The sequence below is a fragment of the Vanessa cardui genome, chromosome 13 (assembly GCF_905220365.1).
Source record: "Vanessa cardui chromosome 13, ilVanCard2.1, whole genome shotgun sequence".
Lineage (NCBI taxonomy): Eukaryota > Metazoa > Arthropoda > Insecta > Lepidoptera > Nymphalidae > Vanessa > Vanessa cardui.
In genome coordinates this window covers 12091059-12330452 of record NC_061135.1, presented here as the reverse complement: position 1 = coordinate 12330452, position 239394 = coordinate 12091059, and the positions used below count along the sequence as shown (strand labels likewise).

The 239394-nt window shown below is 32.1% G+C and overlaps 12 protein-coding genes across 15 annotated transcripts; 6 read left to right on the top strand and 6 right to left on the bottom strand.

The window, feature by feature from the left end:
* Nucleotides 1–6457: 6457 nt before the first annotated feature.
* On the bottom strand, nt 6458–8027 carry LOC124534740. 3 transcript variants are annotated; one of them, XM_047110740.1, is made up of 3 exons: nt 7820–8027; nt 7511–7738; nt 6458–7110 (listed from the first exon to the last, which is right to left on the bottom strand). In XM_047110740.1, exons 2-3 carry the CDS (start codon nt 7720–7722, stop codon nt 6630–6632), a joined length of 693 nt encoding a protein of 230 aa, XP_046966696.1. In that variant the 5' UTR covers nt 7723–7738; nt 7820–8027; the 3' UTR covers nt 6458–6629. The 3 variants fall into 3 exon arrangements, with proteins under 3 accessions (XP_046966696.1, XP_046966694.1, XP_046966695.1); XM_047110738.1 differs by having other exon boundaries at nt 7840–8027; XM_047110739.1 differs by having other exon boundaries at nt 7845–8026.
* Nucleotides 8028–40303: 32276 nt separating this feature from the next.
* On the top strand, nt 40304–65393 carry LOC124534855 (SKI family transcriptional corepressor 2). Its single transcript, XM_047110882.1, has 9 exons — nt 40304–40396; nt 40879–41104; nt 44737–44878; nt 46129–46383; nt 46757–46920; nt 47303–47429; nt 47692–47848; nt 60867–61014; nt 64752–65393. Exons 1-9 carry the CDS (start codon nt 40304–40306, stop codon nt 64820–64822), a joined length of 1383 nt encoding a protein of 460 aa, XP_046966838.1. The 3' UTR covers nt 64823–65393.
* A 1520-nt stretch (nt 65394–66913) lies between these two features.
* On the top strand, nt 66914–70590 carry LOC124534776 (60S ribosomal protein L17). Its single transcript, XM_047110786.1, has 4 exons — nt 66914–67007; nt 67204–67291; nt 67381–67653; nt 70349–70590. The coding sequence occupies exons 2-4, from the start codon at nt 67211–67213 to the stop codon at nt 70556–70558; spliced, it is 564 nt and encodes a 187-aa protein (XP_046966742.1). The 5' UTR covers nt 66914–67007; nt 67204–67210; the 3' UTR covers nt 70559–70590.
* Nucleotides 70591–74528: 3938 nt separating this feature from the next.
* LOC124534815 (acetylcholine receptor subunit beta-like 2) lies at nt 74529–135953 on the top strand. 2 transcript variants are annotated; one of them, XM_047110834.1, is made up of 12 exons: nt 74529–74654; nt 85077–85181; nt 89806–89999; nt 90478–90606; nt 91830–91991; nt 92979–93135; nt 93671–93798; nt 94718–94893; nt 96567–96719; nt 100084–100199; nt 101281–101393; nt 134763–135952. In XM_047110834.1, exons 1-12 carry the CDS (start codon nt 74558–74560, stop codon nt 134979–134981), a joined length of 1749 nt encoding a protein of 582 aa, XP_046966790.1. In that variant the 5' UTR covers nt 74529–74557; the 3' UTR covers nt 134982–135952. The 2 variants fall into 2 exon arrangements, with proteins under 2 accessions (XP_046966790.1, XP_046966791.1); XM_047110835.1 differs by lacking the exons at nt 74529–74654; nt 85077–85181 and adding an exon at nt 89351–89459 and having other exon boundaries at nt 134763–135953.
* Nucleotides 135954–138328: 2375 nt separating this feature from the next.
* On the bottom strand, nt 138329–144593 carry LOC124534958. Its single transcript, XM_047110994.1, has 5 exons — nt 144552–144593; nt 142805–142936; nt 142240–142313; nt 139111–139218; nt 138329–138491 (listed from the first exon to the last, which is right to left on the bottom strand). The coding sequence occupies exons 1-5, from the start codon at nt 144591–144593 to the stop codon at nt 138329–138331; spliced, it is 519 nt and encodes a 172-aa protein (XP_046966950.1).
* A 3902-nt stretch (nt 144594–148495) lies between these two features.
* On the bottom strand, nt 148496–152392 carry LOC124534957. The gene is made up of 5 exons (XM_047110993.1): nt 152324–152392; nt 151071–151202; nt 150437–150510; nt 149696–149803; nt 148496–148643 (listed from the first exon to the last, which is right to left on the bottom strand). The coding sequence occupies exons 1-5, from the start codon at nt 152390–152392 to the stop codon at nt 148496–148498; spliced, it is 531 nt and encodes a 176-aa protein (XP_046966949.1).
* Nucleotides 152393–153937: 1545 nt separating this feature from the next.
* Nucleotides 153938–175986, bottom strand: LOC124534956. The gene is made up of 7 exons (XM_047110992.1): nt 175919–175986; nt 171529–171622; nt 167937–168062; nt 166260–166354; nt 164318–164419; nt 163143–163272; nt 153938–153991 (listed from the first exon to the last, which is right to left on the bottom strand). The coding sequence occupies exons 1-7, from the start codon at nt 175984–175986 to the stop codon at nt 153938–153940; spliced, it is 669 nt and encodes a 222-aa protein (XP_046966948.1).
* Nucleotides 175987–177071: 1085 nt separating this feature from the next.
* On the top strand, nt 177072–180912 carry LOC124534849. Its single transcript, XM_047110875.1, has 4 exons — nt 177072–177207; nt 178330–178817; nt 179232–179342; nt 180732–180912. The coding sequence occupies exons 1-4, from the start codon at nt 177100–177102 to the stop codon at nt 180910–180912; spliced, it is 888 nt and encodes a 295-aa protein (XP_046966831.1). The 5' UTR covers nt 177072–177099.
* A 3360-nt stretch (nt 180913–184272) lies between these two features.
* LOC124534824 lies at nt 184273–196972 on the bottom strand. Its single transcript, XM_047110843.1, has 4 exons — nt 196801–196972; nt 191860–192089; nt 186173–186289; nt 184273–184634 (listed from the first exon to the last, which is right to left on the bottom strand). The coding sequence occupies exons 1-4, from the start codon at nt 196948–196950 to the stop codon at nt 184487–184489; spliced, it is 645 nt and encodes a 214-aa protein (XP_046966799.1). The 5' UTR covers nt 196951–196972; the 3' UTR covers nt 184273–184486.
* A 3320-nt stretch (nt 196973–200292) lies between these two features.
* Nucleotides 200293–209370, top strand: LOC124534828. The gene is made up of 5 exons (XM_047110851.1): nt 200293–200400; nt 201110–201245; nt 203829–204049; nt 207518–207625; nt 209178–209370. Exons 1-5 carry the CDS (start codon nt 200387–200389, stop codon nt 209353–209355), a joined length of 657 nt encoding a protein of 218 aa, XP_046966807.1. The 5' UTR covers nt 200293–200386; the 3' UTR covers nt 209356–209370.
* Nucleotides 209371–213493: 4123 nt separating this feature from the next.
* LOC124534955 lies at nt 213494–216738 on the bottom strand. Its single transcript, XM_047110991.1, has 4 exons — nt 216595–216738; nt 215842–216002; nt 214417–214521; nt 213494–213611 (listed from the first exon to the last, which is right to left on the bottom strand). Exons 1-4 carry the CDS (start codon nt 216736–216738, stop codon nt 213494–213496), a joined length of 528 nt encoding a protein of 175 aa, XP_046966947.1.
* A 10460-nt stretch (nt 216739–227198) lies between these two features.
* LOC124534895 lies at nt 227199–233767 on the top strand. Its single transcript, XM_047110936.1, has 5 exons — nt 227199–227335; nt 229041–229245; nt 230000–230197; nt 231250–231360; nt 233583–233767. Exons 1-5 carry the CDS (start codon nt 227218–227220, stop codon nt 233719–233721), a joined length of 771 nt encoding a protein of 256 aa, XP_046966892.1. The 5' UTR covers nt 227199–227217; the 3' UTR covers nt 233722–233767.
* Nucleotides 233768–239394: the final 5627 nt, after the last annotated feature.

The following is a 239394-nucleotide window of genomic DNA, read 5'->3' as shown; positions in this document are numbered from 1 at the left end:
GTATAGAAAACGTAAAATAGAAAATAAATACAACGATTCTAAAACAAGTTATGTGTCGTTTAGAGTTCTTTAAAGGAACAAGTTATATGTTTCAATTGCCGGGTCATTTGTCACGCAATTGCAGAGATAAAAATCATCTAAGCCTAGCTCTTATTTATTGCAATAAAATAGTAATTGCCACCTTAGTTGTTGTTATGGAAACGTTAAGATTACTGAATGTAGTTATTATCATCGTACGAGCCATTTTGAGAAAATGGTTACCGGCGTCAAATTGATGAACGTAACTCTTAGAATAAAAGCATAAATTAAGTATTGTTCATCTATTAAGCATAGCACCATTAACGTAATTATTATTAGCAAAAAATATAAGTATTTCTTTATATACTGGAGGCTATTGGTTATTAATTCGTAAAACAATAGATAGGTATGATAAATTTGATATGTATTTATATATTTCCAAATGTTACTTTCCTAAAACTAAAATTGAATATCTTGGTAAGATTATATAAAACTAGAAGTCCAAATTTCATGAAATTCGGTTTAGCGGTTTAGTCGTAAAAGACAGACAGACAGAGTTACTTTCAAATTTATTATATTAATATATAGATGCCACTATAAAGCTAAATATAAGAAAAAATCAGGCTCGTAACTATCCAGGACCTAAAAATATAAAAGAGGAATGTCAATTTAATGATTAAATATAATATAAATTTAGTACAAGACCTTTAAACAGACAGTAGATATTACTGTTATGAACTGGAGACTCTTGCTGTGGTGAAGATGATAATATTTTTTCGATATTTTCTCCATGATCGATCATTTCAAGTAGTCACAGACTGTTACTCTGACTTCGAGTCATAAACGTTACCTAAAACCCGTAGTTCTTTACGCAAAATTTTCAATGTGATATTAAATACCACAAGGGCTTCAAACTTGCACATGCTAACTTTTTTTCAGTTGTAACACAATTAAAAATTCCAATAGATGTCAAATAAATAAATGTTTCAAAATTATTAACTCAAGTTCATTAATTTGGTCTGTTCATATCGTTGGTCCATAATTGGCAACTTATTGAATAAAAACGCGATTCAAGTCTAGCTAATTTTGTAAAACAAATAAAAGGTGATTTGATTTTTAAAAATATAACAGATATTTACGTTTTACTTTATATAACAATGATAAAATAGTTATGCCCTCCACACAGTTCATGTAGATTTTAATTTTACGGCAGATTCAACGATTAATGAAAGTTATAAAAGATAATATGTTCTTTTTATAAATTAATATAACGTACTGATACACAAGAATTTCAACTGGTTGTTAACTGAAACAGCATCAAAAACTATAAGGCGAAGACCATTTGAATTATTATATTAATTTGTAATAGATGTTCCCGAAGTTCTATCAAAATTTTACAATTTGACGATGATATACTGACAGAAAACTTAGAGAAGGTTAAATCATTTGCTTAGAAAAGGATGGACGAGCGGTTCCTTAATGATAAAACGTACTTTGATCAAGGCGACGCTAGAATTCGCCCATTTAAAGTCGGTGATTTTATCATAAAAATAATAAAAAGCTTCACTTAATTGTTAAATGACGATTCAAAAGTGCTTGTAAAAGCCCGCTTGAATAAAATTTATTTTGATTTGATTTGATTTGATAACGCGACGCCATGAACGACACTAAGCCAGGTTCTAAATTTGAAGGTTCGATGGAAATATTAAAAATATTGATAAATGATCTATACAGACTTAAGCATGTTAACCTTCGTGGGTGCTGAAAACGACGACCTGCTCCTACAGCTCAGTCAGACCTTTTTAATGATTCTGACGACTCGAACGAATTTGCCGTATGGGCAAAGGAATCTGGTGAGACCGATTTACGTGACGATGCTTCTACTTCTGCTGCGGTCAACGTTGGTGTGATTGCATTCTGTTGATATGATTTATTTCATGATGTAATTAACAAATATATATTTTTGTTGATATGTTTTATTTTATCGAGTAATTAACATTATTTTTGTGTTGATATGATTTATTTAATGATATAATTAATGTGTGTGTTTATATTTATTTTCCCTAACCTATCCTATCCAACATCCCTTCCTTAAACGCTGGCTGGCTGGCTGGCCACCATGCGTATCCTTATCCTGGTCTTGTTGGCTAGATCCCGTATGGGTGATGCCTTATGTGTTGGCTAGATCCCGGAATGGGTGATGCCTTATGTGTTGGCTAGATCCCGGAATGGGTGATACCTTATGTGTTGGCTAGATCCCGGAATGGGTGATGCCTTATGTGTTGGCTAGATCCCGTATGGGTGATGCCTTATGTGTTGGCTAGATCCCGGAATGGGTGATGCCTTATGTGTTGGCTAGATCCCGGAATGGGTGATGCCTTATGTGTTGGCTAGATCCCGGAATGGGTGATGCCTTATGTGTTGGCTAGATCCCGGAATGGGTGATGCCTTATGTGTTGGCTAGATCCCGGAATGGGTGATGCCTTATGTGTTGGCTAGATCGTGTATGGGTGATGCCTTATGTGTTGGCTAGATCCCGGAATGGGTGGTGCCTTATGTGTTGGCTAGATCCCGGAATGGGTCATGCCTTATGTGTTGGCTAGATCGTGTATGGGTGATGCCTTATGTGTTGGCTAGATCCCGGAATGGGTGATGCCTTATGTGTTGGCTAGATCCCGGAATGGGTGATGCCTTATGTGTTGGCTAGATCCCGGAATGGGTGATGCCTTATGTGTTGGCTAGATCGTGTATGGGTGATGCCTTATGTGTTGGCTAGATCCCGGAATGGGTGGTGCCTTATGTGTTGGCTAGATCCCGGAATGGGTCATGCCTTATGTGTTGGCTAGATCCCGGAATGGGTGATGCCTTGTGTGGGTTGGCTAGATCCCGGCATGGGTGATGCCTTGTGTGGGTTGGCTAGATCCCGGCATGGGTGATGCCTTGTGTGATTTTATATTATAACATGTAACAGCGCAGGGGACGCGCTGGAGTCAGTATGGCCGTATGGGCGCATGTCGCCATCTATCGGTAATGATTGTTAAATAACGATATTTATATTTTAAGTTATCGTTTATATTATTATATTTTAATTAGATAAATGTCGAAGTAGCGTAAATATGTATTTTAATAGCTATTTGTAAACATGATGATGTTATTTATCAGACTCTAATAATTAATAGAGATTTGATTGTTTTATTATTTGGAAGATGTGAGCTCATGTCACCATTTATCGGCAATGGTTTTAAAATATTAATGATATTAATTAATAATTATATATTGTTAATTATCATTTTAATGTTTCTATTTTATTATGTAAATTTGTAAAACACTACAATATAATAAGTAAAACTAAAATGTGGATTCGTCATACAGCGCCACCTATAATGTGTCATAACGGACTATGTAATAGAAATGTTGGTTTATATTACTTATTTTAAGTAATTCACTTGTATTTGATTAAGAGCTGTATTTAAGAATAAGAATCTTATAAATATTCATTTTTAATATTAAACTGTATTTCAAGAATGAATTTGCAATACTGGCATAAATAATTATGAAAGTTATAGTTGTGAATATCTGTTTGAATTATTCTAGAAGAACGCTTTAGAAAAGAAGATTGTTTTAGCAACGACACATCGCATTGACAATTTTTCGAAGAATTTACTTAATTTTATAAAATTGTTAATATCATGTAATAAATAATATTCAAATGGCTGCGTTTAATTGCAATGGAAGCTGACAACCCAAGTAATCTCCGACATACACGACTAATACAATCCGATCCAATGGCATCAAAATCAATTGCTAAGATGTTCTTCTTAACACCACACTCAGTAAATTGATTAAAGACAAAAGCAGGAAAGTCGAGAGTAGATTTAGCTGAAAGTTCTTTTAAAGTGTTACACTTAATAGTAGTATCGAAAGTTTCAGAATGAGAGAAATGTTAAACTTATTTAAATTGAAATTGGAATAATTAACACTTTGAGAAGCTTTTCCAACTCCTAAAGACTTGAGAAATTTCCAGACTTTAGCTGGTTCTTTCTGTTTGGAAACAGATTTATGAATGTGGCATCGTTGATTGTCTCTACACATCATGTTGCATCGATTTCTCACCTTTAACTATTTTAAACGGTAGTATTCAGTAGGATTAGATTTATATTTTAATTTGGCCCGATTTTTTTACTTGTATTTGCCTTATTTGCAACTTCAGCCCAGTCAAGCTTAAAAACATCTTCCCGTAGAGCATTCAAGTCCATTTCACCAAAATTACGCTGCAGAAGAATTCTCGATTTAGCTTTGGGTGGCTGTAATTTATAGGAAAGATAGAGTAAATCGTGATAGGAAAAAGCAAGGGCAGAGCTGGTCAGTGCTTTGCCCTTGCTTTTTCCTATCACACCTATTTTATAACATGGTCAATAGAAGAGACAATAATTAGGTCAAGTAAAGAAGGAGTGCAGTTAGGAAATGTGTGAGTAGCATCCAATGGTAATATTTGCAAATCAGCTCCATTTACGAGAGACTTCAAACGTTAGGCACGATGATCGTCTTTTATGAGACAAGTATTAAAATCACCCATAATCAGAGTATGATTATACAAAAGCTTTTATTGATCTAAATGTTTTTCAAATACGGGAAAGTAGTCAACGGTAAGGCAGGGGCTATAAAAAACTCCCAATATGAGCTTACCATGGCCAAAAGTAACTTCAACAAAAAGGTATTCAGGACCTACAGTTCTTTGGGTTTCGGACAGATTAATAATAGAAAAGGAATGTGATTGCGAAGGTATATTGCAACACCACCACCTTGTCGGCCTACACGGTCGTTACGAATAAGATTAAAGCCAGGGAGTGAGTAGGAGATCGACGGTAAGCAAGGCTTTAGCCATGTCTCAGATACAAGGATAGTATGTAAGTTTTTACAGTCAAAGAAAGACAACATAGGATAATGTGCAGGAATACTCTGTGCGTTAATATGAATTACATTAAAGTGTTTAAAGCTATCAGCGAAATTAGAGTTTAGATTTTCACTAAGTAAGGGAATACTACAAAAACTATCATTACTACTAAATGCATCAGAAATGGTACTGCAGGGAGAAAGACATATTGTCGCAGACAATACTTTCCTTCTTCGTTAATGTAAGACATACTGTATAATTTATAGTGTTAAATAAGAAACAAAATTAATTAACAAAAATAAATAAATAATAGAAATAATTTCAAAATATAGTAATGATAAAAATAAGTAAATATTATAATATAATACAAATAATTCAATAAATAAATAAAAACAAGACAATATAAAAATTTACACCTGCCGGTTGCTTTGGAATTAACAAAAAAAAAAAAATTAAAGAATAATATCATAAACATATGTACAAAACACACATATACAGGCAACACCATTGTTATAAACAGTAAAATGAAACATTGTTATTTACACTCAAATAAAATAAAAAGGAAGAACTTGCTCAAAAACTAAGAAGTCAGTGCAAAAATTAACAATTCTTACGATTTAGTTAATGTCAAATTGTGTCATGTCATAATAAATATTTTTAACTATGACTCGCAATGTAAACAAATTTCAAGAAATAAGTGGGTAAAACTAAAACAAGTGGGAAAAATATTTAAGAGAAGTTGAAACAGAACTATTTTTTCAATACGCGCTTTGATTTAGGTATAAACACTTTATCACAATTCTTTTGCACTGGAACATTTTGAGGTGGAGACTTGCTGGTTGGAATCAAATCAAGATCCGTTAAACATTAACACAAACAACATCTGGAGGTATAATGTGTCCGTCGCGACTCCAGCATGTAGTAATACCAAAGCGTTTTCTTGCCTCAAGGAATACCGCATGCCAAAATTTAGTCAAGAATTCAGACTCTGTTATACCTTTGAGTTTAGTCTTAGCAAACCAAACCTTATCTCTCGTTGTAGCATCGGAGAATTTTACCACAATAGGTCTGGATTTGGAAGGCTTACCTAAGCAATAACAACTTTTTATACAAGCGGAGGAAAAATTTGACAAATTTAAGTACTGTGTAACGAGGCATGTAACGCGAGCTGTAGTGTCTTCTGATCGTTGTCCGAGTAACACCTATTTCTCGGTGATCTGATGATTTATAAACATTTTAATCTTATGATGAATAAAAGGTATACTGAATCAACAGTATTTGAGAGGAAAATCGCATACAATACGCATGGATCGTGTAAAATGCAATTCTTCAAAAAAATTCCACTATAACAAGTACGGAAATAACTCTATACCTAAAACAAAAAGTTTTAAACTAAGAAATTTAACGAGGAACGAAATAACGAATGTTAACATTAAACTGAATGTTAAAATTAGAGATAATTGGTACTAACGACCTTATTTATTTATTTAATTTATAAGTGATTAAATGGCGGTTTCTTTCACACAAATGTAATAAAATATCATAAAATTCGTATATAATTTAATTTTAACATAATAATATCAATACATAAAACGACATAAGTGATGTAAACTCTGTGCAAAATGTAGTGACATTAAAATGGAAGATCATTATATTTCCATTCCATGGAATTATTATAAAATTAAGATTTTCCAGAAAAATACATTTAAACATTTATTCAATGCATGGTCATTATCTGTTTTAGTGTTGGTGGTGCTGATTGAAGAAGCTGATTTAAATCCTCAACTGTGGCACCCGGAAAATAAAGCCAAAGCTTTTGCACTTTGCCAAGATTATCCATAAATTCTTTAACCATTTGTACTCCCTGAGGATTCTTTATTTTTGCCATTTTAATAACTGGCTCTATGGTTATTTTCTTTAGTTGGAGTTTTCTCAAAGCACACAAAAGCGGCAAACAACCAAACTGCTCATAGAAATGCTCTGACCCAGACACAGATGATAAGAATAGGCAACATTGAAGTTTATTTTTATTGTTCCATGTAAGCCCTAAAGCGATAGCTTCACTTGATGCAAGGGTCCGGAATTTCGAACGGTTATCAAATGCATAGGCTGCCACCAACCCACTGAGTCTGTTCATTGTAAATTCATAATTTTTAATGATCACTTTAGGCCCAGTTTTTTTGATCAATAATGGTTTTCTGAAAATATTTTATATTCAATAAATGATTTGATGTGTATAAACATTATTCTGGCTAAATACCAGTAACCATTGATAAAATTAAATGTTCACATTTTTTTTTACAAGTATTTTGACACAAACTATTTTAATTATATAAAATATAATATATCTTGTATACAAGAATTTCTTATTAATAATTCTTTTGAAACACTAATATTTATAAATAAATGTAATTTTTAAACTACAACAGTAAATTTAGTAATTATAATGATAGTAACAAGAATTTGTAATAATAAAATTGCCTATTATATATTCTATACATATTTTTGTTTTAAATATACAAAAAGTTTTAATTAATTAATTTGTAATTATAATAAATTAGATGTAGTCGCGTTCATAATGTGAATGTTATTACTTACGTTTCATCAAGATTCATTCCATTGATTTTAAGAAATTCGCCTGCTACGATATTCTTTAACGATGCCCGCAATTCGAAGCCTTTAACCAATACAGCATCAATATTTTCGCGTTCACGTAAGAAATCTACATCTTTATAAACTGCGTAAAACACTTGACCGGAGAAAACTGGGTAAAGTTGAACCGTTTTTGATGAAAATTTGAAATTACTCATTTTTTAATTCGTTTTTCTGTAAAAATAAACAAATTATCATTGATAAGAGTGCAAAAGATATGTTATTATAATTTTAATTTATCTTATTTCATCACACCGAGCAGTTTTTGATCGAACCTTACTTTTCGCTGTTGTTACACTTAGTTTTTATTTGTTAAACACTATTTTTTGCCTATACATAAAGAATGTCTGATGAGTTGTGATTTTATTGCTATTCTTTGTATTTACTAATGACTATGAGTACATTAAAGACAAAGAGCATGGAAGTTGGTAGTAAAATAAAAGACGGGACTTCCCAGTTCGCAGTAACTTTGCATTTCAAATTGGGTTGCCAGACGTTTTAAATTGGCTGTCATGGTTAAATAAAAAGTCGTATTCCCTATGGCTATATTCAATAAATATCCTATATTTATCAATATACCCTTCATGTTATTTATATTACTTATTTTTTGTCAATTATGATAAAGTCGTATAGTTCACGTGACATTTTTTATTTTGATAGTTAAAATAAAGTGTTTGCGATAACGAAATGATAGGGAACATGCAAATATTATATTTAAAACGTTGCTATTAAAATGTTAAAAAAATATAAAAAAAAGAGCTACTGTTACTTTTATATTTGATATAATTTTGTTTTTTTTTTAACAATAATTACGAATTACAGTAACGTGAAACGGAACGTATTTCAAAATCACTAATTAGCTATCAATGACGTCACTCCTGTTATGACTACTTATTTGAGGTTATAGTTGTAAAAAATAGTGAACATTGAAACGAAAATTAATTGCATTTTTCGAATTGAAGTAGAAGTTATGTTTGTCAAAACAGACTCAAGATTTCTCTCGTCAGCTTGAAACCACTTTTATCTCAGTTTTGTGCCAGAAGGTCCAGTCAAAAACCATTTATTTTAAAACTTTGTTGAAGCAGATGAACACATTGGGACAAAACATACGTCAACAAAGTTTTGATTTCAAGTTTTATGACTAAGCGCATTCGTATTTTATTATATTAAAATTATATTTTTTAGTCGGTATATTACGTGATCTAAACCACGGATGGGGTTAACAAGGCAAATATTATCATTTCAATACCATTTAACACTTTGATAAATAATTATTTTGGAGTTTAGATACTAGTTTGAAATAATATTTGTACATTGTACGAGTACACCGACGATAAAGATTGTAATTCGTTATTTTTCCAAAAAATACCAAGTAATTATAGCTCAAATGAGTGCCACTCGTATGTTTATCAATGTGACGTCACCGAAATGACTGACAGCGTTTTTGGGATTAAAAAAGGTTTAACATTTAATTTAATGTTATGGCAAGAAATCGTTTTGTTTTGTTGAAATATTTTTAATCAACATTTTGAAGTTCTTTTACACTTAGTAGATACCAATTCTTTGGTAACCCAACCAATTTGTTTGAATCAGAAATTAAGCGATACATTAGAAAATAAAAATAGTATTAGTGGAGGAACAATGTCTGTTGATAGCGTTTTCTCTTTCACCAATACAATAATGCAGCCAAGTTAAGTAATATTAATAAATGTAATAAGTTTTTTATATTAAGACATATAAGAGCGGGTATTTTACCGGCGGGTGGTTGCCGCTTCTCAGTTTCTGTCATTTTTAAGCCTGTGTGCGTGTAAATGTGTATGCGCGTATAAGCACAACTACTATTGTAATGGAAGTACGAAAAAAGATAAACAAACCATAGACCATATTTTATATGCGATGCGATTTGCTAATAACTCGGCTATATTGTGCACTACTTAGAGTTTTATGATTAACATATTTGCATATATAATTTTGACTAACTATTTCCACATTAATTTTTCTTCCCAAAATTCCAATAACACTTTCGTTGACGTTCAAAACGCCATTTTCGCAAATCCACAGAGTATATCATCAATTAATCAAGCTCTCGACCAATGATATTGCGTCAATTTACTGTCAATTTTATTTGTCATTTTTCCTCTTACAATTGGAATAGAATATATAAGGTACGCAAAGGATTTTAAGGAAACAATGGAATAGAGAATGGGAGAAATACGAGATAGATATAGAGAAATAGGAAGGTTTGTCTACACATTTTGTACAAATGTCGACACGTTCATGTGGTTTATAATCAATGTAAAACTACGCCACTGTGAAAAACAAGGATTGAATGAAACAAAAAAGATGACGCAACTTCTTTTATCGCGCTGTGATAGAATTTGTTTCTTTTTTATTCCAAAAAAATATATAAAAACACGACCTAACAAGCACGTAAAGTTTTAAAAAGTGTCTTATTAATATATTTTTATTATTTTTTTGTTTATTAAGTATTTTGTATATTCTTACCACCACAAAGATAAAGTTGATACAGAATAAATACTTAATGGCAGTTTTGAAAGATGACGTATTCATCCTTTTTGCTCATATCCCCACTCTCGCTTCGCTGTTTACCTTTATTTATTTATCCGCATACTATTTTGGATTATTAGCTTCTTCCAGAATAAAGGCGTCTGAAAATTTTGGTACATTTGAACATACATTTTATTTGATCAATGTGCGAGTTATGGGGACATCAATGAATTGAATTGGAGAAAAATATCGACCTATTCAAATATAAAATTATTGAAAAAAAAAAATTATTCTCTTTAAAAAATCGTCAAAAAGTCGATCCTTATGTCTTTTCTTCAGTCACACGATACCCTCAATCCAATCAACAAAACTAGAACTACTAGTATAGACACACGCTGGCCAGGTTGGGTCGAGCGCATCCAATGCTGAATGACGTCACGCCGATCACAAAGAGCACTGACCCTACCATAGAGTCAGAAAGAGGTATTGTCATTTGAATTGGTCCCAATTCACTCCGCAATATAATGTATCAGCGGGCTCTACGTTGGAAATTTTTGTACATAACTGAGTATTATTTCTTTCGTCCATCACTTAACAAAATGTACAGTCATTTATTTCTTAATATTGAATGATGTAATGCAATAATTTGTAAATTGTTGATAATTGTATTTAATAGGAGATATGTAATCAAATTAATTGCTTTAATTTGAAATTGTTTATAATGATATTAAATCTTTCTTTATATTATAATTTAACATAAACTAAAATAATAAATAATGCAATACTAATTATTATAAGTATATATTTAAAAAAATTTAAATGTTTGACTGATATACTAAGCATTGCCTCAGTCTGTAGGCCTTTCATGATAACATTATGCACAGGAAATCCCTTCAAACCGTCGTTGAATGGCTGATTGTATGGAATAATAAATAATAAATATTGTACAACATCACATACATTACTCTGACCCCAATGTAAGTAGCTAAAGCACTTGTGTTATGGAAAATCAGAAGTAACGACGGTTCCACAAACACCCAGACTCAAGGCAACATAGAAAACCAATGAAAATTTTCTCGGCCGGGAATCGAAACCTCGGAGTGGCGTACCCGTGAAAACCGGTGTACACACAAATCGACCATTTGTCTGGCATTTGTTGATAACGAATGTTAGAGATATTGAAATCCGTGTTTATCACAGTCGCCGTCACATAATATGACATAGTTATTTATAGGAGGTACAGTGGTTCGCCCCCAGTCGTTACCGCAACGAGATCCCAGAATCGTAAATAAAATACATTCATTTATCAAAATTACCGTTCTAGCGGAATAACTGGGGCCGGTGGAACAAAGTGATACAAATAATACCTCTTGTTAGCTGCCCATCTCGTGACTTCATACATTTTTATGAGCGCTTCTATTTTATCTACCCATGCCGACTGCCCCGCTGTTTGAAACAATTCATTTCTTATCACGTAGTTTGTTTTGTGCTCTCAGAATTCTTAGTCTAGATTGATTTTTATTAATATATTGATGTACAGTCAGAGTAAGAAAACCTTCGTCAGTTTTCAAATTAATTCCTTTATCAAGTCTCAATCTCTTAACACCTTTTGAATCTAAACATCAAATCATTGCGACGCAATATGTTATTTTCGATCGGTAAAGCAGATTCGCTCATACTGAGCACACGAAAATAGATCTTAAGGTAACGAACCTTTTCTTACCCCGACTGTACATATAAATTTGTATTTAATTAATCTATGTGTAAAATAAAATTGTAGAGTCTGTTTGTAATATTAAAGTAATCGCTTTTTACTAAATGCATATGGATTAATAACATTTTTCATTTATCCCTTGAACGGCTGAACCGATTTTGTTGGAACTCTCACTTGTAAAAAGTTGATGTAATAAGGATTAACTTAGGCTACAACGATAACTTTAAAATCAAACGCCCATGAAATCGAGGGCAAAGCTAGTAGGTATACATATTTAATTAATTTTAATTTATTTCCTATCTTAGAAAAGAGTATCTACTCAATTTCTTGGAGGTTCTTCTCGGTAGAACTTACATTTTGAACGGTTGTAGATTTAGTTTTTGTATATATATTTATGTTAAATTACAATTCAAAATTGCTTATAAAAGGTTCAAGTAGGTACACTATAATAAAGTATGAATAAAAATATCTCTTCATTAATATCTTCGTAAACCATGTTGTATGTGTAACTTTAGTTCTGTACTTTCGGGATGGCCAAAATAATATTATCGTTTTACAATGATGCTCCAATCTCTCTATCTTTTGTTACAATCCCACGTCCAATTGTTTTCTAATGACAGCTTAAACATATTTAAAATAAGAAATAGTGTTACATGCCAGTATTAAATGCTATTCCATATAAAATAATATTAATTACAGTTGTACAAATCATTGATAAATTAATTACAATAATAATTGTATACGATAACGTAATATTGTATTCAATAGCCTTTGCTATATTCATAGTATGCAATAATAATGTGATATATATTATGATATGAGTAGAATCAAATGTCGTAACACCGTATTGAAGGCTAAGATTACTCTTGTAACATATGTTTCTGGTCGTAATAAACTATCTGAACTAATATTATAAATGTGAAAGTAACTCTGTTCGTCTGTACGTCTGTCGCTATTTAAATCACGAGATGAAATATATATAGTATAATTCATCTCGTGCTTGGTTTCGAAGGAAAACATCGTGAGGAAACCTGCATGTATCTACTGTGAATCCATCAATCATTAGAGCAGCGTGGTGGAATATATTCCTAACTTAGCGCAATGGTAAGTTTATAGGCTACTGGCTACATGTACTATGTGTTTATGTAACTCGTATTGTGTAAGTACTCTATATATTTCTAACAAGGAGCCAGAGATTAATAAAAAAAATAAGGTAAACACAAATCAAGAGTTTGTCCTAGGAGGTATTTATGTAGGTAATGTAATAATTTACTTTATATTTATTTAATTAGATTAACAAATTAAACCATAAATTGTACAAACGTAACTTTTGCAATGAATTTAATCTACCGTGCTCAATCCATGTTAACCCTAAATTGGTATACACAGACGTAACTCGAAAACTGCGCTCGTGGGTCGAATAGGCCCCATTGAAAAAACTCGGCACGCGCCATAGAAAAACGTCGTTAAACAAAGAGACCATTGTGCAGAGAACGTTCCCGGGCGGGCAGTTATTGTACAAATATGGCTGATTCGTGGAATTCAGAGGGAGACGCTTAAAATTTGCGGAAAAAATGACGCGCTTCAGCGGACCCGATCGTTTCGTAATAGGGTTGACGAGATTCTGCGATAAGAAATTGATGTTATGACTTACTGTTTTCAACAATATGAGGTAATTGACTCAATGTGCGAGGATATGAATGTTTTTTTTTTGTTATAGCTACTCGTTAAAATATATTTGATATGAGAACTTAAGCTGATATTTTTCAACGTTTCTATAGAATAAATACCCCGCTGTCACTCTTGGATGTATTTTACTATTAAGCAGACATATGAAACTAGTTGTTGCCTATGTCCTTCTCTTGAGTTTAAATTTACTTCATACCAAATTTCATCAAATTCGGTTCATTGATTTGGTCGTGAAAGAACGACAGACAGACAGACTTTCTTTCACATTTATAATATTACATATTATATACATTGACAAGATATTGACGTTAAAACAAAGCAATATGTATTCGGACAAACACAATTTATCTTATAATTATAAACAGAACAGAATGAATAATTTCATCATTATTGAACGTAGGAGATAATTTGATTTATTTCGTAAACAATAATTTGCAAATTCCTCCAACCCTGAAACCGGCTTCTGTTATTAATAACGGCATATTACAATTCAATTTGAGGGCCCGACGGGCGTCCATAATCCCCGAACGTAATCCTGTACGAGATAAACTCAACAATTACGGGTACGTTCAACGTAGACATGAATTTTGCGAAACATACAATACATGTTAAATTGTGGTCGAAACGCATTGTCAGCTCGTTGTGTAATGATGATTATATTCGACGAGTAAAGCTCTTTTGATCTGATATAGAATTTGGGTCTCGTTATTTTAAAAATCATCCTATATAACATGCATCATAAGATCTATAAAACCATGATCAGACCTGCTGTTCTATATGGATCAGAGTGTTGGGCTACAAAAGGGATGACTGAAAGACCATTGCATGTTGCGGAGATGATAATGATGAGAGGAATGTGTGGTGTTACGCGATAGAGCAAGGAATGAGTACAGAAAAGGAATTTTGAAAGTGACGATAGCCGAGAAGTTATGTGGCAAGCGGCTATCCTGTATAGGCATGATATGCGGAGGAATGAGGAAAACGTTTGTGAGGAAGCCGACCCCAAATAAAATTAAGATAAGAGCAGGAGGATGATGAACAAATATAGCATAATGTGGTATCATATTAAAATATAATGGTGGGTAGTACGCAAAATGTAACAGATTTTTAAGTTCGAAAACCTATGACAGTTTTGATTTAATATAATTGTAAACGACGTCGGCCGGTAAATTGTTCCGCTCTGTAAAATTAATTTAAAGGAAAATTTATACCATATGAATAGTTTTGTTGGTATTACGACACAGCGACATACAAACATACAACTGGCCATGCGAAAAATACGGATTCCCATACTACTTACTTTTATATTATTTATTTTTTAACTATCGCTTTTATTTTTGACTGCTTCGTTGGTCTTACTTTTAATAAAACTCCAAAACATCGTGAAGAAACCTGCATGTGTCTAATTTCATCGAAATTCTGCCACATGTGCATTCCACCAACCCGCATTGGAAAAGCGTGGTGGAATATGTTCCAAACCTTCTCCTTAGTGGAAGAGGACGCCTTAGCCCACCAGTGGGAAATTTACAGGCTGTTACTTCTATATGTTTTATACCTATAGTTATACACATTTGATCACTCACCCTTTAGCAGAAGAATAGTAAGTATTAATGTTTGATGGCATACTAAAACCTTCATTACTTAAAAAAATCTTGATTTATATACTATAAGCATATCTTAAATTATTTTTATATTTATATAGAGTGTCGTACTACAGTAAAATAACTAATATAAAGCGTGTCAACTTTTTATTCCTTTGTGCCAAAAAGACACAGATTATTACGCCAATGTCACGTGCGACGGATCAACTTTATTATCTTATTGGCTGTGACAGCTACGATTAACGCTCGCCAAACGTCATACTAAGGAGGATGCATAAGGATTTTTAATGCATATGTAATAAGTTTTTAATCGCCATTAGCACCCGACGAAAAAGAACTCAGAAGTAACGTAACATTTGTCTTTATTAAAGTCATATACGCCATTTTGATTTACTTGATGTTATTCTATTATTGAAGTTTACAGTATTTGTGATATTCTTTTGTGTGTTACCTCTAGCTTTGACAATATATCTATACATATAATAAAATTGGAGTGTCTGTTTGTAATATTAAAATAGCCCTATTTTACTCAATGCATATACATACACGGTACATATACCAAAATAACATTTTTAAACTTTCCCGGTCTGTCTATTTGTTCCGGCTAATCTCTGGAACGGCTGTACCAATTTTGACGGGACTTTCACTGGCATATAATTGATATAATAAGGAGTAACTTAGGCTACAATAAGATTTTTTTTTTGTTAAATTCAAATGCGTACAAGGTCGCTGGCACGGCTTGTCTAAACATATTAATAATAATCAAATCAAATAATGTACGAGGTTAGTTTGCAAATTAAATAATTTTAATCCATGAACGCATGGTCTTATGCAACGAGTAAAGGATTTAAATCGTACTATATAACGCGATCTATTTGTTTGCACCGCAGTCCAATATTGAATTGTTTCGGTACTGTAATCGGTTTAACACGAGTAATGCTATTTGCCGGTCCACTAGACCCCCAAATCTGATTCTTGCGAGTAATTACAGGCATGATTTGTATTTGTCTTTCTAAATACATGCATATTATAAATATATATTTCATATAGGACATTTAATAGAACTGTATTTTTAAATGTTTTAGTAACTAGGTACTGAGTTTCTTGTCTTTCTCTGTGGAATCTACTTTCCGAACCGGTGTTAACAGAATTTATTATAATTGTTAAATGACGATTCAAGAGTGATTTTAAAAGCCTACTTGAATAAAGTATATTTCAATTTGATTTTATTTGAAATAAATAATATTATGGTAGGTATGGAAGTATGTTTTGTTCATATCTTGAGGACGTTCAAGAAAAGAGTACTCATTTCTTAAATGTCGGTAACGCAGCTGAAAACACTCTGGTGTTGCAAATATACACAGGTGGTATTATCATCATATGAGCCTACTGTTCGATTGTCAGATCACTATATAAAATAAAGTCACTTACCGCTGTCTGTCTGTCCCTGTGTAGTGATGTAGTTTTTTTTTTAGTAGATACAGTGAATATAGAAGCTGTAATAATTTCATAGGATTCTAATGTCATGACTTAAATATACATTTGCGCTTACATATGACATATATATCAAAATAACTTACTACGGTATTTATTACTACGGTAATTATTCACTTTAAAAAGTTTTACAAAAAAGTAATTGATTGCAATAAAACTACTCACATAACATTAATTTATGTCGCTATATTAATTTACCAAACGATACATATATTAATTATCCGCTTATTGTATATTCATTATCTTTTTACCGCCCATCTCCGAATACCGTTTTCTTATCTCTCCATTCAAAATCCACCGTCTTTTGTTTTTCTCGTGCCAGGCAGTACCAGCTCGCCGCACCACGCCACGAGAGGAAGTGACGGGAGTCCCACTAAACGGTGTCGATTACCGAATCAATAATCATACTAATAAATGTTATTATAATTAAAAAAACGTATTTAAAAATTAAAATCGTACTAAATATTATTATTTCAATTAAAATTATATAAATATATTTAACAATCATGAAGCGATTGTATAGTATATGACTATGTCTTATGGAAAGTCCATAACAATCGTTTTTAATCCTTTACTTTTTACGAGGAATAATGCCTTATTTGCGAAACGATTTTAAGCAATACAACATTAATCCTTATCCAAAGTACCTTAAATACATTGTGCATTTAATATAGATCAATATGGACTTTTACAGAGTGGAATTTAAATGATATTTTCGAAGTTATTATACATTTAAAAAGCAGTTTGTATTGTCTAATGCATTGTGTATTGTATAAATACATTCTGTAGTATATTTAGTAACAGATTTGCATCCGTGCGAAGCCGGGGCGGATCCCTAGTATTCCATAAACGTTATTTGTACGTAATTCTAGATGTCTGGGTTTCGGATAGGCCTAGACTTGGATTATGATCATCCCTGTGCTTTGTGTACGCCCGTTTGCGCGGATACCGTTCAAATCAAATCAAATTAAAATTAACTTTATTCAAGTAGGCTTTTACAAGCACTTTTAAATCATCATTTTACAATTAAATGAAGCTACCACCGCTACGGAAAGTAGATTCCACCGAGAAGAACCGGCAAGAAAATCAGTAGTTACTCTTTTTTTAACATTTAAAAAATACAACGTCATGTTAGTTATATACATATAATTATTTAAAATAATATATCCAGCTTAGAAGTCAACAGGTATTAACTCCACGCTTTTTTGCACGCTTGTTCACCACATCAATACTCTTATTTCTGTCTGTGTTATCTATGGTTGAATCGTTGAAAAGTTGAATATCAGTCACTACCAAAAAGCTTAATTTTTGATATTTTACCCAAATAGATTACATTAAGTAAAATAAATTATTTTAATTGGTTAAAAGTTGCTTGCAATTCCGTATTGATAGGTATAACTCATTTATCTGATACCTCTACTTAGTACATCATTTCTAACGACCGATTTGTCCGGCCGTTTGTATATATATACAGTACGTATGTATATAACGTAAAAGCAACCTATTTGGCACTGTAGCAACGAGGTGGAAGAGGTCTAAGCTTTAGTCCAGTTGTAAGAATTTAAAGGCAGTTGTTTTTTTGTCTTCAGACTAAATAGACGGACAAATTGATAAGTGATTAGAAAACATTTCAAACATCTGAGAGTCGCTTTTCCACTGGTTATAAAGGTATGTGTAAAAAATAATTCTAACAGAATGTAATTGATTCCGTTTTATTAAATAGAATATTTTAATAGAATTATTATTAAAACTCCCGTGGAAGGGTAGCAAGAATGCTTGAGCCTTTTCCCCGTTGAATCTCAATTCCGATCCTTTGAGTTAAAAACGAACCAGCCCTCCTGTCACCAGTGAAGGCAATAAGGCGTGTTATATCTGTGATGAAGATTTGATGTGAAATGTTAACCATTTCTTTCCTGTATATTAATATTATAAATGTGAAAGTAACTTTGTCTGTCTGTTTATCTGTCGTTCTTTCACTAACAAACCAAAGAACCGAAGTTGATGAAATTTTGTATGAATCAAACTTGAATTCTAAGGAAGGATATAGGCTATTTTGCCTACCATATGACTAGTACGCAAGCAAAGCCACAGGCGACAACTATTAATTAATATGCAACCAAATTTGGGAACTAAAATTTTATGACGACCTCCGTGGTCGAGTGGTGTATGCAACGGTTTTTATGGGTATGCCACTCCGAGGTCCAGGGTTCGATTCCCGGCTGAGTCGATGTAGATTATCATTAGTTTTCGAAGTTGTCTTGGGTCTGGGTAACACAAGTGCTTTAGGTACTCACATTGGGATCAGACTAATGTATGTGATGTTGTCTCATATTTATTTATTTTTTATTATTATGGTTACGCTTATGTTTCTATTTGTATTTCGACCCGGGCGAGCATAAAGCCCTATCAGTAAATTAAATATTATAAATACATATATTAATTCAATTTTCTTTAAAAAAATAAAGCGTATTATAGTAGGTACATATTGTAAGACAACACGGCAATTGCAAATTGTGTTCTATTTCCAAGAAGTTTAAAAAAGAATGATGGTACGTTAATTAATTCCAACATTTTCAGCGGGCGCTGTCCGGGGGTAGGGGGAGGGGGTGCCTCTCGTTTTAACTTTCCGCTCCGATAGCGTCGGCGCTACCATTGTCTACAATAACTAGAAAATAAAATAATATAAAAAAATTATGTAATATAGGTTACATATAAGATTTAATGTGTAAATTAGAAAAGACATTTTGATACCGTTTTCTTCTTTGTCTTTGAACTGTTTTTTTTTTAATTCGGTAGATGATTTCGAGCTTTAGTTTTAATGAAAACAGCCAAGTGTTCCATTGTTTGCGTTTACATACAAACTTACTATATTAAAGCTGATACGTTTAACGTATTATATATACCTAAAGTACTAGAAATATAAAAAAATAATTATTTTTTACAATACGTTACTAAATTAATGATAATTTTGATATACTTATATCCAATGATGTTAAGTAAGTGAAGACTAGAAAACGTCCTAATTGGGACGTTTTCCTTTAGTCGTTTTCATCATAATTATGCCAGTAATACGTTATAATTTTATTATATATTTCATTAAAATAACGTTATAATACATCATAATTATGTAGTACCTAATACGTTTTGCGTAATTAAAACATCTAGTTACCCCTTCACTTATTGTTTTTATCAAGCTATCCTTTTCACTTGTAACGAAATGTAAAATAAACGGTCCCCGGCGCGGCACACTTTTTTCTGTTGTTTAGTATGGGTATAACATATCTGTTTATTAGAATATCATTGCTTATATCACAGATATGTTAGGACTAAAGGAATATGGTGTGTTGTACACGGGGCGCAGTGACGATAATTTGAGAGATTTTTAAAAGCGTGATATTAAAGTATTTTACACACTTATACTTACATTCTTGACGGCGAAGAGCATCAATAAAAATACAATAATAAATACATAATAATAAAACAATTAATTATTGTAAATATATATTTAGATTTGATTGTATTGTAACTAATATAAACAAGTATATATATATAATGTTCTTTAAATTTCGATGTTTATTTGTTTCAAACCGGATTTAGAGGAGGGCAACGGAGGCAACTGTCCAGGGCCTTCACAAGAAAGGAGCTCCCATAATAAAGGGTCAGACGAATTGAGAATTGATATGTAATATTTGTTTAGACAACTGGATATAGACAAACTATAATAAAATTACTAGATAATTGTGGTTGTAAAAGATACTAATACGAAGAGTAAATAAATTATTGACAAAATATATTGATCAAAATAATTTGTAATATTAGAGGCCTTCACTCCTCAGTTGAACACGGTCTCCAGAGCTCCGCATGCGGTCCTGTGTTATAAGCCAATGAACAATTAAAACGGTACATCTAAGGTTTGGATAACACGTATATATATAAAGTTTTGTTTGTATAAAATAAATAGAGTGGATAAGAATTTCGTTCAACCTTTAGCAATAAAAAATATCTCTACTGATACGAAAAAGCCGCTTCAGAAATGTACTTTCAATGAGCTGAAGGAATTTTTAGAGTTGGCTGAATAAGAGCCAAAGTTTTAATAGCTGTCTGTCCTGTGATAGTTAAAACTCTCTTTAATTTCTTGCTAGAGGTACTAGGTGTCGCCAGGTGAATTCGAGTTACATTAGTAGGGGTGGAGTATTCAATTAAGCTGAGCCTCGTTGTTACAGAGCCTTCCCACTTTTAGTTATGTCTGACTACGTTAGCCCATCAGAGACTCGCTTGGATAAGTATATTGTTTTAAATGAAGCAATTTGTTTGTTTAATTCGTTAACGGAATAATCAAAGTCTATGGCTGAGCTATATCTTATTACATGTCATTGTTGTATGTTTTTCCGTTTAGGAGATACGATATGATGTAATATTTGTATGTTTAAAAACATGTGGAAAACTTACATTAATCGTCGAAGATCGCATTTTGATTGTTGTTTCAAATCGTCTTTGATCCTGCAAAAGTCGCTTTGTGTTTTTTTTCATATTTTTCGATTGTTACACCGTTTTAATACCTACGCACGAACGGTAAAAACAGTTTTGTCATTACTTGTATAGTTTAAAAGTTTACAAATTTAGTTACGCGATATTCAAAACATATAAAATTCCGCAGACATTTTTAACTTTACCGTCTCGTAAATTCAAATCGTTTATAAAAAATACATTGTTAAAAAAGGCGTATTATTCGATACAAGATTTTGTAGATGATAAGAAGGCGTGGAATTAATACCTGTTGACTTCCAGGCAGGATATATTAATTTAAATAATTGTATTAACTAACATGACTGTATTATTTTTTAAATGTTGAAAAAGAGGAACTACTGAGTTTATTGCCGGTTCTTCTCGGTAGAATCTACTTTCCGAACGGGTGATAGCTTCACTTAATTGTTAAATGAGGATTCAAAAGTGCTTGTAAAAGCCCACTGGAATAAAGTTTATTTTTATTTTGATTTTTTTGACATACATCGAAATTTTCATATATTGAAATAACGATTAAAACGGCAGAGCAATTGAAAAGTATGAAAAAAACACGTAGCGACTTTTGCAGGAACAACGACGAAATATTGAGTTACCACGAGCTGAATTTTTATTTATAACCATGCTCATCCGTGAAGGAAAATATCTCAAGAAAGGCTTTGTGTTTCTAATAGTATTCTTCCATTCACCAATTAGACTAGACGAGACCAGAACCGCACATTGGAACAAGTTCCAAAACAATTCACAGAAGGGAAGGTATTTGGGATTTGTTTATTGAATTTTCATCCGAAACAGCTAATAATATAGTAATTATAAAGTCTCTTTCTTTTTTATAGGATTTTATACTATGTTGTTCAAACAAATTTACGATTTTTGCTTTAATTTGTGTGAGATTTTTTATAACAATCGTCAATGAAATTTAATTGTAATTGAAATTTATTGGTTTATGTACTTATTTATGTTATTTAAAATATTCATTCACAGTATATATAGCGAAACCAAATTCATTGTCTCACGATACATATCGTTTCTATTGTATTTCACTTTGCGTGAGCCATTGTCACTAAAGGAACAGAGGATGAAACATCTTAGTTCCCAAGGTAGATGGCGCTGTATGTGATAGGTGTATATATATATATAAAGAGATGTCTAATATTTTAGATACATTAAAAATACATTCATAACCTATAAGAGTTATTCATATGCATCACCTATCCTGCCAATTACAATAAGCAAATCGAAACGCCTCTAGCGATACGATTATCGAATGATAATAAATTCTTAGTAAAATGTCAAAAGGCTCGGGTTATTAAGGTTAATATATTTACTAAGTCATAAATATGATGGCTTTCTTAATTACGAGGGCTGTGACATGTTTACTGGAACCCGAAACGAAACCGGGGTTAGGCCAGTTCATTAACTAATCTGTTGTTTCACCGTATTAGCTTAATATTATTATACATTGCATCGTAACTAGATATTATAAATTATATTTTAGTGTCGTCTATTTTTCGATCTTTGTCTGGTCGATTAATTATTTCTATGAAAAAAAAAAAACCGTTTGAATCGAACCTAATCAAACCAACCTATACTTATATTAAATAGTTTTACTGTCTTAGCTATAACGTTAGTTTATCTGATCTATAAAATAATTCTTTATTCAAAATAAAACACGCAGAAAAATCCTTATTTAATTGGTACCTACCTTATTTGTTAAGGCAGATTAATGTTCATACCTTGATCATTGTAGCGAAAGAAAAAAATAGATTATGTTCCGAAAGATCTTAACATCATATAATACGTGTAATGTAATTTAGACCATATTTCACCGTATTAAAGTTGAGAATGAAATGATCAGGAATAAATAGGGTCTATCAATGATTACTGAGTAGACTTATTGCGGTAAATATAATGTACACGTGCTTATTGTATCATTAAAAGCTTGTGTAGCGGTTGTCTAATGATAATCTGTTATTTTGAAAAAAAAAGTACGCGTGAGAATTTCTTTTTTTTTGAATTAATTTCAAATATTTTTTAATTGCATGCAAATAATTAATTAAAATAAACTAATAAATAGTCTTCTATTAATAATGAAATTATTATTTTTATTATGATAAATATAATACCTTCTGTTTCCAAAAATATAACAGTTACACACATATTACATTTATTGTAGGTATTCCAAATTTAAATTTGTTGTGACATTTGAAGAATGTTTATTTCGAGCGACTTTACCATGTAAGTAGTTTTAATGTAGGAGACGTGCGTGTACATTATAAATATGTATTTAAATATAGTTTTTATACGCAGTAAAAGAAATATTATTTCAAAAATAGAATAAATATATTTAATCAGTAATTATGTAATTTTGTTGTAACAGATTTAAAGTGCAATTTTCTAATCTAAATGTAACTTTTTAAGTATCAATCTAACGTTCGTAGTAAACACACAGACGCACATATTTGTCATCAAGCCATATCACCGATATAGTGACGTTTTGTTTCAGCAAGTTCTTGCAAATTGAAAAAAAAACATTATATATTTTTATTATGGCAACCCAGTTAACTTCACTTAATGAATAGAACCTTAAGATACATCTTTCTAACGAGATATAAGGAGCAAACTATTCATAGAAATTCAATTAAATTTTTAAAGATCATTTCAGCATCGTTTTATGGAATATTTTTCATAATTTAAGATTCTATCTCAAATATTTATTTATGTTTTGTATCATTTAATTTGCAATTATTTTTTACAAAAGATATGTATTCGAATCGTATTAAATAATTTTATCAGAGGATTTATTTATTTCGAAGAAATCGTGAGGATACCTACATGTGGTGGATGAATACCTGCCACACTTGCCACAATCGCGTTGAAGCAGCGTATTATAAACTCGAACAACTCTTATTTAAAGCGATGAGGTCTTAGAGGGTTTGATACCTTTTTTAAACTTTTTTGTTATGGTAGCACTATACCGAATTTGATGAAGTTTTCTATGAAGCTAGCTTTAATCAAAAGGACGGTTATAGGCTTTTATGCCTTACACCTGACCTCCAACTTTTTAAACATGATCGCAGATAGCATTTATTTTTTAAACACCGTTTTCAAATGTGAATATTATTGTCAAATATAATAAACTTATCATATTTGAACTGAACGAAATGCCTGTTTTATTATAACTCAGTGTTTTATGTATAGGTTGGCGGACAAGCATATGGGCCACCTGAAGGGAAGTGGTCACCATCACTCATAGACAATGACGCTGTAAGAAATATTAACTATTCCTTACATCGTCAATGTGCCACCAACCTTGGGAACTAAGATGTTATGTCCCTTGTGCCTGTAGTTACACTGGCTCACTCACCCTTCAAACCGGAACACAACAATACTGAGTGCTGTTATTTTACAGTAGAATAACTGATGAGTGGGTGGTACCTACCCAGACGTGCTTGCACAAAGTAAAATTCTTATTTATTATATTAAAAAATATTAAAAAAAAGAATATTTACATGAAGTCAACTTTTATTAACAACTTTGTGATATTATGATTATTTAAATAAATTTTTCTTTATAGAGTTTCTTCCATAGATTATATATTTTAAACACCAATGTATTAATTTGACGTGAAGACGCTTTTGTGTGTGAACGGATCTATACAAATTTCATTGTAAATCGTTAATTTTTTTTTTTTTGGAAATTACAAATAAATAAAAAAAAATAACAAGAATCAATCCCAACATTTTATGATGACAGAATAGAGAGGCGTATAATCATTTAACGATACACGGTTGAGGGTGAGTTGTGAAGATAACGACAGTTGATAAAGTGGGATTGCAGCGTGACAACACTGTGCTATGTCGGCATGGTCGAGAGGACGAGTGATGGGACTTTTATCGACATTCGAAATTGATTTTTATTAATTATTTAATGTAAAACATATTTATCATAATTGCTTACTACTGTCTGTCCCGATATATGCTTAGACCTTTAAAATTACGCAACGGATTTTGATGCGGTTTTATTTAATAGATAAAGTGATTCGTAAGGAAGGTATTTGACATTTGTATATATTACTTGGACAATATGGCAAAGAAACACTGATAATTATTTAAACTTGTATTACAAAGTTTTGCCTGTGAGAGATTGCTACAAGGGATAAGAACGACTCTGTGGACCATATTGATCGTTTTTTCGTTACTCTTCTATTATTATTTATAAATCTTGTACAATAGAGTATTTAAACAAATAATAATTTTAAACACATCGAATCGTGTTAAACGTAGATAATAATGATTTAAATATAATTCGTTTATAGAATATAATTATGAATGTAAATATAATATCGACATGTGTCCCATCACTAATTTCACAACAGGGGATCCCAACCCTTCAACGCGGCTTAATTTCATAATTGAGGGTTAAATCAGTACAGACGGGTGGTTCATATATTATCACACGTAACTTGCCGTCTGTTCTGAACGCCTGGTGTTATCGCGATGACATTTGTAAGGAAAATTGCTATTTTTATAGCTACGATCGTAGATTATATGAAAACATCAACATTAAAACTTTATTGTTCGTGTTTTTGCAATATTTTATTTTTAATTATCATTTGAGATAAATATATTATGTTAAAGTCGATGGCTCAGTGGTTAGAATGTGTGCAGCTAAACCGATGATTGCAGGTTCAAACCCTGGCAAGCGCCACTGAAATTTCGTGTGCTTAAATTTTTTTTTGTATAGGTTGGCGGACGAGCATATGGGCCACCTGATGGTAAGTGGTCACCATCACCCATAGACAATGACGCTGTAAGAAATATTAACTATTCCTTACGTCGTCAATGTGTCACCAACCTTGTGCTAAGATGCTATGTCCCTTGTGCCTGTAGTTACACTGGCTCACTCACCCTTCAAACCGGAACACAACAATACTGAGTACTGTTATTTGGCGGTAGAATAATTGATGAGTGGGTGGTTTTATGGTACCTACCCAGACGGGCTGGCACAAGGCCCTGCCACCAGTAAATTTGTGTCATAATTTATTTCGTGCTCGGTGGTGAAGGAAAACATCGTTAGGAAACCTGCATGTGTCTAATTTCGACGAAATTCTGGCACATGTATAATGTATAAGACTCCACCATCCCTGGTGGTGTGTTAAACCTTCTCTTCAAAGGAAGACGAGACCTTAGATCAGCGTCGGGAAATTTACTGTTAATGTAATGTAATGTAAATGTATGTTAAAGTGTGTATGTTTTTTAAAGAGACGCACTCTTGTACTGTAATTTTAAAAGTTTGAGGTATGTTGAATGAAAAGTGACCACTAGTTCGTAATGTAGATCACAATAAAAAAACCGAGTAGAGTCTTAGTAGTTATTGTTCTATTAATTATGAAAATAATTAAGATGTTATATAAAGTGTCCATAAATATACCAAAAATAAAAATAATTGTAACTACATTATATAATCGTAAATCGACTTTAAAGTAGTGTAATATTTTTCCTTACATTTTACTTAGGAGGAATCTAAAATATATTTTGATCATTGTTATTCATCGGTATATGTTTAAGTTAGATTAAAAGTGGGTAAACATATTAATTATTAATAAATACAAAACGTCAATTGATTATTAAGTTGTAGAAGAGTACGCAATAATTTATTTTATTTTTAGAGCATTTGTTTTAAAATAGTGTTTAAAATTATCCAAAAGTTTGTCATACTTAATTAGATACCAGGTTATCTAAGGCGCGCCCTTCCCTATTAGATTATAAGCGGCGTGCATTAGTGTGAGTATGTAACTCTGCTTACAAGATGTCTTAGTGTGTGTAAGACTAAAGGTAATGACAGCAAAAAAATTATAATTATATTTTTTTTTAATTATTAATTTAACGAAACGCGCCTTCGTTAGCAAATATATGTGTATCTACTTGTATACCTATCTGATTTTGACAGAGAACAATGAAAGCCCGCAATGTATTCGCTTTGCTAATTAGTTCTATCTTACATATAACATATATATGATAATGACAATGAATAGGACACGTGGATCATGACAAAAGATCTCGAGGTCAAATTGGCTCATCTCAAGGTGTCGGCGAATATAAAAAAATTAGTCATATGTCGGATGTAAATCTACCCGTGTATCAACCAAAAGCCATTGGAGTGTGGTGGAAAAAGCTCCAATCTTAAGAAGAGATGAACAAAAGCCGAACTGTGTGATATTTACTAGCTGTCATTTTTTTTACTTATATCATTTACCTACTAGGGAAATAGGTATAGGTTATCTTACCAATATTTGACCATGTTCAGTTATGATAGATCTGGCGAACAATAGCAGTATCAATATTATATGACTAACATATAACTACAAATATACTGTGGTACACGGTAAAGTTTATAAAAAAACGAATAAATAAAAAAAAATGTCAACCAACCAATTATATCCCGTCAATTTATTTTCAAATTTTGTTTATCTGGCTTTTTTCCTGTAATGGTTGTAGTGTGTGCTTCTACCTCAGAGTTCAAGCTTCATACAAAATTGCATCAATTTCTGTTCAGGGATTTTATTTTCATGGATTTTGCAGTGAAAGAGAAAGAGAACAGACGCAAAGACAGAGTAACTTTCGCATTTATATACTTAGTAGGTATAGTATTAATGCGACTAGACTTGTTATAAAATAATTATAACTACCAAAACTCTTTAAGTTTCTTGTTCAAAACCACAATTAATTTGTTTTTATTGTCAAACGTATTATACACTTGTATAATTATAAATTTTTGACATCAAAAAAACGTGTCACGTAAAGACAGAATGAAAAACGCATCGGAAAATTCTATAAAAAAATATTGCTTATAGTATTAATGTTGTTTTAATCAAACATAAGAAAGATCCAAAACATTAAGTATCGATGACAGAGAATATATCGAAATCGATATAACTCATAATCGATAAATTACAAAGCAAATCATAACCGCAGCGAACGTATTAATTGAACGAATACAATAAATGAATGGGAATGTTATTTCAATCACAGTATTAATTCAGCCCGCCTTAAACAAGTGCTCGGTTTGTCCAATCGATAAGTTTGGGCGGCGAGGGCGGGCGATCGTTACCGGTAAATAACGGCATACGAGTCACGTCACTGGCCGGCTCGCTCTGCCAGAGGTGGGGCGTTGTTGTAGGGCGGTGCTCGGATTGGTTGGCACGATTCGACCAAGTTCCGACTCGGCAGTGCCGGTTTGTCAGCCATATCGGAGTGTTGATACTGACTTGTCATTTTATATTATGTTTTGATGTTTTGATTTGTCTTGTTGTTCCGTGTTTTCAGGTGAGTTGAATTTGTGCTTTTTTAGTGATTTAATTTTTAATTATATAATCATGTTTTTTTTTTAAATGGTGAGTTTTAGATTTGTATGGTACGATTTAGTAATTAAATTAACTTTTAAAAATTGCGATGAATTCATAAAATATTAATAATTATATTTACATAGTAGTATTAATAGTAAATTGCTGTAATAAGTATTTTTTTATATAATGATTCACAGAAAATATTCCCTAAGTTTCTAAAAGGAAATCATAATTAATAAATCTTAAAATTTTAATTGAACAAAAAAGTGTCACATTAATTGTACGAATCTTATAAAACTCATAAGTGAAATAGGTTATAGATATGCTTAATTAATTAATTTATGGAAATAATGATGACAGGTTACATTATAAATGCTTTTGTTTGAGTTTTGCGAATGTTTCTTTTTACCTAAATACATTATCATAGTAATTTTAATAAAACTTCAAAATCGGTAGGTTTATAGTGTGTTAATAAGTTTTCTATCAACTAAGTACGAATAATTGTTTTTTTCTCCAACTGGTAGGTATATAAAATTTGATTTAACATTCAGATAAACGCAGACGATATTAATGTTAAAGTATTTTAATCGCCAGTAGTTTGACGTTTGACAGCTTTTGACATGTTAACAATTTTTGAAAAACGCCTCATTCCTTTCAATCATACCTTACTGGTATTTAAAAAATCGATCGTTCAAAGAATAAATTATTACTCACTTAGGTTAAATATTATTTATTTAAACGTTTGTCGTTTTAAAACTTAAGCTAATACGTACGCTTTTTCCAGTATAAGTAAACAGTAGGTATTAGGTTTTTCTGTGGGTCCTCCTGGGGGCGCCGGATCCATAGAGAATTGTTTTTCTTGTATCAATAATGTAGGATTGTTTGTTTTTAAAGACGATCATTTAAGGAAATAATAAAAAGCTAGTGGTTCGCTCGCGAAATTTTGCGCTTATTCAAAAGATTTGAGTTTTCTTTTAAATTACGTTTATTTTTTATACATCCGTGGAACCGATCTCTAACTGACCAGTCACTTTTTTCTGGTCTTTAAATTATAACTTTGTTAAATCACAACAATTCAGGAATGCAATCAAGAATCCTCTTTATTTCTTTATGTATATCTTACACCATAACCGATTTACTTATTTGCAGCTATCGTCCCATAATCTCTGGTACAAAAATCGGTTTGCGCTATTAATATACATATAAGATTACTATTAGTTGCCCGCAGCGTCGCTCGCGATTTTTGTGTTAGGCAAAATAGTCGCCTATGTCCCTCCTTGGAGTACGAGTTTGCTTCCTACCAAATTTAATCAAAATCGGTCAATGGGTTTGGTCGTGAAAGAGCGACAGACAGACAAAGTTCTTTCCCATATATAATATTAGTATATATTTGTAAAAGTATTAAGCAAAATATTGAATAATCAAAAATAGTTTATTAAATTATTTTGCGCTACTTAGTAACTATAAGTGGGTGGTACCCAGACTGTCTTGTACAAAGTGCTGTTACCAGATAATATTATTTGAGTAACATTGATTGCCTCGTAGATATAGTGCCTAGAATTAAAACATCTGAAGATCCTGGGATCAAACCAAGGTTCATTAAAATCTATTGGGTTTTTCCGTGAAGAAATTCGCAATGGTTGTTCAAAATTTTGGAAATTAGCTGTAACACTCTCGTTACTCGGAAACACGTAGAGCCGACGGTCTTATATCTGTTCTCAAGTTGTTTGCAATCATCGGATAATTGATAAAATAAACAGTGCACCTGACTGCGTAAAAACTAGACCAATATAATGAGACCTGCGTTGTGATTCTTTAAATACCTTCAACCAGAAGGATATTCTTGCTTGTTCGATCATTTAATTATACTGAACAGTCTTGCGAGTAGTTGTTAGTCAGTATTATACGAAATTTATAACTGTGGTAGTAAGTGTCGTTTCGGAATTTTGATTCTACCAAAATGTTCCCTAAAACAAGGTATATTATAATTCTTTTCCGACTATCAGTTACACGGAGTATTTAATACAATTTAATAAATGAGTATCCCGCTTTTAAATCGAGGAATGTTTAGTGCACCCACTGAATATTAACTGGATATTTCTTTATCGAGTGTTAGAGTTATAAGTATAACGTATACATTAATTTATTACAATGATAGCGTCTGATAAATCTGAATACATCAGACAATTAAGAGGTGATTTCTTCTGATGTTGAACTAATTAGACAAAGAGATTATAAAATGAATTGAAGAAAAGTTTGAGTGCACAATATTTTTAAACAAATAGCCGAGTCCTGTTGTCCAATCAGTAAACACTACAAACGTCAGTTTACTTATAAACTGAAGCGTTATCGTTTTTTACTTTTTCACTAAACAAATTGCAAAAATAACATTTTTTTACGTTATCAAGGAACGAATTTTCATAGGTGCTTTAACGGCTGATCTTTATTTATAATCGCTAGCCTAAATGCCACTTTCCTAAATACCAAACATTGAAAAAAAAAAACGCTATTTCGTCCTCGTGGGTGATGTTTTTTTAAAACATTTACGGTTATTTTTTATGGGTACATGTATAAATTTATATTAAATTATATTCATATAGAAGTCTATATTTTAAAATGGCGTACTTCCATAGAAACTTTTATCCTGAGTTTTGCCGTCTTAAAGATAGAATGAAAAAATAATCTTTTGCATCGGATTTTGACGGACAAATCGATTATCCATATTAATTTTCATCCCATCGATCAGATATCAATAAAAGTGGTATTCACCATCAGCTTGTACCAAATTTCCGTGGTTTAGCAAACGGATCCAGACAACCGGATTCCCCCACGCCTTTATAATAACATAATATTATAAATATAATGTAAATTCAACCGATTTAAAATGTTAGAATAATGCTACGCGAATCATTCCATGTTTGTTTTTCAATCACAAACCCCGAGAGGCCGTGTTTAAGCAACGCTATGTATATTTAACGAGGTACAGAAATTAAATCTCACTGTCTCTCATCCCATGGAATTCGTTGTCTTTGTTACTCTTAATCTTTATAACGTTCTATATATTATATATGTATATTTGTTAATTCGTAACCTACAAAGCTACGAGTAAATAGAAGAAGAAGAAAAATCATTTGTTGACATACACACATATAAAGAAAAAAATAATATACAAAAATGGATATAAAAACAACATAAACAATGAAAGATAATAATAAAGAAAAAAAATATATAATGAATATAGAACTTGTGTGCAGTCAAAAGGAGACAGCTCAGGCTATGAGGGATTTTTATCCCTCTGCTGATTTTCAGCTGTCTCCCTTGTCACCACGCAATGACAGTATCAACATAAACATTTGAGGGGTACGGGCGAGTTTTGTTTTTTATTTTGTTATTTATATGTTTCATTGGTCTAGTAGCTTAATTTATGGCTGCAGATAAAGAACCGGAGTCTAGGTCGCTTAAAAAATATCGGGTATTTTCGTTGATTTAGCAAACTGATGTTCAATGGTCATTGGTCAGTAACCAATCGCTCACAAATTGGACCTGTTAGAAATATTAACCATCTCTTACTTCGGCTATGCGCCACCAACGTCCCTGTAGGTACAATGGTTAACCCTTCAAACGGGAATATAACCATACCAAGTATGGTATTGGTGACAGATGTGATGAGCGGTTGGTACCTACCCAGACATCATGTCATCATCAAAACCCTGTCACCAAATATAAATAATATATGCTCAGTAGCAACCTGGAGTTTGGAAAGAAATAATGTGTACATTCCCGTGCCTGGGAAAGCACGTTAAGTCGTTGTTCCGTTACCTAAACTCTTTTGCATCCGACATATTTGGATAGGACATATTTCCCTATTTTCCAGATTTTCCCATTGGATTATGGGAGAAAAAAGAGGGCACCTGTGTTGGCCTAGACAATTGTTCAATATAATGTGTCCTTGGTTAGTTCTTGGAATTCGATAGGAAAACATCATCACTATCAAAAAATATATCTAGTAAGATTTTGTATGAAAATCAAAAAACTAGAGTTTGCTGATTCTTCTCACCTAGGCACCTAGGTATTTGCTTATTCTCGCTAAAGAAAAAATCGACCCTAGATATACCTAGTAATTTTTGTAGTAAATTTAACTTAATTTGAAGATTGCGTCAAGCGCGTATGTGTGCCTATTACGTTGTCATTTCTTATTTATCACTTTGATAAACGAAAGACAATAAATTCGCATCAAATAGAAAATTCGATCCCAAGAAAACATTTCACTCGCGCCGTGTGAGTATTTTTTTATTATATTATTCCGTAATAACCAATTCCAAGTTTCGGGGGCTACTAATAAAAGCTGCGCGAAATAATTCGACGACAAATTAAGTTGCCAGATGTCATTCCGGAGAGGCGTTCATCGAATGACTTTTGTAAGTAAATTGTGAGCGAATTTGCATCTTTATGATTTTTATGACATTTCCTCACACTGCTTAGTTAAACATTCTCGTTATAGAATGAAAATACGACGATTTCATCAGTTTATTTAAATTATATGGGTCAATTTACGATGGTTGATGATTTTTAGTACAGGGGTCTTGGAGTGATTTTGTTGGTAATGAAGTCTCTGTGTTTTTTGCTCAGTTTTACGTTGGTTTAGTGGATACTTACATGGGTTGGTGAATATGTTACATTTGTGTTTGTGGAAATCTGTATTTGCCAGGTGAAATTATAACATCTGGATTTTGTTTCATATCAAATGAGTAATGAAGGGGATTTAGCTCCAGCTTTCAGCTACCTGTTTATTCCGATGCTCTAAACTTCTAAAGGAAAATTAAGATTTGGACAGGAGAATAATTCGGCTCATATACCTTGCTGCTCCTAGAAAAAGATTAGTACACCATAACTTTAAACTATCCCAAATTTGAAGAGCTATGGATCTCTTACTAAGTCCAGGCAACACAATCACTTAAGAGTAAAAAAGGATGATATAGCCTAACAGAGTTATATATATTCAAAATATTTTATATAAAAATAAATGATATTAGGATTTAATTTGAAAATCTTTGACACATAAAATAAAGAAATTAAAAAAATAAACTTTTCTATTTAAATAAAATTGATTTGAATGTTAGTACGAGTACAGAACGAATTAATTCATGAAACCAACAATAGATACGGGATTAGTTAAAAATTCAATTGTGCGAAAAATTCACTGAGAGACACCGTCTGTCAGCCGTGAGGGGTGACACGCGCTTATAGGGATACATATATCAACGGATAATTCAAGTTACATATTAAAAAACATACTTAAATCAATTCGTAGATTATAAGATTCCGTTTTTAATTGGTGTGAGACTTCACGCCTGGGAGAGTGTCAATTTCTTTCATTTATTTTAAGTTCAAACAGCAATACTTTTTTCTGTTGTTTTCTGGTTCAAAGTATAAGTGTAAATACAGGCACAAGTGACAAAAGATTTTAGTTACCAAGTTAGGTGGCACATTACTATTTGTCGTGCGACGATAACTACTCACCATCAAGTGGCCCATTTGCCTGTCCGACTAACTATATTATAAAAAGAGGGAGGCAGGCTGTCATCATAGATACATTAAGACTTAAGTTTGAAAATCTGTGAATTTAGACTTGATAAAATTTAACGACGTAATTTCACAATTAACCAAGTTAACAAAACCTTTACATTCATCTTAACAAACTAAGACGAAAATGTTTCGTCGTGAAGCGTAGACGATTAAATATTAACCGACGAATTAACTCCGCCTTCGCCCGTCGACACCAATTAAGCGAACAAAGTAACAAAGTAAATAACCGTTTCGAATTAATTTTGTAGCTCAATGCTTTCGGTTCGCAGTTTGCTTAAGGATTCTCGTATTCTACGACGTCTATAGAACGTATGACTTATTTATTAACCTCGAGCAATGACTGCTGTATTCGTATTTAAATATGGGGGTAATATGTATGGCAGTTATATTTTACTACCTATAATAGCTTTGAAACAATAAACGATTTTATATAGACAAAGGGACATAAGAATAATGACACAGTATATTCCAATCGAAGGAAGAAAAACATCATCAAACCTAATAATAATTTACGTATGTCATACGATTTTCTAAAAGTTCAGCTTTTTTGTGAATTTCCAAAGTGATAACATACTTCGATGTTTAAAATGCCTTTTATTCGAAAACTCAAAAAAATATATAATCAATACTGTAGATCTCGAGCAATAATGTCGCGTAAATCGACGTCATATATTGTTTATTTTGATATTTTGTGTTCTACAAGAACACAAAATATTTTGTGTTCTTGTACAAATTGTTGGAATAGACTATAGTTAGGTAAACTTACAAATCATATTATCTTAAAGTTCAGAATGTATTAAATTAGAGTTCAAAAATGAAATGACACAATTGACAATGTCATAAAAGGATATTACAAAAATATAAGTTAAAATCTTGGTGGTAGGGCTTTGTCCAAGCCCAACTGGGTAAGTACCGCCCACTCATCAGATATTCTACCGCAAAACGGTTTCGGTTTGAAGGGTGAGTGAGCCAGTGTAACTACAGGAACAAGGGACATAGCATCTTAGTTCCCAAGGTTGGTGTCGCATTGACGATATAAGGAATAGTCAATATTTCTTACATCGTCATTATCTATGGGTGATGGTGACCATCAGGTGGCCCATATGCTTGTCCGCCAAAATATTCCATAAATAAAAGAATCCCCTGAAATGTATAATTTGAATCACATATTGTTGCAGTCTCTTGGTTGTTTTATTTAAATATAATAAAATAAAAAAATAAAAAATATTTTCAAACCTAAATTTATTTTAATCGGAAAATATATACTAATTGTAGATCGACAAAGCGATTTAATTAGTCATGTTTATTATTAATTTTGAAACGAAAATATAATAGTAAAAAAGTAACTGCCTTATGTCCCACTGCTGGGCTAAGGCCTCTTGTATTAACCGTATGTAAATCCAGTTGTACTTACCCGGCTTCATCAAAAATGTTATAGATTCATGCTTTCTTATCACTTAATCATAAAGCTCAATTAAAATCTGCAGTAATGTAATTTGTCAAATATTTTTTACACCAATGCTTTAAATGAAAAAAAAAGTGTTTTTAATAAAATTTATTCTTATATATTACTATAAGTCTTATCCATATTTATTAATAATCTGTTATCATTTGAAGCGTGTAAAATATCTTCAAAGATATAATAAAAAAAATTCAAAAAGCTGAACCCTAAACTATGTAACATACAGCGAAGCGTAACAATTGAAGTAGAAGAGCCAACTGGTATCTTAGAGATTAAATAGTATTTCGGTATGTTAGAGTTCTCAAAGGAGCACTTCTATTGAATGTTCGTATCGGATTTTGGTAGGGCGACCATCATGTGGACAATAGCCAGTACTGGGTCATATTTTAAATAGAATTTTTGTATTTTTTTTGGCCTATTTTACATCTGTTTAAAGTTCACTGCTTTATTGTTTTGATATTGTTATATCATTTTTATCGTTGAGTCTATGTCTAATAGTAAATAGTTGGACTGTTAATGTTCCACTGTTAGTCTAATGCCTACCTTTCTCTTTGAAGAGAAGTTTTGGAGCTTCTTTTACCTCACTGTCTTTCCTATACTAAAAAAGATTTGGCTTCTGACGTAAATGAATTAGTTGCGATTAAAACATTTGTCATTATCCCGTCCTTTGGACAGTAGTATCTGGATTTAATAAAGAATTTCAAAGTCAAGTGTGATTAAAATTATATGACCATTCGTCAACTGAAGATTGTTTTATTAAGTAAAATATACAAATAAAATCTAAACGTTTTTTTAAATTGTAGCAAAATTAAAATATGTTTTTCCTTGTAATATCGAAAACCGCTGTTACCCTACACTTGACAGACGGACTGGAGTGTCCCCTTAGTTACGGATTATCCGCAGAAATGCGCAGTGTGTTGTCAATGCGGTCGTATTTGTTTGTTATTTGCGGACACCGTTCAAATAGATGTTCACACAAATACCGTTTGAATCAATAAAACGACAAACCTGTGACTATTAGCTTTAAATTATATCATTTATTGCGTACTAAATATCATTAATATTAAATACTTATTTAAAATTATTTATATTTACCTTCGGCTTTTGATGTTTAAAGTTTACATTTTAGTTATTTGCATTCTTATGCAACCTTAGGCATAATAATATGCTACAATAGTCTTAACGTCAATTAAAAAAAAAAAACAAATTGTGTAAGATTTAAACTTTTATATTATTTAATATTAACAATAAAACGCGCGTAACTATACATGTTTCTTGTATTAATAGTACAACAAACATGAAATTAAAATCATAATAATCCGAGACGCGTATAATATCTGAGCACCCTCCAAAACGATTAGTTCCGATACAAGTGTTGCACATGTTCCTTGGCCCTTGGCTTGAGTCCCGCACATCCCAAAGCAACATATGGCTTACGGAGATTTAGGATTATAACTATCTATTTATTGTCAGTTGTACCGTGAAATATAGTTTATTGTTTGAAAACGTGGCAACACTGTGTTTATTTTTTAATAGTTATCTGTGCAACATAAGGAATGTTCGAATTTGGTTTAAATAATTTGATTGAATATAAATAATAATATAACCATTTAAATACAAATACAAGCCGTTCATTTATCTTAATCTAAATTATAAATTCGAAAGTGATTTTGTTCTATTGTTGGGCTTTTATATCTTAACTATTTCAGCTACCATAACACAAATTTTGCCTATAGACAGAGGTGTGAAATAGGTAATAGAATATCTAACACCGGTATCACAAGTAGTAGGGAACTACTTAATTAAAAATGATTATAAAACAATTACGCAATTTCGTAATGCAATGCTGATTTTATTTTAGTAAATTGTATAATTCATAAATTAGAATTAGCATTAAGATTGTCTGCTGCTAATAAATAAATAAATAAAATGATCAGTTAGCTGGCTTACCTTGAGATTGGTTGCTGTGACTAAAATACATACATATATTTTATTGAATTCAATCGGCTTCAGAAAATGATTGAAGTCACACACATTTTGGCTTATATCACATATCCTACTATGTTCAAATCATTATAGTCATATATATTTTTAAATAGGTCATATTTTTACTTCAAATACAATACTTTGATAAAGAAAGTCTCCTCTGGAAATATATCGAAAATATAAACGATAGTAAATAAAAATTTTAACAAAAAGATAAACCGACTTCAAACAAAACACAATTTTAAAACAAATTAATATGTACTAAAAAGTAATAAAATTAATTGCGTAAGTAAAATGAAATGAAAAATATTAGACTACTTAAAAGTCGATTTACGATTATATAAAGTAGTTATAGTTATTTCTATCCACCAGTCCACATATCGACCACATATCCGACCAGTAAAAAGTTATGACGGTAACAAAGATAAAAAAAATACAGACGAATTGATAACCTCCTCCTTTTTGAAGTCGGTTGAAAAAAAAGGCCATCCATAAAAGACATTACCTACAAGCAACCGAAACAGTACATCGTATCTAATTCGAATTCACGAAATCACCACAGAGAAGCGATACACCACGAAAAGTAACATATGCAATCATTACTACAATGTAATGCCATTTAACGTAATCAATTTCGACCTCTCCGCTGGTTGGGGTGGCGCAAATTAACTAGTCACACCCCTAATGATCGCCGGCTCGGTTCCTTAGGGTTGTTAATTTGGAAATTCAGATGATGAAAATTTACATACTTATTATTATGATTATTTGAAAACTGATTTTCATTTTTTTATTTAAAATTATTTATAGTTCAGTATTAATACTGTTTGATAATATATAGGAAAATGAAGAAACATATTCAATGCAATTTATTACTAAAAATAATTTACCCAATATTGTTTTCAGAAATAATGTAACTTCTGTCAGTGAAAAAAAAAAAGAAATTCATTTCAATCATTAGTTCTCCTACACAAACAAATTATACTATTTCAATTTTCGCATAAATTATTTAGTAATCGTATAGTTAAATATATTTAATAAATATGTCACCTCTGGTAATACGTCACCACATGTATGAAAAAAAATGATCCTTGGTGCGGGCAACCCAGGAAACTAAGTTACTATGTAGTTACACTGGCTCACTTAGCATTCAAACTAAATGTAACTCAATACTACAAAGTATTACTGCTTGGCGTTACCTGCCCAAATGGCTTACCAGTAACACCAAGTGAACGAAATGATGATACTAGGAATTAAATATTTGACTTTAAAGTGGGCAACCCTCTGTATTTAGAATGATGAACATCCCTCTGTTGATTTTAAACATTGGGGGCGACCGAAAAATATCAAGTGGCGATTTATTAGATCCTGACATGTTTTGTTAACTTTTAAATGATGTCTTTTTGAATAATGGGGGGGGGGCGGATTACGATGGATTTCATTTTCATTGTCTATTATTTTCATTAATATTTAATTTTTCTAATATTCTCTTTTATACCATATTTGAAGAACGTCGTATGTCATTAGTTCCAGAATTTGATCCTTATTCAACACTCGATTAAGTCGTTTAAGAATTTTTCACCAATCCCCATAGTTTCGGATTCAGTATCCACGCTTATTTAAACCTGAACTTCAAACAATCAAATTATATAAAACATATATATTTTATTACAATGATAATTAGTACGATTAAAATCTATCCCAAATACGATTAATCAGTTAATACTTAAGTAATATCTTTTAATCGTAACATTTGTTAAGACATTTGCGTCGAACGATATGGGGTACAACGTAAATTGTTTACAAAAGGCAGTTCAACCCTCGTAGGGGCGTTGCTCCATACATTATCGCCCTTGCTCCAAATATCACCAATTGATATTCGATACACTAAATTCACACGCATTATTTGTATATTTCGTTTCTTTTGTAACGATTCGACAGTTCACTTTGGTTTATTGACCGGCAAAATATTCCGATTCGTACGATTTATTTTATGCGATATAATTATGGTGTACGGTGAATATAGCTATTTGTTTTAATTATGCCATTATGGTACAGCTATGGTTCTATTTTTTGGGGTTTATTATTGATTACAATTGGATGGTTTTTAGTAAGCGTTATATATTTATTGAAAAATTGCAAATGATCTTTTTCCATATGTGTAGTCTATTCCAAGTGAAGTAGGAATAAATATTAACAAACCTGATTTACGTATTTCACGATTCGCTGCTAAGTTTATGAGTATTATATATTTTTTGTCGGTGTCAGCCAAGAAAACCCCATAGTATATCTATCAAACAAACAATACGATATACTTTAAAATATGTGTTTTTTTACAAATTACCTTTTATAGGATAATATGGGGCTCAATCAAGGGACTCGTATAGCTTCTTTCTTTTGATTGTTGAGGCGCGTGCCCGCGGCTGACACCGGCACCAAATATAGAAATAATTATAATTACATTATATAATCGTAAATCGACTTTTAAGTAGTCTAATATTTTACATTTAATTTTACTTAGGAGGACTCTAAAAAATATGTGGAATACGCAACTATTTTTATTATTTTTAGTGGTTACTCGAATGAATATGAAAAGTGACATTCACTTTTACACAAAACAAAGAATACCTGAATCATGTTAATTGATAAATACACTTGATAGTGTGCATTATATTTTAACATTTTTTCTTGTAACGTAAGTTTATCTTCTGTGTCCACTAAAAATATTAAATATACACTCACAGTTGCGTTTTCTATCGTATTTTATTTTATTGTAATGGTGTTTATAATGTATTTGAATTACGACAACTCTAAATGATATATATAATTTAGAATGGAGGCAACGAACTTGGCGATGTCACCCCGCGAAACGCTCAAGCCCCGCTCAGAGCACAAAGCGCTAGAAATGAATAGTAAACCTAACCAAGTAAGTACATTTTTACAAAGTAACTTTGCATCTTAAAACAGACCCAAATGAACATGAAACAAAAGAAAACTGTTATGATTCAAAAATCGAATATTATAAAAAATCGTTAATATTTTTTCAAACCGTTTTGTTATTGAAGCACTTTTAACTTTTGTAATAGAAATGTCCGATTTCTGTGATTACACATTACGAATCGTATCGTGAAACTTTCATCTAATTTATTTATTGTCCCTTTAATTTAGTGATATTCATAATCTACTTAAATAAATTGTATTTGGGTATACATCGCAATTATAGATTTGTTTTTAGTCTACATTTTGAATGATTTTGCCTACGCTCATGACATGACTCAACTGAACTAACTCAGAATACTCTGTAAAAAGATATCAACTGCAAATAAAATTCTAATATAATTTATTTATTATTAAGTTTGATAAACCAGCACATAATCACGCTATTGTTAATATATTTTTTCTTAACAGGTGGGAACGGTGTTACTATACGGCGTGCCAATAGTGTCACTAGTCATCGAGGGTAATGAGAGATTGTGCCTTGCCCAGATATCGAACACCTTGCTTAAACAGTTCTCCTACAACGAGATACACAATCGGCGAGTGGCGCTGGGCATCACATGCGTTCAGTGCACACCCGTACAGCTGGAGATATTGAGACGAGCTGGAGCGATGCCTGTTTCTTCAAGACGATGTGGTATATTCCTAATTACTAACTATTACTAAAGAGTATTAAAAGAACTGTAAATGTTCCACTGCTGGTCTAAAGCTTGCATTTGAAAAGAAGGTGCAGCTTAACCCATCAATGGTCATTGCACATGCTGCTTTGCTCCACTGTGAGTTGGTGTCTACACATGTGATATAGACAAATCCATGTTTCATCACTTAACATTACACGACACCTACGTCATCATTTAAATTTTCTAAAAACAAATGAAAGATAATTAAATCTCAGTGACGAACTTTGAGCCCCAATCTAGATTTAAGACTAGAGAAGAATATGTATATAGCCATATGAAATAATAAAAAACATTGTCATAGTTTTCCACCTATGTAAGTTTCGATGCTATGTACTCCTGTTTGATACATGTTATATTGTTTGACATTTACGGGTACTGCTCCACTTTTAATGGACGCAACGGTATTTTATATTCTTATAGACCTTTCTCAATGAAATTTCCAGATGACGTAATGGTTTTTTGAAATATTTTCGATAGTTTCTCTCAACTCGTTTTGTTTTTAATATCAAGCAGATAGGCGGACTGGTAATATCCCACCTCACGCGCAATCGCCACTGTTCATTAAATATTAATCATTTATATTACCAAACTATTATATATTACATCTTAGTTTCCAAGATAGGTGGCACACCTATCATGGAAACTAAGATGTTATGTCCCTTGTGCCTGTAATTACACCGGCACACATTTCAAACCGGTATACAATAATAGGTACTAAGTATTATTGCTTTACCGTAGAATACATCATTAATTGGTGGTACTTATCCTGACAGGGTTGCACAGCTCTACCAAATAAAACTCGGGTAATTTTTTCCAAACACTCACCAGCTAATATAGATGTGGATTCATTAATTAGAATCAGTGGCGGCGCAAGATCGAATCTTTATGTGGGCAAGATACAGTTTGCGAGGCCATTGTGTTTTTTTTCAGTACTCTGATCCCAACGTTATGTTGTACTTTTTCAAATTTCGCGAGGCCATGGCTGTTTGTTACCAGTAGCGCAAGATCGAATCTTAATGTGGGCAAGAGTTTGTGAGGACTGAGGCCCTTGGTTTTTTCATATTAGAATTATACAAACTCTTTCAATATATTTTAACATGAAGGTAGGTAAGTAAGTAAACGACCTGTCTAACAGCTAGAGTAAACATTTTTAACGTTTCAAACGATTTATTTTTGACTGGCTCAGGCTAATATATTAAATATTCGAGATTGAAAATGTTCTCTTGTTATAGAATCGTCTTTTATTGGATTAAAGTAATTTATATGATATTAAGGCACATATATTCTTTTAGAGGAATCGAATATTCTCTCTTGAAAATTACGTCAATTTCGATTCATTTTTGAACTCACGTTTAATGTATTTATTTAAGTATTTATGCAATTAGGTATTCCGTTCTAACCAACTAAATATTCGAAACTAATTTGTAATTAAAGTTGATACACGTAGGTTTATCAACTTCTAGTGAAAGCCCTAATAATTAAACCAATTAAAACATACTTTGTTCGAGTAGTCTAGAGGATACAGTAGCAATTTATTCAAGTAAGCATAGCGGGAAACCTTTCTTAGTTCGCCTGTAAATCACAATTGAATAATAATACTTACTACTATTTCCAATAATATAAAAGTTATGAGCGTGTCAGCTGCAAAGTCAAAGTGTAATAATTTTAATATAAACTAGCTAAACTTAAAAAACATACTTATTCTGTTTTGTGTAGAAAAATTATTATTATTTAACGACCACTATAGTCGATTAGTTATACACCGGTTTTCATGGGTACGCCACTCCAAAGTCCCGGGTTCGATTCCGGACCGAGTCGATGTAGAAAATTCATTAGTTTTCTATGTTGTTTTGGGTCTGAGTGTTTGTGGTATCGTTACTTCTGATTATCCATAACATCACTTTAGCTACTTACATTGGGATCAGATTAAGGTACGTGATGTTGTCTCATATTTAGAAAGTAACATTTAATTTACTGTAATATAATTATATTGACCCGTTTTAAAGAAAATATAGGTAAGTACTCGAACAACAAGAAAACACTTCAATCCTCTCGCGCCGTTCTAATCTTGAGCACTTCTGCTAAAGCAATTCTCTGTGGATTATGTTCACTTAAAGCGTCCCAGTACATAAGTATCGGAGCTTAGGTAACTTTCAATGATACGCACCAGTACTGTACTACAGACACCCTCACATGTAAACCCTGTATTGTGATAAATTCACAATCTTTATTTCATTCTTAATACAGAATACCATACCAGTGCCGGATTTACAAATCTGCCGCTAGTAGGCTAGTAGGCTTTTTGCAACATTTATGATTTGTGTTCCATCGTCCTCATTACATCGGTTTTTTCCCATTATTTATTTATTTTTTTTTTTTTTTATTTATTTATTTATTTATTTATTTCACACACAAGTTTATGTTTACATTATTAAATGCCAGCCCTGAATTCCAAACTAGCTTTCGCTGTGTTTTGGAAGTCAGTTCCTTCCCAGATTTTAGGTTACAAATTGTTTCTTATTATAAAAGTAAAAGTAAATGGAAAATTAAAAAAAATAATAATAATAATAATAACAATCAAATCACAAAAGAAACTATTTATAATCATACTGTTTATAAACTAGGCGAAATTTCTGGAAGTTATTAGATTATTTTTCCAACCCGCTATGTAGTGACGAGTATACGGATTACATAATGTGTATAATTATATATCTAATTTATTTTACAGAAATTAAAAAAAAAACATATAATTATAATTTTTTTTTAAACTTCTGTAAGATAATAGCAAATTTGGGCTAAATTTACCTCCCCTTTAAATCTGCCGCCCTAGCTTCCAGCCCACTTAGCCTTTTGGTAAATCCGCCACTGCAGAATACTCTTAATATCTAGGTAATCTTTATCTAGGTAGAAATATATTTTATTAATTTACTATTTTATCTGTATTGCAATATACTCTTAATATATTTATTCAAGATTAAGTTTGATTGTATATTAAATCCACTCTTAGTGGCGGCGTAAGGCCAACGGCAGCGCGGTGCAAAGGGCATGCAAAGAAATTTGAAAAAGTACGACTTAACATTGGGATCAGAGTACCGTAAAAAAAACAAGGGCCTCGCTTTGCGCCACCACTGTCCACTTATATCCGTTGGCATTGTAATTTTGAAAAAAAAATATATTGCCAGTAGGTATAGAAAGTTTCTGGTCTGAATATAGAAAATCGATATTCTTCCCATGGTTAACTATATGTGGAATGTTCACTTGTCAGAAGACCATCTTCGTTATTAGTTCTGATATTAAAACAAAAAGTGTCGCCTATTGTAAGGTGGTTCATTGAAGAAGCTGTCCTGGCCAAAAATGGTTCTTACCATTAAAATACTTGATGGTTCTTATTCATATTTATCATTTCAATAAAAAATTGAAGCTTAATAAAATGCAAAACTAAGTCCTCTGGGTCTGGTAGTAAAAATAAATCATATCAAGATATGACGGACGCTGGCAGATGAGGATTCCCATTATGTACATATACATAAAATGAATTAATTATTATATTAACATATAGAGTGCTCATATTATTGTTTCGATTAAACAGGTATGATAACCCGTCGGGAAGCGGAACGCCTGTGCAAATCGTTTCTAGGCGACAACGCGCCGCCTCGGTTACCCGACGATTTCGCGTTTGCCGTCCACCACGAGTGTGCCTGGGGATGTAGAGGTGCTTTTCTACCGGCCAGGTAATATGTCGTTCTTATGTATGTAATATATCTTTATCGACCTCCTCTGTTTAATTGTTAGTTTGTATAGCTTCATCAAAATATTCAGTTTTTCTGACAATGAAATTTGGACTAAGCTACTCCTTATTAATGATTGATATATCCCAACATTGTCCTGTCGGCTCTCGACCGACATGACCAAAATTAGTTAAGAGAACATTTTAACAAACTTATTTTTATATATCCTTTAAATAATTAGTATTAAGTATCGTTTTTATTTATGAACACGTTTGATTTGATTTTGTATCAAAACTGCAAAGTTCAAAGACTGATTTTTAATGGTCGTTTTATAAGTTTTAATTAAATTTGAAGCCTCGAGTTAGGATTCTGTTATACCGGACAGAACCAGCAAGATACTGAGTAATTACTCTTGTAAGCGGCTTATACTGTATAATTAATTATTTTTAGTATTATACACCATCTATAAAATTTTGTTGAGATGTTTTTTAATGTCTAATATAAAATATTATTTTTATATTAACGCAGACTTCAAATAAAATGTACTAGCTGGCAGAACGGCCAACGCCCTTAGACATTGACGCTTTAAGAAATATCTTGAAAGTACTACTAGCCTTTATAACTAAGATAGTACGTGCCTAATTACACTTGTATTATATCTTATGCATCGATGAAAATTCTGGATCAAAATACTATTGGGAAAAAGGAATAATATAAAAATAGTATCAATACAAATTCCTTGTGAAGTTCCTTCTGTTGGGGCCAATTAAGGCTGAGAAATCCGTTCCTGCGCTGTATGAAGCATTGTCATCGGATTGAATCAACATTTAATTATGTATGTTGGGAGAATGAGTATTTAGCTCATATTAATAAAACTTTAGCTATAAAGCTCATGTCAAAAAATCTTTGGTTAATAAGGAATACAATACAAGATTAAAGATAAAAACGCGTAGATTTTTGGTGATTTTTAGGCAGTACTTACTTTACTGACGTACTCTGAAATTGAAATGGTGAATTATAGTAACTACTCGGTTTCTTATCGGTTCTTCTCGGTGCAATCTACTTTCCGAATTGGTGGTAGCTTTAAATTTTATTCAACTCTGTATTCATAATTCGAAGTATTTTATGAGTCTACCTGAATCAAGAATAAGTACATATTATGACTTGTATGACTTGATATTGTAAGTTAAATAAAAAGTAGCAAAAATCAAACTACACACTTCCGTTTTCATTTAAATTAATCTTTTGTTTAGGTATAATTCGTCGCGAGCGAAATGCATCAAGTGCGCCTATTGCGGCCTATTCTTTTCTCCGAACAAATTCATCTTTCATTCACATCGCGTTGGGCCTGGTGACAAATACGTCCAGCCTGATGCAGCCAACTTCAACTCCTGGAGACGACACATGAAGCTCAGTGGCAGTCCACCAGTAGAGGTTGTTCACGCGTGGGAGGATGTGAAGGCCATGTTTAATGGTGGAACAAGGAAGAGAATGCTGTCTGCTGCTAGGTAAGGAACATGTTATGTCCTTTTGTTAAAAATATTCTAAGATACGACTATTAACTGTGTTAGTCATAATATAAATAAACTCGCCTTTATAAATCCGGTCAATATTTAAGATTACACGATTGGAATGCCTCTGGGCAACAACCTTTACAGTTGCAGTTCTCTACTGCAGAACATCTGGTTTATATATATCATATATAAACTATATATCACATTTAATGATGTCTTGCTTTTTTAGCTGATGTACAAAATTCAGCTTCTTAGTTCTCTTAATTAATATACTTATATATTCTTATCACATTTTTGATTTGGACATGTTAGGAGTAGTTGTGTAATACAATCACTTTATTAAGTTCGGCTTAAAATTGTGCTTCAGAAGAGTACCAATTCGCAGGCCCGAAGTGGAACCGGAGGCGAAGCGTGCTGCTGCCAGTCCTCCAGCACACACACCAGTTCCAAGGCTTGCGGACTATGTATGGGGAGCTAGACTTCCATTGCCATACGCCTTACCCTGGCTAAAGCCAACTTTGTGGTCACCTGGTAAGTAGCTATTTTAAAACTGTCAAAGTCATTAACTGAGTACAGTTCTATAGGTATAACTATTAAAGATAAAAAGAAGATTTTTTTAATGTCTTGAAAGTACAAGTAATGATGTTGTAATGTAAACCTTGAAAAAACAGTTGAATAGATTAAAAAAATCTAAACTGAGCAAAGGAATATCTTGATACAATTTGAAGCTTATATTTTCCCAAGATTTTTGCATCACCGACCAACCTAGATGAACTTCGAACACAAGTAAAACAAAAGACAATTAGGTCCAGATTTCAATACGTGATCATTGGTTCAGATGGGCACTGCCACTGGGCAATCTTACTTACCTATCTTTATATAATACGTTTTTTAACCGTTGATGTCGTCGTAGGTGCGTTAACTGCTTTAAGCAGCGTCGGTGCCATTGAAGAGCCTCGAGCATTCCGTCCGGTGCGCTCACATCGCTTAGAGTCCCCTCAAACATCACCAGTAGTCTCGCCGTCGAGATCGCCAAACAGGTAAAACCAATTACTAATATTAAGGTTATATAACGAATCACATAATTTTCGGTTCTTAATTTTTTCCAAATTTAAAAGTAATAAAATGAAAAACAATTATATAAACACTTTTTGTGCAATAAGAACCATTTTGTATTTTATTACCCCGTAATATAACTTTGTCTTTTCCCATATCCCAAATCAGGGAAGACTCAACATGATATATATATGGTTTGGGATAAACAGTATACAGTTATTAATATGACATATATTTTCTACAAAGATCACCAGCAACGTCGCCAAGACAGTCACGTTCACCAATTCGTTCCCCGCTCCGCTCACCGCTCCGCTCATCGCCCGCTCGCTCCTCTAAAAGCGACAGAGATAGCGATGAGAGCGTTGACATCGAAACCACAGAGGAAGATCAGACAAAGGACTTGGTGAGTCAAGCGTGTATATATGATTTTCACTTTTATAAATAGTATTATTTTAAATAAGTTATTAATAAAAGTACCTACACTATTTCAATTTCATTTAAAAATACTTATAACGTATCTTATAGCAAGCGGTTCTCAACTCTGGTTCCAAGTGCTTTTATAAACCGCGTAAACGTTTCTCAAAGATGCAATTTAATACCTAAGTATTGGAGCAATCGTATTATCTGGCGACATTCGAACCAAACGGAGCTCGAATTGGATCCAATTTAAAAAGTTGGAATAAAATTTTTCCAATCACAACCCCGGCGTAATCTGCGATTAGACTTCTTTTTGAGTTACTTAGTAGCGTTTTACAAATTTTATTACTCGATATATTATAATATAATACGAATCTTTTGGAGAATTTATTATTATACTTAAATGTTTAGTATAGATTAAGTACAATTTAAAACAAGCACTACGATTTACTAGTAGGTATATAACTAATATAACGCAGAATATAATTAAATTAATAGATAAATAAAAAAGCAAAATATTATTGGCATAACAGTGTGAGTTCCAAATATTCAAATTCATTAAAAAAAAAATTGAAAGGTGCTCCGATTAATTCAAATTCGCTTCCCAACATTCGCCATTAAAGTTTCAAACTGACACATCCCTCGAGACGCCGCCATTTTGTAGAAATAGCGAACACGAGCATTGCACGTCGTAAACTCTGTAATTACTGGCGTGCCGAATTCAAATGGACTTCATTTCGGTTTTAAATAAGAGAAAATGTTTAATTTAGCGCTGATCGGATTCCCTTGCACCAATTAATTGGGGATTTACTTTTTGTTCGATGAAAAACGGAACTTTTTACAATTCTATCGTCCTTTATTGAACGTTAAATAAGCTTCGTTATATACAGTTTTCTTTTGATTTGTAAATATATTTATATTTAGAATTTGCAAATGAGGCGAATTCATTGTAAAATTATCATTATTCCTTTACGTTTATATTAAGCGTATACAAAGATATATGTATGTAGAGATTCTTAATGTTTGACAATTTGTAAATATGCGAAATGTTGCAAGGTAATAAAACAAATCCTTTCACTCTATGCAGTATAACATTGTTCCATTGTGTAATTTTTAACGTTTGTAAGAAAAGAAGAAAAAGTAACCCGCCATACGGTTCACGATGTAACCTAAATACGAATTCAGAGAGACAATTGCTTTCACGAGTTGTATACACGAATAAAGAGGTCATGAAATTTGAAAGTCTATTTGCTAGTTTTACAATATCCATCTTTTATAATACAAAGTATCAACGTCTATTGTTTTGCATTTATAAATAAAATTGGCATATAAATGTCGTTGCCGATTTTAGTGTATTAAGATTACATAACGTAGGTTATTTAATATTTAAAAATATTAATAACACAAAAAGTTTATATATGTTTTCAAATCGAAATAACTTTCAATAACTTAATAATTATTGAAGTTGGCAAAACATCCCCATGTACTTAAACGCGTTCTCAAAATTAAACCAAAATACTTTTTTTACGAGCAAGCGAGATAAATCGCTACACCGATGATCATGATTAATAACAAATCCGTATTTGTCTGTTTGTGGGGCGTGTAATTAACTACCCTCGTCCCGGGAGCCAACCGTATGTCATTCATATGCTTATTCAATTAACTATCGCCTCAGGACATTGCTACATAATACATCTGTATATTGTTATATATTCTCCTTGATTTAACTAATAGCATTTACTTTTATGATATTCTTTTTTTAAATAGGTTTTTGTGGTAGATATTTGCATACTAATTAAAGTTTATTGCATTATTATTTGTTTTTTTTTTTAGACGAAAGTTTGGCTGAAATAATTGTCCGTACCTACGCAGTTGTGTTCAATTTCCCTTTATTTATGAAATAAAGGGACAATCCATAAATATCCTAATACGACAAAATGCGCTTGAGGAAAAGGTTTGGTAACATGGTGAAACATCATTCGATGAATGCAGGATTTCTTCTAAACATACAATGGAATATAAACACATAAAAATTTTGTTTTGCTCGTAAGAAGATCGTGAACGATCTTCGGTAAAACTTTGCCTGTCAGCATATCTTGGCTTTACCTTCTTATATGGTCTGTTCTTCTAGAGGGTTTCAGCTTATTTATTGAGCTAAATATTTTAGAAGATTTGTCTAATATTCGTGTTATTTGAGTTACCTTGTCAAATAGTGTGTGAATAGAATTATTATAGTATGAATCAAATTTAATCGTGCCTACATTTTTACCTACACTGGGCATATTTTGAGTAAAGAATATTAAAAAATAATTTAAGGTTTTGCGTTTGTCATAGAAATAATGGGTATAAAATAGAAAGAAGTTATGTAACTACTTTTGCATTGTATATTAAGTCGTTTGTGCAGGAATAAAATGTTTCTGCAATATGTTCCCAAAACTCAAACTACATACCCCTGTTTTTATATTTAAAAAAAGTATAATAAGACGTTTTTATGCAATTAGAGTCCATGGATGATAACAGACTTTGTGAATGAAGCGATCTCCTGATTATTTCTTTCTTAAAGCGAAATTATATCCGAGTTCTTGGACTATTATTTCTGATCTAGTAATTTTTCTTTTCGGTAGTTTATATTTAAATAATAAAGTAAATATATTTTATTACAGTAGGGACATTTAAATTGGAAAACTAAACAGCATCTAAACAAAATAACAAATTTGTCTTGAACATAAGATAAAAAGCCACACTTTAATCGTTTAAACGGCTAATACGTGACTAAGGCGTAGGGCACACAGCACTGATTTATACCGACATCAAGTGGGACAATTGAATCGTCTAACAAAGTATCTATTAAGAACGTGACCGGCGTGTGAAAACCACCCTTGTTTCGGTGTTGTCTTTAATGTTCGTTCTGAGGATTAAGGTCGATTCGTCTTTGTGATTGGAAATGTTTGTATTCGAGTGAGATCTTGAAAATATATCTGTATTGTTTGGTTTGCTCGAAAGTTTTTACAGTTTAAGATAAATTTAGGCGAAATAAATCGATTATTATTGTTGATACATAAACTTGAACTCTTCCACTTTTTTCCAATTGTAAGTTTATTTAGAAAGAGTTTTTATTTATTTTATATTATTTTATCTTCATATTCAAAAACTTATACGTATACTAACAATTTATGTCAGAAAGAAATACTCTATATTTCTTGTAATGTTTAATTGTAAGGTTGATTTACCATTTAGATTAAATAGATATTATATTTAAATATTAGTTACCAAATTTTCCCGCGCTTTTGCTTTGTGTGTCACTCGAGATGACAGATGCACAACTACACGGATAATATATATTTAAACAAAATTTAAATCTAATATTAATTAATTATTTGTTCAAGATCTGTGTACTACATATCTATTTATTTTTGTAAATTTAGTGTATGATATTTATTTTTAAATATTATTATTAAATCCAGATATTTATGAACACTACCAATGCGTGCTATAAATAATTATTAAAAAAAAAGCATTAACGTCTTTACATTAAATATTCATAATACATTCCCTTACTTATCATTCATATCTATTAGAACAACGTTGTTTTGTTTACAAAACGACTCAACGTTTTAATTTAATTGAAATCGACAGTTTGTCGCCGTGATCGAGTGTGCTTGTGAACGCGCCTTTATTTGTATAGAACGCCTTTATAATCGTATATGGAAATCAATTCTTTATGCAATAAATTGGTTACTCGATTTTCACCACCGACTATTGGACATTCACTATTTTGACAAGTGTGTTACTTACATCTGTTGCAATATACAGTCAGAGTAATAAAATCTTCTTCAGTTTTCAAATTCATTTCTTTATCAATTCTTAAGCTCTTAGTAACTTTTGAATCTAAACATCAAATCATTGCGACGCATGTCATTCTTAATCGGTAAAGCAGATTATCGCTCATACTGAGTACACGAAAATAGATCTTAAGATGACGAAACTTTTCTTACCCCGACTGTACTTATGGTTGAAGAATTCTGTGCAGCCCGTCTGGGTAGATACCAACTCTCACTCTTTGAATGGAGACTGAACCTGTATAACTACAGGAACAAGGAACGTAACATCCTAATTCCCAAGGTTGGTGGCGCATTTATTGAGTCTCCAAAAGATATACACTAAACATAACCTTACTTTAATTAATGTAAGATTTACAAGTTGTGTGATTTTAACTAAAATAGATCACAGATTCCACTAAGTAAAAATATCGAAATACAGTTACGATAAAAAGTTAATAAAGCATAACAGTAAAAAATCCAATAAAAATTGTAAACTTACATTGATGTATATGATCTGAGCTTTAAGCTTTTAAACAAAAAACAGATAAGTTATTAATATATATATATATATTTATAAACCTGGCAACACTGCTCGCAGCGCTTCGTTAAGCCGATCGAAATCTAGACCGGGTTTAATCTGATTTAGGATTATTTATTTCAAAACAGCCCGTATTGTTTGATGTTAAGTGATTAAAATATTTTAATGTTGATTGGGAGAGCAGACGTTAATCATTTGTTTATTTCAATACTCGTAGCGGTGGAAAATATTTCTGAAATTATTATAATAACATGTAAATATAATATTTATGAAAATTTTGGCTATTAAAATGTAAAAAAAATGAAAAGAAGAGCCACTGTTACGTTTATATTTGATATAATTTTGTTTTTTTAACAGTTATTACGAATTAAAGTAACGTGAAAAGGAACGTATTTCAAAACACTGATTAGCGTTCAGTGACGTCACTCCTGTTATGACTACTTATTTGAGGTTATGGTTTTAAAAAAGTGAACTTTTAAACGCAATTAGCGTTGTTCGAATTAAAATGGAAGATGGGTTTGTTAAGGCAGACTCTAGATTCCTCTTTTCAGCTTGAAACCACTTTTCTCTCAGTATTATGTCAGCAGGTCAGCGGTCAGCAGTCAAAAACCATTTATTTGAAAACTTTTTTGAAGTAGATGAACACATTGGCACGAAACATACGTGAAAAAAGTTTTTATTCGGATTTCGATTCGTCCGTTTTCAATTTTTACAAAAAAGTATTTCAAAGATCGAGAAAAAATGCATGAAAACCAGTGACGAAAAGTACGATCAGTGGGCCAGTGACAGACAGAAGTGACGTCATACCAAGTATAGATCCGTTTTCGCGCAAACATTTCAATTGACATTTTAAAACCGCATTTTTTGCAGTAAATTACAATGTTTTAGATTTTTAACATACTTGTGATCAATCCTATAGTGAGTTCTATAAAATAAATACAAAAATAAAAATATCGCATCTTCCCTATATATGTTATGTTATGATTTTTAAAATAAAAGGCTAATGTAGCGTGCGTAAGATTATAGTAGTAGCTAAATCAAATGTTCTAATAATATAACTTTTTAATTACTCCACACATGACTAGAAAATTTCATTCGATTTTGAATCAGTACTCGCTTTCATTGCTTTAATGTGATGTAACATCACTCAAAGTAAACGCTCTTCTGTATTATTCATAATAATGATATCAAGTTTACGCAGGGATTTTTTTTATTGTATAAGTTAGCGGACGAGTATATGGGCCACCGGCTGTAAGAAATATTAACAAATCCTTACATCGTCAATGCGCCACCAACGTTGGGAACTAAGATGTTATGTCCCTTGTGCCTGTAATTACACTGGCTCACTCACCCTTCAAACCGGAACACAACAATACTGAGCACTGTTGTTAAGCCCTACCACCAAGTAACGTAAGTAACGTAAAAGTAAGATGTGATAGTGGTATTAAAATTCACGCAAATCCACATCAATGTATGGTACAGTAAGTTTTCAAATTGACATGTCATTCTCACTCGCGAAATTGAGTTCTTGCGAAAAGTACTGCATTCAATACATAGTGATAAATACATATTTTACTTTATGATCTTCACGACACCATTATTGTCATATTCAACACCTTGAGAGACCCTATTCATACAGAAAGATATTTTTCTTGTCAAATTATAAAACAAAAGACGTTACAAAACCAAAAGGGAATGCAAATTATTGATGATGTATGTAGTTACTATATACTTATTGATATATTAATAATTCATAATTAAACTGACATTACTTTGGAAGTATTAACGAAAATATGCCTCGTTATACACTATCGAGAATTTCTTTTCCAATTATGTTCTAGTAAATATCATTGTTCCTTTCCTTGTTTCACTACAATTTTGTTTTTATTTTGAGTTTTCCTTATATCATAACACTCCATAGTAGAATTATTACACTTACCTATTGATTACCAGTGTATCTGTGACTGAGAAATTAAAAAAAAAATTAATTAAATTATATAAATAAATAACTCGTAATACATAATATATTGTAACTAATTAATAAATGTTATGTTTACACGAAACAAGTGGTTATTAACGATTAAATAATTATGAGCTGGCAACCCTTCCTTTGAAGGGATTACCCCAAGGGTCCCCGAGGCGCGTTAATTACTATCAGCTACGTCAATCATTCAGCTCCGACGCCTTTATTTAATAAAGTTTATGTACAAATACGTAAATAAATACTTAATCGTTAATCGATATTGATGACAAGGTTACTGAGTTAATTTTATTTATTGGTTGAAGTTTGTGTTAAAATGTGAGTTATATCATATTATAAATAGATCTATAGACAGTATGGACGTATGGACGAAGTCGCTTTATTTTCCTGTCAGTATCTCCGCCGGCTTCTTAAGTAGTCGACAGATTTTGATGCGGTTTTCACGTAAAGGAAGAGATATTGAAAGAACATTAAAAAAAACGGATGTTGAAAAATCAGTTTTTGTACTCTTACTAATTAATGCTGACTACAATTATGAAAGTACACCAAAATAATGAACTAAAATTTAAGGTCTTAAGCTTTAGACCTACAAATTCTCCGCGAGAGCAGATATCTTAAAAAGTGCTCATTATAACTATTTTCGTCTCCAATAAAGTAATCTCATCAATATTCTGATTATAACATGTTTTATTTAAATTAGGATTTTAATACAGCTTAAAAAAGTCTTTTACGCTTTATCATTTTTCAATTTCAACAATTCGTATATAACCGAATTAAAATGATAAGCAACAAAATGTCGTTTATTGCGAAACAGAAGATTCTGTAAGTGACTTCGTTTCTCACTCGTGAAATGTCACTTTATCCAGGTGTTCTTCGGTCATCCCCTCCCTTAACTCTCATGATCATTATATCATGTATTTTACACATTTAACATTTAAAACGATGCAATGATTAAATAAAGTTAAGATTTATTGAAATAATTTCAAAAAAGGAACGAGTACTATAAAGTGCGAACTCGCGCCGAAAATTATTAAAAAAAAAAAAAAAAAAAACGGGCCGTGGATCCCTAACGATACGTCGTAACATTTTACAATCAAATTATTGAACGAATGCTACTAGCGATGCTATCTATCAAATAAAACTAAGGGCGACCCTCCCCCTTGATGTGACGTTTTGTTTTTGTTCTTCAATTGTTTGTATTAATAACGTTTAAGTGCATTATAGTTTTTTGTTTAAATAATTTAGTCAACCTTCTAATTCTGCTGCTAAATAATACAAGGGTCCAAATGTAATTAAAGGAACAATACCTTTAACATCTTAAATCACGTATTTGTAAACGCAGTGACAGTAACTATTTCTTCCATCAACAATGTGCCACCAATCTTGGGAACTAAGATAGTATGTCCCTTGTGCATGTAATTACACTGGCTCAATCACCCTCCAAACCGGAACACAGCAATACTGAGTACTGTTATTTGGCAGTAGAATAACTGGTGATTGGGTGGTACCTACCCAGACGGGCTTGCACAAAGCCCTACCACCAAGTTTTTGTTTCTGGCAGTTGAAAAGTCAAACGCAGAAATCTTCTATGTACTTATAATTGGTCCATTTTCTCGTCTAATATGTTTAAGTACATGGGGCTGCATAATATAACATATAGAAAATACCTCTTAAATATCCTCAGCATTTAACCCTCAGTTCCGAATAAGTTTCGTCAGCATTAAACATAACTATAATCTTGTAACAGAAGAAAAAGATCGACAATTTTCAATTAATGTTACTTTATTTTTTTTTTTTAGCAATGCTTGGAATTGATGGTTAATCTATCTGGACATACATTAGTCTGTATTGTCAAGGTTTGCCAGATTTTAAAATCTATTGGTTTAAAAATCGAACGTGACAGGCAAACACAGCTGTACATTACTTCCAATTTTGAAAGACCTTGTCTTAATTCAAATTGACAAATGATTTAATCTGATTGGTCAATTATCAGTTGCATTTGAGGACGCTATAACCGACCAATCAACGTCCAGACAGATTAGTTATTACCAACATTTCATTACATTCAAAATTTAATATAAGAACTTATTACTATGAACATTTTGCTTTGGATTTATCTCTTGAATTAGAATAATACTAGATACTCATTTCCGATACACGTAGTTCAGAATGAACAACGAATATGAAATAAGGTTATTTCATTTAAATATGTTATGTAAATTATATAAGCATATTTGTAACTCTAGTGCGTTCTATTAGTAAAACAGTAGGTCCTAACATTATCTACGTACATTTCAGGAATTCAATGAAAAAATCTATTCCTATCTATTTAAGTTATCGCTGAGCTACTTTCGGAGGTTTACAATCTATGTATATCTTTATGCTGTGTAAGATGGAGGCGTTGGGCGTGCAGAAACTTGTATTAGTACTGGATAGGTCGGACCAGTACAGGAGTAAAGATCGCTCAGCGCGATACAGCAGTCGATTTGGTACTGTCTTATCTCATTTGACAGATAAATATTGTCATCTCTATCTCAACCTCAAGGTTAGAAAAAGATAGCAAGTTTTTAGAACTTATCCGTTATATTTCAGAATAGTTAGTGATAATATCTCATACTTTTAAACGTATCTTCAAATAGTTTCAGACAAGAACACGAAATTAATCTTTTTTAGGTCAATAGTGTAGGCAGTTTTTTTGCATTACAGACGCATGGTGGGATATGCTCTAAACTTACTCCTCAAAGGGTGAGGAGGTCATAGCCAGGGAAATCACAGGATGTTGTTATTGTTGTTGTTGTAATATAATGTATTTCGAAACGCGTCACATCTTCTTGTATATGTAGTATAAGAAGATGTCGCTCGTAGTTTTTTAGTTAAGCATTACAAAATCGCCGCAAAAGAACTGAAAACGATTTACGTTTCGTAGCATTGCTTACAAATGCCGAGGTAACATTTAATTTTTTTATTTACCTAGTTAGTTTTGATGACATTTAGGCCTCTTTTTATTGGTGGGGCCGACTGCGGAACATTAATTTTGTTACTTGGCACAATAGACTTTTTGTCGCGTGGGTGATTTATTACAGATAATACTATCTATATTGATTGATAAAATAATCATTTAAATATAATAATAGTATATGTAACTTACTAACGTATATCCAACATAAAAATAGTTTAGTATGTAATATAGACTTTTATTTTATTAGATTTAGTTTGTGTAAAGAACATATTCTTTACTAGCTTTTTATTTGTACCAAGAGACCACAGCTTATTTCGACGATGTCAGGTGCAAATCCCACTAGCCACAAAATTAGTTTTTTTTTGTGGCTTTTATCTGTGCCTAAGAGGATCACAGATTATCTCGCCAATGTCACGTACGATGGAGAAGACACGATCAAGTAATTTAATCTTGTCAGTTGTCAATGACTTTGTGTTTGACACTGTCAAATTGACAGTACGCTGGAAGGCCATGTAAAGGTATGGTCTGTGCTGGATAGCAGTAATAAATACGTATTCAAAGTATTAAGAGATGAAATTAAAGATTAACAGTGATCACATTACACTTATATTACATAATATACTTACATTTATACTTACATTACATAATATTATAAAAAGATATGTTCTTAATTTGAATAAAATAAACATCGTGAAGAAAAACTAATTGTGACAGTTTGTTTTAAAGCTAACGTATAAATAATAAAATATGGTTTATAGTAATCGCGTGCACCTCACAATAATTATGAAAGTTTAATCGATGCAGGATTTATTTATTTAACAGGACGCCATTGTGCGCAACAGCTTAAATAATTACATAGAGAGATACGTTAATATTTAATAAATGCAGAGTTAATAATATGTAGAAAGGAATATATAATATTTAATTTTCGTTTAACATAATAATTGGATGTATATTTTATTTTATAATAGTCAAAGCTTTATCATTAAAAAAAAAAAAACATTTTAAGTTTTAAGTAGTCTGTGTCTTAAGTTAGGTGTCAGGTTACTTGCTTACGAGTTGTCATCACTGTCCATAGACATTGGTGCTGTGAGAAATATTAACAATTTCTATCATTAAAGTTATTCATTTCGGGATATTTACCATGTTTTTTATTTTTGTTCGGTGGAGCTCGATAATTCGAAATTATCTACGAATGTCTTGTTCACGAGACTGAAGTTTGGCTGAATTTCTATCATCGCCACCGAAAAAGAGACATCTGTTTTGCCCGTAGTTGTATTTCGTTGAGACCTTAATAGTACGACATAATATGAGTTCCTATTAATATAAAATAATATTTTTATTTCAAAAAATTATAGGAAAACCAGTATTTAATATGTAACCCAACTTCGTGAGATAAATGGGTGTAGATTTAAGATTTTCAAATCATAGGCTTTGTTAGTCGGTATGAGTATGAGTATATTATTAATGCAATTATACCACTATGATGTTGGAACTTGCTTGTATTCTATTTTTTTTATGGTTTAGCTTGGTGGACGAGCATATGGACTACCTGATGGTAAGTGGTCACCATCATCCATAGACAATGATGCTGAAACACAACAATAGTGAGTACTGTTATTTGGCGGTAGAATAACTGATGAATGGGATCCAATACACTTTTATATATATTGATGTTAATTAAGGTCGAATATGTGTAAATTGTCTTTAGTAAAATATTTCTGATGAGGTTTCACTTACCGAGGTATATTTTTATTGTGACATTTCTATAACGTATTTAAGTCTATACGCAAACTCGATTGCTTTTAAAATTAAACAACAATAATTACTGCGAGCTTTGTCAGTTACGACACTATCAGTGAAACTTTTGAACGAACGCGTGATTCCAAAACTTTTGCGTGATGTTTTTGTTGACTGTCCAGTGTAGTTAGAAATAACAGATGTTTACACAATTCCATAGAATAGAAATATGTAATGTATAATTTTATAAAAAAAAAAAAATTTTTTTTTTACATACTAAAATAAGCTAAAAAAAAAAAAAAATAACCACTGGATGGAAACAAACGTAGTTTGGAGGTCAAATTATATTCGTTATTCGGTCATGAGAAATAAAACACAAATATAATTAAAAATACACACACATATTAATATTTATTATTCATGTAATGGTTTATAGAGATGGACATACCGAGAGATTACAACAGTTTTTATTTTGTCATGAATTATCATATTACCAAATTAATTAAAAAGGAGGATATATATGCCGTTTGCGTTTTACCGCAATTATCTCTTACTCGCTCTTACTCTTTCTTCGCTCTTCTCTTATTTGCGTTTCAATTAAATCAGAAGTTTGAGAAGCACAGAGAGCGATTGCGTTACAGTTATTAGTTAAGTGATAGACGATATACGGTTATTAATATAATCGTCCGTTCGTGTCGCATCTGATAATGGATACGAACACATCGTGACTGTAATTGAAGTACACACGGCGCTTTAACACGACACACGTTACACTCGAGTCTGGCTTTGCTTTGGTGGATACGAATATAATTAGACCAATTTACTGCTTAAGTATTTACGGTATGACAAATATGAAAGCAATTTTTCAGTTTAAAGAACTTTATTCTCATTACAACGTCATTTTTAACTCTAATTTAGTTATTATTTATCTACTTGGTAGGGCTTTGTGCAAACCCGACTAGGTGCTACCCACTCATCAAAAATCAAAATCAAAATAAACTTTTCATATAAATAAATTATTACTATAAATATTTTTTTCAGTTTAAAGAACTTTATTCTCATTACGACAACGTCATTTTTAACTCTAATTTAGTTACTATTTATTTATCTACTTGTAGGGCTTTGTGCAAACTCGACTAAGTCTCGTTTTTAAGTCTATACGTAAACTCGATTACTCTACCAAAATAATATATCCTCAAATTGACCTGAAATTCAAATGCCAACATTATTTTAACATATTTTTTTGCGGGTTTCAAATGATGGCAAAGATATAATCGTGCGGAAACCTGCTTATTTTGGATAAATTCTGCCACCCGTATTGAAGCAACGTAATGGAATAAGCTCCAAATTCACCTCTCAAGAGATTAGGACACTTTATCTTTTTATTTTCATGTTATAGGTTGGCAGAAGGTTTCTTAGTCGTAGATCATGTACAGGGAATACATTTTCACCTGTCCCCACTGTGGATTAGGTAGATTAGACTATATGAAAATCAATGATTTATAAATTCACCTCTTAGAGATTTTATTTTGTATTCAGAATTTTAAACAATTAATTCGACATAAATAAGGTTTGTGGAGTCAGTCAAGATTTGAAAAAAATATAATATTTTAATGATTATTAACCTTTTAAGGAAACTTGACTTGTAACTTAACTTAACCATTATAGTAATATCTAAATCTATATTAATATTATAAATGTGAAAGTAACTCTGTCTGTCGCTCTTTCACAACTGAACCGCTGAACCGTGTTTGATGAAATTTGTTATAACCACTTCTTTTGCCTAACAAATGACAACCAGCACCACGAGGGAAGCCGCGGGCGACTTCTAGTATAAAATAAAAAGCAACCAAGTGCAAACAAATCTTACTAATCGAGGTTCAGGGTAGCTATTAGTTTTATCAAACAATGAGAACAATAAGCATTGAAATATTAAAGTATTTCATTGATAATCATTGTTTACAGAGGTGTTCCTGGCCGTGTCGTTCAGCACCTACCCCACGGCCCGAAGACTGCTGGAGTGGTTTAGTGCCGAAGATAGAGAGGGAAGAGGATCGGGAACCCTGGCGGTTGCCCGACCTGCGCCCCTCATTGCATTACATGCATGATCGTGGTAACATCTTGTTCTCAATCTAAAGCTTCCAAAAAGTCATTAGTCATTAGTCATGAGTTGTACCTAACTAATGTAGCACCTGACTAAAATATTGTTTTTTTAATGAGTATGCCGTGTACACATGTTTAGGAATATAATTAAGCTAAAAATAATTTTAGACTGTAACTCAAATGTAACCCGAATTATATTCTGTTTGTGTGCCTAAATAAATAAATAAATAAATAAAAAAAAAGTAGGGAAATCACGAAAGAGCGAATTCTCTCATTTAAAATAGTCGTTTAAAAGTTCAAAGTATAGTAAAGTATAGCACATATTGTGGAAGGACTTTGTCTAAGTACATTTGGATAGTTACCGCCCAGTTATAGGATATTTACCCCCCAAACAGCAATACTTTGAAGGAATTTCTGGTTGCAATGTAGTCTCAATACAGGCACAAGGGACTTAACATCCAAAACTCATAGTCCAATGAAGAAACGTTTCATATATCTGACAGCGCTATTTCTATAAATGGTAATCACATATCATATTTAAAGGTTCCTATGACGAAAGAATAGTTGCGTTGAAAACGTCCCTTCATTTCGTGAATGTAATGAAACATGGGTCCGCGATTAAATTAAGTTAAATAATATCAATTATTTTCTTGGTGGTTTTCTATGAAAATATAATACAAAAAAAGTATTTTAATCATGATAAGCAATTAAATTCTATTTTAATTGCTTATCATGATTAAAATACTACAGCCTAGATATTTAATCTATAAGATCCAATACAGCAAACTAGTAATTAATAAATAAGATTAAATATATAAAATAAAATATAAGACAACATCACATACATTACTCTGATCCCAATGTAAGTAGCTAAAGCACTTGTGTTATGGAAATCAGAAGTAAAGACGGTACCACAAACACCCAGACCCAAGACAACATAGAAAACTAATGGTAATCTACATTGACTCGGCCAGGAATCGAACCCGGGACCTCAGAGTGGCGTACCCATGAAAACCGGTGTACACACCACTCGACCACGGAGGTCGTCAAAATCCTATATTTATTTTTATACCAACATAATAAAATATCAAGATTCAAGAATCACAGTTTTCAGCATAAATAATACCTACTACTAAATAGATATATAATATAATACAGCTAAATGAGGAGGCGCTTTTTTCTAACGCTAAACTGAAAAAATAGTATCACCCAATAAACGTCAAACTTATACCAGGAGATTATGAAGCGCGTGGAGGTATTGGTTATCACAATAAGTAGCTATGTAGCCAGCAATTTGGTTTGCTTTAAATCTACACTACTGGTGTGATAAGCGTTGATTTTTTTTACGTAGGTATATTATAATGTCGTTCCGATGTCAGTCGCGTCCATTGTTAAGAGCAATCAACTACGCAAAACATTTTATTTGCACAAGTTTGCGCGGAAACACAGGTTCACTATATTCTACGGATTTGTCGATTTGGATTAAGAGCACTCTCTGACATTGAAACGACCAGAAATTTCATGTGCAGTACCAACGGCTATACGCGCTTTTCCAGGCACAGGACTGTACACGCTGTTACTGAGAATTTTCTGATAAGAAAATTTGCTAACTTTTTATTGAGCCGGAGTTGGAACTCAAAACCTCAGGATCTTCAGCCTTTATTTAAAGCCACTAACGACACAGTATACCATATAGTCTGTATAAAAGAAATATCATTAACTGACTCATCATGGGGTCACCAAAAGTATAGGTCTGTTGTAAATTTTGTTTAGTTATTTTTTTCTGATACGAATTTTTGAAATTTTAACTTCAGAAATAATACCTTTACATTAAATTGGACGAAGTGGGGATGGCCAAATTGTAGTATGTATAATCTATGAAAGCTGATAATTATGTCATTATCGTATATTTAATTAATAGTGACACTTTGTAATCTTTTAGCGTAAATAAAAAAGTAAGGAGAAAATGTTATAACGATATTTTTAAATGCATATTTCCTTGTGCCCGTGGCTTCGTCACGTTCGCTCGTCGCTTGTCTAAATGATCCTTCCACGTCGCAATTAAATTCGGCTTAAGCGCCTAGTTGGCGGTCGATACTTTATTGAAAACGTTAAGCGTAAGTTACTAAGTAATACACTGTCGGTAAGGCTTTGTGCGAACTCGTGCGAGTATATACCACCTATTTATACAACCAAACAGTAATACTTTGTAATGTGTTACTAGTAGGTACAGCAAAAAGCAGGGCCGTCTTTAGGGGAGGGCAACCGTACCCCGGTCCGGGTACTGCCCTGCGGCCTCCACATTATTGAGGGCCACATTTTCAGCAAGTTAACAAAAACCGAGATATAGTCAAATTATAATAATGTTAAATAATGTCAAATTATAGTAAAGTTAACGACACAAGTAAATAAATCATAGCTTAGTGATTGAAATGAAAATGTAATGAATTCATGATAATATAATTATTAGGTTGTTCACGCTTCTGTTTGTCTAGGGCCCGCACTGCTTTGTGGCCCGGGGGCCTCCAGACCTTTAAATCCGACTCTGGCAAAAAGAGACATCTAAATAGGCTGTTTGACAATACGAAAAATAAAATGTCAATTAATGTAATCAGTGTAAATTATGACTTTAAAAATGGTTATTTGTTAACGAAAGTTGAAAATAATACTTAATTTATACATAAATCCATAAATAAACATGCATTTTTCAAACGATTGTCACGTGACACTAAATGCTCCTGATCGTCCGGGCTTTTGATGAAAAGTCCCTTGATTGTTAACCTTGCGTTTCAACTACATGTACAGATTAAAATACAGGCAAGTGATGACACCTACCCCATTGAAGCGCCATATTGTCCTAGTAGTGTTTTCGCGCGCTATTTAAATATGTAATTTTTAAGATGATATGACATTATTTATTTAATATGATATTATATTTTTATTAATTTTTAAATAAATAATTAATTAATTAAATGCACTAGAAACAAAAAATCAGCTTTAACTGGGTTCCTTAACCTCTACTAAATAATATAAAATGGATTTTAAAAACCAGTCAAATAGCCTATTCCCATGATTGTCAACACACATACATTTTTAATATAGATATACAGTTAATAATTTTTGTATTAAAAATGTCTTTTGTATACATAAAATTATTATATTATAATTAACATCTAAGATTATCTAATAACAACTAATAATTCATAAGTTATCTGTGCACCATAACACTAACCTATATTAATAGAAATATTTATTAAAAAGTTAGTATACATAAAATAAACCTTTAACTACTACATACCGTATATGCGGATTTTTTAAATAAAAAACATTACAGTAGACTTTTAAATATTTATCTAGCATATTTTTTTCTTTGAAAAAAAAAAAAACTATCTTAAAATATGAAAACTACACGGCAAATTACCTACAACACTAGGTGTGTGTGGTCATAGAACGCCTACGAATAATTAATATCTCCATTTTGTTTGTGGTCATAGAACGCCTACGAATAATTAATATCTCCATTTTGTTTAACTTTTCCCGAATTAAAATGATCGGTGATAATTAATCAGTAGGATCCTACAGAATATCTTACGACTGACGGTATACGTCATACAACAAAAATATATTTTATGAATGATTTTATTGAACTGCTAAAATACTAGAAAATATGTATTTCATAAATAAATATTTGTAGCATGTAGTCTAAATAAACTGTTATTCACTTACATGTTTTATCAATTGTTTTAGAAAGAGATAGCTGCGCGGCTTGCGTCGCCCCATTACCTCTACTACCGCCCCCTGCACCAGCGCCGCACTAACTACATACTATAATCTATTAGAATGGAACACAACACACAAAGCGATAAGCAAAAGTATCCATAGATGGCACTGTGTTGCAAAATCCTTGACATTTTGTAATGTTACCATGTTTATACCGCTTTAAAATTTCTTATAGAATAATAATAATTACCGTTCTAGTCACAATGTAAAGTCATGTAGAATTATTATTTGTAGATATAAATATAATTTTAAGTAGGATAAAATGTCAAAGCAATTATAATGAATTTAATTCATAATTATGTTATTAATTTAGAATATTGTAGCTTCAAAAAAGAGTAATACAACTTTTAATTGAATTTATGTAGTACAACTAATATTTAAATTGTAAAGATCTGGCTAAACAAAAAAAATATGTCATATTAATTCTGGTGAGCAATTGTTTTTAGTAATATTGTATCTTAAATTAAAGTAAACTATTGTAAATAATTATAGACATGTAATAAATACGTTTGAAATCGTACCCAAGTGCAAATCCTTATGATTGTATTTATATCGATAAGATAGATTTTAGTGTAATTTATTTCAGTAATATCTTACGGAAAAGTGTATAGCAAGTATTGATAATGGCGAATGTCGAAAATTATTATTAGGATTTAAAAATATAATTTCAGTCTTCAATACATATCATAACTTCCTAGTCTATTGTATAATTTATATATAGTATTTATTATAGACGTAACCTATTAGCTGCACATTTATTACACAATAAATAAAATTATATGAGAGTTTTTGTTTAATTTAAGCCCATTCAACCCTTACAGTTGAAGAAAATAAGCCTCAGGATGCAAATAAATTCACCTTGTTCTAATATTTGTGAAAAAAGTAAACGTATAACTATAATGATGATGGCTATTATTTTAGTTATTTAAAAGACTCGCAAATCATGAGTAATGCTTGTAAACAGAAAATTTCCTACCATATGATGTATATTTTAAATATGTATGTGTAGATTAAGACATTGCATCGTAAGGTATTTGCGCGTATAGATATATAATTCAGAAAAAGAAAGTGAAACCTTTTTGAATTCCTTAAAAATAATTTAAAATCGAAAATATCCTTTTTGGTTTTATTTATATTATTTTGAAACATTTAAGTATACAATTAATTCAAAATATAGCAATATTATTTATATTAAATAGTCCTTATTCCCATATCAAATGTTACTTTATTGTGAAAATAAAATGCTCTGTCAATCTTGCCCTATATATTATTGAATATTCATTTTAATTTGTACCAACAATTTCTTCCACAGATATTTTAGTATAGTACGACACAACTTAGATGTCGCATCGGCAAAATTCGTAATACCGATCACATCCGAATTGAGTACGCTATCCCAAATTATCAAAATTTAATATGATCTTTGCACAAACGTTATAACTTGTAATATCATATGACCTAATATATTCGTCGATTTGACGCGTCGATTAAAGGGCACTTGCTTTTTCTGACGTGTGAATCTATAGCGACGAATAGCGTCGAATGGCGTGATAGGGAGTTATTTCTATTGGTTGTGTGAATCGGCAGTAATCGGTTTTATTTTCATTTCATTGCATTTTCCGATGCTACATCTAATTTGTGTCGTACTATACGTGTCTTTGGTGTAACTTATCTTTATTTTTTTCAGGCAGCATCATTATTTGAGCTCGAGTATTATTATTTTTTTGATTGATAATTGGTATTATTTTTCAATTTGAACATTTGTCTGCAAATAATTCAACGATTCCAAACAAACAATTCAATATGTAAACTCTTATTGATTTTGAAAATAATTTAGGTAAATTTAAAAACATCATAAGCTCGTCAAATTACAATTACCATGATGATGAATGCTCACGTTTACTTAATTTAATAAAGTCCGACTATCCTTTAGATTAACATTTCGGCATTGGCGAATGTAGCATAACTTGGTTAATAAAAAGTCAATAGACGCTATTAGTATAACTATATTGTATGGTTTTTTGAAACACGATTGTTTTATTATATTTTTATTACTATTTTATTTTTTATTTTTGTGCAGATGATGAAGCGGAAAAATATAATTGGCGTTGAAAAATTAGGCTTTTTTAAACATGCAACATTGATAAACTGTCAACTGTCAAAGTCCATTAAACGTCAGTTTTAGTTATCTGTTCCTTTTCCTGTTAAAAATTCTCTTGAGAGGTTGGTTTGTTATGTATGAAATCTAAATTCATCTGAATAAGTATTATAAATTAACTTAAATATGTTCGTGAATTGCAATTAATTAGTGCGCTTTTAATGTTACCGAGTTTATTTTAGCGTTTTTGTGCAAATCTTGTATTCTATAAATAATAACCTAAATTGTGTGATAGTGACATAAAGCCGCTCTGTGTTTCAGTAACAAAATGGGTCGTTATTCTCGGGAGCCTGATAATCCAGCCAAGTCATGCAAGGCTCGTGGCTCAAACCTACGTGTTCACTTCAAGGTATGTTCTTAAAAACAACTTCTTACTTTAACATCCACATGGAGTGTTTACGCGTTACCAAATATCAACACAGTTACTTCAAATTTCAGAACACATACGAGACTGCTATGGCGATTAAGAAACTGTCTTTGCGCCGTGCCGTACGCTACCTTAAAAATGTAGTCGACAAGAAAGAATGCATACCATTCCGTCGTTTCAATGGTGGTGTTGGCAGATGTGCACAGGCCAAGCAATTCGGAACAACACAAGGTCGTTGGCCCAAAAAGTCCGCAGAATTCCTGCTGCAACTCTTGAGGAACGCTGAATCTAACGCGGATTACAAAGGCTTGGATGTTGACAGGCTCGTTATTGATCACATTCAGGTTAGTGACTTATTTTAACATTTAATATAATTTTACCTGTGGTATGTATCTTTATTTCGATATAAAGAAGATTGGGAGGTCAGTAGAGCTCAGTAGAGCAACATTCACTGGCTGTTTTTTCTTTCAAAAAAAAGAAAGTTTGTTTTAGAAAAGTTTGTCAAACCTCTTTACGTTCTAGGTACTTAATTTTAATGTAGGATGTTTAATATTTATCGAATTTCTCAAATATTATGCATAGCCGTTAGCCAACCAAATTGTAATGGATTTTTTTAATAACTGCTATTTTTGCATTTTTCATATTGAATCTTTATTTACATCATTCTATTCTGTATAAACTGCACTTTGTGCTGCGCTACATGCTATTAGAGTACTGTTCAATCAGTATGAATTTAACATTGGCAAAACAAGTTATTGTAGGGAAGTTATGTTCAATAATATATTAAGATTTACTGGTTTTTAAGATTTTTTATTAACCTTGGAACAAGATTATCTTTGTAATAAGTATATAATTTTCTTGTCCATTTATGAGGTATAGCTTCTCAAGATTACTTCTGATGTTAATGTTTTAACTATTTGTATTTTTAATTATAATTATGGATATATATAACAATGCATGTATTATGAAAGTTAGTTTAGCTGCTTGTATCGTCAGCTTTTTGTTAGTTGGATATGGTTTTACGTACATATGCATTATTGATCTATAAAAAGATCTGTTTAGTGTAGATATGTCAGATTAATTTGGTCCAATGTGGCAATCTCAATGAAGACTCAAAGAGAGAAGCCATGAGTTTAGATCACATATTTTAAATACAATTATATATTTTATTCCTTTCCTCACATTTTAGAATCGCTATACAAATATACCAATACAATATAATTTTAATAATTTCAAGGTTGTTACATTTAGTATTAAAATTGTACCAAGTTTTTTTCACGTTTTTTATATGGATATAAATTAAATAATTAAATATGGTTGCTTAATGGTGAGCGGTCAAAATTGCCATACATTTCCTCACAATATCATCGTAAGAAATGTTAACTATTCCTTTTAAGGTCAATGCACCAACAACCATGAGAACTAAAATGCTGTCTCTTTTGCCAATTCTTATTATTAGTTCGCATATCCTTCAAACTGGAACACAAAAATACTAAATATATCTGTTTAGTGGTTGAGTATATCAAGCTTAAGTGGTTCCGAGCTTGGGCGAGGAACACTGCTGCTATGTATATCTCATATGGGGATTTATTGAATATTATACCCTAAAGCCTTGACAAATGCAGCATGTAATTAGTAATATGTAATTATAGTTCAGTACAGAAAAGACTCATTTAAATGCTTCTTAATCATGATAAATGTCAGATGCACGCAGAGAGATACTTATATTGACTAGGTTATGATCGTAACTTGACAAAAAGATCCTATGGTTAATTGTGATCCTAATAAACATGCTAGACATAAACAATGAAAAAAAATGTATAAGAATAAAAGTCAAATCTAACATGGGTACACCAAATTCACAGATTTGTCCAAAGAACAGGTTAACAATAATAAATAGCCAAATGAATTATAGGTTATGCCTTTTTTGCTTGACAGAGTATACATTAATTATACAAACTGTTTTCTAAAGGCAAATATTAACAGTAATAAACTTTATAAAGAGTAACTTGATATCAAGTTGTTCTAGTTTTTTGTTACTTACACATAATTTAAAATAAAACTAACCTCAATCAATAGGTCCTTATATATATAAAGTTAGTAGTTAGTATATTTTTCTGACATTAATAAGTGAAAATGATTGGAAGCTGTTTTAAAAATACCATGATTGATACCTCATATTGTATATAATTTCTGGGAGAAAGTTTATACATAAATCTACATAGTTGTAACTTAACTTGAAATCAACTTAGAAAAAACGATTGCCTCATATTGAAAGAAACTTTTATGAAATTGGTTTTTATCATATGACAAATGTACTAGTGTATAGAATACTAGTACACCAGCCCCACCCTGACAGCTCAAGGTGGGATAGGGCAAGTAAGAACCTGATGTCTTTTTCTATATACCTGACAATACATATTTCAACATTCATGATTTCTTTATTAGTTAAGACATATAAACAACCAAATATAGTTCCTCATTTATGATTTTAGTTAGTATGTTATAAAATATAATTTGAAGAATTTATTAGTAAGGATGCAGATAAGAATTGTTTGATAGTTTATTTTAAAAAAATTAATGTATTTGCTGTTAGTTGTTTTTGGTCTTTATCTTACTTTACATTTATATTATGGTTTCTGTAACTATCAACAAAATAACAGGATCTAAACTAGAATAAGTAATACTTGAAATGGTATAATTTTTACATATATTAGGTGGATTGACCATTACATTTTAACACAGGCTGAGTTCCATGTGCATTTATAATATTAGTAAAATCTAATAATTTAGATTTGAGGTAATTTGACTGAAATCATTCAATCAACATACTTTATTCTTACGTGTACTCTTTGAAAGCAATATGTAGGTATTTTTTTAAAAAGTAATATTTATTTCATTGCTTTGTTTCTTGGTATGTAGCTGCACACTACACCTACAAATTGTCACTGTCATACCTAACACAGACACAATTGAAGTTTCAGCGGTGCTCTTGTAATGTAATAGTATTATTTTCTAAATAAGAATTTTCTTTTCCAGGTGAACCGCGCCCCCTGCCTCCGCAGACGTACATACCGTGCCCACGGTCGTATCAACCCTTACATGTCATCTCCCTGCCACATCGAGGTCTGTCTCAGTGAAAGGGAAGACACTGTAGCCCGAGCGGCACCAGCTGACGATGCACCAGCTAAGAAGAAACTTTCCAAAAAGAAGCTTGCGCGCCAGAAGGAGAAGATGATGAGGGAATAGACATTTAAGGGTTAATAAATGACTTACTACAATATCCTCTTTTAATTTATCTCATAGATCCTTTACAATAACAGGTTTTTCATCTCGCCCTGAAGTCTTTATCATTGCATAGTATAAAACAAAGTCATTTACCGCTGCCTGCCCCTATGTATGCTTAGATCTTTATAATCATGCAACGGATTTTGATGCGGTTTTTTTAATAGATCGTAATTCGAGAGGAAGGTTTTTGGTATATATTATATGGACAATATAGCAAAAAAACACTAATCATTTTAGAAGTTTCTAATGTGATGAAAATAAACATTCTGTAGTGTATTCAGTAGCAGCATTGCACACGTGCGAAGCCGGGACGGGTCAATAGTAAAAAAAAAACTAGATATTATATTAATTATTCTATAGCCTAGTGTCTGGAACACAACTTACTAAAAGGTACAGATAAACATGGCAGCCAGAAAGTGCATTAATTATTATTAGTAGGTTATCTGCAAGTTCATACTCTTGCATAAATACACGCTGCTGCAGATTTGTTCTTGTAATTTTTTATTCTTCAGCAGAAGGATATATTTATCATGACGAAAGTGTTGAGTTTTTTCACGTTACCTCCTCGGTGCGGAAATGAAGGATGAATGGATATTTATTGCACAAATCGTTCCTCTTTATAGCCTGTGATTTTCGTTTAGGGTACTTGTAATCTATATAAGAATTTATAATCGCGTGAATCTCATCGAAAATAATATGCAGAAACCTATTAGGTTTTCTTAAATATTACGATGTTTTTTTGAATATTACTTGACTAATTTTTATATAATTTATATTCTATATAATTTAGCGTACATTTTGTTTTTCAGCAGTGATCCTATTTCGTCCCTTGACAGAAATAGTAAATAAATATTTGACTACTGGGTCCGACCACATAATAGCTGGGGTATGCCTGATTTTCTGTTTAGTGGACTTGACGTCTGGAATGTATATCCTTGGTAAAATTTTGTTCCAGGCTTAATGCTAATATCTGGATGATGACTTAAAAAAATGAACAAATGTTGTCGTTATCCCTGGTCAAAAGCCCTGTTATATAGTCTTACAAGAACTACCCTCTTCTCAAACAGGACCGAGCGGAATCACATAAATACGGCAGAAATCTTAGTAACGGTTTAATGCTTGGTCGACTGTCGGGCGATTAGGTTCGAGTCTGTTTGTATCAGTCGTGGTTTTTACTGTTCTTAAATACGTACATACTAATTAACCGTCTATATATTGAAATATTCTTGTAACCGATTAAAGTTATGTAGTGATGGTAATTGTGTTAAAATATAAATAAATAAAGATCTGTAAAGTATAGGTTAGTAATTCATGTTATTTTTTTTATTTAATTTATCTTAGGATTTGTTAGAATAGTTATATAGGAAAATAAGTAGACAAATAAAAAAATATGCATAATGAGCCCCTGATATACCCTAGAGATAGTTTTTTAATTTCACCAGATAGTTCGCGAAATAATCACTCGTTTCATGTTCGTGTACCACATGGCACATCTCATTGAAAGTATGATACAGATAACACAAATTTTAATTCAATATTCAATTTAATATTTTTTAATTAATATGCTTATTGTATCTTGTTTTTTAATCATAAACAGCATGAGAAATTTCCATATTTCTAAATATGAAGATCCTGCATACATAATATTCTATCCACAGTTCCACTTTTTTAGACAAATAACTAACTGCTAAAACGCTCTAACTTGTAAGGTAAAAAAGTTTAAAAACTGATTAAAATATTTGTAAATATAAATTTTACTAACTTTCATATACTTCGTACGAACCTGTTTAGGAGAAGCATTGATAAATGATTTCTTAGGCTGACTACGTTCTATAAGTTATACCTGTGCAAAATTTCATTTTTAGACCCTTGGCTTAGACTGGTTAATGGTCACTAATTAAAAAAAATAAGTAGATTGTTATATCACTTATGACAGGAGGGCTGGTTCGTTTTTTTGCCCAGAGGATCGGAATTGCGATTCAACGGGGAAATGCTGCTAGCATCCTTGCCACCATTCCACTCGGTCAAGATTTATACAGTAACTAGTTTTAGTTCATATTTGCATATATATATTTAAGCTTTTAATGTTGTTAATTCTTATGTTAATAAATTGAATTAACTTTGTGTAGATTAATTTAACATATTCGTAAATTAAATTATTAAAAACGTAATGTAGGTAACGAATATTGTCTATATCTTATTGTTTTGATAGTCACGAACGATCATCGCGTAATCTCATAACTAGACGGATGGGACAAAATAAAAATTGTATAAAAACAAAACAATTATTGTAAAATTTTTATTGCTTATGGTACATATATTTTTTTTTGCTGTTCATGGCACGTTTATACCATTTCATCGAGATGAGAATTTCAAAATACTTTTTACAGTAACTCGAATCTACATTTTAACAGCAATGTTCGATAATTTTGATGTACCTACATTTAGCTACAGTAAATATATTTATGAACATATAATATATATTTTTGCAATTTGTTTTGACATATTGCGTTAATGTTTTAGCGAATATAGTTCTTTACGAATGTCTTTCAATGCTTTTTCTAGATAATAGTTTGACTCCGCTACTATTTCAGCGTTCAAGCTTGCTTCTTTTCGCTTTCGTTTGGACAAAGTTATTTGATAACGTAGTATTTGATTTTCTGTTGCGAGTATTTTTGCTCTTTCACTTAAATGATACATATTTACTTATACCTTTTCAACTCTAATTTTTGAAGTTTAAAGTTTTCTATTGTAATCTTTAAGGGCACAAGCTTTTACTTTGGCTTCGTGAAGTAGTTTCTCTAATTTTATGTTCTTTTCTTTTAGTTCTATCGCTCTGGACATTTCTTGGTGTTGTTTGGTCGTAGCGTCCAGCAGCACTCTTTGAAGATGCTGGTTTTCTTTTAAAACGTCCTTTAATTTGGATCCTAAATTGAGACTTGATATAGTATTAGTTCTTAATTTTTGTCGTTTCATAATATACTAGTAAAATTTATAATTCCGAAATTAATAATTTTGAATTTACCTAAATCTAGTTAGCGAAATACATGACTGTACATGACATTTAATTTAATTTTTTTACATATGAAACCTTTTTCAAATGTACTTATTAAAACAGTTGTAATATCAAGACGGTCGTTAACGCCCACCAAATTATAATTGGATGTTTTTTTTATCTCGTAATGAATTTTCGATATAGGAAAAATATAAAATACCTGTGCCTCAAGACATTGTTTTATTACAATTAAAATTTGGTGTTTATGACGTTAAAAAACACTACCTTACAAAATAAACTATTATTAATTATTGTAAAACCTCTATTGCATGTCACTGAAGCTTCTTAAAAAATCGCGTGTTATTATGTCTCTCAGTAATCTCTTCTTATTTGTATGATAAAACGGACACATTTCTTAAAAGCCTACTGAGTGTACATGTGTAGTAAAATGTACATTTTATGCCATTTATCTTTCTTCCTTATTTCTATGTTTTTGTGGATGGGTATACAATAATTTGAACTGAATAATCCATTTACACATTGATCTTAAAATTTGAATTAAAAGCGTAACCTCTACTGATTTACCATCAAACAACAATTATTATTAAGTATTGTTATGTTTCCGGTTTGAAGGGTGAGGTGAGGAGTGCAACAAACGATCCAAGGGTTCTAACAATAATAAAGGCTGTAGGTGCATTAGAGATATAATGAATGCTTATGATATATTTATTTTAATTCTTTTGATTTTTTTAACATTAAATATAAGAGTATTTGTGGTGGTGTTTAAACTTATAAAATGTGAGTTTCAAGGTGACAGCAAACGGGTAGCTCACCCTAGGTGTTATATAAATAATTTTATTCAATTAATATGATGCGGGAAAATTTGCACTAAGCCATTTACTAGTTTATCGAAGAGTACTAAGTAATTGAGTAGTATTGTACGAAACGCCAACACAGTCGCACGTATGTCGCACGCGCGCGCCACTGTCCTGATCTGCGCGTGCGCGCTCGTTGCAAACATTGTTGCAATTCCTGCGCCGCCGAGGAGATCAGACAATAGAGGTATTATTACATTTTAATACATATATACACAAAATAAACTCCGGTTATTTTAAATATTTATTTTAGATAATACCTACTAATAATAATTTTACTGGCAAGTTTTTTATTTTTTTTAGTAAATAGTATTTTTTTTAGTTATGTCAAACTTTACTGTGTTTATTAAATAAAATTAATCATATTAGCATTAAATTAATTATTCATATAATGTTCTATTAAAAAAATTATATAGCTTAAGAAGTCTCAAGTCTCCTCCCAATATACCTTCCTTACAAACTTATTCAGAAAATTAATAGATGAATTTAAATGATACGAAATTAAAGCTTGATATGACTTTTCTAGATATTAAAGATCCGTTTATTGGGCGTTAATAGTGGGTGATAGTATCGCTTGCTATATATTAAAAAAAATATAATTAATTTACAAAGTAATATATTTTTTTCTTTAAACATATAATAAAAAAATTTAAGATATTTTAAAAATATTTAAAACGTATTTTTTTTCTTTTTTAATATAGGATACCGAAGAAACGATAAATAATATAAACTTATTTTAAATTCGATTAAATATTTCATTCGTTAAAATCAAAGCGATATATTCGTATCGATAATTAACGCAAATAGAAAAAACAAATCGAATATTCTTTTTCAAAAATTTAAATTTTAATAGAGATACTTTTAGTACCATTTATAGGAGTACGGTATGAGGTACATAGGTGCACAGAACTGGTTCAAGTCCCTCCGCATTACGTATATAGATCATTGACACCAAAACAGTAACGGGGCGCGGCATCTTTGATGAAGATGACCCACATCCCCGCTCTGACACACTCTCACCCTATTTTAAGCATACTTCAACGAAATTACCTATGACTTGGCATAAGAGGTTTTTTGATGTCAGAGTTAGTTAATTTAAGTGCTAAGCAGTAATAAAGTTGGCCAAGTTATAGCTTAGATGTGGTAGCTTCACTTAATTGTTAAATGACGATTCAAAAGTGCTTGTAAAAGCCTACTTGAATAAAGTTTATTTAGATGTTATATTAGTAGATGGATTATGGTTACAATTTTATTTTAAAATATAGACCTTAACCAAAACTTAAATAAAAATAAAAATCAACAAATACGACGGCTTATTTATTTGTAGAAAACAAAAATATCAATGTCGTAGGCATTACATCAAAGATTTATAAAAGACGAAATTTTAGATTTATTAAGAGCGGAAACGTTCCAGTTATAGTAAATTTTAGATTTTTTGTCAAAATTATCATAAAAGCATCTTTAAATTTATTTTTCGTATAAACTAAAAACTATCAATTTTAAAACACTAATGTCTGTGAAAGAAATATTCTACAAGATCACATATACTAAATATTCAATCAATATAAGTTACAAAACTATCGCGCTCTATAAGATGTAATGGACCAAGTAATGAATAAATAACTAATATATTTATTCATTTAATACAACCTGTTAACATTCCACCGTACACATTCCACCCTTTTGAGTAGGTTTGGAGCTAACTCCACTCAGCTGCTCCAGTGCAGTTATGATTTCTTCACGATGTTTTCCTTCACAGAAGCACTGAGCACGGGACGAATTATAACCAGAATTAATTACAAATTAAGCAAATAAATTAAGTAGTGCCCCGAGTTTAAACTCAGAATTATCGGATGAGATTCACGCCTTGTAATCATTAATATCTGGGACACTGTGGCATACAGTCAGTTACATAGTTTTAGTTCGGTTTTCCAAGAAACGTCACTTAAATCGAATTGTACGATATTGTTTTTCACAGTTAAAATCTCTAACAGAGCTTTACACGTCCCGACTTGATAATATAAAAAAACGACCTGGTATATATTATAGTGTATGTACAAATGCGTACTCTTAACTCCTTCTTTCTCATACGATGGGACTCATGTAAGATTTATCTCTATGTCTGTACGAAAAACATAATACAACAATACTTTGTGTTTCTTTGTGTATATATGTTTAAGAATACTTGGAACAACAGAAATTAATTGAAGAGTTACAAAGATTCCTATTTATACTTCCTTTTAAGTTTATCATTTGTGTTAGGAGTGGGTATGACAATATCCCAGGGGGTCAGGATTGTTCTGCGGTTTTTTACATCGATACTTTAAAAAGTCGCTTTCTTAAAATAAGAACAAAGGACCAGCAAAATAAAGGGGCGTTTTATCTTCTCATATGACTGAGGGTCACGTGATAGATCTATTCTGAAAGGTCAAACTAAAAACTCAACGGTGAATACCATCGTGAAGTATGGAAACGATACCTACGCGATTTACTACAATTATGAATAGTATTTGTATATAATCTGAGAGTCTCATATTAAATAAAATTAATTTTCTCGAGACAAAAAGAATTGTTAGAAATTAATAGAGAATTCACGAGCCTATTATGAAAATAAAAAGTAATAATTCGAGCTTAATTAAAAACTAAAATATAGATCCTAAGTCGCTTTTCAACATTTCATGAACTAGTTTCGAAAGGAGTTCTTAAACAATATAACTGCAGTACGATCTTTTCATAAGAGATTACTTGTCAAAATTTCAACTGGCTATCACGGTTTATGAGAAAGACCAACGGTAATGCTTAGGGTGCGAAATCCTGAGAACGAAGAGGTTTTATTTTAGCCACTTGAAATAATAAAACTTGATGTCCATAAGACAATATCGCGAACACTTCATCATAATACTGGTTATTATATCTGGTTCGGTAAATTGTTCACGCCTTGACACTCACTGTTACCTTGTTACTTTTTACTCACTTTATTAATAAGCTTTTATATTCTAAGTGACCTCTTTGTCTCGCTCCTGCCCACATGATGGAAGAGGATGGAAGAGGATGGAAGTTTCATTCGTTCAAGGATTTTGTTATTGCACTGTTCTTTCAACTAGGGAGTTGAAAGATGACATGAGTCATACAAATTGTTTTATATGTAAACAATTTTATCTAAAATAAGATATTTTTTCGGTAATAATCTCAGTTCTGCTACCATAAGGGAATTCGAAGCGTGAAGTACTTACTCATAGAACGATTCGATTGCCAAAAATTATATAAAAGAGCTGTGATTAGTCTGCGTAATAATTTTTATAAAATCCATTCGAACAATAAGATATAAACAGATTATCTATATATTAATACGTGAAGCAACCTTTGTATAGCTTTTTACTACTGAATTTGTAGTCTACTTTCCGAACCGGTGGTAGCTTCACTTATTAATAAAGTTGTTATATGCGATTCAAAAGATTAAAGTATATGTTGATTTTGATTTTACGAAAAAGACGTAAAGTTACAGAAATTTTGTCAGTATTATAGTTGCCGATACGTTTAACGTAATATTTAATATGCTTTTTTTAGTACATTTGAATTGTTTTACTGCATTAGTGATAAAGTGTCGTCCAGTCCAACGCATTTAATATTTTATTAGCATGTAATTACGGTCGAATTTCTATCAACGGGCGTCCACTACTTAACTCAATTATGCCAAGACTTTACTGATGGAATGTAAGTCGATTTATAATTTAATAGGTTTATTTATAAAGATATATATATTTTAAGTATTAGTCACATATATGGGATACAGATAGCTTTGTGACTTGCTGATGGGAATCATAATATCTTACGGTAGGGCTTTATGCCAGCCCGCTTGGAGAGGTACCACCCTCTAATTATATACTCTACCGAGATACAGAAACATAGTATTATTGTATTTAGGTTTGTAGGGTGCCAAGGGGATATACAATATTGAGGAATGATTTTAATACTTTTGAAGGTACTCTCCCTAGTCTCTAGCTGGATAGACAAATAAACCGAATAACTACTGATGTGCATGAAAAAAAAAAGTAAAACTCTTTGAAATTTAACTAGAATATAATATGAAATTTTTAATATAAATAAATATATATGAGACGAAATCACATACATTACTCTGATCCCAATGTAAGTAGCTAAAGCACTTGTCTTATGGAAAATCAGAAGTAACGACGGTACCACAAACACCCTGACCCTAGACAACATAGAAAACTAATGATAATCTACATCCACTCATCCGGGAATCGAACCCAGGACCTCGGAGTGGCGTACCCATGAAAACCGGTGAAAACACCGCTCGACCACGGAGGTCGTTTCTTTATTATTATTAACATGCTTAAAATTTTAACGAATATTATTTCACGGTATTCGTTCGAATATCGAATAAACTCAAAACTCAAACTCAAATATCTTTATTCAATATAGAAGCATTACACTTTCTTATTGATGGTCAATTGAAACACTACCACCGGTTCGGAAAGAAATACTTAGAAATACTTTATTATAATACCGTAACGTACCTTCAGTTTTGAAAATTCGTTCGAATTACAAATATATAAAAAAAATCATATTTATTTTGATTAATATTTATTCAAACTTCCTTGGTGTTGAACTTTTTTCTATTAAATGCTGTTTTAATGCACATTATATGTGATTTAAAAAAGTTCAACGTCAAATTTCGTTTTCAATGGTTGTATGACAGCAATAATGGACATCGTGGCAGTAAATTCGAGTGTACAACTTGACCGTCCCCAAGAGCGCTTGATCATAGGTCAGTGAACATTCATTTATAACACGAATTGGATTACGACATGCGCTTATTACGATGTATAGAATGTTTAATTTTGTGATTGGAAATAATTTATTTTTGTCTACTTCTGAATTTGTACTGTAAAAAGTATCTACAATTAACTTTACATAAGTATATCATGAACAATACATTGCCTATTCCGACAATAAGAGGACAACAACAACAACGACAGCCTGTAAATTCCCACTGCTGAGCTAAAGGCCTCCTCTCCCTTCGAGGAGATGGTTTGTAACATATTCCACCGCGCTGTTCCAATGCGGGTTGGTGGAATACACATGTGGCAGAATTTCTATGAAATTTGTCACATGCAGGTTTCCTCACGATGTTTTCCTTCACCGCTGAGCACGAGATGAATTATAAAGACAAATTAAGCACATGAATCAACGGTGCTTGCCTGGGTTTGAACCCGCAATCATCGGCTAAGATGCACGCAATCTAGCCACTGGGACATCTCGACAAAAGCCTACAACATTTCAACTCGAAATGACGAGATGTCAATGATCCATAGCTTGAATAATCTGGAATATTCATTATGGATTTGTGAAATAATTGTGTTTTGAACCATGACGCATTTAGAAGTTACATCAAAGTGGATATAAGTAGTTATATATTGTTGTATTATAAATAGGTGAAGGATTTTTATATTCAATTATTTTCTATAACATAATCGTAAGTTTATAGTTTTGAAGATGCGGATGTAACATATGAAGAGGATATACATTTTTATATGGTTCAAAATAATACATTTGTAGACACATATTCTATTGACTCATATATTTTTGAAATCAATCCGTTATGGCATTGTTTACATAATTACGAGACTAATAAAATACCTTATTAAGAAATAGCCTAAATATCAATTGATTTGTAATTAAAATAGTACCTCTACTTTACACGGCGATTGCGCCATCTATAGGAATAGGTTTTGATCCTTGCGTCTGATAAGAAATTAGATGAATTATGATGTTTAAAGGTATAATTATGATGATGCTCGGGTAGGTAAGATTACTACGCTATGAGAAAACACATTCTATAATCAGTGACATAGCCACATATAGAGTCAAACCTTTATGCTATATATACATTTATTCTTAATATACGCAACCATAGAAAAAAGTTTTACCTTTTACCTTCCTAAAATCTGTCTAACAGGCATTGATAATTAATCAGTATAATAATATTAATCCATATAAGATCAACATCAAAATCAAGATAAACTTTATTAGGTAGGATTTTACAAGCATTTTTGAATTGTCATTTAACAATTGTATAAAGTGAAGCTACCATGATGATAAACTGGTAATATTTATCATATTACGGAAAAAATATTTTTTTTTCAAGAAAATGACAATATACTCAAAAACAGACCGTAGTTTATATATATGTATATACAGGGGGTATATACATATATATATAAACTGTTACACTTTCGTTTGTTTTATGTCATAATTAAGCTAAATTGGGATTTGAACCCACAATCATCGGTATTTATTCTAACCACTAAGCCTGTGTTCTACAGAATATAAATAGGTATAAATTTAATAAGCAGGTTAGTGTAATAGGTCGGATTCCTCGTGTTGCGTCCAGTGCCCACCTACAAGTGATAAATTGTAACACTTCCTCACAGTTACGAGTACGTTTGTGATTATGTACACAGTGTGTCAGTGTGGCGAGCGGCTTATATATCGTTCGGACGCTTAGTTGGTTTCGTGGGAATGAATACTAGACAATTTTTTTAATCTGTATTTTGGAGACAGATTATTTAACTACATTACAATATGTCATCGAGCTGACGTAAATAAGAAATGATTGCGTTAAAGCTATGAATAAACTATTTCACTTTTCTGTTATATTCTGTTTTCTAATGACAGCTCTATCATATTTAAAATAAGAAATAGTGTTACATGCCAGTATTAAATGCTATGCCATATAAATAATAATTATTACAGTTTTACAAATTATTGACCAATGAATTACAACAATAATTGTATATAATAAAGTAAATTCTATAGCCCCTGCTATATTAATAATATGCAATAATAATGTGATATAAATTATCAAAGAATCAAATGTCATAACACCGTATTGAAGGCTAAGATTACTCTTGTAATATACATAAAGTTATAATCTTGTTTACCTACTGATTGTAATACGCACTAAACCGGCAATCATTTCATTATAATTGTCCTCTGGTAACTAATCAAAGACAATATTAAGTCAAATAAAAAAAAAATTAGAAAAAAAATAGTTTAAGTCTGCTGATTGGAACCATTGATAAAGTTAATCAGTGTAATTATATTGAACTATATTATATGTACTGGTAATATGACCAATTTAAGAAAATACAAGTTTTTCAAAAAAGGACACGAAGATTTAAAAAAAATTGAATTACAAACAATATACTGTATTGTCTCGTATACACGTTGGTCGGTCAATGGAACAAAGAAGCGGTTCAAATCGCGTGTTGTAATAAGCTCAAACCTCCTCCAGAAGAGAATAGGCTTTAGCGCAATACAACCTGCGGTCTGTTTACGCTTTGAATACGATTTTAGGATTCTAAGGTTTGATTTTCACCATATTAAATGTATCCGATGAACTTAAAAATTAGTACGTACTAATTACCTACTGGTGAGGAAACACGAATTAAAATACATTTGTTTGAGCATTATCTCAAGAGTCGAGATGGCCCAGTGGTTAGAACGCGTGCATCTTAACCGATGATTGCGGGTTCAAGCCCAGGCATGCACCGCTGATTCATGTGCTTAACTTGTCTTTATGATTCATCTCGTGCTCAGCGGTGAAGGAAAACATCGCGAGGAAACCTGCATGTGACAAATTACATAGAAATTCTGCCACATGTGTATTCCACCAACCCGCATTGGAACAGCGTGGTGGAATATGTTCCAAACCTTCTCCTCAAAGGGAGAGGAGGCCTTTAGCCCAGCAGTGGGAATTTAGAGGCTGTTGTTGTTGTTGTTGTTGTTGTTGTAAAGGTATCCGATGAATTTAAAAATTAGTACGTACTAATTACCTACTGGTGAGAAAAGACGAATTAAAATACATTGGTTAGAACAATATCTCAACCATGATCGCGATTATAACAAAAAAAAAATCCAATAAAATGAACAGTCAGACAGACGGTGTTCTTTGTGGACCTTGAGGAGAAAAACAATCATTCGATTACACCTATAAATCTATGACGTATTTAAAGCGACTCTTAAGTGAAAAATGGTGGTTTCACACCTACACGTACCCACCCGGAAGTCTTTTAGAAACGACATTTGATATAGTATCCGTATTTATGACGACGTTACTGATTTATCGTTGGGGTCTATTGTAAAGCTGATACGATGACGAGTCCCTACGTCTGTTCGAACAATAACAAAGATCTTAAATGATCCTGACGATGGTTCACGAGTCTTACGATGTTTCTTTCTGAACTTAAGGCGTGAATCATAATCAAAATATTCTTTATCGATCCGGCTCAAGAAAACACCTTTGAATTGGTGTTATTGTTTTTAATTAACGTCGAACTCAAATCGAATCAACGGTTCGGAAAGAAAATTCGATCGAGAGGACAGGCAAAATTTTCTTATCCACAATTTTAATATTTTTTTTTTTTAATAAATATGAGACAACATCGCATACATTACTCTGATCCCAATGTAAGTAGCTCAAGTACTTGTGTTATGGAAAGTCAGAAGTAATGACGGTACCACAATCACCCCGACCTGAGACAAATTGAAAACTAATAAACATTAACATAATTAAACATCAACATAGGAAACTAACTAAACGATGGTAGTATTTAATTGTTGACGATTCAAAAATGCTCTATTGTGAAGTTTACTTGAATAAAATTGATTTGATTTTGATTTTAATGATAGTCTACATCGACTTGGCTGGGAATCGAACCCGGGAGTTCGGAGTGGCGTACTATTGCAAACCGGTGTACACACCACTCGACCACGGAGGTCGACTTATATATATATAAAATATCTGAAAAGTAGGATTAAATTTAAATTTCTTATATCCCGCCTTGAAATTAACAAATACAAAGTTTCAATACAAAGTTGCCTACTTATGTCCTAAGTACTATCTATATATTTTTCTAAGCAATCTATCACAATTTTTGAAAATTATTTTGGAATTATAAATAACTCAATAATAAGGGGAACCTTCAAATTTTTATTTTGATATACATTTTAAAATTTTTTTTAAAACAACTTTTAAGTCAACACCTGCAAAGCAATCACTTTTAAGTTTCAGGGGTCATATTTATTTGGAATTACTAATCTAGAAAGATGGATCTTGCTCAAATTATTCTATCCTAATAAGAGTATGCCTATTGAGCGATAAAAATGTTGCACAACCTTATTTTTTTATCATTCATTCTTATTTGTCATTATGAGATAAAAAGAAAAAAAACGATTTTTTTTGTATTTTATCACGAAATTTTGTTTTTATCGCACCATACATTCATTACCTCAGTAATGGGTCATTCCTGTTTGGAGGTAAAGAGTAGTTTGAGTTAAAATAGTTTTGTTTAAGTTTTAGAATGCATAAAGATTTTATACATTATTTTAAATATATGTATAGTACTGGGCTGAATATCTGAAGTTTACTGTTTATTTGTTTGAATATACCGATAATGTAAGCCTGTTAATCTTGGCGAGTGAGTTGTCAACATTTATCACTTACGTTGTATGAGAGAATAGAATGACAGCGTCGACAAGCAGTGATATAATAAAATTGACATTGGCAACTCTTCCTAGGTACCAGGAAGTCTACGAGTTCGATCACCATTCCCTTCCTCGAGCGTTTGTTGATCCCACTTGTGTCTTGAGTAATATTTTATTACCTACCATTTTCGTATAAATACATATTTAGGTAATAACCAATGTGTGATATTCATAATATTAACACAAGAAACAATTTTAAACTTGTTACTCCTGTCACTCACACACGTGACTTTAAATAGTTAGTAATTTGTAATGTGTATGTGGGGGGTTACCATTTAATGCGTTCACTATCGATGACTCCTGAAAAAAAATCAGAATATTCTTATTTTAATTAGGCAACACTCTTGAATTTATATGTTACAAAAATGGATATTTTTAATATAACCTTGTATTGAGTGATATATTGTACTTCGAAGTTTGACCTGAACTTTTGTTGCTAATTTTGGAAAATAATATAAACCAATGTTTCTTTGCAGCCGTTTGCAACACGTGCTTAAATATAACCTTAAAAAATTTAATTGACAAAGGGGTGCAAACTAGGCAAAGATTTTCCTTTTGTTTGAGTAGAAGTTTTAAAATTATATTAATTTGAGATGATTAATTTAATTAATGCCTTGCTGGTAAATTTGTGCAGGCCCTGGGTATGTTCCATTCGATCGTCATATAGCCGAAGAGAAGATGGTACATATTATTGTGTTCTTATTTGCAGGGTGAGAGGGGAGGTGAACTTATGGGCACAAGGGATGGAACCTCTTAATTTCCAAAGATAATGGCTTATTAGAAATATTGAAATTATTGGATCGATTAATATTTCTTAAAATACCTATGGTTTAGTAAACTAATTATTAGTTGTGACCTCTAACTATGGCCTACAGGTGGCCCATTAGCCAGTGTACATGACATAAAATATTTTATTTATATTAACGTGTTTTATAAATCTGGCTATTCGACTATACAGGATAATTTCCTTGATTAAATATTTAAATCGGTAACTAATGTGTACCTCGAATGATTTTTTATTTTTTTATGATTACAGATACTGAAAAGATGCCGCAGGAACGAACAATTGTGATAAGAAGAGTGCCAAACGCCTATCTATACCCTTTCAGTCTGTGGCCATTACCGAAGTACCCCATTACAGGTAATATTTTTTAAGAAAAACGTTGCAGAGATTAGCCGTAACAAACAAACAGAAAATAAAAAATATATTTTGGTATATGTGCTGTGTATACATACATACACATATATTTAGTAAAAATACATTTTAATATAACAAACAGACACTCCAATTTTATGATAGGGGAAAGGAAGGCATAACGGTACACTTAAGGAAAATAAAGTATAAAAAACTATTACTTTTATTGAACTTCTTCTTATTAAAATTAATCAATGTTGTCTACTCCACGTTACGTCATCATCATCATCATCAGACTTTGATAGCATCACAGAATACGAAGATATTGGATGATTTCTAATACCTTCAATTAGTTCGTTTTACCTTCATATGGCAAGTAAAACAGACCACACGTAAAGGCAAAACGGACTTGAATCAGTTTTCATAATTTTCACATAGAAATACTGTCTCTGCATCCTCACCCTTCGCTCCTGCGCATACGCAGCATGCCCATAAACGAAAACTTGGACATTGCACCCAATCTCCGCTAGATTCTGAGTACAGACCAGAGCAGTACAGAGTTCAGCGTCACTATAGTTAGACGATCTGCCTTTTTTCTTTTTTGTATTTTTCCTTCTTTCCTCTTTTCCCTAAATTCATTTATGATTTAATAACTTAACATTCACGCAAATGTATGCATTGAAGGTAAAACGGTACCCTGGTCCATTTTGCTTGGGTCCGTTTTGCGTTATTGCTATGAAGAATTACAAAAGACTATTTTGAAGTTATTTTTTGAGATATAGTCGTCAAACTTAGTTAGTTGCTTAATCATACACCAGTTTTCATACAGTTATTATAATATATACTCTATCACAATCCGAAACAAAGTGTACGCTTATTGAAAATTGCAAATTTTACATCAAAACGTAAAAAAAATTACTAACCTTGATAAATCTGTGCACGCGCGGTTGGTGGATTTGTGTACACTGACCGAGAGCGGATACATGGAAACCAATATTATGACGCAACCAATTCCTATATGGTGTTACTAATTTCGAAATTATTAAAGAGGACCATTGTGCCCACAGTGACCGTTTTGCCTTCCTTTCCCCTAAGTGTAGTTATTAATTTTGTTCAAGAACAAAAGTTTATCACTCTGACAAGTGAATACCAATTTAATTTCCTTTTTGAAGTAATATATTACCTGAGTGAAGTAACCTGTGTACCTAAAGTGAAGTACCTGAGTGAGTTTTACATCAAAACGTAAAATAAAATTACTTACCTTGATAAATCTGTGCACGCGCGGTTGGTGGATTTGTGTACACTGACCGAGAGCGGATACATGGAAACCAATATTATTACACAAACAATTCCTAGATTATGTTACTAATTTCGAAATTATTAAAGGACCATTGTGCCCACGGTGTCCGTTTTGCCTTCCTTTCCCCTAAGTGTAGTTATTAATTTTGTTCAAGAACAAAAGTTTATCACTCTGACAAGTGAATACCAATTTAATTTCCTTTTTGAAGTAATATATTACGTGAGTGAAGTATAAATCAAAACAAGACGATTTTTAACAAACCAGTTAAGCTGATTTTGCGAGGGATTTCTTTAATTATTTTATTTGCAATAGGCAGGGTAGGGAAATGGCTCCCCATGTGGCCCTCACTACGTAGTGACTGATTGACTATACTGTATCAACACTAGCACCGTAGTTTTTAACCATTAATACATCCTTAATGCAACCCACCTTGAGAATTAATATCTTCCTTGTATCTAGTGTAACCACTGGCTTGTTTTTAGTTCAAACTGGCAACAACAATAAAAACCAACACAACAATATTAAGTATGGCTGCTTTCCTGCGAATATATGACAAGTGGTTGATGTCTACCTGGATGAACTTTACTTAAAATAAGCAGGGTCGTATTTAGGGGAGGGCCGGGGCAACTGCCCTGGGGCCTCCATATTAGTGGGGGCCACAGTTTTCAGCAAGTTAACAAATACCGAGATATAGTCAAATTATAATAATGTTATTATTTAATATTTTAAAAGTTACCGATACAAGTAAATAAATCATTGCTTACTGATTGAAATAAAAAAGTAATTAATTCATGATAATATAATTATTAGGTTGTTCACGCTTCTGTTTGTCTAGGGCCCCCACTGCTTTGTGGCCCGGGGGCCTCCAGACCTTGAAATCCGACTCTGAAAATAAGTGTTATTTAAATTGTTTCATTTGTAAATTTTACAGAGGACAGAACGATTGAATATATCTACAATGGAAAGACATTGAAAAAGCTTAAGAAAGTTGAGAAGAACAAAAGATGAACGATCAAGAGACGGATGTAGTATATTTAAATTTAAGATTATTTTTAATAAAAAAGGCGCGGTGACTATAGACAACAGTCGAATTGACTTTTTGATGTCACATGTCAACAGATGTCAACATTTGAAATGCAAGTGGGGTTAAGATATTATATAAAAAAGAAAATAATTGTAATTTTTTACGCAATAACTTTGTATAAGTACTTTTTAATAGCGAAGTAACAACCGACATCCCACGGTTGGACATCTTTCCATCCCATAAACAAGAATCAGGGGCATCATGCTGCTCTTTGAAGTCTGAAAGCAATTTTTATTTTTTGAATCTATTATTATGATCAAAAAGATTGTATTTAACAGATTTGTCCAAATAAAATTTTCGATCATAGAGAAAATCATTCGATCCACAAGTTACCTCGTAGTATGGGAAAATACTTTTAATCGGTGTTTTATTTGTTTTTTTTTTTTTTTTTTTATAAATTCGATTTACTTCGATCGAAGCTTAGTTATATATTGTATCTTATAATTAACAAATAACTTACGACAAAAAAAAATTCTAAGTTATGTATCTAAAAAAGGCATAATCGGGAGCTAGTAGTCGCTCTATACCCAGAAAACAAAAATGAAACATAATTTGCTACCAAAATAGTTTTTATAAAAGTTGAATCTATACTGTGACTTTTATTAAATTTTATTTGTAACAAAACTTCACACAAAAAGTTAACTTATCTATATTATAATTATTATATAATGTTTTGTAAACAATATATATTGTACATGTAATAAAGATTAAAATATTTTTAATTTGTATTTTTTTTTCTGTTATCAAAAGTAAAAAATATTTTTTTTTATGTTTGGCCAAACTATATCTAGTGACTCTAAATGTCTACTTGGTTTAGTATCTAGATATAAGGCCATCTGTGGCCTTGAGTTTCCCAGTCTCATGGCTCAGATCGTAGTAAATGTTATTGGGCTTATATATTTAAAAATTCTCATTAAGAGCTCGAAGGTTGGTAGTTGGAAGTGTAACTCCCATGTCTCGGAAAGTACGTTAAGGCGTTTTCCCAGCACCTGAGCTCTTTTCGGCCACATTGAATTTGCCGTTCTATCGATTTATGAGAGTGTGTTTTGTGCATTTCATTTCTGTAGCCCTCGTATGCAATAAAACATAAATATGGGTTTAAGTTGTTAATACATCGAAGCGTAACAAACCAACCAACTTACATACAAACTCATTTTTAAAATTAATAAAAGATTTATTTTACAGTTCGGAGATTTTGGTATAACTTATACCTTCAGCAGCCTAAGTTATTATTACATCAGTCATGCGCTAGTGAATGTCCCGTCTAAATTGGGCAATCATAAATAATATTATTTTGTGTGTGTGTATGTAATGAATAAACTCAAAAACTATACAAATTCAAAAATTCTGTCACCATTGGAAAGCTACAACACCCGGAGTAATATTAAACATAGGGTGTATTTATTGCTAGAAAAGATTATGAATCCATACTAAACCTTAAATAACGTAGCCCAAGGTGAAAAGTGCCCTAAAACGTCCGTCACATACGCTACGGACACTATTGACGATATAAAAAATGTATGTTCTACATTATTAAAGAATACCACTATCTACAATTATTAAAATAATAATATAAAAAAATCTTATGTCCACACGTGCGAATCCGCGATGGGGCACTAGTATTTAATTAAATGAGAGTAACTCGTATACAACCTATGCCATCTAGTGAGTGATATTGAAAACTTATTCCTCGTAGCTTCCAATTTACTTTTCAATCGTTCGCAGCGCTAGTGTCACTTCTACGGGCGTAGAGCCGTAGACTATTGATTACGCATGCGCAATGCATCGCTTTTATATCTAAGGGCACACTGGTTCGTAAACATTTAAAGATACTAGTCAAAAAGCAAAATGAAATTAGGGTACGTGTGGTTATTTCTGAACTATGCTACGAATTGCTTAGGTAAGTTCTATTTTATATTTATGATAAAAAATAATAAAATAGATAAGTATAAATCTGCGTCCTCATAAGTGAAAATTGGCAAAGTCAGTGTATTAATATGCTTGAGTGAGTGATACGATGATAAGTAGTATTAAATTACTGATGAATTGCAAATCATTGCTAAACCAAAATAGGTCAATTATTTCATTAAAAATGCACCATATGACGCACCTAAAAATTAAAAAAAAAACGATCCCATTTTGAAAATTTTATAAATGCATTTAAACAATTCCCGTATACATTTTTATAATTGTAATAAATAATTTTAGAAAAAATAAAATGCAATCTGACTTTAAAAAAATTCCAGGCGTAAAGTTACTAGAAGCAAATCCAGATGTTAAGAGACTGTACGATGATCTGCTCAGCAACTACAATCGTCTTATACGACCTGTTACTAATGTCAGTGACATATTGACGGTGCGACTCGGATTGAAACTATCGCAGTTGATGGAAGTTAACTTGAAAAACCAGGTCATGACTACCAACCTCTGGGTGGAACAGGTGAGATTTACGTTATTGTTATGTTGGTAGATGCTACGGCCGTACTAGGCTACGAAAGGATGATTTGTGTTTTTTTTAATTTCCACACTATATTCATAATTATATATTTATTTATTGCTTCAATAAAGTTAGTTTAAGATGATAAATGGATTTAGATATCGTTAATTAATTTAAAAGGGAGTTTAACTACAAAGAAAACGTTAGATAGTGTAACTATAAAGTCAATATTGTATCTTACAATTATATAGGTATATCGTAAATCGACGTACCGCATCAGTTAGGCTTACAAGTCAATTTACAAATAATGTAAAGTATATATTGTAAAATATATATCCTCTTTAAATAAATAAAGTAATCAGATGTTACGATTATTCGTTAATTATGGTTAAGACGAGTATTAATATAATGTACTTTAAATGAGTCCATTATGATTTTTAAATTAAATGAAATTCATTTGAACATTTGCTATTAATTTCAGAAATGGTATGACTATAAGCTGCAATGGAATCCAGACGATTATGGCGGAGTTGAGATGTTGTATGTCCCTTCAGAACATATATGGCTGCCAGACATCGTCCTCTATAATAACTGGGACGGAAATTATGAAGTAAGTTATATGTTTTATGCAATTTCCAGATTCACAAACCTTATTTTATTACAGAATATTGTGCCCGCAATTTCGAGTGCGTTTGAACTTAACAAAGCTTCTGTTTTAGCCTAAGTTACTCCTTATTACATCAGCTAAACCACTGAAAGCCCCGTCAAAATCGGTCTTGTCCTTCCAGAGGTTAGCCGGAACAAACAGACAGTTATTCTGTCTGTCTGTCTTCAATCGTTGATTGTTTGTCCAGTTAAAATTGTTTTTCTTAAAATTGTTAAAACGGTTTTTTAATGTTACAAACAGACACTTCGATTTTCTTACAAGCTCCTAAAATAATACCACAGAGTTCGCAGAACATGAAAATCGATGTATAAACTATTCGAATATTTCTAACAGTAGTCTATTTATTTATTTCAGTTATAGGCTTTGATTCAATATGTATGTGTGGGTACACGTAAGAATAGATATAACCAAACAGTAAAGCTTAAGCAAGCCAATCATTTACGGGTATTTTACTTGTTGGAATTTGTGCAAGGGACTCTTGGGTCAGCCACGCATCAGATATTCTACCAACAAACAGCAATACTTAGTATTGAACCGCTCTAGTTCGAATACTGATTAAGTTGGTGTAATTACAGACATATGTGACATAACATCTTAGCTACCAAGATTTGTGGTACATTGGCGATGCAAGGAATGGTTAACATATCTTAAATCTCCAATGTCTATAGGCAATGATGAGCTCTATGAGGTGTGACATTTGGCCATCTACACTGTATATTAAAAAAAGTTTTGTTTTAGATAGTGCAAATATTAGCTCCTATTTTGTCAAGTCAATGTTTATTTATAATAATAATCTAAAAACCGTAATCATACTACTAAAATCCACTACAATAACAAATATCTATTAAAATAATAAATTATTATCTACCACTCTATGACATCTACGCTGTATATATTTATAAAAAAAATAAGCTTAATTTCATAAGTTTATGATGCAAATATTTGCTCATATTTTATCAAGTCAATAATTATTATTAATAATGATTTACCCCTACTACAATCTTACTATAATAATAAATATCTTTAAAAATGTTAAATTACTATCAACCAATCAATGTCGCAATCAGCTAGTAGAGTCAGCATAAAAAATGTTTTAATTATTGAAACAACTGAAAACTATACGTCACTCAATTGAACTAAATTAGTAAACAAAGAATGTGTTATAGGTGACACTAATGACGAAAGCAACTCTGAAGTACACGGGCGAAGTCAACTGGAAGCCGCCGGCGATTTATAAATCATCTTGCGAAATTAACGTTGAGTATTTCCCGTTTGATGAACAAACGTGTTTCATGAAGTTCGGTTCTTGGACATACAATGGCGCCCAGGTAATATTTTTGTTTCTGCACTTAAATAGCGAGATTTCTTTTAATAGCATATTTCACATGTGAAAGGGAACAGCGGTGAATCTTTTTGTGTACTGTGACGTCATGGCATGTAAATAATCACCTCAGTACATAGTCAGTTGATTTACAACAGAGTCAATACAGATAGCCTTATTATGTATTTTATATCATCCTTAGGACACTCATGACCATATTAATATTTGTTGATAATCACTACAGATCTGTATCTACACATCTATCTATGAAATTATACTCATATTATGTTTATTTCACTACAATTACAATATAATGTAGGAAATGTGTTATTAAGTATTAGCACAAACACTATTAACATTAAATATCATAAACAGGTACATACAAAAAATAGATAATTAATGAGATGAAAAAAATTATAAGAATCCGAAAAATTTGTATACACTTTTTTGCGAACTGTACTTTGAAGTGCTAATTGACAGATTATTGATGTATTTGTTCTCATTTGGGTTACAATTGTATTGCGGATTGTGTGAATTAATTTCAGCAAAACGTTTAAAAATTTTAAATTATAACTTAAGAAAAGTCTTATAACACAAGTAGTCCTTGGCAGAACAGTTGGAGTTGTAAATCTTCTCCGTAAGAGAAGGTATCACTAAGTTAAATATTGTTTAACGCTATTTGTATTTAAAATATTCTTAAATTATTTTATATAACTTCCTGGTGGAAAGAGAACAGTAAATGATAAGTAGAAACATAGCAATAATACATTATATGTGACACAATGATGTATTTTATACGTTTATTTCAAAGATAAACTGGTAGATTTAAATATTTAACGTTAATTTTATATGTCAAAGTGCCCAATGCACATGCGTCGAAATAGATATGAACACATTTGTCTCTGTAGGTCTAGCTTTGAAGGTGATTCTATCTTGGATCCATTTTTGTTTCTTGGTCATGCAGATTGTTCTTAATCAAAATGGTTTTTGTCAGGTTGATTTAAAACATATGGATCAGCTACCGGGAAGCAGTCTCGTGCATGTCGGGATAGATCTAAGTGAATTTTATCTCTCTGTCGAGTGGGATATACTTGAAGTGCCAGCTACTAGAAATGAAGAATATTATCCATGCTGTCCTGAACCATTTTCAGGTAATTTAGATATTACATAGATTCTTATTACGTTTCGTTTGATCTTTTTCCCATTTCTTTCACTCAATCAACTTTTTCTTCTCCCCCTCTTTACTTTCTTTAAAACTATTTCATACCTAATACTTAATTTATCTTACTGCATATTTAATAAGTTTGAATAGTTCTAAAATTTAAATATGAACAATTTCTGTAATATATGCTAAATGACTTGGAATGTTTAAAAATAAAATAAAATATTCAGAAATTCTGATGGATAGATATTGATCTACAACTTTAAATTTTTAATCATTAATTGGAAATAATGCTAAACTTACCTATAAAATTTATATCTATAAAAACCCTTTATACATTCAATTTATTTTTTTTAAACATCTCAAGTATATGGATTTTCAATGCAAAGTTTGAACAATGAATTTTTCACTTAGAAATGATTGACGATGATTGAAATAGCCTGTATTAGCTTACTTAAATTAAGTATTGGTGCATTATTTTTTTTTCGATATGTGTTCAAATGTGTATTTCGTTCTTGTTTCAGATATAACATTTAAATTAACAATGCGAAGAAAAACACTTTTCTATACAGTCAACTTGATAATTCCATGTGTTGGTTTGACATTTTTAACTGTCCTCGTGTTTTACTTACCTTCGGATTCGGGAGAAAAGGTAAACCAATTGGAATACCGTCCGTGTTCTGATTATTTGCATCTCTGGTTTAGACGAGAATCATCGATTACTTGTAAAGATTATCATCTCATAGTCTTGTGATTCGATTAAATTTTCAAAATTACTTATCATAATGTAAATTGGGATCGGTCTGTACAGTGTGTGTATGTTAGTTAATTGCTAAATACATAAGCAAAAGTCGTTGGATGCAGTACTTGTTCTATTATGTCAAAATTAATTTCTCCTGTTCAGATTTCTCTGACGTATCCAACAATTTTTGTAACGTCATTTGTATTTAGAATTTCCGTTTGATTATTTATGTATTTATTTGCACTTAAGCATTCAATGTGTTTGCGTTTGAAGTTTCAAAATTAATCATTCAATAATCGCTTCCATCCTTCCATCCGTTCATCCATCTTCCATCTCTGCCTGCTCCACAACCGGCTACGGTCTTTTTTGATTCATTAGCTAGATGTGTAAGTGTGCTAGTATCATTACTATGTTTCTGCTTATCATTTACTGTTGTCTTTCCACCAGGTAGTTATGTAAAATCATTTAAAAATATTTTAAATAAAATAGCGTTAAACAACATTTACTGTAATTAGGTACTTTTAAATTAGTCATACTGTAAATTTTAATAATTAACTGATACTTTTTAAATTTAAAATTATAATTATAAAAAAAAAACTTGATTTATATTTTGACATCTAATCTAAATTACCTTGATTCCTATCTTTATTTTAGACCCCAAAACCAAACTTTTGTACTAATTGGATATGCATGTGTCCCTATTGTTAAATTTTTTTTGGGCTTTTTATTGAAATTATGTTGATTTTGATTTGAAACCTTACTAGTGGAAAGACAATATAAGTTAAGCTAACTGTGTACAATATCATTCAAAAAGGACTTTTCTCCTTAGATATCGCTCTGCATCTCCATCCTGGTGTCCCTCACTGTGTTCTTCCTTGGTCTGGCCGAGATCATCCCGCCAACATCCTTGGCGATCCCTTTGCTTGGGAAATATCTACTATTCACAATGATTCTCGTCTCGCTGAGCGTTTGGGTCACTGTATGCATTGTAAACGTCCATTTCAGGTAAACTATATATATTTCTTTCTCTCTCGTAGATTTCGTTAAGCATCTCAATTCTGGTTTCGCTGACAGTGTTTTTCCTGTTAATGGCTGAAATTATACCGCCAACGTCTCTAGCGATACCGCTGTTAGGGAAGTATTTGCTGTTCACAATGATTTTGGTGTCGCTAAGTGTTTGGATGACGGTATGCGTTTTGAACGTACATTTTAGGTGAGTGTGTGATGTTTGAACGCTGCCCTCTTCTTACTATCCCTCGCTATGTTTTCAGTTGTTTCTATTTCTATCTTCCTTGTGTCCGTCTTCTTGTTTCTATACTTTGTTGTAGAACTAGAACTTTTTATATGTATGTTATGCAATATATTAATTAATACTATAAGCTGCACAAAATATCTTCTAAATATATTTAAAAATTCAAACAATTGTTTTTATTTCTCAAGCGGTTGAATATAATTGATTTTAATGACATTAAGATATCGAAATTACATTTTTAATTGTTTAAACTGAATATATTATTAAAGTACACTTACTTTTGGGATAATAGCATTCAGGAAAGGGCAGTTTGTCATGAAATTGCTTGCTGCGAAATTGCAAAATAAAATAGATGGTCTAAAATTCTGGTATAAAGGCGCGCCTCATAAATCTATGGTTCTATTGTAACGTTTCGATAACGGAACAATGGGGCGTTGAAATATGCGATGTTGGACTGCAACCAGTACGCCTTTATTGAATGCGTGTGCTTATGTCGTGATGAGCATTTAATGGTCTATTGAACTCACGGGTATGTGTAAGTTTAATTAGAGGGCAATCATTTTGAAGTTTTTAGTTTTTATAATTGGTAAATTTTCTTTGACTGTTTCTTATAGTGCTCTCATTATGACGATATTTCTCTAAGCGCGTGTCAGATTGAATTTATTAAAGTCAGTGTATAGCTTATTCGTTGTCAAGCTTCATAGTAATAATAACGTTAGGGCATCATTTATAAAACTGATATAAAATAAACAAATTTTGAATTAATGTTTTTTATAATTAAGGATATAAAAAACTTTAGTCTCATTTATTTATAAAGATCTTCGTTATACTAATTCTGTCTAAATTAAAATTAACTTTATTGTAATGGATACACAAAAATTAGTAATAATTAGTACTCTTCTTAAATTGGCTTTCAGCTCTTTGTCTGGTTTATGAATATATATTAAAGTCAGCGGGCCTAGACAAAGTTACTTATCGGTTGGGGAAAAAGGTCAAAGAACAACTACTTTGTTTGACGATTCTACTATAGTAGTTGTTTATAAGCCTTAGAAGCACAACGGCGTATAAGTTCAGTAATTATTTGATAATCCCTGGTTCGACTAAATCCACATATGCTATTATCGTCTCCACTTAAACAAGGGTACGTTTATTAGAGAATATCTTGAAAGAAGGATATTTGTAGACTTCTTATTGTTACTTTTTCGTTTAACATGATGTTAATTTAAAACATACTATTCTTCTAAATTAAAAACGACTTATATACATTTGCTTTGCTACTAATATTAAATAATTTATGCTATTTATAAACGGTATCACGGTTTTTGTCTAAGCCCGCCTTTTAATTCAAAATATAATGAGTTCAGACGAAGATATATATTTACATTTGTTTATAATTTTTTTTTCTTGTAATAATAAATTTATATAGGTCACCATCAACGCACACAATGTCACCCTGGATGAAGAAGCTGTTCCTACAGCTGATGCCGAAGCTCCTCATGATGAGGAGGACGAAATACTCATTACCTGACTACGATGACACCTTTGTATCTAATGGATACACGAATGAATTGGAAATGAGGTTAGTTTACATGCTAAATTGAATTATGAAAGAATGAAGGTGTGAATGAATGAAATAATTCATTTTTATTTTTGTTTTTAATATAATTAGCTATTAAAGTGGTTTAGGGGATAATTAGTGATATGATACAGAATAATGGCATATGTTGCATAATAGGTACTTTTAGAAAATGAGATTCAATAACATCGTTATAAAACACATTTTCCAAAGTAGCGTACTGACGCTTTAGCCCTTCTTCTTTTTCAACTTTTATTAACTTTTTCTTTGAATAATTAATCAAATATGTATGTATAAATATAATTGTTTACATGATAATTGTTAATAATAAATTCTTAAAAAAAGTTTTTGTACAAATCATGACCGCGAGGAATCGTAGAAAGAATGGATCATGGATTAAATAAAAGTTTTGGTATAACAGTATTTTTTATATAAAAATAAGCGCTTTCGAATATAAAAGCGTACGTTTTTCCAAAAGCTCGACTATAACGAATAATACAGTTTATTCAATCCTCATCGTCAAAGCTTAAAATGTTTACGTATTTTTTTTAAAAGTAATCGGGGCTTGCAATATTTTGTTACGTAAAACATCACATACCACGAGGCATGTGATGTTATTTATGAGTTTTTGTATTTCTTTATTTGTTTACAAATTTATTAACAAAGCAACATGTATGATTAAATCTGTATTGATAGAAGTCAAACAATAACAACAACAGCTTCTAAACTTCCCACTGCTGGGCTAAGGCCTTCTCTCCCTTTGCCGAGGAGGTTTGGAACATATTCCACCACGCTGTTACAATGGGGGTTGGTGAAATTTGACACATACAGGTTTCCTCACGATGTTCTCCTTCTCTGCCTAGGACGAGATGAATTATAAACACAAATTGAACACAATGTATAAATTACTTAATACGAATATTAGGTATAACAGAGGTACTTGTCTGGGTTGAACGCACAATCATCGGTTAAGATGCACGCGATCTAACCGCTGGGCCATCTCGCCTCATTATTATCATAGATGGAAGTAACGATTAATTTTAAATTCTGTTCTTCATTGACCTGTGTATACATATATTTTGACAAAGCATCTGCAAATCCACTTTCTATCTGGTGAGCTTCATGCTCATTACACCTATCTATACTAATCTATATTAATATTATAACTGCGAAAGTAACTCTGTCTGTCTGTTTGTCTATCGCTTTTTCACTACAACACCACTGAACCGAATTTGATGAAATTCAGTATGAAGCCAATTGGAACTCTAAAGATGGACATAGGCTTTTTTTTGCTCTTAAAACGCAAGCGCAGCCTCGGGCGGCTACTAGTAATATACAGGAATATTGGTAATTCGACGTATTCCCGCTAGAAGGTGATAGGGGTGACTATTTGGAAGACCCTGTATATATAAAATTATTAATTTCATAACTACACTTCCAGTAAACATATTAAACATACACAATATTATATGATATAAAGGTTGATGCACTCACTGATTTGTTAATCGAGGAATTGCATACACAACATTAGTACCGAGAAATATCCTAATTAACAAAATCACATTCAAAATTATGTAATTTTAAACAAAGGTAAGACTCACTATACTTACTATACTTGATAGTCATTCAAACAGTTTAAAATATAGGATAAACAAATAAGAATAATGGAATATGTTCATTTTGTGATTAAAATAATCACGATATGGTTTCATACCAGAAATGTCAGCTGCATTCTGTATTAAAATTATGTCCTAGCTAGCTTCAAATGTCATGCAAATATTACATAAAAATACCAGTTATCAAAACTAAGTAAGGGATGTGATCTAGACATACGCCTTGCGTATTTTTCATCATTATCTTTCCTAAGCGATTTCCGAATCGTCATGTAAATTTGAAATTACTAATAAATAAGTCGTAAAACATAAACGATAATTTTTATTCGCTGCAAACAGATATCGATCTGACAGAACCTTCAGAACCTCATCCATTTGTGCAATAACATTTTATCTCCTTGTTTTCTCGATTTTGGATACTTAAAAAGTTTATCGATTTAGATGAAATCTACGTAATAGGAGTGACATTTTTGAATGATAAAGGACGTTGTGATTTTTTTACGATTCAAACTTTTATTGTAAAGACCATTATGAGAGGATCGGAGCGCGACTATTTATTCCTTTTTATAAGGTTCTTATTTTATCGTAAACGTTTATGGGACGTAAAATGTAAAATATTTTACGATTTAACCAACGATGTTTACGCCGCAGGCAATGGTTCGCGTATTAGCGATAATTTTAGTCAATATTCAAGCGTTATTTGAGACTAAAGATTTGGACGTACCGAGAGGTATTTTCCCATATTATTTGCCCGTAACTTTGCATAAATTAGAATTCAAGAACTGTTTGAACTGAATTAGATTAATCATAAGTAATTGTTCGTCTCGAAATGCAACTTCCTTAAAGACGAAATTTTCAAAAGTTCTTTGAATAAAACTGATCATTACGTGGAATATATGTAAAAACCCCACTTATCGTTTAATATACAAAAAGAATATTTTTTTCCGGCTGATAAGCTAATTTGAATTAGTAGTAACAGGGCAGTCACTTATTATTTAATAGTCACTTATTATTTAATAATAAGCAGAGTAGACCGGTTACGTATAATTGTTAAGCCTTGCTGGTGTAATAAATTACTAAAGTGAAAAATAATCATCAAATTTATTTAAAAAACAAAACATTATATACGACAACATCAGCAAACGCTTTCATTTTTTAAATCCGTAAAAAAATAGTTAATTATAGAATATATATAAATATTATATGTAATCTCGGTGTGTATCCAACTTATGTTAAGATTTGTATTTTGAGTTTTCGCGCATTTATCAAGCGGAGCACGTGTCGCTCCCTGACTCAGTTCCCCCTTAATACAGAAGTAATGAGTCTTATATCTGTCAATAGAAACTCAATTGACTACAAAGTTTATTGTAAACAAAAACGTCAGGAAATATTACAAAGTAACGTGAAACGATCTCTTATTGGCAATTTCTTTCTAATTAAAAAAATGTAAAACAATTTCTAGAGCTTTTTTTCGCCGGTTGTTTACAGGCCTGGTGAATTTATTTTCTTAATGGTAGGTTTCTCACCGTTGATTAAATGAATATGTGTGGTGGTATCCTATAAAATATTTAAAGAAAAAGAAAACTCGGATATAGATTTTTACAAATCCACTTTTGAAGAAAGTAGCAAGTCCATTGTATCCCAGGCGTAATAAACATATTGTCACTGATTAGGTACTTAGGTCACTTTAGGTCTTGACTTCAGAGCGTGGTTTTAAGTTCTGCTCCAAATCCTTGACGTATGATTTTTTGTAGCAGGGACAGTCTGACCGATGCGTTTGGAAGCACGAAGGGTGATGATGGCGATTATAGGAAATCACCAGCGCCAGAGGACGATATGCTTGGAGCTGGGGTTCATCAGAGACCTTCAGGTAATAATAAAATAATATTTTTCAAGAAAATAAATTAATATGTACATAAATTTTGGCATTTGTTTTTTCAAATAATTCAATTTGCATCATGGAGCTGATCACATTATTACTCAAAAATATCTATAATGATATTTTCCACCTCGTATGGTAAGCGATCATGATAACCTATGAAAATTATAATTATTTGGAATATAGGGTAATGTAGTAGGTGCACACCCCACTGACTTGGTACAGATTACTATTGAATTTGTCTGTGAAACTTAGCAGTTCAGACAAAAGTCGGATTTTTGGAAAAGTCTGAGCTTTGCATTAAAAAGGCTCTCTTATTATGAAAGTTAAAAGTCTGTCTATCATATTGTCTGCTCAGAAAATTGTTTGAAGAACTCTGCATCCTCAAAACTAAAAGTCGGATGTAATGAAAAGTTAAACAGACATTTTGTCGATAGACTTATTTATTCAGACTTGTAAGTCGGTATAGATGTCCGTACGACAAAGTATGTGCCAAGTCTGTGTCGTGTAGACCTTACATTACATTATAGTTAGACCTGTACCGTAACTCCACGTCTAACTATAGTAACTAAGATGTTTGTATTGTTATAAATCTTGGTCTGTCTTTTGACTGAAAAGTAATTCAGAATTTAGTTGGTCGTAGGGCTTTGTGAAATTTTGTTTAGGTTATTCACTCATAAGGTACTCTAGCGCTTTAAATATTATTGTGTTCCGGTTTGAAGGGTGAATGATCCATTTTAAATATTGAAAGTGAGTACTGAGTTCCTTGCGGTTTTTCTCGGTAGAATCTACTTTCCGAACCGGTGTTACTTTCTCTTAATATAGTTGTTAAATGACGATTCAAAAGTCTACTTAAATAAAGTATATTTTGATTTTATAACAACAACATGAGATATAAATGTAAAGTTTGCAATGTTGGTCACATTGGCAATAAGGGATCCTTAGTCATTGTCTATGGGTGATAATTACTTACCAACAAACGGCAAATTTTCCAGTATGGCTTCCTTATATAACTGAAATGTTAATGTTGTTCCTTTAATAGTGATATATAACAGTGTCTCTTATCTCACAGTAACGGAGTCTGAGAATATGTTGCCCCGTCACCTGTCTCCGGAAGTGGCAGCTGCTTTACAGAGTGTGCGTTTCATTGCCCAACACATTAAGGACGCTGATAAAGATAATGAGGTGAGTGAACTTAGCATATTATAAAAACAGAAATCATTTAACACAACACAAAGAAAAGTCATAGAAATTACAGTTTTTGCATAATTAGTTCTTGAAACCTTAATGGAAATTGGTATTTGCTTGTATCGTAACTAAACGTGATGATGTAAATTGTTGACGTGTTTGGGATGATAAAGGTCTTATTCGTCTTAAAATATAGGATGTTTTTAAATATCATGGGACGTTCTTAAATTAAAAACGTAAATGAACCAGAAGTCATTAGTAAAGGTAAGCCAAGTTACTATTAAGGACTATGTACTGGGATAGATCTGGTTGGCGCCACGGGAAGGCTTTCGCACGCTATGCGTAACGAAGGGCCTGGGTAACTTTCTGAAGGTTTCAACGGCATGAAAAAAATCTTACGCTACATCTGTTAAAATTTCATCTAAATAAGTCCAGTCACTGCTGCGTGATTAAGTAACAAATATTTTAACATACAAAATGTCACATTTATAAAATTCATAACAGCAGAGTAAAAAGGGCGTAAACTCAAATTATTTTACAGACTCATACAATGAAATGGTTATCAGCGTCCTTTTATATAAAGAGATTATCACAATCATAATCTTAACGTAATGGAATGAAGCATTAGACACACGTTCCTAAATCTTTTGTAATAAACCTCTTCATTTACGACCCCTAAGGTTTTTGTTTTTGTATCTTTAGAAATTTCGAGGTAATGACGATTTTGATTCGATTCCAAACCTGTTCCTTAAAGGTAGAGAAAGGGAAGACCAGTTTAGTCCGGTTCTTCGATTTTAATAATAGTTCTAGTTATTCTATTAAAAAAATATTAATATGATTCTGTAAATACCACTCACTAAGTAATCACAAAAACTTAGAAACTATAACATCTACAAACTTGAAATTCGTCACATAGGTATCCTTATAAAAAGCATCCGCCAAGAATGTATTTTACTAAACCTCACTTTACTCCCTAAGGGGGTAAAATGGGGTCAGAATTTTCTGTTTTATACATTTCGCTCGGGTAAAATCGCAGGTTCAGCTAGTATTCTTTCGTTACATATGTATATGTTTATATATATAGGATGCTGCGTCCCGAATTCATTTTCTTCTATAACAGTAATATTTAAAAAAAGTAAAGTAACAGCCTGTACATTTCCCACTGCTGAGATAAGGCCTCCTTTCCCATTAAGGAGAAGGTTTTGGAACATATTCCACCACGCTGTTCCAATATGGGTTGGTGGAATGCACATGTGTGGTTTCCTCACGATGTTTTCCTTCACCGCCGAGCACGAGATGAATAATAAACATAAATTAAGCACATATATATAGTGGTGATTGCCTGGGTTTGAACCCGCAATCATCGATTAAGATGCACGCATTCTAACCACTGGGCCATTTCAGCTCCAGTAATATTTGCTTTAATTTAAATATTCATTGACATGTTTACAATGTTGTATAAAAATGTAAAGTGTTCTTTTAAATTTTTATAAATCTTTAACGCGGCGATATTGCCGTTACGGATGAGAAACGAATATTGCGTTTGTTGTTGAAATTTATAGTAAAAATGTCGTTTATTTATGGTTTGTTTAAATATTCACGACCTCGTCGAGTCGTAATAGTATCTCTGAGCGGGAAAAATACAAGCGATGAACGATAATTTAAGATAAATTGTCACTTCGATATTATTTAGTAGCTTACGTTGAGTTTATAATTTAAATGACGTATTTCAAATTCAAAAATTGGAAAAGTGCTTTAGCATTATACTAGCTATCCCGGTGACAGTACTTGCTTGAAATTCAATTTTTGATCCAAACTTACACACGCCATTCCATCATCACTTGTTTTATTGGTATAGTAAAAGCAAAACAAACAGACATAGTAGACATTTATAATATTATGTTAGAGTAGATTTTTGGACCGATAGATAGATTTCGATGTCATTGTTACGATCAGTGGCGGATTTACAAATTTGCCGTTAGTAGGCTAGTAGGCTATTCAATTTTTTGCCGCCCCTACTGACTCTTGAAATTCAATACGTAAGCAATACAAGTAAACAAACAGACATAATTACTTTTGTAATTATAATGTGATATTACAGTTCGCCTTTTGGATTTTTTGATCAAGGTGTGTATTCAATAACAATTTTACTATAATATATATAATAGGCAACATAATGTGTCGGTATTCTTGAAAAAAAGTCACGTTTTGTATTTTAGTCAAACAAAATGTTTTTATTTATATTTTAATGTAGATTGTATTGTTTTCAATTAAGTAAGATCATTCATTCGTTCATTCAAATTATTTAAAAGAAGTTTTTCCTTTTTTATCCTTTCGTCTTTGACATTGGATCACTAAAGGGAATTCCGACGGTGAAGTCACGGTTCCTAATTAAAAAATCTTGCTTTTTATTCCATTTAATTATTTCTTCAATCGCGATTTGACCCCTGTTGAACTCTCACAGTATAAAGGTATATTTTTGTTTTTTGGCTACGTAACACACATTTTTACCCATTCCTGTTGAGAACCTTGTATAGTATTTAAATCTATACTAATTTGTTTATGGTATAGGTTGGCGGACGAGCATATGGGCCACCTGATGGTAAGTGGTCACCATCGCCCATAGACAATGACGCTTTAAGAAATATTAACTATTCCTTACATCGTCAATGTGCTACCAACCTTGGGAACTAAGATGTTATGTTATGTTGTCCCTTGTGCCTGTAGTTACACTGGCTCACTCAACCTTCAGACCGGAACACAACAATACTGAGTACTGTTATTTGGTGGTAGAATAACTGGCCCGTTTTTGCAAGCCCGTCTGGGTGGTACCTACCCAGACGGGCTTGCAAAAAGCATTACCACGAAGTAAACTAATTTTATAAATGCGAAAGTAACATTGTCTGTTTATCTGTTTGTTGTCCTTTCACGGCTAAACCAATGAACCAAATTTATCTTATATTATAAGTTTGGTATGAACTTAAAGGAAGGATGTTTGCAACGTTTTTTACACATCATGATCTTCCTTTAAAATTGTGAGAAGCCGCGTGGAGAAGCAAACTCTTCCCAAAATAATATACAATTAAGATTTTTACATCATAATCGTTTTTATTTTTTATTTTATATTGTTCAAGTAAAATACTACAAGTCTAGTAATCAATACATATTATAAAACAAAGTCCCCCGGCCGCGTCTGAATGTCTGTGTGTTCGTGATAAACTACAAAACTACTGATCTGATTTTCATGCAGTTTTCAATAATAGACAGACGGTATAGGTGTAGGTAGTATATTTATTAAGATTTTTATGTAAATAAGTTGATATAGAACGACAATTGGTAAGCATGTCGGAAGAAAGAAAAAAAAATGTAAATAAAAGGTAAAAATATTTAATAAATAAACTTTATGTTCACTCGTGCGAAACCGGGACAGACCGCTAGTGTTTAATATTAATAACATAGAATATATCTCATGAAAGATAATTCTAGTAACTAAACCATTTCATATACGGTATATGCACCAACAATGAGAGTTAAAGCAGGGTCCACGGTTTGTGGTTTCACGCTGGCTCGGGTCAGCGCGGAACAGGAAGCATGCTGGAATGTACTCTACTATAAAGGACGAATCCATAAATAGTCGGTAACATCAAAGGATTGTGATTATCACAATAGATGACCATTTTAAAATATGTTTTATTGACTCTATATATGATAGTCTTATTAGTCTAGTCGCTACATATAAGGGCAAATATCCGAAGGTTTTTGGTTCAAAAACAGTAACAGCTTGGAAGTAAGAAGTGTGCACATTCCCGTGTTTGAAAGTATGTAAAGGCTTTGGTGAAGAAAGAAAAGAGTAACTATTGAGTTTCTTGCCGGTTCCTCTCGGTAGAATCTACTTTCCGAAACGGTGGTAGCTTTACTTAAAATAGTTGTAAAATGACGATTCAAAAGTGCTTGTAAAAGCTTACTTGAATAATATATATTTTGATTTTGATTTTTGTTGTGCCCGAACTCGATTATGAGAGTGAGAGAGAATGCATTTACGAAGTTGCCTGGTCTCTCTTGGTCACCCTGACCAAAATCCACCAAGATGATATAATATAGCAATATATTTCCTTGTATACGCAATGATTCATTCACCCTTGAAACTAGGACACAGCTATGCAAAGCGGAAATCTCCTTATTGCTTACTAAATTTAACGAAAACAAAAAAAAAAGCGAACAAAAGCGTTCTTATCTCAATCTCTTCCAACCATCCTTTGAGGTACAAAATAGAGAATAAATTAACTTGGAATATTTAAAGTGGACTAAGTTAAAACATTTTAATTTTGGAAACTGAATATATCATCCATATATGTATATACATTTCGTATTCGATGATGGAAAACTTTCATGAGCCTACGAAAGGTATAGTATATACCCAACTTAACAGCATACGTTTTCTTAACAACACCAACAACAACAATAGCCTGTAAATTTCCCACTGCTAAGGCCTCCTCTCCCTTTGAGAAGAGATTTTGGAACATATTCCACCACGTTCCAATGCGGATTGGTGGAATACACGTGTGACAGAATTTCTATGAAATTAGACACATGCAAGCTCCCTCACGATGTTTTTCTTCACCGCTGAGCACGAGATTAACAAACACAAACTAAACACATGAACAATCATTGGTGCTTGCCTGGGATTGAACCCGCAATCATCGGTTAAGATGCACGCGTAAAATTATTATCCATTAATTCGTGTTGGAGCACCGTAGAAGAATTAGCTTCAAACCTCAATGGGTGATAGCTTAAGCCCAGACGTGGGATATTGACAGTTTATTTTTTCTTAGTTATTTTTATTATCTTTATGTCTTCTTTTAAAATAATACCAAGTATAATATTGTGGTTTTAAAATACACGCAAATTGAACAGCACTTCGTACTGGAAGCTATTTATAGGGGAATTTTAATTTTACACTGTTCCCTCCGCACTATGTACAGTCGCGTGCACAATTGCTTAAATCATAAAAATGTAGGGCGTGTATAAACTTTTACGATAAGAAAACTCGGTTCGGGAGCGCTCGTTACAAGTATTTAAGATTAAACTTTGAAATGAAAACTTAAGTAAAGGGAACTTTTTGGCTTAGTCCCTATAATGTATTACTACATATTATCACAACGCCCTCTTCACTCCTCTCTTCCTCTTCCCCTTCTTCTCTTTCGGGCGTTTTTTCTAAACAAGGTATATCTATACGCGGGCGACTACCTACCCGCTACCCGCTGGTCCGACCAGATTGAAAATATAACGGGACTCAATATTCCGACTGCCCTGAGAATAGCCAAGAACAGAGTGGTGTGGAAGCTAGTCGACACATCGGTACAATGACGACCTCCAGTAATGAAGGAATACGAAAAAGAAAAAGATCTTAAGGACCATCAACAGTCACCACATTTGTGTAAATGTATGTGGTTACCATCGCATATGAAAATGGTTACCATCGCAGTAAGAAACATTAACTATTCCTTACATCGTCAATCTGCCACCAGTCTCGGGAACTAAGATGATATGTTGTCTTAAATTTTCGCGATTATTACACATTTAATTAAAACTAGTTTTATTTAAAAGATGATATGTCCCTTGTGCCTGTAGCTATACTGGCTCACTTAGAAACACATAAAAACATATTTATACATAATATAAAGTGTGCGTCTCTTTGAGACGGCCAGAACATACATATAGGTACAATACACATGTATATTTTTTTACTAAAATAATTTTATAATAATAAAATACTAGAGACTAACGACATTAGGTTTTGTTGTATACTCATTATGTAGTTTAAAACAAAGTCGCTTACCACTGTCTGTCCCTATATTTGCTTAGATCTTTAAAATTACACAACGGATTTTGATGTGACTTTTATTAATAGAAAGATTGATTAAAGAAGAAGGTTTATATGTGTAATACATGTAAAATATAGTAGAGAAATACTGAAAAGTCTAGAGGTTTTAAAAGTAATGTCGTAAAAAATAAATTCTGTAGTAAATCTAGTACTAGAATTACACTCGTGTGAAGACATGGCAGGTCGTTAGTTCGCTTATATTTTGTTTAAATATACTAAAGTATGCTGTACTTGACTGTACCTCGTAAATTACAGCTACATGTCTTTTGATAAATGTTTTATTTACCTTATTCTAGCCGTGCGAAGCCGGGACTAGTAAGTAGTTCATAATAGAATTGTAATGTGTGTGTTTGTTGCTTTGCTCTTTATGCAACAGTGGTTTAATGATTCAGTTTCAAAATTTAAAATAAAATGGTATCTTTGGAAATCGAAGCTACGTATTTGTGTGTAGTATATTTTCTAATTATTTGCTTAAAATCTTTAAAACTGGTTTAAAAGTATGATTTTTCTTTAATTACGGTTTAAAATTTTAAAACATTTTTTCCTCGATTGTACTTACGCTAAAGTAATCTTGTACTAAAAAAAATATTTCAGGAAAATTTTTGTTCATTTAAATAATATCGCAGAAATTACCTGCCAGTTTTAATTAATGTTATTTTGCTTTATTAAATGTTATTGGAAATTGAAATAAATTGTCTTTGACGATTTTTATCTTGCTTTCATTAATTTTTAATCTAAAAGATAATTAAAAATCGTGTAAAATATGCCATTTATAATATTTTTGATTAAAAAAAAATTAACAGTAAAGTTGTTCAAATCCGAAATAAAGTAATTGGAAATTCATTTATTTAAAAATAATTTATGTGTATTCTAATTTTATGTCTAACTAGCTGTGCCCGCGACCTTGTACGCGTTTGAATTTAACAAAAAAAAAATTATTTTAGCCTAAGTTACTCCTAGATTTTACTAATACTATAAAGACTTGGTCTGAAATAATTGACCACTATTTTTACTATTAGGCAAAATTGAACCTTAGTGTTTGGTATTATAAACCAATATGGAAGCTAAATACCTATTTGGAACACGCAGTGTTTGTTTCTTAAATATTTTATAGCTTTTCTCTTTGGTGACATTTTTTAGATTAAGTAATTTAATGTAATTAGTGTTAATGTAACTTCTTGTCAGCTATGTATTTAATTTTTGTTTAGTCATCATTACATAGTATAAAACGAATTTGCTTACCAATATCTGTTCCTATGTATGATTAGATCTTTAAAAAATTACGCAACGGATTTTGATGCAGTTTTTTTTAATAAATAGATAGAGTGATTCGAGAGGAAGGTGATTATACACACATGGACATATGTATAGTAAAGAAACACTGATAATTTTAGAAGTTTATAATGTGATGTCGTAAATAAACAAATTCTGTAGTATATTAAGTAGCAGTATTGCACCCGTGCGAAGCCGAGGCGGGTCTCTAGTTGTATAATATACGTATAACATTTCATTATTCTTATATTGTCGATATTGTGATTCGCACACAAAGTCGCAAGTATTCGATAATCGAAAGTAAAAGCAAAGTGAAAATTGAACAGCCTGTATAAGGATTCAAATGGTCCAGCAACCCAGTGACCCAGTACCATTGTTTCTCGATCCGAACAAACTGAATGTTCGAGATCATATGATATTTACATTGTTTGTTAATTTTTCAGGTCATATTTGCAGTTTCATTGTCACTTACCCGCGTTTTTATGCATTTCGATATGAAAAAATATCCGAATCCATCATTTTTTTTTTATTTATATAAGGTATGAAAATACCAGTTACCATTTACGTTTTATTATTTTATGATCGTTAAGTGGTAGAAATTCGACCAATGTTTTGAAAATGAAAATTTGAATTTAACGACTTTAAAATTTAATTTTTATCTGTGCTAATATTTTTTTATAAAAATCGCTTTGTTCATTTTCTCTCTTTTTTTTCGTTCTTTCTCGTCAAACGCACTGAAGCGAATTGTATGAAATTTGATACGCAGCAATCTTGAATCCCAACGAACCACACCCACAGGCTAAGCTGCGGGCGAAAATTAGTACTATATAATATATGTTTTATTTAATTATTAATTTATTTAACAAACGAAAGTTCTTAAAAAACAAATGTTAAAATGGAAGTCAAGTTCAGTAGAAGAAGAAGTAATATGCGTATTTGATGACTTTACCGATGAAACAATTGAAATCAGTTCTAAAGCATTTATGCTGAACATATAACATTCTTTAATAAATAAAAACCATATTTTTCATAAGAGAGTCAGAGCCAGACTCAGAGCCTCCATCTGATAAACATATTATACATAAGAATTTTCAATCACATGTTATAATCAATGCGCTACTAAAAAGGGTAACTTAGATACTTTGTCCCTTGGGCCTGTGGTTTCGCTGGTTCAACTTACCCTTCAAATCGGAACACAAAAATACTAAATCTTGCTGTTTCGTAGTAGAATATATAATGAGTGTTACCTAGAAGGGCTTGCACAAAGTCCAGCTATAAAAATGTTTGCCATGAAATAAATCTATTAAATTAAATCAGTCCAATTAACTTCGAATACATTGAAACTTAAAATTTGACTTGGTTCATCTATGTGATCTGTAATTTTTTAGTATTTCTTAAGAAAATAAATTTCTGCATAGAATTATTAATGGTGAGAAATGATAATTGTATAACGTACTAAAAATATGTTAATTTACTTAAGTTTTTTTTAATTATTTTTAGACCATCGAAATGGGAGCTTGTATTTAAAATGTACTTTTTTTCCTATTAATTTATTTGTTTGTTATAAATATTGAAAGGACTACACATCCTTTGATCAGCAGCCTCGGGGACTGAACCGGTAACAGAATTTTCTTTTATATTTCATGTTCTCCACTAGAGATAAAATTTTCCAATATAAAATATCATCGTACGTTATTCTTCCATTACGTTGACAAAATTCTGAGAAGTAATCCGAATATCCGGCAACAGAATAATCATAATAAGATACAGTCAACTACAGGAGTATGTATTTAGATATATGTACATAAATTATAAGAAACTAGACGTCGCCCGCGGCTTGGCTCGCGTTTTAGGGTTATTATTAAAATACAATATATATTCAAGAGTCGAGATGGCCCAGTGGTTAGAACGCGTGCATCTTAACCGATGTTTGCGGGTTCAAACCCAGGCAAGCACCGCTGATTCATGTGCTTAATTTGTCTTTATAATTCATCTCGTGCTCAGCGGTGAAGGAAAACATCGTGAGGAAACCTGCATATGTCTAATTTCAATGAAATTCTGCCACATGTGTATTCCACCAACCCGCATTGGAACAGCCTGGTGGAATATGTTCCAAACCTTCTCCTCAATGGAGAGGAGGCCTTTAGCCCAGCAGTGGAAATTTACAGGCTGTTGTTGTTATATATTCTGCAATGTTATGTATGTACGACAAAATATTAGTGATTTCATGAGAAAATGTGATACTCATAGCATTAGTACAAGGAACAAACACAAACTTGTTACTCCTGTTACTCGATTACATAGAGTCAGTAACTTCTTTGTGGGGCAATGTATACGGTTTTACAACAGGATCCCAGAAAGCGTTCAAAATGCCTCTGTTGCCAAATTAAAAAAAATATATTAAGGAACGCTTCTGTGCAAAAGGTTATTATAAAATTAGTGAGTTTATGATATATAGCACACCTTGGGAACGAAACGATCGCCTCCTAGCTATTTCATCTCATATTAAATTGTTTATATAATATATGAGACAAACAAAAAAAAACCCGCTGAGTTTCTTTCGCCGGTTCTTCTCAGGTCAGGGTATTTTCTTTTCCGAACCGGTGGTAGTGTTTCAATTGACCATCAATAAGAAAGTGTATTGCTTCTTTATTGAATAAAGTTATTTGAGTTTGAGTTTGAATTATGTATTAGGCAAAAAAGTAGCCTATGTCCTTCCTTCAAGTTTACGTTATAGCAAATTTCGTCAAATTCGGTTCTTTGGTTGGAAAGAGCGACAGACAGACATTTGAGCTACTTTCACATTTATAATATTAGTTCAGATTAGTTTTGTATGTATAGCACGACACAAATTAGATGTAGCATGGGAAAATGCAATGGAATGAAAATAAAATCGATTACTGACGATTCACACAACCAATAGAAATAGTTCCCTATCGCGCCATTCGACGCCATTCGTCGCTATAGATTCACGCGTCAGAGAAAGCGAGTGCATGTTAATCGACGCGTCAAATTGACGAATATATTAGTTCGTATGATATTACAAGTTATTACGTTTGTACAAAGATCATATTAGCATGAGAAATTAATATTGATAGTTTGGGATAGCGTACTCAATTCGGATGGGATCGGTTTTACGAATTTTGCCGATGCGACATCTAAGTTGTGTCGTACTATACAAGCATTTCTTCACAAATGTCTGGATATATTAATTATTTAAATATTGGGCGTATTTTATCAAATCGTAGCGCAGGTGATATTTAAGAGTAAAGCTTTAAGTTTTATTTTAAAATAAAAGTCCAAGAGATGGCAATCTGGATCATCCAGATAGAGATCAGTCACAACGCACGCACGACCTAACTTGATTTTTGGGACAACCCTATCTGGGTAGGTTTACCCTATCATTGTAATATATAGTACCGGTAGAACATAGTATAGTTATATTTCGAATTGAAGGTTAACTGAGTTCTGTAGTTACTCTTTTTTTAATTGTAAACTTCTTTAGTCCATAAATATATAAACATGCATGTACATAATTGTAGTTCGGAGTGTCAATAGAACAGAAAACCAGATTGATGTGAATGATTTTAATTTAAGCGTTAGGAACTTTTAAATTTTATTACTAAAAGGAGCTGAGATGGCCCATTGGTTAGAACGCGTCCATCTTAATCGGTGATTTCGGGTTCAAAACCAAGCAAGCACCACTATATATATGTGCTTAATTTGTGTTTATAATTCATCTCGTGCTCAGCGGTGAAGAAAAACATCGTGAGGAAACCTGCATGTGTCTAATTTCATCAAAATTCTGCCATATTTGCATTCCATCAACCCCCATTGGAACAGCGTGGTGGAATATGTTCCAAGCCCTCTCCTTAATGGAAGAGGAGGCCTTAGCCCAGCAGTGGGTATTTTACAGACTGTTACTTTACTTTATTACTAAAAGTTCGAAGTTCTAAGTTGTATCAACAAACCCTATAACTGCCAATAATCTTTAAATGAAATAAACATGTTATATATGTTGTATACACACGTCTGTTTGTCATATAAATTGTGCCTAATGTGTTTATTGCCTTATCTATCAAAGAACGAGCAGCAAATATTTACAATTTTTTACACTATTTGCCATTTAAATCGAAAATCGCGGGTGCGACATACAAGAAAAATATTCAAAGGTAAAATAGAAAAATACCTCAATATCGTAAGGTAAATAAATCGAGACCTTGGATAAGAACTGACGAGGAAATCTTGGTCGCCAGATGTTTGTGAAATTTATTTGTTCGAACGAACGTAGCACGTGTTTCGTTGATTTTGCCGTTCTTGATTGTCGGAACTCGAAACGGCAGTGTAAATAAACTACATATATTTTATTTTGTATTTCGAACTAATTTGACGGTTGAATGTTTTTTTTTGTCTCGTTGATATTTTGAAATAAGGCAAAGGTTTGCGAACATAGAGGTTTTATTAAAAAAAAATGGCATTCTAATGTTAACATCGTCATGATATATTATGCATGACATACATAGTCACGAAAGCCCAGTTGAATTACGATATCTTCTACAAGAACTGCTTTTAGGAATATGATTTTACTGGCATGCATATATGTACATATTAAATATATCCCAAGTACATTATTTATCATCGCGACTTAAAAACAAACTCATACGATTGCAGATATCCCAGGTTTAAAACCGACTCAGAACATTAAATGTTTGAGTATAATCTGTGAAGAAATAGCAGGAGCAGAAAGTTGGATGTCAGCTGTGTTTTTTTGTTATTTATACAAATTTGTCAAGGACTAGCAAATGAATTTGATGTTAAATGGTCCCATCACTAATGCGCCATCGACTAAAAATGTGCCTTGTACTACAATATATATAGAGTTTATTTTTGAATTCTTGCCAGTATCTACTTACTACTTATATCGATAAAATATAACACGAAAAATGGCATAAAATAACCCCTTGAATAAGTAATATTTTAAATTTAGTTTTAAGACCATACTAAGTCTAATAAACTATGTGAAATAAATTTAATAATTTCTGTCAAGCCATCGCGTCACTTAAATAATGTCAAAAGCTTCGTTGGAAAATCGTCAGAGTTCCTAACAGTGTATGCGTCTCAAATCTGCACTGCAAAGCGTGTACTAGATTTTAATTAAAGCAAGGCACGTAAGCGTGAAGTTCTTTATAGACCACGACATGAAAGAGATAATTATGATAAAAAATAGCCTAATTATAGACAAGAGACGTACAGACAGAAAGAAAAAGTCGTGTGTAACAACGTATTGTATACTTATTACAGGCTAAGTATAAAAGGTGAAATCATAGGAGAGCCGAGATGGCCTAGAGCGCGTGTATCTTAACCAATTGTTGCAGGTTCAAACCCAGGCAAGCACGACAGAATTTGCATGTGCTTAATTTGTGTTTGTAATTCATATCAAGCGCGGCGTTGAAGGAAAACAACATGAGGAAGCCTACATGTTTCCAATTCACTAACCCCATAGGCACAGCGTGATATGCGTGGTACATGGTAATATGCTCCTAACCTTCTCAAAGAGAAAGGATGCCTTACCTTAGCAGTAAGAATTAACAGGCTGTTTATTATATATGAAAACATTTACGCATAACGGATTCATTGGTAACATGAGGGTATAATTAATGGGAAGGCGTATCAATTAACAAATTACGTAACACAGCATGCTCCCAAATGCTAGCCGTTCAATAGAAGCTATTATTACGCCCTTATATCCCAAGATTGGTGCATTGACATTGTAAGGAAGTGTGATATAACTGTCAGTGACAGTGTTTATGGCCGAAGTTACTTAAGTTGCTGTAATTTGCTAGTAAAATAATAAAAAATATATATGTTTATAAAGAATTAAGTCGAGGTGGACTTACTGTTATAAAGCAATTCAATCATACCACAAAATTGTTTGATAGACGTAATTAGTCCGGTAATTATTTTAAACGCTTACTTTTGTATATGTTAGATAAAACAAACCTTGGGGCGTCACGGTAGAATGCGCAAGCGATCCCGTGATGCAACCCCTAAGAGACGGAGTGGGTACCGCTGGTATTTTAGTGGGTATACGGTGCCTTAAGCGTCGGCGAGCCCCACATACCCCCCTACAATACAACATCATGTGGGGGAAAGGCGTAATGTTTTCCAGCGAAAAAAAAAGATTGCTCCCTTTCGTTATTATAACAATGGAAAAAAGGGGTTTGTTAGACGATATTTGGGCTCTTTATTGTAATGACTAAATCGTGGGACATATTTGAAAACCATAAGATAAAGATTGAACACAGTTGACATTGGTGATAGTATTTGTAGTGATAGTTTTGACGATGTAAACACTATGTACGAGAAATAACGTTCCATTATATGCATTATCTATATTAAAATTATTAATGTGAAAATAACTCTGACTGTCAGTATGTCGCTCTTTTTTATGACATAGGTGGAAAACGAGCAGGAGGCTCGCCTGATGGAAAGTGATTACCACCGCCCATGGACATCTGCAACACTAGGGGTCTTGCAGGTTTGTTGCCGGCCTTTAAGAAAGGAGTAAAGGAGTACGCTCTTTCCTTGAAGGTTCCCCTGTCGTATCGGTTAGAAAAAACCGTCGGCGATTTTCATGACCAATGAAAACTTGATGAAATTTTTTGCCTAACATATTTGCTAACACTCTTAAATGCAAGCGTGGTTGTTGACGTTTCTTTGTACGTATTATCAAACTACCAAATAGCATTTGCGTGACCACGTAAAGACCAGTTAAAATTTGTAAGTGTCCATGTTTAAATGATGCGATTTGTCGTGATGATTAATTAAGAAGGTCGTATACATTTCTGTTGCAACTAAATTTCGACGACCTCCGTGGTCGAGTGGTGTGTACACCGGTTTTCATGGTTACGCCACTCCGAGGTCCCGGGTTCGATTCCCGGCCGAATCAATGTAGATTATCATTATTTTTCTATGTTGTCTTGGGTCTGGGTGTTTGTGGTACCGTCTTTACTTCTGATTTTCCATAACACATTTGCTTTAGCTACTTACATTGGGATCAGAGTAATGTATGTGATGTTGTCTCATTTATTTATAAATATACCATTTCGATTCATCTTATTAATGGAACTAGAAAGAGTAATATGTATAATGGAAGTCAATGGCTACTAATAAATCCATTCGTTTGGCTTATTTATTTTGTTTTGATAAGTTCTTATATACTAATACTTATATGGACTTAGTGGGTTTCTCGCGAAATTTTGACTGATTGATTTTTCTTTTGGTTTCGAAAACTGTGGTAGGTTTCATTTTAATTTCATTTCATCGTAAACTGCAAGTCACACATCAGAATTTGACCTTGAATTTATAAAACCTTATTTAAATGACACTTAGGAAACACTGGGTTCGTTGGAATTAGAGTTTATAAAAAAAATATTTTAAATTTAGTAATTTCGCCGTCACGACATGTCGTATCGTCTAACGAACTCAAGTCTCGCTATAGAGAAATTTCAACATTAAATATTCAGGAGGTATTAGAGGATAGAGTGTTAAAATATTATGTCACTTGCTGAAGCTTCTAAATCATTGTTAATATTGTATTAAGTCCGTGCTAATTACGTCTCCATTCAGCTTAACATTTTAAGGCATTTCATATATTTAAGCCTGAATTTAAATAGCAAATAGTATATCATTACTTCTAATATTTGGGTTCAACAGTAACAGCCTGTGAATTTTCAACAACAAACAACAACAGTCTGTAAATTTCCCACTTCTGGGACCGGGCCTCCTCTCCCTTTTGAGGAGAAGGTTTGGAACATATTCCACTGCCCTGTTCCAATGCAGGTTGGTGGAATTCATATGTGGCAGAATTTCTATGAAATTAGACACACACAGGTTTCCTCACGATGTTTTCTATCGATGATTTCCACACAAATTAAGCACATGGAAATTCAATGGTGCTTGCTTGGATTTGAACCCGCAATAACCGATTAAGATGCACGCGTTCTAACCATTGGGGCATCTCAGTGAATTGACACTGTTGGACAAAAGTTTCCTCTTCGTCTTCATTCAAGGCCATTAAAATTGCACTAATGTTTTGTAATGGTTTTGCAATACAATTAATTATATAATGTGACCATATTAGAATATTAACATGATAAATGTGAAAGTACCTCTGTCTGTCTATTTGTCGCTCTTTCACTAACAAACCAATGAATCGAATATGATGAAATTTGGTATGAAGCAAACTTGAACTCCAAGGAACTACGTAGTCTACTTTTTTACCTTACACGAGACAACCAACCCTAAAGCGAATCATAATCGAAAACATTTTAATATATTCAATATTTTTAATATAACAGTATTCAATATTCAAATTATTGTATTTAATTAACATGACTTTGTATTTTTTAAATGTTAAAAAAGAGTAACTGCTGAGTTTCTTGCCGGTTCTTCTCGGTATAATCTACTTTCCGAACCGGTGGTTACTTCGCTTAATTGTAAAATGACGATTCAAAAGTGCTTGTAAAAGCCTACTTGAATAAAGTTTATTTTGATTTGATTTGATATACACACTGTCTGGATGTAGTGCAAAACATGATTTATCCATACAGACCGACCATAAGGCATCATTTGTCTTTTGCTGCTTTAATAACTGATTAACTCCCTTGCTTTGGAGAAGATTTAAAATCCAATACTGCAATCCAAGCTGGTGAACAGACATGTGAAAGAATTAAATCCGATACGTGCTGGATTTTTTAAAATTGTTTTTCTCCATTGCCAAACATGAGATGAATTGTAAACACAATTGAAATACTTGAAATCTCCGTCGGGCTTCACTTTGAGTAATCATCAGTTAAGATCGCGGGATTAAACTCGGGCAATATTCGTGAGAAAAATCTAAACGATTTGTATTCATTATTTAATAAATGAGAATTTTATTCAGAGATTATTCCTTTTAACAAATAAAACGGTTTTAATGACTGATAATATATTATTTTAATATTATAATGATTATTTCTAGGGAGGAAAGGTCAAGAGGGTGTTATAGACTAGGCTAGCTAGATAACCATAATTTTTTTAATGTTTTTAATTTTGATTTTGTACTAGTGTTTTTTTTGAGGAACAATTATTTTGCATTATGATAATAATTAGGTATAATGCTAAATAAGCTCAAAGGTTTCAACCGCGTTACATATGTATTATACATTATACTTGGTATAAATAGTTTCAGACATTTGAAATTTTAAGTTTAACTCGACTTGCTCAAACGACTCAAATTATATATACAAAAAAAAAACACAAAAATTAAAATCATGCTTGTATTGATTTTCATAAATTTTATTTTATTTACATTATAATTTAATTGTTTTGGTTTCAAATACGTTTTTATCGAATTGTTACCGCTCTGCGAAGACAGACATGATGAGCCAGTTTATATTTAACAATTTCGAAACTCACCGCAGAAAATAATGTTAAATTTCAGAAAGTAATAAGCGACATTGTTTACAACAAATAACAGTATATATTTCATGCCATGTAATATTTGAATGGTAGATCTTTGAGACCAATGGGTTATCCGCTAATACTAATTATATCCAAACATCTAGTACACTATTGCTGGGTTACGATTTCCATAAAAATAATAGTAAATTTATATTATATTGTTATAGTTGTATGTTGTTTATATAAAAATAATTTTAAATGACAAGCATAGGTATGAATTAAGATAAACATCAGACGGAATTGGCAACAGATTGTAGTCTAGTACTATGATGAAATTTTTATCTCAATATTGAGTTGCCTACGTGAGTAATGCTCGAGAATCACGGCGGCGTATTTGCAGAGCTTATAACGAATCCGCTCACTCAGCGAGGGAGTGAACGAATTATCCCCAGGGCCCGGTGAGCTGTAATGAACGAATGAATGTTTTATTAAACTCGGCACGACACCTACAAATGAGTAAATATTTACATATTAAATGTAGGTTCGTACTGAATCAGACGCACGATCGATGTTTGTAATTCAAAAAAAAATTGTATCGTTCTTTTTTTATTAGTCAAGTTAGACTTAAATAACTTAAATAACTCAGAAGACTTTGTATGCTACGTATAGAAAAACCTGAAAAGTACCGTAACTAAGTTTTTACAGAAACTGTCATTTATATAGAAGCAAAACTTAAAATTTTAATTTACATATACAAATTCTTTGCTTATTATTATATTATCTCACCACAAATTCGATGCTTATTTATTACTAGTTGTCGGGTTGGTTGTCATGTGTTAAGCATAAAAAAGTACCCTACGTCTTTCCATGGAATTTGCTTCACACGAAAATTCATCAGATTCGTTTATTGGTTTGGTTGGAAAGAGCTACAGACAGGCAGAGCTACTTTCACATTTATAATATTAGTATAGATGAATACCTCATAAAATATATTACTTGTAGCTGAGATGGCCCAGTGGTTAGAACGCGTGCATCTTAACCGATGATTGCTGGTTCAAACTCAGGCAAGCATCATATATATGTGCTTAATTTGTGTTTACAATTCATCTCGTGCTCGGCGGTGAAGGAAAACATCGTGAGGAAACCTGCATGTGTCTAATTTCATCGAAATTCTGCCACATTTGCATTCCACCAACCCGCATTGGAACAGCGTGGTGGAATATGTTCTCCTTAATGGAAGAGGAGGCCTTATCTCAGCAGTGGGAAATGTACAGGCTGTTACTTTACTTATACTACTTGAATGTTATGTATGTAAATCTTTGCATACAGGCGATTCGATCATTTGCATTATCGCCAACGTTAATCCAATCGACTATTAGAGTTTGGCCAGCGTTCGCGGTCCCAACTACACCCAAAGGAGCTTGTGTAAGATCTAAAGGTATTTCCTCAGGGAGTGAGGATCGATTGCGGCAATTTAAATCCGCTGATTTCGTCGCTCGTAACACGTAATGAGATAGACTAATTAGATTTGGCTCGATCCCCGAGGCAGTTGATCAAATAATGCGCAATGCTTGCACGATTCTTTTCGTGTGGAAGGAAACACGACACATAACATACATATGTTACCATCGAAACTATTTTCGGGTTAAACTGATTTGGTTCCGTGTCAATTATACCTTTAGCTACTGTTATATTAACTAGGAAAAAAGATTGTAATATTTAAACGACTGATTTTATTGGGGCAGTGTGAAGATTTGTCAGAACCATCCAGTTTGGTAAAATACTTAGCGTTTTATCAAAACAATACGAGTTTGGGTTGTGGTCTGTCAAAAGGTAATATTATTCAATACAAAAACAAGACTTAATATTATCTTACTGTATGGCTCATACTTTTAGAAAATAGGCTACCTGATGGTGAATTGACTTTTAATTACTGTGAAAAATATTAACCATTACATAGCAAATGCACCACCAACTTCGGGAACTCTGGTGGGCCATAGCTCTTGCTTCTTATTAAACTGTTTCACTGACTGGGCAAACTAGAACCCTACTACAGTAGGTTACAAGTGGGTGGTACCTCATCGGACAGGGTCACAAAGCCCTACCACCAAGTAGTCTTATTTTATACTAACTGTGCCCGCGTCTTCGTGCGCCTTCCTGACATTAATCGGGTCAAACAAACAAATAGAAAAAACAAAAATTGTGAATAATGTTATTTTGGTATTTGTACCGTTTACACATATATGTATTTAGTAAAAGTTATTTTAATATTACAAACAGACACTCGAATTTAATTATATGTAATAGATTCTGTAAACGAAAATGTTTTCTTAACACATAACTAAGATGCTTAGCATGCTAAAGTTTGTACTCGTAAATAATTTAAAGTTAAAGAGAACAAACTACATTACAATTTGCATATTCTAAGCTAGTAGTCGCTTCCGACATGGCTCGCGCTTAAAGGGTTCTCTCGGGCGTAAGGTTAGGTTAGTTTTCTTTGATGTTTAAGCTGCAGCAACAGATAAAAATACAGATAAACCCAGTTACTTTCACATTTATAATATTAGATACAGATAAAATAATTTATTTTTTAATCAATTCACCGTATAAAACAAAGTCGGTTACCGCTGTTCGTCTCTGTGTATGCTTAGATCTTTAGAATATTCAACCGATTCCGATGTGGTTTTTTTTTTAAAAGACGTGTTTTGAGAGGAATGTTTTTGTATCTAATACATGAACAATATCGTAAAGACATACTAATTATAATTGTGTCTAATGTGGTCTTGTAAATAAACAAATTCTGTAGTATATTTAGTATCAGGATTGCAGCCGGGGCGGGTTGCTAGTAGATAAGGCTTAAGCTAAGCTAAGTGTTAGGACTTTCTTTCCGCCTGGGACGGTACCAACCCTTTAGTATAACAACAGATACGATGAACATAACCTCTTGATTTCGAAGGCTGATTAGTGATGTAAGAAATGTTAACTATGTCTTATTGCAGCAACGACTATAGGTAGTGGTGACCACTTACTATTAACTGACCGTTTGGCCGTCCTACTATTAAATACAAAGCAAATATAGTGGCCTCATCTAGTAACATTTTATACAATCCAATTATGAGGTTCCTCGAAATCGTTTGAAAAAAAAATGTTATTAGGTTAATTTTCTCATTAAACTGAAGCTCATATTTACCGTTTGAATAAAACATCGCCGGAATGAAGCGTAAGGAATCTCAATAATTAAAAGTCATCATGTAAATTTTGTTTTAATTTGAATTTAAGACTGCGAAAATTACGTCCCTGTCTTATAAGGAATGAGTGAATGTAATTTGGTGAACATTAAGCAGATTAATATCGTTAATGGAGTTCGGTCCTGTGGAGGTGAACGAATTATTCTCCAGAGAATGGTGAATGGGAATGAAATAAAGTTTGAATTTAGAAAATTAATGCATTGTACGAGAAGTTTGTTTCAACTATACGTAATATTTTCTGTTCAATGAATATTATTGTAAATGGAGTTTTATTGTCTTAATTTGTTTTTGAAAGTATTTTATGATAAAGCACGTAGCGTTAAGGGGAAGTTACCTCTAGTAATAGTAAGAGCTGACATGGCTCAGCGGTTAGAACGCGTGCATCTTAACCGATGATTGCGGGTTCAAACCCTTACAAGCACCGCTGAATGTTCATACGCTTAATACGTGTTTATAATCATCTCGTGCTTGATGGTATAGTGAACCAAAATATGCATTAAAATCATTCATCATCAGTCATTTACTATTATCAGTCTTGATTTTGATATACTTTGAAAAGTAGATTAAGTAATATAAGTAAGTTTTTATTAAGAATTACGATATTAATGTTTTACCCAACATATACATATGTATGCGGGTGTTATTTTATTTCACCGAATAAACAACGAAACAGATTTGGATGTATGGGGTATCTTTAGAATGATCATAGCATCCAATGACACTGACTATAAATCAATTAATTAGGATATTGTTTTTAATTTAAAAGATAGTATGTGCTATGTTGTTTTTACCGTATAATCTAGCACATACAAGTTAAGCTAAAAAAGTTCTAAAAAAATATAACTGAGATAGTTATATCTCAGTTATATTTTTTTATCTTATTTTGGTGCGTAAGCTTATTGGCGCCCTAGGCAAGCAAAAGAAGCCTCTTAAAACAAGTAATTTGTATTTAAATCACAATTTTTTTGGTGGCAAATTTAACCCTGAATATAACAATGAGTCGAAATTATAATAAAATATTTTTTCATACATATTTCTTGGACTTATGATTGTGCTTAAAAACATAGTGAGATTATATCCTGTAACATGTTTTATTGAGAAATAAAATGTCACCCCCAAATTCGAGAATTTGGCCGTCGCTAAATTTTCCTATAATGGACTCGACAACTTTTACGAGATCTCATAATGGATAATCGATTATTATTATTACTCAATGTTATTTTTATTTAATTATTTTTATATATTATTGTAAAGTTATTTCTAAAATTAAATTATAATTAAAAGTCTCAGCAGGCTATGTGATTTGATATTCAACATATTTTATTGGTTGTGGTTGCATGGAGTCACTGCTACGTATACAACATTTAATCTACATTTACAGCTTTACCTATATCTAATTCTTACAAAAAAAAGTAGTTACTTTACTTTAGCCTGTAAATTTCCCACTGCTGGAATAAGGCCTCCTCCTCAATTAAGGAGAGGGTTTGGAACATATTCCACCACGCTATTCCAATGCGGTTTGGTGTCTAGCTCTCCTCGGTAAGACGTAAGTGCGTCTTGAGGTGAAATTGTTAATGAATTTAGACCGAAATCATGAAAAAAAAATTCAAATTTTAAGCTCATAATGTTAGAAAGATATTTCCGTTTTAACTGCACTTCCGCTGCACAAAGTAAGGCCAGTAAATGCTAATTTCAATAGTAATTGTTCAATGTTTAAGGTTTTGGGCATGCGCTAAGAGTAATGCTGGGGAATTATTTTATACAATAACTAACAAATGTTTCTTAAAATATTGAGTTACTAATAAAGCAACGTAGTCAAAAATTTTGAATAAGATGTAATATTATGTATAATATTATGTATATAAATAGCTGACAGATAAATAAATCAACAACGTTTGCAAACAAGCAAGTGAAAATCAAAAATACGTTAAAGTATTATTATATAAAGCCGTATATATGAAATAGAAAGAAACAGAGAGACAGAGAAAGAGACAGCGAAAGAAAGACGTGATGATTTCTGCCAGTTTACATACCATAAGCTGTCTAAAAGAACTACGTTCCAAAAAACATTCTATAACAGATTCACGTGATTTTACCTTTGCTGATTACTTAAAAGTTATAATCTAATATATCACTTCAGCGTAATTGAAGCGAAGTATGAATATATGACACGAGTACGCCATACTTCTGTAATATCAAAAGAGAATTTAGCATTGCTAAGTGTTCATCAGCTATTAAACTTCCTAACTTCATATACCAAAGAACAATGACGTTTCATTTAACGAATGAAAAGTTTTGGCGTTTACGAAGCGATGTCGGAGAATGTACGAAGTGTTTTTTTTTTAATTTATGAACCACCTAAGCACAGTCTTGAATACTTTGAATAGAAGAAAGGCTGTAGAGACATGTACGTAAGACTAACTTCACTAAAAGTTACGTTGTTAAATTTCGCTCCAAGAAACGTTGGAGCACTTATAATTTTCTTATTATAACTTTTCAAACTTTTGAATGGCGTGAGTATAATATTTTGATTACTTTTTCGGGTTGATTTATTTATTACTTGAATTATTTTGTTTCTTGTTTGAATTTGATTGATTTTTTTTTGTATTAATTAGGTGGATTGGTGAGTAGATTTATAGAATGTTACCAATATTAGATCTACGACTTAATTTACGCGTCAGTAATGTGAAGAGTTGCAGAATTAATCTTGAGCGTTTCGGCTCGTGACCACTTCTAACACAAGTTTTAAACTTACTCGTTATAATAAGGCATTGCTACAATATAATTACATAGTATAAAACATAGTCGCTTACCGTCAATATATAGGCTTAGATCATTTAAAATTACGCAACGGATTTTGATGCGGTTTTTTAATAGATAGAGTGAATCAAGAGGAAGGTTTTTGTATATAATACATAGATAAACTAGTAAAGAAACACTGATAATTTTAGAAGTTTCTAGTGTGATGTCGTAAATAAACAAATTGTATAGTATATTTAGTATCAGTATTGCACCCGTGCGACGCCGGGGCGGGTCGCTAATATATACAAGTCCCAAACCCTTTGAACTAAGATGTTATGAAAAGATTTCTGTACATATAGCATCTATTTTTACTTCAGACGAATGAACGTTGTCTGAGGTAAAGCTATTTACCATAATTCTACAATTCTTTCTTGTTACGGAAACTTCTAAACAGTATGTAAATGATTCATGTACAAATTAATGTATATTAAAATTACAGAAATTAGCCATTAAATTGGCCTTAGCTTGCCAAAGGAGTTTTATTTGTTAGGCGATCGCTTAATGTGATTTGATAGCAGATTCCTATATATAGGTATATAGGATTTTTCTTACCTAACGTCTTTCACTACCGGGCACGTTTGTTAAGATTCATGTATTCTCTGAATCATCACGGTGTTATATAGTATAATTATTATTACATATTATATATATTACAATAAACTTAATTGGTCATATAGCTATTATAAAAACGATATCCAACATAATCTTCTTTTGATTACCTAAAGGTCCACACTCAATCAAAAACCAATAAAACGGTCAAATCGAACCAGTTCTATCCGGCTTGATCCGGCCGCAACTAGGCCAATACTCCATAATCTCGCAAGAACAGACAAACGAAATTGTTATTCCGGACACGTTTTTACGGTCTTACAGATAACCGTGGTTCATTTTTGAGAAGCCGATATAAATAGCACCCGCTGGGCGAATAAATTTTAAAACCATTTCAGTGGATTAACCAAGGAATCCGGTCTGAATGTGGATTTATCTTCGGTGCCGGAGAGCACTTAAATCGTCGTCTTTTTAACTAGGTCTAGAGTTCGTTTGCATATCCGTTAGGTTATTTGAGCTCTGAGATACGGGGATGTGGAATAAATATTTATTTTTCACATCATAATTTCATACTTGATTAATTTTTTTGGAAAGAAAGCTTATGTTTGTGTATTTTTTTTACACTAATGGGCACGAAAATGTTCCTCGTAGCTAGTTAACTAAGTATGCAGTATATATAGTTCACAAGTGTGTACGTAAGCAGAAGAGTACTGTCATAATCGATTATAGAGACGACATATTTGATACAATGCATGACTATCAGTATCAATTTTCGAGTTTCAATACACTTCGGAATTTGCATTATAAGATATTTACTACACCAACAAGCTGTTCTTTCACGATTAAACAACACTTAAAGCTAAAAAGCGAGTTGTTTCAAATCTTATAATTACTTTTGGAAATCGATTAAAGCACTTAAATCGCTAATTGTGTTTGCGTTTTTTAAAGAAGAACTCAAATTGTTACTTTTTAAAAATATTCAATTCAATTTGTTTTCCCTTCAATCAATATCAAAGGCTTATCTTAATAGTAAATACCTGTTCTGAATGTAAAATGGAGTTTGATAAATTGTCATAATTTATCAGATTTGAGTTTTATTATTTTGTATTCGAGTGATTATTGATGGGTTTCCTACGAATTACTTAAGTAATGTTACAATAATGTCTGTTTGCGATGAACTCAAAAACGACTAAACGGATTTTCATACGGTTTTTACTAGTGGTTAGAGTGGTTCGTGATAAATTTTGTAGTCGAAAAATCAGTATTATGGAATATTTTGTTATGTACAGGGCCATAATATAGATTTATAGGTTATTTTATGTCATTTAATATCAATCAATAATTATTATGCAATAACCGTAATAGCTTCACAGAGGCTTGAATCAACTTTTTTTATCTTTGTCCATCTATTAGACGAACGAGATGCAAAAAAGATTGCTCAAATCGTAATAATTTTAAGTCTATAAGAAATGTTTTTAATCTAAGTATAATAAAGGGAATAAAAGCAGTTTTAAACTAATAGATCTCAACAATCAATTATCACGTTCAGACTGCATTCAAACTTAATGAACATTACCGAGAGTTAAAAGTTCTTGTAACTTTTTCTTTAGTCTCATTTAACGATGAAAAATCTTTTTTTATTCTTATAATGTTACCAGGCGACTAAAAGTTAAGTAAAATTGTTTTTACTATGAACGGTAAAGTAAAAATCCCACGGTTGGGCAAATGAATGAAGTCGAATTTTACATTTTGTTATCATGTAATTTTATGAAAGAAACTCGTCAAGTATATTTGTCCATTTAAAAATTTAAATAGTTACTCATAAGAATTCAATATTAACTTAACATCGCGGTTCACATATAAGACCTATTAATTTATAAACTAATCCACACATAAAAATCTACCAATCTGGAATGAAATTTGGTGTGGTTATGTTTAATATAAGGTATATTTTTGAATAGAAAAAAGACAATTACACATAAATTGGTGCCAAATATTGGTGATGATGGTACAACACCAATATTTGGGACCAATGTGCTGTACTGGCCTTTGGGCATATAAATAGAACGTTTAAACGATATGGAGAATAAATATATATGCATAAACACAGGAGTTGTAAGTTACATAAGCATAAAATCTTCTTAAAATAACTCCAAGATTTAAAAGGCTTATTTCCTGAAACCGAACGCGAACAACATTCGAAAACTATAAAAATATGAAATGCTAACATTTCTTGGAAAATCTACTTAGTGCAGTATCCTGGAGTTTAATAGTCGACTCAAAATCTACTTTAATACTGGTAGCGGTCATAAAACTATAACTGGTGTCGCCGAATATCGAAGACCATTATGAGAACTGCAGTCGGAACGGATATTGAATTTCGATTTACCGGTTAACGGTTGCAAAATATTACGATGTAGGTATAATGTTTTCGGAGCAATGTTTAAAATTATTTCTTATAACAACAATAACAGCCTGTGAATTCCCACTGCTGGGCTAAAGGCCTCCTCTCCCTTTTTGTGGAGAAGGTATGGAACATATTCCACCACGCTGTTCCAATGCGGGTTGGTGGAATACACATGTGGCAGAATTTCTATGAAATTTGTCACATGCAGGTTTCCTCACGATGTTTTCCTTCAGTGCTGAGCACGAGATGAATTATAAAGACAAATTAAGCACATGAATCAGCGGTGCTTGCCTGGGTTTGAACCCGCAATCATCGGTTAAGATGCACGCGTTCTAACCCCTGGGCCATCTCGACTCTATTTCTTATAAAAGTTTTTGAGTTTTATTTCAAAATATCTTTATATTTCTTATAAAGATATTTTGAAATAAAACTCACTGACTAACTGGTCACGAAACTCGTGGTCACGAGTAGACTGCACGACGGCTACCCGTGACCACGAACGCTGTAAAGTGCTCGAAACGTCGGGATGATAAAAATAATTAATAAACGGGATTTAAATCCGTTAAAACTAGTTTTATTTCAATGTGTAATAATCGCGAAAATCTAAGATTACCAATTTTGTTTAAACCAATAACCGTGTTCAGTGATGAATCTAAGCGTATGAATGCAGGTTCAAATCCAAACAAGCACCATTAATTTTTCATATGTGTAATTCGCCTTTATAGTTCATTAGTAGTCGCCCGATACTTCGGTCGCGTTTTAGTGCGTTGGTTGTCATGTGTTTGGCAGAAAAATAGCCTTTCTTGGAGTTCAAGCTTGCTTCATACTTAGTTTGGTCGTGAAAGAACGACAGACTGACAGACAGGGTTCCTTTCACATTTATATTATTAATATAGATTTCGTGCTGGTGTAAAAATATCGTGAGGAAATCAGCATCAGTCTGATAAATTTGACGACCTCCATGGTCGAGTGGTGTGCACACCGGTTTTTCATGGGTACGCCACTCTGAGGTCCCGGGTTCGATTCCCGGCCGAGTCGATGTAGATTACCATTAGTTAGAAAATTACACCCACCACAAACACCCAGACCCAAGACAACATTTCTATGTTGTCTTGGGTCTGGGTGTTTGTGGTACCGTCGTTACTTCTGATTTCCATAACACAAGTGCTTCAGCTACTTACATTGGGATCAGAGTAATGTATTTGATGTTGTGTCATATTTATTATTATTATTATAAAAAAATAAAAGTAAAAGTAAAGTAAAGTAACAGCCTGTAAATTTCCCACTGCTGAGATAAGGCCTCCTCTTCCATTAAGGAGCGGGTTTGGAACGTATTCCACCACGCTGTTCCAATGCGGGTTGGCGGAATGCACATGTGGCAGAATTTCGATGAAATTAGACACATGCAGGTTTCCTCACGATGTTTTCCTTCACCGCCGAGCATGAGATGAATTATAAACACAATTAAGCACATATATATAGTGGTGCTTGCCTGGGTTTGAACCCGCAATCATCGGTTAAGATGCACGCGTTCTAACCACTGGGCCATCTCAGCTATAATCGTGCATATTATAAAAAAATAATATGCACGATTTGTATCTTCCAGTTTCAAATAGTAATAAAAAATAGGCAAAAAATATATACACCAAACTCAAAGACTGCTGGAGTTATTTATATATAAATAAAAATCTGCTATACTCTGAAACGATGTACGAGAAAGACAGAACTCAGACTGCATTATTTACTTGCACGTGATTAAGTTATTTAAAAGCTATCTCTTCTAGCTTCAAGCTAAATTGCGTCAGTATCATACGTCACTTTTAGCAGAAACAAGACTTATTTAAATATGTATACAGTCCTCAGAATCTAATGCACTCAAGTAATCTAACACGTCCATTATAAGACTGAATAACGACATAAGACATTGTAAATTAATATCAGAGCTCCCCATAGAAATAAACCCAGCACAAAGTGTGGTGAACGAACCAAGTTGCTAGAATTACACTGAGTGCAACATCCCCTTGGGTACGGCTCACTTGCTTCCCACTTACGAACTGTGTTGTACTTACATGACATAGAGTAATGCTAAGCGTTGATATGGAAGGCGGGCTCGGGACTATAAATATACTTATATATAGGGAGATAAGACGGTCGACTGAAAAGAAAGTTTCATCAATCAATCGATTTAATGGCTAAGAGTTTTCTATATAGTTGTGTTTATAAGTCCAGATGGCCCAATGGTTAGAACGCGTGCATCTTAACCGATGTTCGCGGGTTCAAACACTTAATGTTCTTGTGCTTAATTTGTGTTTATAATTCGTTTCGGCAGTGAAGGAAAACAAGCCAACAAGGTGAGCAAACATGCATGTGTCTAATTTCACCGAAATGTCACGAAAAAAAATTTCACGAAAATCTGTCACATGTGTGTCACATATTCCACCAACCCGCATTGGACCGGTGGTGGAATATGTTCCAGACCTTCTACTCAAGGGAGAGAACTCTGTTGTTGTGTTTGTTTGGTTAAACGATATCACGCATGATTATCCCACTAATATTATAAATGTGAAAGTTTGTGAAGATGTATGTATGTTTGTTAGTCTTTCAAGATAAAACTATTAAACGGATTTGGATGAAATTTTACAGTAATACATCAGACACTGGCTACAATTTATAATGATTTTATGTAATTTACTCATTAGACGACCTCCATGGTCGAGTGGTGTGTACACCGGTTTTCATGGGTACGCCACTCTGAGGTCCCGGGTTCGATTTCCGGCCTAATCGATGTAGATTGCCATTACTTTTCTATGTTGTCTTTGGTCTGGGTTTTTGTGGTACCGTCGTTTCTTCTGATTTCCATAACACAAGTGCTTCAGCTACTTACATTGGGATCAGTGTAATGTATGCGATGTTGTCTCCTATTTATAGTATATTGATACATATGAAGTATCCGTGTGAAGTTGCTAGTCAAATATTGCTCTCTCTTGCCATTTTATAAATGTCATTCTGTATTTAAATCACGAAGAGTTATAAATAAATTCGAATTATAAGTATTTTACTCTCATTAAGAATAAATTAAGAATTTCCAATAATCATTAAATACATCATTTTGTAATTAAACTCAATACACTCAGCAATAAATCATTTCCGAGGACCCGAATTACATATATGTTTATTTTTACAGTCAATTGTTATTTGAAGTAATTTCGATTCGATGTTAATTAAGGCCTACATGTTTATTGCATTTTATTTCAATATTGATGTACATATTACAATGAGCGTGAAATGCGAGCTTCGTACCTCATATCTTATAGGTTCCACTAACTAATCTTATAGGTCGAGTGGTGTGTACACCGGTTTTCATGGGTACGCCACTCCTAGGTCCTGGGTTCGATTCCCGGCTGAGTCGATGTAGATTATCATTAGTTTTCTATATTGTCTTGGGTCTGGGTGTTTGTGGTACTGTCGTTGCTTCTGATTTTCCATAACACAAGTGCTTAAGCTACTTACATTGGGATCAGAGTAATGTATGTGATGTTGTCTCATATTTATTATATTATTTATTAAGTAATCAGATATTCCACCGCCAAAGAAAATTATTTAGTATTGTATTTGTAAGGGTCACTAACCCTTCAAACCGGAAGCGAAGTCAGTGTAACAAAAGGCACAGAGCACATAACATCTTAGTACCAAAATTGGTGGAGTATTACCGATTTATGGAATATCCATGGAAGGGGACACTAACAATCAGGTGGCCTATTCCACCACACATTTACCTCCAAAAAATCTTCATTTTGCTACTAATTTATTCTTAATGAGCCTTCAAGATATTTACAAAATAAAAAAAATGAATGAACCTGTATTTATCGTTATGAATAAGAGAATGAATATAACTGCAACGTATTATGATACTGCATTTAAAATATAAAATTATGTTAAATATATTCTTCGAACCATTTAATTTTCAGTCAAAATGCATTAATAATATTGTTTCACTTAAAAATTACTGAATTTCGTATTTAATTACGGTAATTGTTTCAGGAAATATTAAATAAACGCTCGTTATGATTATCAACTGTAACGCGAGCCGATATATGAAGTTAATCAGTGAAAACGCATTATTTCCTGTTATTTTATAGACACAGCCATTGAACTGATACGAAATACTCATATGTAGATATTATTATTATTTTTTTTAATTAAAAAATATAAGTCTTAAATTTTTTAAGACATATATTATGTATTGTGTTCGTTTCTCATAACGGAATGTATGTTTTTACGTACTATCTGGTGGATGGACAGTGAGCCACTTACCATTATCAATGACAATAAACTTTGGAACAGTATTTTTTTTATTACCATTTAAAATACAATACGTGAACAACTTTCTGAAGGTTGATTTATCAAGATGTTATAGGTATCTTTTGCAGTTGTAACATTTGTTAAGTCAACCTATACGCAGAAATACCACATTATGTTGGTATATAGGTGCTGTAAACACCAATGCAGGCTTGGTCCTGCCCTACCACGTAAAGAGTTGACAACGTCGCAGTTCTTAAGCACAAAAACATTAAGTGGTGCTTGCCTGGATTTGAACCCGCAATCATCGGTTAATATGCACGCGTTCTAACCACTGGGCCATCTCAGCTTACACTAGCTAGAAACTTTGTACCACCTGTAAAAGTTTAAGCATTTAAAATAAATAGCTGCACTCAGAAAAGAAATTAAGCTGGATTCATTATTTTAATGTAGTTTCTTGAAAATGTTATTCTTCAAGACCGAACTGCTTTACTATTTGTCAATGGTTTTCTTACAAAGGGTTCGATTTTGTGTAAAAGTATATCAGAGTTATATTAAGAAAATAATTATGCGCAGGTTTGTATCCGCAAAAGGCTATTTGACAATGTAAAAAATAAAGTGTCATAATCCTCCTGCCCTTTTCCCAATTTTATTTGGGGTCGGCGCAGCATGTCTTCTCCTTCCATACTTCTCTGTCAGACGTCATCTCACAAGTAACATTCTTTCTAACCATATCGTCTTTCACACAGTCCATCCATCGTTTTCTTGGTCGTCCTCTACCTCTATATCCATCCACATTCATGCTCAAGGCCTTCCTCACAATATATTCCTCCGCATTACATGCCCATACCATGATAGCTGCCTTCCACATAACTTCTCGGCTATCGGTGTCACTTTCAAACTTCCTCTTATGTACTCATTCCTTACTCTATCCATTCGCGTAACACCACACATTCCTCTCAGCATTCTCATCTCCGCAACATGCAATTGTCTTTCAGTCATCCCTTTTGTAGCCCAACACTCAGATCCATATAGGACAGCAGGTCAGACAGCAGGTCATGGTCTTATAGATCTTCCCCTTAAGTTTAATGGGAATACGGGGGTCATAAATTGTTCCCCTAACCTGACGCCATTTCATCCATCCTGTGTTAATCCTGTACTTCACCGTTCGATCTATTTCGCCATCGCCTTGCGACTGGAAGAGCTGCGCCATCAAGCGCTATGGCTTCAGGACTGGAGAGACCGCCGAAATCGGAGAACATGTATTCAGTTTTCGTTCTACTGATTTTCAGGCCAACATTCTCCAGTTTCCGTTGCCAATCCTCCAATCTACTCTGGTACTCAGGTCCATCTTCACCAACCAGTACAATGTCGTCGGCGAAAAGCATGCACCAGGGTGCCTCCTCCTGTATGTCCGCCGTTAGAGCGTCCATAATCAGTAAAAAATAAAGTGTCAATTATTGTAATCAGCGTATAATATGAGTTTAAAGATGGTTATTTATCAACGAAAGTTGAAAAGAATAGATTTATTAAAAAAATCATAAATAAAAATGTTTTTTTAAACGATTTTCACGTGACACAAAACGCTCCTGATTGGCCGGGCTTATTGTAAAGTTACTTTCTTGTTAAGCTTGCTTTTCTACTATATGTACCACAGATTAAAATACAGGCAAGTGACGACACTAATCCCGTTGCCGCGCCCTATTGCCCAAGTAGCGCTTTCGCGGGCTGTTTAAATATGAAATGTTTAATATGATATTTTTCGGCAAATATGTACATATTATAAATAAAAACCTCAACTTTTACTAAGTCCCTTAACCTCTACTAAATAATATAAAATGGATTTTAAAAACCAGTCAAATAGCGTATTGGTTAAGATTCACAAGTTGTGACCACCGGACCATCGATCATCTGAGATGGGATATGCCCATATGTACGGATATGTCAATGTACGGCAATTTTAAAGAGGTTCACAAAACATAATCAGCCGTTCATGCCTTTCGGTTAAGGTTTGAGTATTCAAACGTTTAATTTCTGAGCGGAAATTGTCCCATAAAATGTCTCATTCAGGCAGTGTTGAGAAATAATGAAAAAAGAAAACTTTCACATTTTTCATTTCCTCCGAAAAGGCTTGTGAGAGAATATCTGGAAATTAGCAAACAAGCTTGCTAATTAAATACGAACCTGACCACAATTGGATAAGATTCACTTACGTAACTCAAATTGTCCAGAATAAAACGTACAAAATCCATCGTGACCAATCGTTTTAGCTTGATCAAATTAGGGCTACTCGGTCGCTGAGCCGGATATCAGAAGGAATTGCTAATATTCTTTTTCAACGTCGAAACTTCTTCAATGGAAAATTGATCAGGCTTCGCGACTGTAGATTTTATCAACGACCTTTGTTCCTTTGTTCTCTAGTTAATAATAAATTCGTTTCAATTTTAGGTTATCATATCAATGAGAATTTTTTATAAATTTTAATTTTATATCAATTTCTGTATTAGTTGCTAAGTTCGGAAACTTAAATACTTAACTTAGTATCTGCGTAGTTTGTATGCAGACGATCGAAGTTAATATATACATTGTTTTGTTAATTTGACGACCTCCGTGGTCGAGTGGTGTGTACACCGATTTCAAAGGTACGCCACTCCGAGGTCCCAGTTTCGATTCCCGGCCGAGTCGATGTAGATTACCATTAGTTTTCTATGTTGTCTTGGGTCTGTGTGTTTGCGGTAGCGTCGTTACTTCTGATATTCCATAACACAAGTGCTTTAGCTACTTACATTGGGATCAGAGTAATGTATGTGATGTTGTCTCATATTTACTATTATTATTTAATTAAAAGTAGCCATAACTAGAGTGTTTATAAGAATGATTATTTAAAGAGGAAGAGAATTAAATTGAAAATTAATACCAAGGAATTATATTTAAAGTAGTAGTCGCCCGCGGCTTCGTTCGTGTTTTAAGATGTTGGTTGTCATGTGTGAGGCAAAAAAGTAGCCTATGTCCTTTATTGGAGTTCAAGTTTGTTTCATACCAAATTTCATCAAAATCGGTTCAGCGGTTTGGTCGTGAAAGACCGACAGACAGAGTTACTTTCACATTTATAAAATTAATATAGATCTAACATATTTTTAAGGATTAACGATACATACAACAACAGCCTGTAAATTCCCACTGCTGGGCTAAAGGCCTCCTCTCCCTTTGAGGAGAAGGTTTGGAACATATTCCACCACGCTGTTCCAATGCGGGTTGGTGGAATACACATGTGGCAGAATTTCTATGAAATTTGTCACATGCAGGTTTCCTCACGATGTTTTCCTTCACCGCTGTGCACGAGACGAATTATAAAGACAAATTAAGCACATGAATCAGCAGTGCTTGTCTGGGTTTGAACGCGATCTCGACTCAACGATACATAATAATTATTTATAAACAAAATTATTTCTTATCTACAGGTCGTGGAAGATTGGAAATTCATGTCTATGGTCTTGGATCGCTTCTTTCTCTGGCTGTTCACCATCGCCTGCTTCGTGGGTACCTTCGGCATCATCTTCCAATCACCATCTCTATACGATACCAGGGTACCAGTGGACCAGCAGATATCATCTATACCAATGCGTAAAAATAATTTCTTCTATCCAAAAGACATTGAGACGATTGGTATCATAAATTAATGTATTTTAATTATCAATAGAAGTTAATTTATAATATACCATATAGAAATTACTAAATAAAATTAATTTTATTTCTATTTCTAATTAAGTGATATGTGCTGTTATTTTCATATTTTTGAAGACAAACTTCTCAAACCTCCTTAATTACTCAAAGGTGTTATGAGTTGTACATGAGTTTTTTTCTATTTAAGTTTGAGTTTAAGGTTGACACAGAAAGTGTTGCTATAACAATAAATACTAAAAAAGTATTAAATTTTTATTGAATATTTTTATTATTGTCTGTAATTTAGATAAAATGAGTACTCGTACAATTGAATTAACATAAAATAATGCTAATTTAAGTGATTCTTAAAAGTGTGACGTGTGTTATGTTATAATTAATATTTGTTTAAAGCACATTAATTTTACCTTAAGCTGTAATGATATACAGCGTGTTTTTGCTAACGCAGACGGCTTGGCAGATAAAGAATGGTCATTACTTTATAATACTTAAGAATTAAGTAAAAAATTTTAATCAATGTATACGTATTTGTATATATTTTAAATTTGAAACTGGGTTGAACCTATCATTAAACGGTATGTATATGTATTAGTTAGGCTTTTATCACTGTGGAAGATAAGGTAATGTTAGTAAAACAAAGCGATTATAAACGCACACATATAGACATAGTATGAGATAATTAATTTCGTTGATAATGCCGGACTCATGTCTACTGATGGTGGTCTTTCCTATAGTAAGCTATGGCCTATAATCATTAGCATCTATTGATTATGAGTGTAATGTAATTTGAATGTAGATACACTGGCTCACTCACCGTTCGAAAGGTTAAGCAATACAAATTTATTGTTTTGACATTGATTGGTGTAACGTAACCATGATTTCTAATCTGTGCCAAGGATTTTTTAAAATGATAATTTTTAGTATGTAAAAATTTATGGCTGTGAATTATTTTCTAGGTAACTAGTTTAAATAAACGAAAATTCTATTATTGTCTTTCGTTTTAAGTTAAAAATGTAGTTAACGATGAATAAATTTAATAAATATATCATGAAATGTTTTTTATTCGTGTGTTCCTAATTGCTTTTGTAATGTGTGGTGTATTATGTATGTTTAAAAATACTGGCAAGTATTAATTTGATTTTTTTTAATTTACATTTCGAACGAGGGCTTCAGGAATCAAGACATTAAATAAATAAAAATTTTAACAAAAAGATAAACCGACTTCAAACAAAACACTATTTTAAAACAAATGAATATGCACGAAAAAGTAATAAAAATAATTGCGTATTCAACATATTTTTTAGAGTCTTCCTAAGTTAAATGAAATGAAATATATTAGACTACTTAAAAGTCGATTAACGATTATATCATGTAGTTATAGTTATTGGTATATTTGGAGCCGGTGTCATTTTTCATTTCATTTAACTTAGGAAGACTCTAAAAAATATGTTGAATACGCAATTATTTTTATTACTTTTTCGTGCATATTCATTTGTTTTAAAATAGTGTTTTGTCTGAAGTCGGTTTTTCTTTTTGTTAAAATTTTTATTTATTTTTTGATTTTAAGTGAAGCTGATGTTGACTAACTATTTTTTTTTAATATGGATAGATTAAGCGTTCCGTTTAAATGAGTCAGTAACTACTTCGAGGACAATTTCAAAGGAAACTTGCGAATAAAGCAAAAATAGACTTTCGAAAATGCGGATTTAATACGTCACGCGGCGTAAACTACAAGGATCGCTCGAAAGAGCTGTAATCGAACTAAGCAAAAAAACTTTGAAAAAGACCAACTATATTTCGTACATCATATGACATCACATCACATACACAAAATTTGATTAAAGATAGTAAGAAATTCTGCCCCATATCGCACCCTAACTGCGAGCCGTATAGGTGTTCCATCACTACATAGTATAAAACAAAGACGCTTTCTCTGTCCCTATATCTTTAAATCTACGCAACGGATTTTGATGCGGTTTTTTTCAAAAGATAGTGTGATTCAAGGGGAAGGTTTGTGTATATAATACATGGACAATATAGAAAAGAAACACTGATAATTTTAGAAGTTTGCGATGTGATGTCGTAAATAAACAAATTCTGTAGTATTTTTTGGTATCAGTATTGCACCCGTGCGAAGCCGGGGTGGGTAGCTAGTTAATTAAAATATTCGACTATGATAATTACATAAACATAACCACATTACGGAAGTTGACTCAAATATCCAAATAACCTATAAATAAAAGATTCGACTGAGTATCGTTAACGTGCTCCTCAGAATTGTTCCGTTCCCTTCAGTTCCGTTACTTTGTCATGGATCCTGTGCTCAGAACCTTACCAAACTTTCACCAAATTACCCTTGAAGTATATATTTTATAATAAAAAAAGAATTATCAAAATTAATTAACGTGATTTTCAGTTATTCACCTATTTGTCGCGCATATACATAATGCAAATTTAAGAGTTATGTCGTTTTCATATGGATACCATCATCGGAAAAAAAAAAAAAAAAAATGGGACCCCACGGGAAGCACCACCTTTCAAACAAAAAAAAAATTTCAAAATCGGTCCACCCAGTGAAAAGTTATGAGGTAACAAACATAAAAAAAAAAAAAAAAATAAATACAGACGAATTGATAACCTCCTCCTTTTGGAAGTCGGTTGAAAAGAGCTACAAAAGTGTTGCGATAACTAACGGTGACTCTTTAAAGTAGTAAAAAAAGTATAAGTAAGTAAGTAACAGTGCCTTCCTGTCCCAACTGTCTGTCACAACTGGGCTAAAACCTCTTTTTCCATTTCAGGAAAAGTTAAAAAAAATTCTTTTTAAAATTTAATAAGAGTATATTTTGTTGCATAACAGCTCCGACGTTAGTTAACGAGAAAAGAAATCAATGTTTCAACTTGTATTTGAACAAGTTAATAATTATGAACAATGGCTGCGAACTTATGCTTGAGAAGAAATAACGAACATTAACCAGGACAAACAGACAGGCAGACAGACAGACAAAAATTGTAAATAATGTTTTTTTTTGTTATTATATGTACTGAGAATTTATTTATGCATTTAGTAAAAAGTGGTTATTTTAATATTACACACAGAATTCCTAAATTTTTTTTATATGTAATAAATAATATGCTTGATTCTCTCGGATAACTGGGAGCCCATAAATGTAATGTTGATGTTATTGTAAAACTCACTGCTCAGGGCCTTACAACAACATCTCATTATAAATTGGTATATCCATATAGTCCAATTCGTTAATTAGGGATGTTTAATTAAAAAACTGTATTTAAATAAAAATTGATTTTCTAATTACTTTATTTCAGTCTTACGATTCATAAATATAATTTACGTAATGACTTGCTTGTGTTTCGTTTCAACCAATCTAGTGATTGCGTCAAAGAGGCTAAAAGGACAGAGGTCAAGGTATTTATCGCAGTCGCCTCTTAGTCCATCCAACTCTGCTTTGTAATATTCTTCATTTAAGCCTTCCTCTTTAGATGTTGATGGCCTTAAAATAAGAAAAAGTTACCAAATATAATTATAAAGATTAAAAATGATTCCCTTAAAATACAATAAACATTCCTGATGAAGATTTGAAACCACATTGCCTAATAGAAGTTTTTAAAACATGCTTAAATTATAATGAATACATTTCTTATTAAGATCAAAACAACCTATCTATATATTTTTTAATAATAATAAAATAAATAATATAGGGGCAAACGAGCCCATGATGGAAAGTGATTACCACCACCCATGGACATCTGCAACACCAGGGGGCTTGCAGGCGTTGTCGGCTTTTAAGGAAGGAGTATACTCTTTTCTTGAGTTCCCAAGTCGTATTGGTTCGGAAAAATCGCCGGCGTAAGCTAGTTCCACAGAATGGTTGTGCAAGGTATAAAACGTCTTAAAAATCATGCTATTGTGGATTTTATGACATCGAGGTGGTGAGGGTGAAATTTCGAGATGTCCGAGAGTAAAATTCAGCAGTCGGAGTTAATTCGAACAATTCCTTGAAACATTCTCCGTCAAAAATTCAGTAGAAGATGCAGAGTGATCCAACATCTCTATGCAAAAGCTTGATCGTCGATAATTCGATTTACTAGATACTATATTTAGATACTTACGTAAAAATAATATGCAATATGTGTCCCAGAAATCCATTGTGATACAGCGGCGTCTCAGCGGCCTCACAGATGTTGCGAAGCATACATTCTTTGCCTTTCATACCATGCCTGAAAATAACAATAATTTTCTTGTTAAATGAAGTCAATGAAATTTCACTAGACACGTTCTATGATATGATTTATATTTTTGATAATTTTATTGACTTAGCAGTAAAATAAAAACAGTTTTTATTCTATGGTGGTCTATTTTATTAGAGAACTAGCTGTGCCCGTGACGTCGTGCGCGATACATCATTCATCATCATCATTTCAGCCGAACTGGATATAGGCCTCCCCCAAAGATCGCCACAACGCCCGGTCTTTCACAACGTTCGGTCGTGCCCAATTGGTTCAACAAAAATATATGTATATATTTGTAGCCTAAGTTACACCTTATTACATCAGCTAAAATGGTAAAATATATGCTAAGTGGGCGCCAACAACTCACATCGATTTTTATTTTTTTATTCTACTGCCTGAAAAATAAACGAAATTGGGACCCGACCAGACCAGACCAGACAGACAGAGAATTAAGGAATGATTAAAATTTATTTCGGCAGTAACGACATCCTACCAGGTAGCATTTTCCCGCCCACTTATCTATTTCATAAAAAATAGTAAAGTAAAATAAGCACTTGTGGCATAATTTCTATGAAATTAGACACATGCAAGTTTCCTCGCGATGTTTTCCTTCACGAGATGAATTATAAACACAAATTAAACACACACACACACACACATATATATATATATATATATATATATAGTAGTGCTTTCCTGGGTTTGAACCTGAAATAATCGATTAAGATGCAAGTGTTCTAACCACTGAGCCATCGCAGCTCCATAAAACATAATTTATCAAAAATTACTTCAAAATTAGAAACAGCCCGTGAACTAAAAACAAACATATATATGTCTATAATACTAATCGACCAATTTTTGTGTAACTTACACTCCTATGAAGTGTACCTAAATGATATTAAAAATGATAATTTAAATACGATTTTTAGTTTTCGAGAAATTCTTGGACAAACATACAAACACTTACGAAATTATATACTCAAATATAATTAAATTCTAATAATGTTACATATATGTCGAGCTGATAACCTCCTTTTTTATAAGTCGGTTGAAAAGGGATATCACGATCGCCCAGATCAAAACCTACAACGGATACAAGGAAACTTTTTGTTAAATATCAGTAGATACTCTTTTAATAGAATTGTTTATAGAACCGGAAAGTACGAGAAAGTTGACAGTAGCTCTATTTATTTTTACAGCGTCGAATATGTATAATACACCAGTTCATTGTATCATTATTATTTGTATTTGTTTATGATCCGTGGTATGGGTGACGGGGATGACTCTATGATATCTTCAGATAAGCACCGCAGTATTTAAATTTAATAGTTTTATTTGTGTTCATATTTAATTTCGTGCTATGTAGCGACGGAAAACGATTTGAGGAAACCTGCACGTGTCTAATTTTAATGAACTTCTGCCGCCTGTTTATCTATGTGCGTGGTAGAATTAGTTCAAACCTTCAAAAATGGACAAGGCCTTAGCCCCACAATAGGACACTTTTTTCAACCGACTTCAAAAAAGGTTATCAATTCGACTGTATTTTTTTTTAAATCTCAATATAAAAATAATACTTGTATGACTTGGAAAAATTCTATCCAGAATGGTCCACTTTTGTGGAATAATTTTAAAGGTTTCGTATAATTTTATCCTAATATTTAAGAAAAGCAGAAAAGTCTGACTTAAATATATACAATGAGTGGGCTCAGTAACAGAACTCATCTCATATATGGTGGTAGAGCTTTGTGCAATCGCGTCTAGGTATGTACCACCCAGTCATCTCATATGCTACTACCAAACAGTGATACTTTATATTGATGTGTTTCAGCTTGAACACAGAATAAACCAGTCAACCTACTGACACATGGGACAAAAATGGAATAGGCCTTAGCCCCATAGCAGGACACTTACTGACTGATACTTTACAGGCTAATAACATATTAAAGATTCATCATTATCATCAAAGATTCTTTAGAATAAACATAACGCTAAATACTGTTATGCAGTATTTTACAAGATATTTCAATAGAGGACATTTAAATTTTTTATTAAAGCTTGTACGGATAGAAAGATCCATTGATTCGATAGTGTTTACTTTAAAATAATTACCTATTCGATTTGGTGGGGTAGTTTTATAAATTCGTAGATACTACGGCCAGTTATAGTCTGTACAATCTAATCAAAATATACTTTATTCAAGTAGAATATCTACTTGATTCTACTTTTACACGATTAAATTAAATTCAAAGCGACCGCCGGTTCGTATTGTAGATTCTAGCGAGAACCGACAAGACTTCCTTTCCGACAACCGTTTGTGTTAGTACGTATTATTGAAATCAGCCCCGTCCTTTGTTTATGTAAACGTTGAATGAAGAGTTACAGTTAATTGCTTCCGGATATTTCCTGGAAGCGCTTTATTTCTAGGAATTATATAAATGGATTAGTATATAATAGGGTTGTATACAATTAGAATTGATTTAATTTATATACATATGTATATGAGTATACAAACAGAGTATAATTTGAAATTAGTAAAGTGTTATGCCTTTTTACACTATTATTTATTACATAGTGTAAAACAAAGTCGCTTACTGTCTTTTCCTATATAAAATTACGCAACGGATTTCTATGCGGTTTTTTTAATAGATAGAACGATTCTAGAGGAAGGTTTTTGTATGTAATACATAGAAAATATAGCAAAGAAACTCTGATAATTTTAGAAGTTTCTAATGCGATGTTGTAAATAAACAAATTGTGCAGTATATTTAGTACCTGTATTGTACCCGTGCGAAGCAAAGGGCGGGGTAGGTAAAGGGAAAATTATTAAATACAACATGGATACAGCCTAAATAAAAGAGACGTAAATTTTGGCGATATTATCACTACATAGCGGTCTCTTCCAAGCAATCAATGCTGTTAGTATAGGTCATGGAATGTGAGTTGGGTGGTGCTGTAATAATAAATAAAACAGTAGTAGTATTAGTAGTGGTAGTAGTAGTTCTTACTTACTCTTTAAACTTGGTTTCGAGGACCGTGTAAGCCATCTCTCTGGTGATACTGCGAGTATGACGCGCTGTCACTACCTGTTAATAAAATCATGGAATATGTTTAATGATATATTAACAAATTCATTTATATATTTTACATATATGTATGTCTATGTAATGTCATATATGTCATTGATGTGTGCAGTTACACTGGCTTATTCAGCGTTCACGCTGAAACACAACAATATAAAGTACCGCTACAAGCTACCGCCAAACAGCAATCTGTTTGGCGGTAGCATGAAATGAATTTACATTTTTTGAGGTGGTACATACCTAGACGCGTTTGCACAAAGCTGTACCACCATATATGAGTACTGATACCGCACCGACTCATTCATAATAAGTTAAACTTCCTGTTTTTTTTTAAATAAATTAATGAAATAAATTTATTAATTTATACATTTTTTAAGCAGTAACATCGATGAATGACGTTATGTCGTTATTAATAACGTTACGTTTTTTAAAATAATATGCACAACGAATATGAAAAGCTGGAATTTCAACAATTTCTATATAAATCAACTTACTGGTAAGTTCGGAAATATTACTTCATCCAGCTCGGTAATGTTTGTGACGACAGCATAATTAGACTCGAAGTTGTAAGACACGAACACGTTCTTGTCTGGAATGTCGAGAGGTACAGCTATTGCAATGAATGTCTGGAATGGAAAGAATTAATGAAATTAATTTAGTGCTCTTAGCCGAGATAATTCAACAATGATTTCTTGTTAAAACATTTATTACATCTATTGAACATTCTTTTGTTTTTTAAAACGTAGCCAGACAGAAACGATCTGATGGTGAAAGAATTTCATAAATTAAAATTAACACCGTATAAGACTTAATTATAATGTATTGCATTTTATTAAATGTTATAAATTACTTATTACTATCTGTATAAAAAACTTAGTCTTTGTTTATTAAAAATTATAATATAATATTTTTAATCTGGTAACACGATTGACAGATAGTCGTCATGGCGGGAAAATTGAATTTCGAATGTGTATTTGTAACCACATATCGAGTGAAAAATTATTTAAAATTCTGATAAAACTATATAAGAAAATCCAATAAACATTGTTTTTATTTCTAAGTTAACACTAAGTTCTTAAAAATATGAGATAAAAAATCAACTATGACTCTCACTGATTATGTCTGACTAATAAATGCCTGCAAATTACTTTATCATCTCTCAAAGTGGAACATCATATAAAAAATAAGTCTTAATCTTTTCTGTAACAACAAACTATAACAATAAACTACTTTAATTACAATCACAGTCAATTTTTCAATTGAATTGTATGAGCAGATATGGGATGATGAAACTCATTATTTTTTTTTACATTTCAAAATTGGAAACTGCCCATATATATTAGTATTTCAAGAAACATTAATATACTAAGACTTTATTCAAAGTAAACAATCAATTAATCTGAGATGACACAATGGTTAGAACGCGTGCATCTTAACCGATGATTGCAGGTTCAAATCCAGGCAAGTACTACTATATATATCTGCTTAATTTGTGTATAAAATTCATCTCGTGCTCGGTGGCGAAGGAAAACATCGTGAGCAAAACTGCATTGTCTAATTTCATCAAAATTCTGCCACATGTTCATTCCACCTACCCGCATTGGAACAGCGTGGTGGAATATGTTCCAAACCCTCTTCTTAATGGAAGAGGTGGCTTTAACCCAAAAATCGGAAATTTACAGGCTGTTATTTTACATTATTAATTTTAATCAATTAAATTAGATAAGGAATGTTTTGTTACTACTTTAATTTCGATTAAAATGTTTGAAACTTTTAATACTTGTAACGATTCAAATTTACGTTACGATTTTGTGGTACATTAAAATTTACCTTCTGAATCTTTGTTCGATGGCCATTGGAAGATAATGACGTGATCAGGGACCAATCACAAAGCAGTAACGGTTTATTCATTTATTATATTTAAATATTGAAATCTAATTCGTATCTCTATAATGAATATAAATTGCAATTATCTTATCAGAGATCCTAATTACTCTTTCTATTATTCTCGAATGGAAAAACTTCATTAAGGTGCTGCAGGGCTATTCTGTAAAAACTCACTCCATACTCTACCTATTACTAGGCAGACTTATTATATAGTAATCCTATTTTGATGAGCGTGTAGCGTGACTCTTATGTTTTAATCATTGTAGTCAATGTCGCATATTACCTTCTGACTTTATAGATGTCACTTTTTTTTAGAAAACTTTTGTAATAATTTTTTTTGTAATTATATCTTACCCCGTATAAACTCGTTGGTGGAAATATAAGGCCGCGTTTCATTACGTCATGACTTTCTGAGGAAGACACCAACACGAGCCTGGAAAAAATAATTAATTAATTGAATTAAATAGTTGCAATTTTGAAAATTGCAGTCGCTTATAATTCAGTCGTACACTATTGGGTAACTAACTTAAATAAACATTTTCTAGAGAGGCGAGGATACCTCGTCTAGCAGTGGAATGGTTCTGTAGTCTATTTTTATATAAAATAGGATTATTTATTAGGATTATTATAATACAGTGCAACCTCGATATAATAAATCAGAAGGGAATAAGTTAATATTCGTTATATCAAGTAATTCGTAAAACTGAGGTTTGTTATGTTGAGGTTAGGTTGTTCTAAAATTCGTTATAGAGAAAAAAAATGGTTTTATTCGTAATAATCGAGGAAATCGTTACATTGAGGTACGTTATATTAAGGTTCGTTGTATAAAGCCAGATCATATATCATTGTCCATAGATATTTGGGTCGTAAGTCAATGTTACGTCTCTTGTGACTGTAGTTATTACTAACTATGTTTTGGTCAGAGTAAATAATAAATATAAATACGAGACAACATCACATACATTACTCTGATCCCAATCTAAGTAGCTGAAGCACTTGTGTTATGGAAATCAGAAGTAACGACGTTACCACAAACACCCAGAGCCAAGACAACAAAGAAAACTAATGTTAAACTACATCGACTCGGCCAGGAATTGAACCCGGGACATCGGAGTGGCATACCCATGAAAACAGTATACACACTACTCGACCACGGAGGTCGTCCTCAGAGAGTAAACAATCTCATTTCAGATCAGCCAACGTTAACGATATACTAGTACACGAATGTACTTTATAATTAATCACAAGCGTACTTTTTACCGGGTGTGTACTCTTTTAGATTTTGGTACGAATCAAATCAAATCAAATCAAAATAAACTTTATTCAAATAGGCTTTTACAAGTACTTTTGAATCGTTATTTTACAATTAAGTGAAGCTACCACCGGTTCGGAAAGTAGATTCTACCGAGAAGAACCGGCAAGAAACTCACTAGTTACTCTTTTTTAACATTTAAAAAATATAAAGTCATGTTAATTAAATACAATTATTTAAATTAATATATCCTCCTTGGAAGTCAACAGGTAAAAAACTTTAACGTCGGTTTTTGGGCGGCGGAACGTACTGGCTGTCACTAAGATTTTATCGACAAAAAAACAATATGAATAATAACTCTTTATCGGTCTCCCATTCAAAATATATATATGACAATAAGAAAATAAGAAAATGGTTACCATTTATGTAATACGTGGATCAGCCAAGTATTTATGGAAAAGGCTGAAAAGAATATTAAAAGCGAATCTAAAATAATAAAAATAAAATGAACGAGGAAAGTTTTAGCGTAAAATAAATAAAATATCCCGACTAATATTATTGTTAAGGAGAAAAATATATAAGATACGAAATATGAGCGTCTTTGAGGAGGGAAAGGGGATTTAAAATTAAAATGAAGTTTGCGTTCAACGGTTTGAGGTTTAAGAAATGTTTGCTTCCTTATATAATGGGTTTTGTATTCTGGTTTATTTTATGGATTATACTAGAAGTTTTTTTGTATATAATGTAACTATGTATAAAAAATTGTAATTATATTTAGCTTGTCTAGCTCACGTTTTGTAAACCAAAAGCCTTCCTTCTATTAAGTAGTGCTCAAATAACTCAATGCAGCAATTTGGTGCAGTGGTTATATAAGACAAGCTGTCTATACTATTTTCTAAGCTAAGCCTGCTTTCTACCATAGCCTAAGATGTATTAAAAAAAAACACATTTTAAAATAAGAATATACAATACAGATATCATTGCATTTGAATCTGATAAATTCAAACATGTAAAATTGGTTCTAATTTCAAATTACTTACATTACTAGTAATAGTTCATTCCACGCCATATTTTCGAATATCACAACACTGATATTTGAACACTTAAATATTTAAATTTGGAACGATCCAATATTTTAAAATAAAGTGAAAACTCGACGTAAAAACTTGCTTTATTATTACGGCATAGTTTGAGAATGTATTTCAAACAGTCGTATCTAATGGATATTTATGTTAAGATCTTCGACTTCCAAGGTACATTTAGAAAAAAAATATATAAATTAATTTAAGATTTATCTGCGATTCCAATTTCAAAAATCACTTTAAAACTTTTTTACTATTTATTATTCAAGTATCAATTAAATGAATATTAATAATTATCTACACATTTCTTTTTGTATATCGTTCTTTTTTCAAATTCACGTTACTATTATTATTAATAAAAAATGTAAATATTATATATATCAATTATCACTATTACTTATTTAAATATGGTTCTGTGTATACAACGCGACAAATATTACGACTAGTATAAGAAATACGTGTAGTTTCCACAATACCGCACCAAAGGTCTTATTATACCGTTATATGACCTGAGGTCGTTAAAAGCGCTAATTTTAGGTGACAATGAGTCGACCGAGTTGAAACGACTCCATGATAATTGTACTAAAATCATGAATCGTGTCCCAACTTATAAAAAGTGTGAAGAAATTCCTAAAATTCTTGTAATATTTGAAAGTAACTGCTAATATTTAAAACAAGCGATTAAAATTACATCAAAATGTTATTCTAGTTCATTTCATTTGTGAAAAAGAGAAAGTAGTAAAGTGCGACACAACTTATATGTCGCATCGGCAATTTTTTTAAAACCGATCACATCCGAATTAAGTACGCTATCCCGAATTATCAATATTTATTACTTATGCGGATATGATCTTTACACAAACGTAATTACTTGTAATATCATATGACCTATATTTGTCAATTTGACACGTCGATTTACATGCACTTATTTTCTCGGGTTAAACTGACGCGAGAATCTATAGCGACGAATAGCGTCAAATGGCGCGTTTGGGAGCTAATTCCATTGGTTGTATAAATCGGCAGTAATCGGTTTTATTGAATTCAAACAAGAATATCTAGTTAAAAGTAATTTATTTAAACGATATAATAAACATTCATATTTATAGATTGGGGGAATCAATCCACCTACCCGTGACCACGAACGCTGTAAAGTGCTCGAAACGTCGGGATGTTAAAAATAATTAATATACGCGATTCAAATCCGTTATAGCTAGTTTTATTTTAATGTGTAATCGCGAAAATTTAAGACAACATTGAATTTCCCTTTTTCACCTTTCAAGCTTCTTACAAAATAGGGCCTCTTTGAATACCTTCGGTATACTTACAAGCACGATTCATACATTTGTATATTTTTTTTTAAAATAAAGATATAGTAAAACAAGTATATACATTGACTAGCCTTGGCTGTGTGTCCATATAAAAATATGAGACACGTTGGAAATTGGTGAAAATAGAATAATATTGACTATAAAATCGAAGCTGTATTAGATTGACCTCACAAGAATAGATATCGAAGGGGTAAATGAATTAATACTTTACTTGCCTCTAGCTCATCGATTTTATCGTTAAAGTTTTTCATGTAAATCTTTTAATTGCCATTTTAATATATTAGTAAAGTAACAGACTCTAAATGTCTCACTGCTGTGCTAAGACCTCCTCTCTCATTAAGGGTTTGGAACATATTATACCACGCTGTTCCAATGCGGGTTGGTGGAATGCACATGTGGCAGAATTTCGATGAAATTAGACACATGCAGGTGTCCTCACGATTTTTTCCTTCACCGCTGAGGACGAGACGATTTATAAACACAAATTAAGCACATATACATATATAGTAAGTAACTATTTGTAATAGAAATAGTATAAAATTTACCCAAAGTATAATTCAAAAATCTCACGAATCACTAATTTAAAAGGGTATTTAAAATAGGTAAAGACAATAAAAAAAGGGTTAACGAGAGATTTTAATGTCGTATTTCAACAAGTCTGGTTATAACGTCAAAAAGACTAAAAGGGCAGAGGTCGAGATATTTGTCACAGTCGCCTCTCAGACCGTCTGCCTCTGCTTCGTAATACTCGTCGTCTAAACCTTCCTCTTTTGATGAAGACGGTCTGAAATTAATTAAACATTTTATCAGCAAATTAATACCATATTAAAAAAAAATATATATAATTAAATATGTCAAAGTAACAGTTTAGTGCAGTATATTCTTATATAAGTAGATAATTAGTAAATATGTAGTATAACAAATACTATAATGTTTGAATTATTACTACATAATTGTAATCGTAAATTTGCAGGTAGTAGTAGTAGGTAGGTAGGTAGTCGTGCAAGTAAAACAAAAACAAATAAAATACCAGTTTTATAAACGTATTTTGTACCGCTTATGATATATACTATGGATTACATAAGTTGATTTGTGTTAAGAGATTCTCATAGCAATAAAAGGTCGTATGTATGCGATGATATCAGAGCTATGCACTTGACATCAGCCCCTTTGGATGTGTCTCATGCATTTTAATACAAAACGAAGAGCATAGTGAACATCGTATCCTTACGCCACAGGAGGTTGATATTTTATCATGTTTTATCAATACATCTATGTATGTTATTATGTAAGAACAGACAGGAATATCGCATAACATGTCCGTAGTACTTTAGAAAGTTATAACATATCATCGAAAGTTTTTAAAACATTACAAGTGAAAAGTGAAGTGATTTTTTACAGAATAACACAGTGGGTTTAGTTATGCCATCACTTCAATAGAATCATTATGAAAGAAGAAATGAGTAATTTTTTCTTAATATAACTTTCATTACTCTGATCCCAATGTAAGTAAACCTTGTGTTATCAAAAATCAAAAACAACGACGTTACTATAAACACCCAGACCCAAGATAACATAGAAAACTAAGGAACTTCGAAAATTGAACCCGAGACCTCAGAGTGGCGTACCCATGAAACTGCTCGACCACAAAGATTGTCAAATTTCATTTATTTTTCCGATGAGTATTGGTAGGTAGTGTGTTTAACGTTCGTCAAATATCTACAAAATGTTCATTCAAATTTGTTATTATAATTTTGCTCGTGTGTGTTACGTTTTCTTTACTATTATATATATTTCACACAGATAACGCTAAATTAAAGCGTTTTCGATACTCACGTAAAAACAATATGCATTATGTGTCCCAAAAGACCATTGTGATGAAGCGGCGTTTCAGCGGCCTCGCAAATATTTCGAAGCATACAGCTCCTCCCCTCCATACCGTGTCTGATGCAACAGATTATACAGATTATAAAAAAAAATATTTAAAAAAAAAACTTTCAAAAAGAGAACGAAAAATGTTTGAAAAGATATTCATTTTCGAACGATACATAGTTGGTTAACATAGCTTTCTGTTCAATTATATATTTAACAAAACAACAACAACAGCTTGTAAATTTCCTACTTCTGGGGTAAGGCCTCCTCTCTCTTTTGAGGAGATGGTTTGGAACATATTCCAAGTGTGGTTGGTGAAATACACATGTGGTAGAATCATAGAAATTAGACACATGCAGGTTTTTCTCACGATGTTCTCCTTCACCGCCGAGCACGAGATGATTTAAAACTAATTAAGCATATGAATATTGAATATTCAGTGGGTTTGAACCCGCAGTCATGGGTTAAGAAGCACGCGTTCTGACCACTGGGCCATCTCGGCTCTTGTTCTAAATTCAAATAAATAAATAAATGAAAATTTTAGAAAATATTTTCATCAATCGGGATGATATTAAGAAAAATTGTAAACAAATTCAGTAGCTGAATTTAAAACGAAGGAATATAGCTTTCAGTTCATGATATCGTATGTATGTTTAAAAGAACGTGCCTCGATAACATTTCCATGTTTTCAATCAATGAACTTACTCTTTGAATTTCGTTTCCAGGGTCGTGTATGCCAACTCCCGTGTTATGCTTCGGCTGTGACGTGCAGTAACTATCTGAAAAGAAATGTTTGAAAAATATAATAAAATCGTAACATAGGCATTTCTGGACGGATACCAAAATGTCCTCTGTATAATTTGCTGTCAAACTGACATTTTGTGGTTTATGAATTGTAATGAAACTTGACATGGTTTTATATTTTTATTAAGTTTTATATTATAAAAAAAAATATTTAAGAGAATGTATGTATTTAATAATAATATCAGATGATGTATTAATGTACGGATAAATCTATATATTTATTTGATTTAATTACTTACGAAATATAAATAAATGGATTTTATAGTTCGATTATATATTTTTTTATTATTATGTATATATTATATAATGTATTATTGGCAAAATTTATTTTTGTGGAATCAATAACGAGAAACATTCGGAAAAATTGTATTGTTTGTGTTGTACGAATTTTATGTTTAGTGAATAGGTATGTTTTTAATGGCAATTTTTAAATTGAATTCAATTGTACTAATAAAAATCAACAATTAAAAATAGACGTTGATTTATCGAAAAAAAAAATATATATATTAATATAATGTTATTAAGATGAACTTACGGGTAGGTTTGGGAAAATAACTTCATCGATCTGGGTGATGTTACTGATGACTGCGTAGTTGGACTCAAAATTGTAGGAAACGAAAACATTCCTGTCCGGTATGTCGAGTGGTACGGCGATAGCAAGGAACGTCTGTAATTAAATATTATTAAAACACGTAAAAAACATTGATCATATTATAAGATGACATTTTGACATAGGTCAGTATCCTCCAGGGTCAGTAGCTATCAATTTAAATTTAAGAATCGTATAAAAAGTTATTGACTACTATTAAGCCCGCGTCTTCTCTCCGATTTTAGAGTGTTGGCTGTTATGTGTCAGGTATTTCATGAAATTCGGTTCAGCGGTTTGGTCAGACAGACTTTCACATGTATGATATTAATATAGATTTTATAATTAAGAACTTAAAATGGGCTAAAAGTATATCAATGTTTAAAAACATATAAAATGTATGATGACGATGATTTCCTTTTGAACAATTTTGAAAGGTAACCGTTAAGCAATCGAACGGGAATCATAATCTACAAATGTATGAGCAAACACAAGTGAATATTCTTTTATCACACTCTCATAATTCGCGGGATGCAAATTCAACATTTTTTTTTTAAATTGAACACTATTCCAATGTATAATAGTGGAATATAGAAATTCATTATTATAAACTTATTTTTTTTCCATGTGGCAACATCATAAGCAAAATGACATTCAATTAATTAAACATGATATTTCTTCCTATTTGAAACGAAAACTTTTGAATTTGGAACATTTTCGTTGAGTCGATTAAAATAAATATATTAAAAAACCGAATGAAATCGAACCACTTATATTTTTTTTATTTGTTAATGTAATAAAAACGTGATAACACACACTGCATTATCTAAAAAAATGATCAATTTAATAATAACAAACTTAAGATAACTTTAAATAGGGAAAATAATGAAATAGGTTTTTTATTAATCTCTGAGGAGAGAAAATTTTTCTAAAGAAAAAAAATAAAAAGTTACTAAAAGTCAAAGACTCCATGTCATTTTTTATTATTATGTTGTACGTATTTATTATTATTAGGAGACGTAGACAAATAAGGCATCCGCTGGTAATTGGTCACGATCGTCCATAAGCATTGGCGCTGTGGAAAATTGTGTTACATTTATTAACAGTTCCATACATCGCCAATGCGCCACCAACTTTTCGAGCCAAGATTTAACGTCCAATCTTGGCTTATATAATATCTTATAGTATATATATATACTTACTCCATATAAACTTGTAGGTGGAAAGATTAGGCCTCTCTTGGCCACATCGTGTCCACCGCAGGTTGACATATATACTACAGTCCTGTAACAAATGTACGCAGTTAATTCATTTGTATTAAAATGTAGGTATATAATTATTCTAATTATAATCTCAGCAGTATTTTTAAATCATTATTTAAATAAAAGATTTTTTATGGTATAGGTTGGCGGGTGAGCATATGGGCCATCTGATGGTAAGTGGTCACCATCACCCATAGACAATAACGTTGTAAGAAATATTAACTATTCTATACATCGTCAATGTGCCACCAACCTTGGGAACTAAGTTGTTATGTCCCTTGTGTTTTTTTTATTTGTTTTCCTTGGTTTACATTAGTGTAATAATCTTTACGTTATGTATACTATGTACTAAAGTATTTTTCTTCATTTTAAACTTAACATTTAATTTAATATATATTGCAGATCATTGCAGATAATTTAGAAAGAACTTGATAATAAATGTAAAAAATGTAGATGTAAGTATATAGATAGAAAGGACATGAATTAAATCAAAATATTTTTTGGTTACAGAACAGAATTAAATAAAATATACTTTGTGTATTAAATAATAAATAGTCTCTAGCTGAATTTATTTGACAGACACGTAAATATTTTTAGTCACACGTAAATATTTTTAGTCGAGAGCGGACGTGTGTCGATTATTCCCTAAAATTTGCTAATCTATTTTCATGCATAATTTACCTTAGTTTACCTAGTTATAAGTACAAAAATAGCATAACTGCAGCAAGTAAAATTTTGAAAAAAACAAAACCCCGAGTGCGACCTTCGACACGAACGTGTGCTGAGGTAGGCTCCTCTTCACCTCGAGTAAAAGAGACAGGCTGCGTGGAGAAAGAATTCGTCCTTGTCGCACCTGTACTCTTTGTTCGTCCTGCATTGTTTGTTAACAAGTGAGTTACAAAATAGAATTTTTACAATAGTTTTTTTTTTTTTTTTAAATCATAAATATTATTGTCGTACGAAACTCACGACTCCGAATACAATTAACGAAAATGCTCTGCGCTGCGTGTCAATCAACTATTGAAGATAATTTATATTTGAAATGTCGGTCATGTTCAGCATACTTTCACACTCTTTGCATAAATATATCCAATAAAGAATTTAAAAGCCTCAATACTGATAAGAAATCGAAGTGGCTATGTCCTAACTGCAGTTCTAAGGTTCCTAAGAAAGACAACTCAAACACGCAAGTAAGGCCGACGTTGTCGCCTAGTTCCCGTTCGAACATTAACACTTCTAAGCGCGGTACTACTGAGCTTCGCGGCACTGACGACGATAATATTTACTGAGCACCCTCATGTTTGTCACATTTTGATCTTCGTAAGATTATAAAGGATGAACTGCGCAACTGTCTTACCGATTTTAGAAGCGATATTAACAATCAGCTGCGTGAAATGAAAGACGATATTAAAAATTTTAATGAATCGATTACTTTTATGAACAGTCATTTCGAAAAACTTAATACTGAAATAAAGGAATACAAGAGTGATCTCGAACGTATTAAGACAGAGAATGATACTCTTAAAAATGATCTCATGACTGTCTCTTCTCGCCTTATTCAATTAGACCAACTAACACGTTCCTCGAACTTGGAGATTCAATGCGTACCTGAACACAGAACGGAAAACGTAGTTGCGGTTGTTAAGCAGCTAGGTAAAGTAGTAGCATGTCCCATTAACGAAACAGACATATCTTACTGTAGCAGAATTGCTAAAAAAGATCCTAAAAGCCCACGACCTCGTGCTATTCTCATTACATTGAGTAGCCCCCGTCTGCGTGATACGCTCCTGGCGGCTACTATAAAGTACAACAAGCAACATCCTAACGATAAATTAAACTCAAGTCATCTAGGTCTTGGTGAGGGCAAGAGGTCGGCGGTATACGTAACGGAGAATTTATCTCCCGAAAACAAGTAACTTCACGCCGCAGCGCGACTTAAAGCCAAGGAACTGAACTACAAGCATGTGTGGGTGCGCAGCGGTCGTATATATATGCGTAAAACTGACACATCTGAATATATCTTTGTTCGTAATACTGTAACTTTGGAAAAGTTATCTAATTAGTAATTAGTTGATTTTTACTTCTTGGTTAGCTGACCTTGAGACCTTATTATTGTTTTGTTAAAGTTCTATTCACTAAATATATATTATCAGAATGTTAGAGGTTTACGTACTAAGACTGTAGACTTTTATAAAAATGTATTATGTTGTGATTATGATGTTGTTGTACTATGTGAAACGTGGCTTGACCATACTATATTCAATTCCGAATTGTTTAGTAATCGTTATGAAACATATAGGCGTGATCGAGAGACTAGTGAATATCGTGATAAAAAAATTGGTGGTGGTGTCCTTATTGCTATATCGAAACGCTTTAAATCACAAAGATGTAATCAATTTGAAAGCGGTTGCGAAGATCTCTGGGTGGAACTGGATATGGGTAGCAATCGGAGAACCTTAGATAAATTATACATATGTGCAGTCTATATCCCTCCCCCGGTGCAAATGCACATTCTTGAAAATTTTATTAACAATACTAATCGAATTTTGGAATCTCGCTATAACACATTAATTCTGGGGGATTTTAATTTAAGTTCAATAACATGGCCTTGCAACAAAAACTCAGTGAATCCGCCAGCGTCTTCACATGGCGAACTTGTACAAAAATTACTCGACTTTATAGCTCTTAACAATTTAAGTCAACAAAATAACATCCTGAACAATCAGGGCAAGATTCTGGACCTGATACTTTCGACAGAAGGTGTTGACCATTTGCAAGAAAGCAAGTACGTACTTAGTAATGTCGACCCATACCACCCTCCTTTGGAATTTGTTTTATCACTTTACAGAGAACCTGGTCTACCTCCCGTGGTTCCCAGTAACAAATATAATTTTCATAAGGCCGATTTTGACAAGATTGTGGACGAACTCAACTCTATTTCTTGGATCGACGAATTCTCAGGCTTACCGAGTGTTAATGATATGGTGGACCTTCTGTACAAAATTATAAGAGAGACAATTGCAAAACACGTTCCTTACCCACGTCACACACACACTACACGTCCTACCACTTTCGATAATATACAATGAATCATTAAAGTCCGGTGTCTTTCCTACGTCTTGGAAGGAGTCTAGAGTTGTACCTATCCCAAAGTCTGGGGATATTACGTCAATTAAAAATTATAGACCAATTTCAATTTTGCCTGTCTTTGGTAAGCTGTTTGAAAAATTAATAAAACCTTCAATTGTCTGGCATACAAAGCAATTGATGTCGTCACAGCAGTTTGGTTTTTCCGCGGCACGTTCCACAGCAACCAACCTTGTTTCTTTTGTGACCTTCTTGACCGATTCAGTTGATTCCAATATACCAGTTGACACCATATACACTGACGTGAGCAAGGCGTTTGATACCGTGGACCACGGTATTCTTCTGCAAAAACTTTCAACCTTTGGTATAACAGGTAACCTGTTAAAGTGGTTTTCCTCGTATTTGAGCAACCGGTTTTCCAGGGTGGTTGTTAGTGGATACTCCTCTCAATCATTCTTAACTCAATCAGGCGTCCCACAGGGATCGGTGCTGGGACCAGTCTTGTTTAATATATTTGTGAACGACGTTGTGCAAATTTTCAAGCACAGTGAATGCTATCTTTACGCTGACGATCTCAAAATTGCAAAACAGATAAAAAACCAACATGATGCTTGCGTACTACAGGAGGAATTGAACGTTCTATCTGATTGGTGTGGAAGAAACGGTCTGACACTTAATACAGATAAGTGTAAATACATAAGATTCTCGCGTAAAAGTCATCCAAACTCGCAGATTTATAAAATTAACAATAAGATATTGAAAGAGGTGGATTATATCAAAGATTTGGGTGTTGTTTTTGATAGTAAGATTAAATTCCACACTCATATCGACAAAATATCATCAAAGGCGTTTCAAATGCTGGGTTTTTTAATAAGAAATAGTAAAGATTTTAAGAAGTCACAGACCAAGATTTGCCTTTATTCTTCCTTAGTTCGACCTGGTCTAGAATATTGTACTCAGGTCTGGTCTCCACACTATGAAGTCCACATCAAACGTATCGAAAGGGTTCAAAAGCGTTTCCTATGACACATTGCATATCAATGCAATAAGGTGAAACAGTTACCGACATATCATAGTCGGTTAAAATACTTTAATCTAAATAGCTTGCTCAATCGGAGACATTTATTGGACCAGATTTTGCTTCACAAAATCGTTAAAGGCAATTTAGACTGTCCTAACCTCGTAAAAAAAATTAATTTTAATGCGCCGTCAAGGTTTCCTCGTGCGAGTAAATACGTTCCTTTTTCGATTCCACGCTCAAAAACGAACTTAGGACAGAATTCTATCATGAGTAGGCTACCTAGACAGTATAACCTACTCATAAAAAATCAAGAAATTGATATTGACGTTTTTTCAGACAGTCTGCCAAAATTTAAAAGCAAAGTTATAGCTAGTTTTAAATCGCCCAGTATAAATTAATAATTGCAAGTTGAAAATAATAAAATAAAGATCACATTCCAGTTCTTCAACATCGATCACGTTTATATTGTGCCGTTTATATTCTGTATTACGGTTGTTTGTTTGTTATGTTTGCTAGAAAATTTTTGTTGTCTAAAAAAAAAAGTTTCGTTTCATTTATTTTTAATTTTTTAATTGTTTAGTAATAAGTTGGTAATTTGTTATTGTCTTTTGTAATTTACATTTTATATTGTATCATTATTGGTAGTATTTTTTGTTTGTATAATAGAAGTAGAAAAAAAAAAAAAAGTTGTATTAGGTTAATAGAAAATATTGTCCTTTTCCATGCCGTGATAACTTTTAATTGAAACAACACTTAGCTAAAAATGTAATTACCTTTATTTTAAAACTTATAAATGGTGTATGTTTTGTAAGTTGTCCTTATAAATAAATATAAATATAAATATAAGGTATAAATTATTAACATATAACATCAACGAATCGTAACTAAAACGACGAAATACTTGTTCCAGTAGTATTCTTATTTTGCATTGCATAAAACCAAAACGACGTCTTCGAAGCGGAAGAAAAGATTTAAAATTAAAATGGAGTTTGCATTCGACTCAAGTTTGTCCGGAGGAATTTTTACTTACCTAAGAAACGTTCGTAAACTTAGAATTCTATTTGTGAAATATAGAGAATATGTAAAATTTATCGATTCATGTTTTTAAATTACGAATATATATGTATATGTAAGTATTTGTATACTTACTTTTTTTTTTAAATTATATGTATATATGCTGAGATGGCCCATTGGTTAGAACGCGTGCATTTTAATCGATGATTGCGGGTTCAAAACTTCAAACTCGGGCAAGCACCACTATATGTGAAGCGAAACATCGTGAGGAAACCTGCATGTGTCTAATTTCATCGAAATTCTGCCACATATGCATTCTACCAACCCGCATTGGATGAGCGCGTTGAAATGTGTTCGAAGCCCTCTACTTAATGGAAGAGGAGACCTTATCCCAACAGTGGGAAATTTGCAGGCTGTTATTTTACTTTTTTTTCTGTATACATTACTATTATTATTATTATGGGATACAGGAGACCGAAAAACGGTGGATGGAGGAGACATGCTGCGCCGACTCCAAATAAAATTAGGATAATGCAGGAGGATCATGATATGTATACATTACTAGCAACTCGCCCCGATTTCGCACGGGTGCAATACTGATTCTAAATATACTACAGAATGTAATGATATAGAAACGTCACAGCTTTTTGTCATAAGACAATACAAACCGCTATGACCTTACATTTTAAATATGTAATATCTTCTAAAATATTCATTTAAATTACATACTGTATAGGGCCCGCACCATGTATTTAAGGTACCGTATTGGATAAGAATTCATCCTTAATATTAATGCTGTATTGCTTAAAATTGGTTTTTAAATAAGCCATTATTAGTCGTAAAAAGGAAACAATGAAAAATGATTATTGTGGGTTATCCCTAAAAGATAGATATATACCATGACAAACTTTTTTGAAAGCATTTTAAGGTGTACAATACTATGCACATAAATTGCGTAGCGTATAAAAATGTGTTTATTTACGACATCACATTATAACACCTAAAACGATCAGTGTTTCTCTACTATATTATGTATGTATTATACACATAAACTTTTCTCGTCAATCTAAATTCGTTGTGTAATTTTAAAGATCTATGCATACATAGGAACAGAATGAAGTAAGTGACTTTGTTTTGTGTTATACTATGTATCATTAGATATTTGTGTCTGTAACTTTGTTACGTAGACCACCATTTGGCACTTCAGCCGTAAGTACTTTGCCACCTATATTGATATTTACACCGTAATGAATAATTCTATACATAGTGAATGCGCTATCAATCTGCTTTTAATTACATTGGCTCTCTCACTGTTGAAACCGGAACACAACAAATAATAAGTATTGTTGTTGAGAGAAAATAGTGGGTAGCTACCCATACAAACTTGCACAGATTAATATTACTATATTAATATATCAGTAGAAAGTATGTAAATAAATGTATGTTGTTTCAATAATTTTTTCTATAAAAATCACAGATAAAAAATATCATTTAGCTGGAATATTTATAACTTTTAATCCAAGTATTTCACTCTGGTAATTCTTTAATTTTCTCAGTATTAATATTACGAGCATACATTTCAGATGAATTTAAAATAAAAATACCGATGTATCGTTTTTGTTTAAGTCCTTACGATAATCATATTCGTATAATCGTATGTAATTTATTGCGATGTTTAAATTAAATCTGAGATTATAATTATATTAAAACTTAACTTAATATTATTTTGTATTAATTTAAAAAATATATAAAAGTACTTACAGTAAAAGTACAGTTCGAATCCACTCCATTTTGTTTAAATAACAGTGAACGCACTGATAAGTTTTTTTTAAATATTGTATTCGGCCTTTCACATGTGTATGATGATTTAATTTACACTGCCTTTAAATATTTAACACATTCGAAAAAAAAAAAAAATGTTTTTTGAAATTAGAACGTGGCTCGAATTTTGTATTCCAAAACGTAGATGTTGTTTATCACAGTACAAAAAAAATACTGATCGTCCAGTGGACGCATAGCGTTACGTTGATCATTTGTATGGAAATTTTGTTGACTTTGTAACAGTACTAGGTGACTATGAAAAACGTGCTAATATCACCAGCGACGTTGTCTTTCATTGGTTATTCGACTTTATTGAACCAGTAGAATCATATAATATAATAATATGAAACAGTTTAAGGTTATTCGAATATTTATTGAGAACGAAAGTTTGATATCCAATGCTGGCTTAATTGATTTCCTAATATATACAGTTTACATTGAACGTCCAATGTATAATAGAAAACAGGCAAACAACTACAAAATAACATTATAAATACAATTACAACATGCATATTAGTATATGCTGGTTCAGTTATCAGTTAAGTTATTTCAATAAAATTTTTGTGCATTCGTATAAACAGTGATACATAAGCAGCAATGTATCACTCTTTACATAAATATGATGAATTACCAATAGTAATTAATGTCACAAGTGATCTTAGATTCACGGTTTGTCGATTGACAGGCTTGGTATTTTATAAGTGGTGATTGTGAGGTGCGTTTAATAAAGGCTGAATAAGGCCGGGACTAGGGTGTAGAGTTTTTAGTGCTCTGCCTTCTGCGACTTTAAAGTCGCATAAGATTAATCTTCAATGTCTAAAAATCCAAAATTTAATTGCATTATACTAAAAAAGAGACCCGTATGAATATTTCAATTATTTTAACTTTCAGGGAGTAACTATTATCCACACGTCTTATAAGCCTTTTCGTGTAATCAATCTAACTGTTTTCCTTACCCCAAAACCATTCAAATATTAATGCGTGCTGTAAATTTCTTAAACTGAAATGTCTTTATTGTCTAGTGGCTAGCTCACAAAGGCCACAAATTCTGAAATACTTTTTTTTACGTCAAGATAATCTCAGGTTTTGCCCAGAAGTTAGAAGTTGGAGAGAACGTAATGTAAAACATACCTCATTTGCCATGTTCCTGAATAGTTTTCGGTTATGCCAAAGACGTTTTTCAATTAGGTGAGTAAAGGAATAAATAATGTAGTACTCAGGCATTAAATATCCTTCGCATATACGCTAGCAATCTGGATGATGTCCCTTGATAATAGTCATCATGGCTCTGCACTGCCGCCATCAAATTTATAATACTCAAAAATCAAAACAACAATTTAATAATATACGACTAGTATTTAGACGCTTATAATACAAGCAACTACAGAAAGGCATGTCAACAGTAATTTGGCGCTTCGAATGCAAGCAATAAAATCGCTTCGCAAACAAAAGGGGGCGCAAACATTTTAATTGGCGTTGAATAAAGCGATGCTTGCTCACTGTTTATTCAGTTCAGATGCATATCAAGGCTTTTGAAGCACGAATTATCATTTTTACATTAGGTCAAGCGAAACTTCAGCGGTTATTTAAAACAAGAATTTGATCAGTGGGTGCCCGTCATCAGTATTTTATTAGTAGATTTTGATTTGTCCAAATTATAGTTTTGTAATTTTTGAAAGCGTGATTCGATTCGTGAAAGTATCGGTTTTAATCTAAATGTACATTAAGTGACTCAAAATAATTATTCTTCAAAATTATATATCTTCTCAACATTTTGAATTCAGAATATCAATGGTACAGTGTTCGTGAGCATAATTCCTCCTCCCTCTCCAGTATTAAAGCTGGATAAAAAGCAGTCCAATAAGAGCAGAATGATCAGACACGATTCTAAGGAATCTGCCATGAGACAAAGGCGTGTCATACCGTCAACGTCCTAGTAATTACAGAGAATTGATTGACGAAAAAACCGAGGTACTTTAATTAACCTGACCCAGAATTCGATCGCGAGACCTTTAAAGTTGTTGCTATACCAATCACTAGATGAAGCTGTTAATTTGTACAATCATTATAATCTTATGATGTCCTTACGACAGGATTTTTTCTTTGATTTAGTATTTTTAGTGAAGGCAGAAAAAATGTTGGAAGCAATGTATCCTAGTTTCGTTTATAACTGTTCTTGCATCCCCAATTTTCAATTCTGTCATGTCAGCACGATGTGAAGTAGCTGGGAACGAGAAGTCGACCAAGAGGAGCATATATGTAGTTATGTCTTTTTTCAACCTTATGATAGAAAAGTCACAAAAATTATAATTAAGATTTAAATTAAAGATTTCCAAATTCATTCCTTTTACAAAATTATATTGTGATTATTTAAAAAAATGGGACTCGGTTTTTTTTTTTATTTGTGATTTGTTTCAGCGTTACATTTTTAACATTTATCCAAGAAATATGCACCATTCATTAGGTGCCTTATGCTTCGAACTTCGACCATAATAATTACTAAATTTTTAGAAAAAACACTTAATAAGAATTTGTATGTTTCAAGCACTGCTTGGTTCTATTTTAATTTTCGTTTTTTTTTTTTATTGATGGCACTTAAGCTCACCAATATCCACCAAATATTAAAAAAATCGGTTGATAAACGTAGTAGAAAAAAAAGTGAACTGTTTAATCTTTGTCTGTATATACATTGATGTACATTTCATTTTATACGTATATTAATTCACTATATATAAACGTGTAAATACGATTTTTAATTTGAATTCTCAAAGCCTATATTCTGCTTTGAAACGAATAGTCAAGCAATTTACCTATACGCCAATATTTACCGCGTCAGCTACACCGATTGATGGTACAAACGAGTCAAAACGCCATTGAAATTTGACTCTTATGACTACAGCAACAGAGTTCACTTACATATTTTGAAATGTATTACTTGACAGTGTTATCGATAACGATATATTGATCGTACGGCCGATTAGTGTGTTTTTCGTCCAAGTATGCGTTTTAGACGGAAGAGATAATTGTTTTTAGGTAATGAATAGCACCATCAGAGTATTGAATATATCATGATATGAAAGCAGCTTTTATGTTAATTACGAGTTGTGTTTATGTATTGGTTTATGTATTTCGATCTCGATAGTATGATGTAATGTTATGCATGTGTGAGGGTAGTGAATTAGGTTTTTTTTTCTACTAACTAAACCCGTAAATTTGTGCAAGCCCGTCTGGGTAGATACCACCCACTCATCAGTTGTACTGTGAAGTGTAACTACAAGGGACATATTAACATCTTAGTTCCCAAGGTTGGTGGCACATTGACGATGTTAGGAATAGTTAATATTTCTCACGACTTCATTGTCTATGGGTGATGGTGACCACTTACCATCAGATGGCCCATATGCTCGTCCGCCAACCTATAGCATAAAAAAGTACTGGCATGTCGTTTTAAAATTAAATTTCAGGTTATAATGGTAACATTATCTTGGGGCATCTTTCAAAAGTGTTCCTATATACATTTTTATATTTGTAAGGTGTGATCTAAAAACTTAAAAAAATATTTTTATGATTTAAGTAACTCAGAAACGATCGGTACTGATGTATATTAACGATTCAATGAATTCAATGAATGCGTCATATAGTATTTGCCAATTTGATGCCATGCCAATCCAAGTAATAAAACTGTTTCCGTGTTGTAGTCGTGATGTCATAATTTAAGTTCATGAGGTACGAGGTACATATTGTCAATTTAATTGCGCTGCCATTCTCGTGGTTTAATGAAAGATCAGTTATAAAAAAAAACATTTATTATAATACCATTGAAATTCTCTCTATTGGATTGATTGGACAGATATTTATGTAGTCCTCACATTTATCCTCCAGGCCCCAGTATTCCGCCTCGTAGTACGAATCGTCGACATCGTCTTCTGATATGGATGTTGAAGGCCTTAAAAAAACAAACCAATCATTATAAAGGAATTGAAAACTCAGCGTTTTTTTTTTCTTCTAAATGGGTACATCAAAAGCGAAGCGCCCGTATACTAAGCACAAATGTAATTGAAAACAAACAAACTAACAATTCATTTTGAGGAAACGAATTTAGTAACCCGTATTTGTAAAACGAAGAAGGCAAAATTTGAGAAGACAAAGTCTTTTAGCTTTGAGAAGAATAAAATTCGACTATATAAATTTCTTTCGGAAAACAGACGACGTACTATTCAGAGGTATCTAGATTTCTCACATCCCCTTAAATATCTGGTACATTTATTAGATTTCATCTGCGCCGCAATGCTTCACAGTCACCACATGTCCTGATATTACTTTCCTAATATGAAATATTCCACCAGTGGTTTGGAATTTTCAAGTTTATTATATAGACCGTAAATCTCTGAATCGTTTAAATTTTGCAATGTCAACACTATGGGGTCGGAGTTTAATGAGCTAAAACCGTTGCACCAATGTTTGATTGGTTTTGGAATGGACTTAGTTTCATTCGGGTTCGTCCATATTAGAATATTTCATGATAATTTGAATGTTAGTTCTAGTAATTAGTATAATATAATGTTTCATTGCTGGTCAAAGGAATCTCTCTCGTGGAGCGGATTTGCAGTTTATTTAACCACGCTGTTCCAATTTTTCATTCTTATATTGTACATTGGATATCGATACACTTCTGGCAACTTTATCTCCATAGCACGCAAAGTCTCTCACGATGTTTGCATTCCTTATCGAGCGTGAAATAAATTTTACTAACTTCTATTGCACTATGCTTATTTAAATATAAAAAAAATATAATTCGAAATACTCGTTTAATGGCGTATTGTGTTATACAGGTCTATAAAAATTTTATTGCATAAGATAGTAAACCATTTTTTTGACATTAAATGTCTACTTAAGATAAGTAAAATTTAGAAGAACATTAACATATAGACTGATGTTTACCAGACAACGAATCCGAGTATTTATAAGTAACTTATCTTAAAGTGACTCACGTAAGAATAAGATGGAGTAAATCGCCCAGGACGCCGTTATGCAGGAACTGCGAAGAGCTCTCACAAATGGTCCTGAGTAAGCATAGCCTCGGGTAACCGTGTCTGAAAAATAAACGTAAAAATCAAGGAATCGTCTTTATAAGAGCGTTTTTCATTGTCTTTAAATCATTAATGTAGTGTTGAGTTTAAAATACATTGAGTTTCGAGATCTTAAGAAGGATCATTAAGATAATTGGATTTTAATCGAATTTATGTGTCTTAATTTTATGCCCTAATAAAATTGTTGAGCTTTTAAGAGAGAGAATAAGGCTGGATTTATTTCTTCAATGCCATCATATTATTCAGATTAAGTTGGGAAAACCTTCAAACACACTCCCCACGAGTTATTGATGTGTTTGTTATCGATTATCTTAGAATCATTAAAAAAACTCATTCTAAGTATTTAGACTTCTCGACTCTTACATGAAATTTACATTGATAAGCAAATCAAATAAATGTAAACTAGTGACTCAGCCCGGCTTCGCATGGATGCAATACTGATAATAAATATTCCATAGAATTTATTTATTAGAAACATCTAAAATTATCAGTGCTTCTTTGCTAAATTGTCCACGTATTACAAAAACCGTCCTATTGAATCACTCTATCTATTAAAAAAACGCATCAATATCCGTTGCGTAATTTTAAAGAACTATGCATAAGTACATAAGGACGGACAGCGGGTACTCAACTTTGTTTTATACTATGTAATAAATATAATTATGATGAAACGTTGAAAAAAGTAAATGTGCTTATGGAATTGTATTTAAATAATTAAATCGATAAAATAGTACATATATCCACTTGGTGGAAGGGCTTTGTGCAAGCCTGTCTGGGTAGGTACCACCCACTCATCAGTTATTCTATCCGCCAAATAACAGTACTCAGTATTGTTGTGTTCCGGTTTGAAGGGTGAGTGAGCCAGTGTAACTACAGGCACAAGGGATATAACATCTTAGTTCTCAAGATTGGTGGCACATTGACGATGTAAAGAATAGTTAATATTTCTTACAGCGTCATTGACTATGGGTGATGGTGACCACTTACCATCAGGTGACCCATATGCTCGTCCACCAACCTATACCATAAAAAAATTCTATAGAGATATAATAAAATCAACAAAGTTAATGAAAACATTCATAATAGCAATGTAATTAAAGAAAATTTCAAAAGACTATTAAAGAGTGCCCAGCACTCAATAAAGGTGTGTAGAAGTATCTCAAATCGCAGTATTTTATCATTACGTATGTATCTGGCGCTAGCTAGTAATTTATTTGAGATGTTCAGTGGGTCGTGTTCGGCAGTAGAATTACTGGATTAGGAAGCTGGCATGTACCCTCTCTTTATTAGCTTAAGTTTAACCTTAAATTATGACTTAAAATATAGGAAAGATAAATTCTTGGGAATTTGGAAATATTTCTTATTTTGTTATATAATTATACGTATATGCTGGTATATACGTTTAAATTCAATATGCCTTGAAAATATTTGATGCTCGTTTTAGCATAGTATCAGGAGATGGCGTTAATTGGTTATTTCATATATAGTTTAGACTTGTTACTATTGGCCAGAACATTAGCTGCAGATCCCGAGGTTTTAGGTTCAAGCCCTGTTTCGTTCTAGTAAATAGTCATTAAGTGTAAGAAATAGTCAGCATTTATTAACTCGGCAATACTCCCCCAACCTAGTGAACTAAGATGCTCTGTGGTTTGTGTCACACTACCACTTATACTTGTGTGTACAACACTATGCTCATTCTCCTTTAAAACCGCAATTCAACAATACAAAGCTAATTTCAATTGGTCAGAAAGCCATCAATAATAATGTAATAACACTAATAACATATGCCATAAGTTAGGTAAGTACAATACTAATTAAAATTAATACATATTTCTTTTGTTACCTTTCTAGCATATCCTCAATAAATATATACAAACTCCTTCGAGTTAAAAATTGGTTGTTGTCTCTGGATTTCCTTAGATGACGGAGAGTTGGCGCCTGCAAATTATTAACCTCGTATAACATCGATTTGTATATTGACAATTAAAAAGTATAATAACTATACTTCTATTATTACAATTTGTCGTGAGAGTAAAATATATTTTGATTTCATCTGATCGAATGAAACTAAAACACTTAAACAAATTCAGATGAATTTAAATAGTGTTTTCTTAAGTCTTTTTTTAAGATAATATGCCGTCACGGCAAACGGTACCAGATGTACTAACGCCGTCAAGTATTGCCGTCGCTGTCTTCTACTTTATGAGTGTGTTTCATATACTAATACACTTCGATATCGATTCGATACAATATGTCATACAAACGGATTTCTCGATGATTACATACATATTGTAAAATAAAAATATAGATAATTTGAAATGCAGGAGCGGCCAATGGCCGGCCGATGTAACTGTCATCATTACAATTCATTACAACCGGATTGTCACGGTTTTGCCAAATTAACAACGATGGACTCAATTAGTGGATAACTCTGGCCCTATCATTACGGTAAATAATTGAATTTAAAACAAGACCAGACATTTTCATTTACATGTATTTTATAAGGGATAAACCACACTGTTTAAATCAGGGCTTGAATTTTTTAACACTTATTAATCATATGAATATAATCGTATTCATAATTCGTGTAGTATAATTTTATGGTGTGTCATTAGCCTTATATCAAATAGATTTTTTATTATGTCACAGGTAATTATGTAATTTTAAATACTTTACACAAAACTATGATAATAAATTGGAATTAGTTCTATTTGACATATATTTGTAAGGGACCCATAACCAAAATTGTTACTTATTAAATACATATACAATGTACAAAGTCCTGGCGAAGTATCATATAGCCAGCATTTTAACCCGTTGGTATATTAAGAGCCTTCCAAGGGGTTTTTCGTTAAAAGCAACCATCAATCGAGTTCGTAAGTACCACGTGCAAAAGTTTTCCCAAGAAGACATAACGGCCGTAAATTATTCCAAAAAAATGGAACGTCTATAAACGAATTATGTCAAAAACACATGTTTACACATCTTTACACATAAATATCAGGTGTGCGTTTGTTCATAATTCTATTCCTTATAACGGCTTTATAGATTTTGATTCACTGTCGAATAAAAATAACTGGAAAAAATAAGAACGTTGAGGTACTCTTATGAGTTTTTTCTTTCTGAACTGTTTATTTTTGGTTATCAATGAACAAGTGTAATACATATTTTGAACTAATTTTAGTCTGAAATTTCACCCGCGTGTAAGGGGAATAAGTATAAGGCATGAAAAAGTAGTCCAAATGCATCCACGGGGTAGCAGCTTCATATACTATAATCAATTTTGGTTAAGTGGTTTAGACGTGGTAACAACAAGGCATCATATTCATTCAGAGAGACATAAATAGTCTGGCATTTATAATATTAGTATAGATATAGATTAGAGTAGCAGGAGAAAGACCACAGTGGCGTGCACTTGGAGAGGCCTATGTCCAGCAGTGGATGGGTACGGGCTGATGATGATGAAGATGATGATGATGATAGATTTTGAGTTTAATTTCACTTTTGGTGTAATACTTACGCCAATGTCACCAAGCAATGGTTCAAAATAGGTTGCATTGTCCACGTTGTAGTAATTCGCTTCGAAAAACCAAGCGACGCTTACTAATGTGTCACCTGGTAGTGGAACAGACACAGTTGCGAATACCTAAGAAAAATTTAGATTTCATTCTTTAGTTAAATTAAAATAAAACCGTTAAAATGCATATATAATATCAATACCCAAGGGTGAAACTGATGGATCCAAGATCGCTCGTTCATAACATTGATTTAGTTTCGTGTACATATAAAGTGGTCTATTATCGATGGTGTACAGAAAGTATATCACGAAATCACACATAATACAACTCATTATACTAAGATAAGATGTCCATTTCGTATCAATATTTTAAGTTCATAACATCTTAGTTCCCAAGGTTGGTGGCACATTGACGATTTAAGGAATAGTTAATATTTCTTACAGCGTCATTGTCTTTGGGTGATGGTGACCACTTACCACCATAAAAAATTGCAAATCAATAATCAATTCCAAAATGCCCAGTTGGCCTGGCATATAATTATGAAATTCGGAAGTTTTGGCGCTTTGATGCGTTGGTAATGTGTAAACTTCCATGGCTCACAAAAAACCTTAAACAGTTCCAGTGGTGAAGCCAGGATTTAAATGAGGCTGGGCGCTTAGTTTAATGCATATTTTTCTTTTTCTGTCAAAATTGATTCGACATTCGAAATTCAAAAGACAATGCATTGTTTAATTTCTCACTGTCTAAACAGCCAGTATTATCACTTGTTATTATAGATGTTTTAATAATATAATCTTTTTTTTTGCCACGAAATGAATACAATCAGACAAATCTTTTAGTCGTCTCACGTACACAGACATCTTGTAAGCACAAGCGTCACTCACTCAAACTAATGCATGCCGATAATCATTTGACGTGGAGGGGTGAGCCTTCGTGAGTGAACATAAACATATAATATATAAATATATATATATTGGACAACATCACATACATTAGTCTGATCCCAAAAGCTAAAGCATTTGTGTTATGGAAAATCAGAAGTAACAAAGGTACCACAAACACCCAGACGCAAGACAACATAGAAAACTAATAAACCTTCTACATCGACTTGGCCGTCAAACGAACCCGGGAACTCAGAGTGGCGTACCCATGAAAATGGCTGGTGTACACACCACTCGACCGGAGAGATATATAAAGTAACAGTCTGCTAACGTTCCACAGCTGGATAAAGGTTTCCTCTCTCCTTTAAGGAGAAGATTTCCAGCTTAATAGGTGAATACGCTGCTCCCATGCGGGTGTGGGATACTTGTAGCAGATTATTATAAACTATAGGTACTTTTAGATCGAACTAGTTGTCGCCTACGGTTTCGTTCGCGTTTTAGAGGTTGGTTATCACATGTAAAATAAAAAAGTAGCCATTGTTCTTTCTTGGAGTTCTAGTTTGTTTCATACAAAATTTAATCCTTGTCCTGTCTTGGAGTTCAAATTTTCTTTACACAAAATTTAATCAAATTTGGTTCATTGGTTTAGTCGTGAAAGAGTGACAAACGGACACATAATATTAGTACTGATAGTATAGATTATAAATACAAAATTAATTTTATGAATTCATTAATGGGTTTTTCCGGATTTGAACTCAGAATCATTGGTTAAGATTGGCATCTTGTAACCACTGCACCGTTATGGCTCAAATATATCATGCCATGATCTATGCATATATTTGCTTATATATTATAGCTACTGTTCGGTATTATGTATTTTATATAGATGTCAACATAATTTTCTAAGTTGTGAGATGCATTTGGTAACTTGCCAAATGAAATCCTGCTTCCGACCGGAATATATCGAATATACGAAGAATCAACGAAGATCTAAAAGGGTTCGAATAACGTTTAATCTGTTAACGTTGCTACTTTCGTGATATAATTTGTCGTAAAACATTGAAATTGTTTTAAAAATTCGGATTTTTGAAATTCGAATGTTTTATTTTTTAATTTACATGCTGGGTTTCTTTCAAGCACTTTTGGGTAGATACCAACAACTGTTACATGTTCTTCTGCCAAATAACAATGCTTAGCATATTTTGATTTGGGTGAAAGCGTGAGTGAGGCAGTGTCCATTATCAACATAAGTTACATAACATCTTAGTTCCCAATATTTGTTGTGCATTGGATCTATAATGCTTGGTTGATATTTTTAAAAAATACCAGTATGGCCTGAGTTTGTCCATTCGACAAGCTGCCTAACCTATGCATATCTATTAACAGGATTTAGTATTTTAATAAAACGCTTATAAATATAATAAAGGAAAAAAGTTATCTCTAGTTCAGTGCTATGTTTCATTCCACGATCATGACAGATGAATAATTTTCACACAAAATTACATTAAAACTCCACTGAGTTTTGAGGTATCGGTTTGGATTTAAACCCACTACGCCTGTTAATACTACATAACACATTTCAGCCACTGGACCATCTCGTCTCGGTGCGGCTGACAGGTTGATAATGTCAGAAGTATTAAGTTGTCAACCCACAGAAGCGCACTGAAAATCTTCACACGTGTACTTCTGCTTTGTATTCAAACATATGAGCCATCGCTCACGGCCTCCCACGAACTACGCGGGAATATTAATTCATATTCATCGGAATTCATACTGTGCGTTTATTCGTAGCTGGGTTTTAGTGTGTATTAGTTTTAAATGTGTTTTTTACAGTAGCTAGTTTTTAAGACTGTGGATCATTATGGTTGTGCCAATAATAGCGTGAGGGCACAGCCGTGATATACACGGCTTTTGGTTTTTTTTTTATGGTATAGGTTGGCGGACGAGCATATGGGCCGGGCCACTTGATGTGGTCACCATCCCATAGACAAAGACGCTGTAAGAAATATTAACTATTCCTTACATCGTCAATGTGCCACCAACATTGGGAACTAAGATGTAATGTCCCTTGCGCCTGTAGTTACACTGGCTCACGTGTTTAAATAATAATTGTCTTATAGTCAGGTAAGTATTTCTGATAGTATGGCTATCAGATTAGTAAGAATTTGTATCTATTATATTTCTACCACGAACAGTACGTCTACAGCTTTTAATATTGACTATGGTCACTAGCCTCTTGATAATTATGCTAGTTAGAAATATGACAATTTCGAAAGTATACTATAGAAATCAGTGCATTTACAAAAAGTCTTCGATCCTGTCGGCATTTTCTAACTTTTATCCTTCTTGCGGATATATTGATGTGAATAGCTGCGTTTTAATAAAGTCTTAAGTAGTTGTTTGTTTTTTTATGTTGATTCATAATTCTGTTTAAAATCATTATTATTTAATCTAAACGTTTGCCATAAAAACAAATAAATAGTAATTATATTATAATTTTAATACATCAATTTTTTTTTATAAAATTAAGCCATTCCATTCTTTTTAAACGTAATTTAAACGTGGTCACAAACCGTTCTAATTTTTTAAAGACATTCTATAAACAGGCAAAGGTAAAAATAAACCGTTTTCAGTGTTGCCGTATTCTATAAAGTATTTAAAGATTAAAATGACTACATTCTAAACGTATATAATATAGAGTTAATATACTTACTCCCCATTGTGTGCTTGGCGTGAATAATAGATACCTTCTTTGCCTTTTTACTGCTGTTGTTCGTGTATTAAGTGCTACTTGAAGTACGAAGATCCTAAAAAAAGAAAATGTTGGTAACTTTTGACTGTTAATTCGTATTCAGTAATGATACGCTTAGTGTTATATGAGTTGTATTAACATATAGCTTGATTTATAAGTTTTAAGCAGGTATTTAAATAATTGATGCCGTATCTTTCTCTTGCTAATGTCTAATCAATGACAACAGAAAGAGATAAATATGTTTACCATAAATTAAAAGGCAGATGGAGCGGGCGTAGCGTGATAGAGCAACAAATGCAAATACAAAAAAATATTAATAGTTAAGGTGACAACGCTTTAGAAGCGCTTGAATTTACAGAAAGATTAACGAGGATTTGTATTCGCTTTTTCTGCTTCACTTTTATGTTCCGCGAGGTGGTGGAGCACCTGCCTTTTATTTTATAGTCTGATAGTCTTGATACTTTACAACAAGGCTGATAATGTTAAGTTATACGTACATAATCAATTTTCGATTCCACATAGCTCCAATCAATACAATCTTGCTAATTTCTTAAACGACTATCCGACTTGGTATTAACATCGTATATGTTCAAGAATATAACAGTATATTTCAAACGAACTAAAAACTGAGCCATTATTATTTTCCTCTATTCGAAATTGAATTTTAATGTTAAAGTAATAAGGTTAATTTTGATTTTGGAGTGGTGGTGGAAGATATGTGATGCTAATGTGAGCTTAGCGTAAACATCTATATTACGGTTAACGTTCGTCATAGGTTTATTGGGATAGCAAATTTGTTAAGCTGCTCTTTCTATGTGCGTACATCTATGAAATGATACAGATATTTTATTAATATTCATATTAAATAACAATTAATTGAAGTTTCAAAAATACAACAACAATAACAACAACAGCCTGTAAATTCCCACTGCTAGGCTAAAGGCCTCCTCTCCCTTTGAGGAGAAGATTTGCAACACATTCCACCACGCTGTTCCAATGCGGTTAGGTGGAATACACATGTGGCAGATTTTCTATGAAATTAGAACTAAGATGTACGCGTTCTATCTAACCACTGGGCCATCTCGCTTAACACTCGTAAAAAATACATTGGTAAAGAAGGCACATTGTTAAAAACAAAATAATGCAGACGATGAAAAAGTGGAATTAATACTTGTTGACTTACAGGCAGGATTGCATTCATATAAAACTGTCATAAACTAACATGACTGTATTTTTAAATATTGAAAAAGAGTAACTACTGAGTTTTTACCGGTTCTCCGTAGGATCTACTTTCCGAACCGTAGCTTCACTTGCTATAGTTGTTAAATTACCATTCAAAAGTGCTTGTAAAGTCTACTTGAATAAAGTATATTTTAATATTCATTTTTGATTTTCAAAAGACCATTTTTAAGATTCCAACTCTATTACCAATGAACGATAGTTCCGATCCGTTTTTTATTTTCAATTGATTCGTTAGCTTAGTGGCTAGCTTATGAAATCGGTAAGAATATTGAGTTCTACCGATAAAATCTAAGAAGCAGCAGAGCTGAATTGACAGTGTTAAACCTTTGTTCATCTCTTTCTCTCCTATTAGATTTATTGAGGAGTGAGGAAGAAGATGATATGTGTTTCGACATATGTGTTTACACACAAACATGTGCACTATAATATATATGCAGTTCCGTATGTGTCTTAAAATAGGATGATTTAATGATTATTACATAATAATTAAATAAAAAAACATGTTAAATATCCCGTAACTAATAACTGTAATATTAAAAATAAACATGTTAATTTAAAATGCTTTAATGAGAATGGCTAACGTAGCTGAAATCGAAAAAGGCTATTGTGGTCGAAATAAGCTACCGTCGGAATTTACCTAGGGTTTATAATCACTCAATATTCTACCGCCAAACAGCTTGTTTTATTTTATTTGAGCTGTGTTAATACTTCATAGACATTTAAATTTATTAAAAAAGTTATATATGTAGCTAAAGTAAATCTGCCAGTAAAAGTTCCATCAAAATCGGTCTAACTGTATTAGCCAGAGATTAGCTGGAACAAACAGACAGATAGACAGTTGGTATGTACAAATGCATTAAGTATGAAGTTATTTTAATATTACAAACAGACACCTCTGTTTTATTAATTATATTAATATTATACTAATTTAATTTTTTCAGTTATATGCGATAACCGATTATGTACGACCATCAAGCTTGTCACCAATTGGAAGTAGTCTGAAACGCGCTAATTGGCTGAAGCAAAGGAAGGCATGAAACTTATAATCACGGCTTATCCTTATTAGTGACGTATTAAGGGTCAAATTTGTTTAATAGGCGAAAACAAATTAAACATGTTAATCCCGATAAATAATTAGACTCCTCTATCACTACGTAGTATAAAACGAAGTCGCTTTCTCAGTACTTTAAAATTACGTAATGGATTTTGATGCATTTTTTTTAATGGATAGAGTGATTCGAGAGAAAGGTTTTTGTACATAATAAATACATGTACACTATAGTAAAGCAACACTGATCATTTTAGAAGCTTCTAATGTGATGTCGGCAACACTGATAATATAGAAGTTTTTAAGTCGTTAATAAATAAAGTCTATAGTATATTTAGTATCAGTATTACACCCGTGCGAAGCCGGGTCGGGTCACTAGTGAAACATACGATTTGATTCAAGACTAAATAGTTATGAAGTAAATTATTAAAACAAAAAGAAAAATAGTTTACGTACGAAAAACAAAACAGTCCGACTATAGTAAACAGTGTCTCGAAATTCCTTCCCATAAATAAAGGGAATGGCACACGATCAACGTCACGAACAGGAAAGATAGACTAACCGTGTAAAGAAAACAAAAAATACATCAAACGTTCGTATGCGAGTGAAATTTTTACGCAAACACCGCGTCTGACTCATGGGGTACCAATTACCACGTCAAAAGCCTTCACGTTCAGCAATGGGGAGAGGTTAAATAGGATTTTGCGGCGAACGCAAGCAAATAGTGCAACTAATTGCACTTTACTTCATACTTATCGCATGATATTGTACATTGATATCATTAATGTTTTATTCTTGAATAATGTAATACGTGTTGATATCAAAATATACATTTTTAATTGTATACTTTTATCTGAAGTAATATACATTGTAAACATTTTTAGCTTTGCCATTTCGAAAATTCAAATCGTATGTAAAAAATACATTGGTGAAAAAGGCATATTATTCGATACAAGATTTCATAGATGATAAAAAAGCGTGGAGTTAATATCTGTTGGCTTCCAGGCAAGATATATTACATACATATGTAATTGTATTTAACTAAGATGACTGTATTTTTTAAATGCTGAAAAAGAGTAACTTCTGAGTTTCTTGCCGGTTCTTCTCGGTAGAACTTTACGAACCGCTGGCAGCTTCACTTAATTGTAAAATGAGGATTCAAAAGTGCTTGTAAAAGCCTACTTGAATAAAGTTTATTTTGATTTTGTTTATACTGATTTTTAGTATTTTTATTAGAAAATGTTCATAATTCCACAGCATTTTAGAATCCATGTTGAGTATATATGTTATAAAGGCCGACTATAAAATTGAATTATTTTATACGATGTAAAATATGTAACTGTGTAAAATTTAATTAAAATTGGGTGGCTCTCTAATTTCGTTGTATTATAATAATGTTTTATATAACGTATTACTATTCAAATGCTAATATCTTTGATGCTCAATTGTTACAAGACTGCTGAAGACATTTCAATGAAACTTTGTTCATAAGTAGAATATATCACAAAGCAGGATATCTATTACTTTATTTATTTATATTATATTTAAAAAATAATACATTCTCTTAAAATTACAGCCAGCAAGGCAAATTTCAATGAGTTTTGTTTGCTATTTTAGTCATAAAATATTTTAACATCGGAATTGTTTATAAGTGTTTATTATTAAAGTGTTTATGCTTTCCAAAGCTTTATTTTTATCATTTAATTTAAAAATATGTAGATGGAATATTAATGAGAGATAATCCTAAATCGATAATCCTTTATTGGAAATCAATGTAAAATGCGATTGATACTAATAATGTAAATTTGAAAGTAGCTCTGTTTGTCTGTCTGTCTATTGCTCTTACACTACCAAACCACTGAAGCGAGCGAAGTCGTGTACAAAGGTTTTATCAACAAAAGCGATCTCTTTCAGACAACCTTTGAGATTACGGTTTGTTTTAATTTGGGTTTCGAAGTATAAACATCGACATTTATTATAAAAATAAATGTAAAATTTATTTAAATATTTAGATCGCTGTTATAAAATATATGTACAAACGTATTAAAGACTAAAACTTACAATAAGCAACTATCAATTCTAGGCAAGTTATTTTCCTTTTTAGAGGGTAATTTTAAAATCTGATACATGTTTGCTAACAGTTTTTTTTTTTCACTTCGGATAACGATATAATTTGGAATACAAAAACGCATGGAAATTAATTGATTGGGTTTGAAAAAGTGATCATTCGGTCAATCGATTACAAATTAAATTAACGATCCTCGATTCGACCTCTAAGCTAATAATTTTTGATTGACACACCATTGAACTTTACAAATTTCAATTCTCAAATTCAATTTCAATTTCACCAAAAACATCACGTGTCAAAAACACATTTTAAAAGTAAAAGTTGAACATGTAATACCTAAATCGAATTAGTGTGGAAGCATAAACGTGTATTACATTGCTTGTATATACATACACATAATTGGACTATATCCTGACCATAATGAAGGGATAAGGAAGGACTACAAATGATCCTACTTCTTGATTAAATATATAACCTATTACTGTGGTGCGTCTCAATAATAATAATTGCTGTTACGACGAATCGATAGCTGATTCCGCCATCCCCGCTCATAATAAGTTTCCTCAACTATTCCATAGTTTATATAGATTCATATCGTAGAAGTTAAATAGAGATTAGCTTAGTGTTTAACTGAAACAAGACGAATGTACAATGTTCATTAAAATATTACATACATACAAGAAAGAATAATAAAACTAGAACATGAGTATTGTTCTGAAATGAGGGTAATAAAATATAAATTAAAGATCAAAGAGATATGAAATATTGTAGATATACACAACACTAGTTTCAAGTCGTGACTTCACCCGCGTATAATACAGTAACAGTTGTGAGGTATGACCTTATTATGCTGATTTACGTTATGGCGTTTGCGAAGTAAAGTAAAACTGTATCAAACAAGTAAACAAACTCACTTTCGAATTTATCAAGAATTGTATATAAAATTGCTAAAAGAAATATCTGCTGTATTCTCAATGCTATAACACATCCGTATTCAGCATCTAAACTAGTTCATAGATCACGAAACGGCGGGCGTTCGCAACCCAAATCGCTGGCAAAATATAACGGTTCATTAGACGCTACGGAGGCTCTAAGCAAACATTCTACATTTTATCTTACACAGTATTCACACATCGACGGCCACGTTGCACGTTACGAATCAGACGGCTACACGATGTTGCTGAAGTTAATTTTGCTCAATTTACTGTTAGCGGCATCCGAAGCAAACGAGAGACACAAAAGATACCTCGTCTACCCGGACGGTGGCCCGGCCAGAGCTCAGGTATTGCTTTTTTATTCTCATCAATGAATGCAAATTTACATAACACAGATTTTAAGTTAAGTAAATGACGTTTTCTTCCACCGTATTCGGCTTAACGAAGCGATGTTTTTTATTCGTGAATTCAAATGCAATTAAGTCGCTCGCCTCTTCGTTCTTTTTGAGCTAATTTTTATTTATCTTTCGATTCCGAAGGTTCTAGTGTATCAATGAAATGAATTCTGTATGGATTCGTGTTTGTGTATTTTCTTGATTATTAACATAACTATAAAAATATTCATAATCTATCTGTTTTACGATTCATTCAAATTTAATTGGAAATCGTATTCAGAAGCATTTCATAAGCACGACTAAGATGTAAATATAATTAAAATTAAGCTTCGTGGTACATTTGTATTACTTTGTAGACTTTAAAACGTTATTATCTCGAAGAATCCTTCAATTACGAAACAATGAAACAATTTATATGAAAATAAACACTTCAAAGTACAGCAGTTGTGAGATATTACTCGCGTCTCATTATTATTCAAGTTCATTTCTTTGTTCTAATTTTTTTTTAATTAATTTTGTTTACGATATTTCCTTTTTCGCTGTTTAAGTTTCGACACGATGGGAACAAATAAAGGAAATACTTTTACATTTAATTTCATAAAGAGCCTCTCAAAGACCGGCAATTAAATAAAGTATTCCAATTATTTACCAAAATTATTATTAATATTTTTTCCTCGAGACTTGGTAGGAGGGAAAATTTATACTAAAATATGGCCTTATTACTGCAAGGCCTTGTTAAAGGGATGGGATGGTTGTTAACAAGCTACCTTACAATAAGGTTTAATATCTACTAAAACTAAACGACGCGGAGAAAGGACCAATCGTATTAAATAATAAAACCAGGGCAGAGAAATTGAGTAATTCCATTTGATCGTTTCTCGATTCTAGGTTTTAGTGGAATGAAGTGATATAGCTGTAATATAATCGCTTTGATTAGGCAATGGCATAATTTGTGTCTGATCCTAATTTGATCGATTCCAGGATTAAATCTAAGCTTGATTATGCTTCGTCGCTAAGTAATAAATTCCATCATAATAATTTACGATTTGAAGTAATTCGAACGTTATGTTTCAGTTTATCATCGGTTTGGGTGTCCCTGTTGATTTAAAAGAAGCTTCCGTCACAGTCGGTACTGTTATAAAATTTCAATATGACTTACCAACAAACAGTACTGAATACACAAGTAGAATTTATGGATTCGCTAATACAGTGTCGAGAGATATGGGTGGTGAAGATGTATCAGAAGATGCTGAAGAATCTAATGATATTGATTCGGACACGTCGAGAGACATAAACGATATAGATACTGATGTCGCCAATAGTAGCAATGATACGTTAGTCGATATAACATTTGACGATAAAAGAAGAAAACGATCACTTATGTATTCCGAAGGTTATTCTGGAAATTCCATTGAAAAATTAGATGTCAACACTGAATTGCCTTTAGAAGAAGCGATTAGGCGTCAAGAAATTATCGACGAAAAACATTTAGAAGCAGAACAAGAACCGCAAAGGATGAACAGATGGGATTTCTATAAAATCATGGAACACATGATCGAAAGGTAAGTCTTAAAAATGCACTCAATAAATATTTAAAAAATATTAAAACACGTAGGTAAACTGAAACCATTTCTCTTTAAATAAGGATTAAAAGTTTTTCAATACCTCGTTGGATGTTGGACGACTTGAGTAAACTTTACCGAGTCAGAGTTCGTTTCATTCATCGCATTCTTGAATTAAGTTTGTTGATTTCAGCAAAGCCGTCCTCGAGTTATTGTTTAGGTATTGTATACATTGTTTAAAAGTTATGAAACTGAATCAGATGACAAACAGACTTAAATTGATACGAGAGTTTAACTTAAAGTTTCGGATTGTTGGCTGTAACATTTAGTTCCCCTTTAAATATTTTTTCAGAGACAAGAAGTCATATCAAATTTAATAATGTTTCTTTATAAAATATTTTAAAAATTCCATAGGTACGGCTATTCAGGCAGACCTTGCTTGCTGCGGAGCATCTGCGAGGCAGCCGAGGTGCCTTTCACATACGAGAACGGGTTGCTTGGAGAAATTGGTCATATATTATTCACGTAAGTGCCCGGCTACTTGTAGCCTATAAAAGCTTAATAAAGACGCCCGCGCCGGCTTATAATACATACGTAACAGAGATTTTCTAAAGGAAAAGTTGGAATTCTTAAAATGTTATTAACGGAATCCATTAAACACAAAGTTAGGCATGTATCTTGATTGCATTGTACATTTCCATTTAAATTTCTTTCTTCTTTAAACGAATATATGTAATTTCAATAAATATTATAAAACTTTAATGAAAAGAAAGTATTTAAATAGTAATATTCCAAGTCGGATTCAGGATGCATATATAATAAAATACATTCATATGATATCCTCATTTATTAATTAAAATGTAATCGTTAAAAGAATAATTATTGCATCATTTTTTTAAATAATTGAAATGGTAATCAAAGACCTTACCAGGTCTTTGTACATATGTATTTAAAGCCTTAATATTTTTGTTTTACATTTCAACTAATTTCAAAATTTTAAGAAGTGACATCCACTTACATATCACGAAAGCAAGATTTATGTTACAAGTATCAAGAAAAAATGTAAATCTGCGGTTACAATGTTTAAAAAAATAGTATTAAATGAAAATATGAGAGTATTTTGAAGTAAAGGCAATGAAGAACACAGTTACAGTGACTAAAGCTGTAATGGCTTCTTTCTATATATATTACTTACTTATGATGCGATTGCATTGCTTGAATTCAATACGTAGTCTTCAATAACAGAGGCAGTTTTTAACCTTTGAAACCTTATTCGCACTTTTGATTTATTCATCCAGTGTTTAAGGAAAAATATTATATGAGAATATGATGAATAAATTCTGAGTAATCTACAAATATATCCACAAACCGTAACGGACCATCGTCGCGGAATAAATTCCAAATCCCTCTTGACAGGAGAAGAGGCTTTGCTAAGCTTTACTGTTAAAGAAAACGTACTGCTACTTTATTTTTAACCGATTATGGCGAAATCGAAAAGAAGGTATTTGATCTTAAGGACAATGTTAGGCCGTATACATTTTTATAGTAATTTTATAACTAGAATCTATGGAGAAACTTTTCGCTACATGAGAGGGAAGAAAGAATTAAAAATTATTTATCTCCTTTTTTTACACTACATTAACAGCCTGTAAATTTTCCACTATTGGGCTAAGACCTCCTCTAAATTTCCTCCTATTCTACCCATGTGTATTCCACCGACCCGCATTGGAACAGCGTGGTGGAATAGGAGATGAGACCTTAGCTCAGCAGTGGAATATTTACAGGCTGTTGTTGTATGTTCTTATATATGGAAGCGACAGTCATTTTTTTTATTGCCTTAACTTATTATATTTATAACATAAAAAAAATATTTCACTATTGATATTTACAATTTATTTATGTTTACAATTTTAGGCCATCGACGACTAAAGACAGCTTGTCACACCACACTGACAATGAATACCACGCGGCAGAGAGGATCGGAAGAGAAGCTGGTAACAACTGTGAGATGATGTTCCCTGAATGCGAATCCTCGATACTGGAAACCTTCACTGGTATTGGAATGGAAACCTTGCACAAATTTGGGCTGTATTAAAATTGAAGATTTTAAAATTTGTATTGCGTTTTATTTGTGTAATATATTCTACCATTTACTATTGATATTGAATTAATATTTGACATTCACGTCTACAATTATCACGTATACGATGGAAAAGTAAATTGCTTGTGGACTCAACTTTGCAGTAGAACAGAGATCAAATGAAGCATTACACTTATTATTATTAATAGTGAGAAGAAATTCTACCTTTCTAACTCTAAATACAAAAAAAATGACTTTCATCAAATTTTTCAATTTTTCGTCAAATTTAATATCATGGCAAAAAACAGAAAAAAATAATTGTAAAGTAACAGTGTGAAAATGTTTAAATAGTTTTATTTAAATGTGTAATAATCGCGAAAATTTAAGACAACATAGTGTGAAAATGTCTCGCTGCTATGGCCTCTCCTCCCCTTAAGTAGAAGGTTCGAAGTTTTTTTCTACCACGCTGTTCAAATAAGCAGAATTCCACCAAACCGCATTGGAACAGAGTGGTGGAATATGTTCCAAACCTTCTCCTCAAAGGGAGAGGAGGCCTTTAGCCCAGCAGTGGGAATTTACAGGCTGTTGTTGTTGTTTGTTGTCACTGAAATTACACACATTCTGGTCTCACGCATGACGAATACTTTCTAACCATTTGTGCAACTTTTAAAACTAAATATAACAACAAAACATTTTTTTTTTCAAACCGTTTCATATGTGTGGTTGCAAATATAAGAACAAATCACTTAAATCGATCACCTCCTTCTTATTTGAAGCCTTTATTTCAAAGTAGCGGATCACTTGCGAAAGTTTACGTTACTTCGAAAGATTTTTCAGGAATTACTAAAAACCTATGACTAATTTTATGTTGATTTCAATTAATTTGAAATGCAAGTCTATATTTAGCGCCAATGCTACTATAACATATAAATATACATTATTTCAGTTGTAGTTGGAGTTTGAGTGAAAAACACAACAAAATTTGTTTACATCTTTAATTTTTTACTATACAGCCGCCCTTTAAACGGGCAATAACTTTTTTCCTCTCTCTTAAATTAATCATTTGGTAAATCGTAACAATTTAGTAAATTGCAATCAAGGATTCTTTTTCTTTTCTTCTTTTATTTTCTGCACATCTTAAAAATTAGACTACAACCGTTTCTTTAAGTGTAGTTATCGTCCTACAATCATGGGACAAAATCGAATTACGCTATTAATAAAGAAGATACTTCGAACCCTAAAGAACCGGCGAAAGTAACTCGAAGGGTATCATTTATTTTGTCAATATTTATTATTGCCTACATTTTTCAGAACAATAAAGAAATAAACAGAAGACGATCGTTTCATTCCCAAGTTGCGTTATGATTGATTAACTCACTAATTGTTGTAATACCTTTTGAGGAGAAAGTTTAGAGCCTTTTCCTCAAAAAGACCTTTACCCAGCAGTGGGATAGTAATACGATGTTGATTTGATTACTGTTGTGATAACATATCGAACGAGCGCTCTTTTACTTCGCTTTTTACAGTGGAAATCTATTCAAAATAACTACTAACTTTACGGCTTTTAAAATGACTTTTAAATCTTCATTTTACAAAACTATATTAAAAGTAAATCTACTATCGGTTCGAAATGTAGATTGTATCGAGATTCTTCTCCTGAAAAAAAATCATTAATTCTTAGCTTATTACGAAGTTGAAAAATACATTATTGACAGCTAAACTCATAAAATACGATTTTTTTTCTTTGATTCAAAAATTATAAGCGATAACAGAAATATTAACAAAGGAAGACAAGATAATATTTCTCCACACTACGACCCTAAGGAGCCGAGGAGTAACAATTAAACTAATCCGGCGAACCATCCCGGTAGTTAGTTAATGGGATGCACTTGGTTTCATACTCATTAGCTATGAAACGGATGCTCACGTCGGTCTAGTAGCTACTTTATAAGATTATTTCACAGTTCCAGGTTTAAAACCCAGGATTTCATGGTTAGGTATCCCATCAGCAGCTAGAAGTTGGTAGTATATCTATGCATTGGAAAGCGCGTGAAGTTGTTCAACTGGAGCTGGAAAACTCTTTGGTCATGTATTTTCTAATTATTCGGATGAGGATGAAAGTGGAGTCACTTATATATCTAATAATTTTCGCTTGCATTTCAAGGACAGTTGAAAGTCTTAGGTATAAAAAAGGATATCCTTGTCTGAGTTTCATGTTTATTTCAGTATAAAATTCTTCAAATTCGTTAATAATTTTAGCTGAGAAAACGTAACGTAGACAGAAAGTCAGACCGAGTTACTTTCACATGATTTAAATTTTATGACATTAATATACATAGATATCTTCATCCCTCAAATAACTCAATATTCAATTTTAATACGTTTGATTCTTTGGTTTGTTCATAAACAATGAGTTACTTCGATATACATAATTATATAAATATATATTACTAAGTGAATGCCTTATTATTTGTGTTTCATCTGTTAAAGTTAATATAACCCATGTATTTGTTTATTACAGTTAATTAAAACGCACTTCATTATAGCACAGCACTAATTAATTTTACTACAAATATTATGTTAAATATAAAATTGTTTGATTTTTACATTTCGAAATCAAAATACAAATAATCTCTTACAAACAGAAATATGAATCGTCTATTTTGCTGAATTTTATTGAATATGAAGATACCACTGGTGTTAGGGCTTTGTGCTAGCCCGTCTGGGTAGGTACCAACCACTCACCAGTTATTCTACCGCCAAATAACAGTACTAAGTATTGTTGTGTTCTGGTTTGAAGGGTGAGAGAGCCAGTGTAATTATAGGCACAAGGGACATAACATCTTAGTTCCCAAGGTTGGTGGCACATTGACGATGTAAAGAATAGTTAATATTTCTTACAGCGTAATTGTCTATGGGTGATGGTGACCACTTACCATCAGGTGGCCTAAATGCTCATCCGCTAACCTATACCACAAAAAAACTATCAGTTCGAAATCTACATTTCGAATAGAATCTGTATTTTACCGAAGCGAACAGGTAATAAACGCATTAAATTCTATAACATAACCTATATAATATTTTATAAGCTCTGCTTGTAATTCAATGACACTTCCGAAAGTAACTTTCTGTGTGTGCTCCGGTTTTCATGGGTTCCGCCACTCGAGATCCAGGTTCGATTCCCCGCCCAGTCGATGTAAAAAAAGTTCATTAGTTCTTTATGTTATTTTGGGTCTGGGTGTTTGTGATAATCGTTACTTCTGATTTTTCATAACACAAGTGCTTTAGCTACTTACTTTGGGATCATAGTAATGTGTGATGTTGTACAATATTACTTATGCATATTAAATCTATATATTAAGTATATAGTAAGCTATTGTATTCGTTAATATGAAAAAGGTGAATGTTTACATGTACATAGTTAGATACAAAATGTTGTTTATATAGATATTGAGACGCAACAGTACTCTTGTTTTGATGAAAACATCCCCCGAGGGAGCTTCGAGCTTCGACATTATAAATAGCCAGAAAGGATTTACCTGAAATAACTTTTTATAAGATCGTCTCTAAAGACCGTGAACGTGTATTTTTAATGAACTACAGTAAATAAATCTATTAAAGATAGAGTACAATTATCATACAACAAATGACAATCTTGATTATTTTGACCGGCTTCGAATGCTTCGACGTAATTTGTAGATTCTTCGTCTTTCTCGCCAGTTACGTCGTTGATTGGACTGAAATAATAAAACAGAATTTATTCAATTTGTATTTAAAGAATAAAATTATTAAAATTCTAATTAGTGTTAGTTTCTATTAAGGTTAAATGTAGACAATAATAAACGTGTAATTATGCTTATTAATAATTATTATTTAATTTCTTTAAAGTTATGACATTTATTTCTTATAGAAACAATTTTGTCAGTAAGCTTTCGGCAGTAATTACTTGGTACTGTTAATTATATCTAGCAGTATACTATTACTACCTACCTACGTAGTGGTAGGGCTTTATGCAAGCTTATTTAAATAGGTACCAACCAGTCATCAGATTATTAGTATTGTTGTGTTTTGGTTTAAAAGGCAAGTAAGCCAGTGGAACAGACACAAGGGAATGTAAGGAATGGTAAACATTACTTATAGCTACCAGTTTTTGAGCAGTGCCCACTCATCATGCGACCAGGTTAAACGTCTCTACCTCTTTAATTAAAAAAAATAAAAAGGCTTACCAAAACCTTTGTAAGAATACGGAAAAATCATTCATGAATATAAAGTCATGAAATACTCGTAGAGACAAAAGGTTCACCTGATACGGGTTGTTTGTAAGGGAAGTTTTCGTTTGATTAGAACTAGGGGTATAAGAAACGTCGTGTATTTGACCGAATTTTATCAGAAACACTGTAACAGCTGCAAGTTCGTAAGACGTTGTACATTTAGTATGTACATAATCATAGGAATAATTTCTATTATTATATAATAATATTATTTGACGACCTCTGTGGTCGAGTGGTGTGTACACCGGTTTTCATGGATACGCCTGGTATACCGAGGTCCTTGGTTCGATTCCCGGCCGAGTCAATGTAGATTATCATTAGTTTTCTATGTTGTCTTGGGTCTGGGTGCTTGTGGTACCGTCGTTACTTCTGATTTTCCATAACACAAGTGCTTTAGCTCATACATTGGGATGAGTGTAATGTATGTGATGTTGTCTCATATTTATTAATTTATTATTATTTACTTGTATTATTTTATTGTACTTATTAATAAACTAAATAATTATTTACAAAGTGATATTATAAATAATGCTATTTTACTAACTAAATGTACGCAACTCTATCTAAGTACAATTTAAAAGCGTCATAACTGCTTACTTCGTTACTACTATTATTATAACCTTAATAACAACTGTAAATTGTATAAGATAGGAATACGGTTACCAGTAATACTTTACCTTGTACTTTTTCGCGTCTAAATAGTACCAGGGAGGTAACACTTTAGAACCTGTGGTTCACAGCGCATTAATAGTGGAAGAAGTGTTCTGTATATTTATTAATAATTATATTATGTGGAATTACTCTACTCAAACATGACTGTATTTTTAAATGTTAAAATACAGTACGTAGCTTCGCTTAATATAGTTGCTAAATGACGATTAAAAAGTGCTTATGAAAGTCTGTCTGAATAAAGTATATTTTGATTGAAAATAAATTTCATTCCATATACAGGGTAGTCTCAAAGAAAGTTTGTAAATTTTGAAGACGGTTATATATATACTCACTTCAGGATAAAAGTAGCTATTTCGTGCAGAAGGTCCTCGTTATTTACAGAGTGAAGTGGTTCGGCTCCGAGCTGACATAACGTCCGTAGTACACATGACGTACCGTTTTGTCCGAAACTGAAAAATATTGTATAAAATTGTTAGTTATATCCCAGCTGTGTTAAATTTTGAGTACCTAAATAATATGTCTAATACTTAGTTGTATTACTCATGGAATGGATAATAATTTTTTGTGAGGATTGAATTGAAATCCAAGGAAAATTTGAATTACATCATTAACTAAGATTTTTTTGTATTTGTTGAAATTTAATGGTTCTTGATGGCTTCGAATCACCAATGTTCGTTTGGGCTTGTAGTGTTGTGTCAATTAGTCATCTCAACTCCTTTTACTTTATCTAGAAACTTATAATAATGTAAAATATCTTGTATTTTAATGTTTCTTTAAATAAATAATAATCAAAGTTTATTATGTTGATGAAGATAAAAATAATATTATAGTTTGATTGTTGAATATCTTAATGAAAGTTATATTTAAGTATAAAAAGTAGTTAAAGTTATTCAAAAGCAAAACAAAAGAGGAAACAATTTATTACTAGTATTATAAATAAGTGTGATAGCTCAGTGTTTGCAAAAAGTTATTTTTAACCTATGAATCCGAGTTCAAGTCTGGAGTAAACTCTGAATTCATTTTCTTAATTTGTGTTTATAATTTCATCTCGAACGAATTTTATCTGTGCACGTTCTGGATGAGAATCTACCATATGTATCCATAAACCCGCATTCGGGCAGCGTACTCCAAACCTTTTCCTCAAAAGGGAGACAAGACTACTTTTGTACTTTTATTGCAATTATAATATATGACCAAGAGCCGGTAAGATTGTTTGGTTCGAGGTCACCATCTTCGTCATGCATATTCACAAAATAATACAACAAATCGACAGCTGGATTACCGTATATTGATTTTGTTTCTTGACAGCTGATATTCCTTCTTTTCCTAAATCCAGAAACAAATCTCAAAACTAAGTGATTACAATTAAAGTACTTAATTCACTAACGCTGGGGCCTTTATGTATAATTTCGTCTAATTTCTTATCTTGATAATAGCAAAAATCAATATAAAACGTATTGCTCATAAAAAATACAACAAACAGTAATCACCGAAGTATATTGCTCTCTGTATATATCAGTGTTTTGTCAGACTCGTTAAACAATCATAAATTACATTAAATGACATTCGGAAAATGGAAATTGACAAAGGCAATTTATCCGAAAATTGGTTCCTGGTAAATTCGAATGTCAGACGATGTAATTAATTTTTGTCATATTTATAGTTATTTTTTATGTATTTGTATATAATTATGGAAAGAAAAAGATGTTGTTGCTTTTTTCTCGACCGAAATATATTCATGATATTCGCCTTGTAATATATTCTAACTTGTATCATCTATCTATCTTCCTTGAATGCGAAATGCATTTGATTGAAATTAATTATATCATAATAAGTTTACGACACACAACTCGAAAATAATTTTCATTTATTCACGTTAATATTTGTTCAAGATTTGGTGGCAATTGGTTGCCACCGCTCATAGACGCTGGCGCTGTAAGAAACATTAACCATTCCTTTCATCGCCAATGCGCCACCAACCTTGGTAACTAAAATGTTATGTCCCTTGTGCCTATTTACACTGGCTCACTCACCCTTCAAACCGGAACACCACAATACTAAGTATTGTTGTTTGGCGGTAGAATAACTGATGAGTGGGTGATACCTACTCAGACGGGCTTGCACAAAACCCTATTTCTTAATTAAAAATATTAAATTAAAGATTTCATTTCTTAATTAAGGATATTATTTATCATTAAAGATTTTCATTAAAACTGACATTAAACAGGAAAAATATATTCAGTAGTCAGTTCAATACATTAAAAGAAATTAAGATACCGTGAAAAAAGTTTTTAAGTCGATCGTTTAAGGAACGAATACGAATAAAGAAAAAGAATTTGAAATCTTCAACTTCGTGTTGCTACTTTTTGTTTCTTTTCAGTGCAATCAATAGTTAAGCTGGCGGATTGCCATCTTTTGTTAATACAAGGTAGTGCACGCTTAGTCAATTAGACGTCTATAAAAAAATAATGCCAGCCAAAATATTGTTATTTCTTTTTTAAAATTCTAAAGGCATTGAACTGCACTGCTTGAAACTTCGTAACTATTTCATGGCCTTTAAATATTTTATAATTAGTTTTTGATGGTTGAGGTAGGGGAACCAGTTGATCATTTGATAGTAGACACCGACCATAAAAAATGGGTCTGTAAATATTAATCAATTCTTACATCACCATGTGCCACCAGCCTTGGAAACTAAGTTGTTATGTCCTGTTTAACTGGCCCACTCATTCTTCGAACCGAAACAACACCACTGTTTCGTTGAGTATCTGATGAATGAGCAGTCTTGATAGGATACTATCAAGCCTGCTTGCACAAAGCCCAATCACTATATAGTTATTTTAATACAAACTTACAAAGGTAAGCAAAAGTAGTACATTGATATATCTATTCTAATAAATGGGAAGATTTTAATGCTAAGCTGAAAGACTACTTAGACGAGTATACGTTTAGAAGAAGGTTTTAGTATGTCACATCATTAATATGGATTTGTAACTGTGTTTCGTAATTTCATTAAATTTAATATTATAAGCTTATGCTCGCGCTTGACTACTAGTGTTTGGTAGCCTAATTTCTTTGGGGGCTAAAGCTTGATTCGTAATGAATTCTATCGCATGTATAATGTATGAATAGTATATAAATATAGGAAAGTATGATTTATTTTCTGAATTTATAAAATGGGATTTCTAGTTATATTCAACACAGAACTTATTGGCTGTATTGTGTGTTATATTATTTGAAATATAAATTGTTATCTCAAGATAGTAGAATACTAAATTGGTACGGGCATTTTTCAAGCGGACGCTGCCAAAAGTTATACCAGCAATGCGATTCTGTAAGAACTTATTTCGTGTGTCAATCATGATATCTTGACAAGCAACTTACGGTGATACGCCACCCTGATACGTGTATCCCATTTTATGATTATCTTATATATTAATAGCGTAACCCGATTTTTGTTCCAGTGATAGCACAGCTGAGATGGCCCTGGGGTAAGAACGCGTCCATCTTAACCTATGATTGCGGGTTTAAACCCAGGCAAGCACGACTGAATATTCATGTGCTTAATTTGTGTTTATAATTCATCTCGTGTTCGGCGGTGAAGGAAATAATCGCGAAGAAAAATGCATGCGTCTAATTTCGTAGTTTTTCTGCCACATGTGTATTCCACCAACCCGCATTGGAACAGTATGGGCGAATATGTTCCAAACCTTATCCTCAAAGGGAGAGAAGCAGCAGTGGTGGCTGTTGTTGTTGTTGTTGTTGTTGATAGCAAATCGCTTATGGTCTCTTTTTGAAGAGCTCCATCCGTAGATGTGCCGAATCATAAATAGGATTCTTGACTGAAATTTATGAAATTGTTATGATAAATGATTCTTTTGAGGAACCAATGTTATTAACACCTCGTTCCAAAGCGGGCTAGTGGATGCTCACACGTGGAAGATTTTCACCCGACCAATGTATATTTTCTTACTTTTTTCCCCGAAAAAAGTTCAAGGGAATTCAGTGGTGTCTGGTGCTTGGGTTTGAATCCACAATCATCATTTTGATTCTGATGTTCGAACTATACCGACTTAACTCATACGAGTTCGAAATATTCTTTTTCTATTTGTAAATTAAAATTGCTTGCATGCCTAGCTAGATGTTAATAATTTTAAGACGTTATTATATTTCTAAAAAAGAACTTAATTATAAAATAGCAAAACTCTTTTCCCGTTTCATGACCGACGAAAGAAAAATATACTTAATTAAAATCGCGTTCTAATTTTTATAACAACATATTTCGGTTCTTTGTAGAGACAATTTAAAAAAAAAATTGGCGTATAAGGGCGTTTACAGTTTGAAAAAGTCTTACAGTATAGAATGACCTAACCTCATTATTCCTAATGTTCTGGTTCAACTTTAGTGGCTTGCAGATATAACGTAAGTTTAACCTACTTACAGTGAATACATACAAAATTGTATTTTTTTAAATGTGTTACATATGGCACAGGCACTAAATTTGAGTGTACTAAAGTTCATGGACAAATTAATCGTAATAATTTTATAATTTTACAATACAAGTGTTGAAAAGATGACAGCATAAAATCAACTGACAAATCTTTCTAAAAAAATGAAGAATCAATCACATTTTGTATTTTCACACTCCGTACTCTCTGTGTTTTTAAAGCTTACAGAGTACAATAACCGGTATGTTGAATAAATGTCTCATTGCTGGCCAAAAGGTTTTTTCTTTCTCTCGAGGTTTACAGCGCATTCATTTTCTACCTGTATAAGCGGCATGCGATAATTTTATTTTATTTAAAATATTGTACCAGACTGGCAAACTATCTGATGGTAAGTAATTACCAAAGTCCGTAGAATTGGGTCTGAAATGAAATATTTACTTAGTCTCGAGTTGCCAGGATCTAAGATGTCACATCCCTTGTAGCTGATATACTGATCCCATCAAAAACATAAATGTAAAATGAGAGCGTTCAGTATTATGAAATATACCTTGGTTGTTCACTTCAACGACAAAGAAATGAGTCTAAATGGGTGCCAAGTTCCATTATCATTCCTGAAATTCATTTAATGCTACATAAAACAACATTTCTACTTATAACTTAGAATAATGTATTGTAGACTAAGGTCTGACTTAGACGAAGTTTTAACCTAAACGAGTTTGCACAAAAACCCACAATTCGAAACATACAGATTTTCTGATGACATTTTCTTCCAAGGCCGACCACATAAAACTAAATTGTGATTGACCCTTGAATCTCTTCGATTGAGATTAAGATTATGAGTTAATTTCAGCTGACAGTATATTACAGTGAATATTTAAAGACACTGTTAGAATGGACATTATCTCGTCTCGTCACACTTGGCAGTGCATTTGAACAGAATCCTTTAGTAGAAAGGTAAATAGCATGAGATATATAGTGGGAAGTTGGCAACATTGATAGCTCCGTTAACAGTTTTACACATTGTACATTTTGCCAACATAACATAATAACAATAACAATGATATATCTCTTTATAGTATAACACATAAACAATAACGCTATCGAACAATATTGGTAAGTATGATTAATATCGCTTCCCGCCGTCTTCACGCTTAGATATTTTAAACTTTGCATTTTTTTAGTTTATAAAGTGATTGAAAAAGACAGTTTTTATGTATGTAATATATATAGAAAAATGTTATATACGAGGTTCAAGTTACCTAGCGAGAAAAAAATCTTCAAATTAAAACTTGTAGGTATATAGTACCTTATTGTACTCATGAAAAGACAGGTCGGGTAACTAGTTAGATATCCGTAGTGTAACTATATTCATTAAGTGCAGATGATAATCATACCCCTATTTTTTGTTTTGCCAAAGTATTTACAGCGTATTCTTCAAGGTGTTATTATATACCCTGAAGTAAGTATTTTTTGGTAAATTGAATATTTTGATCGGATAAAACAGACCAGACCTACTTACTATAACTAGTCAAGCAGCAATAGCATAATAAATATTTGTTTATAAGACTCACCCGTTCAGAACTTCTTCAACATATTTGTAAAAATGATATAATTTTGCATTATTCTCATAATCAGCCTCCAATTCCCGTTTCTTCCTTGCTGTGCTCACGTAGCCTGAGTTAGCGCCAAAAATATCAGTTGGTATCTGAGTTCTATTCCAAGGAAGCTGAAAATTCGCTTGGATTGCCCAGTTAACGTTGATAGTCTTGATCGGAGTCGGTGTCCCTAAGCCGATGTTCAACTGAAATATTAGAGTTCCAATTACATATAAAATAGACTTTTATACTGTTTGACCAATCACAATGAATGTTAGCATTTTTCTCATAGAAAAGGTTTCGTTGGTATCAATGTGTCTCGCTATTAAGTGACATTGGGGCATAGGAACTATATGCAATTTCATCACTGCCTACCCACAGTCAGATAGGTCTCCTAAGTTATTCTAGTATAGATAAAGAAATATAGTACGACACAACTTACATATAGCATCGGCAAATTCAATAAAACCGATTACTGCCGATTTAAACAACCTATAAAAATAGTTCCCTACCGCGCCATTCGATGCTATTCGACGCTATTCGTCGCTATAGATTCTCGTATCAGTTCAACCCGACAAAGCAGGTGCATGTAAATCGACGTGTCAAATTGACTAGGTCATACGATATTACAAGTTATTGCGTTTGTATAAAGATCGTATTCACATAAGTAATAAATATTGATAATTTTAATAGCGTATTTAATTCGTATGTGATCGGTTTGACGAATTTTGTCGATGCTACATCTACGTTGTATCGTTCTATACTTCAATATGATAAATAAAAAAATTAACAAAAAGGAAAAACGACTTCAAACAAAACACTATTTTAAAACAAATGAATATACACTAAAAAGTAATAAAAATAATTGTGTATTCAAGATATTTTTAGAGTCCTCCTAAGTAAAATGAAATGACAAATATTAGAATAATTAAAAGTCGATTTACGATTATATAATATAGTTATAAATATTGCTACATTTGGAGCCGATGTCAGCCACGGGCACGCGCCTCAACAATCAAAATAAAGAAGCGATACTGAGTCCCTTGATTGAGCCCGTATTCATTATTATCGTATAAAAGGTAATTTGCAAAAAACATATTTCTTTAAGTATTCTCGTATTGTCGTTTGATAGATATACTGTAGGGTTTTCTTGGCTACGTTACAGACGAATAGATAACCTCCTCTTTTTGAAGTCGGTTGAAAATGATTTGACATGACGTTTGAATGCAGTACAGTAACAAAGTTTACGTTGACGCTCATGATTATTTAAGCAAGAAATTTTTAAATCTATATAAAATAACTTTTTCTAAATATAATATTGCAATACTCATTCAGCATCAAAAGGCTGTAAATATAAAATAGGAAATGACCTTATTTTTCACATGAACATATTGAGTCCTGTTTTGTTTTGTGCTACACAAAACATCACCACGCATAAGTGTACTTGCGCAAGGTTGCAAATGGTTCCAGCTTAATTAGAAAATACGGTAACAGTACACTGAACAGTGGGTACCGTGTAAATGATATGGGCAAACTCTCTTGAACCTTTGACAAAGTAAAGCTTAGAAATTTGTGACACGGATGCAAGTCTATCTTAATTTAATTTTAGTTTTGTATTGAAAAAATGTATAAAATTCAAATGAAAAAATTTCACGTTTCTTGAAAATAAGCATAATGATGGAGACCTACACCAGTTAATATCAAGGAAATAGTTAACTAAAGAGGGAAATGTTTTATCAAAAAAGAAATCAAAATGTAATGTTGTCTTAAATTTTCGCTATTATTACACATTTAAATAAAACTAGTTATAACGGATTTTAATCGCGTGTATTAATTATTTTGGACATCCCGACGTTTCGAGCACTTTACAGCGTTCGTGGTCACGGGTCAGTCTACCCGTGATACCCGTTATAACTAGTTTTATTTAAATCAAAATGTACTTTATTAAAGTAGATTCTACCGAGTAAAACCGGCAAGAAACTCAGTAGTTACTCTTTATCAACATTTATATCCTGTCTGGAAGTCAACAAGCAGTATGTTTATGCATATTGTATTATTATTATTTTGTGTATGTAAGCTAGTTTTTTTTCAATCAATTTCACTTAAAAATAAGTGTTACGGGTGAGATAAGTTAGAAAGACAATAATTATTGGACTAGTCCGTCGTACAAGTGACTTCAAGAATAAATAGAAATCTTTTAATTGCAACATATTTTAAATTAATATTATATTTTCAATATGTTCACTTCTCAAACCAATTCCACTGGGTTTTGTTCTAAGGTAACAGACACGTCACGGCTTAAGTGCAACATTGAATGTACGAATTGTATGAAATAATTGCGCACTGGACTTGATTTCGTACTTTTAATTAGATATGTATAAAATATGAAATTTTATTATTGCACTTCACAAAAAAAGACTGGATTATTTTTTAAATAAGTAGACAAATGGCTACCCACAACACCTATAGAGAAGGGAGCACTTACCTAAGTGGTTCCAACCTCTTTTAGATATTGAAACGATAAGGACTAATAGGATCATCAATGTGCGCCAACCATGGGTAAGAAAAATGTGTCCATAATGATTGCTTTGTTAATTTTTAAATTCGCAACAACAATAACAGTCTGTATATTTTCCACAGCTACACTTAGCCTTCCTCTCCCTGAGAATGTTTGGAGCATATTCCAACACGCTGCTCTAATACTTTATGGTGGATTCCAATGCATGTTGGTGAATAAATGAAAAATGAAATCGCCAAAATGTGATTTGAATTTTGGGAGCTATGTTACATTAAGTCTTTCCTGTATATTGGCTCATACATCCTTCAAAATCTCTACAAAAATCATACTACGTATTGAATATATTATGATTAGTGAAACCTAAACAGACGGGTTTTCACAAAATACTCTATAGTTGCTTTTAAAAACCGAAATAAACCAATGCAAAGCATTGCTTGCTCTAAGTCTTACTAACTAGTAGGGTTCTCAGGCTGTACTGCTTTATCTGAATACATTTTATTAATAGTTTCTTACGTGTTAATCTAAAAACGAAGGGGTTATTGATTTTCGTTGCCTCAAGCAGGGATCAAACACTCGCGCGAGGAAAGGGAGCGTAACGTGTGCGAGTATCTTTGTTGTAGTTATCTCGCTTCGTCGCACATGTGTCCGTTGCTTTACAGATGATTTCGCGTCGTTGTTATTTTCACCCCGCTCGGTCTCACAGATGTGGCCGTTTCACAGATGACTCAGCGTCACTTGGACGCGTTGTTGAGTTCAATCACCTAACGCCGTAGCTTACACTATAACGCCGTATAGTACGACACAACTTAGATGTAGAATTAGCAAATTAAATAAAACCGATTACTGCTGGTTTATACAACCAATAGATCCAGCTCATCAGCCAAACAGCAGTTAATTTTATTTTGTTATTACTTCGAATCAGAAAATTTTTTTATAAATGCCCGCCGCTTAAACCCGCCCTGGCTTTGAACCGGTATAATGCTGATACCAAATATACTACAGAATGTCTTACAGTGTTCATAACTTTCCAGTCGATAGAAAATACAAAACTATGTCCTTGCATTTTAAATTTGTAATATCTACAAAAACATTAATTATTTCAATGACACGCTGAAAAGGGCCACATTGAGCTGTATCAAATGCATAACGTATTTAAGATGCTTTATTGCATGACGATTAGTGCTGTATTGCTTAAAAACGCTTCGAAAATAAGCTTTCGAAAATTTCTCGTAAAAAGTAAATGATAAAAAGGTAGTAGGTACATTAATACGATCTATCTCGTTGTATTCAGTCAGCATTTGCAATGTAAGCGCAAAACAACCTGATGGTAAGTGGTCACCATCACCCATAAAAAATGACGCTTTAAGAAATATTAACTATTCCTTACATCGTCAATGCGCCACCAACCTTGGGAACTAAGATGTTATGTCCCTTGTGCCTGTAGTTACACTGGCTAACTCACCCTTGAAACCGGAGCACAACAATACTGAGTACTGTTATTTGGCGGTAGAATAACTGATGAGTGGGTGGTACCTACCCAGACGAGCTTGCACAAAGCCTTACCACAAAGGTATATAACATCGTCGTATATATACATAGCTAGATGTCGTCGACGGTTTCACTCACTTTTAATATTAACCTCCTATTAAGCTTAATCAAATCTTAGTTTGTGAAAACAAATACCAGTTTGTGATTTATTCTAAGACCATATTGCATGGTGATTGGGTTTGGTGGAAGCCTGTTTGAATTAAAGCCATTCATCATATCTGCCCTCAACCAGCCTATATACCTAGTACTGTTGTATTGCAGTTCCAGGTGAAAGAGCCTATGTACAGGTACAAGGGACATGAATGTTTTACTCCCAGTATTGGTAGCGTATTGGGGATGTAAGGAATATTTAATGTTTCTTACAGCGGTAACGTCTATAGGCGGTGGTGGTCACCATCTGGTAATTCAGTGTCATGCATATGTCGTGTTAGATTAATTTTCGATACGTTTTACACACAAATACACGATATCGTTATATTATTGTTAAATTATTAATTACATGGGTACTTTTTCCTTGGATTCATAAAGATTCTATAGAGAAGAAGTACAAAAACCTTAGTTGGTTGGACTGACCTGACATATGAAATTAAATTATTATGACGTATATCCTGTTTACCACTTATGTGTGTGTAATAAGTTAGATCAAGTAACATTATTTTAAATGTATTAAAAAAAGTTGTATAATATTATTTTTTCAACTTTCGCAAATTAATACAGAATTTATACCCACACATTTCATACACTCTGCGCATTCGGAAGCTTGGTAATATAATTTAAGTGCCACTACCTATTAGTCTAAGCTGAAGTTCATTAAATTCCTTAAGAAAAGAATAAAAATAATCGTATCTTACTTGCAACAATGTTGAATTGGGAAACAACAATTGCCTCCGACTTCTATGTAATTCTATGTCTTCTAAGCCGAGTTCACTTGTCTGTACTGCTAGAAGAAATGTTATATTCATGAATATAGTTATTATAACGATACTTCCTTTGGAACACATGTTGTACTTTGTACATGCAGCCGTTAAATGCCAGCGAGGCGGATATCGTTTGAATCACTTATCACGTATCGGTGATAACATAGACATAGCAAATGTCATTATCGAATGGATTTTTTTTAGTTGACAAACAATAAACTGACGCTATAAATCCTGATTTATTTATTTGCTGTTAACCTAAGATCTTTTACCCTTTTTATTTATTGTACATAATAAAATTAGGTCTTATTCATTTAAAATGAGTAAAGTATAAACAATAATGTAAGAATCAACATTTTATACTTATTTTATATTTCAATGTTTTTTCGAATAAAATAGAGCGCTCACTAGGCTTACTGTTACATATTTCCGTCCCTTTTCAACACCACTCCAACGGATTGCAAGATAGTGAGACAAAACATTTCAAACATCAAGAACTTACCCTAGTCCGACAAAATTCCATCGTACAAAATCATAATATTTTTAACAATATGTAAATTGTCAACTAATTACATTTTTAAAAGTTATGTGAACATTAATTTATGACACGAAACTGTATAAAAAGTAATTAAAATTTGATTTAAAATATTGCTATTTAATTTACGTTAAATATACCATTATTTCTAATAAATAATACTAACAGTTTGAAAGCGACTGTTCTCTATAAGCCGTGTGTAAACACGTAATAGAGCCGCCTACTTCGTGACGCCCGCTGTTAGGTAAACAAATTAGTGCAGTGCGGAGTCATGTGACTCCTGAGATTTAGATATAAGGCCGCGTCTATAATGGTGGAAATTTCATTTCATCTTAAAAAAATGTTTTGTAAACGCATCGAATGCTATTAATTGTTTTTAAGTGCTAATTGTGTCAGCAGATATACAAAAAGCTTGTTTATGTGTTTGTGTTTATTATATGATTTTTTTTTCTTTGATCGAAAATGAATTTAGTATAAGTTTATTCTACCGCTATTCATATATATAAGGAACATTTATATAAGGAACTTATTTTATGGGAAAAAAGTCTTCAATTTTAATATTATTTATAATTACTTTGATATTTCAATCACATTCTATGTGAGAAATACAAAGTTTAGATAGAATAGTGGAACGGATACAATGCAACATAATTATTTAAATATACTTTTCAGAAAATTATTATTAGGAGAAATTACATGAAGTACGTTTTAACTATTTGATATGTAAAGATTTAATTAAAACTATTTTAATTTGAGCTCCACGCCACTTTTACTAAAAATATTTCAAGTTTATTAATCAATCGGATGAGTGGATCAAACAACTAATAACAATAAAATCAAGACAAATATTTTTATGTAAATTATGTGTATATTTTTTTTATGACAATACATAAGCTTTTCTTTTCTTTTTTCTGTAGTACTGGCCCCTAGTTCCCATTATTTATATTATGCACTAAACATTATGCTTAAATATATACAAATATGAACTAAAACTAGTTACTGTATAAATCTTGACCGCGTGTAATGGTGGCAAGAATGCAATGTTATAGCAAAAATAATATAGATCAATATTTATTTTACTGATACTATGTGTATGTATTTATTTTATATAGCTTTATAAAGTATGCTTGTTGTTATATATTGTCAATTATTAATTACCGTTTGACATAAAAGTTAGCTGGCAGAGAATGCCTTCAGGCATTAGGTAAGCCTTTTGTCCCATTTACTTTGTGTATAAAAATAAATGTTACTGATTATTATTAAAATTGTGTTATTCATTTAACGAAAATTACAAATTTCTTATAGTAGGGTTCGTGCAAGGCTTTTTGGGTATGTATTAGCCACTCATATTATCGTGTTGAATGAGTGAGTTTGCCGACATAGAAGGCAAACAAGACATAATATACCCAAGATAGGTAGGCCTTTAGCGATTACATTTTTACAGTTCCGATATTGGTGGGCGATGGTGACTTACCTACTTTTTTTTGCTTTACGTGAGCTTGCTAAATACCAATCTTATCAATTAGTAAAGAACGTTAATTTATACAAATAATGATTGAAAATAGCTCACTCAAAGATACAAATGATCGAGCACATCCGAATGTGTACATGTATAATTATATATCACAAGTAAAAGAAACGCTATCGAAAACATAACATAGTCTAATGTAATAGTTCGTGGTATTATCTTTTGAAATTCAATGATCAAAAAGCTACCGCAGATTTAGTTGAGTATAAATTTTGAATTGATCGGTGCCATAGTCGGCATCATGAAACGTTAAATTATTGTTATTATTTTACAGAATTGTATTTGAATATTTAGATGTATTTAGTATTACTATTTTTTAATTTCAATATAATATAGAAAGTATAAAGTATATGCACCTTTGTTCTATTTTTTTCTCATAATGTTGTCTTAAATTTTCGCGATTATTACACATTGAAATAAAACTAGTTAAAACGGATTTGAATCGCGTATATTAATTATTTTTGACAACCCGACGTTTCGAGCACTTTACAGCGTTCGTGGTCACGGGTAGACTGTTAGACATAATAAAATAAAAATACTAACGTCACTGGATGATGATGGTGATGCAAGACACATTGAATGCATTTATAATGAAGGAAAACCAATGTATAAATTTGGATTGAAATAAGTAGAAAACGTATTTTTTTTCTTATAATGCTGTAAAATAACGAAATATATAATATATGCACCACTTATATTTTCACGTAGAAGCACGCGATGGAAAGTCTCATACCATTAGCATTCATGGCATACGAGTTGGTCTCACCTCCATTGCGTCACTGCAAATGAAAAGAACTAAGTCACCATCGCCCATAGGTGATTAAAGAAATATTAACTATTCTTTACAACGCACTTTATTACGAACTTGGGGAACTATACTACTGTTTGGGGGAATAAAGATATTATTGACAAGATGATGACAAGGTTTAACCTACCCAGACGAGCTTGCACAAAGCCCTACCACCAATTAATCAATATAATTATTATTAATAAATAACTGGTACAAGAACCTCAGGTCTCTTTTTAAGCAGAAAAAATTAAGCTTGTTCTACTGTAAAAATCCTCTACAAGTATATTCATATACTCGTAATTGAATATTTTGTAAGTCACTTACATATTTCATTAAACTTACCTAAATTCATAACCCAACCCGGATTAAGCACACAAAATAAATCCACAATAAAATTCTTATTTAAAATTGTGATCTTCGATTAAAATTTAAGGTTTCCAGTTCACTGGGCCATAATTCGAGCAAACGACAATTGGTTTGAGTGATCACTTCCTATATGAGTAAATAAAAAAATACTATCGCGTGTGAGCGTTGCCTTACAATCTTAAGTGTCGTTTACTGTAGAATCGAAATTTCGTCACTAAGCTTGACTATTATACGCGTGAAGGGCTCCCGAGGAAACATGTGACGTGCAGTGTTTCTGTTGCTTTTATTTATCAGCATTAACATGTTCAAACAAAGGTAGGGTGATTGTTTTTTGTTTATTTAACTTGTCGTATTTTCATTTTATGGGATTCCATATTTAAATCCTGTATGTTCTTGTATGCTCTTTTTTCTTTATACCGGACTGAATGCTCGATTCAACAGAAACAGTAGATCCTGCAGTCTTTTCTATTCGTGTTGTAGATGCCAAATAAACTAACCAAATCCAGATTTTTTAAGATTGCTTACTAGGTAATTTACCAGAAAATCATATTTTAGTGTACTTTATTTCGCGATCGAATCAAAAATATATTCTGCAGTACTTTGCCTGATGCCTATATCTAGTCGTATTAGATTACTATCTGATCGATCACGACAAGAAGCAAGAGTGCATCTGTATTTGCTCATATATTTCCTGCCACAGCGGTTAGACAATCACATCTAAAGAGGAATAGGCCAAGGAGGATTTAGTCCACTAATCTTTAAATATTATACTGTCTTCACCTTGTTTTTTTACGATTACAAATTCGTATTAAAAAATCCTTGAATGACAAAGTTCTGCCCTTATAAGGGAGATTAAAGCTTAAACCACTAAGCTGCTCCTCGGGGGCGTGATATATGTAGGGTTTCTCGTCATGTTTTCCCTTTATCACGGAACACCTGTCTTTGATTAATTATGTCATGAATCTAAGACAAAGAATATATTATAATTGTAAGAAAAAGTTTAAGTATTTAACTTACTTTTCAGATGTCTCTTTCATATCGTGTTATTTCTGGCAATTAATTTTATAAGATCTGAAGAAAGTGTCAACGAGAAACATGTTAGAGAGAAGAGACAGATTAATAGTTTACCTTTAGTATATCCTTATGGAGGAACTTATAAGGTAAGTTAATTTATTTTCACTACAATCACAACAATATGTACAACCTGTAAATTTGCCACTGCTAGACTCGTCACTCCCTTTGAAGAAAAGGTTTGAAAGTGATTCCCCCACGATGTTGCAATGCAGGTTGATGGATTTAGTTTCAGTGCGAGGGAATAAATACAAGAAGTTGGTTACATACTTAATTGTCATTTACGTGCCTGTATTTTTAATTATGATTGGATATTCAATAATTTCTTTGAAGTCCAATTTCATTCTAAGTTAGAAAATCTAGTATTCTTGGAAAATTTCATAAACCTTACGTTTTTTGTAATGGAGATCATAATCCTTTACATTCAAATTTTGGGCACGTTTTTTGTCGTTAATGATTGTCATAATGTAATGTTTGCTAGCATTGTTATAGTACGACACAAATTAGATGTAGCATCGTCAAAATTCGTAAAACCGATCACGGCCGAATTAAGTACGCTATGCCAATTATCAAATTTTATTTCTTATGTGGATATGGATCTTTGCACAATTTAATAACTTGTAATATCATATGACCTAATGTATCGGTCAATTAGACACTTCGATTTACATGCACTTGCTTTATCAGGTTGAACTGACGTGAGAATCTATAGAGACGAATAGTGTCGAATGGCACTATATGGAGCTATTTCTATTGGTTGTAAAATTATCGGTTTTATTAAGTTTGCCGAGGTTACATCTAAGCTGTGTCGTACTATACGTAAAGTGAAAATCTTATATTAAATTAAAAGAATAGTGTCTCTGTATGCATTGGTCTTGTACCAATTAGATCAATCTCATCTTAACCCATCCCGTCCCTTAAGTCACCAAAGTGCTAACAATCTTGGGAACTAAGATGTCCAATCCTTTGTATCTAAATTATATTGCTATTTGGGTGTAACATATGTGTTGTATAGCTGTACCAGTAGCTGGCAATAGAGGTCGCGTAGGTAAGGTGACTGGCAATAAATTGCTGTCAATTCAAATAAACATAATATCATTTAGCGAACAGTCTATAGATGTTGACTTGTCAGCTATTAGGATAGATCTGGATAATATCACATCCGACTTACACGAATTTCCTCACGACATTTTTGACGACGATATCACGTTTTTATTCATCTTATTCACAATAGATAATGAAAGCTAATTTTTTAACTAAATCGACGCATAATTTTTGTTAGTCTGTCTAGTTAAAATTATTAACGTGTTAGTTTGTATGTCACGGTTTGTATGCGATGAAAATTATTGTATGTGTTATTTACAACGGTTATTTTGTTAGTTAAGCATTACATACAATTTTAAAATAAATAAGAAGCCATGTTGATCTAATTTAATCAGATGTGTTGTAAAACCCTTTTATTTAATCAAATTCGATGTATTAACTTTAGAACCGTTTTATAGTATATGTATCTCCTTTATTGTAAGTAACTTGACAAGCATGAACACCATTCAATACTTAGTTATTGCGTCGAAAATTGACAGAATGATTTTGATTAACAGTCCTTAAAATCAAAATTCAAAATTTAAATCAAAATAAACTTTATTCAAGTGGGCTTTTACAAACACTTTTGAATCGTCATTTAACAATTAAGTGAAGCTACCACGAGTTTGAAAATTATGTTCTACCGAGAAGAACTGGCAAGAAACTTAGTAGTTACTCTTTTACAACCTTTAAAAAAAATTTTACAATATCAACTGCGCGGTAAACTAAATAATTGTCAAAGTTCTTAAATCAATATATAAGCGAACATACTTATTAGTTCATTAGAAAAATAAAATGTCCAGTCCACAATGAAACATAAGAAAAAGGAAAACAATAATAATAGTAATAAGAAAGAGATAACCCACTCAGGTTTTTGGTGTTTCTTTGGAAAAGAAAACAAAGAAACACCTAAAACCTGAAGAGAACCGGTAAAAATTACCGAGCGGTACTTTCCCTTTCTTTCCGGTCCGAAATTCCAACGAATTCAAAATCAAATAATTAAAATTAAATTTAAATATTGGAAAATTATAAAATGTTGTAAACGCGAGAGATAAGTGTACTGTTTAATAATGAGTAGAAATGGAGACTTATTTGTTACAATAATCATTTGTTATCATGTTATTAGTTTTTTATTCGATAAAATCATATTTTATTTACCTTGACAGTCTTTGAATTGAGAGTTTGTACTTATTTATTTTTTATTGTTTTTATAGGTTGGCGGACGAGCATATGGGCCACCTGATGGTAAGTGGTCACCATCGCCCATAGACAATGATGCTGTTAAAAATATTAATTATTCTTTACATCATTAATGTGCCACCAACCTTCGGAACTAAGATGTTATTTCCCTGTGCCTGTAGTTACACTTGCTGACTCACCCTTCAAACCGGAACACAACAATACTGTTATTTGGCGGTAAAATAACTGATGAGTAAGTGATACCTACCCAGACGGGTTTGCACAAAGCCCTACCACCAAGAATTATTTGAAAATTTTTGATCTTTAAATGTGTATGCATTATCTTAAGTACGCTACATATGTATATACCAAAGAGTTGTATTTAAAATGTCATATAAATTAATTTGCAGCTATTGATCGGTTTCGCAGCTCCAGTGCCAAACGAAGATCACATTAGTTTGGTATTCGCGGTAAATTTTCAATACCAATATCTCCAGTTCACGAATATAACTGAATTGTCAAGATACTACTTCATCAAGGATGTGTCAAGGGAAGAGAGGGAGGCGGACTTGGTAGCGAGACGCGATGAACGACTTGTCTTCTACAAATCAGTGAGCAATTTGTTGCAAATGTAAGTCATTATTTGTCATCGTAAATATTAGTCAGCTTCAGACGTAGATCCGATGGCCCAGTGGTTAGAACTCGTGCATCTTAACAGATGATTGCGGGTTCAAATCTAGGCAAGCACCACTGAATATTCATGTGCTCAATTTGTGTTCATAATTCATCGCGTGCTCGTTGAAGGAAAACATCATGTGGAAACCTGCTTGTGTCTAATTTCATAGAAATTCTGCCACGTGTGTATTCTGCCGCTAACCCAGCAGTGGGAAATTTACAGGATGTTGTTGTTGTTTAGACGTAGAAATTCGTACTGGGAGAACTCCAACAACTGAAACAATTCCATACACTGTGGCGCCTAAAGAAGTAATGTTAGTTGTTTTATTTCTTAGTGTCATAACCCATTAGTGTGACATGTCGCGGTGTAATTTTTGAAACGAAGTTCTTTAACGTGCTCCCCAGTAGAGTTTACTGGCAGAAGTCGTCACGTAAGGAAAACGCATTAAACCCTCCACCTTACCATTTATTTTTATCTTTCTCCTTCTGTTTTATACGGTTTTATATAATATTATTTATTCATACATTTTCGTTTTTGTTTTTATTTACAAGGCAATTTTAGAAAATTGTTAATTTTGTCATTACCATTTAGTTCAATATTCTCAAAATTTGTTTATTTATTTTATTATGTCTGTTTATAAATACGTAAAATACAGAAAATTAATATTCAAAAAAATCGCAGAAATACAGCGGGCAATTTGTGGCGTGGCTCTTGTACCCGTAAATAAACTGGCTCGATACTCTTTAATCCAATATCAAACTACCAAAAACATTATGTGTAGCCACTCTAATAACATTGGCTGACTCCCGAATACCTCCAATGCGCCGCCTGCCAAAGAATATAATAACAAATGAAGTCTACGAATATAGTAATATTTTATATTTTTTGACAAAATTATAGTTATCTGAACTATATTTAAAAAATGTTGAAGGATTTTTAATATAATTTTTCAAACAACTGCTTACAATTTGATACCCTTTGATGTATATAGGCTTTTCTGAGAGCAAGCCACTTATTGCAATTTCGTCATCACTCCAGAAAATCCCTGGGGTTATATCCTCCTAAATGGATATGTTCCGGGAATAGACAAAGCAAAGTGCATCCCTGTGTTCTAAATACACGAAATTTAAATCAAGACCAAAATCCTCGTTACGATCAACATGTATAATATATATGGCGCCGAACTAATAAATCACAATAGGTAATGTATAAAGGCTTTCGTTCCACCAGTGGCTCCTTTTAATCTGTGCCTTGGGAATTTAGAGTGAATTCAGCTGAAAATCGAGAATTAAACTGTGAAACTACGTACATTCAGCGTCATGGAGAAATCAATATTGAATATAACTGTAATTTAAGGTTTTATAAATTGACGGTACATGTATATGTATAGTAAAATATATAATAAGAATTTATTAAATAACACAATCTTAGCATATCTAAAAATTACTGATCTCCTTTCTGGTCGCAAATATTTCCATAAAAATACCGAATAAATATACCAAAACAATTGCAATCTCCCTCAACATCTTATTAATTTCGCCTTTGGGGTTTTTACCTCTTTGGCCACTGGATATTTTTATTGTGACAGCAAATTCTCCGATTTCATACATTTAATTTTCCAAAATCATCACTTTTCCGAATTTTTTTAATATTGATTTTCTATAATTGATTATGGTAGTTACTCCACGAATCAAGACAACGTGGAATGGTGGAAGGAGTAAAGAGTTCTAGCGTCATTCACATCACACGTCAAAATTAATGGACAAGTACATTATTGACTGCAATCAGACATAAGTTTATTAATATGGTAGAGAACATTTCACGCCTCAAGAGAAGAAGATTTTGTCCACATGTGGGACATTTACTAGCAGATATGGGCTCAGTGCGGCCCCAGTTTTAACAAGCCCCAAAATTTGAGATTATGCGTACATTCTCCTATATAACTAAGTGGGATATGATCAACTAAATAACAGTTTGTCGAATTGGTTGACGTTTATGGTGATTGCTCTGCTCCTTAGAGTCGAAGCTTAAAGTTATATAGCATCTACCTTCCTCAATAAATGGTAGTTTCAGAAATTAGTGCGTTTATATTTGAATTACGCTCTCCCTCTTTAGAATAAACGCATACGGTTATTAAAGAAATGTAATGATATATCCATTTGAAAATTGAATTTGAATTTTTAAGTAGAACTGAAAAAACTCGAAAGATTGTCAATATTTGACGACCACCTTGGTCGAATGGTGTGTTTTTGTGATATGTCACAGGTTTTCATGGGTACGCCACGCCGTGGTCCCGGGTTCTCGGCCGTATCGTAGATTATAATTTTTTTTGTTTTTTTTTTTTGGATTTGGTTTGCGGACGAGCATAAGGGTCACCTGATGGTAAGTGGTCACCATGACCCATGACAACTGAGAAATATTAACTATTACTTACATCGCCAATGTGCCATCAATCTTGGGAACTAAGATGTTATGTCCCTTGTGCCTGTGAGTAGTAATACAACAATACCGAGTACTGTTATTTAGCGGTAGAATAACTGATGTGTGGGTGGTACCTACCAAGACGGGCTTGCACAAAGCCCTACGACCAAGTTTAATTCTTAAGTAAAACTAAAAAAAACTCGAAATATTGTCAATACTTGAAAACCATATTTAGAAGATGGTTAATTCTAGTGAGAACATGATCGACTATAACTTGGTGTTGAAAATAATATATTGAAAAGAAATGTTGCTATTAAAATTTAATCAATTCCTGATGATTAAGGTCCGGTATATGTATATAAGATTTTATTCTTGTTTTATTAACCGTGTCATCCTAGTAAAAAGAATAAAATCATATAAAACGACATTTAATGTTACTATTAACAGTGTCTTGTATTAAATTACAAAATTCTTTACTTTTCTAAGAATTCGTCTCTATTGATATTTTATAGCTAACAAAATTTAGTTGTCATGATGCGTTCCTTGACAGTTCATACGTGGAATTCAAATTAAAGAAAATACATACTTTTTCTAGTATTATATTTTCTTGTATTAAAATAATGTTCTTTAGAAATATTCCGAAATGTAAAAACATAAGTTAATACTAGTATTTAAAGTAAAAAAGGGATCACAATCCATTTGCCATGGATTGCGATCTATTATGACGATACTCCATGGTCGAGTGGTGTGTACACCGGTTTTCATGGGTGGCGTACCCACTCTGAGGTCCAGGGTTCGATTCCCGACCGAGTCGATATAGATTACCATTAGTTTTCTATGTTGTCTTGGGTCTGGGTGTTTGTGGTACCGTCGTTACTTCTGATTTCCATAACACAAGTGCTTCAGTTACTTACATTGGGATGAGAGTAATGTATGTGATGTTGTCTCATATTTAAAAAATATATATATATAACTCGCTATGGAATTAATTATTATTTACAGGAAAGGAATGGACGGTCAAGATTGTATCTTAAGAGCAATCTGCGAAGCCGCTCAATACCCGGTGGAGGAAGAGGCTCTAGTTGGCGAGATCTTACATATTCTCCTAACGTAAGTTACAAAATGTATTTCATGATATCTTATATAACATCGCAATAATAAACATAAGAAGCTAGAACGCATCGCCTCTTCACACGGTCAATAATAATAATTTATAAGTGCGATTTTGCAGGCTTATACACAATTATATGGGAATTAAACGATCGCCTCCTTGCTATTTCTATTCGTATACAATATGTAATTATTTTGACGAAAAAAAGGATCCGCTGAATTTCTTTCGCCGGCTCTTCTCAAGTCTGGGTGTTTCTTTTTCCGAACCGGTGGTAGTTTTTAATTTGACCATCAATAAAAAAGTGTAATGCTTCTACTTTGAATAAAATAGTTTGAGTTTGTGTTCATATATACAGGGTTTTTGGTAACTCGACATATATCCGTTAGGAGTATTTTATCATAAATGTCATTTAACAGTATCTATATTTATATAGTAATATAAATATAGATCAAATTATATGTATGTAATTATATGACTGTGTATCTATGTATGATATGATTAATCAAAAATACATAGGTATAAGAAAATTAATTAATATACGTCGAAGTCGTAGTCATATTTAATAACAAACACTAAAAGAATTAAGTACTTAGTTTTCAGAATTTTAAGATAAGAGTGTTTCCAGATTAATTTTCCGTGTGAACCAACGTTTGTATATTTTATCGCTTTAAATTCCTACTTTGTGGTAACATACAGGCGTTAGAAGCAACAACGCTCGTATTTTGGAGCCTCAAAGATGGATTTATGCAAACATCGCAACATAAAACCAACGGTTAAACTCCTTGTATGATTTACTTGCATCCTTTAACTTTATAACTTTTAGCTGTTACATTGTTTTACATATTTGCTTATGTAATACATAATTTTGTTTTCTGAACAAATACATCTAAAATGCATTAACACACACAAATGTAAAGTCTTACTTACACGACACGTGTAATACATTTACGCTATTATGTAGATGCTATAATGTTGATAGATTAAAAAGGCTGTTAAATAATTTATAACAAATTGACCGACTTCAAAACGAGAAACAACTTTTGAACTAAAAATAAATATATCTTTGAAACTACTACACCGATTTTGAATAAGACTTACAATGTTTCCTAAGTCAAAGTGTACCCAACTTATATAAAAAATGATAATCTCGATAAGACTTTAAATTTTTGAGAAATTCGTGGACAAACATACAGACAAACAACTTACCAAATTAAGCACACGTGTCTGGAAGCCTAAATTGATCATCTTTCTCAAATATAATTAAATTATAGCAATGTTACATATCATAAGGAACTAGAACGTACGACGAACTTCCCTTCTCTTTTTAGAAGTCGGTAAACAAACTACTTAAATAAATAAAAAAAATATAGAAAATTTTGAATGTTCAAAAGAGCTTTTCTACTTGTCTATATACATATTTGTTGATAATTTTTTCGTTGGGTTTTGTATGGTTTCAATATCTCATTCATTCATTTTGGACAACACTAAATTAGTTTAATCCTGATAAGAATACAAGATTTTTTTATTCACCATAAAATAATTTTCCATCAGACCAGACTACGGGCATTCACCATTCGAGAACAAAGACCTGGATTGGGAGGACGCCATGTCCTTGTATAAGGATGCGGCGACCGCAGGGCGGCAGATGTTCAACTGCGGATATATATACAGCGGCTGTCCACAGGGGCAGGGCGTGCTCGACTTGATCACAACTCTTAGAGACGAATAAATGCTTTAAATAATATGAGTTTCATTTTGTATTAACAAAACAAACGTCACATTCAATAACCCGCATTGGAGGTGATGGAATATGCTCCAAAGTTTCTCCTCAAAGGGAGAGTAAACCTTAGGCAAGGAGAGAGAACTTTACAGGCTGTTAACGTTTGTAAATATAGTTAGAACAATTATGCAAAAATGGTTTAATGACTATCAAAAAAACTATTATTGCTTTGGAAATACATATTTGGACCAAACTTATTATGATACATGATTTTTTTCGTCAATTTTTATAATTTATATGTAGTTATATGTAAAAAAGATTAACATCTTTGAAGAAAGTTTTGTTTGTTTGTTTTTGAAGATATAAGATTAGGTAAGTAGTAAGATGTGATTGTGGCAAGTAGTGACGACAGTGCACTAACTTAGTGGAGCTAGCACAAAAAAATAGTACATATATTTGAACGATCCCAATAAAATAATCGTAACAAGTATTGTATAACAAATTAGAACGTGACAGTACTCTATACTTCCAATTGATTGGAAATAAAATATATTTTAGCAATTTTTAATATCGTATCATAAATGATCATAAAATATCATGCCATATTGATAATTGATATCAGTCCCTCAGTATGTATCACTCGTATCCGCGATAAAACTCGTAAAACACTTTGTTGTATAGAACATCACTTGAGTAAATTAAGCGAGTCTCATACTCTGGTCACGCTCCGACACCCCGGAACTGCGCAGTCTAAAGACTAATCAATGAGACAAAAATGTACAAAAAATTAATTCACAATATAAATTATATTTGTATAAACTACAATTATGGCGCATGGTCGTTTTTATTCGAAATCCAATAAACAAAGTTTGATTGGAGACAATGATTACTTAAATTTATTTTGCATCTCATATGCACACTATAATATGTTTGTTAAACATTGATACTTAACAGTTAATATTCTTTCAGAACATATAATAATTGAAACTTACCACAGAATATAATCGCGAAACCTAGAAAAATGTAAGTATAATAATAGAAATAAGTAGTACTAGTAATTAGTAGCATTTAAATAACAGGCGCATCAAAAGTATATTTAATAGGTAGTTATGTTATGTACTATTTAGTTGCTTGTTTTTAGCAATTAAAAATATATAATTTATACATATTCGTACATTGGAAACTTTTTAACCGTTTTATAACATTTTAATTTACTAGGTAATTTAATTTTGTGTATTTTGATGGCCTATCTTTATTTTCTTCACTGGGACGGTTTAATTTTTCGGTCCGAAAGTAAGAATAGCAATTCAACAATGAAATTCTGCTAAAAGTCTGGTCATTTCATGCAATTGTGATTTCTACATTTATTTAATTTTTGATGAAGGTGTCATTTTTATACTTAATAATTATTAAGTGGTTAAATTTTTAAAACATATTTTCCAGATTTAATCTTGACTTATGTATGCGTTGAACTGAACACGACGCTTGCAGGTCTTGCTATAGAGAGTTTTATGGTGGCGTATGTGCATTGCTTAGTGTAGAAAATTTTATAGTACCAGTATATTTATCCAATATCGATAAGTTTAGAATTATATAAATTTTAACGTTGTATTTTCTACGAATTTATTATCAAACCAGTTGTACAATTTACGTTTCTTTCTGCATGAGTTAATTGACGTAAACAACTTATTATTTTAAAGAAGTCCTTACAACAACAGCCTGTAAATTCCCACTGCTGGGCTAAAGGCCTCCTCTCCCTTTGAGGAGAAGGTTTGGAACATATTCCACCACGCTGTTCCAATGCGGGTTGGTGGAATGCACATGTGGCAGAATTTCTATGAAATTTGTCATATGCAGGTTTCCTCACGACGTTTTCCTTCACCGCCGAGCACGAGATGAATTATAAAGACACATTAAGCACATGAAACAGCGGTCCTTGCCTGGGTTTGAACCCGCAATCATCGGTCAAGATGCATGCGTTCTAACCACTGGGCCATCTCGACTCTCAGTCCTTAAGCAGAACATAAACTAAAAACCTGTAAATAAATTATTGCTAGACTAATGACTGTCTTAAAGGAGAATATTTCGGATTTCCACTGAAATATCCAAATTAGGATGTAAGACACATGGAACTTATTTCGATTGAATACATGTATGCTTTTTTCTTCAAGGAAAAATATTGACATCATAATTAGGCGTACTTGGTGAATCCCAAAATTGGCCTCTACAGTTTTATATAAGCTAAATGAAGAAGATACTTTAGTGGTAGAGTCCAAGCTGAGCTTTTATATAATCATTAACTTAAAAGACAAAGGTTTTTATTCATGAAAATTACACTACTTTAGGTGCAAGGTTACTTGCATATATACATATAATTAATGAACTATGATAAAATTAGGAAAAAATAAAATTAAAATGACGAGATGACTCTAATACTATTAAAATGATAATATATTTTGTTTGTTTGTGTGAAAAATCATTTAAGAGGTTTTGCTTAATCTTAGCATAGAACAGTTTAATCCTGAATAAAGACTTTAATTTCAGTAAAATAGAAACCCGTTCAGTAAAATATTTACTTATGTAACGTTAAATGGTGCAATATAGGCTTACATACATTACACAAAAAGTAATCAAACAGATTTCAAATCATTTTAATCAAATTTAAAAATAATTTAGAGAAATGCCTTATGATTCTTGCCAAATTATCAATTCCACCAACGACTGCTCCCGTGGGGATGGGGGGTGCGGAAATGTGTATGCAATATTTTGGTATATATTATTATGGTACGTAACAAACAAAGTCACTTGCACATGATTAATATGGTTATGTTAGTTGATTGTGGCTTTGGCAATTATTGTCTAAAATATCCATATAATTAACAAAAGTTGGTATCATGTACACCACTAGCTTACTAATATCCTTTTGAGTATTTCTGAATATGCAGATGGTGTTTCTTATATAAATAAATAAATTACACAAAATAGTTATATATCCTGTCATTGTTTTCTTTGAAAAATTGTATGCTGTGAAATACGAGCGTTTTGATCACTAGTTTTCAAGACAGAGTCTAGCCATTAATTATACCTCCACGTCTTCGCGGAAGACTCTAAAATTATTTTAAATTTAATTTTCAAATCAGAATGACTACAAAAATAGCTTCAATATTTGTCTCTGTAAAATTGGTCAATTTGTCCAAGATTTCGTCTAATCAAATGGCATTGTGGTGGCAATGATAGGCGTTATCACAACTACTACATCCCAGGGGCGAAAATTTACAATCAGCTTGGGATTAACTGATTTCAGTGCAATCGGAATTTATTAGAGGCAAGCATTAATTTTGTAGAGCTGTCATTAGCGAACTAGGTCCAGGATTATGGGATAACTGCTATGCTATTTGTTGGAGTTAAATTATGTTAAGTGGTCAATTTATCGATGACGTATGCAAATTGATTATGCATCAAAGTGTCAGTATCTTTCTTGGGACAAAAAATGTTAGAAATCAATGTTGCCTGAATAGATCTTTACTATATATTTTGAGCTACTCTATACATGGTACGTTTTATATTATGGATGAGCTGCTTAAATTAATAAAAAACGTTTTCAATACTTGCATTCTGTGGCTAGATTAAGCAGGTGCACTGGAAATAATCAAAGACTTGACTGCTTCTTATGGATAATAATGTGTAATTGTCTGATTTATATTAATTTCTCATTACCAGTATTGATTGATGACTTTGCCAGTGTTAATGCCTTGGACAGCACGTTTCTGAGTTGTATAGTAGAGAGATACAGTAGAGCAGATAAAATAGAGAGTTTAATTGGTATTTCGATTCTGATTTTAATTATTTTATTACAAAGAAAATATTTGACCATATTTTAGATATACTGGGTAAAATTTTATAACACGTTTTATATTGCAGAAAATAAATGGTTTCTTAAATAATATTTATTAGAAAATAGTCTTGAGAGTTTGTTTTCCGGAGCTTCGCTCGTATTTCAGGGAATCGGTTTTTATGTGGTACGCAAAAACGTAGCCTATGTCCGTCCTATAAGTTCATGTTTGCTTCATACCATCATCAAATTCGGTTAATTGGTTTGGTAGTGAAAGAGCGACATACAGACAAAGTTACTTCTATATTTATAATTTTAGTATAAATCAGTGAATGGCGAAACTTCAAGCATAGAAAACGGACACGTGTTGGTGGATGCTTGGCAATCTTCTTCCGTCTCTGCGTACCACTTCTCTGTTTCAGAAGACTGGTGTCTGAAATTTAACCAAAATTAATCAAATTATTTAGGTTCAAGCTAAATGTGTTTTCCCTAAACTATTTATTGTCTCTGGACAAGCTTGCATACAAAAATGTCCATTATTATCTTCCGTCCATATTTTTTTGAATTAAGTACGTTTTTTTACAGTCGTATAGAAATTTGTAATATTTTTATGGTAGGTGAACAGTAAGGGTGTTGACCACTTGATAGTATGCGGTCAACAGTGCCCATTCACATTGCTTCCTTTACCATGAGAAACTATGATTATGTATCTCGCGTGGGTGTTATAGTTATACTGGTTCACCCAACAAAATGTAACACAACAATACTAAGTACTGCTGTGATGAAGGAGTCGTGCTTATCCACCAAGTGAGCTACTTACATTGTGATGTAAGATTATAATCTATCTTGCGCAATTGTAAAATGTCGAAAGATTGTGAACGGTTATTAAACTTACAATGAAATATATACAACATCGATAGTTCATAATTTTTTGGTTAGGTTAGATGACAGTCTTTACAATGAAATTTACTTCGTTAGATTATAATCTAAATGTGTTAAATTGTAAGTATGTTCACAATTTTTCGATAGTTCAAATCTCGCGAGATGATACAATGAGGACATTTTTAAGGCAAGTCAGTTAATATTCTAAGAATAGTATTTTTCTCAAGTATCTACTTTTCAATTTTTCTTTGAAATTAGTTTATGATGATTATTAATCTTAATCGGTAATTTTCTATTACTTACTTTTATTTATTTCAACCAATTAATATTTTTTATTGTTTAGTCTACAAACTTACCTAAATATAATTTTGAGAATTTTAAAATAGATCGCTTTGGGTTCATATATTTCATTAGCTTCGCAGATCGCCCGACGTACGCAATGGTAACCATTCAAGCCGTTTCTGTAAACATTTAGATGAGTTATATAAACATATTTACCATAAGAGGCTTTCAACAAATACTTCAATTAATTAAATAGCCGGCTGCTATATTGTTGACTTTCGCATAATAAGCTTATGATATTAGTTATAATGAAGGATCATTAAATATGGAGATCAGATACTTGATGTATATCATATTAATATCATATAAAGAGGTAAGTTCTGTTTGAGTTTTATTGATTTTAATTAATAATCACTTATTAGGTTCATACAGAAATTGTAAATATTGGAATTAACCTAATTGTTGCGTTTTAAGTAGCTTAAGGTCGGAGATAACGTGGCCTTGATTTCAAACACCCAGATCAGGCCGGGCCAAGAAAAGTTTTTGGGTTTCTATGTTACAAATATCTCAAATATCAGCACGATGTTTGGAAGTTTATGTACCCGTACGTCCCGTGATAGTTTTTTTTTCGGTCTTATCGGATGTGACACCAATGTATTATACAACAACAACAACAAAGCCTGTAAATTCCCACTGCTGGGCTAAAGGCCTCCTCTCCCTTTGAGGAGAAGGTTTGGAACATATTCCACCACGCTGTTCCAATGCGGGTTGGTGGAATACACATGAGGCAGAATTTCTACGAAATTTGTCACATGCAGGTTTCCTCACGATGTTTTCCTTCACCGCTGAGCACAAGAAGAATTATAAAGACAAATTAAGCACATGAATCAGCGGTGCTTATTTGGTTTTGAACCCGCGATCATCGGTTAAGACGCACGCGTTCTAACCACTGGGCCATCTCCACTCCAACGTATTTTGAGAAGGATATTTGGCAAGTGCAATTGTGCACTGTACATCTGCGTAGACACCAGTTTCCCTTGAGATGTCCACCGTAGTCCATAAGAGCAATATTATTTCTCGTTATTAAGAACTAAGTAATGCGTGCGCGGGTTTGAATGCGTAGTCTACAGTTAAGATGGACATAAGACTGTCTCAACTTATTGCTGCTATACTATCGGACTGCCCTGAATTTTTACGGGTAATATATGAATACAGTTAGTGTATCGGTACACCTAATTTGATATTATATATAGGTCATATCGAATCTGAGACCTAACCATGAGAACCGACGAACACACAATTCGACCACTGAGGTCGAAGTAGTATCTTCGATTATAGCATAGTCATCAAACAAAACACAGATCAAATACTTGTCTATCCTAGCTATGCTAGTATAATTACTATGTCCTGTCACCGAAAGTTGAAATATACGTATAGAAATAAACGTACAGATATATTATCGTATCTCTGATCAAAGTTTGCGTTCCAATCGATCATACCTGTCCAATAATATTTCCATATTTTTGAATAAATCGCGTCGGTTTAGGTGATGGTAGGGGTGAAACGAATCCGGAGGATCGTCCCAGTTCACCCGGAAACCAAGCGCTTGAGCGAAAATCTGATTCCAAGGGACCATATTCGCTTTGAAGTTGAAACGGACCTGGAATATTAATAGGGAATATTACATATAAAAGCTGGTTCTATTTTCAAGCCATTTTAATTAAATAAAGTGTACACTGTAGACAAAATTATCGAAAAAGTCCATTGGGGTTCAAATTGAAGTACCAACTTTGGCAGCTTCAAAGTTAATTTGCAAAAAAATCAGACGACTAAATTACTTGTTGATCTAAGTTAACAACTGTTTAATTTACCTACTTTTGATTTTGGTTCATTATTTTAGCTTTAATATTTTAAGTATTATTAATGGTTTTGTCAAAGTGATCTTGACGTTGTACGTTTTAACTTATATCTAATTAATATGGTAGGACCGATCTGATCTTATGAAGGAGGCTGTACTATTATTCTGCCCAATGATTGGATACAGATGTATCATAGCAGACGTTTATCAGACACATTCTTAACTGTTGGTCACGAAAAGAATTATAAGCCTATAAAAAATTAGAAATACTTGCTCAGGTGAACCTGCAATCTTTACTTTAGATTCCAATCATTGGGCCACCTCAGCTCACTAACATCAAATTATCTATGAATTTCATGGAAATATTAAAGTAAGTTAAACATAATTTACTTACGAAGAAATGGGACACATTTCTAAAACCCAAATATCTCTTTTGTCTATACACTTCTGAACGATCACTGGTTTCACTGAGTTTTATAAAGAAACAAATTATAAAAGTCACATAAATTAATACAAGTACTTGATTTATTCTGTCCATTATAATTCATTCATTTAAAATGATTAAATTAATACTATTTTGGAATAAATGGAAAATAAAATGGAATGCTATACTTTACGGTTTATTAATCTCCTTAGCAATGAAACAATGAAAGATATTATGATTGTGTGAGGACGGCTTTTGTTTCATATTGGTGTTATTTAATAAGAAATACTCTCGGAATGTCTGTCTGTCCATAAATAAGATAATTTGTTCCTTATGCGTTTGGAAATATTACTTTGGGTTAAGTGATCTAAATTTTTATTTTACTTCGAGCTTCAACGTACAGGGGTTCGAATATTATTAATCTGGTATTGGTAGGGCTCTTCCAAGAAACATTATTTGTAAATATATTATTACAAAAGTATATTCTGAAGCGAATACGATATTTCCTGGTGGACTCGGCTGAGGATTGTTGCTGAGTTCGAGCTGCTGCTTCGTCGGAGGAATTGCTGCATGTCCAGTGCTGCTACCGCTGTTTCTACTACTGCCGCTATTTTGATTGCACTGCTATGCTTCATGCGTTTCATTTCTGGGTTTGAGCTATCCTGCTTGTTTTTATTCATTCTTAATTTAAAGATGCCAACTCATTAACATTATTAGTTTTACGGTTGATATACATACATTATGTATTAATGCTTAACCTTTGCGTTCATGACCAGATACCGTCAACGACCTCACCCCCTGATGATTATTTTTTGTAATTTAAAATAATTTTGTTTATCAGATTATTTTATAAAATATGGTTTTTTCTAATTAAATTTGTTTAACCAATAAAGTTTTTTTTGTCCCCGCGACATATGTTATTGATTTTATTCATATCGTGCAATATATAGTACAAAGTTACCATCAATAAACTTCTTTAAGTTAGTTGGAGGTAATCATGTACTCAATTGTATGAAACCAAATATTTAAGAATAATTTTTACTGTTTTGTTTCAGGTTATAAGGTAATACGATATTATGGATAACCTAAATTTATTCTCCGTGAAGTTTCTAGATTATATATATATATATATATATATATATATGTATACCCTTACTTTTACGGCGTGATTATAAATTATGAGCAATAAAAAAAAAACATGTTTAGTGTTGCCATTGTTTTAATAAATCATTATTAATTTATTTATATATTCGTCACACATGAAGGCAAATCCGTAGTACAAGCCTAGCTTCGAGACATATTTGAGTAACAAAATTACGGTACTCATGTTTGATTTCTGATTATGACAATTTTATGAGTCTGTAACGGAATATCAGCTAGTCACACGGTCACTGGACGATCGTGTTGTTATTGTTAGATGTTCCAAAAAGGCCGTATATATTAATTACGTTCCAATTTCAAAATGGAAAACATCCTGAATTACTCTGAAGATGGCATATAAGTTAAGTTTTGCTTTCTTTATCGTAAATATAGTAATGAATTTTTTTATTAAATTCAATGAAATATTCAGTTGTATACTGTATTGTAAGCAATAATATAAACTTGAAATTACGACCTTTTTATAATAACGTTTGGATAATTTGACCTCATTTAATGTAATGTCAGCTCTACACGTTTACTTTACTTTTTTTTAAATGTATTGTCGTTTTCAGTTCCACCGTATGACGCTTTATGTGCTTTGCACTTTTCACACTTTTTTTCTAAGTAGGTACGCTGATTAATTATCGATAGAATATCTCATAGTGGGTACATCCAGACGGGTTTGCACATTTGTTATAAAAATAACTGCTTTGAGCAGGAAGCAATTAAGGAATTATGTATAATAATAAATTAAGTATCGATTAATAATAATTGAGTCACATATTATCCTAACGTTGTGCTAAATAGTTTTAAAATATATAATTTTTCCAATTGGAAATTCGTACAAATGACTAATCTCTTTCTAGTGTTAATGCATATCATATATATATATCAATTTTTCGTTTTTAATTAGGTACAGGCAGGATTTCTCACAATTCTTTTCTCTAACGCCGAGCTTAGAAGATAAAATTTAGAAAGTTCAGTGGTTCTGGCCTGAATTTCCTTAACGACGAGTGGTGACCTGGGTTTGAATCCGCTATCATCGCTTAAAAATCAGTCTCTTTAATATAATAATCGGGTATTCGTGAAATATGTACGTGATACGATTTTAGAAAGATAAGTGAAAAGAATTGATAAAAAGAACTAGTTATAGAGATAATTATGAATTTTTTTCACTAATAAAAGTTCATGTATTACATCGATTTATTTATTAAATATCTGTGTACGTTGATACTCGGAGCATAGAGAACGGACATTTGTTCGTCGACGATTGACACGTTTCGTCGTTTTCACTGTGCCATTTTTCTGTTTCCGATGATTGCTGCCTGAAATTAAAAATGAAAGTTGCTTAGTGGTATATACGACTACTACGTATTGTGGTTTATAAGATTTAGTTATTGTAGATGTAACTTCGTATCAAGAACATAAATGTATTTTAGGAAATTTAAAATAGATTTAAATTATATTAATCCGATTTCTCAGATATTTTATGCCTCGCACAACCACTTTGTGGAACCAGCTTTCACCGGCGGTTTTTCCGAAGCGATACGACATGGGGACCTTCAAGAAAAGAGCGTACTCCTTCCTCAAAGGCCGGCAACGCACCTGCAAGCCCCCTGGTGTTGCAGATGTCCATGGGCGGTGGTAGACACTTTCCATCAGGTGAGCCTACTGCTAGTTTGCTACCTATCTCATAAAAAATAAAATCCTACAATATCCTACAGATTTGAATTTCACTTGTAGTTGTCGTTTGCATAGATTGTAGGTTAATATAATCATATTTTCTCATTTCAGAAGTTCGGTCAACCAGTCAATTCTGAACTAGCATTTCCCAAGAGCTCTCAGAATGCTGTGTACAAGTAAAAGCATGTGCCCTTTCTATTGCTGTACTCAAATAATGTAACGTTTGGATTCGATACGGCAAGCGAACAGATTTATGACCTTTTCGAGGCGATAAACATAAACGATGGCTCCCTGAATAGTTATCCAGTCGTGCAACTGAAAAAAATTTAGTTACACGACTCAGTATCAGTCCGTGGTTTGTACCCCGGACTGATCTAACATATCAGTCACTAATCCTAACCTCTCACTTCACTAAATGGTACTAAATTTAATATAATTTTATTCTAATATTATTGTATATGTATTAATTACCCTCAAATTACACAAGGTCATTTATAAAACATTGAATTAACATAAAATACTGTTTCATTAAGGCTAGAAAGCCAAGTGGATAGAAGATTCGTCTTTTTACCGAAGACTACGGATTTAAATCCAGACAAGCTTCGCTAACGCTTCCATTTGTGTTTATAATTCATCTCATTTAAAGTTAAATATGAGTAAATTGCATGTTTTGGACGAAATGTTGTCATAATTATGTGTTATCTAACCAGTGATCTAATCTATTAAACGCTAAAAATATCGTGTGGTGGTTATAAATTCAAAACCTTTTCAGAGGTGGAGGAATAGAAGGCTTGCTTACATAGTCGTATGAACGAAACTTTTATAATGATTTCCGATGTGTAATGTCTCAGTTTTCAGTGAGCGGTGTATGGACCAACTAATCGTGAATGCGACGCCAATTTGTTCCAGGATGTGGGTATAGTTTAAAAGCTATTTTATATGTAAACTATTATTTGTCTGTGCACTATTATTTTAAACATATAGTGATAAATAAATATTGGACAACATCACATACATTACTTTGTTCCCAATGTAAGCTAAAGCACTTGTGTTATGGAAAAACACAATTAACGACGTTACCACAAACACTCAGACCAAAGACAACGGAGAAAACTAATGAATTTTCTGCATCGACTCAGCCGGTAATCGAACCCACTCCACCCACTCGACTTCGGAGTTGTGTACACATGAAAACCAGTGCACACACTACGGTGTATTTAAAAAAAAATGTTTTAATGATTTTACCCTATTTTGACGGTAAGCTAGCATTGAATAAATTGGCAATTAGGTATTTCTCGGAAAGTTACCAGAATTACGAAACATTATTACAAATTAAATCTATTATAGAAAGGTTCTTTATTAGCGTAGGTAGTACACTGGTACCCAAACTAAAGTTACATGTTTTTCAATATTTTTTTTTTAATTTTTATGGAATAGGTTTGCGGACGAGCATTTGGGCCTGATGGTAAGTGGTCACCATCACCCATAGACAATAACGCTGTAAAAAATATTAACTATTCCTTACATCGTCAATGCGCCACAAACCTTCAGAATTAAGATGCTCTGATGTCCCTTGTGCCTGTAGTTACACTGGGATCATCCTTCAAACCGGAACACATCAATACTGCGTACTGTTGTTTAGCGGTAGAATATCTGATGAGTGGGTGGTACCTACCCAGGCGGGCTTGCCCTACCACCAAGTGAATTGGCGACACACAGCGATAACTGTGTTTCAATCTAAAATAGAAACTGTATCCAATAAATAAATATACCTGAATATCATTTTGAGAATTTTATAGTAAATTCCAGTCGGTTCGTCTATTTGATTAACATCACATATCGCCCGTCGTACACAGTGGTAGCCGTCCAAGCCATTCCTGTAAAAAATAATGTCATTACTATATATTTTAAAATGTAACTTAATTTTTTGTAAACGTAAAATTTTTCGTACAATTTTGTGAAAGCGCGTTCAATTCTCTTTTGATAATATTTTATTTCAGAGCTGAGCGGGTCGTGTTACTTGTTTATTTTTAGTCATAAAAAGTTGTATACTCGGAAGTACAATCAATTGATTTCACTTATATCTATAAAACAAAAAAAGATAATACATCATGATTACATAGTATAAAACAAAGTCGCTTACCCCTATCTTTCCCTATGTATGCTTAGATCTTTAAAATTACAAAGTGTTTTTTTTTATAGATAGAATAAGAGGAAGGTTTTTGTATATAATTCATGAACAGTATAGTAAATAAACACTGATAATTTTATAAGTTTCTAATGTGATATCGTCTATAAACAAATTCTGTAGTATGTAGTGGATCGGGTCGCTATATGTTATAAAGTTAAAAATATACGTACCTATTCAGTAATATTTCCATACTTTTATAAACGTTGCGTCGGCTCAAATGATGGTACGGATGGAAAGAGTCAGGGGGATCGTCAAAGTTCATACGAAAACCGGCCGCATTTGCGAATATCTGATTCCAGGGTATCACGTTATCGCGGAAGTTGAAACGAACCTGAAATTCCATGGAACATAAAATAATTCACTCATAAAAATTAATCCTTATTTATGATCTACTTTTCATTCATTTTATTCGTTTCATTTTATTTATACTCATATGATATCTAACAAATTGAAAATATTAAGATATATCCACGATAAAAACAATTAAAAGAAAAGTTGAAAAAGATTGCAAACAAATTGCTACTGGAATCACGATTACATGCTGAAAATTACCTATGTTAGTTGACGGTAATCTAAATCTTTTCACTTTTTGTCTGTTATTTTTTTTTCTGTAATGTATATGTATATATGATATAGTTAAATGGACCTCCTGAGCCACACGCCGATACGAGCTAAAATTTTAGGTCCCTTGTGCCTGTAGTTTTACTGGCTAACTCACTCTTCAAACTGCGGTTTGACGGTAGAATATATGATGAGAGGATGGTACCTACCCAGGCGGAATTAACTCCCCCAGAGTTTTGTCACTTGAGTATTTACTTTTCTTAATGACACTTGGTTCACATATTTTATGTACCAGAATGAATATTTCAAGTTTAGTGTTAGAGTTTGAAATAAGTATGTAGTACTTTCTAAGATAATCTCTTTGTATTATAGTATGTAATTATAGTAACAGTATACGACTTATGACTTTTGACGTAATATATAGACGTGTTTTAACTCTACAGATAATGTATACAAAAGCTACCTATGTGTGTATATGTATCTAATTCATAAAATTAATTGTAAAAAAACAGAAGCCTAATGAGAATTTTTTTTATATAAAATAAACAATATACTTACAAATAAATGAGTTATATTCCTAAAACCTAAGTATCTCCTTTGCCTGTGAACTTGTGATCGTTCGCTCGCTTCACCGAATTGTATTAAGAAGAAAATTAGAAATGTTACGTTGATGAATAAAATCACCCCATATATTCCCTTCATTATAACTTACTCGCTTTATAATTATTTACAAACAAAACATACTAACAAAAGTGAAACAAAAATAATATATTTTAAAATTAGAATTTTATTACAATTCTTTTTTCGGATATTCTTATGTTGACGCTCTTTCATTAATAATAATACATCAATAATGTTAATGTTACTTCTCACTTGAAAGTATCTTGCAAGTTTTAGTTTCCGTATAAGTCTGTAACAAAAAAAAATAGGGAAATAATCAATAGTTTGTGTAATGTTATGTAGTCATTATTATCCTTTACATCATCAATGCGCCAAACCTTCTGAATAAAGAAGGAATATTCCCTGTGTATTATTCCAGTTAATCTGAATATGTCTTTAAGTAAAGAGTCTAATAGCCTTGCTAGGCTGCTTAGCAGTGGTTGACTTTCCATCGACGAAACACGTGCAGGTTTCCTCACGATGTTTTTCCTCACCATCGAGAATTAGATGAATTGAAAAATCAGTGGTGCTTATCTTGCTTTGAACTTGCAACCATTGGTTAAGATGCACAAGTTCTAACTACTGGGACTACTAAATCATCTTGGAAAAGTTTTTATAAGATTCAATTAGATTCAAAATCAAGCTACAAATGGTACAGAATTTAGCTACCTAAAAAAATTAAGAAGAAATTCATTAGTTAGTGTATTAATCATAAATAATTAATTTATATTAAAATGAAACTTATGGATAATATTTACGGCAAAAGAAGCTATCTCTCTATCACTGGATGACGTCAGAGCTACCAACCATGAAATGTACGATGATATACCCTTTGTGTGAGTCAATTAATTTTATAAACATGAGTGAACACAATAAAAATAATAAAGAAGAGTTAAACTCATATCACAAAGGTAAAGTGAATGTAATATTCAATGATATTTTATAAGCACTATCAATATATAGGGTTCGCTTAAAAATGTAATATAATCATACTCAATACGTATACATATGGTTTAATTGGAGTGTCTGTGCGTAATATTAAAATAACCCATTTTTTACTAATTGCATATTTATTTTACAATTTTTGTCTTTCTGTATGTTTTGACTAGTCTCTGGAACGACTGGACCAATTTTTACGAGGCTGTCACTGACTGATGTAATAAGTAGTAACTTAGGCTACAGTAATAACTTTTTTGCTAATATTAAATGCGCACGAGTCGCTGATACAGCCTTTTTGTAGAAAACTTTTAGAGGAATCTGTTTCTATAATGCTTATTATTCCATTTTCAGATTTTTGTCAGTCACATTTGAAACTGGTAGCTTTAGTATACCGCTTATAGGGTACATAATTTAACGTTACGACATTGAGAATGGAGCAGTGATCATAAACGTCAAATTAAATTAACTAGTAAAAAATAAAGTGGGTATCAAATGTCCTACTGACGGGCCAAGGCCTCCTCTCCTTCTCCTATTCAAAGGGAAGTTTTGGAGTTTATTCCACGATATCTCTTTTGGATACACATGTGACAGTTCCTTCTACCTTTGCAGGTTAAGGATGTTTTCCTTCAGTACACATGAAAAAATTAATTAAAGACACAAATTAAGCACATGAAAAATCAATGTATCTTACGTGGGTTTGAACGTGGTCAGGTTTTTGAGTTAAAATTTTGGGTCGTCTCAAGTCTAATAAAATACATTTAGTTTTATTTTTAGTATGGAAAATAAAAATATACAATTTAAACTGAACATAGAATTATTATTCCGTAAATAATTTCGTGTCTCACTCGTGAAATATTGACAATCGATTTGATACGTGTCTCCTATAAATTTTATAAATATCAAGATCAATAACGTGTTTTGCGAGTTTCGATTTTATTGTTATAGAATAATAGCCTAAACAATCTGAATAGTAATAAATCCTATCGGGTATATACAGTGAAACTTGGTTAAGTGGGACCTGGATAAGTAAAATACTTCCATAACTGGAACTCATGCTGCGGTCCCATCACTTTGGCATTGAATAACCTCAGTTCGTGAGACGACCCTCTATAACAGGAATTCCTAATTTTGTTCCACCATCACAGTTGCCTCTACAAATGAGACAGCTAGTAAATTTTATGTGCTTAAACCTCTGTAACTGAGATAAAATGGTTTTGTTTGTTTGCTAACAGATTCTTATTGATATCTGGGTATCTGAGACACAGGGTTAGCCGAATACCTCTATAAGTGAAACAACATTGCAGTTCCCTTGAAGTCTCACTTAACCAGGATTCACGTAATTTAAATGGTGTAATTATGTATTGCAGTCAATATCACATAATACTTTCAGATACATATTAACGAGTTCGACTGATTTGATCTTGTTTTACAGAATTGCTTGAGAGATGTAATTTATCCTTAAAGCTAAAAGATTTCAAATGTTTTGGAAATTATTGGATTAAAAGGTTATATATTTCAGTATCAATGCAATGGACTATGCATAGAATACGTTCATCTCAGGCTAAGATTGCCAGTTTAAATTCGAGGAAGCACTACTAAGTTTTTACGTGTCTTACTTAAATTTAAAAATAGAGCTCTAAGTTCAGACATTACATGTATATTAAAATGCACGTTAACGGAAAAGGCTGTGTATCGTCTGTTGATTACTCTAGTGATATTTTGTCTTTTTGTGGGGAAATTTGCATGTGTTCGATGAAAATTTTTGACATTTAAACCATGATCATTGTACAGGCGACACAGGTCGAGATGGTAACACTAAAATCTTCTGTCTGTAGTTTGCTCAGCAGTAAGGTATTAAATACAGGATGACTACTTTTCAGAGTATTTTCAAATTGAAGTTTGATTGAAGCTAACAATTAAAAATCAATTAATATTAAAAATAAAGCAACGAAGTTCAAATTTAAGAAGTACTCACATTTAGATTTGGATTGTGGAGAAATATTTTAGTTAATTTAAAAAGAAAACTTTTTACAAATCATGGAGTATCTTGCACGGTTACAAATTTGAATGTTAAAAAAGTAATCTCTCTAAGCTGTCGGTAATGTAAAATTTGGTGTATTTAATTTAGAATTAACGACTTTTTTTTTATATTTACTTAGCCTTAATACAAAGTATATTAGGTCAGATGATATACAGAGTGATATAATCCACTATTAAAAAAAATAATGTTCTAAAAAAATCAATGTCGAAATAAAATTCAACAGTTAAATGAGGTGGGTACCGGGATCGTTACACCGAGATCGTAGGTTTACCGGGGTCTTAGGCCAAGAAATATTGTTGATTATTTTTCTCCTGTCTTAGATCTGTTAAAGATAGATGTCTTAAATCTTATTATCAAGCAATTAGAAGCTTGGTTGTGTTTATATTTCCGAGCCTCGGAAACAGCATTAAGCGGATATTCCTTCGACTGATCTCTTTCAATTCTTCCGGTTGTGACGGAGTGCAGTTCCATCTATAAGGGTAAAAAGTAATAGTATTAATACATACATTTATAAACTATTTTTACTGTATATCTAATGTTTGAATGTTTGGAATTTTATGGTGTGGCGAAAATTTAAACAGGAATGTATTGTTTTATTAATAATGACATTATAATTTTTTTTCATGAAAAATCCATAAAAATAAAGAAATTAATCGAACGCAAAATATATATATATACGTTTTTTCTTAAATAAAACCAGCATTTTTTCTTTTTTTTCGTGTAATGTCTAACTAAGGGTTATTTATTAAAAAGTAATAATTTCGGTGATATACAATGTTCAAGCAGCGAATATTTTCAAATTTTAAACTTTATTTGTACAATAGAATAAGATAACATCTATTAATTAAATACATAAACATTACAAATATTATACACTTATTTTATAAAATATTGTGGTACAAAAATATGAATATAATAAGAAAATATTTATTAATTGTTTTGCCCTTCGTCTGTTTTGCTTTATTACCCATATATAACATATTTTATGTTATTAAAATATAAATAAGAATTATTAAAGTTCATATTATAAATTCTAAATTATATTTTCATACGAGCTTTTAAGATACTGCTAAATTATCATTTAACAAGCCTGTATAATATATTTAATGTAAAAAACATCATCCTATGTAAAATTTATAACGGCTTGCGTGTTTGTAGATCGTGATAAACATTTTAAGTATAATCTACAGCTGCGGATAAGCTAACTCGGTTTATCCCAAAATGTACTCTCGAAGAAAGTTTACTATTTATAATAGAGACTTCAAAAGAGTCGTTTGGACTTTTTTGAAATATTGTAAACTATAATTAATATTATTCAGTAAAAATTAAATTAACAATGTGTGGATTGAGATTATTTCATTTTACAAGTGTATTTTTAATGATTTTCTCATCTCAGGCGGAAGATGTTAATAGTTTTAACGTAATTAACGATACTAAAGTTCTATCAAGAAGGAAGAGATTTATCGTTTTTCCAGAAGGAAGCTCTTTTCAATTGGGTAAGTGATACGTTTACTAATAAACTTAAGTCAGAACAACTCGCCTTATAAATTGAAATCGCTTCATCATGACGTATTATATGTTAACTGTACTATAATGGTTTAAGGAGAAATTAAGTTGTTATATGTTTGACGAAACTTATATTAGAACGGTATCTTTTCTTTTTAAATTTGTTATTTCATATAAAGTTTTTATTTTATCTTTTATCAATTGTGAGGCTAGGATGAGTAGCTATATACACATATAGACACATGGACTCATAAACTGCACAAATGTTCAAAACTCATTTGAAATAAATATTTTAACTAAGTTTTTAAACTTTTTATACACATATTAATTGAAACCTATATTTTGATTCGTATCCTACTAGGTAATCATCTGCTTAAGTATATGAATGTATACCGGATAGGATTATTGTAAACGATAAATGTAACAAAAAATGGTTTTGGCTTGATTTTTTATTTTAAGTCCCATAATTGGTATGATGCCTGTACCTAAATTATAATATACCTAAGCTGAAATTAAAACAAACCTATATTTTTTACGTAGTGAAATAAAATATATGGAGATATATTAAATTATTGCTCTTAAAATATTTGCAGTAATAATTATATTCAGTCAATTAGTTTTAGTTTAAAGATAATACCAGTTAAAAAAAAGGGCGAGGCAAATGACGTATATGTTAAAGTTGTTCTCATTTTAATTTCCCTTTAAAAAATAACACACTCTTTTAATTATTCTTTTCAAATCTGATGTTTATTTTTCTATAATACAACAAACATTCATATTATATTATAAACTTTTTCCTTGATAAACTTTATTTAGAGCAGTGGCGGATTTACCAATAGGCAAATTTAGCCCAAATTTGTTATTACCTTACAGAAATAAAAAAAAAAACTTATAATTATATGTTTACACATTACATCCGTAATCCGTATACTCATCACTGCATAGTTGGAAAAATAATCTAGTAACTGACAGAAATATCACCTAGTTTATAATCATACTAAGGAAAAAACCAATGTAATGAGGACAAAAGGAAAAAAGTAAGGGCGGCAAAAATTGAATAGTCTACTAGCCTGCCGGCAGATTTGTAAATCCGCCACTGATTTAAAGTTATGTACGTATATGTTATCACGTAACATAAATAAAATATCCTGCACACTTCATATAGCAAATGTTCATTTCATGCTGCACTACTAGTCGAATTAAGAGTTAAAATATTTTTTAAGACTGTATAAAAATATGTTTGACATGAAAATAATATGACTATTATCTTGCCTGATTATTTATATACACTTACTATTTTCTCATCATCATGCAACTGTAACCCTTGACGTAGTAGTAACAAATCACAGTAGTTTACTTGGTGGTAGGGCTCTGTGCTAGTCTTTCTGTGCAATAGTTAGCTTTGTTACATTCCAGTTTGAAGTGTAGTTAACCATAACTACAGGCATATAAACATAACATCACAGTACCCAAAGTTGGTCAATGGCATTGGCAAATAATAGTTTAATATTTACGATGCCAATGTCATCATGTATTAGCAGTGTATTTACAAGTCCATCTTATGCCAGAAATAAGTTACTAGGAATATTTTTTTAATATATTTCCCAAAATAAAGGTTATTTTTCCTTGAAGATTGATACTTAAAAATAACCATAATACTAGATTGAATGATTAAATATTGCTTGTGTGTTTCAGTTTTCTGCACAACATATCCGGCTTTAACCACCATAGGGGATATATTTCTATGGGGGAACACGGCGGCCCTGGCGTACGAGCTCCCTCAAGATCCATATTCTCCCTTCAATCATAGAGCCGACCCTCTTCATAGAAGGATGGACACGAAAAATATATATTTCACGGATTTTGACGGAAAAATTATTCATAAGGCTCCGTATAAGAGGTAAATACGTTTAATATATATTTTTAATATCATATTTCTTACATAAAACTTAATTAATTTGAGAAATTTCCTCATTATATCTTGGAAATTAATGTGATTCGTAATTATAATTTGATTTTATTAAAAATTATATTATAAAAATGAAATATTTATAAGAGTAGAGATAATATGACTTTATTAAAACTACTGATTTATATTAAATTGATTTTAAAGTATATAATTACAAAACATATTTTTAGCGTATCTATTTTTATTTATATACGAAGAAAAATAATACAATATAATATAATTAATCATCAGATATTCTAAAGCAAAAACGTCAATGGATGCTTAGTGCTATGTTTCGGTTTGAAAGATTAGTGAGCCAGTATAACAAGAAAAAGGGACATAACATCTTAGTTTGGATTTGAACCCATCATTGTTGTTTAAGATTGACGCTTTCTAACTATTCGGCTGTAACAGTTCTACTCTCTATGTAGTACTACATCCTTATACCGAGAAAAGTTCTTTGAAGGGCTATACAATGAAGCATGCTTCGTACACTTTCTTTGCTCACATAAGCCTTTGTAACGCGTTTGTTTACTCCAGGCGATAAATCTATAATAACAAAATCGTTGTCAGGGTGCTGTTTGCTATGAGAAAAAATATGGTTTCTTTCGCAAACATTTACAAAAAATTCAAATATGTCTTTTATTACAAACGTACAAGGTCTTATTTTGTGCAGCAGAATTTAAATGTAACCGATTTATCTCAGGAAATTCATAGTAAATCCAGCGTTTGCGAAGCGTAGCGTGGACGAAATGGTATCCCCAGAATTTAAAATAGACAGAAAACAGATGCACGCTTCGAAACACACACGAGAGTTTTTAAAAGGTGCGCATTTGGATAAAGTCGACTTTCATAGGAGTAGTCGAGCGAGACTATACCAGCAGATAGAGGCTCTGTTCGACGGGTATGTGGCTTTTTTTTATTCAAAATCGAAGTTTCAGTGTTAAAATTGACGTTTATTTCAACGGAATGTTATACGTGTTTTCATCCTGTAGATTTACAAGTAAACCTCACATTTTAAGTCAAATTTTATTTCATCCCTAATTTGTAGTGCGAAAGTACGTTTGTTTTGTTTATTACACTTTTACGCTTCATTTGCTCAGTTTATAATTATGAAATTTGGCACACGTGTTGTCAGAACAGAGAAGGAAATTGGGTACCTAAAGCTTTTTCCTCTCACTAACAAATAAGTTGGTAGCAGAGTTTATCTCTCTGCTCTCCTCACGTAGAGAAAACTGCCTTTTGTAACTAGTACTTTTTATTTTATACGTTCTTATCGGACGATAGACGTTGAAGAAGGTTTTCACAAGATCAACGTAATACATTTGTGGGAAAGTTGGGTCGTTAGCTAAAGGCTAGTCCGCAAAAAACAAATCCGTTTTTTTTGTAATGTAACATTGAACAGGTAGAAGATTGTAAGCAGAAGATTTGATATTTTAAATAGCTGCTGTAAATATATCTGTTGATACTAAGATGTTATATGTAATTCTATAGCGTAGAACGTTTGAAGTAAGTAGTAAGTATATGGATCTATATCTTGTATTGGCCAAAGGATTCATTTCATGAAGAGAAACATTTTTTTACTACACTATCCAGGGCAGCTTCACAGAATATTATCGTAAATGAATATTCGTTTTATTGATTTAATTGTGTGTAATAGTTGTTGTGTGCTGTGCTGAAAATCGACATTATTTTTTCATTTAGTTGAATCTTTGAACTGTATTCTTTGTTAACATATTTAGAAGATTTTCATTACACGAATTTAATAAAAGTCGCTGTATTACCTTATATTCCATAATTACACACAATGGTAAAGGCATTCGACAATACAAATACAAATTACGCACATCAAAATAAATTGCTTGGATTTAAACCCACTGCTATCAGTTAAGACTATCCTTAAAACTGAGCTATCAGTTCTTTAATATTTAGTTTTCAAATATTCATATTTTTCAGGCTAGGGTCTGATGGGAGACAATGTCTGTTGAAGACATTGTGTTTAATCGGTCAGACACAAAACAGTCAGCAGGGCGCTTTTCTTCAGGAAATAATGAGGGTGGTGTTCACGTGAGTCTTGCGTTATGTTCATAAGAATCTATGCAGCTGGGGAAAATGTACAAAGGATTACACGAAAGCGTTGCCTTTATATTTATATGTACGTGTATTGTGCTCACTAAAATTTCCTGAAATTGTTGTTTTCTATACTCTACTAGTGACCCGCTCTGGCTTCGCACGTATGTACTGCTGATACTAAATATACTACAGAATTTGTTTTGTATTTACGACACCACATTAGGAACTTCTAAAATTATCAGGATTTCTTTACTATACTATACTGTGCATGTATAATACATATAAATCTTTTTCTTGAATAACTCTATCTATTGAAACCGCATTAAAATTCGTTGTGTCATTTTAAAGATCTAACCATACATAGGGACATACAGCGGTAAGCGACTTTGTTTTATACTATATAATGATAATGATATTTATATATAAAATTACAACTACTGTAGATGGAATTTGAAGTCAATTATTTAGATTATAGTCTCTTACGGTTTCGTTATTTCTGTATTTTGTTAAGTCGTATTATAAATATGAATGAGTTTTTATGTTACAGTTTAATTATTGGTTTTGCGAGCTTAAAAAGTCAGCTGGTATCAGCGATTATATATTCCAACGTCAAGTAGCAATATTAGGTATTGTTAAATTCCAGTTTGAAGATTGATTAAGCCAGTGGAACTTAAGGCTTAAGAAACGTAGCATCTCAGTTCTCAAAGTTGGTGGCGCACTGGATATGTATAAAATCATTACAATTTCATATGGTGTTGATGTCTATGTGCAGTGTTCCACCGTAGTGTCATCTATTTATAAATGCCATCGCTTTGAGTCATTAAAATATTTACTATTGGACTAAAGACTTTTCTTCTTTCGAAGAGAAATAATACAGAAGATTCCAACACGATGATCCAATTCTAATCTAGACTTGCATTATAAGTGGGAAATTAACTCTGACTATCTTTCTATCTATCGCTCTTTCACGACCAAACCACTAAACCAAAATTGATTGGTGTGAGGCAAATTTAAACTCCAAGAATGACGTAGGCTACTTTTTTTGCCCGACACATAACAATCGAAGTCGTGGGCGACAATTAGTTCGTAATAAAATGTTCTATATTCAATTATAAATATCATATAAAATATATAAAGAGATAAATTTTAATTTTATGTTGCGCTTTTAAAAAAAATTACGATCCAAGAATTTTCTAATATGATTAATTAGAATAAAAAAAAAAAAAACGATCATTAAGGATTTCGCTATATGAATGAGGTCACGGCCTGGTTATACTTTTGAATGTTTAATGAATTTGCAGTTTAACTGAGTTAACCTAGTTGGAATTAACTTGGAAGGGAGACAGTTGCATTTATGTATGTTTACATATTCAGCATTATGTGTCCCCTGTTCAGATTACACAATTACATTTGTCGGTTCTGATTATCTCTTCAAACATCGTTAATACTTAATTAATGGGATGTGATTTGTGAGATTTGAAATTGGAAGCGTGTTGATATTTATTAATTGAGTAACAGGAGCTATATTGAATATATTCATAACTATATTTGTATTAGCTGCCAGTGTTGTTCGTGTAACGTATGTATGTGCACGGTTATTCTATAGCTAGTATTCATGATCAGCGTATAAAAAAAAAATAGATTTTCCTTAGATTCATAACAATTACGTTAACGTTTGTTTTTGAAAAAGGAACCTAAAGCGTTTGTGCGTGTTTTATTTTTTATTGTAGCTCTATTTAGATAAAAAAAACAAAATTATATCATTTAAAACATTAATAATTTATTGATAAAAAACTTCTATGAATGTTTTAAATGTATTGTAGTGAATTTAATTTATTTTTTGAATTACATCTTAAACTTGTTTTCTTACTCTCTAAACGTTTATATAATTCAAATGTAACTTAGTACTGGTCAAAATCGAGTTTATGGTTTTCTCTTATCAAAACAAGGCTCAAATATATTTTACAGTATAAATATATATTACAGTAACAGTAACAGCCTGTAAACTTCCCACTGCTAGGCTAAGACTTCCTCCCCCATTAAGGAGAGGGTTTGGAACATATTCCACCACGCTGTTCCAATGCGGGTATTTTTACTATTATAAAATACAATAATTATTTTAGATATTATAATAACATACTCCTTTCTTTATTTATTTCAAATTTTATACATTATATATCTATCATTATAAATCATTTGTTTTTTGTTTTTTATAGATTACCAAAAAATCATTCAGCTGACGACGTCGACGAGGATTACGACGCAGCGTTTTCAGCAACAGAGCCTTGTGACCAATTGTATCCTAATTGCAACGAACACTCGAACAATCTGGAAACACCGTTTATTGGTTCTTGAAGTGGATTCATTCTTTTAGGCAATCAAATCCGGCAACTTACTTTGAAGGCTGGGTGGGAATATTAAATTACTTTGGATTTTTTAAATGTAAATATATATTATGTAAACATTTTTTTTTATTTAGATCCTATAATAGAATGTGATTGTTTCAAGATAACCCGAAGAGGTCATCAGAGCATCGTATTTGATGGTTATTAAGAAAATAAAATTAGTAAAAATCTTTATATATATTTATATATATATGTGTGAAGAATTAATAAAACAACAACTTCTTTATTAAATATATGTTTATTATAATTAAAAAAAAGTACAACAATGAAGTAAACATTATACGTACCTATCAGATTCTGTGTATAGAAAGTTGATTAAAAGAGTTTCTATTTGCCGCCGTCACCCACGAGAGAGTTAACAGGGGAAATAAGTCGTGACAGTATAAAAGAGCGTCATACTTTCGGTTCCCGTCGTGTCATACAAAACAGCCTTACTACACAATTCACGAAAATCTATATTTCCCATTAAAAGTGAATCTATTTTTATCTGTATTCACCACATACGTCTTGACGACCTCCGTGGTCGAGTGGTGTGTACACCGGTTTTCATGGGTACGCTACTCCGAGGTCCCGGGTTCGATTCCCGGCCGAGTCAATGTAGATTATCATTAGTTTTATATGTTGTCTTGGGTCTGGGTGTTTGTGGTACCGTCGTTACTTCTGATTTTCTATAACCCAAGTGCTTTAGCTAATTACATTGGGATCAGAGTAATGTATGTGATATTATCTAATATTTATTTATTTATATATTATATATAATATCAAGACGTAGCGTTTTTTAAAACATTAAACTGCCTATTTTCTGTCACCATCATTATTAATAGCGATTTACTTTACCTCATCAATGAGCACAAATTAGGTTAATGAGTTAATTGTTAGTGAGTCTATAACAATTTTTATGTATCAACACTCAAACTAATTAAGACTAGGCAATTTCATAACGCATCCAGTAACACTATCCTTTGACGACTTGTATTCGAACTGTTACGGAAGTTCAAACTATGTCGACACGCCATTTATTAATTACTAAAGTTCCTTGTTTAATGTATAACCTAGTGAATCTATTATATGTTTAATTAGTATCAATTTTCATTATTTATGTTAAGTTCGTTTCATTTTAATTTAATTAAATTTTTTAAAAGTATTTAATTTGACTGTATTTCTCATTGATTGTAGATTTTTCGTGTACAATTTTGGTTCATTTCTGTAACATATATTAACGTAACTAGTAAAATAAAATTTTCTTTATCAATATTTAACAGTATTTTTTGTGGCAGCAGTATGATTGCGGGTTCAAACCCAGGCCATATGTCTTTATAATTCACTTCATGCTCGGCGGTGAAGGACGATCGTGAGGTGTTCGTGACACCTGCATGTGTCTAATTTCATATAAATTCTGCCACATGTGTATTCCACCAACTCACATTGGAACAGCGTGGTGGAATATGTTCCAAACCTTCTCCTCAAAGGGAGAAGAGGCCTTAGCGCAGCAGTGAGAAATTGAAAAGATATTCTACCGAAATTAAATTCAACTATTAACTGCTTTTTAACAGTGTTTACTTTTAAATGTATATCTATATTTATAAAGTAACAATAATATAAAGTAATTTGAAACTAAGAAGTCCTGTCATGTTATGAATCTTAACTAAAGTTGAAGTATAAGCCGTGTCACACTGTTTATTGCTTGGAGTTACAGAAATTTTGGAAACGGAATAACTTGATTTGTTTAATAAAGTATTAGAAACTTTTGCATTGCGTTCGTTGATTTATATTATTGTTAATTAATGTTCGTTTTATGGATTTCATTGTGTGTTAAAGGCTGCAAATCAATATTATTTTTTCATATAGTTGAATCTCTAAGCTGGATTCTTTGTTAATATATTTTCATTTTCATCACACGACATATTAATTAAAGTACACTGTATTACCTTAAATTCCATTTTTTTATAATTTGTAACGTTTAGACTGTAATTAGAAATAAATAAAAATTTAAAATAATTGATGTACAAATTATTGTAATTTTAAAACTACGATTAACTGTCTATATCGTAATTATAAAACTGAGCCGAGTGAATGAATTTCCTCAGAAATAGTACTGTTATTTTAAACTGTAACTTATAAATATTTAGTAGATTTGATCTATGTAAATGATAGCAAAAACATTCGAAATAATTATTAAACATTAATCATCGCATAATCTTTTATTTCTACAGAACCACATTACGTATAGCGTTCGTCACAGCTGCCTCTTGATACTAACGTCACGTTTTATTTCATGACGTGATATTTTGATTACCTTTTTTGTTCTTTTACCCTTTTTTAAAAGTTTTTTCTAACATGAAATAACTGTAAGCATTGACACAGAACATGTTAATTGTTCTGTCATTTATACATATTTGCGTCTACACCATACAGTGTTAAACGGTATAGTTCATTTTAAGTTTCCCAAGTGGAAGTTCAATTTTGTAATAGCACATTTCTTTTAGCGGCAATCGCATACAATTTAAGCCTGTATAGTGCGTTGCACAGATAAAAAAATGTATTTAAAAACCTGTGTTATACTTTTCTGTGGTATACTAGTTTTCGTACGTGCAAATAGTATTGAGTATTCTGGATGTAATGAAGAAAATTGTGCTCCGTCTGATGGTTCAGAGAGAAATGAAACAAATTCACGGATCCTGTCTAGAAGTAAAAGGTTCTTAGTATTTCCAGACGGCAGTTCGTTTCAATTAGGTATGTTCTCTTTAGTAATTTTGTGTTACTGTGAATTTGTACTTGTAGCTATATGGGTACTATTTATGACTGAAAGAGGGAAAGGAAACAAACCGTCTTCCTTATTGCAACAGTCATTTATAATGATAATGAACTGTCACGATTCGTGCAGTTAATGAAAATAATAATAACAGTTCCTTAATAAATAAATTGTCCTATTATATCTATATCTATACTAGCTATGCCCCGCGAAATTGTACGCGTTTGAATTTAATAAAAAAAATATTGTAGCCTAAGTTACTCCCTATTATATCAGTTATCAGCCAGTAAAAGTCCCACCAAAATCAGCCCAGCCGTTCCAGAGATTAGCCGGAACAAACAGACAGAAAGACAAAATACGCATTGAGTATAAATTTTTATAAATAAAAAAAAACCGCCTTCAAAAATGAACTAAAAAGAAAAAAATAATCAGTTACATCCATATCCAATTAACGATTTTTTAATCACCTCTCAAAGTCGGTGCCAACATTGCTAATATAGGTACATAATACATACATACAAAAACTAAATCTATTTATTGTATAGATGACACTATTAAACAAACCCTACTATCGATACAAATTAAATGATTTCAATATAGGAATTTACTTACTTTGTTGGCACCGACTTCAAAAGGTGATTAAAAAATCGTAAATTGGATATGGATGTAACTGATTATTTTTTTCTTTTTAGTTCATTTTTGAAGGCGGTTTTTTTTTATTTATAAAAATTTATTTAATGCTTTTCAGTGTTGTTTTGTTATTTATAATTACAATTGGTAGTGTTTGTCATTCACTTTATTATACTCAGTACATTTCGGCTTTCGACTCTAAACATAACTCAACGCCGTTTCAATACGATGTGGACTGCAACTCACATTAAGCGTTACCTAAGTTACAATAGCCTAATGTTAACTGCTCATCGCCAATTAGACAATACCATTTTTCCCGATGCAATGCCGTTAATCATGGAGGAATTCTCCTGGTAGTCCACCATCAGCTAGACTTCATCATAGGCATGTTTACTAACAGCAATTGCTTGACGACTATCTTAAAGAAATAGAACTAAACCCGTAAAATAAGTACTTACTAATAGGTTCTGATTACCAGTTGTGGTCTTCATCATCAGTTCCACTTCATCAAATGTCACTTTTCGTGAGCATATGACCAAGGCACTTTGAATAAAACCGAAATGACTATAGTTGTGCCTATAAAATTTGAGGAGTTCCCTCGATTTCTCCAGGATCCCATCATCAGATCCTGATCTCCTGACAATGGGACCACTTGTAAAACATGCCCTTTCAAACAAAAAAAGAATTGTCAAAATCGGCCCAGCCATCTTCGAGTAATTCGGTAACATACATAAAAAATAAAAAAAAAAAAAAAAAAAAAAGGCCCCGACGAATTGAGAACCTCCTCCTTTTTTTGAAGTCGGTTAAAAATAGGGCTATTTTCAACCGACTTCCAAAAGGAGGAGGTTATCAATTCGTCTGTATTTTTTTTTTTTTTTTTATGTTTGTTACCTCATAACTTTTTACTGGGTGGACCGATTTTGATAATTTTTTTTTGTTTGAAAGGTAGTGCTTCCCGTGGGGTCCCATTTTTTTTATTTTTTTTTCCGATGATGGTATCCATGTGAAAACGACATAAGTCTTAAATTTGCATTATGTATATGCGCGACAAATTAGTGAATAACTGAAAATCACGTTAACCAATTTTGATAATTCTTTTTTTATTATAAAATATATTCTTCAAGGGTAATTTGGTGAAAGTTTGGTAAGGTTCTGAGCACAGGATCCATGACAAAGTAACGGAACGGAAGGGAACGGAACAATTCTGAGGAGCACGTTAGCGATACTCGGTCGAATCTTTTATTTATAGGTTATTTGGATATTTGAGTCACCTTCCGTAATGGGGTTATGTTTATGTAATTATCATAGTCGAATATTATAATCAACTAGCTACCCACCCCGGCTTCGCACGGGTGCAATACTGATACTAAATACTACTACAGAATTTGTTTATTTACGACATCACATCGCAAACTTCTAAAATTATCAGTGTTTCTTTACTATATTGTTCATGTATTATATACACAAACCTTCCCCTTGAATCACACTATCTTTTAAAAAAAACCGCAAATCCGTTGCGTAGAGTTAAAGATATAGGGACAGAGAAAGCGACTTTGTTTTATACTATGTAGTGATGGAACTCCTATACGGCTCGCAGTTAGGGTGCGATATGGGGCAGAATTTCTTACTATCTTTAATCAAATTTTGTGTATGTGATGTGATGTCATATGATGTACGAAATATAGTTGGTCTTTTTCAAAGTTTTTTTGCTGAGTTCGATTACAGCTCTTTCGAGGGATCCTTGTAGTTTACGCCGCGTGACGTATTAAATCCGCATTTTCGAAAGTCTATTTTTGCTTTATTCGCAAGTTTCCTTTGAAATTGTCCTCGAAGTAGTTTCTGACTCATATAAACGGAACGCTTAATCTATCCATATTAAAAAAAAATAGTTAGTCAACATCAGCTTCACTTAAAATCAAAAAATAAATAAAATTTTAACAAAAAGAAAAACCGACTTCAAACAAAACACTTTTTTAAAACAAATGAATATGCACGAAAAAGTAATACAAATAATTGCGTATCCAACATATTTTTTAGAGTCTTCCTAAGTTAAATGAAATGAAAAATATTAGACTACTTAAAAGTCGATTAACGATTATATCATGTAGTTATAATTATTGTTATATTTGGAGTCGGTGTCAGCCAATAAAACCCTACAATATATCTTTCAAAAAACAATACGAGAATACTTTAACAAATATGTTTTTTACAAATTACCTTTTACACAATAATATACTGGAT

Bases quoted from the DNA above. Each gene is read 5' to 3' on its own strand.
- LOC124534740 (XM_047110740.1), bottom strand. From the start codon at position 7,722: ATGAGTAATTTCAAATTTTCATCAAAAACGGTTCAACTTTACCCAGTT. The intron at 7,111-7,510 runs GTAAGTAATAAC...AAATATTTTCAG, and splicing joins GGAATGAATCTTGATGAAAC to AAAACCATTATTGATCAAAA.
- LOC124534855 (XM_047110882.1), top strand. From the start codon at position 40,304: ATGGAGGCAACGAACTTGGCGATGTCACCCCGCGAAACGCTCAAGCCC. The intron at 46,384-46,756 runs GTAAGGAACATG...ATTGTGCTTCAG, and splicing joins AGAATGCTGTCTGCTGCTAG to AAGAGTACCAATTCGCAGGC. The intron at 47,849-60,866 runs GTGAGTCAAGCG...CATTGTTTACAG, and splicing joins AAGATCAGACAAAGGACTTG to AGGTGTTCCTGGCCGTGTCG.
- LOC124534776 (XM_047110786.1), top strand. From the start codon at position 67,211: ATGGGTCGTTATTCTCGGGAGCCTGATAATCCAGCCAAGTCATGCAAG. The intron at 67,292-67,380 runs GTATGTTCTTAA...TTCAAATTTCAG, and splicing joins ACCTACGTGTTCACTTCAAG to AACACATACGAGACTGCTAT. The intron at 67,654-70,348 runs GTTAGTGACTTA...TTTCTTTTCCAG, and splicing joins TCGTTATTGATCACATTCAG to GTGAACCGCGCCCCCTGCCT.
- LOC124534815 (XM_047110834.1), top strand. From the start codon at position 74,558: ATGTCGCACGCGCGCGCCACTGTCCTGATCTGCGCGTGCGCGCTCGTT. The intron at 93,136-93,670 runs GTAATTTAGATA...TTCTTGTTTCAG, and splicing joins CTGTCCTGAACCATTTTCAG to ATATAACATTTAAATTAACA. The intron at 100,200-101,280 runs GTAATAATAAAA...CTTATCTCACAG, and splicing joins GGTTCATCAGAGACCTTCAG to TAACGGAGTCTGAGAATATG.
- LOC124534958 (XM_047110994.1), bottom strand. From the start codon at position 144,593: ATGAAACGCGGCCTTATATTTCCACCAACGAGTTTATACGGG. The intron at 142,937-144,551 runs GTAAGATATAAT...TTTCCATTCCAG, and splicing joins CACCAACGAGTTTATACGGG to ACATTCATTGCAATAGCTGT. The intron at 139,219-142,239 runs GTAAGTAAGAAC...TGTTATTTTCAG, and splicing joins CTCGAAACCAAGTTTAAAGA to GCATGGTATGAAAGGCAAAG.
- LOC124534957 (XM_047110993.1), bottom strand. From the start codon at position 152,392: ATGTCAACCTGCGGTGGACACGATGTGGCCAAGAGAGGCCTAATCTTT. The intron at 151,203-152,323 runs GTAAGTATATAT...ATTTAATTACAG, and splicing joins CACCTACAAGTTTATATGGA to ACGTTCCTTGCTATCGCCGT. The intron at 150,511-151,070 runs GTAAGTTCATCT...ATTTCTTTTCAG, and splicing joins TTATTTTCCCAAACCTACCC to ATAGTTACTGCACGTCACAG.
- LOC124534956 (XM_047110992.1), bottom strand. From the start codon at position 175,986: ATGTATCAGATTTTAAAATTACCCTCTAAAAAGGAAAATAACTTGCCT. The intron at 168,063-171,528 runs GTAAGTATATTA...AATTTTTCTTAG, and splicing joins CGCCAAGCACACAATGGGGA to GTATTCGCAACTGTGTCTGT. The intron at 164,420-166,259 runs GTAACAAAAGAA...TTTATTTTTCAG, and splicing joins ATTGAGGATATGCTAGAAAG to ACACGGTTACCCGAGGCTAT.
- LOC124534849 (XM_047110875.1), top strand. From the start codon at position 177,100: ATGTTGCTGAAGTTAATTTTGCTCAATTTACTGTTAGCGGCATCCGAA. The intron at 178,818-179,231 runs GTAAGTCTTAAA...AAAATTCCATAG, and splicing joins ATGGAACACATGATCGAAAG to GTACGGCTATTCAGGCAGAC. The intron at 179,343-180,731 runs GTAAGTGCCCGG...TTACAATTTTAG, and splicing joins ATTGGTCATATATTATTCAC to GCCATCGACGACTAAAGACA.
- LOC124534824 (XM_047110843.1), bottom strand. From the start codon at position 196,950: ATGTGTTCCAAAGGAAGTATCGTTATAATAACTATATTCATGAATATA. The intron at 186,290-191,859 runs GTGAGTCTTATA...AATATTTTTCAG, and splicing joins GTTGAAGAAGTTCTGAACGG to TTTCGGACAAAACGGTACGT. The intron at 184,635-186,172 runs GTGAGTATATAT...TTATTATTTCAG, and splicing joins ATAGCTACTTTTATCCTGAA to TCCAATCAACGACGTAACTG.
- LOC124534828 (XM_047110851.1), top strand. The intron at 204,050-207,517 runs GTAAGTCATTAT...TATTATTTACAG, and splicing joins GTGAGCAATTTGTTGCAAAT to GAAAGGAATGGACGGTCAAG. The intron at 207,626-209,177 runs GTAAGTTACAAA...ATTTTCCATCAG, and splicing joins ATCTTACATATTCTCCTAAC to ACCAGACTACGGGCATTCAC.
- LOC124534955 (XM_047110991.1), bottom strand. From the start codon at position 216,738: ATGGACAGAATAAATCAAGTACTTGTATTAATTTATGTGACTTTTATA. The intron at 214,522-215,841 runs GTATGATCGATT...AAATGTTTACAG, and splicing joins ATGGAAATATTATTGGACAG to AAACGGCTTGAATGGTTACC. The intron at 213,612-214,416 runs GTAAGTTTGTAG...GTTAAATTTCAG, and splicing joins ATTCTCAAAATTATATTTAG to ACACCAGTCTTCTGAAACAG.
- LOC124534895 (XM_047110936.1), top strand. From the start codon at position 227,218: ATGATTTTCTCATCTCAGGCGGAAGATGTTAATAGTTTTAACGTAATT. The intron at 227,336-229,040 runs GTAAGTGATACG...TGTGTGTTTCAG, and splicing joins AGGAAGCTCTTTTCAATTGG to TTTTCTGCACAACATATCCG. The intron at 230,198-231,249 runs GTATGTGGCTTT...CATATTTTTCAG, and splicing joins ATAGAGGCTCTGTTCGACGG to GCTAGGGTCTGATGGGAGAC.